This window comes from Sturnira hondurensis, unplaced genomic scaffold, assembly GCF_014824575.4.
Source record: "Sturnira hondurensis isolate 20B ecotype Veracruz unplaced genomic scaffold, ASM1482457v3 Scaffold0007406, whole genome shotgun sequence".
Lineage (NCBI taxonomy): Eukaryota > Metazoa > Chordata > Mammalia > Chiroptera > Phyllostomidae > Sturnira > Sturnira hondurensis.
The window spans coordinates 10,083,669-10,327,339 of record NW_028080037.1 but is presented as its reverse complement, the minus strand read 5'-3'; the positions used below and the strand labels follow the sequence as shown (position 1 = coordinate 10,327,339).

The 243,671-nt window shown below is 51.1% G+C and overlaps 2 protein-coding genes across 2 annotated transcripts; both read right to left on the bottom strand.

The window, feature by feature from the left end:
• Positions 1–17,904: 17,904 nt before the first annotated feature.
• Positions 17,905–143,847, bottom strand: CCDC60 (coiled-coil domain containing 60). The gene is made up of 14 exons (XM_037052217.1): positions 143,330–143,847; positions 85,890–85,969; positions 59,549–59,719; positions 55,322–55,429; positions 50,290–50,397; positions 42,196–42,286; positions 37,516–37,744; positions 30,092–30,176; positions 27,054–27,122; positions 24,360–24,422; positions 23,550–23,672; positions 21,316–21,447; positions 19,600–19,789; positions 17,905–18,279 (listed from the first exon to the last, which is right to left on the bottom strand). Exons 1-14 carry the CDS (start codon positions 143,417–143,419, stop codon positions 18,178–18,180), a joined length of 1,641 nt encoding a protein of 546 aa, XP_036908112.1. The 5' UTR covers positions 143,420–143,847; the 3' UTR covers positions 17,905–18,177.
• An 82,152-nt stretch (positions 143,848–225,999) lies between these two features.
• HSPB8 (heat shock protein family B (small) member 8) lies at positions 226,000–237,688 on the bottom strand. Its single transcript, XM_037052216.1, has 3 exons — positions 236,823–237,688; positions 230,893–230,956; positions 226,000–227,032 (listed from the first exon to the last, which is right to left on the bottom strand). The coding sequence occupies exons 1-3, from the start codon at positions 237,190–237,192 to the stop codon at positions 226,873–226,875; spliced, it is 594 nt and encodes a 197-aa protein (XP_036908111.1). The 5' UTR covers positions 237,193–237,688; the 3' UTR covers positions 226,000–226,872.
• Between the last annotated feature and the right edge of the window lie 5,983 nt (positions 237,689–243,671).

Below are 243,671 nucleotides of genomic sequence, written 5' to 3'. Positions count from 1 at the left end.
CAAAGGCCCTGAGGTGGAAAAGAACTCAGGATGCTTCAGAAACAGAAAGAAGAGGTAAATTAGGAAAGGTAAGCAGAGGTACACCAGGGCCTTTTCAGAACTGTAAAGATGTCTGGATTTTATTCTAAAAAAAAATCAACAGGAAGCTGTGGAGGTGTTTTAAAACAGATTTTGACGTGAGCGGATTAATGATCTTGTGTGCTACTCAGTTGCATTAATGAGTTGCCAGATACAGAGAAAATTAATTTGCTTTTGATCAGTGTATTGGCAGGAAGATTTATTTCATGAGCTCTCAGAAGAGTGAGGCCCTCTGGCCTTGGGACAGGCAGCAGCCAGGGCAGATCCCAGGGCCTCCCCTGCCAGTCTCTTTCCATCCGGCTCTTTCCATCTGGCTCCCAGCGACTAGTCTCTGCACCTGTGGATCAAAATGCAGACTCTTGGGGGAGACAGTCTAGCTTCACTCAGGTCTAGTGTCCCTCAGGTTTCAGTCAAGTGGTGTCCAATGTGGTAAAGGGAAAGCATCACCTGTTCCTTGATTTGGTCTCAAATACTGTGTCAAATGGATGCCTGGTGGTGCCCTATGTGCTGGGGGGCCTATAGTGACCAGAGAACCGCCTGTCCATGCTCACATGGACCCTTTATCCTAAGGGGAAGAGAGCCCCTCCCCCTAGGAAAGAAAGCAAAGCAGTTATTTCAAAATGCTCCTTGTGGGCCAGTTCTTTATCTGGTCACAGCTGTATGTCCAGAGGCTGAACAGAGGCTGGTGCCTAGGAGGTTTCAATAGACATTGGGCTTGGCGATATGTCGCAGAGAAATCCTGTGTGTGCTGATGTTCAGCACCCCCAATATTGGGGTTCAGCCATGTTTCATAGAGACCTGTGGCAGAAGAGGAACAAGTCACACGGTATCATGTACCACACATACTTTACCATATGTACATAATAAAGGAGCAGAGTGTGAGCCTACTATGTGCAAGCCGTGTTATGAGCAGAGGCTCTGAAGTGAGAAAGGTCTCAGATGCACACACATGTGCACACATGCACACACCACATACATTCACACATGCACACACATGCACACACACACACCTCAGAGAAGGGAGAGTTAATGTGAACTGGCCTCTAAATGGATGGAACTCCGAAGGCATCTTGTGAAATGGCTGTGACAGTCTCAACTTCAGGGCTTCGAGTTAACTGACTGTAAAGTACTTGTGTTGCCTTGTGAATGACCAGACCTCAGCGACCTTAAAAATGGGCTGCTCAAGGCTGAGTTGAAAGACTTCAAAATTTGAACAAGGTGGAATTTCCGCCCTCCCCCTCCCCGCAGTCATTCTTGTGGGTTCTGAGATGCTTTGTAGCAAAAGCACCCGAACTTGGGGGCACACGAGTTCCAGGAACTGGTTGGGGCTGCATCTCTGCTGCTCTGTGACCTCAGTGGGGCTCTGGTTTTCTCCTTTCCCGAAGCCCCTCCTCCCCGCCCTCTTGTGTTCCTGCCTCTGAGCCCCCTACAGGTGGGGATGATGACAGACCCTTTGGCACCAACCTCCCCCCAGAACCTGTGCACCTGTCGCTTGTCCCTCGAAGGGGCAAATCGCTGCTTTTTCCTTTTTTTGCCATTATTTGTCCACAGTCAAGATTTATAGCGTTAACATTTTTTCTCTCTCTCGTCTAGAGAAATTAATTCTTTTGCGCTCTGTCCAGAGGTTAAATTGGAAACATCGAGCGGTAGTTTTAAAAGTGTTGTATGCATATCACTTACTGTGGAGTCAAGCTGTGTGGTTGGACTTCCCGAGGACTTAACCCCGTGTCGTCAGAGCAGATGTAATCAAGAAAAACTGGGCGGAGGGGAGTGGAGGAGGAGTGGGCACAGCTATTTAGCTGCTGTTCCTTTAGTTACACACCACCCCACGGCATCTAGTTCATTGAGATTCTGTGTCAGTGTGTTAGAGAACTTATTTTTCTTAGAGCTCCCTGATTTCCTCTCCTAATTTGGGCCATTTGTTTTCATGTCCAAGTGCACAGTTGTCATCCTGGGATTTACTGTTATTCACTCCTGTCTTCATTGCTGTGTTTTTGTAAAAACTCTTTATGTTTGACGGGACAAATCCAACTACCTTGCTCTCCTTCCGAATTCTCTCAGCTGTTCTTGGCCCTTTGTTTCTCTTTGTGAAAAGTGTGTTTTTTTAATCTCAAGTGCAGAGGGAGGAGTTAGTCGTATCCCTCAGTTCATTTTACGTATTATCACTGGTCCATTCAAGGCCCCGCCATTGGGGTATTTGTTGACCCCTCCATTCTCATATTCTCGCTTCCCTTCCCTGTCTTGCCCACCTGTCCCTGACAAAGACACCCCCTCAAGTGCATTTGCTAGACATGCCTGGGAACACCTGTGATGTACGTGTATCATTGTAAAGTGGATATTATTATTTCGTGTGTATATGTGTTTAAATCATACAAACGATACCATGCAACAGAGTGTCATTGGTTCTTCCTTCTTAAAGCCACCATTACAATGTCATACAGAATAGTTTCACTGTCCCCCACACCGCCCCCCTGCGTTCCACCGACTCAACCCTTTCTACCTTCCCTCAACTCCTGGTCAAATATGCGTGACATGAAGTTTACCATTTTCACCGCTTTTCAGTGTAAATCCTGACACATGCCATAGCCCGGATGCGCCTTGAACACACTGTGCCAAGTGAAACAAGACAGACACGAAAGGGCAAACGTGGTGGGAGTCAAACTTCTACAAAGTACCTAAACTGGGGAAACTGATAAAAAGGAGAAGCAGACTAGAAGCTACCAGGTGCCGGGGAGAGTGGGAGCAATGGGGGCTTCCCGTTTAATGGGTACAGAGTTTCTGTTTGGGTTGGTGAAACACATGGACATGTCCTCAATGCTGCTGAACTGTAGAATTAAGAAAATGCCTCCAGATATTGCCCAATGCCTCCCGGAGGGCAGTCACGCCAGCTGGGCATCACTACTCTGAAGCAGTGGGCTCTTTTAAAAAAAATTTTTTTTTTAATTCCCCGGTGCTGCTGGTTCTGTGGGTTTGCGAAACACACACTGAATAACACTGCTCTAAACTACAGCTGAATAAGGTAACCAACTCCCCCTCCGTTTTTGGAGATTGTATGTATCACACTTGTAACGCAAAACGACACCTCATTCAGTACAGCATTTGCTCTAAATGAAATTACGTCCACCCTGTAGGAAATGGGAATCCCAGCGTTACATTTTCAGACGCGGAATGTCCCTGCGCGCTGGGGACCGCGCACGATCCAGTTTTACTCCCTACACTGGGTGAGTTAGAAAGCAACCGGATAAATGACAAGGGGATGCTCATCAGAACCCGTTATTTCCTTACTGGTGTTATTTTGAAGAATGATCTAATGAGCCTCACCTGCGGTATTGAGCCAGCGCAGGGAGAGAAGTTTGTAGCATGAACACTGTTGAAGGGATTAACTCCTAAGTGTGTTGCTGAGATTCACACAAAGGCCCCGGTGAGCTCAGACTCTGGCTAAGCAGCCGAAGGACCGTTTGTAATTGCTCAGAGAGCTTCCTGGGAGAGCTGCACATTAGCAAGGCTTTGCAGGCAGCTCCCCGTGTGAGCAGGAAGGGCCGTAAATGCTGGTCTAAATGTCTTCAATTAGACGTGAAGGGGCGGGCTGCCTACCACAGCCAGCGAAGAAGCTCTCCTTGGGCTCCTGGGGGAAATCCACGCATCAAGGATTAAACATTTCCTGGATCTTTTTGGCTGATGCAGATCCAACATGCTCCTGGTGAGGGGGAAATTTACGGTCCTTTTGAGTCAGAGTGAGAGTGGATTTTTAAAAATATAGACGAAAGAAGGTTCGACTTAGGGCAGTGGGCACACATGCAGTATACAGATGGTGTATCACAGAAGGGAACACTGGAACCCTGTGTAATCTTTTTTTTTAAAGATTTTATTTATCTTTAGAGGGGAAGGGAAGGAGAGGAGGACAGAAATATCATTGTATGGTTGCCTCTCGTGCGTCCCCTGCAGGGAACTCGGGAACTGGCCCACAACCCAGGCATGTGCCCTGACTGGGAATTGAACCGTGAACCTTTGGTTCACAGGCCCGTGCTCAATCCACTGAGCTACACCAGCCAGGCAAAAACCTGTATAATCTTACTAACCAGTGTCACCCCAATACCTTTAATTTAAAAAAGAAGAGAAACTGTAGAACCACACTGAGTAGAGCCCATGTTGGCCCCTTTTCTCTTTCTTTCTCTCCTGTTCTCCCCGTCTCCTCTCCCAAGCTCCCTCTGCCTCTCCCTCTCCCTTCAATCTTTTTTGCAAAGTGGACACAAGGAGGCACAGGTACTTTTCCTTTGTTTTATGATTTGCCGTGTGAGCTGCTCTGCCTGCTGGTTTCCCCTACAAGACCCAGAACACAGCAGCAGAGTCCTGGGAAGTGGGATGGGAAGCTGTTTATCAGCTGTAAGAATTTCCAACCATTTGGTATTGATTTGTCATCTCAACAAACCGTGTTTGGAGTGTGAGGTCCAGCGCCATGAAGTACAGTCACAGGGCCGTGCAGCTGGTCCCCAGCACTTTTCCACCTTGCAAACCTGGACCCTGCACCCGTGAGACAACGCCCACTGCCCCTCCCCCACCAGCCCCTGGCAACATCTATTTGGCTTTCTGTGTGGATGAGTTTGCTCTCCATGCTTCTTGTAAATTAACTCATGGGATGCGTCTTTTTGTGACTGGCGTATTTCAGTCAAATGTGGTGTCTCCGAGGTTCATCCACCCTGTGGCATGTGTCGGAATTTCCTTCTTTGCAAAGGCTGAGTAATATCCTCGTGCGTGTGCATGCCACATGCTTACCCATCCATGCACCGGTGGATGCTTGCTTGGGCTCCTTCCACCTTTGGCCGTTGAATAGGCTGCTGGGAACTGGGTGTCCACGTATTTCTTTGAGACCCTGCCTTCACTTCTTTTGGCTACGGAACCGGACCTTCTGGGTCCTGCGGCGATGCTGTTCTTAATTTCCTCCGAGGACCTGCCATGCTTTTTGTCATAGTGGCTACACCATTCTACCACCATCCATGCGTAAGTCTCTCAGTTTTTCCACATCCTCACCAATGCGTGTTATTTTCGGTTTCCTTTTCTCGCAGTCACCCTCGTGGGCATGAGGTGAAACCTTATTGTGGTCAGTATGTTGGGGTCACGGGCCTGGCACTGTGCAGTGGCCAGGCTTGGAGTTAGTGGGTGGAAAACACATACAAATAACTAACTAGTTGTGCACGTTGCTTCAGAGGAGAAGTAATAGGGCTGGGGTGGAGGGCCTGACCACTTCCTGGAGCAGGGGCATCTCTTAAAGACACGGTAGCTCATGCCCATGCATCCCCCTCGGGTGGGGAAGTTTTCATGCTGGTCCCTTACGAGGAGGCTTCTGAGGAGGTAGCCTTTTGGCTGTGCATTTTGCAGAGGCCCATGGGTCCTTTCTGAGCACATAGCAGCTCTGGGGACTGTGACTTGCCAGACATCTTCATAGGTCTTTAGAGAGCTCTCACTCTTGCCAACAGTTGTCCGTCAATAAATTGGCGGTACCTCCTGGCCAGTTGCCCATTAAATTAGTCTCTCCCCTACAGAGAGTCACCCCTGGCCAAACGTTCCCTTTCTGGGAAGGATGCTCTGGTGACTCAAGGTGACCTGGATTCCTGTAATACCCTTTGCTAGCTTGTTACCAGAAGTTGCAATGTCCTGGGGGTGGGGGGAGATCACAGTGAATGGGGCCAGGAGAGGTGGCTGGATGCTGTTGTGTTGGGGTGCATTTTCCGTCGCTCCAAGACTCAGCCCTTTCTTTGTGAAGTGCCAAGATTGGACCTGATGGTCTCACCTTGCTTGGGATGTAGAGAGTTGGAGAGGAGGTGGCTAGGGCAGCTGTTCCGACACTTTCTTAGATAAGAGACGGATATGCTGGGTGATGTCACAGGGGGACAGCAACCACAGGTACGCTCAGGTTTGGGGAGTGTGGCTGCAACCCCAACCTCTTCTTTCCCACTCATCAGAGTCCACTGGAAAGCCAAATTGGAAGTGTGGTGTTATGACAGGGAAGCAGGCTTACCAACAGTACCTGAAGCTTAGCACATTCTCAAAAGCATATGCTGTTTTACATTATCATTATGATGTATATTTTAGGCTCCACCTACAATCTGGGGTAGACAGACGGCACCGAGTGGGCCAAACCCACCTGCCACCTGTCTGTGTATATATAGCCCATGGGCTAAGGATGGCTTTTGCATCTTTTACGTAGGTGAAAAACACAGAGGAATATTCTGTGTCTTGTGAAAATTGTTTGCCGTTCAGATGTCAGTGCCTGTAAATAAACCTCGGTGGGACCACAGCGATGCCTCTTTGCTCCTGTTATCTGTGACTGCTTCCTCACTACGGTGGCACAGCGAGCAGTTGCCACAGCTGTCCCAGGACCCGCGAAGCCTCACCTATTTGTTATGTCGCCATCCATGCGTGGAAAGGAAGGTCGCTGGCAGTTTTCAGACCCTCCTCTTTATTGGAATCCCTTGCATATTTGAATACGTTCGTTGAATATTTGTCATCCCCGTGGATGATGGGCATCTTGCTCACCCTTGTCATTCTAGACCTGGACATGGAATGACAGTGCTGCTGCGTTCCTTGTCACCCTGACGTCTGGCGAGTCTCTGTCTCGCGTTACCAGTCGCACTGTAGTTGCTGCTCTTTCCCAGGTTGACCTACTGGAATTGCGCGGCTGCCTGTCCAAGGCATTTGCAGGGGGCGGTTCCTGAGCAGAACCTCCCCGTTCCCCGTACCTGCTCTAAGGGTTTTCCTCTGGGCTCCAGCCTCTGAGCCCTCTGTGGGGCATCTCTCTCCGCCTTCACCCTAACCCTTTTATGGGATGCCCAGGAGACTGGGAGCAAGAGCAAGAGAATGTATCACAGAAAGGTTGGGGGCCAGGACCCTGAATCCTGACTCCACCTGGCCCAGAGCTCATCGTCACCCTTGGGGTGCTGCAGCTGCTGCCCCCCATCTCCTGCCACCTGTGGGGTCAGTTTTGTGGGACCATCTCCCCCCCCACAAAATCAGGTTGAAGCCCCCCACTCCCACTTTATTCCAGAACGAGGAGAATCCTTCCTTCCCCGCTGACACAGAAGTGTCTTTAGAGCGCAGCGTCTGCCCTCAGTGGAGGCCTTTGCAGAAGGGGCCTTTGCTTCCTCTTTGCTTCATGCCGAGGCCTCCAGGAGTGGGTCCCCCCAAATCACAGAGGAGTCTCCCCACCTCTTCTTCCCATGGTGGACTCAACCTCTGTCTGAGGGGCCACTGGAAAAATACCGATGGCTTTAAAAGAGGGGTTTGTCTTCCACTTAAGCCTCCAAGATGGTACAAATGTCAGGGTCCAGCTTTATAGAATGAATGAATGAATGAATGAGTATGGCAAAATAGAATCTATGTAATTTTATATAGCATATGCAATATATGTAGAGTATAACATGCACTTTTCTCTGTAGCCCAGCATATAGTAAAACATACTTAATGTACATAGTACATTGCATACTAAATTTCTATAAACATTAAATTAGTTTAAAAACCTTGGTACTTTCCTGTTAGTTACCCGTGACCGTTACCTCCTAGGGATTCCAACCTAGAGGTGGTCCGTCTCTGGTTCAGCACTAAGTGGAGCTGCAAGCAGGTGCTAACGCCCAGCGATGTAGGGCAAATCTCTACGTGGACGACTGGGCTTCACTCTGTGCCAGCCCACAGTCTGGCTTCCCGTTCCAGCTTCGCCTGGCCCCAGTGTCCCCAGGATTGGGGACAGAGGAGGTGAGGGGGTGAGGATAGGACAATGGGGGGTACAGATTGGTGGCATCATCTTCCTGGAAACATTCGTGCAAGTGTGAGGCCCACCGGTGGCAGGTTACTCTGGGCCCCTGAGTCCGCAGGGGCGCCATGGTGTTAATAAAGTAACTTGTGCTGAGTGGGCACCGACGGACGGAGTGGGTACTGAGGAAGCTGGAGGAAGGCAAGAGAGGCACGGGTGGGTTCGCGGGCTGCGCAGAGCACTCTGACGCTGCACGGGTGGCGTCTGGTTAGCCACTGACCGTGAGGTCCTTCTGGGGACAGCAGCCATGATCAAAGAGCCAGCAGCGTGGGCAGGGTGCCGGGGACGGCAGTGGTAGTGGTGAGGCAGCACCCGTGTGTGTCTCTCTTCTTTGCTGTCTTTCTCTTATGACGAAAGTATGATGAGAGTCAGATGAAAGTAATAAATTCGCCGTGTACATTTAAGAGAGATTTCATGTAAAAAAATTATGAAGCTTCTCCTGAAGTGAGGTTCTGGATTCTGGGAATAGAGGGATAATGGAACAGACTTCCTCCACCCTAGAATTTATAAATAGCCGAACATATGAATAAGATTTTTTCAGAAAGTGATAAAGGCGGTGAAGAAAATAGAACAGAGCCCAGAGTAACTTGGGTGAGTTACTAGGTGAGTTTAGCAAGAGGAGATTTATTCTTCACATGTTCACGGGCGTGCTTTTAAAGGCTTTCCCCTCGTAGCTGCCTCTATCTCCCCCTCCCGATCCCATTGGGTACCATCTCTCTAAAAATGGGATCCTGACGAGCATTCTGGGCTGCAGTCTTATTTCGTCCACTTAACATACTGTGAACATCTTTCCGTTTCATGATTTATTCACCTGCATCTTTATTTTATGGAGGCAGAGCCATGTATCATGTAGGCCGGACCGCACTTCCGTGCCCCTAAGGACGGCACACGGGCTACTCAGGTTGCTTCCGGGGCACTGAAGGGCGGATGCCCCTGGGGTCTGTCCTCTCCCTTCCGTCTGCACCGCCCCTCACTCGGGTCATTGAAATAGGCTTCTCATGAGTCCTCAGACTCCATCTTCCCCTCTCCGGGCCAGGTTTTATGTTTGTGATCACGTCGCTCTTCTTCCCCCTAACCGCCATGGGTTCCCTATTGCCTGCACGATAAAACAGAAACGCTTCGGCTTTATCGCTTTTGGGTTGGGCCTGAGTAAAACGGCATTGCTTAGGAAGTACATGAAAAGACGCTCCGCATTCTTAGTCCCTAAGGAAATGCAAGTCCAAACCACAATGAGGTACCACTTACTGGGTGCTAGGGTGAAGAATATATCATATATATATGTGTGTGTTTATATATATATACATATATATGATATACATATCAAATTCATATGGTAGAATAGATATATATAAAGTGGAATTTATATACATGCAAACACACACATATATCTATGTCTATATATAGCTATAGATTTATATATAACGGAGCGTAATAAGTGTTGGCAAGGATGCAGAGAAATTGGAACCCTCATACATTGCCTGTGGGAAAATAAGAAGGTGCTGTCTTTGTGGAAAACAGTTTGGCAGTTCCTCAAAAAGCGAAGCTTAGAATAACTACACAACTAAGCAGCTCCACTTCCAGGTCCATGCCCAAAAGGATTGAAAACAGGGACGGGAACAGCTGCTTGTGTGCCAGGATTCATTGTAGCGTTGCTCACAATAGCCAAAAGATGGAAGCAACTCCGGTGTCCACCAACAAAGGGATCCAAAAATGTTATATGATGGACTATTGCTCATTCATGCAAACGAAGGAAGTTCTGATCAATGCTATAACATGAATGAACGGTGGAAACCTTATGTAAAGTGGTGTAAGCCGGACACGAGAGGACAAATGCATGATCCCATTTATTTGAAATACATAGCACAGGCAGATTCATAGAGACAGAACGTAGATGAGCGGTTACATCTACACGGGGATGGAAAGTTACTGCTTGGTGGGTAGAGTTTCTGCCTGGAGCCTTGAAAAAGTTTCTGGGGTGGTGATGGCGGCAGATCGGTGTGCAACCAGTGACTTGCAGTCCAAAATGGTTACAACAGCGAGTTCTAGGCTATGGATGTTTTGCCACGACAAAACCCGAAGCAGACGGGATGCTTGTCCACCTGCCTCCGTGCCTTTGCTCACACGGTCCATTCTTCTCAGCACTTTTCTTACAAGCCTGCCTCCGAGATCCCTTTCCATTCTCCGGGCCCATCTCACGTGGTACCTCCTTCCCTGATGGCTTTCCTGACTCATTGTCCCTCCATCTGCTGGCAAATCGGCGTGACCTTTAATCTGTTTGAACCGTCGGAGTAAATTTACATGCTCCTTTCGTTCTGTTTTGTTGCCTTAGGCCCCTAGTAGGTTGTGAGTTCTCTGGGCACTGGGACCTTACTTACTTCATGCGTCTTTGCATTATTCATTCAACAAGTATTTATTGAGCCCAGTAAGTGTCAGCTTGAAATATACCAGTGCACCATAAAGGTCTGATTAATGTTACACTGAATTGAAATGTCAGAGGTGGTCTGAACCCCAAATTCTCCAAGGCGTTTCCGAGGGGTATAAGCTTAAGGCGGGGCCACCTGACTTAAAGGCCTTGTGGGTTTTCATTCCTAAAAGCGCTGGACCCTGTCGGAGAATTTTTGCTTTCTTCTCAGAACACGTATCACCCACCTTTTGGGAAGAATTTTTGTTTCCCTCCCCTCCATTCCAACCCTTGCGATTTGAGCGATCTGCGACGTTTCTTACATTTTTCTCTCCTGGTCACTGTTGATTGGTCGAAGGTGGGCAACGGACCCAAGCCAGCTTTTCCCTGGGATTGTTGAGACCAGAAGCGAGGGGGAGAGCCTGGCAGAGGTGAGGAGGCGTATTGGCACCTGTGTAAGAGGCTAGAGGGCAACAGGCGAGGACAGGCCTGATGCACAAGAAGAAGAGGGGAGGCGGAAAGAAAGACCCCCGGGACCAGGTGCCTCAGAGATCGGATGTACCTGTCAGCGCTGCAGGGGCTTGTCCCAGCCTTTCCCTGTGTCCCGTGAGGCCAACACTCCCCCCTGGTCTGAGTTAGCCTGAGTTGTTGGGATCTCATCCCTTGCAACCAAACCGCCACACCTCTCAGAGCCCAAGCTTTCTCGTGATAACGTGACGATAATAGAATTGTTCTGCATATTAGACATGAGGCATAGAAAATGCTGACGATAGTGCCTGGCCCATAATACATGCTCATAATCATTTTAACAATGATTGCTATTTGAATCAGCAGCCACAGTGCCCGAGACAACATGGGCTGTGCACTGAAGAAGAAAAGATAACGTGGATTCTTCTTACGGCTCTGTCCATGACAGGGTCATTCTTCACCATGTTAGTGCCTCTGTCCTTACTAGCCCCGGCCGTGCCTCCCTCTCTGATGACACTCTGAGTTTCAAAGGTCCTTCACCATTTGCACCCAGGTCTTGCCAAGGTGTCTCCCCCGTGGGGGCCGGAGGCACAGAGGGGTTCGGTCCGCACCTCACCGCACCCCCGTTTGGCCTGGGTGGTAGACAGTCAGTGTACATCTCCAAGCGTTTGGCTGGCGTGTTTGTTGCCAGACACTAAAACCGTGTCATTGGGGTTAAGTGTTTGGGGAAATGGGCTGTATTATGTCATCAGCCGAGGCTTTGAAAAGTTAGAACTGCCGAATGAGCTGCCAGCTCCGATCTTGATCTTCAGTGGGCACACCTGTACTCACTGGCGGGACACGCTGAGACACTCACTGTGAACTTTGTGACTTACCCGGGAAGGCATCTTCCTCTTGCAGTGGCACTTAGTGGCAGCATCTCAATTGTTACGTCAAATATTTTATACATGATTCAAGACATTAAAAGTGTAACAACAGCAAACGCGTAAACCACGGCTGTCCTGTGCCAGATGCCGTTTCAGCATTCTACCTGTGCTCACACAAAGGCTCAGAGACTTTGCTGTATGTTAGACTCACCTGGGTAATTTTAGGAAGTCCTGGGACTCGGGCCACCCCTCGCACCTGTGCCTTCGGGATCGCTGGGCATCAGCAGTTGTAAGAACTCCCTAAGCGTTCTCGTGTGCAGTCGAGGGCGGGAGCTGGTGAATGAACAGGCAAGTTAAGTGACCCGCCCAAGGTCTCGCAGCTGGTAGATGTCAGAGTTCATGCTCCTCATCCTACAACGCTACAACGGCTGCACTTCACCGCCCCCCAGACAGAGGCCCGAGCGTCTCCCTGGATTCTCGGTCCACATCCCACTGCCCAGGGACGCCTCCTGTCCCGTGGCTTCTCCTGGGCATCTCCTGGGTCTCCTCGCTGGTCCTCTCGCCTTCCGTCTCAGGCCCTCGACCTCAGCTCTGTCCAGTAGAAGCATAAGGCGTGCTGCACGTGTGATGTGAAAGTTTCTGTGAGTCACATCTAAAGAGTAAACGAGTGAACTTAGCCCTGGCTGGTGTGGCTCAGTGGATTGAGCTCCAGACTGTGAACCAAGGGTCGCCAGTTCAATTCCCAGTCAGGGCACATGCCTGGGTTGCAGGCCAGGTCCCCAGTGTCGGGGCATGTAAGAGGCAACCACACCTTGATGTGTCTCTCCCTTTCTTCCTCCCTTCCCCTCTCTCTGAAAATAAATAAAATCTTTTTTAAAAAAGAGTGAACTTAATCTCAATATATTTTCTTTAACCCAGTATCCCCCAATGTTGTCCTTTCGACATGTGATCCATATTAAAAATGTTAACGAGCCATTCTGCATTCCTTTCCTTCCACATGAAGTGCTCAGAGTCCAGCAGCCATGAAGCATCTTGTGGCTGTGGTGCCTCTTGGCCTGGACCAGCCTGCATTTCATGAGTTCACATCACATGCAAGCGAGGGCCACGGTGTTGGACAGCGAGCCTCTCCACCCTGCAGCCAGAGTGAAATTTCTGAAATGTCAACTTTGCAACACATGTCCCCGGTTCCCCATCATTCTCAAAATAAAGTCAAGGTCGGGGGAAGGACTGAATGTGGGAGGTGGGGGTGGGTAGCGGGGGGAGAGTCATGGGGGAAATGGGGACAACTGTGACTGAACAACAATTAGAAAAAAGTCCACCTGTGTGACTGGGTTCCGACTCACCTTTCGGGACGTTTTTTCCAGGACCTCTCCGTGCGCGGGCCGCCAGCCTCCACAAACACCTTCCTTCCCCCAAGCGCATCCTTGTCAGCCAGGTCCCTGCACCCCTGCACCCCTGCACCCCTGCACCGGTGGTTCCCGTTGCTCCTTCTGCCCTCTCTTCACTAGCAAACCTCTTCCCCAAGACCTAACTGAAATGCCTTCTCCTCTGACATCCTCCCAGCATTTATCTAGGAAGAGCGAGTCCCACCCTCCTATGGATTCACAGGGCACTGGAACGTAGCTTGTATCGTTCTTATTTGCTGACTGTCCATGTACATGTTTCCCTCACAAAACCGAGTGCGTCCCCAGGGTGGGGACCACAGCTCGTCCGTCTCTCTGCTCCTGGTGCCTTTCTCCCTAAATGCCCGTCAAAGAGGCGGCAGGCACACTACCTCGCACCAGTTCCCTGCATTCGTTTTTATTACTTGCCTGGTTTGTAGACGTGTCTGTTTGGGGACCTCATGACCTAACTCTCTCACTTCACAGATGGGTAAACTGAGGCCCCAGGTGAGGAGACTAAATCTGCTGCCATCCTGGCCCACTTCCCGGCTGGCTCTACTCGGCTGTCCTCCCGCTCGTCGGTAAGCTTTCTGGAAAATGTAAAATGACATTAGCTGGAAGAGGAGATGAGAAGGAAAGTGAACCTGCTTGATGTAATCAGAGGTTCATGAAATAACACCGTGCAAATAAAATGTGTGTAGAGGAGACTGCATTTCAAATGCCCTAGGGTTGCTGGATGCGTGATGGAATCTTCTTACGAGTTCTGGTATAAAGAGAAAAGAGATCGAATGGATGGTTCCTGTAAATTTTTATCCCTGCCCCCCAACCCAGTTGGGACTGCTCACGAGTGAGAGCCTGCTGAGGTCAGAGCAGAGCTGGCTGGCGGTGCTTCTGTGCCTCTGTGAGTAAAAATCGTTCGGGGTGGGTCATCTGCTTCTTCGGTCGCCTGGAGCGTTAGCCCCGTGCGTGACCTCGGCTGGGGAGGTGCTCATCACGTGTCCAGAAGGGCTGGTTTGGGGCGCTGTGACATTTCGGTGTGTTGTTTCATGCTCTTTAATTCAAGTTCTTGGCTGTCCGACTTTCCTGGTAGTCTCAGCCATTTGGAAATGTGACCCTGAACCTGGGACTTAGTGTAAAAGGAAGCTTTCTGATTGAACCAGCGTGGTCCAAGTTTCTCTTGGCAACCCCGGTTTGCTGGGAGAGAAGCCAGAGAGCCACAGGGGAGGCATGGGCGGGGCCACTCAGGGAAGCAGTTGTGTGGAGTCACTGAGCACAAGTTCGGGGAGTAGGTCTCTTGGCACCTGAGACCATCCCCAGTGTACAGAGAGCAACGCCACTCTGATGGGCACAGTTCGCCTTCTAGAACGAATCAGGCAGATTTAAGAAAGGCATTGAATCTGACCAGCGGGCTCCAATTTGGGGGTTACCAGTAGCCCCCTGGCCCAGTAATTCAGTGGAACAACTTGCAGAACTCAGGCCAGTGGGACACCATGATTGCAGTTTTATTGTAAAGGGCACCAGTAAAGACCATTGAGGGGAAGGGATGGAGGTGGAGCTCTGATGGGGGGAGCTCCAACTCAGAGCTTTCGTGTCCCCAAGATCATTATCCTTCTGGCACATCAGGGAATGGTTGGCAATGGCGGGGGCGGGGGGGGGGGACTCACTGGAGCTCCCGCCACTCATAGTTTTCATTACGCAGTAACGATCGATCGATCGATCGGATCATTAACCCTGCGACTGAACTGTAGCTCCCTTCCTTCCCTGACCCTCAGGAGGGACGGATTGACATCCCATGACCCTCTAGTCACGTGGCTGGTCATTTGAGTAAGGCCAGCCCCCCCCCCGCCCCCCCCCCCAGGAGCCCACTGTAGTCACCTCATTAGCATAAACTCAGGTGTGGTCTGAGGGCCCCCGCCAGCAATAACAAGGGTAGTTCTATCATTTGGGAACTTCCAGGGGTTTAACAGAGGCTGTGTCCTGGGAACTGGGGGTTAGACACCAGACATCCTCCTTACTATCCAACAGCCTCCCACGCAGGGTCCCAGCTCCTTTTCAGACTGGGTGGTGGTGCCCACTGCCCTTTGCTGCCACAGCTTGCAGACCCAGCACCAGCTTCTGGCTGGGACTTTGGGCGCCTTCCTCCCCCACTCCAGCCTCAGCAGCAGTCCCTTCTGGGTCTCCTCCCAGACCCCTTGGCTCCCCATTTCCAGCCTTATTTTCTCTTCCTCCCAAAGCTGTGGCCGTGGAAAAGTCCACCTCTCTGTGTCCCGTAGCACACGGGAGGTATTGGGTTGGCCAAAAAGTTCCTTTAGTTTTTTCTGTACAATGGCTCTAGTAGTGCTGAGGTGTCTTTAACTTCATTTAAAACAATTTTATTAGATTGTATTGTGACAGCTGTCATGTCAGCATGTGCTTGAAAAAATTTGTTGAAATTGGTGAATTTTTGTGTAGCCATTTTAATATTGAAGATGGGAGGAAATATGTAACATTTTCAGCATAGTATGCTTTATTATTTCGGGAAAGGTAAAAATGCAACTGCAATGCAAAAAAAAGGTTTGCACAGTGTAGGGAGAAGGTGCCGTGACTGAATGTGTCAAAGTGATTTGTGAGGTTTTTGGTACAATTGATATTTTGCCCAATTAATTCTTCCCTGTGGGGCGGTCTTATGCATTGGAAGATGTTAGCAGCACCTCTGGCCTCTACCCACTAGAAACCAATAGCGGGAGATAGTCGACATACACAAAATACCCAAATCAATAAACTTATTGGTGAAAATGAAAAGGGTGTCTATTTTGGAAAAAACCAGATGGACTTTTTGGCCAACCCCGTAGATCAGTTTTGACTCAGCGAAGATGGTACTTATCCGAGGACGCTTTCCCTAGGGGACACTTTTGCTTATTCTCTTGTGGCTGGTATCTGAATTCCTTTCCTTTTTTCAGGGCGGGGAGGGGAATCTTGCACTTTATGAGATGAATCTTCCTCCTATTATAAAAGTAATAGGGTCAGAGCTCGGCTTTCGCAGCCTCTCATGCAGCTTGGATGTGATCATGTGGCTCAGGCTTCGGCAGTCAGACCAAGTTCTCGGAGGTGGTGACATCGAGACTCAGGCTTGGCGGCTGTCTCCATGGAGCACGCCGTGCCTTCCCTCACGCCCTAACCCCCCCCCCCCCCCGCCGCCCTGTGTGTTTTCCTTGCCTCTCCTTCTCCTAAGCTCCAAGGTCCCTTCTTTTGCCTCTGTGACTCCTTTCCACACCCATTTCTTCTACAGCTCACTTCTACCTCTGTGACTTTCTAAATAGGTTTTCTCTTACAGTTTGGGGGAAAAGAAAAGACTCGGGGTGAAACCAGCCAGGATCAGAGTTCATCATCTGAAGACATTGTCTGATACACCTTCCTTGACTTGCCAGATTGGCCAGGTAGCTTTCTGGGTGCTCCACCTGCACCCCGTTTTCTGTCCCCACCTCCACTGTTATAGCTCATGTGTATTGGGTCTTCTGGGGGTTACACGGTCTCTCACTGACTCCTTAGTGTTCTACCCACTTTACAGAAGTGGTATGTGGACGCGAAGACACCTTCCCAAGTCACGCAGCTAGTGAGAGCAGTTAGGAGTGTCCTCAGTCTGGTGCCAGAACCTTCTCTTCTATCCATCATGCTGTAGGACCACTGTTTAACCTTTGTGCACCGTCCCGGAGGATAGAGTGTAGGTGTCTATTTTTGTACCTCCGGCATCGCTCACCAGGCCTGGGACATAGCAGGTGCTCAGTAAATACTCAAGCTCAAGTAGATGACAAGGTCTCACCGGGCCCAAACACTCCATGAACATCCGTGAGTTGCCCACCCACCGAGCGGTGCCCCTTCTGCCAGTTGCCCCCTCCTGAACTTGTTTTCCAGCCAATCGGAGTCATTCTTCACCTTCACACACCTGTTCCCACAAACACCTCCAGATCCACAGGAAGTTGACAGTTTGCTCCACTGGCCAGCTTTTCTTTCCCACCTCTGCTCCCGGTTCTGGGGCCTTTGGGCATGAAGGTGCCCCACTGTTACAGAACAGCGGTCCAAGGGGGGGTGCGGTATCAACCAACTGACACCTGTGGGGGCAGGTAAGGGGTGAGGACAGCTGATATGTCTTTCTAATATTTCCTGGACACCCTGAGTTCTGGACCCCATTCCAGATCCCTTTTTGGGTCCCCCCCTCTTGGCTGCACCCTGTTACACCATGAGGCACCTCTGGGTCATGCCCTCCCACCCCCATTTCTTTAATGAGAAGAATTTCACACGATTGGTGAGAGTTTCACGTCTTTGGGAAGGTTTGGGCATCGTGAATTTTGCCATTTGGAAGATTTAGATGGTTTTAGAAATGTATCATTACTGAACTTCTGGCTCTGCCTCCCAACTAAAAAATGACCAGTTTAAATCCCCAGACAAAATATTTCTCCCCGTGGCTCTTCTTTGGGCTGGGGAGCTGGAGGGGTTATGCACTGCCTCCTCCTAGTCCATAATCTATTTCAGTTGCAAAAGATTTTTGTTTGAATAAAGATCCCTTGGCCAAGCAGAGTAGGTCTCCTAGCTGCCTTTTTTTGTAGACGGTTCTGTTTTGTGGGCAAGGACAAGGGCATGCAATACTAATGAAAACCACTGGGTGGTGCTACAGCTCTGAGAAATAGTCTCGGATGGCGGTGAGCAGGAGGGCGGAGTAAGTCCTGTGGTTTCAGTATCTCCCCTGCCCAAGACGGGGACAAACGTGTTTCAGACTTGGCTCTGCCGCGATAATATCACCCAGCCCTGGGCCCATCGCGTGACAGACGCTCGCTAAGTGTAACTGCTGTTCCTGTTAGTATCTGAGTACCACACCCAAAGTCCACAACTCCAACTCTTTTCCAGCCAGACAGCCAACGTTCAGCGCAATTTTATTATCCGGGATTTGAGGAAGAGAAACACAGCGCAGGAATCTGGGGAGGGAGTGGGCCAATGAGGAGCAGAGGCTGGAAGGTTGAGGCTCGGGCATGAGACTGAGGGGAGTTGCTGCTCGGGGGTCTGCCCCTTCGGAATGTTGGCAGGGGTCGGTCTCCAGGTGACCCTGCTGCCCCGTCATGGGCATCCAGGAGAGGAGGCAGGAAGTGGGAGCACAATGGAGACCAGCCCCCCTCCCCTGGGCCGGCTGGTCGACTCCGGCCCGGGCTATATCTGGACACTGTGGGGCCGGATGGGGTTGCTGATCCGGTTCTGCAGCCAGGTGATGTAGTCCGCTTGCGGCATATGGATGATGTGTTCTCGAACAAACTGAAGGGCAAATACAGTGGGGCCGCAGGTTTGGTCTGAAAGCTAGACTCCTTGCCTTCTCCCTCTACCCCCCCCGAAGATCCTGGGGCACGTGGTCTCAATATGCCTCCAACCAACCACCCAGGCATTCCTAATGCCCCAGCATCGTGCCCAGGGGCATGGGGGTGGGGGTGGTTCTCTCAAGGAAAAGATCCCTTTCTGGCATCTTGGTTCAGGTTAAGCCTCTTCTGTTGACCGCAAAAAAGTTTGGCGAGATCAGGAAAACCCAGCTGTCTGCATATTTCTTTCTTTTCTATTCCTTAATATCTTAAAAACAATCATTTGTCCATAAACGTCCTGGTTCATAGGCCCTTTTGAGAATGGAGGACAACTGTGGGCTTACTTCCAGGAAAGGGTTAAGACACAGAACGTGGTTTTAGGGAGCTGCAGGTCAGGACACCCCACATCCAGGTTATCAGAAGTCTGTATGTCCTTTGTTGGAGAGAAACATGCTAAGTTTTACTAGCTGGGGCTGTGACCTCCTCTCAGAGAACTGGGGGAGTCTCCACCCCCCTCCACCTCTTACCCATTCCGAGATTGCCCCATAACCAGCAGGTTAAAGGTGGAGCCCTTATCTGGCAAGGGAAGGCTGGGCAGCCACCGTGGTTAGTTTTGGGCTAACCAGCTAGAGTCTTCCCTGACCGGGTGAGTTCCTCCAACCATTGCAGTTCTGTTCTGCTTTGGGGCCTTGGCACACGCTCTCCCCTCTTCTGGACCTTCCCTTTCCCCTTCTCTCCCTGGCTGTCTTTTGATTGTTCAGGTCTCAGCTTAAATGTCGCTCACCTTCCCCAGGCGCCCTGGTTCAGATGGGCCCCCTCTACCTTTGCCTTGAACTAGGGCTCCTCAAACTCTCTCGTGTTCACAGATGGCTGGGGGTCTCCTCTACATGCAGATGCCCAGTTGGTAGGTGTGGCTGGGAGCCTGAGACCCTGCATTTCCAATAAGCACCTGGTGAAGTCCGTGCCGTGGGGCCGGGGCCACAGTTTGAGTGGCCAGATTTAGAGGGCTGCTGGCGATGACCGCCATTTATCTTGTCCACTGGCCCATTTATTTCTGTCTCTCCAAAGCCTCCAGGCTTCCAGGAGGCACCGTTTACAAAGCAAATATAATGTCCCCTGGAGTTGAACTAACAAGGTCAGGTGAAGATCAAAGCACTGTGAAGGTGGAGATCTTCGTATTTCTAATTGTGCTCCCAGCCTTTCACCGGTGCCTGGACTGAGGGACGGTGGAATGAGGGCGCCCGAGGCCTTGTGGGGGAGGGCGGGGGGGGGTGGCAGTTACCTCGATGGCCACGGCGATGTCGGGAGAGCACAGTTCCCAGATTCTCAGGTCCTGCAGCACCTTCAGGAGCACGTGGGGCCGGATCCTCAGGTCCAGGTTCTCCCCAAACTTCTGCAGTTTTGCCAGGATCTTTTTGGCAGGGCGGAAGTTCTTCAGGTCTTCCGGGAGTTTGGACAGAAGATCAAAGTACCTGGGATGTGAAGGAGAGAGGGCCAAGTCAGGAAGCTGGTGGGCCTGGGCCCCTTGGGCCCTGAGTCCCCACTCTCTTCCTACCCCTCGCATGATGGCTGCGGGGTGGCATCAGGCTTTGTCTGGGGGGGGGGGCTCCCCTCCATCCCACCTGCAAGGGGCCCACAGATCCGGCCAGTCTTTCATGTGCGAGGGCTGGAGAAGCTGGGGCACGACTTGCATTTTATTAAACAGACAGATTAGAGACGTGCTTTAAAGAGACGCATTTACGATTTTTCTGTCAAGCAGACAGTATGAAAGCTTACAGGGAAGGAGGGGACCCTGAGACTTGGAAGCTTCACTTTTGTGAGTGAATCAGGCCAGGGAGGACATGGACACACCTGTGGGAAACTTTCCTGGATGCAGGAGGCTCTCCCATAGAGATGACTGGGGCGGGGGGGAGGAGGCAGGGCATGGGGTGGGGGAGGGGGAGGAAGTGTGTGTGTGTGTTTGCCACGCTCCAGTTCTGTAGTGAATAAGCTCGGGCCACAGCTCCGTGCATTTCGGGCTTTGAGAACCTTTCTGAATGCTGTGACGGAGTGTAAGGGTTGCCTGGTAATTCATGGTGGGAACAAGTTAGATTCTAACCTGGGGGTGGTTGAGGTGTACGGGGAAGATTTGAAGAAACTGACCATCTACCATACATTTTGGGCTCTTCATTCTCTTGTATATTTTATACGTTGTGATCTATGTTTATATATATTTATTCATGTCTCTTTGTAAGCTCCCATCCCACATTACTAAAATCAGGGAAGGAATTCTGGGTAGGTTTTTAGACTTTCTCAGCTCACTCTGAGAGCTTGATTTACTCGCCCCGCCAGGATTAGGTTCCTAAAACCCCAGTCCATCCGACTCCAGTTCTGGTTGCAGACGCGCATAGAGCCTGGGGTCAGACAGGGGTTTAAATCCTAACGTTTCCTCGTTTGCAAAGTAGGGAGTAATATGGACCCATCAGGATTTTCGTGGGGAATGAAACAGCTGATGAACATTGCTTATGGGGGTGTCTGCCATCCCCTAATCGCTCAGCTCGTGTTGCTGTCGGTTGCACTTAGGATCGCCCCTGGGCACCGTGTTTTTAGGATATGCCTGCCTGCTTTTGTATCCTTCAGGGGTTCAATTATTTGGGGGAGCACAGCGACCACCCCTCAGGCCTCTGGCTCTGTAGAAGTTTTCAGGATGGTTCGCCTCATCAGCCGCTCCGGTAGGGGCTGGCGGCAAGTTCATCCTTATCTGCGAACGTCTGAATCAGACAGAAGTCAGACACAGAGCACAGAGCCAGCCGGGTTGTCCGAGCTTCAGAAACAGAAGGGTTCCTGCCGGACTGTGCTCTGGGGGTAGCCCATGTTGGGGGCTGTCGTGCTGGCCAAGGACAGTTCGGGAGAGATGCCTGTGCCCTGAACGCAAACAGGATCAGATGTGGTTTTGTAACAACAGCCCTCCCCACCCCCCCCTTCAGTGGCCACCTTCCCTGGTTCTCGGGGTCTTTACCAGTGGTCGGCGACTTCTTCTGCACGTCCTTTGACCAGGGAGACTTTGTGTCTCATTTTTGCTATGTCCTTTTGAAAATTGGAGACGAGGACGAAAGCATGGAACTTCTGGAGACCTCTCTCTTCTTGGCGCCTGCGTCACAGGTTGTTTGAGGAAGAGGAAGGAGGGTCAGATTCCTGGCTCCTGGAAGCTGCCCTTCGAGACCGAACGTGGACCCTGTTTCCACTGTGAGGTTCTCCCTAACCCTGCTGGCCACCATTGAGTTTGCTCTCTGGCTTGGCTACAAGATGGTACAACTCTCTCTAAAGTCCTGAAATGCTTCTTTCTTGCTAAACCCAGGAACTTTTTATTTCTTTTAAAAGTCAGCTCTCACCCTGACTGGTGTAGCTCAGTGGGTTGAGCACAGGCCTGTGAACTGGAAAGTCACCAGGCTCGACCCCTGGTCATGGCACAGGCGTGACTTGTGGGCCAGGTTCCCCCACTGGGGACCTGCAAGAAACACTGATGTTTCTCTCCCTCTTTTTTTCTCCTTTCCCTCCCTTGAAAATAATTAATCTTTTTTTAAAAAAAATCAGCCCTCATTCTCTCTCTAATTTTGATGGTATTTACACAGCATTCTCGTCTATACAATGAAGGATAGTAGTGGTTCCTAGTTCTCAGAGGTGAGAATTAAACAATATAATGTATTTAATGACAGCCACACAGTAGGCGCTTAACTCGGGTAGGGTCCTCTCTTCCCCACCGCCCCCTTAACGTTTTGCCCATATGTGCTGTCTCTGCAGAGAGAAACAATGTTGTAAACCTAACCGTGCTGTTCACCTAGATGTACATTTCAACGGCTTCTCCTTTTACTCAGAATGAGTCCCTCTGAGTGACTTGCCCTCCAAGGCCCTGGATTATTCAGTCCCTACATTTTCCAGCTTTACCCCCGTCCTGCCCACCTCTCCTCTCCCGGAATTCGATGCTTTGGCTCATGATCAAAGTCTTTGCGATAAGGTTCAGCCTCCACAGCCAGGCTAGTAAGGCCTTTTATCATGTGGCCTCTGTCTCTAATAACCTCGTAAGCAACTTAAGCCCCAGCCACCCCTGGCCCCGGGCAGTTCCTGGCCCACAGTGCCCCTTTCTGGCTCTAGGAGTTTGCCGTTCTTTTCCCTAGAGCTCTCTGCCCTCCTACTTTGTCTGTGTGACTTTCTGGGTATAAATTCCACTTTTACTGCTTAACTCCTGGGTGACCTTCCCCCAGAGACGTCTCTGGGCCCACTTTTGCCATCTCTGAAATGGGTCTAACAATAGTGCCGGCCCCGTAGGACTGCTGTGAGGACTAAATGGTAAACGGACGCAAGGCGCTTACACCCGCGACTGGCTCACAGTAAGGGTCCCGGAAATGTCGCCTGTTTTTATTAAGCTGAAAGCGTCGTTTCCTCCAGGAAGACCTTGCTGCTGGCTGTGGCAGGCTGCGCAGGGCATCCTGTCCCCCTGTCCCCTCAGCCCCCTGCTCACTTCCCTGTTGGCCCTCATCACCCTGTGTGGTCATAGCCGGTGTATGTGTCTGTCTCCCTCACTAGACTTGGGGGCTCCTAGAAGGCGGGGACAAATTGTCTCTGACTCCGTGGCCCAGAGCAGCCAGTCCCTGCATGAGGACGGGGTGAGAGGGCAAAGGGCTACTGCGAAATCTTTGCTGGGCGGACAAGTTCATTGGGGTCAACACAGCCAAGGGGCAGGCTGCTGTGGGAGGCAGCTACCGGGCTGTCAGAACAGAATGGGAAAGCCCCCGATGGTCTCCTCCTGCTCTATACATCCAGCTCCAAGCGGCGCAGCTACCATCTACCGCTTCTCTGTCCTCTTCAGCTTTCCCCCGTCCCTCTCAGCCTTAAGACTCTGTACGCACATGTCCTGCTGCCTAGAGTGTCCGTCTGCCCTCCGTCCACCCCACCAGCTCCTCTTTAACCCGCAGGGCCCAGCCACGGAGTCACCCACCCTAAATCAGGCCCCACACTTTCTCCCTCTCTCACTGCGCCCTGTTCCTTTCCTGCGTGGCAATGATTGTAATTCATGCGTATGTCTTTATTCATTTGATTATTTTCTTGCTGCCCCTGTTTTCCAGGGGAGACTAGAAGCCTTCTGAGGGCAGAGACCATGTCCTTGCTGTCCCCTGCTCTGGCCTCAGCACCTGCACCTGGCGTTGGTGCCAGGTGAATGTCCCCTTGAGTGAATGTGTCTACGCGTGCCCTTACTTCATGAGGATTTCCATCTTGTCCTGCAGACAGAAGCCAGCCTCCTGGGCCACGCTGTAGAACTTGGCCTTCATGGTGCTACACACACTGCTCTTGTAGTGGATGAGGTCGCGGTTGGTGCGGCTGCAGACAAGACCAGGAAGGGCTTGGGGCGCCAGGCCCAAGAGACGGACCCATGGGGCTGGCCTCTCTGGGCTCTAAGGTGCTTGGCAGTGGGGATTCCCTGTACCCACCTGGGCTCTCCACCCCCTCCCCACCCCCCTCAGCCTCCCCCAGCAATCCCCTGGATGGAGGAAGGACAGGTCTTCCCAACCACATCAGGCTGGCTGGGCAGGCCTTATTCAATGAGCCCACGGTGAGACATCTGGCCACCTGCACCCAGCCAATGTCAGGGACCACGAGATAAAGGTGGAATTGGGAGCTGGGAGATTCAGGTTCAAACACCAGGGCCACACTTCCTAGCTGCACAGGTCAGGCGAGACACGGCGTTGGCCGAGTTGCAGCCTGCTTCTCTGTAGAATGGGCAGTACCGCCGCCCCACAGGGTTACTTTGAGGGAGAAGGAGGGCAGTGAATAGGAGATGCTTCGCCCAGGGCGTGGCACAGAGGAAGACGTCATTGCCATTGTCTGTGTTGTTGCTCGGCACCTTGACCCTGAGCCCTGGCCCCGGGAGTCCCTCGTCCTGCAGCCGGGTCTGTGGCTTTGGGGAGTCTGCTCCACACTGGGTGGTTTCTGCCCCCCGGGGAAGACGCGGGCTCTGGTTGCCCCCGGCACTCTCGCCCGTCTCCCTCCACTGCCCACCTGGCTTACCCTTTGGACTTCTTCAGAGTGGGCTGGCTGTGGCTCTCTGCACTTTTACTGCTGGATCTGTCACTGAAACACAAAGGGTGATTTCTAGTGGCCCAGGGCCTGCTTTCCACACAAACGGTGCCTCCAGGTTCCCCCGACACCTGCCCACCTCCAGGACTCAGGTGAGGGACTCAGGCGGTTCTAATCTAGGTGCTGGTTAGAGAATTCTGTGGGTATTTTTCCCGCCTCTTCTCCATCTTTGCTCCTCCCATGCTCCCTGCCTGGAGAGTCCTTGTTTCTTCTCCCCATACTCAGATCCTGCCGTGTGTCGGGGTCTACAGCAGGTTCTGCTTGCTCTGGCTCTTCTGGTCTGACCTTGACCTTCTGTCTCTGCGTATTGGCAGAATGATGCATTTCCTGGATCACAGTTTCATTTGGATGAAACGGGTGTCTCTGCCTGGAGGGTGAGTTCGCTGCGGACCCTCCCACCCTCCTGTCTACGCTCATCCTGGGGCCAAGGGCAGCTTTGGTGAAGGGCTAGTTGAGTCCTCCTAGGCGTGTTGTCTTGGGTGTTCCTGACCCCGGACTGCTTCTTCCTCCAAGGGTTCTCTTCTCTGCATTGGACCCCTGAGCCGAACACCCGTTTCCCTGGACTTTGGAGGCAGACAGAGCTGGACGCAGGGCACAGCCCTGGTCTGTAGGCAAGGAGCTCTGCTGTGGGTGGTCAGCCCCCTCTTCTGAGCCGGATCAGCTCCTCGCACCACTTGACCCTTTCTTCCGTGGGTGCCAATTGAATTCTCTGTGTGGCTGCTGCTTCCTGTGACTCGGCCTGGCCCGGGTTTCCAGGCGAGGGAGAGCAGCCCGCCCCCGCTCCGCGCCCCCTCCCAGGTCCACCCCAGGTCAGCACCGTCTGTTTCCCCATGTCCTTTGTTTCTTCCAAATGCCTCGGAACCCAACTTGACGGCTGTATCCGTGTGGTTCTGGAGGGTAAGACTTTTCCGTGTCTCTGTGATGGGTGGCTGACCCTTTCCTTTTGTCCCTGTGACATCGGACTGCTTTGAAGGGTCATGCCCGACCCCTTCTCCAGATCCCTCCCTATAGGAAAGGTCTTGGCCTTTTCTGCTTTCCCCAAAGGCTCATGGGACTGGAGCTGGAGTCCTAGGCCTGGCAGGGGATCCAGCAAATGCTTATCCCACTCAGCAGGCGGGCAGAGCCCGAGTACTGACACCCAGAAGGCCTTGTGTCGGATTCCAACCAGCTGCCTCAACCCCTGCAGATGAGTTCTTGGTGTGGGGGCGTGTGTTGGCTTTGACCTTCCTCTTGTAGATGGCTTTCTTCTTTTCTAGGGCTGACAGTGTGGCTCAGGGAGGAGGTGGGAGGTGAGGGAAGTCGTGTGATTAGCTGAAACAAGCAGAAAGATAAACAACAAAGGATCCTTTCGCCAAGATCCGCGATGACGGTGGAGTGAGAGCGACACGAACCTCCTCCCAGGACCAGGGTGGAAAAGATCCTTCTGCCCCTCCACGTCTCCCTTCCCTTGCTTCTCACTGAGTTTCAGCCACCCTGGGCTTTGCTCAGTGCCTCCGAGTTGCGTCCTGCCTCCGGCCCTTGGCACATGGTGTCTCCTCTGCTTGGAACACTCTCCCCACCTTCCCCAGTCGCTGGCCAGACCATTCTTTTGTTATTCCCGGTCTCAGCCTAAGTGTCAAACTCGGTCTTGGTTGGGACCCTGGTGCTCGACATCCCCCCGACTTTCCGCGTTTCCCCTTCAGAACACTTTCCATAGCCATGGTTACAGGCCCGATTGTGTGGGGTTCTTTGATGAATGCGTGACAGCCCCATTAGACCAGCGATTCTTAACCCTGGGCAGGCTGCCAGGGGGTCCACGAATGCAGGTGGGAAGAAAGTCACACCTTTATTTTCACTAGCTGTTAGCAGAAATGGAAATCACAGACAGGTGTTTGCACATCGCATTACAATCATGGGAGCTAGTTTGAAAAGTCGTTTACCCTCGACACTAATCCAAATTCACAGTCATTTCTGGAGCCGCTGCTGAGTCTCGTTATATATGCACTTGTTGAAGAAGCTCACAGGTTACTACATCCCAAACGTGGTTGTAATATCGCAGTTTATCTTACGATAGATTCCTTCGTAAACCTTGGTGTTTTATGGTATTCATTTAAAAGCTTTATTTTTTTCTTCCGAAAGGGTTCATATGGGCCTCCTCAGACTATCACAGGATTTATGGCACAAGAAAAGTGAGGACCCCAGTCCAGACAGGGAGCTTCACGAGGGCAGATGACAACTGTCTTATCTGCTGCGGAATCCCCCCAAATCCTAGCTCAGTTCTGGTCACCCTGGGGCCTCAGTGAGTATCCTCAAGATGAATGAATGGAATGGGATCAGACCTCCCTTCTGAAGTAAAGGGGGAAAGCCTGGTTTGGTGCCACGACCTCCCCACTTCACCCTCCCCCCCTCCCCCTCGCTGCTGGAGGGTTCCAGTTCTGTGGCTGGTATACGGTTGCTGGGGAGAAATGCCTGGGTATTCACCCCCCAGCCTTGAGAGTTAAGGGGCTTATTTTCTATTGAAGAAGAAAGAAGTTGCCCCTCCAAAGCCCCACTTTCCACGGTCTGGTGGGGACCCTCTGTACAGTGGGCCCCTGGAACTGTGGGGTGCCTCCTTCCCCACCTGCTGTGGGCCCCACGCCTTCCTACCTTGATTTGCGGGTGGTCTGCGTGTCTTTATAGGCGGAATCGCTCTTCTGTCTCATCGTAGACAAGATACTGCAAAAAACAAGACGAGTCTCTTAACCAGGCACCCAACCTACGGTGCTCCTGAAGCAGTTATTGTCTGGCGGAGGACATAGACTTCTCTTTCTAGAGCGGGGCTCCTCAGACTCTGCGGGGATGAGAATCACTCGGAGCGACTGCTAAGAATGCAGATTCCTGGGCCACACTTTCAGAAGTCTGGATACCTTAGGCCTGGAGTGGAGCCCTGCCCTGGAAGCTGCATTTAAAACCACACATATGCACACACACACACTTCTGAAGCGTGTGTGCGGAAAGCACACGTTGACACCGTCGCATTTCTCAGCATGTTGTGAAGTGCTGGCCACTGGAAGAGCCTGTTTGCAAATATGACTTCCTCTGGAGATTCTGATTCAGGGAGTCTGGGGGGAAGACCAGAAGTCTGCATTTTGCACGAGCACCCAGCTGATCCTGATGGGCAGGGACCTTTTGGCAAACACCGCTAGAGGAATTTAGGAAGAGGCCATCTTCCTAGACCATGTTATGGTCTGAATGTTCGTGTCCCTCCAAATCTGTACATTGAAATCCTAACCCCCCAAGGTGATGGTCCGGTGTGGGGCCTTTGGGGGTGATCAGATCAAGAGGGTGGCGCCCTCATGAATGGGATCAGTGTCCTTCCGAAAAGAGACCCCTAGGAGCTACCTTGTCCCTTCCGCTGTGTGACATTACCGTGAGAAGGTAGCGGATCTGTACCGGACACCAAACCAGGGGAGCCAGCACCTTGACCTTGGATTTCCCACCTCCAGAACTGTGAGGTAGAAATGTCTGTTCTGAATAAACCACCCGGTTTGTGGTATTCTGTTCTAGTGGCCCAAACCGACTAAGATGACAGAGGCTGAGGACAGGGTAGGTTGGCTTTTAAGGGTCGCTGAAACCCCAGAGTTCTCTGTCAGCCTTGACAGGGGCAGGTCTGACATCTGAAATGGGAAGGGAATCGGATTCTAAAGTGAGGGGGGGGCAGGGGAAGTCTGCAACTTTGCCCGTCTCTCTGCAGCTCCGCAGAGAAGCCGTCAATCCCTGAGGCCTTAGTGAGGGATTGGGGAGATTTTCCTCCCCGAGGCGATGGGGAGGGTGGGAAATCCCAACAGGTTCCTCTTGCTCTGTAACCATGGTTATTTTCTCATGAAAGCGAATGCAGAGGTCCTGCAAGTGGTGAGATTTGCAAGGACCAGGCCCTTGCGTGGTCTGGTCTTGCATGACCTCATGCAAGTCACTCATCACCGCTCTTCTATGCCGGTGAGTGGGGGTGGGTGGGTAGGAAACCTGTCTCCTCGGGGTGCTGCAGAGACTCGGTGGGACACTATGGGACATGGGAGCAACAGCCATTACTGCCACCAGGGCTACCGCTGGGTGCTCTTGAGATGCCAGGCATTTGGAATGCACTGCCTCTCACTGCATGCTTCAGACAACTCACTGGAGGAGACAATTTTTTCATAACAATAACCATAATGCTTTGCTAAAATGGCATCATTTAATTCTCACTGCAATTCTCACTAGGTGGTTAATGAGCCTCATTTTACAGAATCGGAACCAGGCTCAGAGAGGTGTGGCCACCTGCCCAGCACGGCAGAGCAATGGGATGGCGAGAATGGAGGTGGACGCTTGTCTCTCTGGTTCCGAGGCCCATCCGCGCTTTGCCGCCGCCCAGTCTCACTCTGTAGACGAGAACACTGAGTTTCAGAGAAGGGCTGAGGGACGGGCTCAGGAGCATCAGGTGTCGAACCCAGTGTCACGCCTTGAGGTCTTACAAAGAAAGGGGACTTGGCAAGCTCTTTTCATCATTACTCTGAAGCTGGTGACTCCGACACAGCAGAGTGGGGGGCCGACACTGTCTCCGAGTGCCTGCGAGGGCCACCCTTGGGAGCCCCATGAGAGTCGAAGCAGCAGCAGCAGCAGACAAATCCATCATCCCAAGCAGAGGTGGAAGTGCTTGGTGAACTATAATTACGGTAATAACAATGACCAGTACGTTGCGGCAGGCATCTCAATAGGCCGAAGGCAACGGCGAACCTCTTCTAGTGCCCCATGTATTTCCAGGAAGTGATCTGCTGATTCAGAGGGGTCTGCACTCGGGAAGGGGGCTGCGGCCCTCACCCACGTGCTGTCCGTGGTTTTCAGAAGCTCCGTGGACAGGGCTTCCCACCCACAGGAAGATACTTCACGTTCAGGTCTTACACTCTGAGCCCATGGCGTTGGTTGCCGGCTTGAAACTTCAGAGCATTCTTGTTGCTCTTAGGACAGAGGCAAGAATCCTTGAGGCGGCCTTCAAGGTCCCAGACGGACTCTCGCCTCTTCCCATCCACTTCGGCTGCATTTCAGCTCTTCGAAGGGGCCACAGTCCCTTTGAGCCATGTTTTCATAGGTGTGTGTGTTGCCTGTAATGCTCTCCCTCCCCCCACCCCCGCCCCCAGCTTTGGCTGGCCGGCTCCTTTTCGTGCCTCTTTCAAAATCTCAGCCTAACGTTTCTTCCTCAGAGGAGCCTTCTCTGATCCCCACGCCCCTCCCAGACGAGATCGGATGCCGCGTTATTTCCTCTCACAGGGCCGAGCTTCCCTGCAGCACCTTACCCTCTGGGGTGGGCACCTACCTGCACAGACTTATCAACATTCTCCAATAGAATGAACAAAGAACCTGGGGGAGAATGGTTTTGGGAGTGAGAAAGATCTGGATTCAAGTTGTAGTGCTTGGTTCTTCAGCTGGGTGACCTCCAACCAGTTACTTTGCCTCTCTGAGCCTTATTTCCTTACGTGTCAGACAAAGCGGATAGTGCCTGCCTCATCGTATGTAGGGTGGTGGCAGGAACCCTGGGAGATGGTGCCTGTGAAAAAGGGCCTGGCCCGGTGCTTGTTGCAGAGAAAATGCTCAGTAACTGGGACCTGCTGTGGCTGACACTCCTGTTATCACGCTGCTGCCCTGCCTTTGCCCCCGGAGTCAAGAGCACGTACCCGGGAGCTATTTTTCGCATCTCGTTCTCCATCATGACCGTCCTCCGGGCATCTTCCCCAACCATCTCCAGGAGCTTCTGCAGATCTGATGGGAATACAGAAGGTCACGGTCTAGAGGGCTCTCTTGAGACAGGATGGTGCAGCCCAGGGCCTGGCCCCCAGCCTAATTATAGCCTCTGCCTCTGAGTGTTGGGGCCGGGAGAGGCGGCCCAGGGTGTGAGTCTGACCCTGCCACTCACCTGCTGAAAAACCTTCAACGACTCTCCCTTTTCCCCCCCGGGCAACCTCTGCATCCCTCCGTGTGGCCTCTGAGCCTCCTAGCAGGGTCCGGCTGCTCTTCCTCTCTCCTGTCTCATCTCACATCCACCCCGCAACCTCACAGTCTACTCTAGCCAGAGAAAACTGTTTCCAATTCTAAGACTAAATCAGCTTGTCCAGGAAACCGTCTCTAATCCCATGGACCGGAAGTTCCAAGCCAGTCTCCTCCAGGACGAATCTCGCTCCCAGATAGGTTTCGTTTGATTCGATGGAGAGGCCAACCTTTTAAAACTGGAGGGCTTCACGTAAAAAAAAAAATCTAGGCCTGCAGCTTCCCTGGAAAAGGACCTGAGATGGGTCTGGTCCCTGCCCCATGCTGGCCCTGGCCTTCAGCCAGGCCCCCAGGTTTGTGGTACCCCTCACTCCTCATGCCATTCATTGACTTTTATTTCATGCTTAATATTATTGCTCTTAGAAATATTTCTGTTCTGGGTTGGCAAAGGTGGGAGGGTGGACATCCTAAGTGTTTGGTTTGAGAGACGTGCGTGTTTCTGGCCTTGTGCTGTGCCAATGCACGGGTGACTCAGGAGAAAATCGAGGGGAGGATTCGGCCGACTGTGAATTCGGTTTGGGATGTCGACCAAGAAGGGCGGTGACCGTGGAGCCACCTTCACCTTCTCGTAGGTGCCTGTGGTCAGCGGTCAGCTCCAGCTCAGGCCTCCGTGCCATGGGTGGAGCCCAGTGCTCCCCCGGCCTGCCGTGCCCAGCCCTGTGTGGGTGTAGTCACTGGGTGCTAGGGGAAGGGCAGTCCCCTTGGTGAGCTTGCAGCCTTGTAGGCTGTGAGAACCAGCCACACGGGGCCATTTCTACTCCACTGTCCTTATTCTCAAGTCGTTTATTTTCCTAGGCATTTGTGGTCAGGATTCCATTTGACCTGGATCTGACCTTCACTATTTTGTCATGCCCACCTCCCCTACTGCTACATATCCCAGAAAAATGGGGGTGTGTCCAGAGGCCTGTTAGTGAGAGAGCTGTGGCTGGTGACTCCACTCTCGTCCTGTCTCCTGGACACCACGCGGCAGCATCCGCCTTCTCCCCACCAGCCCGGGGCCGTGTGGGTCCCAGCAAATGAGCCCGGTGACCTGGCACGTTGGGCGGCCCTCCAAGGAAATCATGTCTAAAGCTCCACATGTTACTTCATACACCACAGTTTTTTCTCTGCTGACCAATGATGCCTCTGGGCAGGAAGGGTGCCCCCCAATATTAACCTCCGTCCATCACGTAGCCGAGGTTGCCTGGGTGTGAGCAGAACAAGGCCGCGAGGCGGTGAGGCCCGTTCACTCCTCAAGGCTACCTGGGAGAAGAGGCTTGTTTGAAAGGGTGCCGATGCCATGACATAGAGGTCCCCTGAGGAAGATCGGCCTGTGGCAGCCCTGGCTGGCGTAGCTCAGTGGATTGAGCGCAGGCCTGCGAACCAGACGATCGCGGTTCGATTCCCAGCCAGGGCACATGCCTGGGTTGCAGGCCGGTTCCTTGCAGGCTAACTACCAGCAGGGGACGCACAAAAAGGCAACCATACAGTGATGTTTCTCTCCCTCTCTCCTTCCCATCTAAAGATATATAAATAAATAAAATCTTTAAAAAAAAAAAAAAAAAAGATCNACGCTGGCCCTGGCCTTCAGCCAGGCCCCCAGGTTTGTGGTGCCCCTCACTCCTCATGCCATTCGTTGACTTTTATTTCATGCTTAATATTATTGCTCTTAGAAATATTTCTGTTCTGGGTTGGCAAAGGTGGGAGGGTGGACATCCTAAATGTTTGGTTTGAGAGACGTGCGTGTTTCTGGCCTTGTGCTGTGCCAATGCACGGGTGACTCGGGAAAATCGAGGGGAGGATTCGGCCGACTGTGAATTCGGTTTGGGATGTCGACCAAGAAGGGCGGTGCCCGTGGAGCCACCTTCACCTTCTCGTAGGTGCCTGTGGTCAGCAGTCAGCTCCAGCTCAGGCCTCCGTGCCATGGGTGAAGCCCAGTGCTCCCCCGGCCTGCCGTGCCCAGCCCTGTGTGGGTGTAGTCACTGGGTGCTAGGGGAAGGGCGGTCCCCTTGGTGAGCTTGCAGCCTTGTAGGCTGTGAGAACCAGCCACACGGGGCCATTTCTACTCCACCGTCCTTATTCTCAAGTCGTTTATTTTCCTAGGCATTTGTGGTCAGGATTCCATTTGACCTGGATCTGACCTTCACTATTTTGTCATGCCCACCTCCCCTACCGCTACATATCCCAGAAAAATGGGGGTGTGTCCAGAGGCTTGTTAGTGAGAGAGCTGTGGCTGGTGACTCCACTCTCGTCCTGTCTCCTGGACACCACACGGCAGCATCCGCCTTCTCCCCACCAGCCCGGGGCCGTGTGGGTCCCAGCAAATGAGCCCAGTGACCTGGCACGTTGGGCGGCCCTCCAAGGAAATCATGTCTAAAGCTCCACATGTTACTTCATACACCACAGTTTTTTCTCTGCTGACCAATGATGCCTCTGGGCAGGAAGGGTGCCCCCCAATATTAACCTCCGTCCATCACGTAGCCGAGGTTGCCTGGGTGTGAGCAGAATAAGGCCGCGAGGCGGTGAGGCCCGTTCACTCCTCAAGGCTACCTGGGAGAAGAGGCTCGTTTGAAAGGGTGCGGATGCCATGACATAGAGGTCCCCTGAGGAAGATCGGCCTGTGGCAGCCCTGGCTGGCGTAGCTCAGTGGATTGAGCGCGGGCCTGCGAACCAGACGATCGCGGTTCGATTCCCAGCCAGGGCACATGCCTGGGTTGCAGGCCGGTTCCTTGCAGGCTAACTACCAGCAGGGGACGCACAAAAAGGCAACCATACAGTGATGTTTCTCTCCCTCTCTCCTTCCCATCTAAAGATATATAAATAAATAAAATCTTTAAAAAAAAAAAAAAAAAAAAAGATCGGCCTGTGGCGGACGCCCGCATCACAGGACCCTGCTCGGTTCTTGGTTCCAAGGGCTATGGGAATGCCATGACCCATTTCTCAGCAACGGGAGCTCCCTGAGTTTTCAAATACCAAATTCTACCTCCAAAGAAAAAATTCTGATTTCCTCCCTCCGTCTTCCACCTCCAGCTTATCTAGGAATCTGAGTCATAAGTGACTAAACCTATTTCTTCCTCTCTCTGGGGGGAAATAAAGGAGACCTTTTCATTGTATGGGGTTGGTTTGAGGGGTGGAACATTAGATAGCACAAGGCCCCTCTTTTGAATTCTCACCTGGGGGATATATTTATTGATTTTATACAGGGAGGAAGGGGAGGGAGAGAGACACTGATGTGAGAGAGACATCAATTGGTTGCCTCTCGTATGTGCTCAGACCAAGGATCAAACCCACAACCCTTTGGTGCACGGGACGATGCTCCAACCACGGAGCCACCTGGCCAGGCCTGGGCGTCTCTTTTTGAGTTGCTTTTCAAGTGAGTTCTTCCTCTGATGGCTCCAAGGCTGGGGGCCTCAAAGTTTGCAGAAGGATTTGCCTGAGCATTGGTTCCTTGGGAATCTGCGCCCCCCCTCATTGCTTTGGGGAGGGGATCAGTCCACTGATTTGCATCTGCAAAGACTTCATTATGCACCCAGCCCTGGAAATTAAACCTTGGTCAAACAGTGAGTCCCTCAGAATAGGATTCATGAATTCAGAATTAATCTGAGGTGGTTTTAGAAGGCGATGAGAGTCTGAGGAATTAATCTACTTTTGTCAAAGCTGTGACATGGGATGGAGGTTAAAGTATAGATGGAGGGAGAGGGTGAGGAGGCAGGAGCAGGAAGACTTTCTCTCTGGTGGGAACGCATGTATCTCCTGGTCATCGCTGTGCCCCTGCTGTGTGTCAGGCTGCAGGTGAGGGAGGCATTGCTCCTGCCTGGGGAGAGCTCACCTTCCTTTTCCCTCTCTTCCTTAGTAAAGAAAATGAATAAACAAACAAACAAACAGTGTGTCTGTCTTCACAGGTGCATGCACTTTTTTGTGTGTTGGGGAGGAGAAGCAGTGACTAGCCCAGTTTCTCAGTATTGTAGCTAGGCATGGCTCTGCGACTAAATTCTGGGCAGTGAGATTTTAACAGAAGTGCTGCTGTGTGGAGCTTCTGAAAAGGCTGCTTAAACTCAGCTTGGAGTGGGAGCTTTTGTACTTGGCCTACTACCTTCTGCTTCCAGGCTGGAATGTGGCTGTGATGACTGGTATTCCAGCAGCCATTTTGGATCATGAAGTACTGTTGAGCATGGTGGAGAAGCAAGACAGAAGGAAGTAGGGTCCCTGATACTCCACCAGCCATGGACTGGTCTTCTTTAATCTATAAGAAAAATAAACCTGTATCCTATTTACACCATTATTTTTTAGATCTCTGTACCTAGCCAACAGAAATTCCTACCCAATACAGTGTGAGGCAGTTGTAAATTAATATTAGGTACTCAATAAGAGCAACTACATCATACTAAGAGAAGTGAGAGGAGGGAACCTAGGAGAGTCAGGGAAGACTTCACAGAGGAGGGACTATTTGAGCTGGGTCTTGAAGGTTGAGTAGGAATTCACCAAACTGAAGGGTCAGAGATAAAAGGGCATTGCAGACAGAGCAGGGCACAAAAGAATGTACGTTATTTGAGAAGAAGAAAGCATTTGGGTGAGGTTAGAAAGCCTGGTATAAGGTATGAAGTAGCAAGAGCTGAGCCAATTGGGGACAAGGTCAAATGCAATATCTTGGGGGCAATGGGGAGCCATTGAAAGATGTCCAGCCAGGGAGCACTGCAGCAGCTTTTTAATTTAGAAAAGTCTCCTCTGGCTTAACGTGGAGAAGAATTGGTGAGAAAATGAGGGCAAGACAGAAGTGAGGAGAGTAATTAGGAGGCTACTGCTCTCATCCCGGCGAGAAGTGATGGGAATCTGGACCGGGGCCCCGTGGGGTCAGGGAGCGGAAGTGAGTGTCATGGGCTGCTGCAGGAGAAGTCAGGCCGCTCCCCTGGTCTGTCCCCTCGGCTTCTTTTAGACACTTGGGGAAAGCAGAGAGATTAAATGTGACTTGAGGTCAGATTGGCTGGTTTCGAGTTCCGGCTCTGTGCCCCAATTTCCTCAACCGCGAAATAGCTTTAAAAAGTTGTTGAGGATTTACGGAGGACTGAACACGAGGACTAAGTGAATACTGTGAGAACGTCACATCTAGGAGATGACACGGACTGGAGCAGGCTGTTGGTTATGGGTGTGGGGGGAGGTGGCCGCTGGGAAAGGGGTCTGCCCTGCCTCCGGTGCCTGGGGAGGTGGCAGCAGCCACCCCTCCCCTCACGGCAGAGGCGCCTTCCCGCGCTGTTCCCTGCAGCAGGCTGGCTTCTCCTGGGAGAACCACACGCAGTTCCTGGGACGGGGGCTGAGGCTGGAAGCCAGAGACACTTCTCTGTTCTTATCTGAGAGCAAAGCTTCCAGAGTTAAAACACACGCAGCGTGAATATAACATTAATAACCAGACAGACACTGGTGACAAGAAAATCAGGTCCTGTTACTCCTGTACTGAAACCTCCCAGAGAGACTTCCTGTTGCCCTTGGAACGGGTCCAAAATCCTTACCTTGCCCTGCAAGGGCTGTGCGGGCTCTGGCCCCTGCCTCCCTCCCCGGCTTCCTCTCTTCAGGTCGCAGCTCGAATGTCAAGGTTGAGGGAGGCCCTTGTCGGCCACCCTGGGTAAAGTGGCCCCATCCCCACCCACAGTCTCTCTCTCCAGCCCAGCATCTTGTTTTATGGTTACTTTTGATCATGTATTGTAGGCAATTATTTATGGTTTTCATATTTATTGTCTGCTTTTTCCCCCCTAGAATGTAAGCTTAGGGAGGGCAGATACTGTTACTCTCAGTTGCAGACACTTGGCAGCTGGTCAGCAGACACCTGCGGGATGGAGGAAGGTTCAGGACATCCTTACGAGCCACACATCTGCTGATGGCTTATCTTAGTTCCTCTCCTTCTCAGACAGTACTCCCCCGTTCAGTAAACGGCTTTTCGGGGCTTGGGGCTTTTTTACTCCCTGGTCAACAAGGGAGATGTTGGGATGTTTTTCTCCCTGGCCATCATTACTCTGAGTCCCGACAGCTGACTGGAATTTCATACTTTCACCCATTTCTGGCTTCGATGGCCCCAATCAGGCTTTCTGGTCGACCTTGACCTCTTGCCTCACCTCCTTGAAATGACACTACACCCAACCCTTGTCGGCTCATCCTGTTTTCTTTCTTCCTTCTTCCTCATTCTGTACAAATCCTTCTCTTCACTTTCCTGTCTCCCCGAAGTTCAAGTCGGAAAGTTCTGAGAATGAACTTTTCACCCGACTTAGGGAGCCCGCTCACAATTCCACCTGGTGGGGGGCCACCGGCTCCCCCTGAAGGAATATGTGAAACTGTGTATTTGTGTATGTTTTCATTTCTTTTCTGGAGAGAGGGCCTATTGCTTTCAGCAGATTTTTCTAAAGAAGCTGTGTCTCCAAATTTGTGAGCCACCAAAAAGCAATGTGTTCCAGAATGGGAATCACACACTCCATATATAAAATGTTCAGAAGAGGCAAATCTTTAGACACAGAAAGCTTTGTGGTTACTGGGCTGGGGGTAGGAAAGCAGAGGGGCTGCCAGTGGATGGGAGGTATTTTTAGGGTTGGTTGGAATGTTCTAAAATTAGATTACGGTTCCCCAAAAGTCATTGAATTTACTAAAAGTCATTGAATTGTATGCTCAAATGAGTGAATGTATGGTATATACATTATACCTCAAAATCTGTTAGGGTAGACAGTGAATTTCAAAACATCATGACAAAATATAAAATATGTCATTAGTCATTCTTACATCCTGATTAAAGGTTGAAATGATACCATTTTATGTAAGGTAGGCTAAATAAACTATATTGTTAACATTTGAAACAGAGACATGGATGGCCATTGGCTGTCTCCCAAGGAGAAATAGCTTTGAGTGGCCCAGGTGTATTTCTCATCTCCCTTGGAGTAAAGCAGAGGGTCCAAGGAGATAGAACAGGGCAAGGGGACCCCCGTGTCTCCTTTAACTGAGTGGGGGCCGGGGCCATTCTTGATACTTGGCTTCAAGGCCTTTGGCTCGAAGCAGGGCAGTCTCAGGGCAGACGGGTGTGATCTCAGGCAGGACTTACTGACATGGAGAGGTTCTTCCTCTGGCTTGGTTGAAGATGACTCGTTGTCCTCGTCCTTGCTGCCTGTCCCCTGGATGGCCACGTTAGCCAGCTCCTCTGAGCCGGGGTTCACGGAGATCACGCTGCTCTGGGGAGAGGACGCCCCACTAGCCCGAGACAGACTGAGTGTGGAGCCTCGCCGGCTCGGTTTGCGGCTGACGCGGAGTGGAGGGATTTTGAATTTCTTGGTCTGGAGGAAGGAGAGAAGCAAGAGGGGGGGTTTAGAAAGAAGGAAGGAAGGACAGAGGGAATGAGCAGGGAGAGAAGGAGAGAGGGGGGTAGAAAAAAGGGAGGGAGGAAGAGAGGAGAGGGACGGAAGGAAAGAAATGGTGAAAGCCTGGCTCTGAAGGTGAATTCTTTTTGGCTCTTTCCAAATACTCGGTGAGTGACCTTCAGTCTGGAGTGACAAATGGAGAAAATTTGAAAATGGGTGATGAGGCATATTCTCTTCACTGAGCTCTGTGGTCACCCCAGCAGTTGTCACAGGAAGCTGACATGCACCCTGGGGATGTTGCCGTGGCTGGGAGCAGGTTTTTACTTCTCTCTTGTAATACGCATCAGAATTGATTTTAACCTGTGGGAGAGGGTGGGTCTAATTTCCACCTGTTGGCTTTGACCTCACGTGGCGTGTATCAACGTCTCGTTCCCCCAAGTTGATGCCTGGGCCTCAGGAAAGAAGATTTGTATTAATTTGGTTTTTCCAAAGAACACAAGATGGAGGAAACTCTAAACCTGACATTTATGAGCTGGAGTAGTGGGGAGCAGATCCACCTGGTGTGGTGGCACTGTTGGGGGGGCAGCCCCGTGGTTGTGACGGGCAGGAAGGTTGTGATGGGCTGACAAGTCCCAGAAGCTCTGGGTAGGTAGGGAAGGTCCCGTGAGGGCGATGTGGATTTTGGGGAGGAAAAGAGTCAGAGAGGGCTGGTTCCGTGTGTGTGCAATGAGTGTGCGCCCATGTGTTTATGTTGTGTCTGTGTGCACATTTACTTGTGCATGTTTCTGTGCCTTTGCATGCATTTGTGTTTGTGTGTATTTGTGTGTTTGTGTGTACACACGCTCTCTGGGTGTCACTTCAGAGTATGCTGTGCCAAGTCAGGTCCTCATTTAACTCGTGGTCCAAGTCTCAGAGAGGCTTCCTAACCTGTCCAAGATCACACAGCTAGCGAGCAGCACCGCCAGGATTCAAACCCAGGTCAGTCTAATGCCAAGCTAACCATCATTCCTGGCTTACAAATACTTTAAAAGCCTTTTTAGCTGGCACTAAAAAGGTCCCTGTTCCCATGCTGGCGATTCCTTATGGCCCTTAGAACGCCAGCTTCGCCATGGGGGAGAGTGGGCCTTCGGCTCCCCAGAGGAAGCGCTCAGCGGGGGCCTGGGCTGCACTTTACCCTCGATTGATAGAAACGACTTTATCTGAGGGCATTGAAAAGGAGGGCCCTTGCAGGGCAGACCGAGGTCTTCTCGTCATGGAACGCGTAGGGTTTGATGCCCTAGGGAAGAGAAGGTAGGGTGATGCTGCAGCCACACCAGCCCCGAATAAATGTCTAACATGGCAGAGAGAATGGTTTCCGGCAGGAGTCATCCGGGGGAATCCACTGTGTGGACCAGCAGCAACTTTTTTGATCGGCTGGCTTATGGGGCCCTGAATGTGGGCGGAACTTCCCAGCATGAGAAGAGGGGAGGGATTGCTTGGCTGCACAGGGGAAGTGGGAAGTGAGGGAAGAGGGATGGAGAAGGCAGTCGGGCTCAAGGTGTGGTCTCTCCTGGGCTCCCTCCTGACCCTGCACAATTGCCGGGGAAACTCTGCACCAGATGGGAACAGGAGTTTGAACTGGGTTCAACCAGATCTTCAAGGGGGGAGTGTGGGTTTCAAAATGGCTGTGACAAAAAGCCAATGCCCAAAGTTGGCACGTTCTCTCCTTAGATAAATTGGGAGCTTGACACAGTGTCCCTTTTGTCCTGATATTGGTCAAGAGCTTGCTAGGCTGATGGGCAGCCCCCCTGCTCCCTATTGCCCTGGGGGAGCGATGACCGCCAAGCTCAAGGACATTGTACATAGAAGGTGCCTCTTCCTGCGTCATCCGGCACACTGCTAATTCCCGACTCTGGAAACGGGGGGCTTCAGATCAACGTCCTTTTTGACGTCTAGACAGATTGTGTCCCGTGGGCAGCCTGGAGTCTTGCCGTGAGCTGTGAACTCAGAGCTGGGGGACCTCAGGGGGCCCTTGGGCAAGTCACTCAGCCTTGCCTCAGTCTCCTCATCTACAAAACAAAGATGGAGGCACTGGGATGGTCTGAGAAGAGCCATCCAGAGTCCAGCACGCATCTGCCTCGGGCTAGGACTTCATTTTGTGCTTCTGAAATTGCCACTAATTAAAATTCAATTAACCACCTCAGCCAGGAATTCCAAAGCAGAGGGCCGACACTTCTGATGAACTGAGTGGCAGCAAAGTAAACTGTGGGCGAGATCACGTGACAGGCAGTTCAGCTTCACCTTTGCCCTTTATTGAACTTACTCTGAATTGATTTAAATCCCCAATGCTTCTTCTCTATTTTTTTGGTATTTTATTCGAGAGAGGCGTTAACCGGCTGCCGTGTCCCGCCTCAGTAGGGCCTGCAGCATTTCCTTACACTATCTGAGAAGTGGGGGTCCCAACCTGGTGGCCATGGGGAAACATGGTTAGCTGCCCAGGGTTTTACAAATTGAGGAGATTTTTATATGAAAACTGAGGCTATTGCTCTCTTTCTTGAAAACAATAAACTCTGGCCAGCATGGCTCGGTTGGTTGGAGCATCGTCCTGTAACCAAAGGGTTTTGGGTTCAATTCCTGGGCCTGGCACGTGCTTGGGTTGTGGGTTTGATCTCAGGTCCACGCACAGATGATCTCTGGTCTGGGTGCACACAGGAGGCAACCAATTGATGTTTCTCTCTCACATCCATGTTTCTTTTTCTCTCAAAGAAAAAAATGTCCTCAGGGAGGAGGAAAAAACAAGAAGGAAATGATAAGTCCTGGGCTCCCATTCTCAGATGGCAGAATGAGCTAATGCTGAGCAGAGGTTCTTTCCCTTTAGCTGTGTCAGAGTTCTCCTGTTTGCCGCAGACCTCACTAAACCCTATTGCCTTACTCAGCCTGATTTTTTAAATTTATTCAGTTTGCCAGGCTCTTATAAACACTGCCTAGGCATCACCATCAGGCTCTACACATACAGAAGATCATCCCTTGCTGTGTGAGTTGATTAGGGCCTGTCTTTCACAGGGCTCATTTTATACATGGAGACACGCAGAAGATGAAAGTTCAGGAGACATGAAAGGATTTGTCCAATGCCACACAGTGGACTGAGTCACGGTGGCTGAGCTTGGTCTCCCGACTCCTAATTTAGTGCTCCTCCACCCTCAGAGTGGACCACGTTGCAGCCCAGAGTTTGGCCCAGAAGCCTCCCCCCGGGGAATTCAATTACGTGAAAGTTCAAGTATAGTGACTCATGCTCCCCTCCTCCGATTTTTGTTGTGTGTATTCCTGAATGACATTTCTTTGGAGCTTTGTGGCTCCTGCTGCTTTTTTTCCTGGGCATCTCTGGAGACGGATGCACATGATATCTCCATAGCAACTTTCTGTGATAAAACCCATGCTCGCTCTTCTCAGAGCTGCGAGCAGCCTGATGAAAGAGCAAGAAAACACTGAAACTCTTCGTGAGGGGCAATTATAATCGTGCCACCATAGAGAACATGCATTTGAAGACTCAGTGTTTTGTAAACAGTGTTTAATAAACAGACCAGGATTAACTCCTGGCTCTGCCGTGACCCTCTGCATGACCTCATGCAAGTCACTTAACCTCTCTGAGCCCCAGTTTCCTCCTCTCCTCTCCACACTAGGTTGCTTAGCACAGAAACTGGTCCATTGCAATGATGTTCGAAAGCAGCTTGTAAAAATTATGTAACCACAATATGCTCAGCACTTTAACAGTTTCAAGGTGAGCCTGCATATCGTTTCCTGGGACCTTTTACTAATGTGAGGGGAGCAGGGACGAGCATTGTACCCATTTTGTGGATTAGGGGATAAAAGTTCAGCAAACACTCCATTTGTATGTCTCTCAACTACCTCTACGTATTAGAGTATCACCTGCCATTATTATCATTGTGCTGCTTTGTTGAGCAGATGAATTTGGGGGATTTGGGGGCTAGGAATAGTTCTGGATGAAACAAATAGACCCATTGATATTCTCTTAATGAACATGTGTTCTAGTTTGTAGAAAGTCCTGTGTGTTGAATTACTCACTTATTTTCCAGCTGTTTGAGAGAGAGGGAGAGAAAGAGAGAGAGAGGGGTGGGGAGAGGAAGGAGAGAAAGAGAGAGCAATGACTGTTATTGATTAAAATAGAGTGAGATGAGTCCATTTCCTCCTGGTAACATCCTCCCAGGCAGCACCTCAGCCTCCCCTCCCCTTTGCTGTGAAGCGGTGTCCAGCCGAATGCCAGGTCTCCTACAGTCCTCAGATAACCATCCAAGAGCATGTGGTTCTGACTTTCCTTCACCCAGGGAACCAGCTAGAAGAAGCAAAGATCCCTTTCGAGAAAAGACTGGCAGCCATGCCTCCAGCGCAGGCTGGGGCTGTGTCAGGGCCCCGGCGGCAGGCCGCCTTACCTTGGGCACCATGATGAACTGCTCCCACCTCTGGCCCGTGGACTTGTCCTTATTGATCTTTTTTATCGTGCTCTTGCTTCCACCTGGGTCCCTGAGTGAGAAACAGCTTAATGAGTTTTCTGTTTCCCGAGTCTCGGTTTATTACAAGGTCTTTTAAGAAATGCAATAAACAGACGATGGATGGTGGCCGGGCTCTGTTATAATGTTTTTTTTTTTTTTCCCATCCTATACTCATGAAGGAGTGAGAGGGACAGTTCTCCGTGGCTGGGTCCTGGGAGTGAAAACCGAGGTTAGCAGAGACCACCGCCTACGGGGTGGGGCTGAGGAGGTGGAATACATTAGTGTGTGTTCTGCAGCCGTGTGCATTTCGGGTTCAGGCCAGGGCAGGTCTGCACCTGCTCCAGGGGGTGAATCGAAAGCCTGTTCCTTTCTGAATCTCTGCCTGCTGTAAGGACTAAGGGTCCCACTCCTGCTCAGGGACACATCTGTGTGACAGAGAGTGGGACTGGGAGGAGCTGGCAGATGGGCTACACAGTGAAAATCACTGGTTCGGAGTTTACTGAGCAAAAGTTCTGTACGATGTCACACGCAGGACACTTCTGTGTCTTCTCACTACATCATCGCAACAGAGCCTGGTGATGGAGTCACTATCCCCCTTTTTCCAGATGAGAAAACAAACTCGAGGAGGCGGGGCTTATGTCATCACTCTTACCGTGATGCAGGTTTGCAGTGAGTCCAGTGACCCTGGCCTGCACGGGGCTCTCCAGGACCTTGTCCCTAACTTTGTACTGGAACCTTGTATTCTGTTTCTTCAAGGGCCCCTCCCACAAAACCTGGATCCTCACCTCCTGGGTGGGGGGTTTTCTGGATATGAGACCGCAGGCCCAGTCAGCCCTGCTGGTGACGTGCCCACATGTCTGAAACCCATGGGACCAGATGAGTAACCAGAGTGTTGGCGTCTGGGGCGGGAACTGCATTGCCTGCGTCACGTGCTGACATCATCGCCCCGGAGGGGTCTGCGGCAGCGTGTGGCGATGCGACGCGTCAGTGTTTCTGCAGTGGTCCGTGCAAACGTTCACACGAGGGGCGCTAAATAAAGGCTCTACATTGCTTTTCGTTTTAAAAGTCGAGTTTTACCCTCAGATCTACTGGGTTCATCTCAGATTTTGCTGCCAAATGAGTTGGAGAAACTGAGTTTTCAGAGCCTTTTGGGTTTTGCGCCTGCGGCTGCGCAGCGTCGGGTCTCCGATGAGCAAGGAGGAAGATTCAGCGGGAGCTTTCTCAGCTGCCCCTACCTGCCTGTGGCTTGATGAATCTCCTTCCTCCCTTGCATCTGTCCATCCTCCTACCCACCCGGCCATCCAGCCGTCTCTTTCTTTATTCCCTTTTTCTCTGCCGATTTTGGTTGGCTGACATCTTTTTGATCATTTGCCTGGCTGTCACCCAGCATACTCGAGGGACTTGAGGGAGCGAGATGGCCAGACCCGTGTGATGCGGAGAAGCACTGATGGCGGGCTAGAGTTATCAGGGGCTGCAGAGTGCCAGTGGTGGGGGGGATGCTCAAGTAGAGGAAGCAAAAGTGACCAAGATCCACCTCACCTGAGACTGGTTTCTCCTGGGGAGCAGAATCAGAGGCCCTTGCCAGACCAGATGGGGAGGGGTATGCATTCTTCTCCGGCAGAGTCTTATTGAACACCACCTGCCAGCTCACAGCTACGATGCAAANCTGTCACCCAGCATACTCGAGGGACTTGAGGGAGCGAGATGGCCAGACCCGTGTGATGCGGAGAAGCACTGATGGCAGGCTAGAGTTATCAAGGGCTGCAGAGTGCCAGTGGTGGGGGGGATGCTCAGGTAGAGGAAGCAAAAGTGACCAAGATCCACCTCACCTGAGACTGGTTTCTCCTGGGGAGCAGAATCAGAGGCCCTTGCCAGACCAGATGGGGAGGGGTATGCATTCTTCTCCGGCAGAGTCTTATTGAACACCACCTGCCAGCTCACAGCTACGATGCAAAAAACGCACCCAAACACCAGCGTGGAAGTGGGCCTGGGGAGGGCGGGGTGAGGATGTGCCTCCAAGCTTTTTGTCCCGACTTTATGTTTGATTACACAATAAAGAGCCCTCTGAATAATTAACACCGAAGCTCATTTAACGTTGGTTCCGCCAGCCTCTCCCCCGAGTAATCAAATTAGGGAATATTTAAAATCCAGCCAGAGGAAGGAGCAGCAATACTTCAGTTCTATAAACAATATTTAAACTAGCAGCCCTTTTGAAGTCTGATTTAAGGCTCACCAACTGGAAGCTTTAGTGTTTCCGTTTTGGACCGTTTCTCTCAAGACCACAGGGCTTTTCGCTTTTTCCCTTTGCTAGCGCAGCGCCTGCTGTGCCTCCAGCCTCCTTCTTGAAGTTCAAAAGCAATCCCCTTCTCCTTGTAAAATTGAATCTGGTCCAAGCCGAGCTTTCTCAATCTTAAATATTCAGGTCCAATGCTGAAGAGGGAGGTTTTCCATTGACACCGACTTCCAAGATGACCCGAAATCTGTCGCACCTTCAGGCAGCGGGCTAAATGACAGAAAATGCGGCAAGCTTCCCAGAGATCTTGACAAGCCCCGTGCTCTGCAGAGCCATTGATAAAGAAAGGGCCTGGTTAGACAGAATCAATCTCTCTGTTTCATTTTCAGTAGCGAGTAAACCAAAAGGGAAGATCAATAGGGCTAGGAAAAGAAAGAAACAACCCGAGCGCCGTCCACAGTGGGCTGACTACACACCTTTTGGGAAAGGGCAAAGCAAGTTGGTGTCCCTTCTCACAGCTTGGTGGGAAGGTCATCAGTGCAGTCACCAGATAGTCCCAGGTTCCCTGAAGTCAGGTGGAGCACTGTGCCTTGCTTTGCTCAAAGATGCAGGAGTGAAGTGGCATATGGCACTTATGGTGCCCGTCCTCCAGGCAGAGTCCCTTGTCTGCTGTGTGGATGGTGGAAGTGTGCACCGAGATGAAGCTCCAACCTGAGTGGCTCTAATGAGCAGACAGCCCCGTGTTGCTGACTTGTAGGGTGAGCAGGAAATAAACTCGTGTTGTGTGAAGCCACTGAGATTCGGGGATTGTTCATTACGGCTGCGTAACTTAGTTTACCTAACTGATGCCCCTAATTGACTGTGGCCTCAGGCGAGTGTCTCTGAACATCAGAACCTGGAAAGTGGTGTACATGGTGGTTTAAGAATCCGGCGGGCTGGCTGTTTGAGTCACGGCCTGTTCCCACTGCTTCTTAGATGTGTATTTGTATAAGTTATTGGGACTCTCTGGGTCTTGGTTTCCTCATCTGTAAAACAGAGGGGGGCAATTTTAGCTATTTTGTGAAGATGCAATGAAATGAGGTTTATTAAGAATTTGGCGAGGTTCCTTGTATGGAGAACTGAAAAAAATTGTTAACGTCAATTGCCTTTTTCAACAGAGATCCTGGTGTGGCTTGGAGGAGGGGTAGAGGGTGGGAGGAGACAGACACCAAGGCAGATCCATGGGGCAGAAGTGCCTGTGATTTCTGGGCCATAATTTCCACCTGCTGAAGCTTTCTGGGAGATCCTAGTGCCAGAAATCCAGAGACGAGGGCCTTGAGCGCTGTCCCGTCGGTCTCATCTCTTTTAATCACATTTTGTTCCTAGCAGTCACTTGAAGGGGTCTATTCACAGTGGCAATCAGAGTAATTTTTCTCAAACCCTTCACTCTCTTCTTGATCCCACATTTGGGGTGAAACACCTAGTCTCAGAGTGGAAAACCTCTTGTCTGGCGTAGGTGGGGCTCACATGTCCATGGTTGAGATGGAGGAGGACCTGTGAGCCTTTGTAGACAAAGCAAGTCTTACCTCACCCAATCAGAGGCCTGCATCTCTCACACGGCGTAATGAGCACATCTGTTACTGAAGGCTCAGTTTCCGCTCAGCTGTGGACCCGGTCGCCTTGTCAGTGGACACAAACACTCCTGACAGAGGTAGAACCCGTAAGGATGCCGGAACATGGTAACCTGTTTGAATGGCCACGTGATGAAATTGGGAAGGTCGTCTTCCTCCCCTCTTCCTCCTCTTCCTCTTTCTTCTTCCCCTTTCTTCTTCCCCTTTCTTCTTCCCCTCCTGCTCTTTTTTCTTTTTTTGGCAAATAAAGCAAAAACTCAGATGCAACTCATAAGGACATCCTAAAAATCTGTTGTCTGTCCATTCACCCAACCAGCCATCACTCCACCCAAATGCAGGATCTTCCTGCACCTCACAAAGATCCTCTTCTGTTTGGGACACAATAGCCGCCAGTTAGTAAAACTTTTCTGCCTATAAAAAGCCCACGTTTAGGTATTGAACCATTCTACTTCCTTGCTATCCAATCCAGAAGGAGTGGGGATTGGGTCTGTAGCCATCCTTATATCTGAGAGAGATGAAGCCTCTGGAACCTGTAGGTCCTTAGGGATGGATGTTTCCTTTTGGAAGATGCGTGGCAGGTGTCAGCACCCAGGTTTGTGTCCCAGACATTTTAGTAATGGGGGGGGGGGTGCGGTGCTGGCTGCTTGATGGTGGGAACTCGGAAAAGCACAATCAGGAGAATGGACGGCTTGGTATTTCCCTCTTGGGATCATTTTCTGGAATTTTTATTCTTTAAAGATTTTATTTATTTATTTTTATAGATTGGGGAGAGGAAGGAGAAGGAGAGGAAGACCGGTTGCCTCTCATGCACCCCCAACTGGGGACCTGGCCTGCAACCCTGCCGTGTGCCCTGACTGGGGTTCGAACTGGCGACCTTTTAGTTCGCAGGCCAACACTTAACCCACTGAGCCCACCAGCCAGGGCTGGAACGTTTATTTTTGTAACTGGATTTTGGTGGACTATGTGTAGTTTTCTTTTTTTTTTTCTGCCTCTTTGAATGTTTGTTTACTTGCCCAGTCAACCTGGATCTATTAATCTGCTGCTAGAATTCAGCTCAGAAGTTTATTTCTTGACTTGCCTTAAGTCTCAATAGCATTGATGATCATAGGACTAACTGCTCTTTAAACAGGGGTTTCAATCCTGAGCAGCTATCGTACAGAGAGCGCTCACTGTGTTCTCAGACACCGGGCGGGATGCTCAGCGTGCTTTCTCTCTCTTAGTCCTTCCCACAGCCCTGCCAGGGCAGGGACCCATTTGATAGGTGGAGAAGCAGAGAGGCCCAGAGATGTTTACGTGAGTCGCCAAAGGTCACATCAAATGGCAGAACCCGGACTCTGCCAGGTCCATCTGATGCCAAAGCCCTTGATCGTGACCCCTCCAATCCCTCTGGCCTCTAAAAAATGCAAGTGAAGAGTTGGGGAAATTCCCACTATAGCAGAAGGATGCAACGTCTCGAATAGAGATCCAGTGTTAAAGAGAAGAAAGATACCCTTGTCCTTTCTTGCCAGCCAAAAAGGTCCTTTCAGGTACTCTTAGGGAACTTAACCCCCTGCCCCACCCCCACGCACAGATTCATACATTTTAAAAGATTAGTCTCAAACAGTGATGTTCCGGTGCTGGCCCATACTGGCTCACAAGAACCGAACGTGTGCATCTCTTCCCAATTCAGTGGCATCGTGTCGCTAAGCCTGGAATTGGTCACAGCATCACCATTTCCAGCACGGCTGTTGGTGTGACTATAAATCAGGGCTTCTCCTGCTGGGAGAGCGGGCGATTAAACATTTACCTGCACACAGCTGACCCCGAATAAAACCACCACCCGGAGCATGTGGTTCACTAGAAAACACAAACCCTGACAAGGACCCTGACTTCCTTTGGGAATCTTTCCCGGGCTGCCTGTTTCTGTCAGGTCTGGCTGAGGTTCTGGATCGGCTCCCACCCTGAAAGGTCGTGGTAGAACCTGCGTTACTCTCAATACGACCACTGTCATTTTTACTGCAGGTGACCATTTTGGGGGCCATCTTCCAGCCTGGGCACATTTCTAAAACCAACCAAAGGAAATAAAGGCGGTCCTTTCTGTCTTCTCAATCCAAGTTCTGCATGATGTTCTCGCCTCAGTTTGGGAGAACAGGTCCTCCAATCTCAGAGGCAAAACGTAGCCGCTGCTAGCTTGCGTGGGGAGGTGAAACGCTATTAGGAGGCCATTGGCTGAGGGCCCTGTTTCTTAGAATCGAGCAGTCAGCTGTGAAAAAAATTAGAAGTTGCTGTGACCTGGAAATCTGATTTCTCAGAACCAACATTTCTAGCCAACAGGAATATTCCCAACTGGGCTTGAAACGTATGTTCAAGGGTGCTCTGAGCAGTCCTCTTTGAAACGCAAGCATCAGAGGGCCACGAATGGAGAAATGGCTCTCTAAATTACGGTCCTTCTGTACCATAAACACAAGTGTTCTCTTAAAGGAGCGTGGAAACTGTTGAAAATGTGAAAACTTTGTACGTGCCATTGGGGGATATCATGTAGAACACAACATGCATGATAGGATCCCATTTCTGTAAAAAAATTTGCACATCCATATACATTTATAAGGGGAAGGCATTACAAGGACTCATCTCAGACCCTCAGAAGGAAATTCCTCTAGGAAGGAAAAGGAATTGGGGGAATTGGGGGTGGGGAATAAAGGCTTTTGAATTTTATACAGTTCTGAATTTTGGGAAATATTTTAGTAAGAATAAGTTACAGTCGTGTATTAGTTGAGCAGTTTTGTTTTTCAAAAACATCGTTGGAATTGCTTTAAGGCTGTGATTTTCAGACAAATTCTGTGAGCCACAAAGATACAGTATTTTGGAAACAACTAGGGTGCCCTCGTAGGAGTGGGAAAGGGTCCCAGGTCTCTCAGACCCCCAGTCTCTTGTTTCCTGTAGAAGCTCCATGTCGAAACATTTGTTTCGCACTATTGGGGTCTCCATTTCTTTTTTAAAAGGATTGCTGCTGTTTAAAAAAAAAGTCACAAAACACTGCATCAAAGGAAACGAGAGTTTTCAATTTATCCAACCGAGAACATGGACTCAATTAGAGTTACTGGTCTATCGGGGCTATTTCTGGTTGCATCTGAGGTTAGTTTATCTGGACTCTGGGGCAATAGGTGTGGGATGGGGTGGGGACTTGGGAGGTGGGCAGTATATGTCCTCAAGGAGAAGGGGTTAATTAAGATTCCAGATTTTGGAGGAGCTAGAGGACTGAATCCACCTTTATGGCAGGGCTGTGAGAGGGCACAGACGTCACTTATTGGGGCGGGAGTGGGGGGTTCCCATGCGTGGGGGGACTGTTATATTTTACTCAGCCTGGGATTTCCACAGAGCAAATCCAACTCCTCAGATCAGGGTTCCTGACCTTTTTCACTCCATTCTCACAGGCCATGTGACTCCTTTATGAGCCAGCGCTTTTCCGTGCCTGCCTGTGCCTTGTTCTGCCTCGTGTGTGCTCCGTAGTTCCTGCAACAGTGGCCTTGGGCTCCCCCGTGAGCGCCCCCTGCAGGCGGGGACGCACCCAGCACTTTTCTTGGCCTAGACCACATGTTCTGGAGCCTGTGCCTGAGCAAACCCAGCTGCTGCAGGGGCCAGACACGGACGCTTCCCTTGGGTCCAAGTGGAGGGGCAGCCATATATATATACAAACTATTGAATACATATCACATAAATAGTATACACATATGAATCCAAAACACCTTAAGAGAAAGGAGAAAAATAAGAACAAAGGGAAAGGAGAGAGTAAAGGGAAGGGAAGAGGAGGGAAAGAAAGAGGAGCAAATAAAATATATTGCTGGGGAGACATGATCTAAGAGGAGGAACGGAGTGCAGTCCCGCTCTGCATCCAGCAGAGCGCCGGTCCAGCTGGCCGATTCCTGTGGTGTAAACACTCCCTCGTGGCTCATTGATTTTGAGCTCCCGATGTGACAGGACCAAATGTCGAGTGGGGAAGAGGCCCTGGGAGGGGACACACCCAGTTGGCTCCCACAACCGTATGCCCCGGGGCTGCAGCTCGCCCCTGTTTGGACAGCACACAGGAAAACTCTTAAAGTTTTAACCCACCCACCAAAACCAGCAAGGGCAGGGGAAGAACAGATAGGCGTTTCCTCCCCCGCACTGCCCAGGCGATTGCTGGCTGCTGCAGGCGGAGGGGCTGACACGTACTTTGGGTTCCAGCAGGTGATCAAGGGCTTCATGGTGTGGTGGGTGTGGTCGATAGTCAGGGCCTCCAGAAGCCAGTGGAGGGCACAGAGCTGGCGGAAGAGGGGTTCCCTGCAAAGACAGAGAGAAGGAGCACAGTGGGGCCCCGTCGGAGTAGCACCCTTCACAATTATGGCAACAGAGACGGAAGCTGTGCTGGCACCCAGTTCGAGATGTCGCCCTGCCCCAGGCAGCCATATTTCCCATGAATCAGCACGTTAAACCTTTGCAAGGGTCCCATTTCACAGTTGAGAGACTTGAGGCTCAGAGAAGTAAGCGGGTTGACCTCGAGGATTAGTGAGGATTTGAACCTGAGTCTGTTTAACTCCAGAGACTGGGCTTTCCTGGGCTAAAGCTCAGACTGGTCGTGGTACTGACAAAGCCAAAGGTCACCAGACAGTGAGGTCAGGAGAGGGTTAACCTGCTGCCCGTTTTCCTGGAAACGAGATGGAGTCCTCACCAGCCCCCACTCCCTGCAGGATTTCTCCTCTTACACTAATGGGCGCCGATGCCTCCATTATTAGCCTGTGTAATTGCTCTTCTCTGAAACTATGTCCAGTCTTGATCAATACTCCTCAGGGCCCCTGGGCCGATGCTTAGAGGGGCAGGAAGGAATCCACTCTCCTTTCTTTTAGGACGGCACCACCTCAGAAGCTGAGGCCCAAACCCTGGGGCTCAAGAATGGAGCTGACCAGTGCTGTCCTGTGAATCTCTTGGGAGGAGTTTATTTCACTCACATTGTAGGGGAGCTGCCCCCCAACACCCCATAGCCTTGTCCCTAGGTACTGGGGTGGCCATATCCACCAGATCTTAGGGAGAAAACCAGAGTCAGCCATGTTTTTTTCTCCTCTGGAGTTCCTTCCTTCCTTCCTTTCTCCTTCCTTCCTTCCTTCCTTCCTTCCTTCCTTCCTTCCTTCCATCCACAAATTATAGTCATACCTTGGTACTCATCAGTGTCAGAACTCATCCAACCCTGTACTTGTCTCATTTTAACAAGAAAAAAAATATTTCAGCACTCAGCACTTGCTTGGGACTCATCGCACTTGCTAGCACTTGTATGAGTCATGACACAGCCTCGCAAGAGAAAATGCGTCATCACTCATTGCTCGCTTGGTACTTGTCAGTTTGGGCACTGGTCATGAGTTCTGGAATGAATCAATGATGACGACCAAGGTACCACTGTACTTAGTAAGCACCTTACTTTTAATTTAAAGGCGCTGCAAGCCCACAGCCTTTCTCGTTTTTGTCTCTTCCCCCTTAACACCACGTTGGTCCCTACAGGGAACCACCTTTTGGCAGCTCTGGGTGCTGGGCCACGCCCAGCGTTGCATCAAGAGCAGCAGCGGGCTCTGTCGTCTGCCTGGCCCTGTGCCTGACCCTGCATGCCACCCTCACAGTACCCTCAGAAAGTTGCAAAAGGTTCGGGGAGACGCCCCCCTTCTCTGTTCACAACTTAGAGCCCCTGCAGACCTGAGCTTTGGGTTGTATGAGGTGGGTGGGTACGAGGAAGGAGGGGCAAGTAAAGGGAGTTCACAGTTGACGTGGGGCCTGTTTGGTCCCAGGGGCATGTGAGTGTCCCATTCGTTTCTGCAGGAAACAAGAACAGGTGCAAACCTAACCCTGTCCTTCCCTGTTAGATGCAGGGTATAATAGATAAGAATGCCGACCAGGGTGCACACGGCCTGCACCCCAAACCCCTGTGCACAGAGGTCTGGCAGAGCACCCAGTGGTCAGCGTGCCTGAACAGCCCACTCTGCTGAAACTGCCGTGCCAGCCAGAATACGGTGGGCCTAAGCATCTCCGAAAAGAAAACAGTGTTTTCTTGCCATTTACTAAGAGAACCTGGAAAGTGCATACAAAGGCCTTCCAGACACTCCATGCTGGCTGCTAAGGGCAATCCTGGGTGCAGGCTGCGAGGGCCAGGCCGGTGAGCTCCGAGAGGAAAGGAGGGGCTGTTTCTCCTCCTTGGAGACCATTCTCTCTCACTCCTTTAAAGATAAAGGTCAATTCTCCCTTGACGTGAGTGAATGGGTCCCCACAAAGTCAATTCAGAACCATCAGCTGGTTTGGGGATCAACTGCATTGGGATTGAAGGGACTGACCAGCTCAGTCCACATCGGCTGACGTGGTGACTGAGATGTTGAGAACAGACTGGGCATGTCCTGCCGCCGTTCGATGCTTCACCCCTCCCTGCATCCACATACTTTGCAATGTGACTTTGCATCTCCCCCTTCGAGAGATGGAGTCTTTTTCTCTATTTCTTGCATCTGGCCTGGAGTGCTATCTTGCTCTGGCCAGTGGAAGGTGGTGGAAGGGTCACTGCATCCATTCTGAGCCTAAGCCTCAAGAGGCTAGATGTTTAGCCTCTTGTTCTTAGAACCTTCATGTGCACTGTGTGAATAAGCCCAAGCTCGGATGATGAGCGATGCTTGGCTCAGTCACTCCTATCACCCTCGCCAACAACTCATCGACCTGTGAATGGGGTTGTGCTAGATGGCCAGCCTCCAGGTCACCCATCAGCTGGGTGCACACACACATACACAAGCCTAGCCAGGGTCACCCAGCCGGCCTGGACCAGCAGAGCCACCCAGCTAAACCGCAGACGTGTGAGCAGTAACAGGTGGTTGCTGTTTTAAGCCACCCCATTTTGCGGAGGTCTGTAACACAGCAATGGGTACTGACACCGTCATCAAATGCACAGGAGTCTCCGAGCAGCCAAGGAGAAGAAAGTGCGGCCTTCGATCTGGAGCAGAAGTTGGCAAATTCCTGCCAATGGATCTCCTGCCTGTGGTGGCGAAGAAAACTCTCTTGGAACAGGACCATGACCATTCATCGTAGCTCTCATGCTTCCACGGCACAGTTAGGTAGTTGCAGGGAAGACCATCTGGTCTACAAAAGCTAAAATATTTACTCCCTGTCCCTTTAAGAAAAAGTTTGCTGACCCCTGGTCTGGGGCATAACAGATAATAACAATGATAGTAGCCTCTCTGATAAACCTGATACAAAGATCTGACCTAGGCTCTAGGTCAGTGTTCCTGCTGGAAGAACTTTGGCAGTTTCTGCCTCTCTCTGGGCTTCAGTTTCTCCATCTGGCCTTGAAGGAAGATGAGCCAGAAACTCTCCAGTGGATCTGAGCCTCAGTTTGCTCGGATCAAATGAATCAAGGGTGGGGCACATGAATATATGTTTTCCCGAGCTCTCTACCTCCTATCCCCTACCCTACATCCCCACGCGATTAGGGCGCAAGTGAAAACCTAAGAACCACTGATCTACACCATTTGGTTTCAGAGACAGGCAGAAGTACAAGTGCTTCCAAGAGATGCTCGGAGAAATTGCCAGGCCTAGTGATGTTTTAAGAACATCAAGATTTGGCTGCCAGTTGGAATGTCCTTGAGCAAGTACGTCTGTCAAGAAGCCAATCACAATATTCACCAGAGGGAGGTAGGAGGGAAGTGGATCTCGAAGCTTCGAAAGCTGGAGTATTAGGGAGGGACAGGGATGTGTCCAAATGCACGGTGGTGGTGGTAATGATGGTGGTGATGGTGGTCATGATGGTGATGGTGATGGTGATGGTGATGATGAGGGTGATGGTGGTGGTGGTGGTGGTGGTGATGGTGGTCATGATGGTGATGGTGATGATGAGGGTGATGGTGGTGGTGGTGGTGGTGGTGGTGGTGGTGGTGATGGTGGTGAGGATGAGGGTGATGGTGATGGTGGTGGTGGTGATGGAAGTGATTGGCTGATGATGTTATAACCTTCCACCCATGAACTAAGTGCTCTTATCAATGATCTTTTATCTTCCATCGCATCCTCTAATTTTACTTTTGCATTGTTTTATTCTTCAAGTACACATATATTTTCGGTGTCATATGCAGTGGTGAGAGGTGAGGCTCTGGGGTCAGACTTGCCTTCAAACCTCAGCACAGCAGCACACTAAGCTCTGTGCCCTTGGGCAGGCCACTGCCCTCCAACCCTCTCTGAGCTTCTGCTTTCTCATCTGTGAGAAGGGACAGCAATACACCAGTGCAAGAGGACTGCATGAGATGAAGCCACGGAGCACTCAGCACCCTGCTACTGTGCACACCATAGGGGCCTAGTAATATTTGACAAAGGAGCGGACAGTGGACCGAGAAGTCTAGGATTCATTGCACCCCGTTCATTGCCTTAAAAGTAATTCTCAACGTGGGGATGGTGGGGTGGGTATGATTTTGCCTCCAGGGGACATTTGTCATTGTCTCGAGACATTTTTGGTTTTCACAAGGCGGGGGGTGGTGCTATTGACATCTAGTTGGTAGAGGCCCAGGAGGCTGCCAAACACCCTCCAATACCAAGACCACCCTTCACAACAAAGGATTACTTGTCCCAAAATATTAGTCATGCCAAGGCCGAGAAGCCCTCCCATAAAGTCAAAAGTATCCATCTCTGTGCCCGACATCTTTCCACTGAAAAGTGCTACCTACAGATAAAGAAACAGTTGGCCTTGGAATTCCTTGGCACGGACCCAAGGGGAGCAAGATATCAAAGTTTTAGAAAGCCAGAGTGTTCTTTGGAGGGTTGGGTAGCCCAGTAGTAGCCAGCAATGATGAGTTCATGCCTTGGGTTGGAGACGGCTTCCCTGGGAAATGGCTCCATGAGTCTTGGGGAAATCCTGTCCCCTGAGCCTTGGCTGAGACGTTGTCACACATGCTCCGTGAAGGCTGTGAACAGATTTTATCGGGCTTTGCACACTGACATTTAGAGCATCTGACTCGGGAAGGAATGGAATGCTTCAGTCCCAGCGGATCTGCCACTTAGCTCTAAACTGCCACCGTGTCTGCTCGCTGTGATTTTTTTATACGCCAACCAGTGTTGTTGGCTCCAGGCTCCGTGTCCCTTTCAGGAGGACGAAGGCAAAGCTCCCGGCTCCCGAAGGTGCGGTAGCTGGTTGAGTCATTTTGCCGTGGCTTCACTTGGGAAGCCAGCAAGGCAGAGGAGCCGGAGGGGAGGCTGTACTTACACGTGCGCCTTCGGCAGCCAGGGCGCGATGATGCAGCTGTGCCTGGGGGTGAACGGGCGGAACAGGGTGCTAGCCCCCAGCTTCTTAATCTTCTCGCCATCGTGCGTGCTGAGGGGCAAGTAGAAGGAGAGAGACAGAATGGACAGTGAGCGTCGCTTTCACATGCCTCTCGCCAGGGATGGTTTGGTAAATACGACTGGGCACTGGCTACATGTGTCGGGCAATAATGATCACTTGAAAGATGAAGGTTCTAGATACGGCCAGGGAACAGAGCGTAAAAAAGCCTCTGCTCTCTGCCCTGGCTGGGTAGCTCCACTGGGTAGAGCATCGTCCGGATACATCAGGGTTGCAGGTTTGACCCCCCAGTGGGGGAATGTACAAGAATCAATGAAGGCGTAAGTCAGTGGAACAGCAACCAACCTCTTCTCTCATGGAGTGCATATTCTAGGGGAGGAGCCTAGAGAATAAACAGGATAAATATGTAAATTGTGTGGTGTACTGGTATATGGTTGGATGTATTTTCTTAAAGGGCCAGACAAACCTTTTTGACTTGGTAGGACATAGGGTGTGTGTCACAACTACTTAGGAGCGTGAGAGCAGCCATTGACGGTATGTAAACAACATGTAATGGCTGTGTTCGAATAAAACTTTATTTATCCCAAATATGCTGGGGGGCGCTGGATTTGGTTGCCAAAGCCTCCCCCACCCTTACTAGATAGCGGTTAATGCTGTGGGGAGAAAAAAAGCAGACAAGGGTGTTGGCAGGACTGGAAGAGCCGGGAGTTGCAATTTTGAGTAGGACGATTGGGAAGGTGTCACCGAGGAGGTGACACTTGAGAAAAACCTGCAGAGTGTCAAGGAGTGAGGCTTTCAGACGTCTGGGGCAGAGCATTCTGGACAGAGGGGATGACGGGCACATTTTCTGAGGTGCCCCCGTGCTGTAGAGACAGGAAGGGGGCGGGTGTGGCTGGAATGGAGGGAGCAATGGTGAGGGAGCGGTGAGGAGGGTGGAGAGAGAACAGGGGCCTTTGGGACCACCGCCCGGGCTTGGGCCTTTTCTCTGACGAGCGTGAGGGATTCGGGGCCGAGAGAGCACTCGAACTCGCACCTGAGACGGACCCCTCTGGCTGCTGTTTTGAAGGTGGTCTGTGGCAGGGACACAGGAGGCGAAGCGGGGACACATATTAGAGATACACCTTCCTCCTGGGAACTCGAGGGTAGCCCTGGGGTCGCAGAATTAACTGAGACGTGGGCCCAGAATCTAGGTCGCCTGGTTTTCATTTTCAGCCCTAGAGCTGAGAAAGCGTCAAGGAAACACCTTGGCGGTGCCCAGTCTTTATTTACTTTTTTTAAATATGGATTTCCTCCCATGATATTTTGTAGTTTTCAGTGTACAAGCTCTATCCTTTCTAAATTGAAGCAATTGGGGTGACATTGGTTAATAAAATTACATTGGTTTCAGGTGTGCAATTCCGTAATACGTTGTCTGCATCACTGTATTGTGTGTTCGCCACCCAAAGTCTCCCTCCGTCCCAGTAGCCGCCCCCCCACCCCTGCAACCCTCCCCAAGATGGCAGCGCCCAGTCTTACTGCCTCCCCACTTACCCCCAAAGGTTTAGAATACGCGGTATTAACCCAGCTTTTCACACTCCATAATTTCTGGTTTCACGTCTTCCCTCCACCTCAATAATAACATGGATCCTACCCCTTGTTTTCCTCACCTTTTCAGCTTAATTTGCAGGCAAAAAACGAGGTCACTGAACACAGTGGGGAAGGCTGCTTGCAGGTGGAAATCTTTGGGGACCAGCTCAATTTTTCTTTTTTCCCCCTGCGTAGTCTGTCAGACTTAAAACTTCTGCCTGAAAGAATTTATCCTGTGGTCTTAGACCCAGAGGGGAGAAAAAATAATCCCTTCTGCTGTCCTAAAGCGTGAGATCAAACAGCTTGTTTAAGAAAGTAGCCTTGTATTTTTGATACTTCCGTGATTGGAATTAGACGTCTAAAGATGCTTTCAAGCATGCCTGGAAATTACGATTTTTAGCCATAAAGCTGAGGAGTTTGGGTCACGGGGGCCCAGAGAGATCAAATTCTCTTTATTGCATAATAGCAGCTAATAAGTCACTGAGCACGTCTCATTTGCCAGGCTCTGTGCTAAGCATTAGTTCATTCAATCCTCATAAAAAACCTCAGAGTTTGGTTCCATTCGTACGGGCGAGGCAAAGGAGATTCGGAGAGCTGCAGGGACTTGCCCGACGTTAGACAGTTTGTGGGGGAGCAGGATTTGAACCCTGTCCTGTGCTGGATTGGTCAGGGTAATCTATCACTGCTATTTTATAACGCCTGCCTCCTGACGTGCATTTGACAGCTACATCACAGTAACTGCCTCCAGTTATATTTTAATAACCAACCTTGCACAGCTCATAGAATTCACCAGATAAGACATAACCAGACCAATGTCTACAAGAGGAGCGACCTCATGCATATTTAAACTTATTAAACTTTAAATAAACCATGTCTCTCACACCGAAACATGGATCTGGAGAGGGGAGCGCTGTGTTCTGTGACCAAAAACCCCATCCAAACAAGGGAGTCGTTACAATGAACCATTTAAGCAGTGGTGGTGGGGGGGGCGTCTTAAACGGATGCTCTCCCTGCTTTCAGCCCCCATTCCCTCGCCTGTTAATCTGAGCACAGCTCCTGCAAAAAAGAGCCCAGTTCCTTCCCTGCCTTTACCCAGGAAAGGCTGCCAGCTGGCTGGCGTCCCTGGGAGCACAGTGGGGCGCAGGGAAGGCGGGATTTGCCCTGAGCTGTCGGGGGGGGGGGGGGGGGCTTGTGGAGTGGGTAAGAGCTCCCCTCCCTGCTCACTGAGCTGCCTCCCAGTATCGCATGCCCCTCCCAGGTCCCATGAGGACACTTCGGTGGTGGTCTGTTGAGTGGCTGGATGGGGGTGGCTCAGGTCAAGACTTGCCTGCTTTTTTTTTTCCACTCAGGGAATATGGTTTCTGACTTCTGGCGAGAGACAACACACCTTCCCTTGTCAGCCCTGGCCTTCCTGACTGGAAATGCTGGCTGCAGGGACTGCTGCTGGGCTGATATGCCTGTGTGCCTCGCCTCCTTTCTGTCATCCTGCAACCTCCCATTCGGCATTAAAGATCCCATTCCAGAGCCACACCCCTGGGGTGTGATTCCCTAAAGGGACATGGTGACTCGAGAGAAAATACATATTGGATTCTTCCTCTGCTGTTTGACACAGAGCTCCTTAAGCCCTTGCAATGTCCTCGGTGACGGCCGCACTGGGGACATCTTTTGTTCCACTCTTTGGTCTTAGACCCTGGCTTCTGACAGGCAGCTCTTAAGGGCCTCGGGAGTTCTGGGTGGACAGGATTGCCTGTTGTTCTAAGGAGCCCACTCTGGGGGGGCTCTGGTGGCTTCCAAAAGACCGAGCCATGATTAGGAGCCTGGAACTTTCAGACTTCATGACAGGCGACAAGCGGTGCCTACAGGCTGGAGCCTTTGTAAAAATTTCAAAAGTACCGGGTTCAGGGGGAGCCCCTGGGTGGGTGAGCACACCCCCGTGATGGGAGGGTGGCACTCCCCAGTTTCATGGGGACAGATGTTCTTGCCCTTGGGACCCTTCCAGACCTCACCCTGTGGACCTCTTCATCTGGCTGGTCACCTGTGTCCTTGATTATATAATAAATTGGTAACTGTAAGTCGGTGTTTCCATGAGTTCTGCGAGTCACTCTGGAAGTGGATCAAACCCAAGGAAGGGGTCATGGGAACCCTAACGTGTCGCTGGTCAGTCAGAAGTACAGATGACAATCTGGGACTTGCGATTTGTGTCTGATGAGGGGCTGGGGTATGGGCCAGTCTCTTGGGGCTGAGCCCTTAACCTGTGGAAGCCCTTAACCTGTGGATGCTAACTCCAGGTGCCAAGTGTTGGAACTGGATTGGGTGGTAGTTCACCCAGCTGGAGTCGCAGAGAATTGCTTGGTGTGGGGAAAAAAATAGGCACCTTTAGGGAACGACAAGACTTCCTGTGGAGTTCTTGGCACTGGATAAGGAGAACAGACACATGTAGTAGAAAATATTCCACCGACTGCCAGAAGGTGAGGCTGACAGGTAGGCTGGACCAGACTGCGCTGAGTCAGCAGACACTCCCCCGGGGAAGGGGCCCCTCCACCCAACCGGGCAGCCCTCTCTGCCCGCGGCCCTTCCTCTGCTTACGCCAAAAGAATGTCCCTGTAGTGGAGGTCCGAGATCCGTTTGGCTGGTTGGAATTTATGTTTTTCTTCCTCTCTCAGTTTCTGGAGTTGCTGCTGCCTCTTCTTCCAGGCGCTCTCCGCCTGCAGCATGGCGAAGTACCCGCGGCCTATCTTCGCGGACTGGATCAGGAAGCTGGGCAGAGAGGGGGGCAGGGAGATGAGCTGACTGTGAAGAAAGACGCCATCTCAGTCGCTTCTTGGCCTAGGGCGACAGGGTCTGACCTTGGCCTCCCTTTGCACAGACTCCTTTCCCTGGAGGCTGTCCAGCCTCCCTTTCCTTTCTCTCATAAGGACACTGCGCCATTGGCTGGAAGACTTGACCCAACCGCAGGAAGATCCCACACTGACGTTAAGCACGCCCGCGCTACAGCCCTATTTCGGGGTAAGCTCAGTGACACCGGTGGGGGGCGAGGATTCAGACGTGTACTTCTGAGGGAATCCGCTCAGCTCACGACACCCGTGGGTGGTTAAACTTGCACGAATAGCTTTGCTCAACTGCTCTCATTTCTCACCCCCCGGGGGGGATTACCCACAAGGAATACCATCTCCCTCTTTTAACTACCTATTTAACTACATAATGGCTTTTACTATTATAAATAGCAATTATAGCATAGCCCTAAGTGCACATTAGTTGTGATATCTGATTAATATTAATACATTTCAATTTACAATGGTTCCAGTTATCCATGTCGTACATGGTGTATAAGTGACTATAATCATATGCATGCGTATATAAAATACAGTTTATTTTTGTAAGAGTGAGAGCAGTTGAATGAATAGAATTTTTCCTTTCCTCGATCAAAAAGCATTAATGAAAATTTATTCAAATGAATTTGCCACCTCAAAAAAAAAAAGACACTCTCTGAACGTCTCAGGAGTGGTAATTGCTAAGGGCGTGCTCGCACCTGTGGGGCAGGAGCCTTTCCACCTTGAAAATTCCAGAGTCAGACTTGACCTTGAATTCTGGATCTACGAGTGACTTCACCTCTCCAGGTGTCAGTTCCTTGCTCACTCCATCGTGCAGCAAGTGTTTATCGAGTGCCTACTCCACGCCAGGCATCTGCTAGTTGCTGTGAAGTGGGTGTAACAATTCGCAACCCCACAGGATCAGCTGCCTTCGTGCCTGGAAGGGGGTCGGCGAGGGGCCTGGTATGGAAGAGGGGCTCACCCTGGTCACCAGGAGCAGGTCGGTGCTCTCCGGCCTGGGCTCCCGGCCAAGGCTGCCTTCTCTGAGATTCGCCCGAAGGCTCTGTTTTGCTTTCGAGCCTCTAAACCCACCAATCATCAAAGAGTGTCCTGAGGTTCCAGGGTCACCTGACGGGAAGAACACTGTTGCCATCTGCAAGCACGTAATTTCACAAAGGAGGATTCGTGGTGTGGCACAAACAAAGCAAATGCAGGGCTCACACCTGGGAGCCGGGGCTGATGTGGCGGCAGCTTCGTTACTTTGTAGAGACCCTTTGCTCAAGATATGGCTCAGAGGTTGAGACTGACACCACGGCCCCCAAAGGGTGTGCAATGACTCACAGAGGGAGGCTTTCTGAGGGGAACAGGCAGGCCCCCAGGTCTGAAATCCGCTTGGGAGAGCAGGCAGGGAGACTGGCCCAGGGTTTTGGGGAGTGGGGCTGGGGTGAGGGTTACCTAATTTCTGGTGTGAACCCCGCCCTGCCCCCACCGCCAAGCTCGGAGAGGAGGAGCAGCGGGGCTTTCTTATCATCTCGCCCAGACGTGGGGTAGGGTGGGAAGAAGAGGTGGGAAGAGCTCGGAAGTTGCCATGTCATGTAAAAAAATGGAGCCAGACTTTTTTTTTTCATTAAAAGAATGTTCAATTGCAATTTACATTCAATTTTATTTTGAGTTAGTTTTGGGTGTACATCATAGTGGTTAGACAATCATACTTTGCCCCCCGTATGTTTTCAGTACCCGCCTGGCACCATGCACACTTATTACAAGACTCTCATACCTGATTTCGAACTCGTGTGTTTGCCTGAATAGCTGCGTCACTACGAAACCTTCGTCAAAAATTTATTGAATACCTGCTGTGTGCTGGGTGACATTGCTGCTCTGGGCACCCCCTGCCTCCCTGTTCTGGGGTGCTACTCTGGGAGCCAATAGATTTTAGTGCTCTAATGAAGAAGCTCATCCTAATACCTCAGTCTAACACCCTCACGGGCAGGACCCCGGACCAGTGCTGTGGAGGTCCCTCTCTGCCAGCGGACTGCAGCGACACTTGTCAGGTGCTTCCAGCACGCTCTTGAGATGCAAGCAGCTCTTCAAACATCTCCCCCTACGAGGCTTCAGTCGTGAACTTGGCCATGCTGTGATTTCACACCTGTGGTAGGACTTGGCCCTGGGCCCATGTGTCTGTGCCACGCCCTCCCACCCCCCCAACTTCTGGGCACATGAATGAGCTTATTTATTCTCCTAACCATTGTAGGTTGTTGGTGCCGTTAGAATTTCATTGACTGATGAGGAGGCGGAGGCTCAGAAAGCTGAAACAGAGCAGAGCAGGGGTCCGAACCCAGGCAGCAGATTCACAGGGAAGCCCAGCTGCACACGGGGCTGGTGGGTTGTCAGCGCGTTTCTAAATGAGAAGTCCCCCCAGCTTGTCCTGGAAACCCTTTCATGGACTTCGGAGGTTCTGTGGGCTGCTAGGTCCTTGGATAATTTAGTGTCTTGTCATTGACAGACAGGTGTCTGGGCCTCCTTTTGCTGTGAAGCCTTCTGTGCTGTCATTTAGATCCTGTCACAGAGTGACAGGCTGTCAGGGAGACCTGCCAGGTCCCACGACAGACCACGGTCTTCAGAAGCAGAGCAGAGCGCTCACCGTGTGCGTGATGCTGGTGTGTGGCAGTGGCAGGGGTGCCAGGGACGCTCGGCGGTGCCAGGGACGCTCAGTGGACCCAGCCAGCATGGTGGGCTTCGGGCTCTGATTTCAGAGTGAAACTGGACAAAAGCCTCCATCTTCCCCTGCAGAACTCGGAAGCAGTTAGATCTTGAAATGTCAGATTGTGTCCCCGCCACCAAAAAATACTTAGGTGGAAGCCTTAACCCCCAGTATGTCAGAATGTGACCTTATTTGGAAATAGGGTCATTGCATACATAATTAGTTAAGATGAGGTCATATTGAGTAGGGTTGACCCCTAGTTCTGTGTGACAGGTGTCTTTATGAAAAGGGACACTTTGGATGCAGACACGCATGCAAAAGGAATGCCACCTGACAATGAAGGCAGAGGTGGAGTGAGGCTTCCACCGGCCGAGGAACGGCAGAGATGGCTAGCGAACAGCCAGAAGCTAGGGGAGAGGCACGGAGCAACTTCTCTCTTGAATAGCCCTTGATCTTGGACTTCTATCATCCAAAAGTATGTATCAGTAAACTTTTGTTGTTTACTGATAAGCCCCCCGACTGGCAGGACTCTGTTCTGGTGGCCTTGGGACAAGAACATGGTATCAAGTATCTAGGCCTTGAGTCCTGGAACAGCCTAACTTGTTCGATTTTTCTTTGATGTTAATAGAAGGACATTAATAATGTCCTTATTAATTTTATAGTAAGTGACAGGCTGGTGGTCCATGCCACAGTAAATCAAAGAGGCTTGAATACTATGTTCCAGGCCCTGGGCTGAGTCCCTGTTATGTATCAGATTCTGTGTTGGGAACTTCTTAAGTTTCGAGTTCTGTTTAAGGCATAGGCATTGGAAAGGTGAACTTATCCTGCGAGAATCCGCGATCTTCACCTCTGTACCTCAGCCTTCTTTGTATTAATTAGGACGTTGGTAAGATATGTCTCTACTTATTTGTGCCCTTCTTCCAAAAAACACATTAGACGCAGAAAAAGAAAGTCATAAAGGCAGAGAGAACCAAGAAAACAATATCGGGTAAGACAAGTCTCCAAAGGCATGCCACGTGGTCTGGCGTGCACATTCAGCCTGAGCATCTGAGTGGCTAACGCAGAGAGGGAAACACAGTCCTGACGACCAGGAGGTTTTTTAAAGAAGCTGTTCAGATGATGGCCCACTATTCCTGGGGCTGAAAGTAGGAAGAGACTTCTTTCAAGGACGTACAGGAGGGACACCACGAAAAGCCAAGTCTGCAGACAGAGTGACAAAGGCATCTGTCAGTTAACGCACAGAACGAGATCGGGGAGTCAATGTTGACCAATATGCGGAAATCCAGCAAGCTTTAGGGCGCAAGCTTTAGGGCGCAGTCGCAGCCCCCCTTCAACCAAGGCAGCCCCACTCCCAGTGGCCAGACTTTCTGGAAAGACCTGGGTGAGAGGTAACCAGAATTGGGGGTGTCTGGGCCCTCGAGTCAGACACAGCAGTCTATTCTGAGAACTCCAGGCTGCCGGATGTTCATTCAGCGAGCTTGAAATGCTCCCCCAGCACCGCCAAGGCTCGTTTAAAAATGCTTAATATTTTAGCAAATTCCCATTTAATTCCCCTGTATGTTCCCTACATTTTCCTCATCATTATTGCTGATTGCCAGCCTATTTGTGTGAGGGGAGCTATTTGCAGGGAAGAGCAGTTTTCGCCTTTAAATCCACTCATGCAGGGCCTCCTGCTCACTGCTCCTTGAGATGTAAAACTCCCCTGGCTACCATCTCAGGAGGCACGTCGGGGAGTGAAATAATTAACTGCGTCAGGCAAGCGGAGGAAGAAGCAGGTTATAAAATGAAAAGTTTCCTCCATCCAATGCGACTTCTCTTACCCAATGCGCAGGGTTGGGTTTTTATTTTCAAGGGACTTGCGTCCTCAGAGCAGGAGTCTGTGTGTGAGCTGGTGAACAAAGATGCTGTCAGCGGGGCTCCGCTGAGACAGACCAAAGGGACGGAAGTGAAGCAGCCAGGGTTTCGCTCCCAAGCACCTTCAGCCTCGAAGGCAGGTGGCTGCAATGATAAGGCTTGAGGGGATGGCCTCTGGATGGGATCTCTCCTCCACGGCTCCCTTCAGTGGGTTTTAAACCTCTCAGAACCACAGCCTCTTCACCTTCCAATGGGGAAAACACTAGTTCTTGCCGCAAAGGGCTGTTGGGAGGATTAAGTGAGATGATTAAGTGCGTGCCTAGTATCAGTACAAAGGGTTTGGTGATTGGGAACTATTGTATTGTCAGCTTACCCAACAGTCCTGAGAGTGCGGTGTGATTTACAGAGAAAACGAGACGGGTCTAGTGAATGGTGAGGGTCACGCTGCCGGAAAGGGGCGAAGCAGGAACTGGAAGCTAGTGGGGCTGATTTCATCCCGAGCATCTCACTGCCTGAATCCGCCTGCATCCTCAGGGCTCTGCAGGAAGCAGGACTGACCATCCTCTAAAACACAGGCCCCGCTGTCTCCTCGGGGGCCTTGCAAGAAGCCGCTGAGTCCTGGGGACTTTGGAGGCCTCGAGGGAACTTGGGTTCAACCTTTCTATCATGGTGGCTGCGGGGGGGGGCATGGGATTAACCACTGCCAATCACCTTGTTAGAAAGCAACAGCCCAAATGTACTAACGCACACACACAAACACACAAATAACAAGAAAAGAACTTTCAATGGTATTACGGCTATGCATCCAGCTGGTTTTCACTCCCATTTTCTGCCTCTGCCTGCAAGAAATATGGGGCTATAAAGCCAGGAGTGCTTGCCCAGAGAAGGCAGAATGACATTTATGAACAAACACTCCCAGCAATCCGGCTTCGGGGATGTCCTGCTCTCGAGGAAGGGAATTGCCTACACAGGAAATTTTTGCTTAACAAATTTTATTGTTTTCATATAGCAACAAATAATTCAGTTTCTTCCCAGTGCGTGGAAGTGGGAGGCCTGGGGAGCCCATGTGGTCTGGCTGGCTGCCTCTCACCTTGCTTTGTCAGCCCACCTGGACACACTGATTTCCGAGGAGGGGATGGCAACCAGGACGGGGCTGCAGGGGTCTGAGCTTCTGCCCTTAAATTCTTGAGTTTTTCAGGCCACCCCTACACCAGGCAAGTTAACAACGCAGCCCCGGTTCAAATGCACGCCAAGCAAATATTTTGCATTTCAATTCCCGCATTAGAATGCCCTGTTTATACAATAACTTAATAAATCTAGCCCAGCTGCCAAATTGACAAGAAGGTGAGAATCATTCATTAAAATGCAAATGCAATTGAGATGAAATTTGGAATACATTTATTACAGTAATTGAACTTCAGTCAACTGTAGTCACAACACAGATTTTGAACTGCCTTTCAGACAAAAGGACGTGTTGTATTGTCCGCTCCCCCCACAACAAGTTAATATCTTTGTCAGCATGCAAATTAGTCATTTCCTGAGTGCTAATGATTTCCAGTGGAGATTTCACTCTTCTTTATAGGACAAGATTGCCAGAGATAAAGGTCAACACCGTACACAAAAGATTGCTCTGGTAGCGCATTGTGTGTACAGCAAATTGACTGCAAACATATTCTGAGTGCTTATTGCAGCCACACACTTATTAAATCACATCAGAACATCTCTTTACCATCCCTAGGTCATTTGCTAATTGTAATGCCCAACAATGGGAGCTTTGCCAAGTGGAGTCAGGACCTCACCTCTCTGATCCAGAGTGCCAGATGGATTTCTCTCCTTTTCTGAGTGACTCAGCCCAGAGAGAAAAGGGTCTGTTCACGGATTCCTTTTGATCACAAATCAGGTGGAAGGAAGAGGCTCTGGGGACTGTGATAAAGGCTCAGGGAGCTTGACTCTTGTCGGAGAAGTCACTTGAGTTTTCCCACTTCATTCTTTCTGGTTCCTTTGCAAAACCTACATGGCATTTCTGAGGTCTGGGCAAACGTGCACCCAGGAGACGCTGTTTCAGTTGGAAGAAGGCACAAGCTAGAGAGTTTCTCGGGACAAGGATGTCACTCTAAGGTGGCTGAAAAAATTGGTTTCGCCTGTAAAAAGGGGAGGTGACTTTTGTTCCCTTTACTCCCTTCATATTTGTTAATTGCTCATGAGTAATGTCAACTCTGCTTCCTAAACATCACCTGGCTTATCTCCCCGCTGCCGCCACCCTAGCCAGAAACCGTCATTGTGGCTTCTGTTGCTCTAAGTGGCTTCCCAGCTGGTCTTTCTCCTTCCTGATCCATCGATCCATCGATCCATCGTCCAGCTGGCTGCCCCAGGGCTCTTCCTAAAATTCAGACCTCGCCATGTCCGCCAGAGTGCTCCACACCCTTCGGTGACTTCCCACTGTTCTCAGGATGAAGTCCAGACTCCTCCCCAAGGTCTGAGCTCCATCTCAAGCCACTCACCCAGACGTTTGCTTGGGTCTCTCTATTCCTCCAAATTACCCATGATTTTGCTTTTTCCGCGGGTACCTTCTCCTGACCTTTCACTTGGCTGATTTCTGTTTATCCTTCAAAGCTTGCGGAAAAAAACCACAAAAACTGTCCACTGCTGACCACTCAATCTTGTTGTTCCTCCTCCTCCCCAAACCCCAGGCTAGGTCATGTGCCTCCTCTGTGTCCCTACAGCTCCCTCTGCCTGTGTTCCCCATTAGTATGCTCATCACACTATATGGCGAACGCCCATTTCAGCGTCTGTTTTTATTAGCGGACTCCAGATGCCTTGAGGACAGGTATAGAAAGCAGGCAACCAGAATTTACCGGTCTTCTCTCCCTACCTCTCTCCCTTCCTTCCAATGGCCGAAAGTGCCATTTGCCACCAAATGTCCATTTCCCCACCTTCCTTAGTAACAGATCACATTATTGTGGGCATTATTAGACAAAAAAAAAAAAAAAAACCAACAAAACAAAACAACAACAGAACTACATTTTCAAGCTGCCCTCGCAGATTGGATAGGCTAAGGAGGTCTAAGTGGAAGTCATTGGGAGGGGCTGCTGGGAAAATTCTTTAAAGGGAGTTAACATAGCTGGGTGGTATATGCCCTTTACCCACCCTATTTTTCCTTCTTCCTCCTTTCTGCTGCCTGGAACTTAGCAGTGATGGTTGCAGCACCAGCAGCCACTGTGTGAGCATGAGGAAAACTTGCAGATGGAAGCAAATACTAAAGTAATGGATTAAAAAAATAAAAGGAGCCTGGGCCCTGGATACTTGGAAGCCACCATATCAATGCTTCCTCCAGAAGGTAAAATCCTTTTATATGAGGAAGGGAAGCCTTTATTTTTTAAATCATTTTTAAGTCTTTCTTTTTTTTTAAATTTCAGAGCTCTGTTTACTCTGTGGCAGAATGTAGTCCCAGCTGACAATCTCTCTGTTCCTCTGTTTGTCTGTCTCCCGCTGTCTCTTTTCCCTTGACCAATCTGTCATGATTATCCCGTTTAAAATGCCATCTTCCTTGGCTAAATCAATGGCCATGGACTAAGGGAGTATAATGGGAGGGAGATGTTGGTTTGGATAATGAGAAAGGGAAACTTAGAAGCATGGAACTCTGCCAAGAGAAGTGGGTCTGGTGGAGCCTCCCCTGGGGGTGCCAGGGCAGCTGGGACATGGGGGACAGGCAGATCTGAGCCTGTCGCTGGGAGGGAGGGCTGGGAGAGCAGAGGCGTGGGTGCCCAGGGGGAGATCGGTGCTGTCTGGGACGGTGAGAGCAGGTGCGTGTTTGGTCATGAATGACTTTGGTGACCCGCTGAGCTAGGCCTTCTCGGTGCCTTGTCTCCGTGAATCCTCACGGTATCCCTGTGAGTTAGGTACTGTTCTCCCCATTTGACGGATGAGCAAACCAGGGCTCAGAGAGGTCAAGTGGTCCGGCCAGAGGGTTAATAGTGATGCAATGGGAATTGAAGCCCGGGTAGCCTGATGCTAAAGTGTTTCATGAGAAAAAAAGCACTGGTTTTGGAAAAGGTCTGTTCTAGTTTTAAATGGTCGTCGTTTCCTTGTCGCTCCATGCCTGGGACTTCAGGTGAGTCATTTTCACCTGTTTGAGATGCGCTTTCCTCATCTGTAAAATGGGGCTACATTAAGGGCCCTCCCAGGATATTGTGGAAATCATGTAGGAGAGACACTTAGCATGGGGCCTGGCTCGTTGGAGGTATTCAGTCCCTGGTAACACCTGTGGTCGTGGTCGTCCTCATCGCCACCACCAGCGCAGCCATGAATGACTCCTGTCAGCATCTCACTCAGCACACAGCCGGGGCGGTGGTTTGGCTCCAAGCCCCGCAGGCTTCTGGGAAGTGGCACTTGGTTCAAGTGGTGAGCTCACGAGGTTCTCTTCTCTGAGGGTGGCGGCCAAAACAGTCTAATTAGACCGCAATTATTTTGGGATTTGGTAAATTGCATCACTCGGTAATTCATAAAGGTTTGTGAATCTACCGTCCATGGTGGTGGTAGGATGAATGCTTGGTTACCGTGTAAGTAATGAAATTTATTAAGCGAAAGGGCCGGGGAATTAACCTCTGCTCTGCTGAATAAGAAAGTACATTCAGGAAACTTCTAATTATAAGTGGTTTTCTTTCCTGTTTTTTTCCCCTCCCTTTATTTGATCTCCGTCTCAGATTTTCACTAAAGAAAATGAAGAAAGGGGGAAAGGAGGAGGAGGAGGGAGAAAGGGAGGAGGAAAGGAGGGGAAAAGAATGGAAAGAACCCACATCACAGTCTGGTGAATGTTTCAGAGGGAGACACTGCCGATAACAGTGAATTACATGGGTTCAGGCACAAGTGAGACGTACATTAATGTCAGTTATCCAGGTTCCAAGTCTAACTCTACCAGCAACTGGCTGTGTGACACAGGCAGAAGGATGAACCCCTCTGTGCTCTTAAGTAGAAATAACTGCCACCATCACCCCCACCCCCACCCCCAAACCCATTGCAACTAGAAGATGAGAATTAACAGGTGGTGGTAACTGTGAGAAAAGCTGTATGGCTACTGGTCTCCTTGACTTCTTGAAATAGTCCTCCAAGGCAGCGGTCAGTAGTATTGTCAGTCCCATTTCACCATGAGGGAACTGAAGTTCAGAGAGGGTCAGTGACGTATACAAGGTCACCCAGTTGGGGTGGAGCCTCGACCGGTACCCAGGCCTGGGCCTGTCTTCCTCATCGGTTCTTGGAGATAATGTTGCCTTATCTGACATGCTGTGAAAGGTGAAACATGAGGAAGTAGACATGAATGCATTTAAAAAAATGTCATGCTGGCACAAAGCATGCTTCTAAACTGGATATTCAAAACTGCCCTGGAAAGAGGAAGGATTGGTCCTTACCTCCTGATCAATTACTGCTCGTTGCCAGGGTCATGGCTGGAAAAGGAAGCCTTCCCACCGACGCAGGGGGCACGCACAGATGAGTAGGTCATGAGGGTACCAAACATGCAAAAAAAAGCAAACCTGCCTCTCTCTGTAAAGCAGCTTTAGAGTTTTGGCTGAGCAAACCTCTAGAAATTAAACTCCTTGAAGGCAGACACATGTTAGACTCATTGCTTCTGTCCCCTCCCTGTTTGGGGCATATAGTGGGGACCTCACATTATTTTTGATCATCAGTTTCAGAAAATGGAGAGTTGACTGATGAGGGTGAGGGGGAAACCAAGAAGAAGGATTATGCCGATTATTTGGTCTCCCATGGAAGGTCACCTCTGTGCTTGTCTATCTGTAAAATGAGAGCCCACAACTTCAGGCAACATTCCTCACGATTCACAAACGTACCGTCAGGAAGTGCTGGATGTAAACCTCCTCACTGCTGGCCAGTCCGCTTCCCACGTATCCTGCCCGACTTTGAATGCACCTCATTTAGTTCCTTCTTTACTGACATCCCTATTGGGCATTGACTATGTACACGCCCTATGTGAGGCTGAGGAAAGATGCAAAAGTTTAAAAGACTGGGCCTTGGCCTTCAGAGAATTTGCATTATGGTTGGCGCCTGAAGGCCAGAGCCCTCCACTCCACAGCTGGGCGTTGGGGCCCATGGCTCTGACCTGAGACTGAGCATGCTGGAGGTAAGGAGACCCGTGGGGAGTGTGCCCTGAGTCCCCGTTTTGCAAATGAGGCAACTGAGGCCCAGAGAGGAGAGGTGTCGCACAGCAAGTCAGAGGCAGACCCAAGACAATAGTGGGGTCTCTGGACTCCCAGTCCAAGGTTTTCTCTTTTAAACCCTCTGCCACCTGAGGACTCAAGGAGGTTTGGAGTTCAAAAATCTTGACAATGGAGACAAAGGCTTTTGCATCTTCCCTCATTCCCTTGACTTTTTGGCGGCCCTGTGGTGCACCAGAGTCATCTTCCGACGTGTGAATATGCACAGCATGTGAAACTCTCCCCACTTGCTCACGGGAGACCTCCGCTGTCTCCCCTCCACCCGCACTGGCTCCACCCTGCTTCGTCTCGGCACTCTCCCCCTCAGTGGGGTGGGTATCAAAGTTTTCCATCCGGCTGCCATGGTCTCTCCCCCGGGAAACTGCCACTCCCTCTTCGCTGGTGTCCCTGCCTCCGACCTCTCTCTCCTCTTTTCCCAGCCTTTCCCGAAGTTGCACACATCGCGTCCAGCCTCCCAGTACAGCCTGCAGGGTTCCGCAGGAGCTGGACTCGGCCCATCTCCTTAGCCTTTTCCTTACCACGTGATGCCCTAGCAAAGCCAAAGGTTCTGCGGCCTCACTGTGCTCTTCCTCACCTCAGTGCCTTTGCTTGTGATGCAGCTGCCTGGAAAGTTCCCTTCTTCTAGAAGTTCCCCGGGCTAACTTCTATTCATCCTTTAGGACTTGCTGAGGCCTGAACCCCACTCCAAACTGGAAGCCGCCTCTGCTTTTCCCAGGCTAGATCCGGCCCTCCTGGTGGGTGCCGCCCTGAATTTCTGGCGGACGTGTCTGCCCACGAACTCCGTCCTCCAGCCTTCACCCCCGGACTGAGCTCCTTGAGGGCAGGAACAATTTCTAAATCTTTTCTGGACCCCCAGAACTGGCCCGTGGGGAGTCCTCAGAAAACATTTATTGCAGGAATAACTAAACCATTAGCAATTCTTGCATCTCAAGTCCTAATTAAATGCGAGCTACTTTGGGGCACGAAACCGGGACGCTGCCACCCTCTTTGATGTAGCACCTTCAGGTCTCTTTGGATGGCGTGGGTGTATAGTGCTGTCTACGCAGAAGCTGAATCATCTAAACAGCGTGGAGATAAATGGATGCCTTTGAAACGTATATGTTTTTTCAGCCGGGACCTAGAATATCGCTGTGTTCTGGAAGAAGTGACCAGATGAAACGGGCCCCCCTCCGTGCGCCTCTCAGGAAAGTGATTTCTTTAGCTCGCAACTTGGTCTCTGACCTCCCGCATTCCAAATGACTACGAGTGGTGTTCACTCCCCAGAAGGGGGCACAGACTCGGCGTTCGACATCAGATTGCCCAGGAGGTGTGTGTGGGGCTCCGATGGATGGTATGGTTCCACGGACTTGGCCAGCTTTCTGTGACCTCACTGTTTGCACCGCCCCCCACCCCCCGCATTCACGCCCTGTCCTGCCCCCTGAAAGTCCCCTCGGACCTCCTCAACATCCTGAAATGCAAACGTAGCAACCGAAGGGGCCCCTCTGTCAGAGGATGCTGACGGAGGCTGCCACCCTCCCTGGCTTCTAGGTGGTTACAAGGTGCCTTCGCCCAGGGCTGCTCTTTAATGAACGTGAGTCGGCAGCGTTCTGAGAGAGGACTGCACCTCTTCTGCAAGAAGAAGAAGAAGAAAACCCTGCCAGGTGTCAACAAACAGTTCTCCGTGAATCCCAATTAGGCTGGTTTCTGGAAGGCAGCAGAAGCCCACCACGGCTCCGGTTTCTAGGCAACTGCTGTCAGGGGCTCTGAACTGCACTGGAAAGGGAGTATTGGCGAGTCTGCCTTGGGAAGGAGCCTGATGTGCCGCTTCCTGCTCCTCTCACTGCCCCACCCCTCGTCTGGCCTATTTACCCCGTCTTACTTAGCAGCTAATAATGGCTTGGAGGGGGTGCACGGGAAGCTAACCCTCCTTGAGGGTGGCGTTCTGGGGAGAACTCAGGCTTGTGAAATCATCCCATGGAAGCCACCACTTACGGAGTACTTCCTGTGTTATCAGGCCCTCAGGCCCCACGAGCGTTACTCCGTTGAAACCCTACGAAAAGACCTACAAGGAGGGTATGGCCATGTCAAAGATGAGGAAACTGAGGCTCACCCAATGGCAGTCACTTGCCCAAAGTCACCAGACAAGACCGTGAAAAAGGCAAGCATCTTCGCTCTGGTTTGTCTGAATGTAGGGGCCCTCGTCTTAACCACGCCCCCTCCCGCCACCTGTCACCATGCGGACAGTCCCGCCACCCGAGAAGACGGGCACAGCTTAGCATTTGGAGGCAGTTCAGCAGTCAGTTTTCAGTTCCGAGATAAACTATTTTGTTTTGTTTTAAAGAATGCAAACCCCACCACCCTGCAATACCCATCATTACCTATTGCGCTTAATGACTAAATGGAGTGAATGGGAGGATTATTCTTCATGGACCTGCCAGTGTGGACATAAAAAATGCATTAGCAGAAAGAGAGGCTTTTGCTAGAGTGCACTGGCAATTTGCAGAGCGCTCCTGGCTTGTGATGTCGAGACACGCAACAGACAGTGGAATAAGGCGCAAGACCACCAGCCCGTGATCTCTTCACACATGTTCTCCTGCTTGACTGATGGCGGGGAGGAGTTGGGGGAGACCCAGAATCCTCAGGGGTTTGCACTGACGTTTTCACTAAGTGTCAGCCCAGGGGAGATTGGAGGGCCTGAGATGCGGTGTGCTTGGCAGGGGGTGTGGTCAAAGGTTTCCTTTCTGAATTCACAACTTGGGTCTTGCCTGTCGCCTTGAGAAGAAGCTTCTGATGGCCCCCTGAACATGGGGTGGTCATCTGCTACTGTTTGTCCTTGTCAAATGACAAGGCACGTTCCGAGAATCCTAGAAGACACAAAACCTCTGCCCGAGACTGCAGGCCAGATCCCTGCCATTCCCCCAGGGTCTGCCGAACTGTATCAGCACAAAACCACCCTCTTAACTCTCTGGTCCCCCAGACTGCGCAGTCATCTCTCATCTTCCTCTCCCGTCTGAGACACCCTTACACCAGTTCCTTGCCCAGTGCCTGCCACAGAGCAGGAACTTAGTACAAAGTGCCTGTCATCACCCAGCCTCCCAGGTCCTGTCCTGACTGTGAATCATGGGTAGATTGTTTTCTCTGCGTGGGGTACCTCCCCCGAATCCATCGATGCCTTTACCTGGTCATTTCCTATTCACTTTTCTAGACCAAACAGGTGCAAACTCAAACTAGAGGGGTGTCACTAATAAGAGGTAAAGGAGCCGGAGCACATGACTTTTAAGGCTGTATCTAGTTTGCAAACCACCGAAGACACTCTAACCAATAATTTGGCCTGCGATTTCCTTTCTCCTTTCCCCTCTCCCCAGAGCTCTGTAAGTCCTTCTTTTTATTACCGCGTAACTACCACTAAAGGGCCGTTCGACTGCAACCCCAGGGGCATTACTAACATCGCATCGTACAATTGCATGTTCGGGCCACCATTCACCCTGGAGCATCAGTTGTGAATGGTGGGCCCTGGCATTGTGCAGAGGGGCAGCCCTGCTCTGAACAGATACTGCCCCCGCCCCAGGCCTGTGCAGGGGTAACAGGAGGCCTTCAAGGACAGGTCACGGGGTCTCGGAGGTGCTTCGCAGCCCATGTGCACTTTGGGCCGGCTCAGGGCGGAGATGGAGATTCGGAGTCCACTTTAACCGGCTGTTCCTCGAATGGATTCTTGCATAAGCTCTTCTGATTTTAAAAATACCTTGCAAAAACAATATTTGAATTGGTTTCTTTAACCTGGCACCCACATTGTGCTAGGAAGCTCTGCTCTGGAGCAAATCCACCTCAGGAAGCTTCCTGAAGCTAAACGCACAGTCAGATGTGTTGAAGGGCCAGGCTGTGTATTTCCTTTAAATGGAACTCTCGGGCCTGACACAGCAGCACCAAGGCATCCAGAATTTCCTGACCCCCAAACTCTGTCTGTCTCAGGCGCCGCGTAAGGGAACTTGCTGAAGCATCGTTTACAAGACTTCTCAGGCTATTTGATTTGGCTGTCCTGCATTTTTTTTTAAGCTCAAGGCAGAAAAGTAGTTTTGTGAGCATTCTTGCTGACTTTGTTCTCATTATCCTAGGGAATTCTGGGAGGATAAAACCTAAGCAGGTTTGTAATGTTTGTAGAGGGTCCCTGTTGTCCAGTGGGGCATGACAAGGTGAGACTGTGGTGAGGTTTGACTTTGGGGAAGCGTATCACTCCACATCATTGTCAATCTATTTAAATGATTTATGTGATATATCTGAGTGTCCAAAAAAAAAAAAAAGCCCCTCTCCCTACAAGTTTCTCAGTAAGAAAAGAACTGGAAAACCACTTTGGTTAGATACCAGGGCAGCTTCCTTCAGACTGGGCATTCTGGAGCCCCTAATGGTAACTGCCCACATGCAGGGACCTGATTGTCTAGGGGGTGGGGCAGTCATGTAATCAAACCCTATGGGTCTTGAGGGCTGTAGTGATGAGGGTCTGTGAGAAGTCAGTGAAGAATGGCCAGTATGGTCTTGGAGGACCTGTTCTCTGCAGTGACACCTTGTGGCAGGAAGAAGCAATAGCAGTGGAGGAAACAGCTCCAACTTTCTCCTCTGGGTATGGAAGGCAAGCAATGAACCTTCTGTTAATCAGACAGTTAAAGGGGAAGTGAAGCTCCTAGAAGGAGATACTAGTCTCCCTGCGAGTAATTCATGGGGCAACTCATGCAGGTAACTGGTTTTCTTAGGTGTGACTTGAATTTATAGCCTCGTTCATGTTACAAAAGAAACGGTCTGCATGCTGTAGCTGCTCAGTGGTGAGATTGTGGGTATGCAGGAAGGATATAGGTTGGTTCAGCATTTATCCAGCCTTTTCACTTCCCATCGAGTCACGCTGTTGACTCTACCTCCAAAAAAGCGATAGTAATAAGAAAAACACTAATGCCAAGAGCCAACCGTTACTGCGGCAACTCCATTCTAGGTACTGACTAATGTTATCTTAAAAACCAAGAGGGAAAGTATCTCATTCTTTGTCTTTCAAGGCCAAGTACAGACTATAGCGCCCTAGGCTTCTTAGCTGTAGACTCTCCAGCATCTGATTTTCCAGTTACATATGGATAAGACAACTCAGATGATAAGAGAATCTCACCCGAAGGGTAGCATGGTCCAGCAGCTGGGGTGAGGTATAAACACCAGCCATCAGGACCCGCCGTTCTGGCCGTATTCATGTATTTAACACTTCTCTCGTCCAAGTGCCTGACGTACGCACCTTAACTCACTCAGTTCCCCCAGCCACCCAGGGAGGTGCATTTTATCATTACCCTCACTTCGCAGAGCGGGGCAATGAGACTCAGAGAGATGAGGTGACGCGCCCGTGTTGGCACAGCTTGCTCCTGGCCGAGCCAGGGTTAAGGCTGGTTCTCACGGCTGCGACCTAGCACTCTCCCGGTCAGTCCCCTGGAGCCGGCGAGCAGTGGGGGGCTGGGAGACTGGTTTCCAAGATGGTGCTTGTTCTTAGATACTTTTGGAATGGAAGCCTGAAGAAGCGAACCCCTGTTGAGATACATTTACAAGCACTGATGCTGGAGTAACAGCGTTTAAACTGCCTGCTATTTGATTGCCATTGTGGCCCTGCCATTATTGCCTGGTATTGGGTTACCAGATGGTATGTGCAGAATGGGTTTTGGTGAAAGGAAGGAAAGAAAGAGAGAAAGAGAGAAAGAAAGAGAGAAAGGAAGAAAGGAAGGAAGGAAGGAAAGAAGGAAGGAAGAAAAGACATGGGTATATAGAAAAATACTGAAAATTGGTATGCCAAAATATGAATAAGGATTATTCCTGGGTGATGTAATTGTGTGTGGTTCTCTATTACTTATTTTAATCTACTTATCTGTGTTTTCTAGTTTTTCAAGACTGTTTTATTTGTGTGTTTTTTAGAAGCTCTTTAAAAGATAGGGCTTTTTTGGTAGTTTGGAAACTGAACACATGCAAACTCTGTGAGCCAACAATTCTACTTTTAGGTATATTCCCATGAGAAATGCATACATATGTTCATTAAAAAAACCCAAGCAAACAAACAAACAAAAAACATGTGTAAGAATGTCCATAGCAGATCCATTCATAACAGCCCCAAAGTGGAAATAGCCCGAGTGTCCATCAGCACTAGGACGGATATGCTGTCTGCACACAGTGGAAATGATACGGCAACGGAGAGAGAACAAACCTGCCCTGTATGGAGCAGTGTGGATAACTCTCAGAAACACGGCGGGAATGCAGCTAACAGAACAGGACAAACTGACCTGAGGCTCAGAGATCAGGGCAGTGACTTTCTTTGGGGCGGGGTAGTGACCAGAAAGGGACTCTTGGGGGGTTTTCTGAGGGTCTTGGTCATGTTCCCTTTCTTGACGTGGGTGTGGGTTACATGGATGTGTTCGTTTTGTGAAAGTCTGTTGAGCTGTGTGCTTAAAGATTTCTGTGCTTTCCTGTGTTATGTTATATTTCAATCAAAAGTTCAAAAAAATGACAGGGCTTAATGCATGCAGCATCTACGCTAAGTGGTGGATTAGTGCTTTATCGTCCAGCCCGTGGTTGCATCCATTAGAGTAATGGCTTGTTGAACAATCCTAATAGGAAGAGATTTAAAATTAATATGGAAATCCAGTCTTCGCAGCTGCATTTGCACAGCCTCCACTTATGAACTTGACCCCCACCCCCCAATCCTGTTTGCTCCAGCTGTGCCTAAGACATAACCTTCCAAGTTTCAGAATCTGGGATTGGGGGTGACATGCTGGCTCTATAGCCCCATGGTTGGGGACAGGGAGAAACCCATGAGATCATCATCATATTAGTAAAATTGTTACAGTCCCTTGGGGCACACGAATGATGTAATGCACACAGCTGCCATTTAAATAGCTGGCCCAGTCACCATGGGTCAGGCACTGTTCTGAGTGTGTATTAACTCATTTAGTACCCACAACAGCCCTGTGAGAGGGAGAAAGTGTTTTTGTAATCTCCACTTTGGGGATCAGAGAAATTAGGTTGGTCGTTCATCACTCTGTGGCTTGTAAGTGGTGGAGCTGGGATTTGAACCCCAGCAGCCTGGCCCAAGGCCTGTGTGGGCTCATGGGACGGAAGCCAGGCCTGTGCTTGCTGCTCTGAGCTAGGTTCCCTCCTGGCCCAGCCCGCTGATCTTTCCAAGGGTGCATCTAGTCACCCTCCCTCTTCTTCCCTCAGCCTGGGGCCTAGAAGATGCCAGAGGGATTCTGAAACAAGCATGTATTCATTCATTCAATGAATATTTATTGATCATCCAGTATGTTATATCCCATACCATAGATGAAGAAACTGAGGTCTACAGAAATGAATGGATTTGCTCCATGGCCACCCAGCTAATAACTGGTAGAGTCAGAACTTGAACCCACAGCTGACTCCAAAGCTAGCGAGTTCTCCGCTGCGCTACATGAGTCCTCCAAGACTGACTGTAAGACTGAGCAGGCTACCTGTCACCTGGGAAAGAATTTCAGAAAGCAAAGTTTTGTGGAAACCCTTATGTGACAAAAAGTTCGGGGATTCAAGATATTTCAATACTTAAATTTGAGTACACGATCTTCTGTCAGTTAGATTCTTTATGTACGTGGGGTCCTCTGAGGCAGCCCTAGCCACCAGGAGTGGAATTAAAACAGTATTTGCCTTCAGTAGAGAGTGATGCAGGAAAAGCAGAGCAGAGAAGAGAACTTGCCCTAGAACTATGGTTAACTAGAGGTGTCGATGACACAGGAAGTCACCAGAAACAGAGAAAAAGAAAATAGGCAGGGCACCCAGGTTACATTCGAGATGATATAAATGCAATTAACTTGAGCCAAGTTCCTCCAGCCCTCAGTGGCGACCTAACCTTTGGGTGTGTGGCTGTGTTTATCAGCTCTGGGCTAAGGACACACGGCCAAGCATTTGCCTTTATTAATGTTGGCCTGCTGGCTACGGGGCATGGGGGTGATGTGACGTGGGCGTGACCTTAGTCTTCTTTGAATGATTTATAAAGTGCCGTTCAGAAGCCTTCACTTTGCCTGCATCCAAGGCATTGACCGGTATATAAATCCAGGATCTTAAACCATTCTAGGGCTTTGAGGCAAGTTACGTCTAGGGGAGGGGCAGTGGCGAGAATCAGGCTTATTCTAAATGAGGAAGTTCTGGGTTACAGGCTGCAGTCATGGAGGTGCTGGGTGTTGAATGATGAAATGTAGAAGCTACTGAGAACAGTCAATACATGTCTGAGGCCAAGAAGCATTTTTCCAGGTATTTAAACTCACTAATTAAAATCAGCCTCATTCATAAGGGGATTTGGGTTAGATCTGTTTCTCTTGCTCGTCTCTTACACTTTAGTCTTCAGTTTGAATGACCATATTTTGCCATGTATAATGCGCATGTTTTTGCCAAAATTTTTGAGGGAAAAATAAAGATGCATATTATACATGGGTATAATGATTTCACACCATGAGCATAATTGTCCTGTGTATAATGCACACAAAAACGTGAGTGCACATTATACACAGCAAAATACGGTAATGTGTTATTGTAGATACCAAAGTCTTCTTTTGAGTATTCTAATTTAGGGATGACAAATAAAGTACACCCCACATAACAACTCTAATCAATAGTGGATGCCTGGAGTGCTGTGGTTAGAGAAATGTTGAGACCAAGTCTGGGTTCAAATGGAAAGAGTGCTGTGATCCATTAGTGATGTCTGTTTTGGGCACAGGATAGAGCAGCGTGGGTACACGTCCATCTGTCCTTCTGGACCTGACTTTTAACAAATCACTAGTTTCATCGCTCCTTGTTTCAAAAGAGTTGGGAGAATCTCAGTCTACCTACGAGCTCAGACACAAACCATAGCTCACAGTGAATGTGCCCTAGAAAACCCCATTAACTCATAAAGCACCCCAAGAAATAGGGTGAGAGGATGAAAGTGCCGTGTTTCCTCTTGATTTCTGTGTCTTTGTGGGCTCAGAAATCATTTGAGTCAGGCTCCTCAGCTGGCAAGCCAGTTCAGTGGAGAGGGGTGTGTTATGAGATGACATGTGAGGGTGACAGAGGCCACGAAAAGTCTCACCGGCATCCGAGATCCATCAGGAACTCTCAGTGGCAGGAGTTTGAAAGTCTCTAAGTTGGGTATCTATCACTCCAGGACCTTCTTCTCTTATGCTTGCTCCGTTCTCCCCTAACTTCCCATCGGGATTCTGCCCTGTATTTCCTGTTTATAGCTTCTGATCGATCACCCATAGTCATTTTCCCCTGACACCTTCGGCTTCCACACAGCCCTCCCTTCTTCAGAGCCTGTGGCTTCTGCTCTCACTGCTACCTGCCTGGTTCTTGACATCATCCCTACTTTACATTCCCCAGGGTGACTTCTGCAGGTTATCTCTGTGATACTAGCTCATGTCTCAAAGGCCTGCTCAGATTGGCTGTCTGACTGTGGTAGAGGGGAAAATGACCCCAACTCCCTACGCTGTGGCTGGATCCGTGACTCACTTGGACCACAAGGCTGTTGTGGCAGTGAGGTTTCGTCGGCTCCTAGACTAGCATTCAAGGGATCTCACACACTTCCGTTGTCAGAATCCTGCCACCCTGAGAACAAGCCCTAGCCAAACTGCTTGAGAATGAGAGACCATGTTGTTTTGGTGAAGGCTGCCCTAGACCTGCCTTTGCCTGCCTGTCCTCCAAACATATGAGGGAGCCTGACCAAGATCAACAAAGTCACCTACCCAGCCCTCAGCTGATGACAAATGCTTAAGGAAGCCCACCTGAGACCAGAGAACGTCCCAACTGAACTGTAGACTCATAATCAGTAAGTGATGCAAGCTTATTTTGAGTCACTGAGTTTTTGAGTTGATTTGTTATGAGGTGATAGCTAACTGATACAATGACTCCAAATCTCTGAACTTCTCTGGGTCTCAGTTTTCTCTTCTGTGAAATGGGTCAATAAGATCTTTCCTGCCTCCCTTCAGGGAAGATTTTTTAAAAATGTCATGCACATATAAGCATCAGTAAGTATTTACTGAGTGCCTACTTTATGACTCGCAGGATTCACAGGACAGACTGACTCTGTTGTAGGGCAGCCTTCTCCTTCCAGCCACTGGCCATTCACCAACAAACCAGAATGGACAGTCCTGCTTGACTTGCAGTGAAGAAGGGAGAGATCAGGAGACTCACCTCAGAGGCCTGATGGAGAGAGCAGTGGACCAACCCTCTCATCAACTGATTTGTCCCACAGGTTTGTATGCGCCCCATCCCCCTTACTCACTTCCCCTGCACGTTAATATACAGGCTTCCCCCCTTATTGTTAACTGCTACGTTCTTGGGATGGACAAAAGAATTAATTCATCTCAAGGCATGACCGTAGAACATGGTACAATCTAGGCTGTGACAGATTTTACATCCTAGGGAGGGAGGCAGAGACGGAAACATGTCATTGTAGCGTACTGATCCTGCCTCTTCCCTCATCTCCCACCTCCAACCCATTAGCTAGTCTCGCAGCTCCGAATAAATTCTGAATCTGTTTACTTCTGCTCAATTCACTGCTGTTTGCCTGATCCAAGCCACCACAGAGCTGATTTCCATGGTCCAGCTGTTTTCCGTGCAGCAGGTGGAATGTCCTTTTAAAAAAACCACTTTCTATCCTTGCCTTGTTCAGACCCCTCCAATGGGCTCTCATTGCACTCACACTGAACCCCACACTTTTCACCACACCCACATGGCCCGAGGCTTTGTGTGATCTGGCCCTTGCCCGTCTCTTTTATTTCATACACCAGTTCTTTCACCCTCTCTCACTCTGCTCCAGGCACACCGGCCTTCTCTCTGTTTCTCCATTTCCATCTTGTTTCACCGTTGGCACCCAGGCACTTATTGTCCTCTGAACTATTCTCTGCACCCATACCACCCCTGCTGGTTCCTTTGGTTCTTTCTCACCACTGGGTATCGGGTCCCGGGTCCCCTCTACAGAATGGCCTTCTCCATCCGCTCTAAGGTGGCAGAGATCTCCTCATCACATGCTATAACATCACCTTGTGTTATATTCTTCATAGTCTATAGCCAACGTCCCCACTGAATCCTCTCTGTTGCCTCTCTCGTTTGTTGTCTTTGCCTTATTTTAACACACCACTGCCTCTCATTCTCAGGAATCTTTTCTGTTTTGTCCACTACTGAGTTTTCAGTAGAGACAGTGATACCTGGTGTACCGTGGCGAGACCTGAGACTCAATAACTATTTGGTGAAGAAAATGAATGAGCACAGAGAACCAAGGAGGAACTGAAAACTTCACACAAAGGAAATAACTTCTGACTTTGCCCAAATCCACCTTTGTTATTTCTAATTGCCTTGCTTAGAACTGTCTATCAAATGTAGCCGGAAAACAAAGCCTCAGACCTCACAACCACTTACATAATCTGGACCCCGCCGGAGTCCGCTGGGGGAGGGGGCATCATTCCTCGCTGTTTATTTGCCATTGCCCGTACCTAACTAAACATTAGCGTGGGTAAATTATGGCTTCAAGCTCAACTTTTCAGTTGTTTTAGCTGCAGAGGTGTTTATTTGCCTTAAAACACTCCCAGTAAAAAAACACCAGGAATTACAGAGGAAGAAGGTACAGTGTTGGCTTCTGACAGTCACGGGGGCGGGGTGTGGGGGTGTGGGGGTGTGGGGGTGGTGGGGGTCAAAGAACCGGGCATGCGCAGACGCGCCGTTGTAGTGCTCCGGGGAGGAGACGGGCACAGCGTGCTGCTTAGCGCCGCCAAACATTTGGTGGGACGGGCCAAGGGGAAAGCAGTTGGAATTTTATTCTTTTTAGCATCGTGGGATATTGGCCGTGAAACCAGGGATGGTGCAATTGAATTATAAGAGGGCTGAAATATTAAATAAAAGTCTTGTAGGTAGTCAAGGTGCTTGGCCAAGTTCTAATAGAAGGAGAGGCAGATTTGGAAAACGTTAAGTGGAAAAGACATCTTCTTTGCTAAGAATTTGGCTCATTTAAAACTGGGAGACAGGGCCGTGGCATTGCATCTCTATCGAGAGGTGATTCCCTGATCCCCCTGCCGGCCGCCCCCCCCCTCCCCGGGAAAACAGGGTGTTTCTTTCTGAAGGGAAATTGAGGGGCCCTGTGTTGGTGGGAGCCAGCAGGGTGGCCAGGTGGAACATTCTGTTGTCGTTTCTCATTTTCTTGCTCTTGGCTTTTAGGTCTGGCCTTTTCCACATTCTCCGTCATGTCCAGGCCTTGGACAGACTAACCTGCTTGAGGGGGATGTTCAATGTGAGCTAGTTTCCAAGCTGGGGTCGATGCGTCTGTCCAAAGAAATGGACTCAGCTCCTCAACTCAAGGATGGCAGAAAAACTGCTGTCTTTATCACCATTGAACCAAGACCCTCTCTCACACTGGGTTAGTGGGCAGTTCAGCGTTGGTCATTTTTTTGGGGGGTGGCATGTCCCCTGGGATGTTCAACAGCCATGTCTGGGGAGGGGAGGGAGACAGGTAAGCCTTGCTTTGTAGCATTTGTTGATTTCCGTGACATAAATATTTCTTCCATGGCTGATTTTGAGCTACCCACACGATGCCAGTGAATGTGGAGCAGGGAAGGGGTCCATGGAGACCCCACTGATACTGTTCCCACCAGGCAGATCCTTTGACCAATAATAATCTCAAGGGCGAAGGTCACAGCAGTAAAATTCATCAAATCACCAGGAAGCAACGGGTTTTGAGTTTTTATTATCTTTGTCTTAATATCATCACATATTTCATTGTACGTTTATGTAATTTGCTTTTTAACAAGAGCTTTGTTTCATAATTGGCTTGCAAATTTCCTGAAAATTTAGCACTAGGTTCTTGTTACAAGCTGGCTCACCTTGGGCTGGGTTGAGTGAGACTTGGTATCTGGGAATTAACACAGATGAAAGCATCTATTGGCTCTTTGACTCTCCTTATCAGCTCTCGTCTACTATAAAGAGTCTTGTGGACACTCAGTTCCCAGGCTTTGGAGAGTCTGGGATGTATCTGTAGCTAGGAATCTGGGTTAGAACCACCTACCTCCAGGGTGATGATATCCAGCTATTTAGAACCGGCCTGGTCGTAATGGTTGTGCACGGTTAGTATCCGTTCTGACTGATCGATGCCCAGGACATGTAGAAGGTGCTGTATTCCGCCCCTCACTCTGACCCAGTTTCCTTCTGCCCCATGCTTTCGGAAACCTGGGCTGTGCTCCTGCAGGCCCCGGGGGTGGAGCCGAGTGCAAATCCTGTCGGGAGGCTAGTCGTTGGCCACGAGCTCCTCTGTGTTTGTTGCCTGGCATGGATGCCTACCCTGGGGGCATTCCCGAGGCACCAGCCTCCAAAGCCTTCCAGCCTGCTTTCAAACACTGAAGGAACAGTATGTCCACCATGAACAGAAGAGTCTGTGTTGGGTCCCGGCTCTCAGTTCTGACAGCTAAGTAGTTGACATGTCATCCCTGAGCTTGGCTTTGTGTGAGACTCTGAGACTGAGGCCCAGCTGCCCCTCTTGAGCTGGAAACATTCTCTACAGTCTCAGTTCATCCTGGAGTGTAATGCGTTGAGGCTGTCAGAGAATGCTGCGGACCGAGTGGCTTCAGCAACGGACATTTTTCGTGCAGTTCTGCAGGCCGGAAGCCCAAGGTCAGTAGGGTTGATTTCTCTTGAGGCTTCTCACCTTGACTTGCAAAGGGCACCTTCTCATGGTGTCCTCATGTGGCCTTTTCACAGTGTATTTATATTCCTGGTGTCTCTTCTTCTTATGAGGACACCAATCCTATCGGATTAGGGGCCTAATGTTATGACCTCATTTTAACTTTAATTACCACTTTAATGGTTCTGCCTTCATACACAGTCACATTGGGGGTTCAGTCTTCAATAAATGAATTTTAAAAGGGACACGATCCAATTCATAATGACTATTGAGCACTTGAAATGTGTCCGGCCCGAAAGGAAATGTGCTCTAAGGGTAAAATATACTCTGGACTTTTCACCATCGTTTTTCATCACTTTTCATTGTGTCTTCAAAACAGGATATGAAGTCCCCCCACTGTTGCTTGTTAAATGTTGATTACACGTTGAATGGTAATGCCTTGGGTATATTGGGTTAAGTAAAATACATTATTAAAATTACTTTCACCAGTTTCTCTTACTTTTTTTTAGTGTGGCTACTCAAACATTTTAAATGCCATCATGGTTTGCATTACGTTTCTGGCGGACAGTGGACGCCCGAACACCCACCAAGGGCTGACACGGCCATTCCTCCCGCGGTCAGTGGGGAGACATCATTCCCTGGGGCCCGGTCTTGACTGCTCCCCTCATTTCTTCAACCCCTTTCCTTCTCCCCACCTTCTTTGCCCTCACCTTCCCGTCTCCTCTCAGGCGTTTGTTATGTTGTACTGCTGGACAGGTCGCAGGTGGGGATGTGGCTGAAATATGTCACTGTGATTGTCACTGGTCTGGCTCCACCTGGGAGACGCCGAAGGTCAACAGACCTTCCGTCTGTCCTGCCTGTAACAGCCCCATGAGAGCACCCTTGTGTGTTTTGTGCTAAGAGAACCTATATTTCTTCCTCTCCCTTGAGTTACTTTGCCCAAGGCATCATTCGTCACCCCACCTTGGATCATTCTAGCTCCCAGGAAGGAGTTAGTGGGGAAGGAAAACAAATCCCTTCTTACCCCCTAGGGATGAATCAGCCATGGTCCTGCACCTGAATTTGCTCACACTGTCACCGAGGAAGGAATTGGTGGGCTGGGGAGGGATAGGAACAGCACTGTATTCTAGGCCACACCAGGGGCACGTTGTATGCATCATGTTACCGAGGACTTCTAACAACCTCATACGACATTCATTGTACAGGCGAGGGAACAGAGACTCAGGGAGGTGCAGTGACTCCTCCAGGGGCAGCCACTGGCAGGTTGCAGGGCCAATATCTGAGACCAAGCCTATCTGACTCTTGGCTGCCCTGCTGGAGGCCTGGAGTAAAAAGGGGAGACATTTCTGGAGCATATGGGAACTCTCTTGAGTTGGGCTCGTGACCAGGAAGGAGAGCAGAGGGAATTCTAGGGAGGGACTGGCACGTGTGGGTGTGGGGTTGTAAGTCTGATACAGGTAAAAGGTATGAATCTTTGCTCTGAATAAGAGCAAAATTATTATTAAGTCTGGTACGGGTACAAAGTATGAGTCATGGCAGGGTTACCCTCTTGTACGGCTTCTGGTTAATGTTCAGGGTTCGAGGGGGGCACTGGGACTCGGCGAGGACTTGTGGGCACCACCCCGTAGCCTGACGGCCCCATCAAGCTGTCTATGGGTCATCCCGTGCTGGGCTCACCCACCGGCTGCGTCTGAGGTCTTTTTTGAGGTTTATGATTTCCTTCTCCATGTACTTGCTGCCTCTCATTGGCTTCTCCAGGACCTGTGGGGAAGCCGAGAAGCGAGAGAAAGAAGTGTCAGTACCACTGCTACCGGTACAGCCACGCTGCGGGAGGCACACCTGTTCCTCCGAGGTGCGTGAGCAGGTTGGTGGGGTCGTGGGCAGCGCAGCGCCCAGTTCTCCGTCAGTGAGGGGCCGTGTGGGACACAGCAAGGGCTTCGGAGACCGGAAGACCTGAGGTCTGATCCTGGTTCTGTCTGGTGACCAGCTGTGTGCCTTCGGACACGTTACTCAGTGTCTCTGGGCCTCCATTTCCATGGGCAGAACTGGGGCCTAATTCTTACCGTGTTGTGACAGTCAAATGAACTGTGGTCAGATTCTTGACTCACAGCAAGCGCTTATAAAATAGAAGCTTCTATTATTAGTATTATATCCAAAGTTAAGCGAAGCCTTAAAAGTTCATCATCCGTGTTGGGGGTGCAGGCGGCTGACTTGGAGGCCCCGGGCTCCTCAGGGTAAAGATGCAAATGCACTTGCCTCGCCTGTGCGGCCCCCACCCCTCGGGCAGGATTTTATGAGTGGATTTTCCAGGTAATTGTTTATGGGTTTTTCCTTCCCCTTTCCTCTGCTCATTGGCCTCAACCGGCCATAGGGGAAATCTCCCAAGACTTAAACTCATTCCCCAGAAGTTGGTAACAGGCCACCGTGAAGAAGAGGCTTACAGTAACTGTATTTTAACATAAAAACCACTTTTCTCAGCCACCAGCTCGGCGAAACAATAGCGCAACTAAGATCTGACCGATCCTGTCCTGCAATTAATTTCTGCAACCTTAAGGTTTTAAAAAATAATAAATGAAAGGCAATGCCAAGACCTCACGGGAGAATGTGTGCTTTTGGGTGAAGCCGGTCGGAGAATGCCACAGGACGACTTTCCTGAGTGGCAGTTCCCTCGGTGCCCTGCAGGTGCGGTCTTGGTGCGCCCACCCTCGGGCCTGACGATTCAGCTATCGTCCGGCACCCTGTGGGAAGAGCCCTGCCTGGGCCCCAGGGTCCCCCGCACAGATTTTTCCCCCAGGACGTTGCTGCCCACAGGTGCAGACTCTTGGAAGCCGCCCAGGCGTCTGGAATAACCACGTTGCATCTAAGCAATAGAATGCTGTGCAGCAATGAAAGGCAGTGGTGTGAGTGCGCTCACCATCACACACAGAGACATTTGTGTCTTTGCGTGGCACGAACTGTCACGGAGGGATAGGTCTCGCGTGATTCTGTTTGTGGTTTTTGGGGGGAATGATCGGTGTGGATGTACACATATCAAAAGGTATGGGAAGCCAAGCCCTCTCCCCCACTCTCCCACCCAGGCCGTGATTCTCTCTGGGGGTGGGATTTGGGGCCGATTTATTTTTTTTCTCTGTGTGTGTGTGAATTTCCTATTACGCTGCAATGAGTAGGAATCAACTAAATAACAGATATAGAGAAAAGATTTCTTAAAAGAGGTGGCTGGGTGAAGGTCGACACAGGCTGACTGTGAGTACGCTATGGTGGGCGTTGGTGTTTTGTTAACCCCAACGAGCAGAGGGTCTGGATGGGCCGGGCACTCACTGACAGGGGTCATAATGGGGCCGCGTGGGGCGGGGGGGAGGCGTGGCGTCTTCCCACAGCACCCTCGCTCAGTGCCTCTGACGACAAAAGTGGGCTGTGGTGCCTGCTTCTCTGGGCCTTTGAAGTGAAAGGGTAGCAGCGCGGCTGTATGAAAGTTAAACGGCGTTTGTGCCAGGGTGGTGGGCTGGGGCTTGGAGCCGGCAGCGGAGGGAACGGACTGTCTGATTTTAGCCTGTTTCCCTCCTGGTCCACCCATGGCTGGGCACGGCAGCTCGGATGAAGGGCCCAGAGTGCATGGCCGTCCCCCAGAATACTCGTCATTGCAGCTCCTTCCCACACTCAATGAAGTGTGTAAGCGTACAAAGAAAGTACCTGGGGTAGCCTTGAGTAAGCTCAATGAGATACGAAACAATGAAATCATTTGTAAACTTTATCTCTTCGGCTATTACGAGAAATGACATAGGTAATATATCTTGCTCATATCAATACACTGAAGTGTTTCAACTTGAACCCTTGGCTGAAAACAGATGGCAAACCTATCAGTTTTCATCTTGAGGGATGGATGAAATGGGTGGGGAGACAGACCTCCAAAGAGGCATGCAAGGATCTCCGGTGGCCCTTTTAAAAAGTTCTGTGTAATAGATATTTGCTTTTCTCACTCCCATTATCCCCTCAGCTTCCCTTTTGATACCAGCACCAGGGGGTAGCATGGGGTCCTGCATGGCTGAAACCGAACGGCAGAGCCCATCCCTCATCTCAGTGATTGGTCTGGGGGTGGTCACGTGACCCTGTTTGAGCTCGTGAGATGCAAGCAGGCATTTGCCAGGGACTCTAGGAAGCATGTCCCCTAGATCTGTTCAGGAACCTCCCTGACTGTGATCAGGGGAGCAGACATCCACGGGAGCCCTGGCAGCCAGTTCGTGACCATGAGGGGAGCCATCCTGCAGCTGAAAAAGCTGTGGGGAAACAGACAAGCTGTCCCTGTGGAGTCTTGTCCAATTGGTCAAGCTTCCCTAGCACCTGGACTTTCCATAAGATTTCCTTTATTGTTTAAAGCAGCTGGAATTGGTTTTGCCGTTTCCTGCGACCACAAGATCTCTCTTCGAGATATCTCCCCCGGTGTGCCAAGGCAGCCGACGGATCAAGAATTATTTTAACCAACCCTCATTCCCCCTCCTGGGACATCACAATCAGACGACCCTCTTCCAGTGCACTTTGTAGGGGAAGCCTTGGGATGGGCCAGGTTGCGGCCAGACGTGTGGAGTCGGGTTGCCTCTCTTCCTCATCCTGCTCTTTTTAAAAAGCACCCCATCAACTCTTTCCTTCAGGACCAACGTGACTTCCTTAAAAGAGATCGTGAATTAAACATACTTGTGGACAAGGGAAAAAGGAAATGCATTCGTATCTCCCCCACCCCCAAGGTGATTTGAAAACACGTGATCAGAACCCTGATTGGTGGTGTAGTCCGGTGCCCATCACTCTGAAATATGTCTCAGGTTTCACCCTCTCCGTGAAGAAACCGCAAGGCTGTCCCGATTTCAAGCATTTCCCCCTCAACTCCCACCCCATTTTAGTGGCCTGCGCACCAGGAGTTTGCGCCATGGGAAGAGAGTGAATTTGCATCCATCGGAACGGGTGCTGGACAGTGTTTCGCGGCACAGCCTAATTGTCTCCTTGACTTGCCAATGAACTTCAGCAGGACACGAGCCTCCCCACAAGCCCTGCAATTATGTCAGCATTTCGGTGGATTCTCAGGGAAACCATTTTCATCATGGCCATTGTTTAATTACAATTACGGTAAGCCCGCAGCAATCACTGGCTTTGAGTGAGGGAGTTCTGCTGGTCAGGACATTGGCGATCAGCATTTGCTTAGCAACACATTTAAAAGTTTACGGAGAGGTTGAAAAAAAAAAAGTTTACAGAGCATCCGGGAAGCACGTTCTCTACAACCTTGCTGGATGGCAATTTCACCGTGCGTGTGACAGGCCTTAAAAATACATTTCCTTTTACCCCAGCCATTCCGCTTTTATCCAAGGAAATTATACAGTGAGGATGAACAGACATCCACAAGGCTGTCTGCAACAGAAATGTGGGTAACAGTGAAAAACATCTAAATGTTCGGCAATGGGCATTGGGGGTGGGGGGGGGCGGTGGATCACGGTCTATCCAGACAATGGTGTGCGATGCATTTGAATTTGGGGCTGCTGTTTAATGTCGCGACCGACCTATACTTACTGATGTGGAAAACGAATATGATGTCACGTGAAAAAGGCGGGTTACAAAATATAAAGAACTTAGATCGTAGGGAATTTTAAGATGTATGCTTGTGAAAATCTATAGAAATTTCTGAAACTTTATAGAACCGTGTACAAAGGATGTTTTTTTAAATTGATTTTAGAAAGAGAGGAAGGGAGAGAGGAAGAGTGAGCTGGGGGGTGGAGTACATCAGTTTGTTGTTTTACTTATTTAGGCGTTTGCATTCACTGGTTAATTCTTGGGTGTGCCCTGTCCAGGCATCAAACCCACAGCTTTGGCATATTGGGACGATGCTCTAACCAACTGAGCTATAGGCCAGGGCCAAATTATGTTTTAAAAGGTTGACATACGGCAAGGTATATGTATCATTACAAAACAAGTGAGAAATAAAGAAAACAGACTGTCAATACTGATATTATCTCCGGGTGTTGGAATTATACATAAATAATTTTTAATTCGGGTTAGCTTTCTTCCTAATTTTAAAATAATTTGAGTATATTACTCCTGTAATAAAATAATAGTGTCTTTCATGTTTATAAAGCAGTTCTGACTAATTCTACGCATAGAAGCAACATGTAATTTTTCAGTGCCATTTTAAATTGAGTAACTTAAATGTCTGGAATTAAGTAAGTTAATAGTTTATTTTAATGCACTGGCTCATGCAGGGTCTAGGCAGGAAACCAGAGCTCATGTGGGTAGTTGGGTACAAGAATTTACCATAGGGGCACAGTTCCAGAGGTGTTGGAAGAGCCGAAAAGCCCCGTAACGGATGGCAAGACAAACCGGAAATGAGCGAAGGAAGGTTCTACCACCTCCCTGGAAGCCAGCTGGCAAGGGCACCTGAGAAATGCAGTTTACAAGGACCAGCCCCCGCTGTGGGGCGCAGGAAATGGAAATGAAGGCAGAGAACAAATGATTGTGGTTACTGCTTATGCAAACACCTTGGCTCCAGGTGCTGACCAGCTACTTTTGGACTGTTGACAGTTTTGTAGATGGCAACTTTGTACATTCCTTACCTTTTGATCCTAAGCCTGAGAGTCCCCGAATTTTCCATGGCTTAGAGGCAAATACAGAGTTCTTTCTCCCTCCTCCCGACTCCTGCCCTGAGTCAAATTCATTAATGAAACCTGTGTGTCTAGGGAATCCAGAACCCTCCCACTTCCGCCAGTGTCTTTCCCTGGGAAGAGCTGCAGGTCTTTGCGGGCCACCTCCTCCTGCATCGGGACGTGTGTCCGGGGTCTCACAGTCTTTAGGTCCCTATTCCTGATAAATCAACCTGGTGCTACACACTTCCTTCCTCTTGGCACTGATGAATGGGTCTCCCTAACCCAGGCAACTCATTTGCAATTCAACCCTACACGTATGATGATATTCTGGTTCTGAAATGAACTAATGAAAATGGTAGAAAACCAGGGAAAGAGAAAAAATTAGGAGAAAAGAAAAGGCGAGTATAACCCCATCACCATCTCTCTGGATATGCTTTGTCTTGCTTTCTGTGACGACTCCCAGCTGGGTTCCATCAAAGCCACCAGAGTGCACTTGGCTTTAATTTTCTGTCCTTGCTCCCCTCGGGCAAGCCATTCCCCGAGGGCCTTCCGTTTTCCCAAGCGTTGGGGATGCCTCCATTTTTGCTTGTTTATCTCCTGGAAAACAAAGCCAAATCTCTGCCCAGTCTACCCTTTTCCTACAGCGTGTGTTCTTTCTCCAGCTGATCTGTAAGTGGGTCTTTGAGAGCAGGGCTCTGAGAGGTGCCTTGTGACGTTCTGCGATGCGTCAGGGTAGAAGCTGGTGCTGTGTGTGTGGGGTGGGGGGGGCGGACTCACAGTGAAGACTTGGGTGGGGATGACGTTTGGGGGTAGGTATACTCACTTTTCGTATTCATGTGCTGGGACCGTTTGAATAGTAGTATCTGGACGCGATTTGGTTTAAGGCGGCAGCTAAGAAGTGGGAGGTGGCGGGAATAATGGAAAGAGCTGTGTTGTCTGAAAGACTCAGGTGGGAGTTCCGGCTCTGTCACTCAGGTGTGGGGTGACACGGGCAAGTTACCTGCCTCCCCTGAGTCTGGTTCCCCGCCCGTGAAATGGAGCTAAGGCTGGGTACCAAGGACATTTATTTATTGTTCATCGGTGGGCCACACACAGTCCTAAGTGTGTTCTTATTTGAAATGCACAATGCCATGTAGGCCTGGCCATATTCTTCTTCCTGTTTCATAGAGGAGCCACCGGAAGCTTCAAGAAGGTTAGAAGGACGTGCCGTTAAGAAGCTTAGTCTGGATCTGAACTCAAGTTCAAGTGACATGAAAGCATGTGTTCTTAATCTGCCTCATTCTCCGCCCCCCTTCTTGCAAATAAGGGATTGCTGTTGTTAGCTATCAGTTTGAAGATACTACCTCCAAAGCTTGCCTGCTGAATTTTGTTAGGTTCTGTCATAAACATTTTTTATACGACAGAGAATCAGAATGATTTGTCGAAGGTCACGGCCGGAAAGCCGCTGTTTTAAATATCTGTTGTTCTCGTGCCTTTTACGAAAGAATGTTCCAAACCCATCTTTGCTCTTTCTTATAATATGATCTATTTCCATAGAATCAGATTAAGATGGAAATGAATTCCTGCTAAATGTACTTGGGGTGATACAGACATCAGGGGAACAGCTGGGAGGTTCTGCCAAGTGGTGAGGGGGGAGGGAGAACATCGGGAGGAGAAAACGGAGGAGCGAGCAGGAGGATTCACAAATCCCAGGCTTATTCTGGAGTAGCCATAAAGATGGAGGGAGGGAGTGTGGGCAGGATCTGTGGCGGGAATCTTAGCTTGCACCCCGCTATTGAAGGTTTTGTTGGTTTTATGGTGTGATGGGTATTTTCCTTTGGGGAGAGTGACTTTTTGTTTGTTTTTTTTTGGTCATAAGGATGTAAGGCAGGCCCCTGCCTATGGACGGGTAACCCGGGACTGGGGGCCTCTTTCACGTGCAGACCCTTCAGGCTGAAATGTGATGGCGTGTGCCGTTGAACTCTTTAAAGAATTTCTTCATTGAGGGCAGGGGGCCTCCTTTAGAAAGTACTTTGATTCAACCCCCTTGCCCCCTTTTTTAATCATCTTCCTCCTCTGGACCCAGGAGAAAGGAGGTTGGGGATGGGTGGGGAGGGGTGGTGGAAAAGCAGACTCATCTTGAGGGCATGGTGGTGAGTCCCCTGCTGAAAACCCAAGGGCAGAATAAGTAGCAAAGGTCCTCTGGGGGAGAGAAGGACGGCACCATCCCTGGGAAGAGAGCTGCTTTTCTCCTAGCTCCTAGCACGAGTGTCTGACCCTGCGTTCAGTTGGCCGCTGCAGAATGAATGGAGAGGTGACGGCGTCACAGTCTGCAGGTTAATTATTAACTGCAAATGGAATGAATTATGTGCACAGTAATGGCGAGGTCTGGCGACACCACCCGAACTAGCACAAGCACGCTGAGCATCGCCCGTGGTTGGGTCGGATGTCGCATGTGCCCCTCTAGGGAAGCTGGCGGGAGGACACAGCAACACCTGCCCTGTCTTTCGGCCCAAAACGCCTGGTCCGGATCTGATCACGAGGGAGCAATCCGAAAGATGAAAGTGTGGGTCATTCGGCGAAATGGATGACCTGGACTCCTAGAAAATGTCAACTCCTGTGTCACGGGGGCCTCTGGGAAGCAGGCACCGAGACAGGAGTACAAGGGGCTAATTGGGGGTAAGCCTGTGAGGGAGGGAAGTGGCAGAGACTCAGACCATGATGGGGATCTGACAAAATCTCGGCCAGAGACCGCCCGCTGGGGGCATCCACGCCTGGGGCCGAGTTGGCCAGAGCTGGGTGAGCAGGGATCGCAAGGCGGGTCCTGGCCTCGGCATCGAAGCCACAGTGGGTCCTGCACTCTCCCACAGCTGGAGGCTGTCAGCTCCCCGCACTCCTTGCAGCTGAGTGTCACGTGCTTTCTTGGACAGAGAGCCAGGGGACGTGCGGCTCTTGCTTCCACAGTGTTATGAATGAGGACTAGAGGCAGGGGACCTGTCCCTTTAGGAAACGAGGGGACGTGAGGAGGAGATGCAGTGAGCGAGCCCTTGAATGGACACTGGACTGAAAAGAGGAAGCTAGTGAGGGGATTCCTGGGACAAGTGGGGAAATTCGTGTATGACCTGAGTATTAGAGAATAGCATCAGATTACGTGAAATTTCTGTGTTGGTTATCGTGGTCATAAAGGAGAGGGCGGTAGCTAATGCATTTAGGTGTGAAGTGTCTGCAACTGACTCTCAAAGGGCTCAGTTAAAAAAACTACACACACACGATATATACACACATATGCATACGTATCCATCATACATGCATGCATGTATACATGTGTGAAACGGCATGGCAAAATGGGAAAGCAACACATGGCAAGATGATAACAGTGGATTTAGGGTAAAGTTATGTGATTGTCCATTGACTATTCTGGTGACTTCTCTGTAGATTTGGGATCTTTTATAATATAAAGTTGGGAGGAAAAGATAAAGTGATCACCGCCTCACTCTCTAGCTTTTCTCTGATGCAGTTAGTTCCCTCCGGTTCCCTGCGGTGCCGAGCAGGAGGGCCTCACGGCGGGGAGGGCGGGGGTGGGGTGGGGGGGGAAGCTTTGGGAACAAAGGCAGGGTTTGGGCTTCTTGCCGACACTCAGAGTGGGAGCCTGGATGAAGGTGGGAAGTAAAGGAAGGGCCCAGGCCCCTGAAGCTGGAGAAATTGGGGGTCGTCGGAGCAGACAAGTCACTACCTGTAATGTAGGTTCATTCATTCATTCAGTGCTGTCTTAGTCCAAGTTTTAAAGCCCTGGCTAGAGGCTGATCAGTTCCCCCTTCTTGAGAAACTGAGTGTATACCTCAGCCAGTTCCTTTATAAGGGGGTGGGCAGCACCAGGCACAAGTTCTACTTGCTCCAGTGCCCAGGTACTGGACAGCTAGGGCAGCCTGTTCTCCATGCGTAAGTTCCCATCTGCAGCACAGCTTGCTGTTACCCTGTCCCCTGGTGCAGTTCCCTGTGTGGCCCTGCCTGGAGGCCTCCTCTCGTTGGAGCTGTAACTAACAGACTCGTGCCTTTCATCTCTGTGAATGTCAGTGTTGTATCCCGCCATCAAAGGGCCCTTTAAATCTCATAAAACACTTCCCATGTCTGTTGCCAGCAACATCTCTCTGATGGAGAACCCCCAACCACGTGAGCAGCTTGCCTTGGACTTGGGGGGGAGTGGCGGGGGGCGGGGAGCGGAGACAGGGGGTGGGGGCATTGTTTACATTGTTCTATTCAATCCTCATGTCAGGATTGAGCTGACCTCTCATGTCAGCTCAACCTCGATGAGCTGTCCTTACTCCTATTTTATTGAAAAGGAAATCCAGGACTGGAGAGGTGAAGCCCCTCATTCAAGGTCACACAGGTAGTAAGTGGTGGAGCGCATCATCTTGTACTCCTTGACACCCTCCCCCACCCTCATCTAATCCAGGGGTCGGCTAACCATGACCTGCTGCTGGTTTCGTACATCGGAGTTTTGGCGGAGCGCAGCTGTACCCATTCATCCACTGCGGTAAACCGAGGAGATTCAGTTTCCCATCTGTCAGTGAGGGCAGTGGACCAGAGACAGGTGTCAGTCAGTCTGGTGGCCTGCACAATCCATTTGATCTATGCAGTCTTTTTTTTAAAAGATTTATTTATTTATTTTCAGAGAGAGGGGAAGGTAAGGAGAGAGAGGGAGAGAAACATCAATGTGTGGTTGCCTCTTGCACACCTCCTGCTGGGGACCAGGCCTGCAACCCAGACATGTGCCCTGACTGGGAATTGAACCGTGGCCCTTTGGTTGGCAGGCCCATACTTAATCCACTGAGCTATACCAGCCAGGGCCTAATGCAGTCTTTATAATTATTTGAATTTCATTTCTACCTTTAGAAACCATGGTCTTTCACACATCCAGATTTCCAGCTGTGCAGCATAAAAAAGTTGCAGGAAATGCGGACAGTGCAGGCCTCCTTGTGAGTTGGGTGGGCCGGGGTGAGAGGGGGTCTCCAAGTCTCCTAAACTGACAGGTTATTGTGGAGTGGAGACCCGTCAGCCCTGAGCCAAGCATTTCATACCATCGGTCTCGTTTGCTTCTTTGAACAACCCAGTGAGGCAGTGACTAATAAACCCATTTTACAGAAGGAGACATGGAAGCACAGAGGATGTTATTCAAGGCCACAGAGCTGGTCAGCTGTCAGAGCCAAGCCTGGAATCCTGGTGTGATAGTTAATTTGGTGTTTCGACTTGACTGGGACACGGGGCGCTCCAGTATTTTGTCACATGTTATTCTGGGTGATTCTCTGAGGGTGTTTTTTTGGATGAGGGCAACATTGAAATCAATAGACTGAGCAGAGCAGATGATCCTCCCTAAAGCGGGTGGGCCTTGTCTTATCAGTCAAAGGGATGGCTAGCACTAAAGGCTGCCCCCAGTAAGAGGGAACTTCTGCCTGACTGTCTTTGAGCTGGGACATCAGGTGTTTTTCTTCTGCCTTTGGACAGGAACGGAAACATGGACTCTTCCTGGGTCTCCAGTTTGCCATCTGCAGATCTTGGGACTTGTGAGCCTCCATAACTGTGTGAACCAGTTCTTTGCGACAAACCTCTTTATGCCCGTACCTGTATCTATCCCCTCTATGCATCCCGTTGGTTCTGTGTCTCTGAAGAACTCCAGCTAATACATCCTGTCTCCGTGTATTTAAAACTTGGAGCCTCAACGATTCAACCTCCCTGGAAATACGGTCTTTTCTAATCCTTCATGTCACCGGGAAAGACATTATTCCATTCTGTGTTTCTTAAATACTCCCTGTTTTCTAAGGTGGGTGATTGGTTTGCCGAGAAGGAAGATGAGTGTGGAGTGTGGGTGCTGAGGCAGCACCGAGTGAAGTGTTCCGGCTGATAAAGACAGAGTCGTATAGATGGTAGAAGGTGGACAGGGAGCCCTGGAGCCGGGGGAGGGAGGCACTGACATCCAGGGGGGAGAAATAAAGTAGCAGTTTAAAGGGCTGTTTTACTGGCCTTTCTTCCATGGGAGGCAATGCAACCCTCCCCTTTATCTGTAAAATCTACATTACATGCTGGCATTGTTGGAGGGGACTGTGCGTTGGAGGGCTAGGCAAGGTGTGAGCCGGAGCTGGAGGAGTGGCAGAGGCAGGGAGAGAATAGGGTGTGGACTCAGAGTCCCAGCCCCTGGCCCTGTAGCCGTGTGGCATCAGGCCAATCACTTCTTTAGCTCAGGGCTCCCACCTGGCGCCTGGCCAGCCTTCACCCAACGCTGAGAGGGGACACACAGGGCTTTGTGAAGATGCCAAGGAAACATTACTGTCATTGTCACTGTATCATGAGCCTCTGGAGTTTTTACAAGATGAAATTGTAAATTATAATAGAAAAATATAACATAGGTTATGAAAATATTACCAAATAAACTAAGGGCAGGCTGATAAAGGCCATCAACAACCCGGAGGTAGTCAGCAGTGGTAAGCAATGCAGCAGTATAACAGTAGGTGGCGCTAGATGCCATAGCTTTCAATCAAATCTGCGTTTCCCACCTCTCGCTGGATTGAAATGAAAATTGGCTACCAGCATCCAGGAGCCCCCATTAGCTTTAGGATTGAGCAGCAGCCAATGTGCTATCCACCCAGTTAAAGACAGGCGCGCGCGCGCACACACACACACACAGAAACGTTAAATACATGACTCTCTTAAGTTCTTTTGACAGATTGACATGAGAGGCTGGCAGTCCTGCCAGTGGGAACCCACGTGGGCCGCTGTTCAAAGTCCTGGAGGAAATTTGGGACACGGCCCCAGGGTGTAACAACCACCTTGCCAGAGGTACTTCTGTTTCATAACCATAACGTGCCTAACTTCTCAGCACCTTCCCCGTGTCTAGAAACGTGCTAGGGTGGGGACAGCAGACGGGCGCCAGTCTAGCCATTCCCTGCAGTGGCTGTCTGGAGCTCCCTGCAGTGCGGTCTCCTCCTCGGAAAAGTGTTCTGTGATCCATTAGCAATGTCTGCCACGTCCCGGGAGGGAACGTCAGCGTCTTGACATACCACTGCCATTCCCATGCTGGGCAATTTACCCACCTTTTCTCCCTGAGTCCTCATGACCACCCCAAGAGTTCAATGTTGGCATTATTATTGTTCCCATTTTTTAAAAAAACGATTGAGAAACCCGAGACGCAGATTAGTTGAATAACTTGCCTGAGGGCACCCAGCTGGGAAGAAGTCAGGATCAGAAGTTTGGCCTGTCTAGTGCCCTGGGAGCTGCCTGTGCTACTTATCACAGTTCACTCCCTTTCCTGAAAGTGAGTTTGCTGGCCTTTCACTGTGCATATTTTTCATCTTCTTTTTCTTAGATAAGTCCCTTTAACATTTCATATAATAAGGGCTTGGTGATGATGAACTCCTTGAACTTGACCTTGTCTGAGAAGCACTTTATCTGTCCTTCCATTCTAAATGAAAGTTTTGCTGGATAAAGCAATCTTGGCTGTAGGTCTTTGGATTTCATGACTTGGAATACTTCTTTCCAGCCCCTTCTTGCCTGGAAGGTCTCTTTTGAGAAATCCGCTGACAGTCTGATGGGTACTCCTTTGTAGGTGACTGTCCCCTTATCCCTTGATGCTTCTAGGATTCTCTCCTTCATTTTAGTCTTGGCTAATGTAATTATGATGTGCCTTGGTGTGTTCCTTCTTGGGTCCAACTTCTTTGGGACTCTCTGAGCTTCCTGGATTTCCTGGAAGTCTATTTCCTTTGCCAGACTGGGGAAGTTCTCCTTTATTATTTGTTCAAATAAGTTTTCCACTCGTGGCTGTTTCTTTCCCCCTTCTGGTACCCCTATAATCCGGATGTTGGAACGTTTAAAGATGTCCTGGAGGTTCCTAAGCCTCTCCTCATTNGGGTTAGCAACAGGGGAGTGGGAGGAGGAGAAGGGGGGAAAAGGTACAGAGAATAAGTAGCATAGACGGTAGGTAGAAAATAGACAGGGGGAGGGCAAGAATAGTGGGGGAAATGTAGAAGCTAAAGAACTAATGCTACATGGACATGAACTAAAGGGGGAGAATGTAGGGGGGGAGAGGGTGTGCAGGGTGGAGAGGAATGAGGGGGGTGGAATGGGACAACTGTAATGGCATAATCAATGAAATATATTTTTTAAAAAAGAAAGCGAGACAAGCGATTTGGCGGTTCGTCCTGGAGAAGGGAAATGAGCGGTGACCCGAGAACGCCAGTCCCCCTTCACGGGGTCAGTATCCTGCTGGGGAGCGTGTGCAGGGCGGGGGTTAAGTCCCCGTGTGGCTTTGGCACCTCTCTCCCTGGAAGTAGATAAAGGTGGCTTTTTTGCAGAAACCAAGTAAACCCCTTGAGGGTCCAAAGAAGCTCAGCCTCTTGTTGCTTCATAGCAGTTAACTCCATTTACCACCCGAGACACGGAAGCAGAGCCAAATTTAAGCCAAGAGGCCGAAAGTCTGGTTGGGGCTCGAGTTCCCTTTGGCGTGGGTCTCCATGAGACCCCACGGCGGCTGGGATATGAGCCCTAGGAGGCTGACCGCAGGCTGCCGTTTGGTGCCTAGTCACACAGACCATGTCGTGAGCCTGGGTGATGGGCAAGACAAGCTCAGCAATTTCTTAATGACCTACTGTTCGCGAGAAACTGGCTGGGATATGACATTGAACAAGACACCATTCCCGTCCTCAAGGAGTTGATCACAGGCAGGTGGAGGGGAGACAGGTGTGGAATGGCTCATTGGACGACAGTGTGGTCGGTCAAGTACAGGCACCAGCTCGGAGCTGAAGGTTCAGAGGTTCAGACTGAGAAGAAGAGGGAATTGGAGGGAAACAGCTTTCAAACAGAGGGAACCTCGGGGACTTGGCATGCAGAGGATGAGGAGGAAGGGGCAGTGATGAAGCTCCTCGGACAATCCGACAGAAGAGAAAACATCCTAAGGTTGGCAGAGCTGCTGAGAAGCCACGAGAAGCCACTTGTACGAAATAGCTTAATGACGAGGTTCCCAGCTGAGGACCAAAGATCAAGTTTCATTTCATTTTTTACAAATTTTATTTTCTGAATAGGTAGTGTGTCCATAAGGTTTAAAAACACACAAAAAGGGATGTGGTTTAAAGAAGTGTGACTCCCCCCTGCCTTGTCCTCAAGCCATTTGTCCCCCTCCCTGGAGGTGGCTGGAGTCACCAGGTTCTTGTGTGTCCTCCCAGAGGGGGTTTGTACAATAAGCAAACACACACATACCTCCCGACCTGGGTGGGACATTCCTGCCAAGGGCCATCACACTGCTCCCCTGCACGGCCCCAGAGTGCCCCTCTGTGTCCTGTGCTGGCTCCACGGGGGTCGTGGTGACTGGTCCGGCCCCTCTCCTGGCTAAGCTGAGGACAGTGCTTGTCCCCCGATGTCCTTAGAGTGGCGTTTCTAGTCACCATGTTCTGGACAGACACATCCAGTGCCGTGACGGCTTCCCCTGGACGGAGGAGCCCTGTGAATAAGGAGCCAAGACTGCCACCGGCATGCCGCTCACTGTGTCTTTGTCCCTGGAGAAAGGACACATTCCCAGGTGCATAGACTCCTCTCTTGCTCTGGCTTCAGCTGAGGGTCAGTGGAGCGAGCACCCAGGCCGCGGTTCGAGCAGCCAGGCTCTGCTCAGGTCCACAAAGTCGAGAGGAAATCCAGCAGCTTCCAATAAACAGTTCCGCTGTTGTCGTGTTCCGCTGGCCTCTGTCTGATGCTTCGTATTTGTATTTTTAACATAAGGTTTCAAAGCCACTGATTTAAGCAGCGATTACGCTCACGTTGTAATTGTGTGTTTTCTCTCTTCTCTAAATTCCAACCACGTGATGTGTGCGGGGAGGGTGACCTTGTCACTCTGTGTCTGTGGTCTCTGGCACAATGCCAAACCAGGTGGCCTCTTGGCAGTTCTTTGCTGAGTGAGTGGTTGGTGGGTGAAAACAAAACGAGCATTTGTTGATTTTCGACTTTTCGACTCCGCTCGTAGACAAAGCCCGGGAGAGCAGATTATGGGTGCAGGGCAGAACGTGGGCGTTTTTCATCTCCATGGCGCGTAAATGGAAGAAAGAGGCACAGGGCTGATGAACGGCCAGGCTTCTCTGCGGAGGAAGGGGTCAGAGAAGCTCTGTGGCGAGCGGGGCCAGAAACGCAAGTGTAACATAGTTGTTTCTCTCTAAGACTTGTCTTTAGAGTACTTTTAGGTTCACGGCAAAATCGAGCAGGGGGCACAGAGATTTCGGATCTGCCCCTGGACTCCGCACACACACAGACTCCCCCATTCTTATCTACACCCCCCACCAGAGCGGTCCGCTTGTTACAACTGAGGGACCTCCACTGGGGCGTCTTTGTCACACGAAGTCCGTGGCTCATTCCTGGTGTCCGTGCTGTGGGTTTGAGCAAATGCATGAGGATAGCATCGTACGGAATTGCATCACTGCCCTGATAGCGTATTTTACAAAGTTGCATAATTTACCGGTAGAGGGACTTCCATCCAAGTCTGGTGTGGACAGGGGCTGGGGGTGGGGAGTGTATAAGGGCACAAAGAATCCGGATCCTCAGCCTTCAGAGCAGACAGTCATTAAGGTCATACATGTGTAAACTGAGAAACTGAAGTAAAACTTAACTGATTTGGAGACACAGATCATTGGGAGAAATAAGGAGAAGTATTAGCGGGGCTGCCCGGGGAAGAGCATTATGGGTAAGAAATGGGCAAGGAAGAGGGAGCCTTCTCTTTGGCAGAAGCCTCTCCTGGCTAGTTATCCTTTGTAACCTGTGTATGTGTTACATGAACTTTAAAAAAAAAAAAGAAATGACAGGCATGTGAGAGCTGTAGTTGGAGTTAAAATACAGAGCCCCACGTTCTCTCCCTGTGAAAATGAACAAACATAAATATCCATTCTCATTTTGGAGTCCAGACAAAATTAATTTGGAGAAGAAAATACAGCCGGGGAGGCAGAGTTAGCAACCTCAGGAAATGCAGGGAAATGTAATTGAGTAAGAATTATCTCTTTAATTACTTCTGACCAAATCAATAAACAACGCTAGATGAGAAACCGCAGTCGCCACCAATGAGCATCAAGTTGCTGAGAACCTAATTGGGGTTTGGGCCTGTTTGCAAATGCGAAACACCTTCCTTCTCGTAGTTAATAAACACAGCCCCCAGGGGGAGGAGAGGTCGGAGAAGACTCGCTCACGGCGTGGGGTGGAGAAAATGATAAGCGAAACCTGCTCGTCATTTCTAAATGGGACTACCTGAACAGGGAGCCCTTCCTTGAAGGATGCCCCGATATCCCGGATGGTGTCGAAGGCGCCTCATCATGGTTTCCTGGGGCCAAGCATGGGAGGAGCCAGCAAATTAGAGGGAGGTGGGCCAAACTCCGAAGGGGTGGGCGGGGGACATTTGTATTTTTAGAGCACACAATTCTATGTGGGAACTGGGAAGATTTCTGTAAAACCCTCTGGGATGTGCCTTTGGTGGGGAGCTGGGGAGGAGGGGAGGACCCTTGTTCCAAAGGGTCCCTGCTGGGCACACCTAGATCTCCCCGGGACACGGTGTTTGGGCTGGGTTAAGAGTCTGTCTGGAGCTGGGATTCAAGGGTACCCTACCTGCATAACCTCATGCAAACCTACCTGCCTGTCTCCATCGGCATTGGGGTCTCTTGACAATCATTAGGGTTTTCTCATTTCTCTCTCACACTCTGTGCCTTGCTCTTGGACTTGTCCCTTGGACGTCACAGACTCATCCCCACTCTCCAGGGCGTACTGGATATTCTTTCATGCAACAAAGGTGTCCCAAACCCATTGGGGGGTGCCAGCCCTGTGCTACACACTTTCCCAGAGCTCCCTCCCGGAGTCTCATGGGGGCAGTCAGAGGATTAGGCAAATTACCATAAGTGGCACATAGGCTGTGGGGGCAGTGGGCCTGGGGGCTGTGGACACGTCTCACCGAGCGAGGGCGGCAGGGTCGTCAGAGATGAAGGGAGTGACTTCTCTGTCTAAGCAGAGTCTTAAAGGACTAGGAGGGGTCTAACGGAAAGATGGTGTTCCGGGCATAAGCAACAGTGTGTGCAAAGATCCCAGGGTGATCGTGAACTTGATGCTGAAGATGGTTTAGTCCGAGTGGAACACACAGATGGGGCCAGGGCGGGGAGTGGTGGGAAGGGAGAGGTGGGCATCGTAAGCTGCAGCTAGATTTACCTGTGGGCTCTTGTTTGCCCGAGACCATTTTCTCTTTTGCTGAGGCCATACCGAATTGGGTTTTTCCATCCTTTGCAATGAAAAGAGTCCTGACCACAATTTTGATGGTGCATTGCAAGTATTTTGTCTAGAGGACCTCAAACTACACCCCAGGGGACTTATGTAATATTCCCTTGTGGCTAACCCAAAATCCATGGGACGTCATTAAGTTAATTTACATTTTTACGAGTTTATTTATTTACTTTTAGAGAGAGGGGAACAGAAGGGGAGAGAGAGGGAGAGAAACATCAATGTGTGGTTGCCTCTTGCACACCCCCTGCTGGGGACGTGGCCTGCATCCCAGGCACGTGCCCTGATGGGGGATGGAGCCGTGACCTTTTGGATGGCAGGCCCATGCTCAATCCACTCAGCCACAGCAGCCAGGGTGATTTTAGAGTCATCAGAGACCATCACAGTTGAGCGACTGATTACCCCACACAACCCCTCTGTCACATGATAGGTCCTCACAAACGGCCGACATTTACTGAGTGCGTCCCAAGTGCCAGGGGCTGCTGTCGCGTTCTGCGTGTATCGGCTCCTCTCACCTTTGCCACACACCTGCAGGACAGGACTGTTTGTAACGTCATCTCACAGGAAGAAAATGGAGTCCCAGAGAGGTTAAGTACAGGTCCCCAGTTACGTGACAAGCAAGGGACAGAGGTGGAGTTCACATCCACACTGCGCTCTGGCTCCAAAGTCTGTGCTCTCCCGGCTCCACGAACACCAGAGAGGCTGTGCATTTCCCTCAGGTCACACAGTAGAGCAGCAGAAGGCTCAGGACGAGAATAAGGTCCTCACTTCCCAGCATGCCACCAGCACGTCCAGTAAATCAGAGGCCAGCGTATGACATCTGGAGCCACATGGACCCGAGGTCACTGGCCAGAGTCTTTGGCAAACACGGCACCTCTTGGAGCTCCAGTGTCCTCGCCGAAGCTGACTCCCGAGGGTTGTTACGGAGATCCAGCGCGCTAACGAGTGTCAGGTCTCAGGCCCGCGCTGGTTTCCAGGGTCTCCCAATAAATGCTGGTTGTTAATGTAATTGTTATAATTAATAAGCTGTGCTGTTAATGAAGGTGTAAAATGCAGGTGATCTGCCACACGACTGCCAGTCGCTGAGTTACAGTGGCTGTTGGTCCCATCAGTAAAGTAGGGTTATTATCCGCCCTTTACTCTCGACACCAGAGCATTATGAGGATTAATTAGAAGTTTTATAATGTGCGGGGCACTTTGATGCTCTATAAACATGGAAATGCGATGGCTGAATATTTATATAATCCCGTTACTGAAGATCTGGAATTGCTCCACTGATGTTAAAAAAAAAAATTTCCAGCTTTGCAAAGGTGTATAAATTGGAGCTGAGTAAGAGAAGATTGGGCTTTGATTTACTGCCAACTCAATAGGACTGGACACCTGGGCGTCAGCAGGCTGAATGCAATGCCAGCATCTTGGGAATGTATGGGGGTGGGTGCTGAGATTGTGAGGCCGTCTCTTCCTTTAGGTCTGAGCTCCTTCAAGGTCGGGGCTGAACCTTGTCCTCCAGTGGACCACCAGCATGGAGCACAGAGCTGGAGGTGCAGCGAGCTCAGGACACATGCTCGATGAGGGGAAGAATGGATGGACAAAAGGATGGATGGACAGGCAGGTGGATGAATGGGCAGATGGGTGGACGGGCAGATGAACAGAAGGATGGATGGAATGGTTAACCTCTTGGGGATAGGAGATTAGGTGGTTATGGCTCCAAAATACATGGGCCAAAGTAGATGAGGGGAGTCACCTGAGGTATTGGAGAAAAAGCCACTTAGGCAATGGGGACACACTGGAGACATATTTGGCATCGGACAGACCTGGGTTCCCAGGACTGGGGCTGAACCTTTCTTCTACTTGAAAATGGCCAAAATGTCTTGATGCTTTGAGCCGAAAGTAACGTGAAACTCCACCCGCCCTTGCTTAAACACTGAGGCGGTTCATCACTTCACGTAAGAGGGAGTCGGAGCAGGATTCAGGGGGGGCCTGGAGGTGGTGCCACGGCCCTGAGCTGCCCGCAGAGTCGGCTGTCTGTGGACTCAGCTTCGGTCTTGAACTTCCTTCTCAGAATGTGGCTTCTGCTAGCAGTCCGGGTCCAGGCGGCTTTCTCAGAAGCCCCTGGCAAGTCTCCTTTAATGTCTCCTTGGCCCAGACAGGCTTGGGCTGGCCCAGCCTTCGAACCCATCATCGGCTGGGTGAGTACGGTTGCCGTGACGAGACCCGCGCTTCTCAAACTGCGGCCCTTGGACTAGTACCACCCTCATCGCTTAGGAGCGTACAGTACCTGCAAGTTCCCGGGTCCCATACGAGAGCAGGAGCTCCCTTCTTTCCTTTCCTTCCCTAGTGATGTCTAAATACTTACTCTTCCACACTAACCGTGCCTCTCTGCCCCACCCCAAGGTGCCAAATACCTTCATGTTCATGCCGCTCTGGCCTGTGGAAACCAGCCTGTAGACTGATTTATACTAAGGCGGGGGTGACATCAGGTACCACTCAGGCTAACAGCGTTTTCACCCTGAACACAGGCGTGTAGGGCATAGGCAACGCTAACACAGCGGGACGCTTGGTGCGTGGTGCGGTTTCAGGTATGCACCAGGTCTGGTGGGTTGGGGACTGTTTTAGGGTGAGGCCGTGCTGGCTGTGTCCTCAGGACACACCCCAAAGGTAACCTCCTGCTCTGGCCACGTTGAGGGGCCTGGGAGGCTGGCCGGGGTGCCCAGGGGCGGTGTCACAGGCCCTGGAAGCTGTGGGATGGGCAGGGTTGAGGTCACTTGGGCTGGTGGGTTCACCGTGCCCCCTGCCATCTCCCTACATCTTCAGAGTCTTGTTGGGTCCTTAGGGAGGAACCCAGTGCCTTTTGGGACTTTGATCTTTCAATCAAAGTCCCAGATTCCCTTTGAGGAATAATAATAATTAAGAGGGGGAAAAACACACTCTGCCCGTATGGTATTAAACGAGAAAAAAACGGACTCGAGCAGACATCAGATGAGCTCCGGGCATGGCAGGCTCTGTTGGCAGTTTCCTGACTCAACAGCTGGCTCCACGCATCGAGCTCAAAGGGAAAAAAAAGAAACTGGCCACTCATTTGAAGGAACGTTACTCTGAATAAACTAGAACTGAAAAGGTCCCTTAATCCCCGGAGAAGGCAAAGGCTTCTTTCGAACAGGCGGACAGACGGGAGGGCGAGGGAAACGCCGGCAGGGAGGTGGGGATTAATTAAGTCAGAGCCCTGGCCTCTCGACAGCAGGGTCCTGTGTGCGTCTCCCCTTGAGTCGCCCACAGACTTGGGGGCGGGGGTGACCCTAGTTTGTCATTCACGCTTCTAGAACCGATTCTTAATCCCAAGCTAGGGACGCGGAGACTTCTTTGCCATCAAGATGAACTGGGGACACTTGAATTAATCAAATTTTCATAACCCATTCCCTTATATATTTTTATTAATGTAGGATGATGATGATAATGATTTTAAAAATTGCCTTTCACGTCGCATGGCCCTGGATTCCAGCTCAGCTTCGCCATCTTGGGACTGTGGGCAAAGCTGTAGCTTCGCTGAGCACCGGACTCCTCCCCTGTAGAGTCCTCGAGAACATTCCTAGCGCGGCTTCTCTTCTTCGGGGACTTTGGGGAGAACCACAGCAAAGGAGTTCAGGGCGTCACGCAGCGCACCTGGCATTTTGTGAGTGCTCAGGACAACTGTGAGCTCTGCCAATGAGCTCCTTGACTCCCGAAGGCCTCGTCTAAACTCGCCCTTATCAGAAGGAGCCGGGATGCGTTGGATCAATTTTAAGAACACGAGGGGTTCCTCCAGATGAATCATCTGTTGGTTAAGTACTGGTCCCCACGTTCAGGGGTATCAGGGACCAGTTTTCTCAGTAAACAGAGGAAAAGGGGATGATCAGAACTTGCAGGTCACTTTGGGTGAGCCCTTCATCCTCCCTGAGCCTCTATGTTCTCACCTGTAAAAAAGGTGAAGAGGATGCTCTAATGACCTGCCTTGCAGTGGGGTGTGACCATCAGCCGCTGTACATAAAGTACCTGGCACGTGGTGAGTGGTCAGTAAACAGTGTCTCCGTGTGTCTGAGTGATAAGAATATTGTAATTCAACAAATATTTTCTGGGGGTCTGTTAAGGACGTGCTATTGTTCTGGAGTCTTGGGGATCACAAATGTTTTAGCCCAAGGTGCTTGGGGCTGTTCAGATACTGTTTGCAGGACCAAAGAAGGTGTGTGAAGACGCTCTCTTCCTCCAAGTACTTGTTAACACCCGGTGGCTTCTCTGTACCCTGGCTGGACCAGAAAAGGCCATCTGACCTTTCGCATGCCGCCCGCCCCTCTGAGGGGAGTTCCATTAACTGAGTCCTGTCTTCCTAGGATCTATTCACTGAAAATGTCACACAGAAGCAGGAAGCTACAGATTGACATTTCTGTCCTCTGAAAACCTGCCCAGGTGTGGGCACAGGTATTTACCCTGTGGAGGGCTCCTTTCTAAACCCCTGGGGAAAAATTCCACCCGCAAAACTTCCCTGCGACGGGCTGTCCAAGGGCGAGCGGATGAATCATGCTTGTTCTGTGTTCGTTCTAGGTAGATTTCAAAAGTCGTTCATTGCAAGCACATTTTAAAAATACAAACATTCTCCTGTTGAATGCTGGTACGAATCTCCAGGATGTGCATTTTTGAACTTGTGGTGTCGGTGGAGACTCAGACAAAATAAATACCATTCAGAAACAGTGAAAACAGAACAAGGAATCGTGCGGAAGACAGGGAACGACGGCAGGAGCTGTAAAAAGCGAGAAATGCGCTGTGGGGCCCTCCGATGCTATCGTGGAATGCATTATTCTCCCTCCGACCTGTCAAAGGAGCACGCGAACGGTACTTCCTGCGCTAGGAGCCTAACCTTTGAAATGGCTCACATCTCATGCTAGCGAAACCCACATGACTGAGTTTGTCTAACTAGAGGTTTAACGACCTGGCCAACGTATCACGGACACCTGGCAGCACCCAGAGCTTTCACGCAGCACCTGCACCCTGCAAGGCGAGGTCCCGGGTTGTGGGTGTTCACCGTGGCTGTATTTGGGAGGCAACGTCTAGTGTTTGGAAGAGAGACATTTTGCACAAGTTTTCAGCCTGTGTATTGCTTATAACTGAGCACCATCAAAGGACTTGGGTGGCTGCAGCTTATGGCATTCTTTTATTGGTTACTTGATTATTGGTTGATTGACTGATTCATTCATTCATCCATTCAATAAATACTTAGTGAACACCACTGTGTGCTAGGCCCTGTGCTAGGGTGCTTGGTATTAGGCATGACAATTGTTGGGCTGGCCAGAAAGTTAATTTTTCCTCCCGTAAGATGGCTCTAGTAGTGCTTAGTTGTCTTCAACTTCATTCAAAATAATTTTGCTTGATTGTATTGTGACAACTGTCATATCAGTGTGCATTTTTTACACAAATGTATCAAAACTGGTGAATTTTTGTGTAGACATTTTAATATTGAAGATGGAAGAAAATGTGCACCATTTGGGGCATGTGATGTTTTATTATTTCAAGAAAGGTGAAAACTGAACTGAAATGCATAACAAGGTTTGTGCGGTGTGCAGAGAAGGCGCTGTGACTGATCGGACGTGTCAAAAATCTGCGAAGTTACGTGCTGGAGATGTCTCTCTGGACGATGCTCCACGGTTGGCAGGCCAGTTGAAGTTAATAGCAATCAAATCAGGACATTAATTGAGAGCAATCAATGTTATACCGTGTGGGAGAAAGCTGACATCCTCAAAATATCCAAATCAATAGCGTTATTGGTGAAAATGAAAAAACTGTGTCTTCTATTTTATGGGGAAAAAAAAAACCCACACGAACCTTTCGGCCAACCTAGTATAGTACCAGTCAGGCTTTACTGAGTGATTGCTGAGTACCCTGTGTTGGGCTAAGATCTTGGCATGGATTCTCTTATCCAGGTTCACCACAGCCTTACAAGGTAAACGTTGCTGTTCTCATCCCCGTTTTGCAGAGGAGAAAACCAGCCATGCGTGCTCAGTTCCAAATTCCTAGGGAAGACCCGATTAAGGTGCAGAGGGAGGAACTGTGTGTGCCCCATAGTTCAAAGCTGGCTACAGCCCAGGGGAAGGCTGTTCTCAAAAACAGTGGGGTCTCGGGGAGCAGCCCCCTTCTGTCACGTACACTGGTCTGCAGAGAGTGGACGTGGGCAGGCAGGCAGGGCTGGGAGGAGACCGAGGGTCTGCCAGGTCCGGGACCACTCTTAGCAGCCTCCACCGCACCTTCGGCCCCTGAGCTCCACAGGACAGCCCTGTTCTTAGGATAAATTCCCCGCTTTTGATCCAGCTTCTCTGAAACGCTTCGTGTTACTCGTCACCAAGAGGGCTTGGGTTGGCTGATCTTGAAATCACGGGTCTCTGAGTATGTCCAGGGCCCTGTCCAGAGTTTTGGCCTCTACCCTGTGCAATTTCATGCCCTGCAGTGGCACAAAGCAGCGGAACACACACTTAGGTGTCTGGTGCACATAGTCATGCCAGGCAACCTACTGGCACCCTACAGGACCCACTGCAGAAGGCTTCTGGCTGTGGCAACCCCAGCTCAACCGATTTTTCAAGGCTCAGAAGGAAGAAAAAGACACCAGTCCTTCGCTTTTCCTAATGCTGAAGGGATGCTTCCACCTGCACATAAAAATGCTTTGAGCTTTTCCCAGGGGCATCAGCAGTGATACCAACAGTAGCAATAGCAGCTCTCCTTCACTGACACGTGCTGTGTGCCAGACCCCGTGCCTCCCGCTTCACACACACTTTTCTGTGTGACATTCACCCCAGTCCTTTTGGGAGCAATTATCATCGCTGTTACTGTGCGGAGGCAGAAACGGAGGCTCGGGATGCTGAAGTAACTTGCCCAAAGACACAGCCGTGCAGCGTGGGAGCTGGCATTCCTGTCCAGATCAGTCTGAGACGAGGGTCCAAGCTCTGACATGGATTTCCGGGCCTGAAGCAGTGAGCCAGAGTCTGGAGAGACTCTGTATGCACACAGCCAATATCCTGGGCTTTGCAGGGCATACAGTTCATTGCACAGCACTACCCTTGTAGTGGGAAAGCCGCCACGGACATGCGTAAATGAACGGGTGTGGCTGTTCTCCAATGACACTTTGCTTATAACAGTAGGTGCAGGGCTGGGGTTGGCTGGTGAGCTCTGCATTGTCGATTCCAGCTGTGGAACGTGACTCAGAGTTGCACAGGCCGGCAATACAACAGAGGTGCTTATCCACCAACATTTATCTGCCCTGGGAGGAGGGCTGCTTCCAAGGGCATGACCTTCCTGCACCTCTGGATGGCACAGGCCCCGGGTGGGGAGCCCCAGGCGCTGCTGTAGGAAGCTGTAGGTGTGCACGAGCAGGGGAAGAGCCAAGGGGATATGGGAAGAAGGTGAATGTGTCTGCTGCATCCCCCACTAGCCCTGAGAGCACTGTTTTACAGGGAGTCGAGCAAGGCCCAGAGAGGTGAGATGAAGGGCCTGGGCTCACACAGGGAGCCAGGGGGGATGCCAGGACAGAGCTGGCCCCCCAGCTGCCCGTGCACTGTGTGTTTACGGGGTGTTTCCAAATGGCGTTTGACCCTCTGGCCGGGAGCTTTCATTCTGAAGCACGCAGTTTGGAAGGCATGTGCCCGTAACCTTTTCTACAAAGTGGAACTTCTTCCTTTGTCCCGGGAACTGGTACAGGGGCCCCTGAGATTCCAAGGAAGGACAGAGATAGATGATCTAAGAGCTCTGTGTTCTTAACAGCCTTTAAAATCGATGAAAACATAGCAAACCACACACAACAGAAAGCAAGGCAAGCGGGATACAAAGAAGTGTTTCTCAGGAGAGAGACACAGCTGGACAATAGATGGATGGATGATTGGCAGCCTTGTCAGACATCAGGCGAATGCATGAAAACAGCAACGAGAGGCCTTTTCCTGTCATGTTGGGGAAAACGGACACACCTTACTAAGAGCAGGTCAGAAACTGGTACTCAGGCACTGTCAGCAGGGTACACATTGGTGCACATTTCCGGGATAGGGGACACTTTGGTTAGTGACGTCCATGATTTCTCCCCTTTGTCTTCCAAGACCCAGAGGAGGAGTCATGATGGTCAGTGTCCATTGGGTGGTCCTGCTCCCCTTGCCAGCGACTGGCAGCTAGTCCTGCCCAATGGGACTGAAGGAAGCTGAGCAATGCCTGTGTGTGTCACCCCGAATGTCTCTAGCCATAACCACATGGCCATTGGGTGGCCTTCCTCAGAGGCCATGTGGCCTTCCCAACTCACTGGGGATGGCGGCGCATACACACAGAAAGCAAGCACCTGGCCCACGGTGGCGGCACCGAGCCCCTGAATGACTCACCTTTGGCCTTGACCTACATGCAACTCCTCATCCACAGGAAGAAGACAAACCCTGGTTGCTTAGCCATTGGGTCGTCTTTTACTTGGTGCGCAAAGTATCCGAATGGTCTCCCCCGTATAGAAATAGGGGCTCACGTGTCCAAGAAGACAATGTAGAAGTATTTTATGGCACGAGAGAGGGGTCACCTGGATATGCAGCGGTTGTGACCCTGGTGACGCAAACAATGGCTTGCTAGCACACACGAATTCTAGGCAGCATCCAAATAATTAGTTTTTATGCACTGATTCCACCAGGCAAAGATCTCCAAGGCATATCCTTAAGTTTAAGAAAGCTGCGAAATAACACATGCATAGAGCTCCATTTACGACAAACAAAATAATCCTCAAAGCAAGGATTCATCTACGTTGATGCCTACATAGAAAGGTGTGGGAGAAGCCACATATGAGAATGACTCCCACAGGTGGAAGATGGACAGGAAGTGGTAGCCGAAGGAGACTGCTTTTTTATTTTTTTAATGTACGGATAGCCGTTGCCTGTTGGCAGCACAAATGGGTATTGTTTATGACTTCCGTCATCAAGAACAATGGACAGACAACATCCCGCGTGTTCGTGATAGAAAAGTCTAGCAAATGCTAGAAGGTACAGATGGCCGTTTCAAACTATGCAAGCTAGAGGTCTTTTTTATTTAGCTTTGTTCACCGCTGTTTCGGGCTTCCTGGAAACAGAGACGGACGCCCTCCCGGGCCCTCCCGTGTTTGTCTTCCGTGTGGGCACGAGGACTCGGGCAGAGCTCCGTGTTTGTCCTCGAAAGCTACTTGTTCGGTAGGCAAAGTCATTTCCTCGCCTGCCTGAGCAAAGGACCTGGGTGTGCAATGTAGAAGGGCTGTATCATTTGAATGAGAGAGAGAGAGAGAGAGAGAGGGAGAGGGAGGGAGGGAGAGGGAGAGCGGGAGCAGGAGGATGGGCTGATTGTGGAGAAACCTGTGTAGAAGGATCTGCCCTGCCTGTCCCAACACCAGCGCTTCACCCCCCTCCCCCCGCCCCCCAGCCTCCACATGGTTCAGCGTTGTGCACGTTTGACCTTGCAGAGGGGAACACTCCCCGTGATGCTCAGATGGATAGTAACCACAGAGCAGCAGGCACGGGCTGTGTCGTAATTGCCTTCCTGTGGTCGCCCATGTTTGCCCGGCTCTCATTCCTGGTTGGGTACCGTTCGTCTCAAGGCCCCCGTCATGCAGCTATTCAATCACTGTTTTCTCTGACAGTGTCGTTTCCGCCAGACCCTGGAGGGAGAACGGCGTGGTCTCGGGGACTGGGCTGCCGCCACCTGGTCATTAAGCCCGACAGCCCTCCAGCTGGCTGCCTTGGGAGACATGCGCCTTCATTGCAACGGCGCAGTGAACGTCCCCGCGCACTAAACAGCTCCGTGGCGCGGTGCGGCCCCATGTTTCTTCGGAGTGAGGTGACCCTGGTGGGCGGCCCCGGCGGGCGCTCAGTTACAAGGACAGGTCTGGCGAACGGATGTTAAAGAATGGCAGAGGAAACATTTTTCTGAAAACCAGAAAGGATGTTTCTCTAAGAATGTCACTTATTCTTTTTGCCCTCCAGCCAGAGAGACAGTGAAGCAGAAATTTTCCAGGCAGGATCTAATCGTCACCTGAAATACATGGATGAGAGCAAGGAGGTTCAGGGGCTGCCGAGCACAGAAAGAGGAGGTGGGACGGGTGGTCCCGCTGACCAGGGTCCAACGGCCGGCTGTGGCGGCAGAGAGAACGCCGAGGGCCCGTCCCTACTTCGGGGATCAGAATGCACTCATTTAACGAATGCAGGGGGCTGCCGTGTTCCGGGCACTGATCTGGCTGCTGGGAATATAGCAGGGAATTAGCAAAGCATCCCCAGGTGGGCCTCGGGAAGAAAGAGATGGCGTATTTAAATTGGGAATTTGGAGACAGCTGAGTAATAGGACTCTTTACAAAGGCATGGGCGGGATGTGACGAAACCTCAGAGAAATGAAGAGCACAGCACCCTGTGCTGGCGACAGTCGGGGGGCCTTTCCCACCTTTACTCTTGAGAAGGGCAAAGTGGGGAAGCGGAGCCCAGAACCCATGAGGGTAGCTCCAGGGGGCAGGCACTGTGGCCCTGCGTAGAGAGGCACAGCCCACCACGTGAACACGGCAGAAACCGGAAGCCACAGAGCTGGGGAGCTCATTCATTCAGGTCTTCTCCACTACCTCCGCCCCAGGGAACAGAGCAGGGAGGAGGGGAGAGTGGCACTTGGACCTGGACAGGCCAGGGGAATATCCCCACCATAGTCCCTGCCCTCGTGAAGTTTATGTTCTCCTTGTCGGAGACAAATAAGCTGTTAGCTCTAAACTATGTCGCCAGGACCTTGACCAATGCCAGCAGCACCTTCGTGCAAATTAGAAAAAGCCACTGCTTCTGCAAATAGATGGCCTGTCTTTGAAGTCATGATCAAGGTCAAACTTCTTTGTAGCAGACTTCGAAGACCTCATGGCTAGCCCCCGTATCCATCTCCATCCTCATCATCTCCTGCTCCACCCTTATACTCTCTGCTCACTCATTCATTCATTTATTCATTCATTCATTCTCGCTCTCACACCTTACTGGATGCCTGCTGCGGGCCAGGCCTGGAGTGTGGGCCCTCCTGGACCTCTTCGAGCTCCTCCTACTTTCTCGTGCCTCCGGGCCTTCAAAGATCCTACCCCCCACCGGATACACACTTTTCCCTCCCCCCCCTCACCAGTGAGCGGCTCCCACAGCAGTCAGCACACCCAGTTCTCCTCCTCTTCACAGTGGTAAACATCCGAGAGATTCAGACTCAATAGGTGGAAATTTCCAAAATGCCTCTGAGAGACTTGGCCATCTCTCCGAGCATGCGTGTGAGAGAGGTGGAGTAGGGGACTTCCTGTGGTCCCATTCCACTCTCCACGTCCATTCATGTCCACTTCAGAGGTACCTTCCTGCCTGCCTCCCCGTGCAGACCTTCAAGTGACCACCCGAGTAGGACTCGACTTTCCATCTGTCCACTTTATGCACATCTGTGTTTAATTCACACCTGCATTTCACCTCCTGTACCTGCTCAACTGTAGCTGTGCTTTGTATTCACGCAAGGTGTTCAGGCTCCCGCCTGCTTAACTTTTAAGTTATTATCCCCTCCAGTAGCTTCCCTAGGTCAGTTCACACCAGGCATCACCTTTCAAGGTCTAGCATCTCCCACATGTCAATTACCATCTGCATCTAGATGCAGGTGAGTTACCTGCATTACGATGGCAATTAAATCTTCATCTGATCCGTTTGCACGTTTCACTGCAAATACTTCCAAGGAAGATCCGCTCTAAAAAACGTTTCATTGAGGGCCCACTATGCGCCAGGCATTACATGACTATCATGGTGTCCGTTTCACGGATTTGCGACGGGGATGGAATAAGATGCTGACCCACCTCTGCTGAGCTGTCCTGTGCTTTCTCTCTCTCTTTTTTAAAAAATATTTTATTTATTTATCTTTGTAGAGGGGAAGGGAAGGAGAGAGGAAAGAAGCATCAATGTATGGTTGCTTCTCGTGCATCCCCTGCAGGGAACTGGCCCCTGCCAGAAACTGGCCTGCAACCCAAGCATGTGCCCTGACTGGGAATCGAACCGCGATCGTCTGGTTCGCAGGCCCTCGCTCAATCCTGTGCTTTCTCTTTAATCCTGTAATAAACAAGGCCCAGAGCCATGCTGTGGGTCCTGTGGGCCCCCACTCAACACTCATGGATGGCAGTGGGGCTGTCAATGGCTCCAGATGCAAGCCCTGGTGGTTCTCGGTCCAGCCCTGTCCTCCTGACACCTCCCTGGGTACCTGGGCCACAAAGCATTTGGGCATCCTCCACCTGGAAAATGATGTCTGCTATATCATCACTTAAGCTTAATTGTGAGCGGCTTGGAGGACACCCCGCACGGGGCGATTTTCCACAGGCCTATTATGCTGGCATATGTGTTTCATGATCTGTGGCCATCCGCAGACACAGCTATTTTTAGCTCCCCAGCAAAGGTTTGGACCAGCTCCTGTTACTGTGAGTTTTTGCTTTTTCTTCCCCCCTTCAGTTCTGGAACTGGCCACTGTCTGGTATGACCTCACTAGGCCCAGCCGGAGGTTTCCAGAATGAATGGAGAACTGCTGGATAAAGCGGGCTGTCTGATGACTGCACCCCTGGTCCCAGACCCACTGTTGGCTCTGAGCAGAGCTTGGATTGTTACCCACACCTCAGCTTAGCGGCTCCCCATCGGGTACGGACTCCATCACGGGGCCACGCTCGCTGTGCGCATCTAGCAAGCCTGCTGCCTGCTGCTTCGCCCTGGATGCTATCTAGGCTTGTGCCTTGGGGGTTTGGCAGAAGGAGTCGATTTCGGCAACACATTGTTGCTTGTTGGAGGAACATCAAATTGCAGCCATGTTCTGGGAGGCAGGAGCAGTATTTGTTAAGAGCATGGACAGATCTCGGTTCAAATCCCATCTCTGATACTTATTAGCTCTATGACTGGTTACTTACTTAATCTTTCTGAGCCTCAGTTTATGTGTTTATAAAATGAGACCAGTCACACCACATCTCAAGATCAATTGAGATACTTAGCACAGTGCCTGGCAGGCAGTAGGCAATTCTTTATGCCTCTTGGCAGAGCGCTTAAGAGCCTGTGTTCACAGCTAGCTACAGTTGGTGTAGGAGAAAATGTGTAGTGGTTAAGTGGAAATACTTTGGAACCAAATGGCCTGGGTTTGATTCCAAGTCTTCCCATTTACTAATTGTGCGTAAAAGACGGGGGGAGGGCGCTATGAAGGAGTCAGAGTAAACAGTTAACGACTCCTACTTCTGGGGTGAGAACTGGCCTGGGCTGACGATCAGAGATATCGCAACCTTATTTGTAACATGCAAGGTCAATGTGCTTATGTTATTACGTGTGCGCGTAAAATGCTGGGAGTAAAAAGAAAACAGAACTGGTTAGGGTTTCCCAGATTTTCATGGGCCCCATAGACGAGGCCTTATGATATTCAGGACATCATTCTGATTCTACTTCTCTGTCTCTCGTGACTGGGGGTGAATATTTAGGGGTGCTCTCCATCTGGCTGGTCTGGTGGCAGCCTGAAGATATTCTCTGCCCCAGCGCCTGGCAAGGTCTTTCTCTAGCCCCAAGCCCTTGCAACTATAGAACCCCTCCCCCATATTTTGAAATGGGGCAGCTAGCCCCACCCCTAGTGACTGGAACCCCATTGCCCATACAGTCGCCCCCCCTACTGTTGAGAATACACAGGGACGGTTGCCAGAAGGTTAGGAATCTAGGGAGGGTTGAGAACAGACCCAACAAAGCCAGCATCCCGAGATGACTTCTGCCTTGTACTTAGGGAGGTTAATCCCCTGAGTTATCTAAGAACAAAGCGTGGGAGCTGAGGCCACTCACTGCCTGGACAGCCCCAGCCAGTGAAGGAGCGACGTGAGGGTCCCAGGGCCTGGCCGTTCCTGCCCAGAGAGGGGCTCCTGAGATGCGCAGCCTTTGCTCTGAAGCTCTCCATCGGGCTGGCTGGGACCTTCCCAGAGCTTCACTGCGGTCTGGCCTCTGTCTAGCCCATCCCCCTTCTGTCCCTCTGTTCCGTCCCTTCCTCATCACGGAGGGTCCGAAGGCTTTCCCTGCTCAATCCCCACCCGCTTTTTAACTATCGGACACATTAACCTCAACAAATCTCTTGTCCTTATGACTGTGTCAACAGTGGGGGTTGTTGCTGCCTCCCAAAGTTACCCCAACAAACATGGCTCCCTGCGTTCCTCTGGCCACTGCGAGCCAGCGTCTTCATTCCGGTTTATTGGACACCTGCCGGTATTCCTGGACAGGCAGGACAGGAGGAGGCAGGGTGGCAGAGGAGGGCACCCCTCCCCCGCCCCGTGGTATAAGGCAGCTTGGGAAACCCCAGTCTTCCGCTTGGAGAGGGGTCTCTCCGCGAAGCTCAACCCGGCTAGCAGCAAGTGGGTTTCCACGAAGGCGACTGTGCTTTCCTAATTATTAACGAGATACAGAGAGGACCTGTGTCCCCTACACAGATCTGGGTGGGAGAGTGGGGTGTTCAGGCTGCCTTCCAACACAGTCACATCCCGTGGCGTAATGCGACCTTTCCGTCTGACTGCCACTTTGCTCTTTTCGCCAAAGGAAAGCCAGGAGCAGAGGTATTTTTAGGACACAATAGGCAAGTTAATTAGGCGGCTCTCCATTCCTCAGACTTTACATGAAGAACTCTGAGGGAGACGGTGGCTCGCAGGAAGGAGCTGCGGACTTGATTCATTTTGAAAACTGGCCCCTGGGCTTTTTGGGCAGCGCCCCGCACCTTCGCCCCTCACTGCGTTCTGCACGCACCAGGAGTGCATGAAATTTAAATGACACCAAAGCCACTTCCCTGTACGGCCCCACCGCTGCGCATGTTGCTGAAAAATGTCTTTGTCCTGTGCCGGGAGCTAGCCATTCAGGTCAGGGAAGGACACTGCTCGCCCACTCCGTAGGCCCACACGCCATTATTTTGACTTTTGGAAATCAAACACAGCCCCCAGCCGGCTGCCCACGGGGAGCTACTGCAGGGGCTCGCGGATGCGTTTCATCTGCATCAGCGCGTTCGGGGGTGGCTCTTTTGGGGGAAATGGTCAGGAGTCAGGTGGGGACACAACATGGTGTGCCTGCTCGTGAGTGACTGTGTGTAAGCCGGCCGTGCCCACCTCCTTGCCAACTCGGTGCTCAGTGACGTCACATCAGTCGCTTGAAGCTGGTCACAGAGGGGGTATTTACACCACAGAAACTGGCAAAGCATTGCAACCCAGGGGTTTTTGTTTTTCCCAGAATGCTGGGCAACATCTACTGGCAGGTCGTTGGGGCAAAGACTTCTGTCCACATAAACCCATTCCTAAGATGCCTTATTCCTAAACCCCGCCATCCCTTAACAGCATTTCTCACACCACCCTTCCCCTCCCAAATTCTGATCATCTGTGTACCGGGTGGGGCAAAACAGATCGATAGTTATGAGTACGTGACACACCGAGTTTATTCTTGTATTATTATTTACTAATGACTATGTCATTTTCCATGTGAACGACTTTAAGCCTTTTTTGCCCCACCCTGGATTTATTCTTTCCATAATGTTTCCTTTCTTAGCTTTACCACCTATTACCTCTGAAGCTGGGAAAGTTAGTTAACCTTTCTGTTGCTCAGTTTTCTCATCTATAAAATGGGGATTATAAGAGCCTCAAAGCTTATAGGGTAGTTTCTTCATGGTTGTCATAGAGGAATGGTATAATACATTGTAGTTAGTGCTCTAATATACCTGGTCCTCATAGGAATGTAGGGACATAGGTATTATTATCCATATAAGGAAGGCGAGTGAGCCCCCAAGATTTTAAGTAACTGGATGAAAATGTCACAGCCAGTAAGAAGCATAGGTGGGATTGGAACTCGGGGCTTCTTGGGACTCCAAGACCTGTGTCTAACCATTGAACTAAACTGCCTCTGTGGCGTCTGTCTTCTCCCTCTGGCAAGTGAGCTTTCCATCATTCAGCCGTGGGCAAGCACAGGTGCTCTGCCGGGAGCAGAGAAAAGATGAAGTTTCCCTCATTTCCGTCAAAGAAACCTTTCTTGCCTCAGCGAGAGAGTGAGAAAGGAACTGGTTTAAGTTCATTTAGAATCCCAAGTTCATTATCCACGTCCTTAAAGCCTGTCCAGATGACAAATGCAATGTGGAAACTGTAGTCTGTCACCCATGCCTGGTCTCTGCAATGTCAGGACTGGCATGTTTTGGAAACATCTGAATGGCTTGAAAAGGGGCCAAACCACGCTTTTCTGAATGAGAACTTGTGAAAACGCAGGGGAACCCCTCTGTTTTACAGATGAGCAAACTGAGACCTCCAGAGGGAAAATACTTTGTCTAAGGTTACACGGATTTTTGGTGGCAGGGCTGGGTTCTTGTAAACATTGAGGGAAAAGGAATGAAAGACACACCCTAAGAAGGGCTCTTGGTGGTGAACTGGGCTCAAATAAAAAAGCAGAGCCTAGCAGCCATTTCTGCACGGGGGCCTTCACGCAAACTGCACTTCACAGAAAAGCCCAAGCCCCGGCACTAGACTGCCTGCCTCTGTGCTAAACTGCCTGCCCACCCTGCCCTTCTACCATCTGAGCCAGCCCTTATAAAGGAGTTCCTGGAATCCTGTTTCAACCAATAGGACTGAGACTTTCCCCACCCAATCAGAACTGGGCATCTCTGACCAATTAGAGCAGTGCTATTTTGACGAATGCCTTTGGACCAATCAAACTGTGACAATTCGGAGTCCTGATTTGCATGAAGATGGACCGATCAGGGACGAGGGCAGAGCCTTCTGTCCATATAAGCCATCTCCCCTCTGGCTCAGGGAGCTCAGTTTCCCAGAGAATAAAGACTGTGTCTCCCTGGCTGGGCTGAAACACTGCAGGTGTCTCACTAGAGCAGAGTGCAGCAGACCGTGGCGGGAAGGAGCAGACCAGCGCTGTGCAAAGCAGACTGGCACAAAGCAGAGCAGACCTTCTAGCCCGGGAGGAGGCTGGCCCCAGGGCCACCTGGCCTCTTGCTGTTCTACAGCTGTGCTGTTTCACGGCCATGCTGTATCACAGCTGAGCTGTTTTGCACCAGATCAAAAGTTTCCTTCTTCATCACACCCCAAACTGGGAGTTCTTGTTGGCCTTGAACTGATGCCAATGACTATCGACTGACAGTCAATACTCTCATCACTGTGGTTTCAAGCCCACCACACTGCTTGACTTGGGCAGAAATTGCTTACTGTGGTGCCAGGCACACGGTGCCACATGAATATGCATATCGTGAGTGGTTTGGGAGCAAGCTTCTTGGGAAAGGGCCTTCACTCTGACAAGCAGGGCTGGCCTGATGAAAGCCCCCATCGGCCGACGAGGGACGTGGGGCTCGACGAGGTTAAGGACCTTACTCAGGATCACAGATCTGCTGGTGAGGTTGAAGGAGATTGGAGCCCAGCTTTGCAATGGGTCGCCTGGCCACAACCACCTCCTCTGAAGCACCAGGATAAGAACCACAATTGTTTATCGCGTGCAGGTCACGTGCTAGACCTTTCAGGACGAGGAAGGAACTGGAGGTGTAGTCTGAGCACCCCACTTCGCGTCGGGGAGTTAAAATGGCTCTGTGGCTGGGGCAACATCAGTCACCTTGCTTGCCTGTCAGTGCTCTGCTCTGCAGCTTAAACCTGGCATTTTCCCCTCTGCCTGAGTCCCAGTGTCCCCATGCTCATGGGCCAGCATCGCAATCTGTGGTGGTATCCACGCCCCGCCTCTTTTACTATCAGTATTTTTCTTTGCAGCGACGTTAAACCAAAAAGCTACTTTCGTTTCTTCCTGAGCGGTCACAGCCATGATGCTGTGCCTTTGAAGTTCTCATTAGAGCGCTCCTAATGCACCATCAAAACTCCCGTGTAACTGTTAACACCTCAGATCATCCTGTTTCCCCCAGTGGCTTGAATCGCAGACTTTAGACAACACGGCCTGGGTGTTGTGTGAAGTCTGTGTCGTGCCTCCTGACAAGGGGGACGGGGACAAGCCCCAAGGTGTCTCTCAGGGTGGGGATCCTAGGAAGGATGCCGAAGACTTTCAAGAAGAAGGTTAGGATCAAGGCGCTGCCTGACTTTCAGGGTGTGGAGGGCTCTTCATGTGTCAGTTAGACGTCTAAGATCTTCCCAGATGCTGGTCTCTTGGTTTATGTTCCCCTGAAGCCCTGGAGGTTGTGGCAACGCGAGGATGCCTCCTAGTCACCACACTCCTTATGCGTGAGCTCTGACCCGCACAGCCTCTTGAAAGACGGGCCTTATGCCCCAGCTTCACGGACGGGAACTCGGAGAGGCACCGTGGCACAGCCAGCGAGGGGAGGAGCCCTGCGGCCAGCCAGGCTAGCCCAACATCAGAACCCAGACTCTTAGATATTATGCTCGGCCAGCATCCTGGCCCCTGTCCTGACGTCATCTCCCACCTTGGATCACCAGATCCAGGGGGGGTTCTGCCGGGGCGGGGGGACCATCACAGGAACTCAGCACAAGCACATTTCAACAGAGGATGTAGGCTGTGGCTTTGGGGGTCTTCCCAGAGACAGGGAAACAGGCTTGGCAGGTGCTGCAGGAGGGATAGGAAGAGGCGCAAGGCAGTCTCTTTCCTGAGGTCTGGAGGCAAGTCCGCTCTTGAAGAGATGAATGACCTTGGGGATGCTGGGGTTTGTTTTAGAAAATCAAAGTGGCGGCTTAAGAGGGCTGCTGAGATCTGACAGCGGGAAAACCAAGGCTCGGTAACTATCTTGGCCAAGATTTTATAGCCTGTTAGTAGTAGACCTGGGATTCCAACCCGGGTCTGACCACGAAGGCAGTTGTTTTCCTGACACATAGGTCCTTCCTTCCTTCACTCCACAGCTGTTTTCTGAGTCACTGCTCTGTCTAGGCCTTCTTTATGGAAGCCTCTTCACCCCCTGCTTCTACTGAACACAGACATCCCTTGGGGGCGGGGGCGGGGGAGGGGGACAGTCCTGCTTTTTTTTGTTCATTATCTCAAGTATTTATTTTGCTGATACAGACACAACCTCACGATCTTGCTTTCCTAAAGATGGAATCAATTCCCCAGTGACAGCTGCTTAATGAAGAAATATGAGGAGGTTTCAAGATATGGAACCAGGTAGGGAGGGTCCAAGGGCCCAACCTCTAGGTGCTAGGGCTCCAGCTGATTAAAAGGCTCTCTCCGTACCTTAAACCAGCTGGGAAACAAGTGTTTTGGCAATTGCCCTCACCACTTCCAGGCTCATGTTATTATTACCTATTGCATTCCAACCCTCAGGTCCCAGGCGGACGGCGGGGAGGGATGTCAGAGATGGATGTCGCTGAGATGGGGCAGGGAAGAGCAGAATGCTCCAGCCACAAGACCCCTTTACCTACATTGCCAAACCCCCAAGTACAGTTTTAAAGAGCTGTGTCCGAGTGAACCTTCTGTCACCCATCCAACCGTGAGTGTGTTTGGGGGGCTGTTGCCCTGTAAATGAGGCACAAGGTGTCACCTTTGTGCCAGACGTGTTTCCTCAACCCAACGTGATACCCTGGCTCCATTCCCAAGCCCAAGTGACCATGGCCATTCGTTATTATGACAACATAGACCATGGTCCCAGATGGGGAGCGCACCATGGGCGTGCCAACTGCCCGATGTTTGGCAACTTTACCGAGAACTTGACAACAATGCGTGATTATATTTGATATGCTTTCCTTAATGCATTATGGATGGTGTGGGTTGGAGAGAAATTGAACTTTAAAAGTGGAGATGGCGCTGTTAGAAACGATCTAAGTGCAGGGTTGGGGCGTGGGACTGAGGCAGACGTCGGGCAGGTTTCAGCAGCTTCAGGCAGGTTTGGACAGGGCGAGTGACCACAGTTTCTGGCCTGTGATCACAGCCTGGGTCTGGCCTGGACTTGCCTGGTAGAGAGGGCTGTGTCCTCATCCCCAAGCTGATTTGACTCGGTAGTATTTCCTGCCTGGACCTTGAAGGCTTTTAAATCTGAAATCCCTGCTTTTTAGGAAGTGAATGAAGAGACCAGCATCTGCACAGCTGAGGCCCTTATCGATGCCCTTGGCTGGCCTCCGGATGCCCATCACATTCATTCACTCGACAACCATTTACTGGCCCCTCCTCCATGCCCTGGTGCTGGGCACCAGCGAGGCAGAGGACAATAGTGATGAGCACTCAGGGGGGTTACTACTCATTTCAACACTGATGCATGTATTTATCCTCAGAATGAGCCCCTCACGTAAGCACCGGTACAGCCACCCTTCTATGGGTGGTGGTGCCGAGGCTCAGAGAAGCGAAGTAACTTGCCTGCAGCTGCAGAACCTGTGAGGCCATGTCCTTAACCAGCACACATCACTTTTCTCTGGCTAGACTGATTTGCGGGGGAGCTTGCAAGGATTCGTCTGGCTTTACACTCCTGCTGTCCTCTGAACCTCACCTGCTCTGCAGATGTGAGAAATAATACAGTGTGAGGCAAGCGTTTGTTAACCCAGTAGAAATGGACCGCTTCTCCCGCCCACCGAGGTACGCCGTTTGTCAGCCCTGTTTGTCATTTTCACCCCTTCCTGGACTTAAAGAGGGAGCATTTGGCTCTGCATTGTAAATCTTTTTAACACTTTCCCCGGTATCTTTCCAAATATGGCGACTTCTCAGGCCTGGATTTAGCGTCTGTTCCTCCAGCGGAGGCAAGAAAGGCCCCATATAAGGTCATGGCTGTGTGGTTTCTGTATCCTCGCATGAGGCCGCCAGCCTGGCTTTATCTCCTGATTCCCGAATTCTGCAGCCTCGGCGAGGTCTGTCAGCTGAGAAGTCAAGTGTGCTGGGAGTTGACGATTTCCCCTCCCCCAGTTCTTTCTCTGTCCCCACAGAGAATAGGGTTTGTCTTTTCCTCCATCTTTTTTTTCTTTCTTCTCTCAGATATTAATTACGAGAAAGGCAAGAAGGGAGAAGAAAGAGGCAAAACAATGGCCAAGTGATCAAGGTAATACCAGAAGAGGTGGAGGAATAGTTAGCACAGGTCAAATTTGGGCTATGAAAAATAAAATGGCAAGTAAGTGAGGTTAGCCAGGATGGAGGAACAGGTGTAGCCTGGGCCACATTAATGAAGCACAGGCAGTCTCCATGGCAACCCAAGCTGGGCACACTTAGGAACTTGTGTTAATTACAAGGACATCTCCACACCGGAAACCGGTACTGTGGCTGCCGTGATATACTCCCGCAAGTCAAGGTTTCAGCCGCTGCTGCTGATAAACCCAACGGTGGCTTCTCTTGTGGCCACAAACTCCTAAGCTCAGAATCTGAAGGCGTAAAATTCTTTATTTGTTGGCAAAGAGTTAGGCGCTGTGCATCGCCCTCTCCCCGACCCAGTCCGTCCCATCAACCCCCTGGACCTCCACGTGATCCAGCAGCAAAAGAGTTCACAGCTAGTCCAGCGCCCCTGTCCAGTGATTGCTAAACATTTTACCACCGTTTGCTCATCCTCAGCTGTTACTGGAATGGAAGAGGGAGGCTCAGGTAACTCGCTCCAGGCTGTACAGCAATAAAGCGGCAGATTTGATGCCCTGACTGGTGGCGCAGTGGGTCGGGCATCGCTCTGCAAAGCCAAAGGTATCCGGTTTGATTCCCAGTCAGGGCATATGCTTGGGTTATGGCTTTACCCCAGGTTGTGTACAAATGAGAGATCGATGTTCTCTCCCTGTCCTCCTCCCTCCCTTTCCTTCTTCCTAAAATAAACAAATAAAATCTTTAAAAAATAAGTAAAGTGGCAGGTTTGGGGTTTGAACCCAGGCAGTCTTGCTGAGCTTCTTCCTCCCTCTCCCCCTCCCTCTCCCCCTCCCCTGCTCCTCCACTTCCTCCCTCTTCTTCGGCATCTTTATTGTGATATACTGTGCGATTCACATACCACGATTCACTGTGCATGAAAAGTGTATAGTTCAGTGGTTTTTAGTATAGTCACAGATCTGTGCAACCATCACCATAGTCAATTTTAGGACATTTTCACCAGCTCAAATAAAAAAACTCCTTAGATGTCAGCCTATTTTCCTATAGTCTTCCAGCCCTTGGGATGTACCCGTCTTTCTGTCTCTATAGATTTGCTTATTCTGGACATTTCATGTCAGTAGAACGATACGAAAGATATCCTTTTGTGTTTGGCTTCTTGCAGTGAGCAGTGTTTTCAAGGTCCACCCATGTCGTAGCATATCTTGGGACTTCATTCCTTTTCACGGTCAAGTAATATTCCATCACAAGGATATGCCACATCTTGTTTATCCATCGCTCAGCCGATAGGACCTCTACGTCAGTTGACCTCTACTGAAGGTCACAGTTAGAGGCAAACGTGGGACTCAGACCTCCGGGGCTGCTTCTGAAGCTCACAAATATCAAAATGGGTCGCTCGTTCTACGTTGTTGAGGAAGTACGTGCAGTTCCTATACCACAAACACAGAGTTTGGGCGACTCCAGGGGCAGCCAGACGAGGGATTATCGTGTAAGAAAAGATGTGGGATTATTGTGTCAGAAAAGAGAGCTCTGAGTGACCACGGAGGAGCCAGGGGAAGAAGAAGACTCGAGGGCTCTTTCTGGAGAGGCAGAAAGCTCTTGTGCAAAAGGTGAGGGACAGACATCCTTCAGGCTTCTTAACTGCTCTGCGTCTGATGCCTCGTGTATAATAGAGAGAGGACAAGAGTATTTAACCCTTTAGGATTGTTTGGAGGCTAAGCGAGTTCATTTGTTGTACGAGTGGGTGGACCAGTAGCTGGCCCATAGTGAGTACAGCAGGAGAGTTTGCTGTCACTTTTATTATGACCGAGGGGCCGTCTCCTGCGGGGGGCTCACCTTGACCCCACACGTCCACGGAGGTGGGTCCCTGGAGACCCTGTTTGTCTGAGAGACAGACCCTCCTGCCCCACTGTCTTTGCTTCGGACCGCATTCTCTGCCGTCAACTTCATGTTCTCCGAAGCGGTGAGCAGAGAACGCGCCTGGGCCATGAAAGCGTCACTGGGAGCACTCATACTTGTATGCAATCTGTTCCCTTTTATGGGGGTGTCAGATTCCCTCTGACGACTCAGTTTCTCGTGGAGTGCCCCACCCCACATCCCCGCTCCCCTGAGCACGGTTTCTCTGTCTGCACGGGGGTGGGGCTTCTCAGGACCTCCCGCTGGGGAGAGCTCGTCCTCCTCTGCCCCATCTTATCACTGCCATGATCCCTCTGCCCGATGAGGTGTGGACGCAGGACAGAGCAGAGGTCAGCATCGAGGGCTTCCTTGACCCAGTCACTGAACCTCTTCATCCTCAGTTTTCCTATCTCTGTAGTGGGGATAATGCGATCGCCTCCCTTCTGGGTCTGTGGGAGGGTGGAACGAGGGAGCTTATGGGACGCACCTCAATGTCATTGGCCTGTAGTATCTGCCTCTTAGCTGTCACTGTTACTGCGAGGCCAGGGCCCCCGGTGGGGGGCCTGGGTCTTTTAAACATTGTGATCTCAGCCCCTTCCCCCCCCCAGTCAGCAGACCTGCAATTTGTGGGTTTGCTGGCGAGCGGTGGTCTCCGATCTCCACTGGCTGCTGCCGCCTGCCTGTGTTTCCCATCAAAGTGAGCCTCCGCCGGTATTCTGATCACATCCCCCGGTTAACACCATGTATTTCCATGTAAAGGGGAGCCAATTACATGCAGACAACATCAAATATGAGAGCTCCCTGCGACGCTCTTGCTGTTCGGGCAGCGCGCTCGGCTCGCCGCTTCGGAGGACAGGGAGGTAATTGGCCCTGCCGTTTGTCTCACTTCGGTTAACGGAGAGATCCATCCCCCGGCCCTGCACTGTGTAAACGCCTCTTGGTGTTTCTCTGATCCCACTGTCTTGGGCTCTTGCCTCTGACCACAACACACACACACACACACACACACACAGCCCGCATTTGTACAATGCTGTATTGTGAGGGCAGAATGGGTAGGATCTGACCGATTTGGAATAGGCGTCTCTTTATGTATATTGTTAAGCCATTGAGGAAACACAAACAATATGCTACAGTGTTTCCTTTTCTTGGACACTTATTCATTAATAAGTAGGTGTGCATTTAAAATGGTCATTATGTGCCAGAGACGTACCGATGCTCCTCTTGTCTGTCTCTTTCTCTCTGTTTCCCCTGAGGTCAGTGTGGCCCGGGTGGCCTCGGGTCCGGGAGGAAGCATGAGCTTAGGAGCAGACGGATCTGGGTTCAGATCTGCACTGACCCCTATTGGTGTCTCCTGGGACACGCAGTCTCAGCCCCCTGAACTCAGCCTCCTCAGTGATAAATGGGGCTTGACATACTTCTCATAGTTGTTCTGAGGATTAAATGAAATAATATATCTTTAAAAACATCTATCGCGTCTCTCTCACTGTGTAGATTTTCGCCCATGCACTAATTTTGGTCTGCCTTCCATGTCCACCGAGTTTTCTGTTATACCCTGGAGCCGGGCTCAATCCTCACTTTGTTGACTCCCAGGCGTCCTTGGTTCTCATCTCGAAAGCTCCTCTAGGGAGCTTTCCCCGAAGCGCAGGACGAAACTAGATGGCCCTGCTGTTTGCTCCCATGACGCCTGTGCTCGCCTTTCTGCAACACTTGTCTGCTTGAAATTACTCGTCCAACACGAATCTTCTGCTCTAGGGCTTACACAAGGGTGGGGACTCTGCCCTGTGCGCCAGGATGTATTTCCACTGTAACATGCGCCAGCAAACGTCTTAGAACAGTTCCGATATTAAAAAAACAGAAAACTGGAACCAACCCAAAAGTCCATCGACAGGTGACTGGATAAACGTTGACATAGTCACACAATGGAGTGAAATGCCACAGAAAAGGGGACCAACTACTGCTGTGCCCAGCAACATGGACGCACCTCAGAAACCTGCTGAGCAGAAGAAGCCAGAGGCAGAAGAGTTTATCCTGTAGGATTCCATTCTCAGGTTTCTCTGTGACTCAGAGTGATAGGTCCTCATCTTCAGAGTTTCTCAGACCTGGGGAACCTCTGGGTGGGGACTGTTCTGCCTCCTGAACCCTAGAGAGGAATGGCCTGAGGTCTCCCTGCACGTGAAAACAGAGACGATGTCTAGGGGCCTCGTGACTCGGCTGAATCAGTAGCAACAGCACGCCGGTAAAACCCCGCTTCCCACACAGCTGTGCTATCTCTGCCTTGAACCTGCTGGGCCTTTGTGGCATCCACTTTTTAAAATTTTTTATTTACTTGAAGGCACTACTGTGCTCTGTTATGAACCAGGCTTTGCAAAATGAAGCTGTTCACTGCAATGCCATTGCCTGCCCTCTAGGAATGAATTGTATGTAACTCCATGTCAAGTTCATTATCCAAACAACCCCCCCCCCCTTTGCCTGAAGCCCTATTCTATGTGGATAGGTAGAAAGAAAGCCTCCCTTTTCTTTGTTAGAGCAGAAAAGCAAGCCTTCAGAAAAGTGGCAATTTATGCTGGAAACCCCAACACACCCTTAAGGGGAACTGCGCGGATTGCTGTCCTGCCTGTCGTTTACCTCTGGAGACACCCTCATGCTCATCTGCTTTGGGTTTAAAACATCACCAGGGCCTCTCTGTTATCTATCCACCCTGTCTAACAACCTATTTGCCCAAAGCACAAAATTACAGAACAGCCTCTGTTATAATCCAGGGCGGACGGAAGGACACGGACGACACCACGAGTCTTCAGGATCGGACGGCTGAGCAGTCGGTCTGAAGCGCTGCCTAGGGCATCTGCTCCGTCTTTTGGAACAGATGGAATTGTTACAATAATTAACGAAGCTAAAAGGAAGTGTAGGGAGAGGTAACAAATAGTAAGTGCCATAATACAAGATGGAAGGGGGTGGAGAGAGACAGGGAGGAGGAAGAGGAAGGGTGAGTAAGAGGAAGGAGGGGGAGGGGAAGGCAGAGAGGAAGATTGAAAGAGTTTTTGATTTTTCCTGCCTCAGGGATGGCTGCCAGGGGTGCCTGACCTCTGACCCCCATCCCTGCCCCTTCGCTAAGGCCCCTCCCGTGGGTTAAATGCAGGTCCCTTAGAAAGGCCATCTTCCATCACAGGCGCACAAGGGACGGTGGGGTTTGGCTTCCTTTCAAGGGGATTTGCAGTAGGACCACGTTCAAATATCAAGAAAAGGGGCACTCTATTGCGTCAGGAACCAGGAGGTGGCTGATTTGATGCCCTTCCTGTGGACGGCGTGTGACATCAGTCCCCTGGAATGCTCCTGTGGCGCCTGAGGCGCTCCCGAGGCTTTGGCACGAAGCAGGACCCAGCCGCAGGAGCACGGTCTGGGACTGGATCCGGGCGCGTGAGCGGGAAGCCGAGACGTCTCCTCCGTCCGGCTCGTGTTAGCGACTGGAGGAATCGATCGCACAGAAGGAGAAAAATGGGTCTCTGGGGCCAGACCGGCCTGCTCCTGAGTCTCGGCTTCTCCATTGCATAGACTTTTTGTCTCTGAGCCTTGGTTTTCTTATCTGCAAAGTGAGGGTGATCACACCTTCCTCACAGGGTTGTCGTAAGGCCTCAAGGTGATGTTTGTAAATCACCCGGTGTACTGAACCCTCAGTAATCGGCACAAAGTGAGACACACTGATGGGTGGGGTGGCATAGACGGAGGGTTCCAGATTGCGTGGGCATCACGCTCCAGGCGGCTCTAGAACAATGGGCCCCCCGATGCTTACCACCTCGGAGTATACTGAGGTATACAGAGTATACAGAGTATACTGGTTGTTTGTATGGAAAAAGACAAAATACAAATAAATAATATGATAAGTAATAAGTAATAATATAAGAATAAACTATCAACCTACTGTTGCCTATCCCTGTATGTATATGAGTATACATGTATGTATATGTGTGTGTGCATATATAGAGGGGGGGTGGGATTTGGGAAGACATTTCTTTAACACTGGCTGCTGGGATGCTTGGAACCCACCCTGAAGGGAGAAGGATGCTTCATCCCTCACTTCAAACTGGATGAGAGAGAAGCCTCCTCCGTTCCAGGTTAAAATGTCATGGTCCCTGCCGCTGAGGAATGGGGGACGGGGGCTGAGCTCCGACCCCCTCCTGGAAAACCAGGAGGGCAGAGGCAGGCCGTGGAGTGCTTCTGGGACGGGGCAGGGAGATGGGGACTAGCTGGTGCTCGTCTTCAGGGGCATGTGGAGCCTGGGGACAGGCTGTGACACTCCAGGCAGTACCATCAGCCTGGGACTCTCCTGGGAGAGGCCTGGGAGACCCCTGTGTTGGGAGTCTGGGTGGGGTGGGCTACTGGTAAACCAGACCCTGCTCGTCAGTGGGTACAGGACTGGCAAAGATTGGAAGACTGTCCTGGGAGCTTCCGGAGGATGGACACGCGTGCCTCCCGGAGAAACAAGTGCGTGTCGTGTAGCACGTGGCATCTGTAGTTAGCACTGCTGTATGACACGTGGGGAGGTTGCTAAGCGAGGAAATCCTAACAGGTCTCCATGCAAGGACCACTATTTTTTTCATTTTATTGCATCACATGAGATGATGGATGGTAACTAAACTTATTGCAGTAATCACTTCATAACACGCGTGGGTCAAACCATGGTGCTGCGTACCTTATATGTGACACGCATGCCGTAACACATGTCACTTATATCTCAGTGCATCTGGAAAATGCTTCAAGATGAGAATAAAACCAATGTTTAAGGAGGGCTGGTGAGAAGATGTCTCCTTCTCTTAAGGAGAGAAGAGAGACATTGCGTGCCGGCGCCGGTAGGTACCTGCCTGTGCCCCTTATTGTCCCAATAGTGAGGAAGTCAAGGGGAGGGGGACGTGCCCCACCTTCTGCCCCACCCCTGTGGCTGGCGGCCCGCATGAAGCCATCCTTGAGGCAAGAGAAGGAGCACACTCTTCTCCTTGAGGAAGGTCGAAGTGATGCTTCATATATTATAATATCTGGACTCAGCGCCTTCCGTTTCTGCATCGTGACTCTGCCTTGTGACTTAGACTGTGAGACCGGCTGCCGCCAGGGAGAGGCCCTGGGTACCGCTTTTCTTAGCAGGGGCCAGAGGAGAGGTTCCCCCACTGAGCATATTTGCATAGAGCAGTGAGAGGCCAAGATAAATTCGTATTTTGACCGGATCCCAGGCTTCGTTCAGTGAACAGATTACTTTCGTGGCTGTGAACACTGGGGGCAATAGAATGGAGGCTTCATGCGGTTTTTGGCAGTGGCTGGAGAGGATTGAGGGTCCAGTGGGAATGTTTGTCAGTTCCTGACTTCAGGGACTTCTGGGCTGAGGGGAGTGTCCTTGAAACATGCCCTGGACTTTGACCTTGGGGAGCGAGGACAAGCCAGAAGCGAATGGACTTTGGGACGCAGTCAGGATTTTTCTTTTCCTCCCCACAGCCCCTTAAAGTAGGTGGTTGTTCTTATGCTCATCTTTTGAGAGCAGGGCATCTATTCTCCCTCTATCCACCCAGCCCCAGAAAGAGTCAGGCTTGCTTTGTTAAGCAATACATAATGGTTAAAAATGGGGACCTTGCAGGTTGACCCAGCTTGGATTTGAAGCCAGATGGTCTGCAACTAGCTGTGGGACTCCAATCAAGTTATTCGACCTCCCTCAGCCTCAGTTTTCCCACCTGCAAAATGGGGTTAATAGTTCCCATCTCCTAGCATTGTAGAGCGACTGGTTTTGGATAATTTCCATAAGGGAACACGGCACATACTAAAAAATACCAGTTACTGTATTATCATCATGAGCCATTTGTTTATGTAGAATGTGCCATCTATTTAATTTTAAAGCGTCCGCATCTTTTTTAACCTCATGGAGGATACAAAAGCATCTTTCATTTTGCTGACCCCAGGATGACTCTGAGAAAATGACAACAATTCACAAGGAAATGGATATTTTAGCAAAAAAAAAAAAAAAACAACTTGGCATTACACACGACAGAACACGGGGGATGCACACAAAACACCAAAAGGTGGAAAAGCATTAATCATAAATCAACCTCAGTTATCGCTCTGAGTCCTGCCTTCCTGGGTATCATCTTGATGTCTTCATTTGCAGGTGAGAAAACTCAGCATCAGAAAAGTAAAGCGGAGAGGCTGCGAAGCAGCAGCCAGACCCTGGAGTGACCCACAGCCCAGGTGCTCAGTCAGCCCTGATATGACTTTGTCTGGTCAGCCCAGAAAACTCAAGACTTATCTTTTATTGAGAGAGTTTAAATCCCAAGCCCTGGAGCTGCAGGAAAAGGGATACTTATTGGGTTAGGGCAAAGAGGGAAAAGGCAGGTGGGGGCCGCTGTTTGGGGTTCCCGAATCGTCCAGGCTGTGTACCCTGGTTCCCAGGTGCATCTGCCCCCCACACCTCTGGCCCTTTTCCTGCCCCTCAGAGGATGCCAGATTCACATCCTCTCAAATCCCTTGCTGCCTGTCCATAAGCATCGCTTCCTGCATTTTGAATGACCTCTTTTAAAAGGTCTAGAAATACCAGAGAAGCAGTTTGATTAGTGGAGGATAAGAGCAGCCAGTAAGCAATAGCAACACAGGCGACAGTCATGTGCTAATTGCCTTTTGGGCATTTTCTTCAAGGGCTCTTGGAAATGCAACATTTTCATCATGTTACCCTTTTGGCTGCCTTCTCCTGAATGCATAAAAATGATCAGCATGTGAGTTATCATCTCTGGAAATGTCAGCATTTAAATGTTGTAATCTTGGTATTTGGGCGCCAATGGCTTCCCTCCCTAAGTGGAAATAGGAAGAGATAACATTTAATGAGCACTTGCTATGTGCCAGGGGCTGCTCCTGGCATTATCTCAATGATGCTCCCAACAGCCCTCCGAAACTAGAACTCATCATTTCCCTTTGGGAGACAAGGAAACTGAGGCACAGAGAGCGACTCGCCCAAGGTCACATACATAGTAGGTTTGGGGGTGGTCTCCATTTTTAGGGAGTGCCCACCATGTGCTGGGGATATACCTGTGATTCGTACACGTGTGGCTCTTGTCCAGATGGAATCTATAGTTTAACTGAGGGATGTGCTGTCGCCCCACTGTGTGTGCAGAGCTGTCCTTGGCCCTGAGAATAACCACCAGAGAACATTGAACTTCTACCTAGTGCCAGGCACTGTGCAAGGCTCTGGGGGCAGAATCATGAGTGAGACATGAGGGTCCTCTCCCTCAGGGATCCCCATGTCTAGTGGTGGGATCCAACAAAGAAATAGGCAGGGATTATTTTTTTTGGAGAAAATAAAAAGTACAGTGGGTCAGAGCCTGGACTCACACTAAAATCCATTTAACTAGCTATTTGTCCAAATTACTGAACCCAATTAAGCTGTTTACGATGATCAACATCTCAGCCAGAAACTCATACCTCATTAGTGGGGCCTGTCTTCCTCTCTGTTTTATCTAGCAGGTCTTGGCAGTGTGCTGACCCAGGATCAAAACGGGCCTTTCTCAGAAATGTGACTTTGATTAGAAATGGCTTATAAATCTTCATTGAAATAGGCATAATTGAGAAAGATGAGTCTGAGCCTCATACAGAGTTCCCCCCCGCCCCGGCCCCATCCTTCGCTGTTTCTCTTCCAGAAAATCTCTCACTAGCATATTTTACCAAGAGCTTAAGAAGATCCAAATGTCCTTGTCTGAGGTCACGGGCACAGTCCCATTCCTGTTTGCATCGCCTACAGCTAAAGCCGTCAAGTTTCCTTTTTCTGCCGGAGACTTTCAGAGCGGCCCTTTGAGGTCCCTCCCACGGACGTGTCTCCTGCCCCTTCTGACAGCAGGCGACCAGGCTGATCCTGAGCTTGCAGGGGTGTCCAAGCTGAGGCCCAGGATGGCTGTGAGTGCGGCCCAACACAGAAATCAGAAACTGACTGAAAGCATTATGAGATTTCTTTTGGTGATGATGTGTTGCCATGCGTTTAAGGTGTGGCCCAAGATAACTCGGTGTCTTCCAGCGTGGCGCAGAGATGCCAAAAGTTTGGACAGCCCTGGAGAGGCTCTGGCTGGTTAGTCGGGCCTGGATTCAAATCCTTTCTCCGTCAGCTTCTTATCTGGGTTTCTCTGGGCAACTTAAAAAACCCTCCCAAGACTCGGCCTCCTCATCTCTGTAGGTAGGGGTGATGATAGCACCTGCCCCACAGGATCGAGGCGGTGGCTTGGATAATATACGTAAAACCTGAGGCGCAGTAGATACTTGGTACGTGGTAGCTGTTATTGGGTGTCTAGAATCGGGGGGCAAGGCAGGAGCCTCCCGGCCTCCCAGTTGCCGGGTTAGATTCCCTGGCTCCGCAGATGAACATGAAGAAACCAGAGAAGTTAAGTGACTTGTCCGAAGCCATACAGATGGGTAGTGGGAGAGGCGGGGTTAGGCAGACAACGGATATGCCTGCCCTACCGTTTGGAGCTTTGGAAACTTCTTGTCATGGAAAAGGAGAGATAGAGACAGATATAGGGGGAGAAAGACAGACAGACAGAGAGAATGAGGACATTCTAGGAGGAAGCAGGTGAGGGGCATAGCATATTTGAAAACCAGTCGGGGGTCTGGGTAGACCAAGTAATGAGAGACAAGGCTTGAGAGTCGGCAGAGACCCCATCACACAGGGACTTTTGAACCTTGTAAAAGGCATTAGTCTTCATTTTGAGGGCAGTGGAGGATCACTGAACTGTTCTAACCAGAGCAATGGCAGTATCACACTTGCACTGAAAAGGAATGGGTTTGAAGAAGGTCAGGTTGAAGGCAAAGTGGGCATTTTGGGGGCAGGCTAGACATAGTCCAGGCTAGAGATGAGGGGGCCCGGGGGAAGGAGGTGGTGCCCACAGAACAGCTAGCCTGGGGCAGCTGATTGGACGTAAGGGGTGATGGAGAAGGCAAGGTCAAGAGGAAGTTCAGGTTTCTGCCTCAACATTCGGGCCCACGATAGCATTATTTATTTATACGGGGAATGTTTCACCGACAGATAACCACTCAACCAGGGGAAGGTATTCAGGACTTCAGCAGTACTGCCCTGCTGCCGTGGTTCTCCTCCAGGGGGTGGAATTCTACCCCTGGAGAACATCTGGCAACATCTGCACACATTTTTAGTTGTCATAGCTGGAGATGCTATTGGCATCTACTGGGTGGAGGCCAGGGATGCTGCTTGACACCCTGCAATGCACGGGACAGCCTGTCAGCCCCAAATGTCAACAGCGCCAAGGCTGGGAGACCCTCCTCTGCTGAAACGCAAAGCTCTAAAAGACGTGACACGTCGGACCTTTCTGGTTATTGACAGCATTAGTGGGAATTTGCGGAGCAAAGTCCTCCCTCATTTGACAAGCCCATGGGATAAAGGGGCTTAGGCAACTTTGTGCATGGAGAGAAGGAGCATTAAAAGACTGAGCTGGACTCTTTTGTCAGTCACGGGACCAAGGAAGAACTTGCTTCTTGCGGGAGAATGGTAATAAGCCCCTCTCCCCGATGTATTAGAAAATGTGTTTTGGCTTCAGTGTAGTGTGTTGTTGGTAGGAGACAAGCCTACATTCAGCCAACATTGAAGATTCAGGTTAAGATGACTTTGCTGTACATTTCTCCCTATGGTAGAACTTATGTAGCATATATTTTCTAACACACACATGCACACACACACACACAAGTAATAGAACTTAATAACTCCTGTATATTTGCCTTTCTTTGTGCTACTTTCTATTTGCCATCTCGCTTCGTGGCTACTTATGAATTTTCTCCGATGGAATTGTGTATTCCTTGGGAGAAGACCTCAGGTCTGGTTCATCTTAGTGAACCAGACATCTGTCATGCTAGAGATGTCCTTGGCCCTGAGAATAACCACCAGAGAACATTGAACTTCTATCTAGTGCCAGGGACTGTGCTAGGCTCTGGGGGCAGAATCATGAACGGGGCATGAGGGTCCTCTCCCTCGGGGAGCTCCATGTCTAGTGGTGGGATCAGACAAGAACGAGGCAATTAGGATGCAGCGTAATTATAGACCTCAGAAGGTGACCCTGACCCTGTACCATGCTGCAATGGGCATTCTTTTTTATCACTTATACCATGGAGCTACCCGTCCACCAGGGACCCCGTGAACCCCCAGACAACCCTGACCCCATCCCAGAGACCATCGCAGCTATATAATCTTCCCACTTTGTGAAATTCAGGAACCCCCCCGCCACACCCCCCCCCCCCGCCAAGCATTTCCAGGCTTGCAGATCACAAGACGTGGCTAATTTTCAAGTTATTAAATAAAACTACCGATTGCATAAATTCCAATTTAGGCAGGCATACATTCGATCAAAATTGAGCCCTGCAAGAAATTTGCTCAGCAGAGTTTCAAAAAAAAAAAAAAAAAACCCCACAGGAATTTAGAAGGGAAAATGCCACCATCTCCTGATAGAAGGTATCCCATTACCAGCGATGATGGTTTTGAATTTAGCTGTCAGAAAGATCTCCGAGAAAAATATGTTGGCTTATTCGGTGCAAGAAGGGTTTAATTGGCTCCCGTCAGATTTTATGGAAGTGCTGTTTGCCGCTGAACCCCACGTGCATCCCGCCAGCTTCTGAATTTACAGTAACAGCTGACGGCTGAGACTTCAGAGTCTGTGGAAATTCAGAAAGGGGTCAAGAACAGGTCTCTTCTGGTAAGTCATGCAGAAGCCTGTGGAACCAGCGTTTCTTCAAGCCCCGCCCCCCGCCCAAGCAGTGGAAACAGATGGGGGTGGGAGGAGTCAAGATGGTACACAATCCACGGCCTCAGCTCTTTCTTCATGTATCTTTCTCAGACTTTCCAGAAGGGGGGTTTCCACGTGGTTGTCTTTGCTCAGTATCTCCAACACCTGAAATCATGCTTGACACATTATCGGAGCTCGGTCAGCACAGGGCGGGGCAAAAGTAGGTTTACAGTTGTGAGTAGGGAAGGAGTTTACTCTTCTGTTATTATTTATGACTTATTGTATTATTTCCCATGTGAACAACTGTAACCCTATTTTTGCTCTACCCGGTATTTGTTGAATGAATGGATGTTCCCATTGGGGGCCTTGATATTCTTCCCCGACCCCCACAGCCCTCTCACGGGTACTGAGCTGTTTTTTAAATTACTGCTATATGGATATGTGCTCTCGAGATTCCTAAAAAAGTTGTTGTGTAGGTAGGGGATGGCTCTCTCTTATAGGTTACTCTCTGACCGTGTATTGCTCGGGGGCCCCAGTGTCTGGATTCTGGTGAAATCATTTGTGCCAGTCACTGCTGACGAGTCAATTTGATATTCATCCTCCATACTTTCATTTCTCCCCTTTGTCACTGCTTTCCACAGTCACGTCAGATACACACTTTCCCGGCCATTCTTACAGTTAGCGAAGGCAGGTCACACTATTCTGACATTTGAGACAGAGTAGAAAATATGCTGCAAAGGTTTCTCAAAAGCCTTTGTTTGCTTCATAAAAGGAACAAACACAGCTTTTACTCTCCACTTTTCCCACTTTCTGCTGGAATGAGATTGTGATGGCTGGAGATGGGGCAGCTATTCTGTGATCATGAGGGAAAAGGCCCTGCCAATCCTGGTCTTAGCGAGCTCCTGAGCCAATGCCAATGTCCATCTCCAGACTTCTTATATGAGAAAAAGAAGTTTATTTTGTTTATGTCACTGCTTTTCAGTTTTTCTCTTGCAGCCAAAAATGATCCTGATATCCAGGGTGTTCCTTTTTTCTTACTTCCTTCTGCTTCTCCATGGGATTCAAACATGAGTAATGGAACTGGGCTGAGAATTAAATCAGAGGACTCAAATCATGCTCAGGAGCGGCCCCCTTTCAACAACTAAGTTTTTTCACTGGGCCAAGCATTTCTGCCATCAGGATGACCCCTCTCCTGTAAGGTACCTCATCCTTCCTGCAAATGGACTCTCCTACTAGTTCTAGAAAGTATCCCTAGACCTGCGCCTTCCCTTCAACCTTTAAACTGGGACACGGTCTCTGTGATGATGGACGCCACTCTTACGTGACTTTACAGTTCACACCAGCTTCTGGCAGACTTCCTATCGGGGCATGACCATGTCTTCCAAATGGAAACGGTGTCACGGGCGTCCAATCAGAGACGAGAGAGGGGTGCAGGTAATAGTAATAACCACTGCCAGTACTTATTGTGGGGTAACAGTGAGCCAAGGATCACGCTCAGTGTTTCCCGTGCATTGTCTTACTTCATCCTTCCAAGACATCCAAGTAGTAGATGCTACTACTATTGTTCAGCCCATTTCACAGAACCTCCTGTTGCAGAGTGTCAAAGAGGGTCTCTGAACCAACGTTGTCTGAGTCCAAAGACAGAGCTCCTCCTCAGTCACTAACCTTACGTCACATCAACTGGACTGCTGTGTTTCTTCTTCCACCCACCTCCCCAACGCTCGCTTGCCCCCAACTCTTCCCAGCGGCCTCTTTGTAGACAAAGAGTTTGCTTCCTTCTGTCCAGTGTAAGGAAAGCGCCCATCGCTCTTCCTGTCTCAGGAGGTAATGAACATGAGCCTGTCTGCGTCCTGATTTATTGAGGCGGAGAGGCCTGACTGCCCAACGGACCTGCAGTTAGACGCAGCAAGATTTGCCTAGGCAAGCATTGCCAGGGCAGAGCCTCAGGGCTAAAGAAAAAACCAAAACCTCAAATTGACCCCCACAGGGGTGTGTCTCACTGTAACAATGGAGCCAGAAAAACTCCCGGAAGAAGGAAAAGAACTTGCTGCTATTGTCCCCGCCTAAGTCACGAGCGTAACAAAAGGGAAGGTGCATCTGGCTGGCATTCTTCAGAATTGAGTTTCATGTGGTTGTTAGATTTTTTTTTTAGGGTAATCAGTGATTCAGTGCAGGGGGCATGGTCTCAGTGATTAGAGGCCAGAGAATCTTACCCAGCACTGTTTACCGCTTCAGGCCACAATTTCTCCTGTCTGGAAAGGGAGGGGAATCATTTCACGTTTGCCGTGCAAACACACTGTACTGGGAGTCGAAGTTTCTTATGGGGGAATCTTTCTAAAACCCCAAGCATTCTTTTCTGATGCTCGACAGCCTGCCCGGGTGCACAGGGCTGGACTTCCGACCCTGTCTCTGAGCATCACAGTTTCTACCACAGGGCTGGGGGCCGGTGGGCTCAGGCCAAGGCCTCCTTCATACCTAGAAATCCGCCTGATTCGTTCCCATCTCCCCCAACCTGCCAACTCACCTCTTAGCAGAGAACCAAGCCCTGCGGGCTCTTTAAGCCTCAGTCTACCCAGGTGCAAAAGGGGGTTAATAATACATCTCTATAGGGTCGATGGGACCTCAAATGAAACACCATGATATTATTCGCTCTGTGCCAGGCTCTGTTCTGAGAGCTCTACCCATATCAACCCATTAGATGCCCCGGCAACAGCCTGTGAGAAGAGGAGGATTTCCACGTATATTTCACCTATTCCAAGATGCGTACTTTCTTTCCATATTTTCACGTCTCTAAACCTGGGGCACGTTTTTAGCATATTTTTTTTTAGTGGCACAAAGTAGTGGTGATGTACCCTGAAGTGGGAGATGGTATCGGATTAGATCAACGATGGTGTGCCAATTTCACACACGAGGAAACTGAGGCGCCGGGAGGAACTGATTTCTTCAGGGCCGCACGGTCCAGTTAAAAGGCGGAGCTGGGGTTGGAACCCACGCAGAGCGCTGAGGGAGCTGGGCTTTCAGACACTGCGCCGGGACACGGGCAGAGCAGGCGGCAGGGTTCCGGGCTGTCTTAGGGTCTGCCCCACGTCCGAGGGGCTGCTTTTCCGTCTGGATTTTTAATGACAGTGAGGCAGAAACCTCAGGTGCCAAGAGATGCAAGAGACAGAGCTAGAATAAAGGATTCTGCACTTTTGTGCAGTTTTTGCAAAACCTCATTTCTGCATTTCCCTTGTAGAATATGAATAGGATGTTCTTTCTCTTTCTCTCTTTTTTTACTTTTCCAAGGGAGAAAATGTGGGTTCATGGTATCTACACATGACCGGTGCCCCGCCCCCCACCATGCTGATGGATCGGACTTCTTTTTTGCCTTCTTGGGAAATGAGGGAGAGGGGGACCGTGTAACAGGTTAGGGAGCCAGAGCACCACAGAAGGTTTCATCAGAAGACATTCAAGCCGAGCATTTGCATAAATTATTTATATTCCTGCCATTAAAAAAAAACTACATAAAGATGTTATCCCAGGCAGGGTGCCGCTATAACGTTAGTTAGGATATCACAATTTCCATCTCTGGAAAAAGAAAGTAACTAGCTTCGGAGGGCTTTGGGTCCCATTCGGGGGGCTTTTTCCAAGTGTCACTTACCATGCTAATTAACGCCTGGTGGACTTCCAGTGAGTGACATTGTCATGCAGCCCACTGTGGCCTCAGTCTCCTCCTCTGAGAAGCCAAATCTTCCCTCAGAACAGTTCTCACTGGACAGTTCCTTGGCTGCCTGGCGTTTGTTATTCTCTTTTTATACGTCATGCCCCCCCTGCTCCCTGCCCCCCCCAAACAAACAAAAAAACCATCTGAAGCCAGTGATAGCGCCTCGCCCCTTCTTTTTGCATTCCTGGTGGTGTGTGCTATCTATCACCCGCATGATTAGCATGAAGAGGCAGGGAGGGCTCCAATTCTGGAGCCAGACAGAGTGGGGTTCAAATCCCTGCCCTGTTCCTTTGCTGGCAGGGTGTCCCTGGGTAAGGGACCTGTCCTCCCTGCTCCTCAGCGTGGCCATCTCTCTCAAGAGGAGGTGACAGTTCACACTGTAAAGTACTGTGGATGGTGCTGCAATATCACAGGTGAGGACTTTTGCTCAGAACCTGGTCCGTGGCGAATACTCAGTACACGCCAATAGCGTCCCTGTCCCTATTGGCACTGCAGCTATGGTTGGTTTGATTCGCAACAGAGGTCAGTCCTAATCTCCATGTACTTTCTTGGGGCCTGTCAGTTTCTAGGTAGTCTGGTTTCGGTTCATCAGTGCTTTACAATAGCTCAAAAGGTTGAAATTTCTACAGGCTCGGTCCTTCAGATGTGCACCAGGGCCCCCTGAAGGACCTTCGTTATTTCCCTAGAAAGTGGTGGGAGGCAGCGGGATTTCAACACGCCTTTAGTGTCTGAGGTCTTAGTTTGTCCAACAGTTCCCTGGGTCCCTCTCCCCTCTCGTGACCTCCCCGAGTCCCACCTACCCTTGTCCCAAGAAATGGATATCATTCCAACCTCCGTATCTTCCTCTACTTTCTTCTTCTCAAGATGGAAAGCTCTGTGGCATTTACTTCTATGCATGGCTTCTTCTGTCCTCAGATTATCTCACTCTCTCTCTCTCATGTACACACATACACGTGCAGGCGCACACACGAGATGGAGTTAGCTGTCCTTCTCTGAGTTCCCACGACACCCAATGATACGTCCCCAGCACACCATTAATCAACCTGCATTTAATTATTTGCTCATTACCTCTTTCACTCCCCATCTCAAACATACACGTGACAGATTCTGAAATCCTGAAAGGCAAGAACACACTTGGTGCAAGAACACTGAGCGAGGGTTCAACCAACGTTTGCTGAATGAATGAAAACACAACATAACTAACATCCAGCGAGGATGTCCAAGCAGCAGCCTGTGGGCTGCATGCAGCTTGGGATGGCTGTGAGTCTGGTCCCACTCAAAGCCATAAATTTACTTAAAACATTATGAGATTTTTTGGTGGTTACATATCGCCGTGTATTTAATGTGTGGCCCTAGACAACTCGTCTTCCCATGTGGTCCAGAGACACCAACAGGTTGGACACCCCTGCATGCTTATGACGTGTCAGGAGGTGTTCCAGGGGCTTTGGGCGCGTCACTGCGTGCTCACGGCAACCCCACGGGGAGGCGCTCGGCTCTCTCCATTTTAGAGACTCAGTTGTGAAGCAGAGGAGTTCTACCACTCGCCCAAGGCCACCGGGACGCTGAGAAGCAGACGCAGGGCTCAGACCCAGGTTCTCAGCCCACTGTCCCTGCTCTCACACTCACCTCTGCTTCTGAGGGGGCCACCTTGCTCCTCGTCCTTTCCCTCATCGTCCCCCTCCCACCACCGCTGTGCAGAGAAACTTCAGTCCCAAAGGGGGCCGCTCAGGATGAAACTCACTTCTGCGTGACATTTGGAGATAAAAGGAGACACATGAAGACGGCATCTTGCAGAGTGAGCTCACCATGAGCAGCGCATAAAAGTGTGTTAACCCTTAGAGACTGGAAGCTCGGGAACACTCTGGACTCCATGGGAGCACGGCTGAAGGTTAGGCTCTCTTTTGTGCCCGGACTTCTGCCCAGGTGTCCCTTCCTGAACCTCTGTGGGCCAGCGTGGCCTTTGGACCTCTTCCTCTGTTCACCCACCCTGGCCGGTCAGTGGTGACGTCAGGGTTTGTGGATGCAACACCAGACACACTTAACACAGACAAAACTGGCCTACCCAGTTACGATCATTTAGAAACAGCAACACTTCGCCCTGGCTGGTGTGTCTCTGTTGGAGCATCATCCCGTACACCAAAATGTCGGGGGTTCACTTCCCAGTCGGGGCACAGACATAGCTTGTGGGTTCAATCCCTGGTTGGGGCCCAAATGGGAGGCAACCAACCATTGTTTCTCTCTCTCCCCTCCTCCCTCCCCCATTCTTCCCTCTCTTCCTCTTTCTCTAGAATCAATAAACATTTTTTCAAGTGCTAAAAATAGAAACACTTGACTCTGGTCATTAAATCCACAGCAGTATTTCATGTCAGTTACACACATTATCAATTGTTCGTATCACGCCAAACAATTTCCGTGTCTTTCCTCACTCAGCCCTCACACTGATGCTGTCCCCCACGCAAACACGGACATAAAGGCTCACAGATGCTCAGCAACACGTCCGGTGTCAGTCACTGCTCAGTGGCAAAGTCAGGCTTCAACACCTGAAGTCTGGCACTCCACATTCCCTCCGTCAGGGGGAGGATGGGCCCGTACCTCGAGCCCAGTGGGTCTCTGAAAATAATTTCCGCAACAGCGAACCTGCAATTCATCTTAATTTTTCTCGGATGTTCTGTGGTGTCACCGGCGATTTACCCCATCATTTTGGAATTACTGGCTGAGCGGATGGTCTAGCTCACCATTCTGGCTGTGGTTTCCATTCTTTACAGGAAACCTGCCATTGGTGGCACCAGGCATGGGTCTCCACACTTTAATTACCCCACTGCTCTCCTCTCTTGCCTTGCCCCCAGATGGTCTGGAGGCTCCTCCCTGTCTCACTGGGTCTTGAAAACAGGTTTGGTTTGGGCAGAGGGGAAGAGACATACCTGTGATGGAAGTTCGGTGGTATAAAAGGGACAGAGGGCCCCTGAGTTGGGCGAATTCTGTGTCTTTTTGGTGGCTAGTGCCTTGGTCATCTTGGAAATCCTTCAGGCTTAGCCTGTGCCCACAAGGGGAGAGTTTTTCCAGATTCTTCTACCTCAGTAGCCACTGGTGTGAGAAGTTCCAGCAATGTCACCCCGACGCCCAAGTGCCGAGTACAGACTCCAGACAGGTTTCTGACCCAGGAGCGATAGAAAACGAGACATCTAAGTTTCCCACCAACGGGGTGAGAAAGTCCAGATGGATTGGATAAGGGAAACCTGAAATTATTCACTTTTTAGAAAGTTACAGACTTCCATGAGCTGTCCCTTTCTTTGAAAAGAGGTATCTTTCTCTCTTATAAACAAAAATAAAATATGAACTAAAAAAATAAAACTCCACTGATAAAATCCGAGGGGGGCCCAATAGAGGGGCCCCCAGAGCCCCGTTTTAACGTGGCTCCAGTTTGCAGCTCAGGTTCTCCCTACAAGGGAGAGAAAAAAACGGCTGCAAACCGTGAGACTGGAGCCAACTCAGTTGCCTGGCAACAAGATGCGGTAGAGGGCTTTCTCATTGGCTGGGATTAGTGGGGGCGGGGTTATGAACTCCCAGGGGCCGCTGGGATGATGGCTGGGAGCAGGTGGCTGGTTGGTCAGGAAGCCACATTCTCCAAACTCTGGTTTCTGCTCTTAGGCCTGAGGACCTCGACCCATCCTGTCTAACTACAAGTGACGGGTTCCTTTCCAACTCTGTTCTGCTCTGCCACGAACCCACTATCTTAACCTGAGGTGCCCATTTCTCTTCTTTTTCCACGGACAAACTCCTACCCATCCCTCAAAGCCTACACACGCACACGTGTGTGTATGACATTTACTGAGCGTTTAGAGTGTGCCAGCCACTGCTCTCTTTTACCCATATTAATTCCATCCTCCTAAAACGCCTTTAAGGAAGGTATTGCATGACTCTACTTTACAGGCTAGGAAACTGAGGCACGGAGAGAGTGAATCACATACTTCAGGTCACACACACAGTGCCTGAGCTGGGACTCAGAGCCAGACCTGTTTGATTTCTGAAACCCAAGCTCTTAACCTCCTGGCTGCACGACTCCGAACAAGCTGACTGATTTCTTGGAGCCTTGGCTTCCATAGCTTTAAAACGGGGAAAACAGCTTTACCCCAGGCCGTCGAGGATTCAGACAGACCACACATGTACAGGCTGAGTACATGAGGAGTCCTAATGCAGTGGCGACTCTCACGATCCCCTGACACCCCATCCCCAGGAAGAATCAGTCATTTTTGCAGTGCGGTGTTTATTCCACAGCAGGTATGAGTGCTCATATTTATCGATCACTCGCTCTGTGCCTGGTGCTCACCGAAGCACTTTACACACATTAATGAATTGAATCCTTCCAATAACCCCGTGGGGGTAGATTGGCAGCTCCAGGAAGATTTATTACACATGCTCTGATTTGCCTGCTTTATCCTTGGTGTTACTTCACGCCAGATCAGTCTGATGCATGTTTTACCTCTAAACCTTGAATTGCTGAGGGTTATGACGTCATCACGGCCCTACCGTGAGCTCACCTTCTCTTTAGAACAGGGCAAGATGACCCTTGGCAGAATACAAAATAAATGCCTACCGACGCTGCTCCAGGCACTGATGCTTGGAAGTCAATATTTTCTGGCCTTTGTCTGAAGACGGAGCCTGACCTTCCCTTTCACCGGAAGTTTTGCTCCTCCCTGCTTCCTTTGTGGGCCGCCTTAGCAATCAGCAAGTGCTTTTAAAGGGATGCAGATGCGCACTGAATAGTGTCCAGAAGATGAGGCTGGGGGAAGCAGGGGTCAGAAAACGAGACAGGAGGGGGCATGTTTAGCCCCGAGCAGACCAGAGAGCTGCGTTCACAGGGCTCTGAGGGACAGGCTTGGGGGAGAAGGACTCGGCCAGTTCTATGTGAGCCCAAAGCATGGAAAGAGGGCTTGGCTCCAAGGCCTGAGCTCTGGAGTCAGACGGACTTGGCCACTGAGCAGCCTCGGCAGTCATCCCCGAGGACTGTGAGGAAAACCAAAGGGAGAATCCATGAGAAGCACAATAACGAGCAAAAGGGAAGTGCTCCATATATGTTGACTCATTTCTTTTATACCCACCTGTCAGAGCCACGGGAGGATTGGAAGTAGAAAGGGCTCTGGGATCAAAAGGACCTGCGTTCAAATCCTGCCTCTGCCCTTTCCCAGTAATGAGACCTCGGTCGAGTCACTTCACCTCTCTGAGCCTCAATTTCATCGTGTGCATAAATAGTGATGGTAATGCCCACCTTACGCAGTGGGGAGGACCGGTGAGATGATGAATGGGTAGAGCACAGTGCCCAGATTTAAAACATCCCTACCTGCTCCTGTGAATTTTCTGCAGCGTCGTGGTGTATCATGGTGCATAGTTTGGGCACCGTGAGCTGTAAGGATGTTTTCTGTCTTTGAGCCGAGCAGCCCGGACATGCACGGAGTTAAAACCCGCAGGAGTAGGCAGAGAGCAAAGACTAATGGGAGCATGTAGATGGATTTCTCACCCCTTCACCCCTTGGGGAGGGCACTTCCAGAGCATGTTCTGTACTTCCACAGAGGCCCCCTTCGGGACCGACTCCGAGGCAACGCTGTTGCCTGCTCATCAGTGACGCAGTGCTGGCTTCTTCCCGCTGCATCCCCACGTCCCTTCTGGTACTGCCCAGATGGCCTCCCAAATAAACCACTTAAATCCAGAATCTTGTTCCTTGTTCCTGCTTCTGGGGAGCCCAAGCTAGGTGAGTGTCGACTGGAGTAACTGGGGAGGTCGGACGGGAGACAGGCTGTGAGGTTTCCCCTTCCCTCACCTACTTACGTGTACGTGAACTTGCCCCCTACCTTCCTCGACTGCCTGGCCCCGTCATCGCCACCTTTCCATCGCCAGCTCCGATATCTCAAGGGGTTTCTCAATATTCTCCGCATCCCTCAAACCCTGAAAGGGCAATGTGTTTTCAGACATGCAGACACTCCCCCAGTGGCGAAATATTTGACAACTGAGATGGGAAGTGATTGTTTCATTCTTAATTCCCGGTTGGTTTATGCAAAATATAGGCTGAAAGACACGAAGTGACAGGCATTCTGTCCTCTCAGTTTGCCAAAAGGAGAGGCATCCGAATGCATAGATTAGAAATGTATGTATCGAGGAGAAGAAAATTTCTGGAATGTGTCGGACACCAGCTGGGGTAGCTCAGTGAAATCTCAAAATCTGCTCCACGCACGCGTTTTTAGTCAATCATACATATGTCTGGCGTTAAAAACCTATTGGAAAAGTCATTCTTTTTAAAAACATCTTTAAAAATATTTTTCTGTGTTGCATCTAGCACTCAGAGAATGCCTTCTGGGTATTTTTTCCTCCAATGTCAGCATCAGATTTACAAAATTATGGAGCCCAGGGCCACAGTGATGCTTGGGCGCCCCCCCCCCGCCCCCCCGACACCTGGTAGCTGGCAGCCTGTCGATGAATTAATGCCCGGATGAATAACACGGGGACGCGTGTGTTTGCACCACCTCCACAGACGTTCCCGTACGTCCTCGGATGGAACGGTCACTCCTGGCTTCCTTGCCTATTAGGGGGCTCTGTGGTTCCATATCACATTCCCACCCCATCCTCCAAACCACACCGCAAGGAGGGGAGATGAATTTGGATCTTTGTAAACACAAAGGAGACAATGTTACATCACCCTCCTCTTCCTCTCTTTGCTTTGCTACTGGGAAGGACTGGGAAAGACAGGAACATTCCGAGTGAGTTTCCCCCACTGGAGACCTAGGGCGTGGCCCGCGTGGTTTTGACGGAGAATGTTTCCCATTTCCACACGCTTTATCTGCCAGTGTGCCGGTTTGCCGGACAGATTGGAACTGTGGAATCATTAATCCCATTTTTACGAAGGTGGGCACTGCCGCCCTTGGGATGTGGCACTTTGTTGGAGGCGGAGGTTGCCTGGGAACCCAGGTTTTATAATTCCAAAGTAAGTGACATATTTCTTACTGCCCGGAGGGTCTTCCACTTAAAGGAATGGACGTGTGTGTGTTCAGTTCAGCAGGATGGCCCAGGGTTGTCTCTGCAAACCCCACAGAAGGCGATTGGGATTTCCAAGCCACCCGGAAGACTTTAACTTCTCTAGAATTCCGGGAGGAGTTTCTGCTTTAACATCCACAGGAGACATCTCAAACCCCCATCTCGGGTACAAAAACACTTCCCTGCCATGGGTTTTCAAGTCGCTCAGCATGTTCGGCTCGGTACCTGCTGTAGCCTGCTTCCCACCTGTAGAGGTAGAATCGTATCCTGCAAAAGACACGCTCGAGTCCCAAATCCTGGTGCCTGTGAACGTGACCTTATTTGGGGGCAGAGTCTTTGCAGACGTAACCGAGTTAGGATGAAGTCATGCTGGATTGGGGTGGGTCCTAATCCCATGGCGGCCGTCCTTAAAAGAAGATGGAAAGTTGGCAATAGAGATGGAAGACACACAGAGAGAACGCCACGGGACGACAGAGGCCGGGACTGCGGTGACGGTGACGCATCTACAGGCAGAGGAATGCCAGGGATTGCCAGCCACGACTGGAAACTCGGTGAGAGGCAAGCCAGGACCCTCCCCTAGGCTTCTCAGAGACAGCATGCCCTTGCCCGTGCTGTGTGCTGTGAGTTTGGACTTGGAGCTCCAGAGCCCTAAGGAAATAAATTTGTTGTTTTCTTCTCCCCCCCCCCCCCTTGGTGGTACAAGGAAACAAAGACACCACCCACCTTGCTCCAGCTTCATTTCCTTCCCCGCCCTGACTGGGATAATAGGGGAAGACCGCAGTACAACGCTGCTGAGTCGGCGGCTGAAAAGTAAACATCAGGCATCAGTGAATTTTCAATTAAATAAAGTTCCCAGGTGAATCTAACACACAGGTAGGAACCCCCACCACACATCCTGTTCGTAAGCTCCTTGTTCACGTAACGAGGTATGAACATTCTCCATTTGTATAGATGCATGTATTTAAACGTGGTGTTTAAGTGAGCGCTCGCTGAAGTGGAGTACCAATGTGAGGGCTGTCTGGCAGTTTGTCCAAACAATTCCTTAGTTTTAAGCAGGAGCCAGCCTGCTCTAGTCTCGGATCCGTAACCAGGTCATTTCCTTTGGGTGGGGCGATGCTTCTGTTGGTTGCAGCGACCTGAAACCGTGTTTAGCCAATCAGCCCCCCCTTCACTGGGGGGACCTAGTGCCAGGACATATAGCCAAGATGTCATGGGGTGGACAGTGGCTGCTGTTGCCTGTCCAGAATCTGCACTTCCAACGGGGAACGAGTCCTACCCTACCTGGATTGTGGGATTTTCGTGAGGGTCATGGCAGTGAGCTTATCGCCACGCCTGGCCAACAGAGATCCCCATGTCCCTCTGGACACAGTGACTGGACCAGAGGGAAGGATGTCAACCCAACTGGGCCAGTCAGAACTGTTTGAAGGAAAGGGGACTTCCTTTCCGGTCCTGGAGCCAGAAAGGTGTGAAGCGGGCTCTGTTCAAGGGTAATTTTTTGTGCCACAGGGCAAGCCTTTCTCTAAGAGGAGAAAACAAGGCCCGCCCAGGAAGTAGATTGAAGAGAGAGGTTGAATTCGGGTGAAATCTGTGGGTCTGGATCCAGGTGGGCGGGAGGGCGGGGCGGGGGGCTGGCACCATCCAAAAATTCCATTTATGCGAGTCCACGAATAACAGGGTGTTGTTGTGGCTTTGGCTGTTGTTGCTGCCTGTAAGTTGATTTGAGTTGGTGTTTTGTTACCTACAGTGAAAAGAGTTGACTAGTTTAACTCATTTCTGCGAGAAGGTTTATTTCCTGTCCCAGCCTCCCCAAATGTGCTCTCACGGAGCAGGCGGGCCACCTAGACCGAAGGATCCTGAGACCGGGATGTGGGGGCGAATTCAACCAAGAGGCAATGTAGAATAGGGGGGGAGGAGAAGCTGGGATTGAAGCTGAACAGAACCGAGTTTACATCCTGATTTTTAATGCTGTATTTCAGCTGCGTGATCCTAGGCGAGTATCTTAATTTAATGTAAGTTTCAATTTTCCTATGATGAAGAAAACTAAAATCGTCAAAGTTATAAGGGCCATTAGGGGGTTAAAATGACATAATTATCTGTATCTTTGTCTATTTTTCTCTGTCATCTAATATATTAGATAAAAGCGTGTTAGTACATATGCTAAGTAAAAAAACATAACATGTAATATGTACGAACTAAATTTTAGCTGTTATCAGCTCCCAAGTTCTCTATTCTCCTGGAAGGCCTGCCTGCCTTCCTTCCTTCCTTCCTTCCTTCCTCTCTTCCTTTATCCCTTCCTCCCTTATTCCCTCCTTTCTTCTAGTTAGAATCCACTGATGGGCTCTCCTGTAAGAATGATGATAGACAGGGAATAGACCAGCCTTGGCAAAGACTAAAAACCAGCTTGAAATTAACTCAGTCTCTGACAACATTAAGGTGATCGTCCCTCTTCTGACTGCCAGAAATCAAAAGGATTCCTCTCTGAAGGGTGGTAACATTATTCGGCGCCTCCGAATATTGGTGTTCTTTTTTAGACCCGTGGGCAATCAGTACAAAATTGCCCATAGCTAGGCAACAGGCTCCGACGACAGAAGACCAGGAGAAACAAGAAGCAACAGAAGCAAACCCCAAGGTTACCCAGATATAAGTTATCAGGCACTTGCTTCACAATAACTGGGACTAAGGCATTTAAAACACGGATATATTTGTGTCATTACATTTGATCATCGTTCCCCCTTCAACGCCCACTAATCCCACGCCGTGTATTATTGGACTCAGACATCATAGGTTTCATCTCTAGAGATTCAATGAGGTCTTTTGAAAAAATCTTCTATGTCCCTGGTTAGGTTGCTCGATCTTCCCTCTAGGTACACAGTACCTGTTTCAAGGTCCTTGTCTACTGCTAGCAAGTGTTACATCTGAATGGGTTTCAACTGATTGATTTTCATATGATTACGCACTATATTTTTCTGCTTTTTCAAATGCCTGCTGATTTTCAGTTGAATTCGAGACATCGTGAGTTTGACCTTGTTGGGTGTTGGTTATTTGTGCATTCCTATATGGGCTGAAACACTTTGTTCTGCAACGTAGTTGCGTTTGATCCTTTCAAGAAGTGTGTTTGGTTAAGCCTTGTCACACAGATTTAACCTAGGGCTCTCCTTGCCCTTTGACCGAGGAAACCCCCTCCGAGGACTCAAGACGATGCCCCCGCATGCTATGCGCTTCTCCAGCCTGGCTCGTGTGAGCAGGCCGGACTCCTGGCCCTATGCGAGATGTAGGTATGGCTCCCTCTAGTCCTTTTGGATGGACTAGAAGCTCAGTTAGTTTCCTCACAGGCAAGCACTGGTCAGCGCTTGGCTGGACACTCAAGGGCAACATCTTTCTCTGCAGCTCTGCTCTCTGCAGGACCCTTCCCTGTGGGTTCTAGATGCCCTCGCTTTCCTGGACTCCCAGCTTTATCTCTTCAGGGCAGGGACTGCCGTCTCCTTTCCCCGGGCCGCCTGTCACCTGGACACTCTCCATCAGTAAGCTGAGGAAATCACAGGGCTCACCTACTTGGTTGGTTTCCTGTCTCTTAGAGATGACTGTCCTTTATTGCCTCGTGTCTCATGTCTTTAAAAACTCTTGTAGGAAACAAGAGTAGGAAATGTCTTGTCTGATTTTTTATGTTTTGGGGGAAAAGGGTGCTCTCAGATCCTATTACTCCATCCTGCCCGGGAAGTCTATAACTGCGTAGTGAAATAGCTACAGTTAGGTACTCTACAAGTATAACATCATTTTAGACCAAGAAAAAGAGAGAATAGAAAGCATCTTTGTAGAAGAGAGAGGAATGGTAATTGGACTGATATTGGTAATATTCTATCTCTTTAAAAAAAAGATGTTACTTTTAGAGAGAGGGGAAGGGGGGGGAGAAAGAGAGGGAGAGAAACATCAATGTGTGAGAGATACATTGATCAGTTGTATCTCATACAGTCTCAGCTGGGGACCTGGCCTGCAGCCCAGGCATGTGCCCGGACTGGGAATTGAACCAGCAACCTTTCAGTTCACAGGCCGGTGCTCAGCCCACTGAGCTACACCAGCCAGGGCTATTCTACCTCTTCATCAGGGTGCTGATTCTATGAGCATGTTCCCTTTGGGAACATTAAATGCTGTGTATTATGATTGGTATATTCTTATGTGTATGTAATAATAAGTTCATTTAACAATAGGACAATAAAACAAATTTTCAACATTGGTGATTGAGGGCAGATCTTAAGTGTCACACCAGGATCCAATATGCTAGGTTCAAATCCTGTGTGTATACTCAGTACACACGGAATCTTGGGTCTTATCACCACCTCTATAAATCCTGGTTTCCTCTTCTCAGAAAACGTATGTAACAGATAGACGGGAGGGCCCAATGAGACAGTGCATATAAAAATATGCCAGGCACGTGGCAGGTTGTAAATTAAGTCTTGCTTGCAACTCATATATCGATTAATAGGGAAATAAACTATGTTACATTCTCAGTTGTTAAAAAAAAAAGAATGAGGTGATTCAAAAGCGCTGCTGTGAGATGTTAGAGTCCCAGGAAGAACACGGAGACGCAGGCAAAGGAGGATAATGGGGGGGCGTTTAATTGAGGGGTTGCTTAGGAAGGTGTCGGCTAAGTTAGCAGTGCCTGGCAGGGGGTTGCGCGATACTTCAAGGCTGGCACCAGTGGGGCGCTCTCACCAACCCTAGACCTGAAGGGGCAAAGGGAGGGGGCAGCGAGCAGAATGAGAGCCTGAGAAGCTGGCTGTCCAGCAACTGAGCTGTACCCTTCCCTAGAACAAAGCAACCAACCCACTGCAGCAACTGGACCTGGAGGGAACTGAGGGGTGAGTGCCCACGGCTCACTTTCCTCCTGCCCTCTCTTCTACCAGTGACTCCAATCCCTTGGGCAAGGCCCCACCGATGCCCCGAGCAAGGGAGCCCATCAGGGCCACCCTCCAGGGGTACTGAGCATGGTCCTGGAAGAGGGTGGGGGGATGGATTGGATAGAAGTTGTGCACTAGCGAGCATCCAGCACATTCTTCAAGATATGTTCAGTTTAAAAAATGAAAGGGTTGAAAACAAGGTATACCCTGGGCTAACTTTTTATTAGAGGGAAAGAGAAGGAGGGAAAGAGAGAGAGGGAGAAAGGGAAGGAGGGGGACAGAGAGACAGACAGACAGACAGACCAGTGGGCACCTTGAAGTGGGGAACAGCAACCCTGGGGAGGAGTTAGGAGCGGGAAGGTGTGTGAGTCAGGGCCCAGTAGGACTCAAATTACGGTAATAGGAGGAGGGTTTATTTACAAAGGGGCCATCGACACCACAGGCACAGGCAATGTGGGCCAGAGGAGAAAGTGGTGATCAATGACGCTGTGACCATTTCTAAGGGCAGAAGAGGAGGCGGCGGTTACCAGCCCTTAAAGGAAAGATCCTTGAGAGGAGCAGTGACTTGTAGTTGAGGGACACAGCCAGTCCCAGGTGACGTTGCAGGAAGGATGCCCTAAACGCAGGCAGGCTGTCTTCCCTGATCTCCGTGCCTCCCATTGGCTCAACCCACTGCAAGCCCGGGAGGCCTGGGAGCTTGTTGGTGCAATAGACCGCGGGTTGGGGGTGGGGCTGGGCGAGCAGAGGATGTCCGGCATAAAGTGCAACTCACTCCACCCTGGAGAGCCTTTTATCCTCTTCCAATTTTTTTTTCTAACCCATGCACGTGTATTACTTTAAAGATATATAAATAACCGTAAGTGGTAGTTTCCCCCCCATTTTACACACAGAAGCAGAGAGAATAGTGTTACCTTCTGAAAAGGAAAGAATGAACGGCATCACCTTCTGGGCTCAAAGCTCGGGCATTTTTGATAAGGCTGCTACTGTGGCCATTGCCTAGACAAGGCTGCAATGTCCACCTATTAGTGTTCATCTGACCCCAAACACGGCCCTTCCCTGGTCCTGCTTTCTGCCTGCTCTTCTGAAAAATGACAGCATAGAATTGCATGTATCACTGCGATTTCCTCTTTCTCTCCCCCCTTTCTCTCTTACCAACCCTCCCACCCCACTTTCCCCCTATAATTTCTTCGTATAACTGATCATTTTGAACTCACAAGTCAACGAACCATTCGGGAGGCAATTTTCCCGCCCTTGCTTTCCTTCGGGCGTCATTGTTTAGACAGTCTGGACGGGGTGGCCCGATTTTTCAGTGTCCTGACAATATCTTCCTTGCAGAGACGCTCTCTGCCTCTTCTCTCCGGTTTTGTCTTCCCTGCGGCTGTTGGCCACCTCTTCAAGGACCGCCTCGGAAACGCACATCGGATGCTTGTCTGGCAGTCACCCGGCTCCTGCCACTTTGGTAGAAACGGCCTTTCTTTCTCTTAGCTTCGGTGACACTTCTTTCTCCGTCAAATATGCTCTTTCAAACCAGGCGCTGAGGTGTGTGACATGTGGAATATAGAATGGATACATTCTAGCTCATGCCTTCAGAAGGCAGCAGCTGAAGGAAGAAAAGGAGCTCAGAGAGGTGGAAACTTCACTCGGAGAATTAATTAGCATACCCCCCCAGCCCAGGCCCGGACCTCCCCCTATTCCTGCCTATGTTTTCTGGCGCTCCTGGTTTTGTCTGCAAACTTCTTTCTCTCACTGAAGAATCGGGAGATTAAAATAAGCCAAAACAGCCCAGTGAATGTATATCTTTTAGATGTATTTGGAGAGGTACACTTACCTTTTTAAATAACCTGGACAAAATTTTTGACTTGTAGAAGTAACACATCTATTTTTAAAAATTAGAAAACACAAAACGTATACACATGAAAATAAAAAAAAAACACACCGTCATCTCTCCACCTAGGGATAATAATTTAGCCTTTTGCTATATACAATTTCCTGTTTTTCCAAATACAGCTATATCTTACCCTTTCTGTGATTCCACAAAAATTAGGTCACAGTAAATATACTGATTTTTAACTTATTGACACCCTGCTCTGTCAGCAAGTAATGATTTGCACCTTTAGCTTTCACAGTTCGGGTACCACAGTGAAAAATATATTTTAAACTGTGACCCAGTATAGTATGTGTATGGTACCTCTATATTTATAATTGAAATAAAAGTTTCATGAACCGCTGCTCACCTCTATTATGTATAATGGACTCTGTTATTTTCTGTTGCATTCTCTTTCATTTTAAAAAAATGCTGGTTATGACTCAGTAAATTGATTTCCAGGCCTGCTAATGGGTTGTGACTTGCATTTTGAGAAACAGTCTCCCAGGCCACAGTTTTGATGGCTTTATTGTGTTTTGAGCTTCAGACTCCGCGGAGTTGCAGGGATCACGGGGAGGTCCTGTCCTGCCTCTTCATTGTCTATGCAAAGGAGTAAAAATTGTGTTTTCTCAATAGCGGATAGCACCCCCTGCAGGAGGGGAGTTTTCTTCGGGAAACTGTCTTTATAACCACTTTTGGGGGGTTGGGGTGCTGCCGTGGGGGCAGGTGAACCACTCCAGCCGAGGAATATGTAGGAATTTGGAGTGGAGCAGTAAGCCACGTGGCCGAGGGAGGCAGAACCTTAACAAGACAGACAACTTCTAGAAGCAAGCATACCTAATATTGAATTTGTGTTATTTGCATTGTGATGCTGTAAATTCATCTACCTGTAAATAGAACTAAGAACAGAAGGAAAGCCCCCCACCCCAGAAGGAAATCTTGGGGTGGGCACTAGGTCTTCTCTGTAATTTGTGCAAAAGGGGTCTGTAGCAGCCCCATCTGACTTTAAAGGAAAGAGGATCCCTGTAGATGTGAGTTGCATACAGGAGGCAACTGAGGCCCAGAGAGGTTCAGAGACCTGCCTAAAGTCACACAGCTCGTTTTCATGAGCGCCTGGACAGAGCACAATGCCCTGCCATGACTCAACAATGCTCTCTCCACGTGTCTCAGGTCTTGTTCCCTCCTTCCTGCTTCAAACTCCGAAAGGTCCCAAAGGCTCGTTCTGCCGACCCCCAGCACCCCCAGCCCCGGCCTTCCCACAGCACCTGCCATTGAGAGGCCCTCTCCAGTCCTTGGAGCTGCCCGGGGCTGGCAGGAAGCCAGGAGGAGGAGCTGGCCTGGGGAGGGAGGGCCTCTTTAGGGGACTGGAGCTCAGGTATTTGGAGGAGCCGTCTCCACGCAGGGTCTGACCAGAGACACGAATCCAGGAAACAGGGTGGGTGGGACACGCGGGAATGACTGACAGAGGACAAACAGTGTTTCCTAGTTATGAGGTATTTAGAGTCTATTATTCATTTCATCTTCACAAAAATTTAAACTTTAGAAAACAAAGTGAGGGGAAGAGAAGGGAGCGGCGATCCGCAGGGGCCGTGGGGTGAAGGGCCTTGAATTTGGCTGAGTGAGTGAGTGAATGGAATTAATACTTGTATGAGTGTCTTAGGGCTGCGGTAGCGAAGCAGCACAGACTGGGCAGCTCAAACAACAAACATTTAATGTTTTGCAGTTCTGGAGGCTAGAAGTCCGAGATCAAGGTGTTGGCAACGTTTGTTCCTTGTGAGGGCTGTGAGAATCCGTTCGTGCCTCTCTCCTAGCATCTGATGGTTTGCGGGCAATCTTTGATGTTCCTTGGCGTATAAATGCATAAGCCCGCTGGCTGCCTTATCTTCCCGTGGCATTCTCTCTGCGTGCACGCCTGTCTGTGTCCAAATTTCCCCTGTTTCTAAAGAGGACTCAATCAGTGGGCTAGGGGCCCACCCTACTTTAGTATGACCTTGTCTTAGCTATTTGCACCTGCTAAGACCCTATTTCCAAATAAGGTCACATTCTGAGATACTGGAGGTTAAGGCTTCAACTTATGAATTTGGGGAGATGCAATTCTTTACTCTGAACAATAGCGGAGCCTTGAGAAAAGCTGGGGGGAGTAAGCAAAACGAAACAGCTGTCTTTACTTCAGGGGCCATTAGGGTGGTGTGATGACCTCGTGGTAAAATCGCTCACCCTCCTCCCCCTGGAGGTGAGGCCTCTGGCTCCTCCCCTGGACTCTGAGACGGAGAGTGTGGTGGAAATGGCACTGGGTGGCTTCTAAGGCTGGGTCCCAAGAGGCCACGCCACTGTGTTTGCTGGACCCTGGGCCGTCATGTCAGAAGTGTAAATGCCGTGAGGCCGCCCCATCTGGGAGGCCCCTGTGTGCTCTCTGGCCAGCAGTTCCGGATGCGCCCAGCCCTCTAGTTATCCGGCCACAGTGCCAGACAGGTGAGTGACGGGCACGGGACCTGCACACTGCAGCCCCGGCTGTTCGGGTCCAGCTGGGAGTGGTTTGTGCGTTGAAATCCCCCCAATCGTAGAGCCAGGACAAGTACTTCATGCTGTGCCCCGTCTGAATCTGAGCCACAGGCTTCAGGGGATAATAAAAATGGTGGTGGTTTTATTTATGTCACTAAGTGCAGTTTGTGTATCGGTCTGGGTCCTCCAGAGGAGCAGAACCAGTAAGGCATGTAGGAACTGGATCCTGTGATTGTGGGGGGTCGGCGAGTTCAAAATCTGCAGGGTGGGCTCACCACCTGGGGGCTGAGGCTCCAGTCTGAAGCCTTCTGCAGGTCAGACTCCCCTCTTTCTCAGGTTCCATCCGCCTTTTTTCTCTTGAGGCCCCCACCTGCTTGGATGAGGCCGACTGAAGTGTTAATCTCGTCTAAAAATATACCTCTACAGTAGTCACGTGTAGACTGGTACTTGACCGTGTATCGGGGGTACCAGGGCCTAGCCAAGCGGTCACAGGCACTTAACCCTTGTGGGCCGGTTTGTTGTGCAGCCAGAGATGAACAGCCTCTCACAACCTGCTGCTGTGTGTCGTGATCGCCCAAGCGGGCAGTGATGTGCTGCGCTTTCCAGCTGCGTTTGCTCACACTCCCCACCCTCCTTCCACCAGCCCTCCCCTCTCTAAACAGGGGCCTTCTGGGCATGGGGTTCTGCAGAACAGCTCCTAAGAAGCTTGAACGTGGCAGTTAGGAGCCTCTGACCTGGAGACAGATAGAATCAGGTTCAACTCTTGACCACACTAGTTCCTAGCTCTGTGATCTGGAGTCATTTATTTAATCTCTCTGAGCCTCGCTGTCCTCGTTCGTATGGAGTGAGATAATCACGCTGGCCTCACTCAGTGCCGTTGTGAGGGGTGAGTTAAATGAGCAGTGGGCAGGGCTTAACCCAGCACCTGGGCACACAGATGCATTCATTTACTCACTCACTCACCACAAGACCTCATTGTACCCATCTGTGGTGCTACTTTCCTTTTAAAGCCTTAATGGTGAAGTTCAAGCTCCCATCCCACTCACTTTCTAGAAGCTTCTCTCCTCCTCCTTCCCCTCTTCTGTTTTTTTCTCCATTTTTTTCTTTTTATTTTCCTTTGTAAAGCCAGGTTTCCCTCACTGGGTAGCGTGTGCACATTTCACAGATTCGTCTTGCTCGTTAGTTCAGGCGGCCGGGGGTCTCTGGACCACTGCCTCCTGCTCCCTGAGAGGTGCGGCTCTCTGTGCATCGCTTCTCTTCCTTCTGCTCCAGCTGCTGCACCTCCCCCGAAGCACAGGGCAGACCTTGCCACCCGCAGTGGTGGCAGAGAACAGGTAGCAACTTTCTGCTGACCTGACTGAAGGCTCCAGGTCGTAGAAGGCAAGCAGACCTCAAGGGTGGCTTCACAGCAGACTGTGAGGGGAGCCCAGGGGCCCAATGTTTGCAGAGCTGCCTGCACCCTGTTGGCACCTGCAGCCCCCGGGGGCACTGCCTGCTGGGGAGCTGGCGCCCACCTCCCTCCTGCCCAGCTTGAGACCCACCTCGAGACCCACCTCTCTGCACCCTGTTGTCCAATGTCATTTCAGGATGTCGGTCAGTGGGGATTTCCACTCCCTTCAGGGACAGTCTGGCCCCAGGGAGGTTATATTCCCCCGAGGCCTTCTGTATAATTCAAAGAAACAGAACCAGTGGCATCTGCTTATTTATTATAAGAAATTCTTGTGAAGCCTCTGTTTCCACGTCTGCAAAACGGAGATAATGGTAACACGTCGCCGACCGAGGAGAGGAATGGCGCCGATGTAGGTAAAGGACACCGTGGGGAACTGGTTAAATTTGCAGGTGCTCCGGTTCTGGAAGCGTTTGCACTTGTTTTCGGACCTTTTTCCTAGACTGAGGCCCAGAGCGATGAGGGCAGGGTCAGGAGGTCATTCCCGCGTCCGCCCCATGCACGCCTCCAGGACTACGCTTCTACCACATTTTCTCGAAAGGAATTTCCCCAAGGCCCACTTTCCTCCTCCGCAGATGGTTACATCTGGAAGACCGTTTACAGCTAGACTACCCAATGAGGNGCAGTGGTGGCAGAGAACAGGTAGCAACTTTCTGCTGACCTGACTGAAGGCTCCAGGTCATAGAAGGCAAGCAGACGTCAAGGGTGGCTTCACAGCAGACTGTGAGGGGAGCCCAGGGGCCCAATGTTTGCAGAGCTGCCTGCACCCTGTGGCACCTGCAGCCCCTGGGGGCACTGCCTGCTGGGGAGCTGGCTCCCACCTCCCTCCTGCCCAGCTTGAGACCCACCTCTCTGTACACTGTTGTCCGATGTCATTTCAGGATGTCGGTCAGTGGGGATTTCCACTCCCTTCAAGGACAGTCTGGCCCCAGGGAGGTGATATTGCCCCATGGCCTTCTGTATAATTCAAAGAAACAGAACCAGTGGCATCTGCTTATTTATTATAAGAAATTCTTGTGAAGCCTCTGTTTCCACGTCTGCAAAACGGAGATAATGGTAACACGTCGCCGACCGAGGAGAGGAATGGCGCCGATGTAGGTAAAGGACACCGTGGGGAACTGGTTAAATTTGCAGGTGCTCCGGTTCTGGAAGCGTTTGCACTTGTTTTCGGACCTTTTTCCTAGACTGAGGCCCAGAGCGATGAGGGCAGGGTCAGGAGGTCATTCCCGCGTCCGCCCCATGCACGCCTCCAGGACTACGCTTCTACCACATTTTCTCGAAAGGAATTTCCCCAAGGCCCACTTTCCTCCTCCGCAGATGGTTACATCTGGAAGACCGTTTACAGCTAGACTACCCAATGAGGTGGCCGTAGCCACACGTGGCTGTGGAGCCCTTGGAATGCGGCTGGTCCCAACTGAGACATCCTTGGACTGTAGAACACACGCTAGCTTTCAAAGGCAGCCCTCGGAGAAAGGATGCCAAAACCCCTCCCACAGCCTTTCGTATTGATGGCATGTTGAAAGACAGTGTTTTTGGTACTTTAAGTGAAGTGAAATAGATGAGTAAAATTGACTCCACCGACAAGAGTGCTTCTTTTTAAAGGGGCTCCCAGGAAATTAAAAATTGCATATGTGGCTAGTGTTCTATTTCTATCGGACAGCCTGGCTCGAGAGAGCACTCAGAATAGAATCTGGGGGGCACCCAACAGTTTCTGGATGAGTAAGGTCTAGCCAGTCACCTAGGTCTCACCAATCGATGCATTTCATCCTCCAGTCACAAGTGATTGGTTCCAGAGTGGGCACGTGACCAAACGACGGCAACGAGATGCAATTCTCAATTGGACGCTTGAGAGAACACGGGACCATCTGTCCCATGAGAGGGAAGCCTACACAGAGGAGAACCAGTGAGACATGGAGAGAGAGACGGAGCCCAGTGACAGGCTTAATGCCCCTGAGTTGAGCCGTGCCTGAAGGCAGCTCTAATGGGCAACTTTTCAGTTACGGGAGCCAATAGAGTCCCTTTTGGGCTTAATGCCATTTTGCCGTGAGGTTAAATAATGTATAACCAGAAGCATGCTAACCAGTGCGCTTTTACCTCGGTCATTGCGGCCGGCAGTAGAAAAATCTTGCCAGGAAAATAGTGTTTCTTTCAGGCTCCCTGCACTGTCTCAAAGAGCCTGGTTGAAAGCCGCAGTGGAGAGGCTCATGATTGGCCGGTGAGAGCGAGGAGCTGGGGTGCTGAGTGTGTGCCAACAAATGACTCATGCAGACAAAACTCTTGGGGTTTTGTAATTATGTGAAACGACCTGGCATTTCTGTAAGGCAGGGGTCAGCACATTAAAATTCCCCCAGGAGAAGGGCTTCGGAAAGCTTGTTTCCGATAATCTTCTTTATATCCTGGGGTAAATTAATTTGCCTTTGGTTCTGTGTTACTCCACTCTCAGCCCCCATGGTAATGAAAGGTGGAGGATGGAGAGACGAGTTATTTAATTGGCTCTGTTCTGGGTGACATGGAATAAGAAAAAAAAAATCCCACTGGGCAGGAGCTGGGGGGTGGTCTGCTCTGTCCATGATGGTAAAACCCCGGGCGCCGCTGACCAGCGGCAAAAGGGTGGGACTCCATCATCATTAGTGTGATTGATGAGCTCAGGCTGAAACCCCTGCTGGCCCGTGCCAGGGTCCTCCCGAGACATGGAAGGGAACCCGAGCGTACGTGTGGTTTCCGAAGTCACCCTCATGTCGAGGTGGAATACGACTCCTAGCAGAATTATTACTCACCCTCCCTTTTCCTTCAACCGTGTCTCTGGGAGGTGGGAGGGCGGACAAAATGAAGCAAACGATCTTACTCGACAGTCGGATAACCCTCACTCAGGACGTGGAGTGGTAGCAAGAGGCTGTTGAGTGTGAAAACGGTGTGACTGCAGTAACAGGTCCAACCGCTAACGTGTGTTAAGTGCTTTCTGTGTGCCGAACGCAGTGTTGAGAGCAAGCCGTACATGATTGAACGCTCTCAAGAACCCCATGTTATTGACATAACCAACTGCATGTTTTGGGTGAAGAAATGGAGTCACACAGGTTAAGTAACTTGCTAGAGGTCCCCCAGCGGTGTCAATGACACTGACATTGGTGGCCAAGTCCCCCTGACCACGCAGGCGTGTGCTTGTTGACAGCATGATGTCTCTGGCTCCTTCCTGTGGCTCTGCTTTGCCCTTCGCTTTTTTTTTTTAAATTCTTGGACTAAGTCTTCTTCTCTCTCCGAGTGTCAGAGTCTTATCCATAACATGGCATTAACAACACTTTTATGTAGCAGGTGCTTGGATGCAAACCACAGAAATAGATATTTAAGCAAAATGCAATGTTCTGGAAGGCTACTGGGGTCTGGTCTCATCTGATTCCGTGGTGGGAATGGGTCCAGTTCCCACCAAGAGTTTCCCAGTGAAGGATTTTCCAACAGGAAGAGTGTTCAGACGCTGAGTAGCCAGGACCCACCCCCTATCCCAAACCCTTCCCAGCAACCTATCTCGGGGCCAACCTTCTTTTTTTTTTTCTTTTCTTTTTTTTAATAAAGATTTTATGTATTTTTACAGCTAGGGGAAGGGAAGGAAAAAGACAGAGAAACATCAATGTGTGGTTGCCTCTTGCACACCCTGTGCATACTGGGGACCTGGCCTGCAACGCAGGAATGTGCCCTGACTGGGAATCGAACTGGTGACCCTTTGGTTCACAGTTTGGTGCTCAATCCACTGAGCCACACCAGCCAGGGCCCCTGCCCAACTTTCTAAGAGGACTATGTGGTGATCAATGTCTTCAGCACCAGGCATGACACACAGTAAATGCCCAGTGAACAATAATAATAATTATTATTAATATCCAGGAAGAGACAACTCAGCCTGCCTCCATACCTGCTGTATAAATTCTGGGCCACCCTCCCGGCTGGCTGATTTAGATGTCCTTTATGAGCAGAGACATAAACCAAGCTAACATATCTTCCAGACGGAAGGATGCTGTCATATCTTCAGATGGGTCACTAAAGCGTGTCCGAAATTGGGAAGAAATCAAAACAGATTGCATCTAATTTCTCAGTGTTCCAAGCAAGAAATTACCTTTTTAAGGGAAATACCGTGACGTTTAAGCTGCTTGAAAACAGAGTTTTTGTGCTGTGTCTTGTCATGGGCTTGGTTTGGCTTTCTTGGTTAGATTGCACCCCCCTCCCCGTGCTGTTAGCTGGCTTTTCAGAGAGAAGAGGCACGAAGAACACACTTCTTCCTCATGCTGTGAGGAGCCTGGTGAGCCCCACTGTCCCCAGATGTGGCTGAGCGAGTTATTACAGGGGAAGCATGGGCTTTTGGAGTTGGACAGACAGGGGTTCCAGTCCTGACTCGACTATTTCCTGCTGGATTGCCTCGGACAACTCCCTTTGCCTCTGTGGACCTCTGTTTTCTCATGTGGAAAATGGGGTAGTCATTATTTGCTTCCTATGTATTAGAGTGGCTGGGTGTTGCTGTCGCTTTGGCTCAGGGCTGCTGCTGGCCCATGTGACACCTGGGTGTGAGCTAGACAAAGCCATCCCTTTGCCCGGGGCCAAGAGTGCCCTGGCTTGCTGAGCAGATCACTGGCAGAATTTTAGTCCCCATTTGGTCCCTCTGCTGGCACCCTTGGGCAGCATACAACCTGCACACTCTTCATGGTGACCTTGTTTTCTTTCTGCTTCTGAAACTTTTAAGCCTTTCTCCTGTGAACAGACACAGACCTGTTAGCCGAAAGAATGGGACTATAAACCAGTTCTGGCCAAATCATCTGGTAACGAACAGCGATTGGTGCAAGGAATGGACATGTGACCCAAATGGTCCAATCAGAGTTTTTCCCCTGGAACTGATGTCCATCCATTGGGAGAATGGTAGCCATATTCCTCTTCATGTGGAATTGATGGGTTTGTAGCAGGCTGTGTGATCAATAGGCAAAGGAAAATGGAAGTAAAAATGAGGGAGGGAGAGAGGAACTTTCTGGAGCCAGTCATAGAGGTTGGTTTCTGAAACATGTCTTGTTAAGCACTAACTCGGTTCTCTTCGTTACAGGACCCCAGCTGATTCCCTTGTTACTTAAGTAGAGTGAGTTGGTTGTCTGGCACTCATAGCCACAACCGTCCTGAGAACTGGGGAGTTGCCATCAGATGTGCTGTGTGTGGGAAACCCCTGGCTCGTAGGGCACTCCATCAATGATAGCTGTCGTCACTGCCACACTGTGTCACATGGAATTGTCACCAGTTCTCTTGTTCATGGTGAAGGCAGGAAGTGCTTTATTAGATTCGGGATGTCAGATGTCACCAGCCCCTGGCAGCCACGAGTCCTTCATTAGCAGGAAACGTTCATTGATCAGGCTATGGTGTTTTTTGGTGGTTGTTCGTTTGTGGTTTTTTTTGTGCGTGTGTGTTTGTTTGTTTGTTTGGCCTGGGAATGGTCTTAGCATCCTTACTAACAGATGTGCCAGGCAGTGATGGCTTAATCATTCAGAAATGAAATAGGAGATGAAACCAAACATTTTGATTTTAGGCAGTTTGTAACAAATGCTGTTGCAAGTCTATTTGTAAGCCTGTATGTAACTGGTGGATGCCTGCCGACAGAGGTGAGAAAATGTTACTTTAAATTAATTCCAGAGAAACAAGAGACTAGGAATAGTATCACAGAAGCCTACATGGCTAATGAAGTTTGGCAGAAGGCGTTAGCGGGCATGCGTAGGGCAGCTAGGTGCACAGGCAAGCAAATTCCCGAAGACAATAGCAAAGATGAGCTCAGCCCTGCCTCTGTATCCAGGATAAAGCTCACTTCCTGGTGATCTTTTGGGGATGGGGGAGAGGGTCTTGATGCATTTTCCAGCTGGAGAAAGACTTTGTGGTGGACTAGAAAAAGAAATGGATAAATGTGAACAAAACAAAATAAGACACGCCAGATTTTTCTGCCACCTTGGAGAAGTCCAAGACCTATCACGGACCGCCGAGGCTGAGGGAGCCCAAGGGATGAGGTTTGATACTGGAGAATATAAAGAGATATTTTCTTTCCAATGCACCTAAGTCTTCTAATATGTTTTCACCATAGTGCGATGTAGAATTTTGATTGGGTGTTGGGTAAAGATTTATTTTTCACCAAATCAGCCCCTAGGGAAGCCCCTGGTTGTGCAGAACAAACACACAGATGAAATAACTACCTGCTGAATAAGCCCTTAACTGCTTTAAATTATCGATCGCTTCCTACATCCTGAGTATTTTTTACCCACGCCATCTTTCATTCTTACAGCAAACTCTCTACAAAATAGCGTTTTATTCCCATTTCACAGATGAAGAAACTAAGATGTAGAGGTCACTGCGTGGGTGAGCCAGGATTTGCAGGCGAGTCTTTCACACGCCAACATCGACGCTCCTTCTGACATCGTGTGCACACGGCTTACGTTTTCCTCTTTAACAAAAATTACAAAAGTGATGCAAAGAGTAAGGATGCACGTAAAGTTTAAAAAAAAACCCCACAAAACAAGACACAGAAAACCTCCCCTAATCCACTGGTTCTTTGCATCCCGTATCCTAGAGCCAACCCTCTAGTACAAGGGAGGACGTCTTTCAAGGTTGTGAAAAATGCCACGAATAATACATGTGTATTCTAGGAATGTCAAGATGCAAATGAGCCCCCCCAAAAAAGAAGAAGAAGAAGCTAAAGTGCTACAACTCAGAGATGATGGGGATGTGCCGATGTGTTTCCTTCCGTTTTTGCATGCATGTGCATGCGTGTGCGTATCTGTGAGTTTCAAGAAGGAACATTTACTGACTGCCATCCCGGGACCAGCCCCGTGGGGAAAAGAAATGAATGAGACCTAGCCCCGGCCTCTGGGTCCCACAGACAAGTGGCGGCAAGCAGTTACAGCCTTGCCTTCACCATCCCAGTACCTTCTGGGTCTTTGTTTTTCCTAAAGAGCAGTGAGGATGGGGTGGGAGACCCCTGAGAAGGCAGGCATGTGGACAGCAGATGTATTTCCCGTGCATGGGGTCCCGAGCAGTATCCTCACCATCACTCTGTGGCATGGTTCCCATGCTATAGACGGGGACTCTGAGGCTCCAGGAGGGGGAGTCTTCTCACCTCTCCTTTTTCCTGCTTTGGGGCCTTTCCACACCAGAAATGCACACTTTTTTTTTTCGTGTGGTCGCTGGGTTGAGTCTGTCTCTTCTGTCTGATTTCTCTCCCCACTCTCTGATGCTTAGGGGAGACTATTTGGACACCTCCACGTGGCAGCCGGCCTCCTCACCTTCACGGTCCCATCCTGCTTCCTTTTAGCTTCATCTTGACCCATTCTCGCCCACAAACCCTGTGGCCTGCCCCCACCCCACCCCATCCCGCCACCACACACACACTTGGCCTCCCTGTCATGTTCTTTCTGCAGCTCTCAGATCTCGGGAGTGGTTAAACGGCAGAACCTGGCAGTCATACCACCAGATGGGGTACTTGATCAGAATTCACCCAAAGTGTCATAGCTGGTCAGTTTTGCTTAACAGAGCAGATTTGATCTGTTCAGCCTGGATGTATGTTGGCCACCAGCTATCATGGACTAGACCCACTGATTTCCTATACTGACACATAGAGGTTGGTGGAAGTGACCATGGGAATAATGTGAGTCCTCTGGTCACTCAGAGCCACCCTGCCAGAGGATGGCATTGTTGGCTCCATTTCACAGATGGAACAACCAAGGCTCAGGCCGATCCCTCCCTAGAAAACTGACTTGAATGAAATTGGCTTGAAACGAAAGTGCGTCTCTTCTCTTTGGCATTTTGGGAGTGTGTGAAAATGCCGGGGTTGCCCCTTTGGGCACTGGAATGCTAGATGACATTTTGGCTGTAAAGCTGGTGTCCTGCCACGTGACTGTCCCACAGGACCAACCGGGAGCAGGATGAGAGCCTGAGCAGACTGCAGAAGGGACCAGAAGATCTTATCTCATCCTGAAGAAGTAATTTTCAGCCTTGGCCCTGTCTACAGACTGTGTAACTAAGGATTTGTGCCCCAAATGGGAAGTGTCTTCAGTCAATAAATGATCTGGCCATTTTTGCACTAAATTCTGTGTGAGAACCACAGCTGTCTGGACACAACTGTGAGGAAATGAGAAGATGTCAGTGGAAAATAATGATGATGGTTAAGAAAAAGAAACAGGCCCCAGGTGGAGTCGGCTGCCCCCAAGACAACAAGCCCAGGTGTAATGACATTTCCAGCCCCTCCCAGGAATGCAGGTGCATGGTGTGTGTGCACCTGAGAGCTGACAGGAGGCGGGGGAGCTGGGTGTCTGCCACTCCCGCCCTCTTGAGCCAGAGCCCCTGCTTGGTGCATGGAGTGTGCGCCTGTCTGCAGGGACTCAGGGTGCACATCTCTCACCCGTAGCTCTCTGGCACTCAAGGTGCATTCTCTGATTGTCTGGTAAGGATGTTCCCTCTGACCTTGGTTCTCTGTGGTCCACCACCCCAGCCTGGGGTCTCATCATCCCTCCCAGAGGCCTTCTTAGGCAAAGCATCTTTCATTTATCCAGAGGTCAGCTTGCTGCTCTCCCTCCCTCTGCCCCGCCCCCCAGAATCTCCTTCTCCCTTTTCTCCCCCAAGGAAAACATCAGCCTCTGGTGGGAGTGTAGTGTCTTGCCAGACAGAGTACAGCCCTCGAGCCCCTTAGATTTCTCAGGTGCAAATCTGACTCCAGTCCCCAGGGCCCTCCAGTCTTTGGGGAACACAGCTCCTGGTCTCCGTGTTCTCTTCAATGGCCCCCTCCCCTGCACTGGGCTGTAGGCGAGGGGAGCCCACCCCTTTCCCCCATGGGGCTGGGGAGGAAAAACTGTCCCAGCCCTCCATCAGCCCTCTCTAAAGAAGTCCTCCTTCCAACCCCACACTCTTCCTCGCACTTCAACTTGAAACCTCTTGTGCCCTTGAGCTAAGTGAGAGGCTAAGGGCCACAAAGGCGATTTTGACAGTGTCCTTTGCCAGTCCTGTCGGGGGTCTTGTATCTCCCTTTGGAACATGGAAAGATGTTTTGTTCTTGGCTTGCGTAGGGGACCCAGTTCACATGGGGACAGTGTGTCACCCAGCAGTAGCAGTTGTCAGGGCCCCATTAGAACTCACCAGGTCAGAGCTGAAATGACGACTCTTACCTGCCAGTTTTGGCATCTGTGTGCCTGGGGGCTTTCTCTGAGGATGAAGAAGACCCACCAGTCTGCCCATTTCCAAGGCAGACCAGGAGTGCCAGGGAGTGAACAGCCCCTTGGGGTGGCCACCAGCCCACGACCGATGGGAGCCGGTCTGCTCGCTAGCAATTCCCAGACCCCTCCCACCTGAGTTGGGGTAACTGTGTGTTCTGCATGGTTTCCCAGAGCTCCCCAGGGGGTGATTTCTGGTGCCCACAGTGGTCTCCGGAGTGATCACAAACCCTCGTTGCTTCTTTCTCCTCCCTGCCTCATCCTCCCCCTCCCCTTGGTCGTCTCCCAAGTGAACTACTCGCGCTCAGATCCTTACTTCCAGGTCCCTTCCTGGTGGAACCCAAACCAAGGCAAAGTCCCGCTGCCCATGTGAAGCCTCTAGTCCTTTGTGCAGCTCTGTGCCTCGCCGCACTTTGCAGTGAGGGTGTCTTCTTGTCTCCACTGAGGAAGCAGAGGGTCAACGGGGTGAAGTAGCTTAACCACGAAACATGGTGGGCTGTGGTAGGAGGCAGGCTCAGATCCATATTTCTCCAAAAATCTGTTCTTTTCCCCATACTTCCCTGCACCCCAGGACCTGTAAGCCATCTCCTCTGGCCAGTAAAACACGACCCTTCACACGGCCACCCCTAGCCTCTCACTATGGTCATCTAGCGCTGTCCTGCTGTTCGTGACCTTAGCTCTGAGCCATCTGCCCAATGCCACTGCCCACTCCCCACTTCATCCTGCTCTCAACGCTCCTCAGCTTCAGTCTTAACTCACCCTCTGGACTCAACGCTGGGGGCTGTCTTCCTGGCCTTGACTTTGGCCCACCAGCTAGCCCCGCTGCTTAGACTCGTCTTGAGAAATACCCTTTCCTGCTGGACCGAGCCCCAGGATTCGTGGTCTGAGGCGGGGTGGGGTTCTGGTTGGTTTCTGTCATGGCTGCCGTCTTTCTCTGGGCCCTAGCAATCCATACATATCCTCGGCTGGAGCAAAACGCCTTGCTATCCATTGCACAGAATTAGAAAGCACCTCCCAACCGTCACGCACACCGGCTAAGCGAAACCAGAGTGCTTATCGGGAGAACTCGGGCGCCGCGGCTGGGAATCGGCTAAGTGGGAAGATTTTAATTGTTCCCAGGCTCGTCGCATCCACCTAATTTCCTCTAACGAGCGCACACAAAGCCATGAGGAGAGGCGCGGGATTGGATGGCAATTCAATGTCTCATAATGCCAGATGAATTGTGGCTCCTGCTTCACGGTATCGCATTTGCGGATGTCTGGGAGACAGTCTCCATGGATGCTAATTCAATTATGCTGAAACATAGAAGGAAATTGTCAGCCAAATTGCTGCCACGCTGCCAAGCTGCACCTTGCCCACCCGTGTCCCCAGTGCTGTCTCCTGCTGAGTCAGCAGCAGATGGCCCTTCTAGTCGGAGAATGACCAGGGGCCGTGTCCTGCTCGGTTTGGCTATTTGCTTCTTCAAGCCAACCACCCATCTTAGACTTCCAAATCAAGAAAATATTTGCTATCTGTCTTCTTCTTCTATTTTCTTCCAAAACGCCTCTCATTACTTATTCGTCCATTCATTTAACAACAGCGACAAAGACATGTGACAAATTTGAAAGAACTTATATTATTCAACCAATAAATCTGGACTGAGCCCCAACTACGTGCCAGGCGCTATCTGGAACAGGAGAACACCACAGGGAATAAAACAGGCAAAAAAATCCAAGCCTCCTGAGTATATAGTCCTGCCCCACATCCTAAGGAGCCTGGATTATTGGATGTCTCTAGTCGTTTGCTTTCCGGAATTGGGATAATGAAAGCTCAGGGTAGACAGAAGGGATTATAAGAGAAATTATAAGTTAATAATCAGAGAACAAGTAGTATAAAAAGAGAAAGACAGAGAACACAAAAACAGCCAGCGCTGTTAGGTTTGGAGATGCAGGGAATTTGCAAAATAGATGAAATGAATTTGATGGAGTTGGGAGCAGTAACGGGGTGAAAAAAGGGAATTTCAAGTTTTGCTCTATTTTATGAGTAGAATGCCTCTGGGCTTGGTGCTATTTTTAAAGAGACTTCAGAAAGTGCTGTTTTAAAATGGCCTTATAATTTTTTAAAATAAAAATACATCGACGAGTATTTATTGAGTGCCCACTCTGGTCCAGGGGCAAGATGGGTGTCGCTGTTGCCTCCTCAGGCGTACAGTCCTGCGGGGCAGATGGAACACATGCCAGGTGTGCGGAGGGAGGCGAGCTCACCTGCGAAGACGGAGAAGGCTCCACTGAGCAGTGAGATCGACCCTGAGCCCTGAAGGATGAGGAGTTCGTCAGGCAAAGAGGAGGGGGTGGGGTGCGTGGAGTTCCAGACAGCTTTTGAGAAGGTTTCATGGAATGAAAGAATGCAGTTCACTTGGCGATAGCTGCCCCATGAAAAGAAACGATTCTGACCCTGGGCTCAGTTGGTTGGAGTGTCATCCCGTACACCAAAGAGTCACGGGTTTGATCCCCGGTCAGGGCACAGGGGTTGTGGGTTTGATGCCCGCTCAGGGCACATATGGGAGGTAAGCAGTTGATGTCTCTCCCTCCCTCCCTCCTTCTCTAAAAAAATATCAGTGAGCATATCCTTGGGTGAGGATTAAAAAAAAACCTTTTTAAGCAAGAATTCTGGGAGCTCCTCCATCAGACTCTTCTCAAGACCTAGTTTCCAGAAAGTAGGTAAAACCGAATGTTTTCCGAGTTTGAAAGCATGGGCATAAATCTGTGTCCCTCACCTCCTCGGCTGTTCCCTCCACGGCCACCACCATTGTGAAGGGGACGAGGGCCAAGATAAAGCTGAGGTGGCTGGGGACGTGGAGTATAACTGCTCTTCACACGGGCGGTCGGGCGTGTGGAGCTGGGTTTCTCGGTAAAAGGTTCTGTGTGGTGGTGACTTCAGGGCTAGGCCAGACTTTACACAGGCTACATTTATTAGGCACCTACTGTGTACTCCGTTCTATGCCAAGTACTAGGAAATAAAGGCGAATGGCAGATATGGTTCTGTTTCTGCCGGTGTCAGGTAAAATAGCTTTCATGAAGAGGAGAGATGGTTCAGTCAAAAAAGCATTCACAGTACTGTCATGTCTTAGGAGCTATGACAGTGTGGGTTTTTCGTTTGCTCCCAGAGTCCCTCGGGAAGGTCAATCAGACTTGAGTTGGAGTGTTGGCTGTGTTAAGTAATAGCTCTGTGACTTTAGACAAGTTAATTCTCCTGCGTCCTCATTTTCTCCCCCCGGTGAAAATGAGGACTATAACACCCCCCTCGGAGGACAGTAGTGAGGATTAGAGATGGCCTCGGTGTCACCATGCTGAAGAACAGCAAGAAGGCGGCCTCCTCCATTTCTCTGCAGCCCATGGACAGAGCTAAGCTGAGCTGGAGACCCCCGGTCCCTGGGTGAAATCCTGAGCAGCCTCCGCCACTTTGCTGATCATTCCTAGATCGCGAAACATCCCGCCGTCATTTCTACTCACAGAGCAGTTCCGTGTCAGTAATTAAAATGCCGACTGGGAAGTAATGTTTCAAACTTGGGGGTTTAACTTCATTTGAAGTTAAAGGTCCTTTCCAACAAACCAGCTGGCAAAGACTTTTCTGAAATAATTGGAGACATTTGAACACCGACTGAATAGCACATGAAACTAAGGAGTTGTTGTTAATTGTGCAGTGGTAAGTGTGGTGTGTGGAGATTTGCGCTGAGTTAATAAATGTGAGAGAATGCGGTGGCTGAGGTTGGCTTTTCAGCACTAACGGGCAGCTTGCGGAAAAAGGGCTGGGGCACGAGAAATACAAGAAGGGCCGTGTTGCTTTTTATTGTCTGCCCCGCCTCTGCAAAAGGTTGGAAACTTCTGCAATGAAACATTTGAAAAAGATGTTAAAGCAACTCCTCCAGGCAGCCACATGCAGCTAGCAGGTTGCAGAACATAAAGGACTGGCTGGTGTTGTCTGTGTTGTAGACATTCGAGATCTGTGTGCTAACGCATCTTCAGCCAATGGAGGAGGTGTATTGCTTGAATAAAACCAGGCCGGGAGGCGCAGTTTGTTGGAGCGTCGTCCCCGACACCAAGAGTTTGCGGATCTGATCCCCAGTCAGCGCACACACCTAGGCTGCAGGTCTGATCCTCGGCTGGGGCACGTGTGGGAGGGAACCGATCGATTTTTCTCCCATTGATGTTTTTCTCTCTGCCTCTGTCTCTCTCTCCTCATCCTCTCTCTCTCTCTAAAGTCAATAAATATATCCTCCAGTGAGGATTTAAAAGAATGAATGAATGAATGAGTAAATTAAGATAAAACAGCACAAAAAATGGATTATAAAACCAGTACAGGATAGCCCCCAATTATCTCCTGCTGGTATTTATACCCTGTGTGATCCCAAACCTTTGGGGCTGGACCTAGTGATTTGCTTCTCATAGAATGCAGTGAAAAGGATGAAACGTCACTCCTGAGATCAGATTATAAAAGACAGTCTCCCACCTGGCCGGTCCTCTCCTCTCCACCCTCGTGCTCATCCGTGATGAAGCCAGTTGCCATACTGAACCGCCCTGTGGAGAGGCCCGTGGCCAGGAACTCAGAGCGTGGCCTCAGGCCGGCAGGCTCCCAGCAGCCTGGCGAGTGACCTCAGAAGTACATCCTCGTCCAGCCCAGCCTCCCACTCAGCCCACCGCCCAGGCGACATCTTGGTTGTAACTTGGTGAAAGAGTCTGAGCCAGAGGCCCCAGTTAACTGCCTCGATGCCTGACCCGTAGCCACTGGGCGGTAATAGATGCTGTTGTTAGAAACCACTGGGTTTTGGGGAAATTCGTTACCCAGTAATAGATAACTCGTACAGAGTAGCAGGACAAACTTCAGACAGATGGAAGTAAAGTTGCTTGCAGCGAGAGGGGCGCTGTTTTTTAGCTCAGAGAGAGGCGGTTAGTGTGGGCATTTGTAGCCCCGCATCGCCCCTCCCCCAGCCCAGGCTTGGGGAAAGGGGCCGTGGTTGGCTTCTCTCTGTCCCCAAGGGCCTGAGGACATAGAGGGTGATTGATCAGGGCAGGGACGGTGTTGGCGCCCTCTGCTGGGCAGGCACTTAAAGTCCCTCTGGGTTTGGCGAGTGTTCAAAGCGGAGTCTGTTTTTTGAGGTGTGTTGTTTGTTCTTCGGGGCCCCTTCCAGTGGCTTCTGCATGGCTCAGTCCGCTGACGCGGTGGGACCTGGTGGACCAGGTTGCAGGTGTCAGTCCCTCTTTCTAGGCATTTGGGGCAGACTGGTTTTTAAGGTGCCCCAAGACGGCCGGGCCGTCTGCCCTCACCGCTGCCCTATGTCCTCACGCTGTGGCCTTGGCAGCCTCCAGCCACCGTCTGCTCGTCATCCATACATTTGTCAGGCCCGAGTCAGACACCGGTCCCCCAGACCCCAGGGGGCACACAGCAAACTTGAGGTATCTCCTGAAGTTCCTCTCACGGGACCGGCCAGGGGTCACTGCCCCCTCCCCAGAGGGACCGAGGCTCGCTCCACACTGGACCGCTTCCTCCCCAAAAGTCCTCTCTACCGTTTTCCCATGGCAGCCTTTTCAGGCCCTGAGGGCGGGTGTCGGACCAAGGGACGCAAATTGATTTTTCGCCTGGCGTCTCTGCAAGGCCAGGGTCTTGACTTGAAACATCGGGCCTTGGAACCTCGCTGCTGCAACCGAGACTCGAAACCCCGGGTGTCGTCACCCTGCTCTGTCCACCGAGCAGGCGCGTGATGGTGGTGCCTGTTTGCGCGTTGTTGCGAGGGATCGAAGGTGTGGATGGGTCCGGTCAGTGGTCTCTCCGTCTCTAGACTCTCGGCCCTGGGGCTTCGCAGCCCCTCCCATCAGAGGATGGGGTCTCTTTCCAGGACCTCGGATTTCGGCTGACCTCATCGCTGCTCTGAGCGACAGAACGAAGTAGCAGTGACATTATACGTTTTCCGAGCCCGGGATCAAGAGACCCTGTGTGATTTTGGTCTTTCTCTTGGCAGCGTCTCGCTGCCCTGTGAACAACCTGAGGGGAGCGTGAGAGACCATGTGGAAAAGAGCTGAGCCAGCCCCGTTGTCCCGAACAGGTGGCGAAACCCAGCCTAGGTCAGTAAAACTACCTCCCTGACCTCAGAGACAGGGATGAACTCCGCTGAACTCCGCTCAGGGGATCAGCTGTGCCCAGCCGACCCACTCACTTGTGATTAAAAATGCTTGTTATGGGCTCAGTTGGCGGGAGCGTGTCATCCCATAACCCAGAAGGTTGTGGGTTTGATTCCTGCTCAGGGGACCCACCTAGGTTACAGGTTTGGTCCCCGTTTGGGGCACATATGAGAGGCAACTGACTGATGTTTCTCTCCCTCTCTTTCCCTCCTTTTCCTTCTCCAATCGTGCCCACAGATGAGGATTAAAAAATAATAACTGTTACTGTACGCCCCTGCGGTTTTGTCCTTGTTTGTCACGCGGCGTCATGGGGGCAGGTGACAGCTGACGCAATGACATGAGCCGAGCTCCTGAAGGAGGCGTCTTCAGAGGCCCCTCTCGAATTCCAGGTGACAGAGCTGACTGCCAGCTTGGCCTTGCCATCTGCCCACCCTGCTCCTGGAGGAAGACCGTCTTCCTTCCTTAAGAAGCATTCTCAGTTTCCACAGAGATAGCTCTCTCCTGGGCTCGGCCGAACTCTGCAATTCCAGCCCCGCAGACAGGGCTCCTCCAGCAGCTGGTTAGGAGAACTGAAATGGGGGCGGAAGCTCGTGGAGCTCTCCTCCGTCACAGTCTTCCTCCCAGGCCCGGAGATGCTGGGGGTTCTGTCGTATCCCATTAGCACCATGCCTGGGCAGTGTCCACACCTTTCTGGGGGAATCACACACCCGGGGTTCGCTTTCCAGGGAACAGGCATTCCAGGGAGGGGCATGTTGGAGGAAGTTTAGAGATGTGTGTTTGCCTGAGGGCGTGGATGATGGGAAAGAGCACGAGAAGACCCAGAACGCTTGGGAAGTAAGAGGAATCGTGCAGGTTACTATACACGTAATACAGATCTGGCATTTGAAGTTTTCTCTGGACAGTCCCAAGTCCCTTTCTATTCTTTTTATTTTATTTACTTATTTATTTTTAGAGGGGAAGGGAAGGAGAAAGAGAGGGAGAGAAATGTCAATGTGTGGTTGCCTCTCATATGCCCCCCACTGGGGACCTGGCCTGTAGCCCAGGCATGTGCCCTGACTGGGAATTGAACCAGCGACCCTTTGGTTCACAGCCCATGCTCAATCCACTGAGCCACACCAGCTAGGGCCCCTTCTGTTCTTGTCTCATGCTGGCCCCCAGCAAATCCCTACCTCTATGGAGAGAACTGTGGAGTCAAAAAGGCTTTGGTCCCGATCCTGACCGGGCCAAAACAGTAGTAGTCAAAACGACATTGGCTGTTATTGAGCATGTTTTCTTTGTCAGGCTTTGTGCTAAGAGTTTCGTATAAATAGTCTCACGCAGGCCCGGACAGGAAGCTCCGTGAACTCAGAGATGATGATCCCCACTTTGCTTTCCAGTGTGCATCCAGCAAGTGGTACAGTTCTTGTTATTAAACGTTCAACACATGGTTAGTGAACGTGTGACCAAATGAGAGTCTTGTCGGGTAGAGGTAATTATTTCCATCTTTAAGAAATGACCCAAGTTCCCACATCGAGGGAGTGGGGGAGAGGCTGAGACCAGAAATGCGATTTCCAAGCTTCTTTATCTCCTCCCCCGCCACATTGCCTCTGGGGTTCCTGGAAAATGGGGATGCTGATAGTACAATAGCTACCACATGGGGCTGTTGTGACAATGACCTAAAGCAGAGAAGACCCACACATAGAAAATGACCTGGTGTGGACAAACACAAACACTAGGTTTCTGAGGACGTTGTTCGTGGCTTTGTTTTCTGTGAAAGTGTTTATGAAGAGTTGGGGGGGGGTGGGTCGTGGAGGACTCGAGGAGGCCTCGTGGCACCGCAGAACCCACGTGCCACGGGTCTGATTATAACTCCACCACGTAATTGCTGCACGGGGGGTTCAAAGCCACGGGACACTGAGGCCGTCCCAACTACCGAATGGCGTTCCCGCAGCCCGGGGCTCGGACTGCCGGGAGAGAAAGTGTGAGCCCGGGTGTAAAACAAACTCATCATTAAATGCTTTATATCAACAAACACCATATGCTTGCGGAAATCCCTCAGCCTCAATCCGTTTAAAAAAATGCAACAACGCAAAATGTGTCTCATATGATTGTTTTCGAGATAATTAAGATAATGTAGAAAGATGCCCAGCACTCGGTTGGGCTTAATAATAATGGCTAATAATAAGGAAAGCTAACAGAGCGCATGCCGTGTTCCAGGACTTTCGAGGCATCCTCTCGTCTAATAGCCCTCCCTCTGTGAGGTAGGTACCCCATGAGGAAACTGAGGGACAGAGAAGTTGAGCAACTTGTCCGAGGCCAGACGTCTGGTACAAAGGCCACAGGTTTGCTGGAGGAGGGGAGGGTGGGCAGAGCAGAGGGTCATTTTCAGCCGCGACCACACCCCAGTCTTCTGCGAGCCTGAGTTTGTGTGGCTTCCAGCTTGAGCCGTTTCTGGATTTCCGCGGTGTTTGTAAAAAGCTACTGTTGCGACCCATTGGTTACCAGGTCGCTCCGGCAAGGGTTGCTTTTGTAATCTTCGATGCAGGGGAGATGGCCCTGCTCCAACGTCGTCTTAAAAGGGGCGGTGTGTTTTCACAACTGGAGGAAGAAAATTCTCCGGGGGGCGTCGTTTAAGATCCATGAAATCTGGGGTTGGTTAGCATTCATCACATTAGTCAACCCCATTCTGTTGGGGGTTTGTGGCTGGAAGTCTCTCTAGAGAAGGACATCAGCGAAGATCACTGTGTTGCTTACGTGCTTTGGAGAGGGACTCTAGGAGTGCAGTCACACGTCTCTTTGTCCAGGTTTGGGGGGCACCCCGTGGGAGCCCCCACAGGGCGTGCATAATTGTGTATTTGCATAGAGAGATGTTGCTGTTCATTGTGTCTCCCTCACATTCCGATTTCTCATGGCACCCCTGCCATGGGACCAAACCTCTCTCTCCATCTTTTCCTTTCATCCTCTTATTGGGTAGGAGTTATTAGTTTCGTTTTCTAGAAGGGGAAACCAAGGTTCAGAGAGGTGAACTAGCTTGCCCGAAGCGGCCCAGCACCTAGAGCAGTGCCTGAACCTGACAGGCAGCTGATAAATTAGGTATGGATTGATCTGCTAGAAGCCAGATAGGCTGCAGATTTTAGGCTTGGAGATTCCTGTTTCAACCTCGGCATGGTGCCTGCCTCTGGTGAGGGCCTACAGCTGTCTGCCTGCCACTGTGAATACAGAAATGAGCATTAGTCTCCATGCTCAAGGAACCCGCAGTCTCCTTCACTTCTTCTCCTCCCCTTCCTTCCCCTCCCCTCCCCTCTGACGCTCAGAGAGAAGTCCAAATCTTCTGGAAAGCCAGAGAAATGATCACTGCATTTTATTTGGCTCCAAAGCGTGAAATGGTAAATTGCCTCCACGTTTTAAATTGCTGGCACCATCAGATTCACTATGAATACAAGTGTATCTTTTTGGAGTAATAGCCATTTTTATGCCGCTAATCTCAGAAGGAAATACGGCTGAGACAACAGGCTGGTGGTGAGGTCGGTGGCCGTCCTGAGACTGATGTGGTCCAGAGAAAGCCCCCACGTCTCTCTGGGCCTGTTTTCTCCCTCAGAAATTATATTCAGCCTGTGTCTTGGTAACCACAGCAGGGGAGAGTGGAGAAAACCTAATAAGGAGTCTCAAGGCAAGACTTAAAGTGTTTGCAAAAGCACAAAATAATGAGGACGAGGCATGAGAAATTCCCTTGGTGTTGGCAGTCAGTCCTGACTATTTGTTTAGGTCCTCAAAGCTCTTTCAAATCGCATGGCTCACGTTGTCCTCTCAGCGTACTTGGAGGCTGGTGGGAGGGTGGGGAGGCTGAGGAAGGTGAAGCGATCTGCCCAAGGTCGCACAGCCCGAACAGGGGGCAGATCTCCAACACGCAGCCACCTGGGTGCTGGGCACATCCTGGCATCTTCCTGCTGAGAAGGGAAGGGAGGTGGGAGCCCTTCCTGACAAGGTGGTGTGTGTTGAATGAATGTGAGTGACAGAGTAAGATGGGGGGGTGAATCGACTCCCATCACTGACAGGATTATGAGATCCATGTCCCTGAGTGTGTCAAAAGCCTGAAAAATAGCCAGATTTCCCCTGGCTCCATTCATTCTCCTCTTTATGAATTTATCCCCAGGAAATATACCGATAAGATGTGAAGATATGATCCAGGTGCTCATATCGATATTATATGCAAGAGCCAAAAAAGTGTGTATGACCTAAATATCCAGGAGTAGGACACCAGCGTGAAGAAGTGAATGGATTTATGCATTATGGCGTGCCTTGTCTTCTGGGCTCTAACACACTGTGCGTGATGAAAAAAGTACGAAGATACACAGCGGCTCAGCTACAGTGGTTTTATTGCCGCTTTCATTGAAATAGCAAAAAAGAGTGCAAACGTAAGGGCCCCGGCCAGCCGGCTTGCTCATCATCCTGATACGCCAAGATTGCAGGTTGGACCCCCGGGGTCAGCGCACATGCCAGAATCGACCAAGGAATGTTTAGTGTTTCTCTCTCTCTCTCTTCTCTCTCACTCAATGCAATCAATAACTAAAACCTTTTTTAAAAAAGAACATAAACTTACATGTCCAAGAAGTATTTGGATTGGTAAATGCACTGAATACTATGTTGGTTTTTTTGTGTTTTTTTAAGAACCATGCAGATGGATATTTAGGGGCCCCCAAAGAGGTTAACAGTGTAGAAATAGAGTGGACGATGCAGTGACTTGGATATGAATAGCACGGTCTTATTCCTTCACGCCACATATCTGTAAAGATACGTGTGGGAATGTAATAGGGTCCTCTCTGGGTGATAGGGCTATATTTTTAATTGATAGTAAGTAGAGTGGGTCTTCTTGTGGATGGTTATGACGTGGTAATAATTTCCACTGTGTCCGTACCGTGACCTCTGTGGATGACCGGCTCCGCTCACAGACCTGACCCGCCCTGAGCCCGGCGCGGCCCTCGAGGCCACGGGTACGCCATCCAGGGGAGGAGGACCCAGGCAGGGGCTGGCCTGGGAAGGACGCAAAAGGGCCAGGGGGCGCCTGACCTTGATCACACCCACTCCTTGCCAGGCACACAGTGTCACACTGACTCTTGTACTGAGCGTGCGGAGTAAATATGCGCTCCAGCTCAAATACATGAAAATGAGGGCTCAGAGGGGTGGAATCACCTGTGCAGCGTCACCCCGTCTGTGAGTGGGGCCTGTCTGGCTCCCAGTGCAGGTAGTTTTCACCTTGTCCTCTTGCTCAGCATATGCACTTCTCCTCGGCAACAAGGCCATGGCCGCACCCAGTGATAAGCAGAGGTCTTGGGAGTCTGGAAGGGCCTACTTACCATACATCCAGCCTGGCCTTACCTGAAGTGGAGGAAGAGTCTGGCTGGGACCGTGGGGTCCTTGTTCTAAGCCAGCTCTGGCCTCTGGGATAGTGGTGAGTTTGTAGCTCCCAGATGACTTTGGACATGAGACGAGGCAATAATACCAATTTTGCAAAGCTGTGAAAACAGACCCCCTCTGCCCCACCCCCTCTGGCTTTCTGGGTAATCTTAGGCAAAGTCGCTTCATCGCTTGAAGGCTTAGTGTTTTTACCTGTAAAGTGGAGTTAAAGAGGCCTTTTGTTAAGGCTTTTTACAAGGTTAAAAATATTTGCAAAATGCCGGGCAGAGTAAGCCCTCGTATAGAGAAGTTTTTTTTTAATCCTTACCTGAGGATATGTTTATTGCTTTTAGAGGAAGGAAGGAAGGAAGGAAGGAAGGAAAGGAGGGAGGAAGGGAGGGAGGGAGGGAGAGAGGGAGGGAGGGGGAGGGGGTGAGGGAGACACTGCTCAATTGCCCCCTGTAAACTCCTGATCAGGGAGAGAGCCTGCAACCTAGGTATGTGCCCTGACTGGGAATCAAACCCGCAACCTTATGGGTACAGGATGGTGCTGCAATTAACTGAGCCACTGGTCGGGGCAAGAAGATTTTTTAATTCGTTCTAAAAATATAGAGGTGATGATACCCAGGGAATATACACCCTTTGTGAAGCCAGCCACATAGGCTGGGCAGGTATGCATGCATTTTGGACCCCCCCCTCCCCCAAGGAAAAGCACTTCCTGTTTTCTTTGCCAAATTAAAGTCAATTCCACCCTCAAATCCCTCTCTGCTGATGCTTGGAAAGATGGTATTTAATTGATCATAACATGCTCAGCCTCTCAGGCAGGTTCTTTCCATCTCTTGCTTATCACTGCTGATTACTCAAGACGTTTTTATGTAAACAGTAAATGACTCGTGCATAAAAGTTGACCCATCCACCCTCCCACTCTCCACTTTTCCCCTCTTCCCAAGCCATCCAGCCGCCCTGGAGGTTAATCAGTTGAAGGTCTAGGCGCCTGCTGAGGGCTGAGCTGGGTTGGTGAACTGGGCAGGCTGCTGAGAAAGTGGCACCCCCCCGCACCCCCTGTTTCTCTGCAGCCACCACCCCATTGCTGTGGGTACCCCTCAGGAGAGACTCTTTTCAAAGGTCGCAGCCCTGTGTCCCACCCCCGACTTCCTGTCAGGTAGCTCCAGAGAAGAAAGGGTTAATCCTAAAATCAGTGCCTCTCTATTTGGGGATGACATCTAGGTAAAGCACTCCTTCGTTCCTTCAGTGGCAGCTTCCTGGGCACAGGCAGCATCGGAAACCCTAGTTGTCACTGTGGTCCCCCTGACCCTCCCCCCCTCCAGTAGAGCGCATGAAGCCGAGACCACAGTGTCTCAGTGAGGACGGGGGAAGTATCTTGCCATCTTCTCCATTCCCGTTGCTTAGCACCATTCTGGGAATGAGCGGGTGCTGTGTTTGGGAGCTTCAGGTAGTTCCACGGAGAAAGTGTGCCAGTGCTGAGAAGTCAGTCCACAGAGATCAGTGAGACTGGATTCTTGAAAGGTGTAGGCGTCATCTTAAAGGCCCTCCGGAGTTTTAAGAGGAGGGAGTGAAGTAACCAGATTTGTGTTTTACGAAGTTCGCTCCGGCTGCCGGAAGGAGAGTGGGCAAGTGAGACAGGAAGACTAGGAGGCTGTTACAGTGACCCCAGAGACCGAGGCCTGGGCTAGGCGCTGGCCCAGGTGCAGAGAGCTCCTCCAGGCTCCAGCAGCCTTTGGTGCTTCCTCTGGGCAGGTGCTGTGGGTACCTGCCCGTACCCCCTAGCCTGGCCCTGACCTTGTCTACAGACTGATCGATCACATGGCCTCTGACGGCTTCCTGTGTCTCTCAGCCTCAGCGTGTCCTCTGGCCGTGGCCATGTGCTTGGCCCTCCTCAGAGGAAGCATCTTAGGGATGTCCTTCAACCAGTGGGGAGCAGGAAGAGGTGGACAACTACCCCAGCAACCTCGCCCCTCAGGGGGGCAGTTGTGAAGTGTCTTCTCCAGTGGCTGCTAGAAGTCCCCAGCGGGGTCAAACCCCAGGAGCCCAGGGGCAACCAGCTCCTTATGGTCTCCCGTGTAGCCTTCCCTTCCCTGTCTCATTTCCTCCTCTCCCTTGCCGTGCATTCTGGGATTGTTTCCAGATAAATTTCTTGCCCCCTAATTCTCCTCTCAGGGCCTGTTTTTTAGAGGAACTGAAAATAAGACAATATTATAATTTTATTATAATTTCCTATTATGAAAAGTGGTTAAATATACATATGCTTCATGTATTCATTCATTCACGCTATACTGTGCTGCCTGTATTTTTTTTTAACATTAATGATTCTTTAAAAGGAGTAGATAGCTCTGTGGGAGACTAAGTCCTGCTCAGACTTTCTCAGGTGGAGCATTTAATCATTACACTATTGCCATGAACAGGCCCCAAACGCCAGGACGAGGCTCAGAACTGCCTCTGGTTTTAAATTTCCAAAAGTCAAGCAGCAAAGGGTTCTGGGAAGATGAAATATCCACTCCAAAAGGCCCAATCTGTCTGCTCTGATTGGTGGTGTTGGGGCAGGACCCACTGAAGGTGTCAGCATCTAGGCTTCCTTTGCCCGAGAGAGTGCATGTGAATGGTCTAAAGGGAAGGAACTTTGGCCCCAGCCAATGTGGCTCAGTTGGTTGGTCATCGTCCTACAAACCAAAAGGTCACCAGTTCGATTCCTGGTCAGGGCACATGTCTGGGCTGTGGGCTCTGTGCTCTGCCCCCACCGGGGTGCTTGCGGGAGGCAGAAGGCAACCAATGTTTCTCTCCCCTTCTTTCCCCTTCCCTTCCCCTCTCTCTAAAATAAAATTTAAATAAAATTTGAAATAAAGGGAATGAACTTTGTGGCTGGTGAAAAGTTAATATCTCTCTCCCCCACCTTTAAAAAAAAAATCCTCATCTTAAAAAAAAAGCAACCTTCAATTAGCCCAAAGAAACACCCTCTATTTCAAATGTATTGGGATAATGGGGAGGGCTGGTGTAGGAACACATCAACCATCCAGAGTAGCCCTGTGGTTGTCAGCCAGGGTTGGCTTTGCACCCAAGGGACATTTCCCCCTGGAGACACTTTTGGCATCACAGCTAGAGGCAGGTGTTGCCGACTTCCAGTGGGTAGAGAGACCCGGCCTGCTGCTCACATCCCACGGAACAGCCCCTCGGCCTGGGGCTCTCTAGCCCAAAGGTCAGTCGTGAGAGACCCTGCTTGCAGGGACTCTGTGTCCCAGCTTATATGTCCCTTCCAGGTTCGAGGAGGGAAGAACGCCACTCATGGGGCATTTTGGGGAGTCCCTGCTCTGCCGAAATCCTCAGTGTCTATTTTTACATCGGGGTATGAAGGCTGCTATGGGGGGGACACGCAGGGCCACGGCCATTGTTAAGGGTTTGAAGTTAGTCACGACCGTGGGATATTCTAACAACCACCACTTCTTATTACAAGTGGAGATTTGATATCAGTACCATAAATAAAAACCAGAGTCTCTCACCCTGGCTGGTGTGGCTCAGTGGATTGAGCGTGGGCCTGCGACCCAAAGGATCGAGGTTCGATTCCCAGTCAGGGCACATGCCTGGGTTGCAGGCCAGTTCCCAGCAGGGGGCGCACGAGAGGCAACCCTACATTGATATTTCTCTCCCTCTCTCCTTCCCTTCCCCTCTAAAGACAAATAAATAAAATCTTCAAAGCAAAACGAAAACCAGAGTCTCTTGGCTTCAGTGTTGGTTGTCGGCGTCATTGTACTCTGTGGCTTTGTGACTCGGCCAGGGGAGGGGAATCACAGAACTCTTTGACCTTCTGTGTTCATTAGACTTGGTGGTTGGCCGCCTGCCATCCCTGAGCTGCTCTCTCTGCCACCTTCCCACCCCCTCAGCAAAGATGCCCTGCCCTGCGCCCTGAACGGGAGGCATTACCATTCCAGTCGCGTCTCTCCACAGTTCTGTCTGATTTTCGGAAATTACAGTAAATCAGTGGCACTGAAAATTGGCCAATTTTTTTTTTTCCAAGGGTGTTGGCTCGGCTTGATGAGAAAGCAAAAACAAATGGAGTTTTATAAATGTAACTAATCAGGAAGTTAAAGAAAGGTTAATCCTAATGGATTAATCAAGTTCCACTGGGACGTGGGAAGGAAAGGCAGGGGGGAGGGAAGCAGGTAGTGACGGGGTGGGCATTTGTTCAGACGAATTTAATAAGCCTGGCATGGGAGCCAGCTTTCTGAGCGTCTGGGGCTTTTTGTCTCTCTGTCCATCCTTCCTTGGTAGAGGGCAGTGAGCCACACAACGGTCACAGTCGGGTGTGCAGAGTGGAGGAAAGACCTCAGCTCTGGCCTCTGGTTCTGCCCCTCACTTGTCCTGTGACCTTACAGACATCCCTTTACTCTTTGAGCTGAGGTGAAGCTCATCTGTGACAGGGGGTGAGTGTTCCAATTTTCCAACATGATAAGGCTTGTCAAGGTCAACAGCAGTGCTACCGTAGCCTGCCAGAGGTGCAGGTGCAAGTGCAGGTGCAGGCGGAGAGGGACGGTTGTCCAGCACCCACAGGGACTTTGAGGCGGCTCTCTTCTCCAAACAAGGGCTGCCAGCCGGTGGGCAGTGCAGATGCTGAGGCCTCTTCTTTCTCTCCTGGAGGCCTGGGTGTCCGTCTTCGCTCAGGGTGCTCTGAGTGGGCTCACACCGATGTGGGCTGGGGTACAGTTAGTACCAGTGATGGTACTGCAAGGCATCATAACCAAAGTTATTAATCACATACATTTCTGTCTGTAGGAGAATAAGACCATTAGCCCCATTAAGCACCATTATCAATTCATGATCTAATGATTTCAACATAATGAAACTAATATATTTCATAGGAATGGGAGGGAATATCCCACATCTGTTCCCAACTGGAGTATTCTTGGCTCAGAAGTCCTCGAAGCAGCAATAATAGTTGTTCTGAGTTTTATCACGTCTAATTGGTACAGTGCTCTACAGTTTACATATCATTTTCACCTTCCTTTTTGACTTGTTTCATTTTCCCAGAAATTTGGAGAGGGAGTAGGTCAGAGAAAACAGGTTGCACTGGCTGAGAATACTTGGGCTGCATGCAAAAACAGAAAACCCAACCTACATTGCTTAAGGGGAAAAAAAGAATTGCGGGGGTGGGAATAGGAAGATTGCTGCTTCTCATAACTGAGTTGCCCTGGCACATTCTCATTCAGGAGTGGTTTGATCCAGGGGTCCATACTCGCAGGAAGGACCTGGCTTTGTTTCTGGATGATTCTCTCTACTGCTTTGTTGGCTTATTCCTGAGACTGACTCCCAGTGGCCTTGTATTCTCATACCCTCACTTCACAGTGCCCCCAGAAGGGAGACTGACTAGCCGTTCTGGTAGGTCTCATGGAGAGCAGAACCCTTGTCTGCCTCAGAATCCTCTCCTCCTATCTCATTGATGTGAACTGGGTCAGGTGCCTGTCCAGGTGCTTCGCCAATCACAATGGGTGATGGTTATGTTCACTTATTAGCTTAAGCCAATCAGGGCCCACCCCAGAGCTGAGGGTGGGATGAATTCCACTGAAAACAACAGAGCAGAGCTGAAGATGGGGCAGGAGGGGGAGGTACCTACGGGAAAATGGGAATGAGTCCTCTTGGTGGGAAAGGAGGACACAGTCTGGAGAAAAAACCCAAGTGCCCATTGCCCAGTGATTTGAGGAAGTTGAGAGGCCCATGCAAAGTCTCCCAGACCCTGACTTGTGGGACCAAGCTGTAAATTCAGAGTCCTGTCTCAAATCTTGTACTGGAAACACCAGGCTTCTCTGGAAACCTGAAGGATTTCCCCACTACACTTTGAAGTTATCTACCAGCTCCGTTCTTAGGAAACACCGGGAAGCTCAGGAGCATCCCGCTGAGCCAGGAACTTCCTGTCCACACACATTTAAAACACACAGCCCAAATTCCAGACCCTAACGGAAGCGAGATTGTGGTTGACATTGTCCCAAGTACATAGGAATTCCTGTCAGTATTATCACAGGAAGTAGCTGGACAGAAGCAAGTCTCTCAGCCCCACACCCTGCTAAGTCAATCAGCCATCATCTCCCCAGTCCCCCTTCACTGTAGCAAGAATTACCCACCGCCATAGCACTGGGAACTGGCCAAGGTTAATACACACAGCTCCCCGCGAGGCAGGTAACATGACTGTCTCTATTTCACCAAAGAGAACACCGCGATTCAGAGCTGTGGCTGCGCTTCCGAAGTCACTCAGTCAGTGAGTGTGGAGAGTGGGATCTGAGTCCACGGCCGCACCACGCGCTCCTCCCCGGGCACCCGGCGCCAGGACACGCCCTGGTCTGGAGGGAAAGCACGAGGGACACGTCAGATCTCGCCCAGATCTCTCCTGCTGCCTGGATCCGATGATGTCAGTGCTGCCTTGCCTGCGGCCCATCGCTCAGATCCGGGACTGGAAGACTTGATTGCAAGGCTTGTCCAGCGTCACAGCTCCAGTGGGGCCACCTGCTCGGGACACACACAGAGTAGCGACAGGAAACATCTGCCTGGGGAGCACCAGTGCTTCTGTCGATGGAAATGTGTAGGCAGGAGGGGGGGATTCTGAGCGCAGGTTCTGGTATTGTATTGTCAGCCACATCCTGCGGAGCTGGAAATGGGAGAGCCGGGGCGGCTTCCCAACGGGGACCCTCAGCCAAGAGGGTCCCTGTTTCATCAGACGGGTCATTGAATTGCTTCTTGGAGGGAGCATGCAGAGTGGCGGGCTGCAGGCAAAGCTACGGCGGAAAAGCCAGACCTGCTGGGCAGTCTCGTGCACGCGTGTGTTTGTGCTGCGAGTGTGTGCTTGTGTGTGTACACTGAGTCATAGCACAGGAAGAGTGTTCGTGTCCTGTAAGACTCCTCACAAGACCCCCCCAACCCTGACTTTCCCCTAGGGTACGTCAAATGGAATTTGGGTAACAAAGTCAACTTGGATTGCATTCGCTGCAGACTTGCAGTAATACGTGTACTGGGTGAACTTAGGTTGTCTTTCCTTCTTCCCTGCCCTGTCCCCCCGCCTTGCCCTGTCTTCCCTGCCCTGTCCCCCGCCCATGGAACACACTGAAATGGACGGATCTGCACATTTTAGGGCTGAATGCCCCCGCCCACCCCGTAGACCACAAACTCCCTGAGGGCAGGGCCTGCAGGTCCTGTTCTTTCCGTACTTTCTGGTCTAGAGTCCCGCCCCCCTGTCCAGTGTTGGACCAGATGGTGTCCGTCTGATCATCACAGCCAGACTGCCTGCGTCGAAATCCTGGCTTCTCCACTCACCAGCTGTGACCTCGAACAAGTTACTTAACCTTTTTGTGCCTCGATTTCCTCCTCTATCAAGTGGGGAAACGTATCCACCATGAAGCATGATGGAGAGGGTTGAATAAGCTACTATGTGCCTAGGGCCTGGCACCCGCTTCGTGCTGATGAGGATTAACTGTTATTATCACCAGCGTGACTTTGCTGTTGACTTTACTCAATGCCGCTCTGTCACGGATGCCGGCGCACAGGGGTGACCCCGCCCCAGCTGTTGGGGAGCATTTGTTTCTGTGAATCATTTGGAAAAAGATCCGGAGTTTGCAGAGAATCCAGTGGCTCAGCTAAGCAAGAAAGTCAAAACCAAAGTGATTTCTTGCGGGAGGTTCCTGAGAAGGCCCCTCGAGGCACCAAACAGCTTTTCTCTCTCACCTGGAAGAAATGAGAATTGATTTGAAGCGTGTCCCCTCTGAAAAGGTCTGTCGGTCTGTCGGTCGCAGGACCAGTGCGTGCTGTCAAGGATGCTTTGGGTCTTCAGTCCAGGGGGGAGCGACTCACGATGATGTGCTTTTCCAGGGACTGAGCCGGATGCAGTGGAGGCTCAGAGTGGGGGACCTGCAGGACTGGCCTGCTCCCCGGAGAGGCTGGGTGACAGGAAAATCACGGGGCTGATGGGAACTGAGAAACAAGGAGAGAAGACCCAGTGAGAACCCATCTGGGAGGAAGGTGGGGGTGGGAATAGGGACAAAAGGGGCGTGGCTCCTCAGAGACCGAGAACAACAACATCAACAATAACAGTGACCATAAACAAATGCCTACTACGCGCCAGGTGCTTGTCACACCTCAGCTCATTCAACCTTGTGTGTCAGCCCTCGTCAACCTGTCATTGACTTAAAAAAAAAAAGTCACACTTTCTGGACCCATCCATGTACTCATTTATTCAGAAATGTTCCCTGAGCACCTAGCGTGTGGCTGGGGCTGGGGACACAGCACAGAAGCCGAGGGGCCGTGATGTCTTCCTCCCTGCATGCCAAGCTGATGTTTTCCCAGGCCGACAGGAACGAGCAAACGAACATCTCTCCTAGGTCAGATGGTGAGGAGGGCTATGGGAAAAGCAAAGCCTGGGACGGGGGTGGCGAGTGTGGAGGGGGTTGCAGTTTTAAGAAGTATGGTCAGGAAAGACCTCCCTGAAAAGATGACTTTAGGATAAGGCCCGGAAACGGCAAAAACTGAGCTCTTTACGTAGCTGGGAGACGAGTATCACAGAAGGAAAGGACAGCAGGCGTGAAGGTTGAGAAGGAGCCTGCCTGGTGGGATTGGGGAACAAGCAGGACGCCAGTGGCCGGGGCAGAGGGACCGAGGGGAGAAGGGGCACAGGTGAGGGATTCTGAGCGAATCCCCCGCAGGGTCCTGAGCAGAAAGTAATCCGGTCCGACTGAGGGTTTAACAGTCCCCCTGGCTGTCGGGTTGAGAAGAGTCTGATGCAGGCAAAGGAGGAAGCCGGGGGAGCAGTCAGGAGCTTTGGCAACAGTGACAGATGATGGCATCTCAGTTCCAGGGGGCTGCTGAAGGTGGAGGGGTCCTGTATCCAACCCGGCGTACACGGAGTCCCAGCTTACCTATGCCAGATGGGAAGCCCCACCTTGTTCTACCAGCTACCCTCCAGCTCTCCCCTGTGCTCCGAAGACCAAAGGGCAGATGCGCTCACCGCCGCAGGGCATCCGCTGTCCTCGCCTCCTGTCCTGACTCCATGTGACCTCAGCCCTGAAGCCCCCTGGAGTGGTGACCTGGTCCCTACTGTGCTCATGATGAGACCACCACCGTCCACGCTGCCTGAAAATAAAAGGTCAAAGTGAGGGGTAACGAGTGTTTATTTGAACTCCAAAAGAAGAGCTTTCTGCAGGCATGATCTGGCCAGAAACCCCTAGTGTTCCAAAGGGGAAAACGTTGAGATTTTGTAGTTAAAAGGAGCATCTTTTTGAGAAGGGTCAGCCTTGCGTTCTCAGCTTCTGGGTTGGTCCAAGATGGTGACCTGGATAATATGGAACCTTCTTCCCCAGATTCTTCAGATGGCTCTCTGTGGAACTCATGTCCAACCAGGCGCTGACACACAACCAGAAAATTCATAAGCGTCAGCCCTCGGGCGAGACAGAGTAAGATAAAATCATTTCTTCATGTCTCAGTCCAGTAGTTCTGTTAGCTTGAGTAGGGAGACTCCCTTTTCTTCCTTCGCTCTTTCCTCACCAGGGAGCCCTGTCCGGGGGCTCCCAGAGCTTCCGGTCTTCGGGGTGCAGGAGGGTACCTCGTGTCACAAAGTGGTGAGGACAGAAGCCACTGGCTCCACTGCTGTTCACATGGCCCGGAGAGCCGAGGCTTCATGAACGCTTCCGTCAGCCCGGGCCCCCCTCCTCTCGGCCACTGGAGCCCGTCCCAGGCCTCAGGTTCAGCGTGGGACCAGCTTTTCTGGGGGAAACAATGAAATCTCAGAAGGGCTCAGTGACTTGCCCAGGGGCCTCTCCTTCGTGTTTGAACCACCCCTGGGGTTCTGTTTTCCTCTGCAGCCAAAGACCCACAAGTGCCCGTTCTCACCAAATCCAAAGCGACGTGAAATGACTGAAAACCGAGCAGAATGTTCAAAACCAGAACATCTGTATTGAAAATCTTGGCCATCCTGGGGCTCTCTCTGAAGCAGCTGTTTACTTAGTCACTCAACAAACATTTGTGGAGCATCCGATGTCCTCCAGGCTGGATAGTCCCTCCCTGTTGTGGGAAACGGAGGGGTTAAGAGACGAGTTCCGTTTTGTGGCGGGTCTTTGGAGACAGTCCCCAGCCTCTGCTGAAGAGGAAGGCACAGGGCCAGAAATAGGGCCGAGCCCCAGCGCGCCTCACTGGTGTGGGTGGTGAGAGCAACGGCAGGAAGATACGGCTGTAGTGCCGGGCCAGCGAGCGTTCAAATCCCACACTCACCAGGAACCAGCCGGGTGACCCCTTTTCCCTCGGGTCCTTCTAGCACTGGACACATGGGGCCAGGGTTCGACGCGGGGTGAGTGGTCCATAAATGGCCACTGTGAACTCCTGGGTGCCTCGTGGGGCTTGAATCCAAAACGTGCCACCCTGAGCCCTCTTTGCCTGAGGCATCAGTTTTGGGGGGGGAGATTAGAAGCTTCAGAAGTTCTAAATGTGGAGTGGCCCTCCGTCCCCAACCAGGGGACAGAGCTTGTCACCTGCTCCCTTAAACCCTGCCGGAGAACGTTCCTCCAGATGCAGAGGGGCAAAACCTTCCACGGTTGCGCTAGAGGCTTCCCAGTTCGCTTCTCAAAGGTTTCTGTCCACAGGTGGGGAAGGCTTCCCCTGCAGCTGCTTTCCCAGGGGAGAAAAGGGGTCGTGTTTTCCAAAATAGAGAATTGAGATCTAGGGAGATGGTGGGAAAAGGGGTGTTAAGGTAGAATATTTGAAATCCTGGAAAACGGGGGGGAGGGGTGTTTGGTCACCTGCCTTCTGACCACTCCCAGACTGGAGCCGCGTGGAAATTTGGGAGCTCCGGTCTATTTGTCTGAACAGACTGTAGACTCCCCAAGGTCAGGAACCAGGCCTTCGAGAACTTCTTCACCCCAGGAGACCTCGAAGTTTTAGGCAGAGGCAGGCAGAGTCCTGTTTTATTGAGCACTTACTACATCCCAGGAGCCATGCTGAGTACTTGATCATTATCATCTCAGTAAGCGCCCCAAATAAAAAGTGAAAAACAAAGCCCAGGTGGTAGGGGCCACAGTTCTTTTTAACTATTGTTACTATTTTATTGAAGATAAAGTGGAGGCAGTGATAGCGAGGGGCTTGACTCTAAGTATGTGTGAGTTTATTCTGTTATTTTGATGTCATGCTGAACTTGAAGTCAGTCAGGGTTGGGTCAGAGCTCCAGCCTTGTCTTACCTGCTGTATGACCTTGAGTAAGTCACTTAACCTTCCTGAGTCTGAGCCCTCCGTCTCTGGAACAGAGGTGAAAAAAGGCCTCATACAGTCATTGTGAGTTATATAAAAGAAAATATGGGAGGGCCCGGCACTGTGTCTGCCAATGGTGGCCAGTCCAAAACACTATATTCTTCTCAACTCATAACAATAACTTATTGACAGAGTGATGATTTTTTTTCCTCCTCAGTGTGCAGAGGGTTAATGTTGAACCTCAGGCTGTCTGCCTGTCTCTGATCTTGGCACTAATTATGTACAGGAATCATTTTGCCTTTGCCACCTATAATGAAAACGATTGTAGGGAAATGGAATTTATCATGCGACGTGTTCTGAGAGTTTCTTTCGCGACTACCTCAATTTCCCCTACTTTTCTTCATTTCCTCCTCTCCTTGGCAGATAATCAAACACAAAAGCTATATTAACCTCCCAACCACTTCAATTAAAATGCTCATCCAAAATTTGAAAACAATTAAAAAACCCATTATCTCAGATGTAACGTCCTCCGATTCCGTGTCTGTGTTCTGCCACGGCATTCACGGCAGGTAACGTTCTCACAGTGGGTGCCTTCTAGAAAGCAGTGTCTCATTCTCCGCCCGTCAGGCCCCCCTGGCTGCCCTCCTGGCACGGGCCTTATTAAAACCACACGTGCCCCGGTATACTTCTGCTGTGTCCAAATGTGTCGCAGTGATTGATTGTTTTAATGAGCTCTCCATCTGCTTCGTTTTCTTCTTCCTCTACTCGCTAATGGGTTTCAGAGATAGGAAAGAACAGACTCCACTCTTGGGAGGTCCTGGACGCCAAGAGAGGAGGGTCTCTGGCTTGGATCTGCCTGTTGTTACTGAGGGATTCCACCTTGCCTGAGAAATTTGAGATGGTTTTCCCAGAGCAGAGCATGCTGGGAAGTGTGTCAAGGGCTGGGGTGGCTGGAAGGAACGTGAGACCCCTCACGCTGGCACAAGAGAAGAAGCGCTCTTCGGGCACTCCTTGTCTGGGTCTTCAGTTTGGGGACTTCACCAACACATATTGAGTGCCTGCTGTATACCGAGACACCATGCATTTCCAAACAGGGAAGATACGGTCTCCAAGATGTGGTGGAATCCAACCCCCAAACTCCTTGGATTGCCCTGGATGGGTGGCACAGTGGGTTGGAACATCACCCTGTAACACCAAAGGGTTGTGGGTTCGATCCCTGGTGTAGGCACCTACGGGGGGCAGCTGATCGATGTTTCTCTCTCACATTGGTATCTCCCTCCCTCCCACTCTCCTTCTCCCCCTCTTTCTCTCAAGTCAATAAACGCATCCTTGGGTGAAGATAAAAAAAACCTCCTTGCATCAAACACACTCATATATTACCGGTGGGCGCATGACTCCTTTCAACCTTCCCGGTGTGTAATTTAATAATATCTATCAAAAGATTTAAGAGATGTGCGTGCCCACTCACCCAGCCATCAGCCTTCTAATCATTTTTCTAGAGGGATAGTCATGAAGGGAGAGATTTGACTATAACTGTGTGCTTTGCAACATTATTTATAAAAGCAAAGGGCTGGGCAGGGGGTGGGGGGAAGCCTTGAAAAGCCCAATCGTCCGACAACAAGGAATCACATAAATTAATGACGGCACATCCTTAGAAAGGAATGCTAGGAGATAATTTTGAAGCGTATTAGAAAAGAATATTAATTAAATGGGGCAAAAGTCTAAGATATGTTGTTGAGTGAAAGAAAAATAAATAGTAGGATCATAGTTTTATGAGAAAATATATAGTGATGAGAGCATGGAAAAGACTGGAAAAAATGAGATATTTTGAGATGAGACTGGAGGCTGTTTTTCCTATTCCTCTCTGAGCTTTTTTCTTTCTGACTTTTTTACCCAATGATAATGCATTATGCTTTCTGTTCAGAAAAGAAAAAGTTACTTCCAGGGATACCTATGGAAACACTGGGGAGTTAGAGCAGGTTCAGGAACTAGCTGGGGTCGGTGTTGACCCCCTTTCTCTGCAGGTTCCCTCGGAGCGCCTTCTGTGCACTGTGCTGTCCGCTATACACAGTTCTGCTTCCACTAAACCACTTCTTGTTCGTGGCCCAGCAGAGTCTCCCTGGCCAGAGGTCAATCTTGTGACCTTGCTACTTCAATGCAAGTATTCTGACTATTTCTTTCTCTAGGTAGAGAGGCTGTGAGTGCCTCAGCACATCTCTTTTGCCAGGTTAAGGCCTGTGTCGCCAGCCAGCCCATCAGTGGCTGCCCCTGGATCAGGTGTAATCATGTAGATTAGGTCTAATGAGGTGTGGTCCAGTCAATGGTGGGCCAAGGTCAAGGTTGCCTAGGCCCCTCTCTCTCTTAGCCAGGGGTGGGGGTAAGAAATGTCCCTTTACGAGGTTGCGTGGTTGGGTAGTCACGATGATAGACATTGTCCTTGCGACAGTCCAGGAAAATAATTTGAATAATTCAGGGCCCACATACCCACATGGGAACCGATTCTATGACCCTGTTCTCTGCTTTGATCTAACAAGTTAGGCCGCTGCGGATCCTTACTGATCTTTGGGCTGATAGTCATGCAACTTTGGGGGGTGCAGGCGTCGAGCCTACGAAGCACAAATACCCAACTCTTCCAGGCTTTATCTGAGCTGTGGATGCAGCCAGGGGACTGTGAGGCTGTAATTGTCTCAGACCTGGGCCGTGTGGAGTGAGAACAGGGAAGGAACAAATTTCTAAAACCGTCAGGGCCGTAGTCACAAGAAGGGGAATGGACCCAGTGAGGACCATGGCCACGTACCTCTCAGATCTCTGCGGGACGGGGGATGGATCTGAGCCCTCAGCCACCGTGTTCTGTGATGCAGCCCCGTGTTTGCGCAGGGGTCACGCTTCCCTTGGGCGGCTGAGTGCAGAAGGCAGACCAAGGCAGGCTCCTTCCTGGGCACGTGGGAATTCTCTGGCAGGTAACGTTGGCTCAGGGACTCCCTTGTGGCCTTCCAGAGTGGCCTGGCATAGCCATCTAAGATGCTTCCGTCCACTCTCTTTCTTTCCATCTCTCCACCCTTCCCGTGGGATCAGACCTGCATCGAGGTGGTGGCTCCCCTGGCCTCCCCCAGGTTCCTCTCCATCTCACACAGACATTTCCTCTAATAAACCTCTTGCCTGTGTGACCCCATTGCGGCGTCTGCTTCTTGGAAGGCCCAGATGAACAGGTGCAAGGGAGTCAACTAACAAATCTCCACCTTCAATGAAAAGTTCTGGGGTTTGCCAAAGAAATTCTGACCTCATATCTTATTTGACTTGTGGCTTTGGTTAGAGAAACTACCAGGGACACAAAAACCTTGAAGTCGGTGTAACAGTATTGACTTACTGGGCGAGAGCCCCGCCTTCTATTTGCCAAGCACCCGGTGATTTGCAAAGCTCTTTAAGGTCCGTGACCTCATCCAACCTTCACAAAAATATGGTGAGGCAGGTGGAGCTATTGGATGTCAGTTGGAAGAAGACGGATAACCAGACAGATTAAAACGAATTGTTTCACGTCCCAAAGATTCACATCACGGCTGAGCCTAAGACATTTTCCATGGCTGCCCATTGCCTTCCGCATAAAGACCAAGCTAGCAGCGCGGTGCCAGGAGGGCCCTGTGATCTGCCACCAGCCACGCTGAGCTTTGTTCTGTGTTCCCATAAGACCATGTGTGGTTTGGCCTCCGGGCCTTTGCACATACTCTTCCCTCCTCCTGAAACACCCTTTCCCTACCCTCTGCTGGTAGGGACTTCTCATCCATCTGTTGTCTTCTTATAAGAAGCTGTTCTTTAAGACTGGGTCATGTGTTCCTTGGGGTCCTCCAGCTTTCAGTACTTATCCATTTCATAGCACATTGCAAACTATATTGTCACTTAGTCTGTAATCGTCTGTCCTCACGACTCCACGGAGGGGGGATGATGGAGTGTCTTCATCATCCGGGTTCTCCAGAAAAACAGGGGGCTGCAAAGCCCCGTGATGTGTAGTTGGCAGGCTGGAGACTCAGAAGAGCCGACGTGTGGTTCTGTCTGAGCCCAAAGGCCTGAGGACCCAGAGAGCCAGCGGCGTAAGTTCCAGTTCTCAAACCACTAGGGCTTCAGATCTAAGAAGAATGGATACTTCAGTCTATGTCCAAAGGCTGGAAAAGACCAAAATCCCAGCTCAGCCAGGCAGAAGTTCCCTCCTTACTCAGCCTTCAACTGATTGAACGAGGCCCACCCGCACTCCGGAGGGCAGTCTGCTTGATGGAGTCGGTGCACTGAAATGTGCATCTCGCCCAGAGACACGCTCACAGACACCCCTGGAATAATGTCTGGTGAGAGGTCTGGGCACCCTGTGGCCTAGGCACCTTGATACGTGAAATTAACCACCACATGGAGTGATCGCCTAAGGTTGCCTGACAGTGTCTGTTGGTGGAGTACAAGCTCTGTCTCCAAGGCTCTTTTTACACAGCCACGTGACTATCCCTGCGGACACAGACAGCCATGGTGTGGTGGCACCTGCTTGATCCAGCTGGAGTTTCTGCAGTTCTTGAGGACCTACTAGATGCCTGGCGCTTTGCTTGGTATTTTGTTTCTATCCCCATGACCTCGTCCTGCCACTGTCTCCAGATGCCTGGATGTTTGTTGAGTGAACGAATCTCACTTGCCCGAGTGGATAATTCACTCATTACAGGACTCAAACCCAGTACTGTGTGACTCCACAGCCATACACCATCCTTCTTGAAAAGGAGGGCTTGTTTTTCCACGTCCTGATTTCTTAACATCTCTCCTCCCCAGATGCTCTCCTGGAGTATATATATGGTCCTCTAGGGGGGCTGCAGGTCTAGGAGCCTGGGCACCTGGCTCCCCCAGGAGCGTGTCTGGCAAGGAAGCCTCAGCCCCATGCAGAGCAGATCTCTCCAGCTGTCCCCGAAGCTGCTGGACAGGCAGGTAGCAGACCTTGGGGGCAGGAGCCCCACCATGCACATTGCAGATGGGCTGGTACCTGATCTAGCCTTCTCTTCCCCCGTTTCCCCAGATGCACCGGGGTTTGCAGGGTCTGCACTGCCACGTGGAAGTTTCATCGAGGAAGTTTTGTAGTTTTTTCTTTCTATTTCTCTCTTGAAATCTCAGCAGCAGTTGCTCCTCTGTTCGAGGCAGGCTCCAAGCGTCTCAGGCAGGTGTCAGTGTTGACAGAAGCGGCCCCGCGGCCCAGCAGGGGATGCGGTTTTTCAGAAGGGGAGCTGAGCAGACTCATTAGGACGGGTTCTCAGCATCCTCTGGCAGCCCCAGTTACTTGGCTCTGAGCAGCATGAATATGGATCAGTGAGAGGAAGGAGGCTCGCCTGGATCTGGTTTTTCAGACTGACAGTCTAGAGTAGGAGTTTAAGGCCACTGGTTTTACAGCCAGAGAGACTTGGCTTCCAGCCCCACCTCTGCCTTTGCTGCCCATGTAGCCGTGGGAAAGGGCAGTCACCATTCTCAACCTGTTTCCTCATCTGTAAAATGGGCATTGTGATAATAAACACTTCAGAGGTGCGCTGTTATAATCATATGACTTGGCGCGTTTAGCACGGGGCCTGGGGCGCTGTAAGTGTTCAGTAAGGGCAGAAGTTCCTGGTGTCTCATCCAAAAATGGTCACCTCCAGAGGGACTGGCCTCTCGCCTAAGAGTGAGAAAGCCTTTCTCAAAATTCTCCCTGCTGATTTTTCTTGTAGTTCATTGGCCAGATTTGGGTCACATGCTCACTCCTAAACCAGTCACTTGCTAGGCACATGCTACTTTTATGACTGGCTGAGACCGGTGGTTTGTTAGCCAGAATTAAGTCACATGGACTGGCATCCAATCAAAGATGACCAAGCATGCAAGCAAACAGGGGAATATAAAACATAAGAAGCAGAAATATCAATCAATTGAAATCGACCCGAAACAGACACAGAATTAGAATCAGCAAATAAGGACTTTAGAACAGTCATTCTGACTGTACTTCGTAAGTAGAAAATGTTAGATAGAGATACAGAAGATGAAAAAAAGACCCAGATTGAACTTCTAGAGATGAAAACTGCGTGTGCGAGATGAAAAACACACTGAATGGGATCAACATCAGATTAGATCCTGCAGGAGAAAAGATTAGTGAACGTGAAGATCTGCTAACAGGAGCTAAGGCAAGGTGTAATACAGAAAAAAAGAACGGAAAAAAAAAAAAGGTACAGAGCACCAGTGAGCTCCAGGACATCCGTGTAAGATGCATGTAATTGGCTTTCCCTGAGGGAGAGGCGAGAAAGGTGGGACTGAAAAATATCTGAAGAAAGAATGGCTGAAAAATCTACCATATTGGATGGAAGGCTTTGGCCTCGGGGAGCTCCTGGTTTGAGCCTGGCCATGCCACTCACCACCTGTGTACCTGGGCACATGACGCACCTGCTCTGGGCTTGATTGGCAACGCTGGGACTCACCAAGTGACCCAGCTCCTAGGGCTGCTGTGAGGCTCACAGGAGATGCTCTAACAAAGCACGTGGCACGGTGCCTGACATGGATCTGCTCTTGTTGTATTGGAATCTTCTCTGGCCTTGGCCTTCTGTGGTTAACAGAGACTTCAATGTCGACCCTTTGGTTCATTTATAGGAGGCCGATAATATCCCAGGTTCTGAGCTGATTGCCTTATTTCTCTAAACTTATTACTTCTTTACACCAGCCTCTGAGGACTGTGTATATGCTTCCCATTTTATTGAGGGTAAAACTGAGGCACGTCGAATTAAGTAGCTCGCCCAAGCCCACAGCTGGTGAAGGCAGTGCTGGAATTTGAACTACTGAACTCTGCTAACTCCTGGAAGGCTCAGGTTATATCTTTCCCAGCTTCCTTGTTTTACAAATTATGCAACTGAGGCCCGGGGAGGTGGGGAGCACAGCAAGTCAGTAGCAGAGCCAGGGCTGACACCTGTGCTGAGCCCAGAACTGTTCCGTGGCCCTGAGGCACCTCTCTAGTAGGGCCGAGAATGCCAAAGCTTTTTAGACACTGTATTTGCCAACATGTGCAACCAATTTTTTGAGCTCGGGCTGACCTGAGTCCTAGGCAAAGCCCCCGTCCTTTTCTCCTCTATGTCCCAGTACAGGTGAGCAGCTCACTTTAGCCTTGTCCTCTCTGGCCACCTCTCAAGTGTCCTGATGGAATCATACATGCAAACATCTTGCATTCAAAAGCGCTGATGAGAGTGGACAATGCTTAACCCGAAGCCACAGGATTGGAGGCATCTGTGCTAGAACCATTCCCTGGTTTGGGTGGAATCTCATTGGCACCTGAAATCACACGAATCACTCACTTTATTCACTCACTTACATGGCCAGCTTGCTGGGCACTCCGAGCACCTGGGACTTTGCTTGGTAAGGGTAGCAAAAGTAAAGATGGGTGAGGCATTTTCCCTGTTTGGGGGGAAGGCAGAAAAGGGAACATATGACTATAATTGTGTTGATAAGTGTGTTGCATCAGTGTGGAATATATGCCTCCATACTGAGGCTTATCAGGGCAGGCTTCCTGGGGGAGGTGTCATGAGTTGGGTTTTGAAGAATTGATACAATGTCACCTTTTCCCGTTTAGAAAATGAGCTTTGTGAGAGTAGAGGCTGTGTTTTTTTTTCTGCTACACCCCCAGCTGTCACAACAATGTCCAGCATGGTAGGTGTTCAATCAATATTTGTTGGATGAATGTATAGAAAAATAAAGATCCAGGAAGGGATTCCAGGCTGAAGGAACAGCATGTGCAAAGCTATGGGGTTGAAGAGGGCCACAGCGCATTTGAGGAGGGCAGGAAGCTCACTGTGGTTTTAGCACAGGGTGCATGGGGTGGGGATGGATGAGCCGTGGCTGGTGATTGAACGTGAAGGTGCATGAACCACGGGGTGAGTTTGGACTTGGGCGTGGACTGGGCTCTGAAGGCAATGGGAAGCTTCAGATGGGTTTTGAGCAGTGCGGTATCATGGTTAGCTCTGTGCTTTAGAAAGATCATCCTGTCTTTTGCACGGAGAAGAAAGTGGGAGTGAGGGAGAGGCGGGGGCTGCTGGAGGCTCAGAGCAGCATCTGTTCACCCAGTCTGCACAAGGACCCCCAGCGAGACGTCCAGGATGGGGAGGTATTGAGGCCAGATGGAGACCTGGTCCCTGCTTCACCTTCCTGGCCTCTTGCTGCAGGGCACGTGGTCGTGCAGAAAGCCCATTACCATCCCACCAGGAGAAGCCTCCCCTTGTTAAAATTCTAGGCCAGGGTGTCTTGTATTAACACTGATATTGAGCCATAAAATGTAATACGTTATGACACCGTAAAGTGCAATGTAATTGCTATAAACCCATAAAATGTAATGTAACAGGCACAGTGACCATTACACCGCTTCACCGTCTAAAGCAGTTCACTTCCACTCTGCTTTTACACAAACAAACAATTCCTATTCACGGCTACCTCTGGAGCAGGGTGCAGGAACATCAACACCACGGGAGGACACGGGGTGGCGTGGAAGGCGATCTCCAGGCTTCGGAGTTGGACGGAACACGAGTTCCAGTGCCGTTCAGCCACATGTAGATCGGGGTCCCAAAAAGCAGAGCCAAAGACTGGGAGGCAGACTGGGTTTCATGCTTGCCTAGCTCCTCCCTCTGCCGCAGTCTGCATCCCTCCTCCCCCTCCCCCTCCTCCCCCTCCTCCCTCCCCCCTCCCCCTCCCCCTCCTGGAGGGAAACAACTGGCCATCACATTAGGCCACCAGCGGCCCCAGAATCTTTCCCGAGAAGAGATGCAACCTTCCAGGCCTTTGAGCAGGGCGCACAGGTGTGACCTGTTAGCAGCCAACCTGTGCAGTGGCTGGGTGACGGGCACATTGGTAAAGGAAGCGTGTGTGAGAAGGGAGGTTGTGCCAAGGGCACCACCAGCAAACAACTTACCATTTGTAGCTGTGTCACATTGCCCGAAAGATTTTCCCCTGGCCTGGTGGCTCAGGCGGTTAGAGCGTCATCCTGACGCGCCAAGGTTGTGGGTTTGATCCTGGTCACAGCACGTATGAGAATCAACCAATGAGTGCATCGGTGCATCAATGGAACAAGAATTTGGTGTTTTTGTCCCTCCCTCTCTCTTCCTTTCCCTCAAATCAATAAAAATAAAGACTTTCCCTTTGGGCTAATTTTCACTTTATAAAGTGCAGACTGTATTACCTATATTGTAAGGTGCTTGTGCAAATGAAATGAGATTGCAGGGAGTCTTGCACAGTTCCAGGCTTGCAGAAAACACCTTAACGCACAGATATTCCCTCGTAAATACACCCCCCCCAACACACACAGTGCCACATACACACACTCAGTGTATTTTCAAAGTATGTAGCACACGTGCTATGGAATCACCAGCCCAGATGTGTTGACGGAAGTATGCATATAGAAATGAATATGCATATAAACACGCATATAGACCCTCTATCCGGTGCACAGCAAAGCTGTGCTAACAAGAAGGATGTCTCGATCGTGTCTCTCAAGAAGAAAAGGGACAGGGACTCCTGGATTATCCTGCTGAGAGGGATCCCTTGTGGCTGCCCCACCCTGACGCCAGGCGATAGTGCAGACGTCTTCACAGTGCGTCGGAGGTGTTTGCCATGGACAGAGAGGGATATGTTGGCCTGTGATGACGGGGTGGGCAGGGTACCAGTGTCACCTGCTGCAGGGAGGAGAGAGAGGGGGCTCCCAGGGGGCGATGGGAGCTGCATGAGTCCAGAATGAAGATCCCATGCCCATTGGAGCGCTGGGCAGTGAGCTGGAGAGTTGTCCAGGAGAGTTGTCCCTCCCATCCCTGCACCCCTGGGGACTCCGGGTGACTGAGACATAAAGAAAAGGACCATTTGTTCATTTGCCTGGATTCGGGGTTTGTGCATGACTTACCTCTGGAACTTACCTGAGTGGAACATATGTGGCCCGGGCTGCCAGTTTGTGACCACTGATCTAGTGAGAACCGTATGGACATTCTTGTGTGTGCAGGTTCACATGCATGTATCACTGTGTGGGGACATCAGCGTCCTGATGGCACATTCTTCCTGAGCTGTTTCCAAGAGGTGGGGGCCCTCTAAGCCCTGGGAACTCAGCAGTGAACAAGGAGGTGGCCTGAGCGTTGAGTTAAGTGTAGTCCTCAAGGAGGTTTTAGCCCGTGTGTCCGGTCAGAGAAGCAGACCTGGTCTGAGTTGTGGAAGGGCTTTCTTATAAGGTTAGACCCTGTATGATCATGGGGTTGAGGGCTGCCCGCATAAATCTGTCTGCCTCAGACACTGAGCCTGAAGTCGGCACAGCTGTCCATCAGAGAGTGACTGGACGAGAGATGGAAGGGAGCAAGGATGCAGCCGAACCCAGCAGAATGAGCTAGAACCTGTATCTGTCTCTTCCCGGGACCCATGTCCGTCTCTTGTTGTCCCCAGACCGCAGCGATGCTGTACTTTGCCTGCGGACCCTGGAGCTGCCTCCAGACCTGGGACTGGGGACGGAGGAAGAAGAGATCTGGCAGGAGATGAAGAAGCCAGGGACCTGTCTGCTGCCCACCAGCCCCCGACAAGGTGAGTCACCAGATCCAAGACAATGGCTGTGAGTTGGACCATTGCCTGAGCTTCCATGGACCCTCCGAGCATAAACTTGCCTGGCTGCGGCTTCACGTCTGCCTTCCAAAGCTCACCCAATGTTCCGCTGGCACCAACTCAAATGCAGAACCCTGCAGGGACCGTAATTTGGGGAAGTGGTTTCAACTGAACTGAGATGACACAGCGCAAAGCTACCACAGGCAGGGAAGAAAGAGGGAGGGAGGGAGGACAATACGGATGGTGAGGGCTACGGAAGCAGGAGGGGGACTGAGGGTGCTCGCCCACCGGGCAGCGGGGTGGTCTAGGTGCTCAGGCAAGAAGAAGTGGTGGCTGAGCTGAGGAGTGAGGTGGAGACTGGGAGTCAGCTGGCCGAGGAGGGTGGGGCGGAAGGCACTGTGGAGGCCACAGAGAGGAAGGAGAGAGAGCTGGGGGGAGGGGAAGGGGGGAAAGGGAGGAGGGGATAGAAAAGCAGAGGAAGAGAGACAGCTACAAAGACAAAACAGAGACAGAGAAGCGACGAGAATGTCAGAGAGAGGGACAGAGATTGGGGAGAGTTAAGGAATTTAATTTAGGAATTTAAGAAGAGCGTGTTTGTAACACAGATTGTAAGAAGAATGGCGTGGGATGGGCTGGAGAAATAATCAGGGACCAATAACATAAATACACAGAGAGAGACAGACAGACGGACAGAAAGACAGAGAAACACAGAGATAGACAGACATAGAAAGAGGGAGAGAGAGAGAGACGCACTGGTACAAGAACTCACCTGGTCGGTGTACAATGTGCATTCACATCTGTCCCCATGGAGACTGAAAAAAACTCTGTGATAACCCACTGGTCTCCCTCATTCCCTCACACCACGGGAGGTGGCAGGGGTTAATCCCGGCCAGACTCTGAGCGGGCCTTGGGGGACCTTCTCCATGATGCCGTGTGCCGTGTTTCCTGCACTCACTTTGCTGGTGCCGGGAGGAGCTGGACACTCAGCACACCACAGCCATCTCCTGGGGAGAAGGTGGCCCTTTGGGATACAATAGGAAAGCCCGGCTGTGGCAAAACCAGGCTTGGCTTTGGGGGGTGGGGGTGGGGCCAAGACGAGGCCTCGTTTCTGGTGCATTTTACATCTCATTTTGCAGTGTTATTAATGAACAGAACAGACCGCAGAAGCAGGGAGGCAGTGAGGCTGCAGGATGTCCCCACTGTGAATTTGGGTGAGGCACCTGAAGGCTCAGTTAGTGAGAAGGACACAGAGCTGGCGATCAGGGAGCAGCAGGAGTTTGAAAGCAGACGAGCACAGACTAGACATCCCAGGGCCTGCAGCTCACCTGCCTGTGTGTCTGCAGGTGCCTGAGTGTGTGCACGTGCGGAAGAACCACGTGTACGCACATCCAGGGGTGCCCACTGCATAAACACTTGTGTCTGAGTAAATGGGAGAGAAAAATCTAAAATTCAAAGGTCTTCTCGGGCCGGAGGAAAATAGAGTTTCTCCTGCATTTTGCCTCCCCTCCCTTTTGTTCACGGAGGGTGTTTTTAGGGAAGGGAAAAAAACTACCAGCACATTTACTGGAGATGAAAGGAAAACTGTGGTTTTGAAATTTCTGCTAGTTCATGGGGTTAAGATGGAGACCTGAGCTAGACGCATCTGTCTTTTCGGAGGCTGTACAGTCAAGAAGTTTAAACAATGCCAAGGGAGGTCCCGGAGCTTGTCTGCAATGGAGATGGAAAAAATACTCATTGGCTGCAGGAAGTAAAATTTCGTGGACGTCTTCCGTCACGAGGAAGTGGGCAGAGTGTGTACCTCAGGGACGGTGCAAACACATGAACAGAATCGACACGAGGGGGGGACCTGAGGGGGGAGACAGTGGGAAGTGTCTTGCAGGGTCTTGGTTAAGGAGCCTTGCAAATGGAGGCGGCTGAGTTTATATTTCTGGTTGTTTTCCATTTCGCGCGGTGCTGTAACGCACTCCTGAGATCGCTAAATCTCCCGCAGAAGTCTGCGTATTAGTTGAGGTAAAGGTTAAGCTGCTGTAACAAAGAACCCCAAGTGCAGTGGATTAAAAAGGATGAGTTTATTTTTTATTCATGAGACAGACCCGAAGTTGGCATAGGCGGAGCTTTGCTCCCCACCCTCAGCCAGGGGCGTAGGTCTCTTCCCTGGCATTGCCCTCATCTACATGGTTCCGCCGCACCCAAGCACACATCGACACGCCTTTCCGTAAAGGGGAAGGAAGAAAAAGGACACGGCGTGCAATTTTCTTCTAAGCAAATGTAGCCATGTTAAACCCGGTACTGTTGCTCACATTCCATTGGGTAAAACTCAGTCATGTGATCCCACCTTGCCCCGGGAGTGGCTGGGAAGTGTAGTCCCCAGCTGAGCAGCCACAAGCTCAGCTGTTACAATGGAAGAAAAGCAAAGTGGAATTTGTTAGAAAACTGACAGTATTTATTGTCATCTTAGAACTGGTCTGAACCACCTTAGTTTTTCACTTGGATTATCGTATATTCTCCCAACTATACACTTGCTCCCTTCAGTCTCTTCTGAAAGCAATTACCAGAAGTGCTGCGAAAACCCTGTTGTTCTCTGCTCAGAATTCTCCAGTGGCCTTCCCTGGGCTCCGAGTAAAAGTCCTTGGAATCACTTAGCCAGCCCTACAGGGTTCCCACCCCCCACCCAGGTCTAACCTCATGTCCTATCACTCTTCACTCTGCTCACTGTCTCTAGCCACACTATCCCAAGTCTTCTCTGCACAGGCCAGACACACTCCAGCCTCAGAGCCTTTGTGTTACCACTGGTATTCAGCTAATCACTGATGGAAGAGGGGAACAAAAGGGGATTACACACTGAGCTTAATAAACCAGGGAGCGTGAGCCTATTTGCTTCTCACCCAGGGGATCAGAGCATTGCTCCACGGAGGGGATTAACACACCTCCCTTCCCACTCTGGTACAAGGGGAGGAGCTGGCCCAGGGAGGCCTGTCCGTCTAACTAGTGGGTGGGCCTATCGAAGGTCTGCAAACACTTGGGAAGCTGATTGGTTCTTTTGAAAAAGGCACCTGGTCTATCGGAAGCACAAGCTAATAAAATCCCAGGGGAACAAAGAAACCTTCTCTCCCTCTCTCCCTCCCTCCCTCCCTCCCCCTCACTCCCCTCCCCCCTCTCACCTGGTTTTTAAGTTAAAAGACAAGTTGTGAGCAATTTTAGATTTACTGAAAAATTGAGTGAGACATCTAGCAAGTTCCCATGCAACCCCACCCCAACAGTCTCCCCTGTTATTACCGTCTTGCATTTGTGTGGCGCGTTTGTTACAGTTATTAATCACTGACGTCCACGGTTGACATTTTTGTGTGCTCTCAGTGCTGTACGTTCTTTCCCCTGTTCCCACGCACGCTGGGTCAGAGCTGTTCCTCTGGTTGTCACTTCAGCTGAGTTACGCATGCTGCTGGTCCTTCACATGTTGATTTTAATTGCCACTTAAAACATCTTCAGAAAGATGACGCGATGATGTGATTTGGCACTGAAATGGAAAGTTTCTATGTGCAGAGAAAGGCCCCTCAAACAGAGCAATGGAGTGGAGATTTGGTTAGTGGAGCAAACCTTTGTCTTTGGGAATGACTTCCAGTGCTGTGTTTTCTTGCAAAGTAACAACCAAATCTTTACTAACCCACTCCCATGAGGGAAAAGAAAAAAAAAACCAACCCATGGGTAGATGAGGCTGTATTACATTTGTCACTGAGATAGGTGCAGAAAGATTCCCTGTCATACACCAAGTCAGGCACCAAAAGGCAAGAGAAATTGCCAGATCCCTCAAAATAGATGGAGGGAATTTTTGACAAGGAAGGTTGTAACCAATTAAGGTTTACATGGGACCATTCAGGCATTGGGTAGTCTCCCTCAAAAGAGCTTTATGTTTTTTATTTCTTAATTTTACATAACATAGCAGTGTATCTTAAAATCGATGCCGTTTTGCATTTAATGAAAGAATTGAATTCAAGTTAGTTAAATACGTGGGATGCAGTTCTGATTTAATGATCAATCCACTCTCATAGTATAGCGCTGATGTGTTGTGATACTTAAAAACAACCATACAGCAAAAAATCCTGTTTTCTCTGTCTTTTCAAAGATCTCGCCCAACAAGGAGTAAGGAATGAAAGAAAAGAACTCTCCATTTTGATAGTGAACTATACGTGCACGCAATTGATGGACGTGCACCAATACCAGTGAAACGGTGTATATCCATTAATTCAGAAATATTGGTTCTAGGGATTTACCCTGAGAAAGAACGCAGGGCCGAGGGCAAATATTGAGTTACCAGGATGCTTATCTCCGCTCTGCTTATAAAAATGAAAAATGAGAAAGAATTTGAATGTGCGTCAATAGAAGGCTGAGGAAATTATAAGACTTCTCTGAATGGAGCAGCAGAGTAGGCAGATGTTAAAAACAAAGTTGATGCTCATTGACATGGAAAAATACTCATGATGTGTAATATGAAAAGGAAGACACAATCCAAACGTGATACTGCTTTTTTGTAAAACGATAACAATAATAATAAAAATACTGCCTTTGCCTATTCAGGATATGAACGTTGAAAAGAAACAGATGAGATGCAAGGGTGGTTATTTGCCGTGTGTAGGGAGCATGTGGGAGATTTCTGTCTCGTTCTGAGTCTCTGATTCTCCCTCAATCAAATATTTTTATGTGGTTAGAAAATAATAAGATTAAGGGCGGAGAAAGGAGTGGATGCAGGCCCTGCCAGAGAATCTGAGACAAGCCCCCGGCTGCGGCGTCCCCCGTGAATTTCTGTGGTCCCCACTCCTGTTCCTGGAATGACTTTGTCTGCTGGGGGGGTGGGGGGAAGCAAAAACAACATTCTAATCATGCTACTAATGAAAGTATTTCAGTGGCAAATATTTTTAGCTCAATACACTAAGCCCCGGCAGTCATGGACGTCTGCGGGTGTCTGTCTGCATTTGCGTGGGAAGTCAGGGAAGGCTCTGCCAGTGTGTAAATATTTGCTGCTGGGATGAATGTTTTTTTTCTTTTGCCTTTACTTTTTCTCTGTGCCCTGAGGGAGGGAGGAAGCACTGTGCTCACCACCAGCAGGTTCTTTCTCTGAGCAGGGCAGTGGTTGTGGCTGGAAAGGAAATGGCTCTGTCAGGGACTGGAGATCTGTGTGTCCCCGTCCCCAAATTCATCCCCGAATTCCTATGTCGAAGCCCTACCCCGCTGGTGGCTGCCTTTGGAGGTGCGGCCTCTGAGGAATAATCAGAGTTAGAGGAGATCATGAGAATGGGGTCCCGATCCTGTAGGGTTCCTGTCTCGATCATCTCACGCTCTCGGTGCACGCACACCGAGGAAAGGCCGTGTGAGGACACAGGGAGAAGGCCAGGAAGAGAGACGTCATCAGAAGCCAAGTCAGTGGCCCCTCGACCTTAGACTTTGCAGCCCCCAGAGCTGTGAGCAGTGCGTTTCTGTTTGCGCCACCTGGTCTGTGATATTCTGGGTGCCCCCACCTGTTCTGCATGCCTCTTTCTGATCTCCCCTGGCTCAAAGGCCGAGATCATCCTTCCCGAATCACCGCCTGAGACATCTGGCCCCTCATCCCCTGTGGAGTCCCCACCGTCACCTAGATTCTTGGCTCGGGCCTGTCTCTTGGTGCCAGGTGTGACTCTGGGTGGCAAACCGGATGGAGCATTCCCTTGGCCTCCCCTGGCTAATGCTGGCCTCCCCACCTGCGGTGTCAGCCCCTTCCGGCCCTTGACATTAGTTTCCCCTTTCTCTAAGGACCATCACTAGGTCCTTGTGTCTGTCACTAAGGTCTCGTGTCTGTCACTCAGTGGACACTCACGTTGTTCCTATCAGAAACCGTGTCTTGTTCCTCGTGGGATCCTTAGCACCTAGGAGTGCCTGGAACACAGGAAGCACTCATTAAATATCTATTGTAGAGTGAATGAATGAATGAGTGAATGATGAGCGACATAACGATTGCCCGGCACTTATCACCCCTAGGTTCTTTGGCCTTCTGAAATAATCTAACCCACAGTTCCCAGACTTCTTGGTCTCTGGACCCCTTACATGCTTAAAAATTACTGCAGACCCTGAAGAGTGTGTAGATGTGCTTGTATTTATTGTTATTTACCAGACGGGGAATTAAAACTGTTAAGCTTTTAAGATATTTCTTTATAAATCCATTTAAAAACAATAACAGGTCTGTGAAATGTTAACAACACTAACATATTTTTATGAAAAATAACTATATTATTCAAAAACAGCCCTGGCTGGTATAGCTCGGTAAATTGGGTGAGGGCCGCAAACCAAAGGGTCGCTGGTTCGATTCCCAGTCAGGGCACATGCTGGGTTGCAGGCCAGGTCCCCAGTAGGGGGCGCATGAGAGGCAACCATACACTTATGTTTCTCTCCTTCTCTTTCTCCTTCCCTTCCTCTCTCTCTAAAACTAAATAAGTAAAAATTAAAAGCAAAACCCAAAAATGTAAGTGAGAAGAGGGGCATTGTTTTACATTTCTGCAAAGCATTACATTTCTTTGATGTCTGACGGTAGAACATGGCTGGGTTCTCATGGCTACTCTGAGTCTGTTGTAACGTTGTAGGTCATGTGGACTCTGGAACATTCCTCTTTATGCACATGAGAATGTTGTTATAAAAAATAGTTTTGGCTCTGGCCAGGTGGCTCAGTTATTTGGCACGATGTCTCATATGCCAAAAGATGGCGTGTTTGATTCCCAGACAGGACACATACTTAGGTTGCAGGTTTGCTCCCCAATTGGGGCACATACAGGAAGCAACCGGTCAATGTATCTCTCTCCCACTGATGTTTCTCTCTCCCTCTCCCTCTCGCTCTCTCTCTCTCTCTCTCTTCCTCTCCCTTCCTCTCTCTCTAAAATCAATGAACATATCCTTGGGTGAGGACTTAAAATTCTTTTTAAATAGTTTTGATTGTGGTGGACCTCGGAAAGGATTGGAGGAGGGGGTCCCCTGACACGCCTGACTTTACCTGGAGAACCACGGATCCAGCCCGCCTCTACCATGCCCTGTTGTATTACAGATGGGGGTACTAAGGCCAGAGGTATGAGGGGGCTTGCCCAAAAGGAGAAGCAAACTTTTCAGATAAACAATAATGATAATAAAATCTCCCACATATAAAGTTCTTGCTCCGTACCGGGCACTGATCTCGTGGTGTCTTCCACCTGACTCTCTGGAGTTGGACCTGTTTTGACGCTTGTTTACGGAAGAGGAAACTAAAGATCAGAGAGGCCGTGTCACCTGTCCAAGGTCACACAGCTGGCCGGTAGCGGAATTGGGATTCAAACCTCAAGTCACGTGTGTCAGTTCTGGGGCTTAGTCCACCATCCATGTTCCGTCACCGAATGTTTGTGAGTTGAAAAGAATGGAGAAGACAGGCTTCTCTCAAAAGGAGGGCTGACCTCAGAGCCCAGAGAGAGTGAGGGCGCTCCGGAGAGCCCAGGGCAGAGCTGGGGAGCCAGGGCTCTGGCCAAAGAAGGAGGCGAGTTGCGGTGGACATTGCTTAGGAAGCACTGCGGGTGTTCTTCACCATCAGCCTTGGGGACTTGCCTCAATCCACCAAAAGTCAAATCCATGACAGTTGGTTCCCTGAAAAATCAAATTGCCGATGACCTGTTGCTCCAATTAGTCTAATTGGCCAGCCTTCCAAACCTTAATAAGGAACATTCTTATCAAATGCAGTTAATGAATAGGCTCCTCTTGGACATTGTCCATGACTACACTTTCATACATGTGCTTTGAATTTGCTGGATGATGATATCCAGTGAATTTATACTTCTGGAATACTCTGACCGAAAAATTTATTCAGATATTTTAATTACATTCAAGACTCTGTTTAAGATATTCGGGACTATATTCTTCGTGAGAAGATAGTCATAAGAAAACTAACCAGCTCCCATGATATTTCGCTTTGGACAAATTGAGCTGAAAATTGTGCCAAGATGTTCACGGAATATGTTACAGACCAGTATGTTAAAAAGACGGCCATATTTGTATCCATTGAGAATATTCAAGACCGCTAGTCTTAAACACGTTTTTGGCAAATGTCACAAGCTGGTGTGTTGGTGGTCTGGCTCCCAGAGAGGTATTGGTTCGAGGTCTCTGGTGCCGGTCTGGGGCCATGCCTCTCTCCTCTGTGGCCAACGCCAGGACAGCAGGGCCCACCAGGAGGCTCTGAGTTGCATCTGGACCCTCAGAGATAATAAGACATTGCTGTGTTCTCAGGCACCACCTTGACCCTGCGGTCACCTCCACGAGAGGCTAAAAATAGCAGAGAAAAGGGAGAGGTAGGCTCCTGTGGGCTACAAAACTCCACCAAGGACTTCAGAGAAGCATTGTGTCACTCCAACCAACCCAGGAATTGGCCGTGAACACGGTCCCCTTGTACTGGTGAGGGCGCTGAGGCTCAGACAGGTGAAGCACCTTGCCCGAGATCAGTTAGTCAGTCAAGGGCGGAGAAGGGATTCAAATTCAGGCAGAGAGGGATTGGAACTGAGACAGAGTGGGGTTGGAACTCAGGCAGCGAGATTTCAGAGCCCACAGTCTTGACCACTGAACTGCATGTTCTCTCACAAATAGGGCTTTCTGTGAGCTGCTGGGATTCGGTGAACAAACAAGCGACAGTCAAGGTGGGACCCTCTAACAGGGACTGAGAGGCTGGGGCTTTGGAGTGGGGGACGCTGGGAGCCGCAGGGTGTTTGACGGTGTGTCCACGTGGATGTTAAAGGAACCAAGCAGAGCAGAAGGGAAAACTGTGAGTCACAGGACGGGCCCCCCCCCCTCCTTTCTTGATGCCATGAAGTGAGATACATCACGGAAATTATGTATTGCTCTACCCCGTCCACACTCTAGCTGTCTGTTTGTTTGCTCTCTAGCCATGGGATCGATTGGCACTCAGACCCGCCCGTGATTAAGCACAGAGGACCGTGGAGAACAATGCCAACCACTGATGTAGCTGCTCACGTGGCTTCTCTGACACTTTGTAGAAGTTTCCAGCTTACAGAAGGACTCGCTTCATTCTTTTGAGGGAACTACCCCAACTTGTACACCACATTCACATTGCTGATAAGTTAGAAAATGTCTAGACCTAAAATAATAAGATGAAAATCACCAGTAAATCTTTCTTCCCCTACTCCAAAAATACCGTTAGTACTACTGGGTGTATCTTTCTCCCCAGGGTTTTTGTTTTCGGGCAGTTTTAAAACGGGGCTGTGTTGCAGCAGCTGTCTGGGGGCCTGGGACCTTTAATTTATATAACCCTGTTCATGAAACTTCACATCGTTTCTATTATTGCAGATATCTGAGGGTTCACAATTTATTCCCTGTCCCCAGAGAGCTGAGAGAGGAGAAGTGCTTTGGGGCTACCCGGGGTGTTGGCTACAGGCTCAGGGGGCCCGGGACAGGACATGGCAGGGTTGGGGGCGCAGATCTCTGAGGAGGGGTCCCCTTCAGTCTCCCCCCAACCAGTCAGGGCTCAGGAGACTTCCTGTGGTGAACACGCAGGGCCACCTGTGCAGTCAGTGGCAGGAGGCTGTAGGCCAGTGCCCTCAGCATCCTTCCCCTCCCCCAGGGCTGGCTTTCTGGTCCTCCTCTTCCGCCTCCTGCTTAGTCTTCCTTCACTTCCCCTGGGTGCTCCTGCTCTCTCTCTGTCTCCCCTCCTTCCCCCCACCTCGTCTTTGGAGTCCCACCACAAAGAGGAGAGGCTTGGTGTGGTGGGTGTTAGTACTCGAGATGGTGAGAGGTTGGCCAAGGCCTTGGGAGGTGACCCGGGGCTGGTCTCCTTTTGTACATGTTATTTCACGTTTGAGAATGATGCTAAAGAATAGACACCCTCGATGAGTCCTGTTCCTTCCCAGCAGAGCCTCCTCAACAGTATTTTATTTTTAGCTAGATAGTGAGATAAATATATAGGGAAAAACCCTCACCACAGTGCCCGGCACACGGTCAGCACTCAATGCGCGCTAGCTATTGCTTTGATTTTGATTATTTTAAAAGGCATAGCAAGCTTTTGGGTCCCACATCTGGGCAACCATAGCAAGTCTGAGATGAACACCATTCCCGCCACGAGACCCTCCCCCACCTCCTGCCACCCCCACCCAGGAACCAGCCCCAGGCAGAGTGCATGCTGGGGAATATTTTCATACCCCTCGCCGCCTGGAGACAGCCAGGGTGTCACCGGGCAGATAAATGTGTTCATCTTCTCCCGCTGAAATTGGCACGTCCGGCGTGGAGCTTCGATGATTCATTCGCCAGTGACAGTTCTGCTCTGGGGCCGAAGTGCCCTGGCTTGCTGAGTGGTTCCTTCATTTGTCTTTGTTGGCAACGCGGGCCCGTGGGATCCCTGCCCCGGCGCCCACCCATGCCTCATTCCTTCTGCACCCCACTGCTCAAATTGAGGGGCTGGGCATGAGGGGTGGGTGGCACGCTTGCCTTCCCATGGGCAGAAGCGCCCTCCTGGGTCTGCTCCTGCCCGGGACGCCCCTGGAGGTGATCACAGAGTTCTGAGGGGTGTTGGGGGGGCGGCGCATATGTGGCGTTAGAGAAACCACATTTCCACGATCACGGGGCTTTTCCAGATGCCGTGGGAGTCAGACTGCCCTGGGCTCCAGCGCTGCCCCTGCTACTGGCCAGTTGTGTGGCCCCAAGCAAAAGGCCTGACCTCTCTGATCCTTGGATCCTGTGACGAGGGAATACGGCACCTCTTCCCTGCTGCTTCGTGAGGACAGTGTCTGTAAGGCACCCGGCACGTAGGAAAGGGAGCCTGACGTAGGTAGGAAGCTTTTAATAAAAGGTGGTGATTATTCATGTTTTCATTCTCATTATTACTGCCCAGGCTCCACGCTGGTCCCTGTAGAAAAGGGAGTTTGTTTTTTTCTTAGGCTTATGTGGTGCGAACGCTGGAAGCAACGTATAGAAAAAGCTAGACAGACGGAAGTTCTGACTCCCCAACACATCCACACGGGGCGATCTTAAGGCGAGTGGCTTCACTCCTCTGAGCCTCGGTTTCCTCATCTGTCCCATGAGGGTAACACTGAGAAACGTCGTGGGAAGTACGTGGCCTTGGGAGCTCTCCGTGGGGATCATTTTTCTCCCACCCCTTCTTACGATACAATGCTTTCTGATTTACGAAGGGAAGTAAGCATCATTATCTCGTACAATTTCCACCATATACCAGTCACCCCAGGGACGGATCCGAATCCCTGATTGAGAACAGGGGCTCAGAGAAGTTCAGGAACCTTCCCAATACAAGTTCATTCATCTAGCAAACACTTACTGAGTGCCCATGACGCACCAATCACTGCTTTCGGGGCTTCAGATACATAGATGAACAAAATGGACAACCCACCCCCCCCCACCCCCCCCGCACACTACAAATCCCTGTCTTCACAGACCTTACATGGGGGGGGTGTGGCTAATGCACAATGGAAACAATGAGTAGATGAGCTGTATAGTGTGTTAAAAAGTGACAGATGCTGTGGAGAAACAGCGGGGATCAGGAATGATGGGCAAAGGAGAGGCAGGTTGCGGCTTTTTAAAAAATATATTTATTGATTTTAGAGAGAGAGGGGAAGGGAGAAAGAGAGAAACATCAACTTGCTGTTCCACTTATCTGTGCATGCATCGGTTGCTTTTTGTCCGTGCCCTGGCCGGAAATCGAACCTGCAACCTTGGTGTATTGGGATGATGCTCTAACCAGCTGAGCTAGCCTTCCAGGGCAGGTTGCCGTTTCAAAGAAGGTCCTCAAGATGAGGAGATGACAGCTGAGCAAACACTTCAAGGAGATGGGGGGTCTGCCCTGCAAATATCTGGATGGGGGGAAGCATTCCAGGCAGAAGGAAAGCACGTGCAAAGGCCCTGGGCTCCTTAGGGAACAGCGAGGAGTGAAGTGGAGCCGCTGGGAAGGAATGAGATCGGGGGGGCGCAGAGGGAATGGAATGTGTGTGCAGAGACAATCCTTCGGGACTTCGAAGCCATAATAAGGACTATAGCTTTCTCTCGGGATGAAGTGGGGAGCTATTAAATAAAGCTGTGTTATCGTGAGTCATATTTTCCCCAGAATGGCTCTGGCTGCTGCCGTCAAACTGACTGGGTAGGGTGTCCACCAGCAGATGAATGGACAGACAAAACGTGGTCTAGCCGCATGAAAGGATATTATTCAGCCATAAAAAAAATGAAATTCTGATATATGCTGCAACATGGATGAACCTGGTTGACAGTTTATCAAGTAAAAGAAGCCACACACACCAAAGGACTTTAGTTACATGCAGTCTCTGGAGCAGGCAAATTCACAGAGACAGGAAGTGGAACGGAGGTTACCCCGTGCTGGGGATTGGGAGGGTTGGGGGCGGGGGGCAGTAGCTCTTCCTTAATGCCCAGAATCTGTTTGGGGCGATGAGAAAGTTTTGGAAACAGATAGCGGTGAGGGCTGCACAACGTGGAGTGTAATCAGCGCCACCGACTCTGGTGCACTTGTAGCAGTGGTTAAAGTGGCAACTTTTGCTGCTTATTTTAACACAATTTAAAAAAATTAAGTATTCATGCCAGTGGAAACAGCCGATGCTGGAAGAGGCTCAGATCGAGGTGGAGGCAGGGGAGGAGGTGAGAGGTACTCAGAGGGGGGTGCATGCGGCTGTTGAGGGTTTCCTGCTGAGTTGTGGGCATGGCTGGTGAGTCACAGGGCCAGGCCTCAAACCCGAGTCCTCTGAACCTTCCCTGGGACCCCTGGGCCCCGGGACCACACAGTGAATGTCTTGGCTCCTGCAGGCCACCACCCAGCCAACCTCCCAGTGTGTCCAGCTCCTGGTGGCCCTGCCAGGACTGGGGGCTGGACTCTTCTGGCTCATTAGGGGCACACGGTGTCCCCCTAACTAGAGGGGGCATTCTGGGAGGGAGCCCTTGGACGTCAGCACTCCCCCTCATGCCACCCCACCTCCTCGGCTTGCATCACTAATCCTGCCCAGGGCGCTCTGCTCCAAGTGGGCAGTTCCCCTCTGTTTGCTGCATCGTTCTGGTTGTCTGGGAGATGAGTTCCCAGGTCACAAACCCAGATTAGGAACTGGGTGGAGCAAAGCGGAACGGATGAGCTCATGGACAACACTGTTGCTGTTTGCATGGTGAACCTTAGCAACCAGCCAGAGCAAGACCGACCTGAATCTTGATCCTCCTGAATTCAGGCACCATGGACAGAGGGAGTCCTGGAGGATCTTGTCTTGGCTAGAGGCTCAGACAGACCTGGGTTTCAAATCCCAGCTCTGCCTCCAATCTCCTGTGTGACCTTGGGCGGTTGGCTTGTCTTCTCTGATTTCCCCATTTTTTTCCCACTGGAGCGATACCACCCACCTTTTGGACTTGACAGGTTAAGTGGCGAACCGATGAAGGGATGTCGTAGAGTTACAATTGCTAGACGAACAGACACAGGACGGAGGACATCAGAGAGCGTGGACAGGGCCTGGCGACAAGCTGGCGAGGAGAGACTGGCTTTCCTTGGGGATGGGTGTGTGCTGGTGCTGACACAGCAGTGGGGGCAGAGGGCAGTTGGCAGGGGGCGGTCATGGGTTCTGTTTTGCACGTGTGGAATGTGAGAAGCCCTTGGGTGGAAATGTCTAGGAGGCATTTGGGGCCCTGGTCTGGAAAGCGGCGCTGGCTGTGTTGGCTGGGAGGTGGCTGGCGGAGCTGCGGAATGGGTGTGATGGTCCTGGGGGCTGCAGACAGGGCCCTGGGCACCACTGCATCTACGGGGTGGGCCCAGGAGACAGAGGCATGAAGGGAGAGGTGGGGGGCTTCACCAGGGCCACAGGAGTGGTTACTGGGTGGGCTGGATTGGAACTCAGGGGTCACTTTAGAGGAGGCCTGGGAGATGTGGCTGAACATGCCATCCCTCTCTGTCTCTATCTCTGTCACTCTTTCTCTCTCTGTTTTTGTTTTTGTGAGAGGAATAGAGCCAACCAACATTAAGGGGAGAAGGCAGTGGGGTAGCTCATATCATCGAAAGGAAAGCGAAGCCCTGGACCCCAGGAAGGACAGCAAGGGAGCTGCTATGGGGGTCTGGGAGCGAGGAAAATGGACACCTCTTCAGGGCACTGTCACTGGGGTGGATTTGCTCTGGCCACTTCCCAGCCTGGAGTCTGTCTGCAGGAGGTTCTCATTCCTATGCGAACGAGAGGCACCTGATTGGCCAGGGGCCAGTGCTGGTGGAGGAGGGACAGGGCCCTTGCATGGAAATTCCCAGTGCAAAGGCACAAAATGATGAGGATACCCCAGGGAGCTGTTGTGGGGGGGAGGGGCTCTGACCAAAGGAAAGGGACACAGATGCCACCAGGTAAAAGCCACAGGTGTGCACCCCCCGCCCCGCCCTCCAGGCCTGCACAGGGCTCTCTGGAGCTTCTGAAACTTGTGGAAAGGCATTCCCTGGGGGAGGTAAGGCTTGAGCATGAACGAATGTGATTGGGCAACCTGATTAATTCATCGAGGCCCACTCATACCTGGCAGGGTCCCAAGGCGATGCAACAGAAGGCGGAGCCGGACCTCACCGTTCAGACTGATGAGGGACGAGGGCGGGGTGGAGGAAGGGAGGTCCGCACTGCCAAAGTGCTTTTTCTATGCCAGGAATGGCTCTGTCTCTTCCCTTGTTGACTCCTGGCCACAAATCTGCGAGACACTCCATCGTCATCACCCCTGTGTTACTGCCAAGGAGGCCGAGGCCCAGCGAGGTGAGGGAATTAGCCCAGGGCCACCCAGCTAGTAAATGATGGAGGAGGCTTCAAACCCGGGCGGTCCAGCTCCAGGGCTTGTGCCCGACTGTGACCCGCCACAGCTCCTCCAATGCCGTGTTTCAGAAGGGGACTGCACTCTGCGTCCAGTCGTGTGTCACATCGGGCGTCCCCTATGAGGATCTAATCTTGGATTTAACAACTAGGTTGACTTTTCTCATCTTGAAGGCAAAGACAGTCTCTGCGCAGAATATTTGAAAAACCCAGAAATGCACAAAGGAAAAAAAAATAGCGGCGCCTCGAAACAGCTAAACTCTCAGTGCAAATTTGTATTTCTTTCAAATGGGTCGGGGGTTGTGCATGTTAGTTTGGGAGGCCAGCTTTTCCCAGGTGACAGCCCGTCACCTCCAGGCACGTGACAGTTAGAGACTGTGCACTTTTTCCCACTGTGGGGGGGGCCCACTGTGGGTCCAACCAGTCCCCTGTGGTTGAGTCATTGCGTCATTTCCAGGGATCCAGGAGCGCAGATCTGGAGATGCTGCTGGCGGGCTCCTCAGGTCCCTTCTTGCCTGTTCTGTGCCTGCCGTCCTGGCTGCCTGCCAGGCGCTCTGGTCTCCAGGTCTTTGCACCTGGGACTCTTGGTCGCCCTGAGGCTGCTGGGGCCACTTGGCTCACAGGGTCGAAGAATTTCCATCCTCAGGGACTCTTCCCGGCCTGGGGCAGACCTTGGCCCACGAGGGTTGGTGTGGGGCCACCCCAGCCCAGCTTCCTTGCCTCGGAATAAACTCTGATCCGCTCCAGCTTCCTTTCTGGCGATGATGCCCAGCAGCGTAAAGCAAAAGGGTGTCACGCCACTTCCGTGGACAGATCACAGGAGACGTGTCAGGCCTCTGCCTCATGCTTTCTCTTGGATCACTTGCTCGGTGGGTGGTGGGGCGGGGAAGCCAGCTGCCCGGTCATGAGGACACCCAAGCAGCCCTTTGGGGAGGCCAAAGTGGGGAGGAACGGAAGCCTCCAGCCAACAGCCACGAGAGTGAGGTTAGAAGTGGACCCCCAGGCCCTGCAGTCACACCGCCAGACGAGAGCAGCTCTGGCTGACCCCTCACTCGACTGAAAGGGACACCCAGCCAGAGCTGCCTGGCTAAGCCTTGGCGGAAGTCCCGAACCTTAGAGACTGTGCAGTCATGGTTGTTCCTCAATATATCAAATATATCACTATCATCATCTCAACTATTGCTGTATGTATTGTTAGCCCCTTGATTTCAGGCTCATCCATTATGCAATGAGAGCTACCAGCCGTATCTCCCTCACCAGACTCATCAGCTTGTCTCACCCAGCACGTCCCAAAATTATTTGGTGGCAGAACCCGGCCCACTCCCTTTCCTTTTGATGCAACTCACTTCGGGAGCTGCCTATCCAACATGACATCTCGGCCACACCCAGAGATTCTCAGTGTCTGTCACTGCTGCCGAGACCTTCTTTGTCCCCTGACAGCCGTGTCTGCGCTGGCTTAGATGTGCGGTTCATGAGGGTGTGCGTGTGTGTCTGAGCCCGTGCAGCTGCTGGTAGGAAGCCCTGTCATCCTGTCTGCTGTGGGTTTTATACGCTGTCACTGTCAGAACCTGAACGAGCCAGGCTGTCACGCAGCTCTGATGGAGCACAGGCAGGCGGAGGAAAAATGAAATCGTCCCGTGGTATCAGGTCACTAGGCAACGCTTCCAAGACAGCTGGTCCCCGCCTTCCCTCTGCCCTTGCTGCCGCGACGGTGATGATAACTAAGCAACAGTCCCCTTTAGTTTACAGACTCTTGCGCTCACCTTCCCAGCCACCCTCTGGGGGAATATTCAGGGTGGCGACGAATTATTCCCATTTTACAGATGAAGGAACTGAGGCTGTGAGTGAGGATTAAGGGTTTGTGTGTGTGTTTAAGGCACATGTCTACTGAACCCATGAGTTATTCTCTCTGCCAGCCACTGCTGGTCTTCCCTCCGGTCACTGTCCCACCACCCCACCTCCGCTCTTTGGGTAGCAAACACAGTGGTCTGGAACCGGCCTGCTCGGGTTTGGAACTGGCTCAGCAACTCACGGCTGTGGCACCTTCAGCGCGTTTCTGGATCATTGCAGGTTGGCTACAGATGAAATGGGAAAATGGTTGTGAAGAGTGTAGACAGCGCCTTGAAGCTAATAAACATTAAATAGTGTCGTTATTATTAATACTCACCCTCCAGGTTTCAACTTCGACATCATTTCTTCCTGGAAGCCGTCGGTAACTACTGCGGCTCCAACCAGGCTGGGCCCAAGCTGCCTCTGGGCTCCTCCCGTGCAGCTCTCACCCCGGCACCCAGGTCTCCTGTGGTTCCTCCCCCGACTGCAGATTAGAATCCCCTGGGGAGCTTTAAAAAAAAAAATCCACGATTGCCTTGGTCTGGAGGCTCCGTTGGTTGGAGCATCATCTTGTACCCAAAAGGCTGTGGGTTCAATTCCTGGTCGGGGTGCTTATGGAAGGCAGCTCATCAATGTTTCTCTCTCTCTCTCTCTCTCTCTCTCCTTGCTTTCTCTATCCCTAAAAGCAATAAGCATATCCTGAGGTGAGGATCAAATATATATATACACTATTTGGAAGTATTTCTAGAGCCTGAACTAGGCATTTCTGCACCCTTACCTTCCCCTTGAGCTGGTGAGGGTGCTGGGGGCTGGGTGTCTGGGCCCCAGCTAGGAGGGCACCTCACCACCTTCATTTGGGACCTGAGGGAGCAGGGCATTTGCAAGTACCCCGGGGAGGAAATGCTGTAGCCTGTTGCCCGCCCGCCTGTCCTCTGGCCCTCTCCCTCCCCCTGGGTTCTCTTTTCAAATGAACCCTCCCTCCGGCGGTTTTGCAGAATGACCTTTGATGACAATGGTGGTGGCAGTGGCGGCTGTCCTGAGTGCTTGCTGTGTTCTAGGAACTGTGCAGACTGTTAAGGGGCTAAAGGCCTTCTCCTCTCTCAGAAGAAATGCATCATCCAGGTCCCAAAGTCGTCTTTCCAGGTGTCTCCTGATTGACAAGAGCAGCGGCATTTCCCGGCAGGGGGTGGGGCTGGCTGTGGAGATTACAGAGATGCCGTTTCAGGGTTATCTCCAGACCTAGGGCCATGGAGACAGAAAGTCCATCAATGCCCCGAGGTCCTGTTCTTCTTCTCCCACACGGAGATGGTGAGGGTGGGAGGCAGGGGCTGGGAGAAGGTCAGATCCAGGCACAGACTCCAGGGGTCAGCGGCTCAGAGGAGGCGCCTGGGCTCTGCCTTTCAGGAGGGGTCAGGCTGAGGCCACTCCCTGCTCCTCACTACTGTGGACTCTGTGTGCGGTGGCACCTGTGGGCTGAGCACTGTGCACACCCGTGTTTAACCTCAGCCCTGCATTGCCATCACCCATGAAACACATGCTAGTAGAAGTCAAGTGTCAAGAGGTCAAGGTCGCACACAGCAGGGAGCAGCAGAGCTGGGGTCAGAACTCCAAGCCCTCATGGCCGCCCTGATGCTCCCTGGTCTCACAGGCCACACCTGGTGCTGCCCTGGCCCCCGCTGGTTTCTTTGCTCACTCGCTTACTGCCCAAGACGCCCATCACACACCCACGAAGGCAGAGACCCCTGTGTTTTTTGTTCCCCTGGGCCCAGCACTGTACCTACTACATAGGAGGCTGGGAGGGGATAGGACCAGGCACGGACTATATGGAATGGCCACCGGTCCAAAGGTAGCTGCTGGTTCTCAGAGAGACCTGTGGCAGGGGCGATGGGGAGGGAGGAGTCTATGCTTTAAAATGCACGGCCCCTTGTCTAATTTTCCAGTTATGGCAAGGACAAAACATCAGGAGGCGACTGCTATTGAAAAGACCGCTTGTCCTGCTCACAGAGCGAGAGAGACAGAGGCTGGCCTGGCCATGGAGGCCACTTAGGGAAGCAGTCGGGTTGGTCAGAAGGCACAGGGAATGGTGGGAAATGTGAACAGGGCCTTCATGGTGGTCTCTGGGGGAAGGAGCAGGGGAGACAGGGTCAGCAGGCCTGGGAAGGGCCGGTTTGAACAGTGTCATCGGGCTCCGGGGCACAGGGGATGATTTGGGCGTGCGTAGATAGTGGCCCGAGGTACAACCCTGTGCTAAAGGTTCTGCTGGGGGTGTGCGGTCTGGGTCGGCTGCTTTCCATACAAAAAGTGTGTTCACAGGGGAGTCCTTCACTTCCTCTAGGAACTAGCTGAGCTTGACAGGGACAGTCCCTCCAGAGTTAGCGAGGCCCAGACATCAAAGCATCGGACCAGGAAGACAGGCTTAACCCAGGATGGGACATTGGGGGCACCTCGGAGGCTCAGGTGACTCGATTTTATCAAGGGGCCCTGAAGCATTTAGGTACTCGGACCCTGGCACCATCATACTTGGACATACCATTGAATCAATGCCCAGCGCGGGCACTCAGTCAATATACATTGACTTGCTGTATTGGGGGGGCTGGTTGTGGTGTCTTCTTCCCAAATCTCAGTTATCCTTGGAGCATGGCCACAGCAATGCTATTCCACGTGGCTGCCCTTCCCTTCCCCACCAGGTAGCCCCCGTCTGCTCACACCCAGGGGCCTGGGAGCTGGGGTTCAGTGGGCTGGCCTTCCTGCACGCGGGCTGACCGGCCAGCCCTCAACAAATGGAGCAGAGCCCACAGCGGCCCTTGAGCCTCTTTGCCCTCCATTTCCAACAACGCCCTGGCCGAGGACACTGGGAGGAAGAAGACTCCCCGCTGCAGCCCCACACCCTGCCAGTTCCAGGTATCGGCCTGACTTGTTTAAGAGACAGTATTGATTTTCACATTATAATGCACAGCTTGTGAGGCACCGAGAGGAGGGGGTGGAGGAGAAGCCAGCCACTGATTCCCGGAATTTATTTCGAGACACATTAATTTGTTTCTTCCCTTCAAGGTCAAATCAAGCCATCTCCATATATCACCACTGGCAGCGGCTGGCTGGCAGGAAGTTGGGAGGAGGGGGGAGGGGGGCTGTCAGTAAGATTTTCCTGCGCACGGTCAAGGGAGTGGGTAGGGAAGCAGGTTCTGCGAACCCCATCTCAGCCTCACCATTGAGGTGAGAGCCTAGGAGCCCACTGTGCTTTCACTGGAAATCTCCTGGGAAGGGCCAGACCGTCGATTCTAATGACAACGCTTGTGTCTTCAAGCTGGAAACTCTCCAAACTGCAATGAGCCCGGTTCCTGGGGTTTGAGATTGTGCCTTTGGCTTAATTTCCCAGGTGGCTCCCACTCAGCGTTCATCCATTCATTCGATATGTGTTTGTGGCGTGGTGCCCTAAACGTCGCACTTAGCATGGAAGACACAGGGGTGGACAAGACAGAGAAAGAAAACCCCCTTTGAAGCTCACTTTCTAGGGCGTATCTATGGACACGACGTGCGTTGAGGGCAGCTGAGACTTTAATACGCATTTGCGTGCTGCAGCCAAGCCAGCACAACCCCGAGAAGTGCTCTGGAGTCATAACAGACGTGGGATGTATTTCCTAGTGATCGGATCTGGGGCGGTGGAGCATGAGGGGAAACCTGAGGAGACTGTGATCAGGAGGAGGTGGCCAAGTGAGGAGCTGGGGGCAGAGCCTTGGTGACCAAAGGGATGGAAAGTGCAAAGGCCCTGGGGTGAGTGTTTGAGGGGCAGAAAGGAGGCCTCTGTATAATGAACAAGAGCAGGAGCCATGGGAGGTGACAAGGCCGAATCACGCGGGACTTTGAAGGCGGTGGGAAGGAGTCTGGGTTTAATTTGTTCGGTGCACTCACCCATGCATCCGGTGAATGCGGAAGGCCTTCTGTGTGCCAGCAACTGTGCCAGGGTGGGAAGCTTTCTTTTTTCTTAATTTTTTATTTATTTATCTTTAGAGGGGAAAGGAAGGAGCGAGGGAGAGAAATATCAATGTATGGCTACCTCTCATGGGTCCCCCACTGGGAACTGGCACGCAAACCGGGCATGTGCCCTGACTGGGAATCGAACTCCGATCCTCTGGTTCACAGGCCTGCACTCAGTCCACTGAGCTATACCAGCCAGGGCAACTTTTTGAGGTATTTAAATAAAACTGTGGCACTCTCCATCCCTTGCCCTGGCCACGAGATAGGTGATGTCTCAGGAGATGCTTTCTCATGGTCCCTTCTCCCTTCAGGTTCCTGCTCGTGCAGAAGTCTCCTCCCCATTCTTGTTGCTCCTGGCTGTCCCCAGACCACCCAGGCAGAGCATCCATGGCTGCACAAGACTTCCCCAAAATTTGGGCTGGCAGGTGAGTTGTATATCACAGTGCAACGAGTTGGAAGTTGACTATTGTGCAGCCCGTTTTAGGTTCTCCAACTACCTGCCACCTGGCACTCCTCCCCTGTCACCTCTCCAACAGGGTACAGGGCAGCAGCCCCCTCCCCGACCCCCGCCAGCCCTGGAGACTCTGCTGGGTCAAATACGTGTGGCCCTCCATGCCCTTGGCCTTGGGACCGCTGATAGGCAGCCTCTCCACTCTCTCTGCTTATGTTCGCACCATTCAGTGGCCCGAAACTGGTGACCTAACAGCTTTGTTTTCCTCCTCCTCTCACCAGGCTCTCAGAGCCTAAAGAAACTGTAACCCAACACCCAGCACAGGGCCTTGGATGTGTGGTAGGTGTGTGGTAACTATTTGTTGAACAAACATCAAAGCGTTGTTTGCCGGAAAGGGGACCAGGCCCAGGGTGGGGCAGTCTCGGGCCAGCAGGGGGGTGTGGAAACCGGAGGTTGACTGAGGCCGGGGCTCGTGGCCCCTGTCCCTGCTCAGCCAAAAAGCACAGGCAGGGACTGGATTGCACTTGTGTTTCTATTAGTGTTAGGTACCACTGGTCTGAGGGGTCGCAGGTAAAAACCCTCAATCCACCTTCCCGTAAGTTTGTCAGGAGCAAGTTTCTCTAGGGGAAGTGTCGGAAGGGAATGTGGGAAGGAGCGCAAGGGGCCTGGAGAGAGGTGGTCTTGGGATTTTGCGGGGTTTCGGTCTTGTTGTACATCTTCATCACTGGTTTCTGGAGCAGGATGGTGGTTCTGATAAGGATCTCAAAGCCCTCAAGTGGTGGTCTGGCTTGCATCATCCCAGCGTTTCTGGGAGTTTCTGGAATGCAGTCCATCAGCCTCTGCATTCCTGGTGTCAGAGCCTGGTGACCGGGTGTGTGGGTTCAGGGCTGGGTTAGAAGTCCCTTCATTCATTCCTGGTTAACTGCTAACTGCAACCAAGTCCCAGCTGGCACTTACACCTGCTCATTGATTGCCTAGTCTGTTAGCCATCATCGAAGGCTGTAATGGAGAGAAAACACAGCTGGCCCTGAAAAGGGTTTTAGCTCCGTTCCCCCGATCAGTGTGTGGGCTCTCGACTTTGTGCAGGGACGATTTCACAGCATGGAGTCCAGGTGCCTCTGAGAGTCAGCTTATTAACGCTGGGGACAGGGAAACAAGGAGGGCTTGGAGAGCAGCGGCAGCAGAGTGAGCCTACGTGGAGCCACTCATGGGATGGAAGGGAGCCAAGGTGGGGCTGCTCTCAGCTCCCTGGAGAGTCGGGGCACTCGGGGCCTTGGAGACAAGTCCGGGGGGTGAGCCTGGGATGAGCTCCCGCTGCCCATCGCTCCCCTGGTTGCAAGTCTCGTGGGGTCCCTTAGCATTGAGGAGAAAGAAAATTCACTCAAAAAGGAGATTCCAGTGAGCGTGCCCCAGGTGGGTGTGTGCTGGGTCCTGGTCTGGTGGTGGGAAGGGGGCGGGTGTGTGTGTGTGTGATCTGCTTTCTGAAGGTGGAGGTGTCAGGGGAGGTCTCAGTAGACTAGTCGTCCGCAGGGGGTCCTGCCTGGTTTTGCTGCTTTCCTGGGCCTGGAGCTGAAATACATCTGAGGCCTGGGTGTCATCGCCAGGGCGGGAAAGGTCAAGGAAGGGCCCAACTGCCTGGCCAATGAGGAAGAGAACAGTATGTTCAAAGTTTCACAAGGGAGGGCTTGTCTGGTTGGAAGAACGGTGGGAAGTGAGGTGGGCCTGGGGGCGTAGGGCAGGGCAGAGAGGTAACCTGAGGCTTTGTAAGTCACTCATGGAAGCTTGCACTCAATCCTTTGACTAATGGGGGAGGATGAAAGGGTTTTAACAGGGCCATACCTTTCACCTGGGCTCTTGTGTTTTCTTTGGCCTGGGAGGAGCTTCCCCACCCCCTCCCTGTTTGCCCAAGTCCTTCAACCCCACAGGAGTAACCCCTCCTCTGTAAGCCATCCCTGTCCCCGCCCCCACCCCCTGCAAAGCCCCAACTGGAAATACCTCCTCTCTCCTCTTCCCACAGGTTGGCAGGACTCAGGTAAGGCACACTGACACTGTGCTTTGTTGGGAGAGAGGCAGGGTGATTAGTGGTTAACAGTGATGGGCCTGGGGGCGTAGGGCAGGGCGGAGAGGTAACCTGAGGCTTTGTAAGTCACTCATGGAAGCTTGCACTCAATCCTTTGACTAATGGGGGAGGATGAAAGGGTTTTAACAGGGCCATACCTTTCACCTGGTCTCATGTGTTTTCTTTGGCCTGGGAGGAGCTTCCCCACCCCCTCCCTGTTTGCCCAAGTCCTTCAACCCCACAGGAGTAACCCCTCCTCTGTAAGCCATCCCTGTCCCCGCCCCCACCCCCTGCAAAGCCCCAACTGGAAATACCTCCTCTCTCCTCTTCCCACAGGTTGGCAGGACTCAGGTAAGGCACACTGACACTGTGCTTTGTTGGGAGAGAGGCAGGGTGATTAGTGGTTAACAGTGATGGTCCTGGGCCTGTGATTTGGGGCAGCACCCGTAGCCCTCCCTTGTCTGTTTCCTTATCCGCCAACTACAGAGAAGAGCGGAGCCTCCGGCATAGACTTGTAGGGTGACCAAGTCGTTATACGAAGCCCTCAGTACCGCGTCCCGCACCCAGAAAGGGTTTGGTGAGCGCCTGGCGTTCTCTTATCTGCCTGCCCCTGGCCTGTGGGCAGGGATTGTGGCTCACTGGCCACCAAATCCTGGGCTCCTGGCACAGGACCTAGCAGAGCAGGTGCTCAGGAAATAGTCACCGGCTTCTGCTGCTTTGAGGGCATTAGAGATGCTCTTGAAAAGCAGCCCAGCAGCTCCGCACTAACTCTTCCCAAAAGTAAACATTTAGGTCCTCGTTCTGCTTTCACGCTGTGAATTGCCCAGGCCACCCCTCTTCCCTCTCGGCCTCAGTTCCTTCACTGTAAAATTAGTATCTTCTTCCTAGGGTATTGAGAGACTAAATAGGATTGGCTCCAGGGATGGAGCACGTGACCCAGGCCCGGCCAATCAAAGCACTGACCTCATGGGCAGTAGCTCAGAAATGGTCACATGACCCAAGCTGGTCCAATAAGAATGACTCTAGGGAATACGATTAAAGCTCTGGGAAAAGACCGGCTTTTTCCCCCTGGGGACGGAAATGTGGAGGGACTTGGGCCTGTGGCGACTGCAGTTATTTTATGACCCCATGAGAGGACCTGGCAGCATGGGGGGCGAGGAGCAGGGGAGGCAGGGGCCCGCAGGGAGGTAGGGAATGGAGCCAACACCGCAGGGCCCCGAGATGGAGAGAAACTAGATTCTGCAGACATCTCAGACGCCAGGCGGAAACTTACATGCTGGACTTCACAGCCAAGTGCACCAGTAAATACTTGCTTTTGCTTAAATCAGTTTGAGTTGAGTCCCCTGAGCCCAGTCCGGTGCCCCGGACAGCTTTAGTCGGCGGCAGCCTCTGCGCCGCCGCTGGCGACTTTCCTTCTTGGGCACTAAAGCCCCTTCCCTCCCTCCTGCCAGAATCTCTTTTTGTTTGGGTCGCACTGTTCCCAGCTTCAGAGGGTAAATCAATATTGACCTAAGCCTGTCACGGCCACCCCTTTCTCTTTTGCCAGGGACTGGCTTCGGGATACACGTATGACCCTGCTTTCTGTTTTTGAATTTTATTTATTTTTTAATGATGGATCTTTATCTCATCGTTTCTGTGGGTCATGTCAGGTCAGATGTTTCACCAGGTGGGAATCAAAGTGTCAGCTGAGCTACCCATAAACCCATCGGAGACTCCTCTGCCAAGCTTCCCAGCTGATGGCAGGATCAGTTGCTTATGTGACCCAGTTTGGGGGGATGAGGTAAAATCAGTCTGCTGAGAACTCCTGGAAGAGATGGCAAACTGGTCAAAGAGAATAATGCCAGGAGAGAAGACCCTCTCACCCCTGCCTTCTGTTTGTGTGCACTGTCACCCGAGGATGAGGTGCTCAGAGCTGCTGCAGCCACCTTGCCCACATGAGGAGAGGCCTTGCAGAATTGTCAGAGGTGGCAGGAGAGAGAACTACGTTGGGATTTTGGTGGCATCACCGCTGAAGAAATAACTGCAAAATCACATATCTAGACTTCTTGTACAATTGGACAATACGTGTTTATGTCATTTAAGTCATAAGTCATTTAAGTCACTCTTCGTTGGGTGTTATTACTGGCTGCCACAAACATTCTCAATTGATATTAGAAAATCTAAGTGGTATAGCATTTGATTCTTCAATAAAAGAAGTACACGAGGCTAAGAACATCAGCTCCTTTATTATTATTATTATCATTATTATTTACTGTTATTTTTTCCTAAAGAACAGCACAATTCAAATAACAATGACACACGCATCCCACCTACAGACACACAATGCCACTATCCTGCCTGCCAGGCGGCCTGGCCTTTGCTTGGTTCCTGGTGGAGCCGTCTGGAGACAGCCCCCTCTGTAAAACCCCTATGAGGACATAAGGGACACAAGAAAGAAGGGACGTTAGCCAGAGGGTAAATTGAGGGGCTTCCGGAGTTCTCAGGGCCGGTCAGCTTGGGAAGATGCTAGCTTCGCCTGGGCAGAGGGCAGAAGGCACTCTTTGTTTTCATGTGAATCTTGGATAAATCCCATTGGCGGAGGTAAGACCTGTCTTATCACACCCTTTGCAGGCCATGGCTGCAGAAACAGTGAGGTGAGCCCGTGGACACCGTGGACCAACTGGGGGGGCAGGCACGGACATCGGGAGCCCAGAAGAGGAATCTGGCTGATGCGAGGTCCCCAAAGAAGAGCAACCCTTCCATCAGTTGCAAGGTAAGATACAGCGTGAAATATTATATCCTCTTTTATAAGCTTTGCCACTATTGAGTATACAACATTGTAATCAAGATAGAAAAGGTAAAGAAAGAAAAACTCCCAGCATGAATGCCTAATGCAACCGAGCATGACTTGCCAACCGCACCCTCTGGTGTGAAAACCTACTACACTACCCAGGGACTGGCTGAGTTACCCTGACCCCCAACATTTTAGTCACACTACATCTATGAATTCAGCTAAAGCAATGTATAATGTACCCTGGAATCAGAGAAGCCCGGGGGGTTGGGAGCAGGGCAGTGACAAGGATGGGCCAAGACTGAGGTCTCAAGTGCAGGTGACTTGCTGGCTGTCTTGGGGAAGCTCGTTGTTGAAGCTGCTTTCTCCAAACGGTGAGTAAGGGGGGACCTGGGGGGCTTCGATGATCAGCAGACCCTCTGGGGAAAGCGAGGCAAATACTGTCGCAGGGTCCACCTCTGCAGGAAGCCTAGGAGAAGCACAAGATTTTATTCATTTGTTATTTCAGTACAACTTAAACATTCTTGTATTTCTTGGAAAGAAAAATTTATATATATATTTGGTTTTTAAAGATTTTATTTACTTATTTTTCAAGAGGGGAAGGGAGGGAGAGAGGGAGGGAGAGTGGGAGATAAATATCAGTGTGTGGTTGCCTCTTGTGCGCCCTCCACTGGGCACCTGGCCCACAACCCAGGCATGTGCCCTGACTGGGAATCGAGCTGGCAACCCTTCGGTTCACAGGCCCATGTTCAATCCACTGAGCCACACCAGCCAGGGCTGAAAGAAAATATTATTGATAAGATCTTAGGCTTTGGATGCATCCAGTGCTGGGTGTGATCCTGGGAAGGTCTCTCAACTGCCCTGAGTTCTCTTCTGCAAAGTGGACGTCATAATAGAAAACTTGCACAGCATTTGAAACTTTCGAGCCCTCTGCAAGGAATCTGAACATGCTCTGCAAACGGGCACGTGCCGCCCCAGCAGTAACATACAGGGGAGTGGGGGCCCGCGGGTCTGATCCCAGGTTGAGGTCCCCCCTTAGCACCCACAGTTGACCAGCTGCCGGCAGAAATGGCCACCACGGCCTCCACTTTATAGAACCCACATAAGAAGTGACTCACAGCAGGTGACGCATATTCACTTGCCGTGTGCGTGACTGGTGGAATTAATGGTGAGTGACATAGGTGAGTCGGCAGTTTAAGGGGGTCAGGCTGGTGGCATGGCTGGACTTCAGATGCCAACATGCTCCGTGAGGCTTAGACCTGGCCACGATTTGGGGCGCATCTGAAGCATTTTGCAGTAGGTGACAGTGGTCTTGTTCCCAAAGCACATTTAAGGGCATCGCCTTCTTCAAGCTTTACCATCAGCCAGGAATGGTTCCTGGGTAGGAACTGATACGCCAGTTGTAGAGCGCTTTTAACCGAGACTTGGGGAAGTCGAATGGAAGCTCCACGAGGAAGCGAGCAAGTGCCAGAGACGGGGTTTCTGAACCCAACTCTGGCTCCAGTTCTGAGGCTGTTTTCGTGATTTGGGGGTCGTTTGGGGCAAACGAGGCTATCTGACACATTGGAAAACAGTCCCTTGGAATGCCATTATTAATAGAAATCATGAAAACAGGGACCTCTGAGCATTCTGTGTGCCAGGAGCGTCACCTGAATCGGCTCAGTTAGTTGTTAACAATAATCCCACCAGGCAGGTTCTGTTTCTGTCCCCAATGTATAGCTGGGGAGCTCGGGGTCAGAGAGGTAACACGCTTTGCCCAAGGTCACACAGCTGACTGGCAGCAGAGGGGAATGGAATCAGAATCCTGGTATCTGAACTCAGAGTAGCTGTGATACTCTACTGCCTCTCTGGCATCAGACTTTAGGAAAAAAAAAAAGGCACCATGGAGGAGGTGGGAGGAGGAGGAAGCTAGAGGTTCAATCACCATAGAGCTCCCAGGCCCAGTGGGCTGTGCCTGTCATGAGAGCAAGGCTACAGGTCTGGGTGAGAGAACGGGGAGTAAGGGAAGCCCATCCGTGGTCACGGGCAGGGTCCTTTCTGGAGAAGCAGGGGAACACTTTGCCGGGATCAGCAACCTGAAGCCCCCTGAGCTGCCTGTGCCCGGGGGACACCTACCAAATCGGAGCCAGGGACATTCACAAGGGGCCTGCTGAGAAGGAGGGAAGAGAAAGAGGGAACTTGGGCACCCCCCGAGTGGACATGCTGCTACAGCCCAGACAAGGCCAAGTGTTTGGCCCGACCCCTGGCTGCTGGGGATGGGCCAACTCCTTCACCGTTTGCATGCCAACCCAATGGACACCTGGTGCCACGTGACTGGGTGGCCATGGTCCAGAGTGCGGGCATCACAGGCAGGCAGCCCTGAGTGCTGATTCTAGCCCTTTCTGTTTGTGTGGCCTTGCGCTAGTGACCTCACCTCCCTGAGCCTGCTTCCTGCGGGGGAAGGGGGTCGAAAAAGTATCTGCCTCTTAGGGACAGATATCTGAGAACTGCGTGCCTGCCGTACAGGAAGTGCTGGATGGTGGAACAGGAAGTGCTGGATGGTGGAATAAGTGCCTGATTGGCGTTGGAGTCGGGGGTCCCTGCAGCGGGACAGCTGTGACTAATTTAGCACCAATGGTGGTATTGTTGAACCAGAGAATGTCAGAGCCCAAAAGAATCTTCTCGAATGTCCAGGACGCTATCACTTCTCCCATGGAGAAACTGAGGCCCAGAGGTGGGAAAAGACTTGGTCAAGGTCTTCGACCAGGTTGACCTGGTTTGGAGGTTTCGATAAGGCTGGTTCCCACGGGCCGAGCCCTGAGTCTACACCTGTGGCTAAATGCTTTGCACACATCCTCTTGTCCCCTGGCCCAACCCGCCCATGAGGAAGCACAGGAACAGAAGCCCTGTTCGTTCCCTGGGGCCAGGACTCCTAGTGCCCGGGGTGAGATTAAAATATTAACAATAGGCAGCTAGACACTGACCCCCCAGAACAAAAGGATTCACTTTACCGTGACGGAGGAGGGTCCTGGGGACCCTTCAGTTGCTGGGATGTGGGGAGCTTTGGAGGTTTTGGGACCAGATCGGGCGGGCTGGCCGGCTAAGGAGGGCCCTTGGGGCGCTCAGGGCAAAGGCTCGTCCACCATTGAAACAACCAGCCTGGCTCAGGTGCTGGCCCCCAGCAGAACAGCAGCTTCCGTCATGCAGCTTTACACATTTCTATCTGGTCAAGTAACTCCCGGCAAGATGTTTTGCCGGAGGCCTCAGAGATGGCGAAATCCATGAAAATGGCCTTCTTTGTGAAATGATTAATCCGCTGACTTCTTTCTGGCTCAGGCCCTTTCACGGCCTCGCCCTGCCTGTGACTCCATCAGGAGACCTTGTGTGAGCCCTTGAGAGAAACATCAGCTTCCTCCCTCTCCTTTTGCTCTTTCATTCCCCCTAGTAATGTCTGATCTTGGGGACGGCAGGAGAGACAGTGCGAAGAGAAGCAGTTTAGCGCTCGCCTTACTGGGAAGCGTCCACGGCTTCTGGGAACCCAGAGGCAGTGGTGGGTCATACACGGACAGAATCCCGACGCCTAGAGAAGCCTCGGAAACTGCCCTATGCAATCTCACCAGACTCTGGCCCAGGGCTGTCCTCGTCAGGGCTGGGGGTGGAGTTAAGAGTCAATAACAGCGACAATAACAGTAATAACAAGCTGCCATTTGTGACAATGTGATGCTGGGGGTGGATCCCTGCACCACGATCTCATTTTCAATCGGTGCGTCCATGGGGCTGGACCGACTGTCCATCCCTCTTACTGATGAGGAAGGGGCATCCCTGGTCCAAGAATGAGCACCGAGCCCAGAGTTCAGGGGTCACTTTGGGGCTGTTCTAAATTCTAATTTCAAGGGCCTTGGGGATGTTCACTCTTGGGAGACTCAGTTTCCTCACAGTACAGGGAGGGTAATGTCTTTTCTTCACACAAAGGTGACATTCGGCCTCTGCAAACAAAGGCCAGATGTAACCGTGACTGGACGAAGGCTTTGGGGCCAGAAGCGCTGGTGGTGGGAGGAGGCTGAGTAGAGAAAGCGTCATCCCGGGCCTGGGAAGCATCAGCGCCTTGCTGCCTCCCACTGGGGCCTCTGTGGGGTTCCAGCTCTGGGCTCAGCCTGGTAGTCTGCTGCAGCGCACAGCATTCTTGGCTGGGACGTCTTCCCCCTTCTCAGGGTGAGGGTTCAATTCCCTGCCCTGGGTGGGGGAAGTCTCACAGGAGAGAGACACCCAAGAGGGGACAGACCCCAGATCTCAGGTCCCAGGCACCTCCCTGCCCTGCACCCCCAACCCGGAAATCCATGGGTCACTTACTGGATTTTCTTTGTGAAGTTCTTGGACACGATGCCACCTTCTTGCTGTTTCTCTTCGTGTTTGCCTGGAGGAGAGAGGAAGGCCACGTGTCAGGATGTGGTCCCCGGGACTCCCGCTGTTGAGGACTCAGGCTGACATCGAAACTGGGCAGTGTCCCCGACTCATTGAGAGGTCTGGGAACTCCAGTTGTCTAAGCCTCAGATCCCTCCTTTGAGCCCACCTCCCAGGCTGTTGAGAAACTCAAATAAGACAGTGGGCAGGACAGGAGGCCTTGACCGCAGGTGGCAGACAATTACGTGTTGGTCTTGGGAAATCACAGACACTGGACCATGTGTTTCATTGTATCTTTTAAGTCTTGCATCTGATACCACTCACTCCCCTAAACAGCCCGCAGAGCCCTGCGCCTCACATCCCAGACCTGGTGGCAGGGGAACAGCGGGGCTGGTTGGCCACCCAGCTGGCCTCACCCCCAACAGGGCCCTTTCCCAGCTCCGGGGATGTTTCTTGCTCCCTCGGTTACCGCTGTGGAAACTGAGGCCCAGCGCTGGGTCCAAGGTCACCCAGTGGGTGCCTGGCAGCCCTGGGCTCTGAAACAGCTCTCTCTGCATCTAAGCTAAGTGCTGGGTCTGACGCCTCTCTGCCCTTCCCAGCTTCCTGTTAGTTCTCTGAGTCAGAGCACTTGTACCAGGTACTGAGAGAACCTCCTGGAAACAAGGCTTTGGCCTGTGGATGGAGACCACCCAGCCTCCACGGAAAGGCCTCTTCTCCCACAGAGCGCAGGGGTGGGGTTTTTCTTTTCTTTTCTTTGGGAGGAAAAAGATGAAATTACAGGAGGCGTGGGCTGCAGATGGCTATCACGTTGCAATTTATGTAAGAAATTCTGAGCCTCTTGGCCCTTCCTCATTCCTGAAGTGAAGTGTCTCCAACTTCTCTTTGCACAAAGGACTAGTGCCCGGTGAAGCCATTCGCCTCATCTGTGGGCCCACATGCCGGGGCCAGGGACCCTCGTTTACACAGGGGCCCCCTTCTGGGGGGCTTGGGAATGGACTGTAAATGACCTGGTGAGACCTAGTGTTTTGCCTTGCTGCAGATTCTGAAAAGCTGACAATTTATAGGTGATTACGTGATTAATGGCTTTTTAATGATTTCTTACTATCCCTTTCTTAATTTTTTGCTTGATTACAAGATAATGCATGTATATATAGAAAATGTAGAAAATTAAGAAAAAAATCAATTCAAACCACCCAGACTCCCACCACTGTGAGAAAACCACTGACATTTTTACATCCGTTCTAGACTTTTCTTTCGGTTACTTAGAAATGCATAAATGTTACATAGTATATAGATGTGTATCGTATATTTTATCAAATGAGATCGGTGTATACGATGCACTTGAAACCTGTCTTTATGTCTTGCTAACACATTGGTGTCATTTTTCTGTATCACGGCAAACGTCCTTCAACATGATTTTTAACGTTGGCATGGCACTTGCTGCGGGGACACACAAGGGCGCGACGTCACCAGTGCCCAGCGTTCGGGTGCTGAGACAGTTCCTGGCGTTGGAAAGAACTTCACTGCACTGGACATTCTTGTAGCTAGATCTTCACCCCCAGCCTGGCGGCTTCTCCGGCATAAATTCCGAGTTCTAGAATTTCTAAGTGTTCATCCGTACGGCTACGTAACCCGCAGGAAAGACTACCTCCCTCTTTCCCTTCCACCGGCTGAGCAGAAAGGGGCGCGTTTACAGGAAACGGCTTTGAAACTGCAGTGTTGGGCTCGCCAGAACATGCTATTCTGTGAATGTGCTGATGGCCTAAGAGTTTATTCTGACCTGCCAAGTCGTGACCACCAGCTGCCCAGCGCCCGGGCGGGTGGCCAGACGTGCAGTGTCTGTCCCCTGGTACCCTCCCCAAAGCCTGGGCCTCCGGAGGCCTGCCTCCCTTGGGGACAGGCCAGTGCCCTCTGACTCAGTCCTTTTGCACTCTTGGTGTCTGGGGGCAGCAGAGGAGGAGGGCGAGGAGGACAAGAATAATAATAGCAAACTCATAAGCACATTTTGGTGTCAGCCACTGTACTAGGCAACTCACTTGTATCACAATAATCTTAGAGAGCAAGCACTTTTATTACTGCTAGTTTGTGGACAGGGAACAGAAGTTCAGAGAGGTTAAGTGACCGCCCAAGGTCACACAGCGTGGAAGAGCTGGAGCCCAGGTTCAAAGGCAGGTACGTGGGCTTCAGACCTGTGTCCCTGCTCTGACATTCGCTGGCATATCGCTGCTTTCCTCGCAGCTGCCTCTGTTTATTGTTCTCTAAAGTGGAGGCGACAACAACACCCTAATTATTGGGTTGTCATGAGAAGCGAATGAGCATGAGTCACTGAATAGCTTTGTGTGTTGTGTGCAGGTAAATGCCTGTGGTTTGTTTTGATGTCTGGGGGCAGGACTGCGCCTTAGAAGCTAACCCTCCCTGCCTGTGCCCTGGAAATAAGGTATTGGGGTTCAAGGAGAGGCCCTCTGATCAGGGCCAGCTCCTAGATTTCCATGGGGGGGGGGTTCTTGGGAGGGGGTCACTGTGGCTGAGGGAAGGTGGTAGGAGCTCGTCTTGAAGCTTAATTTGCATGTCACTCGAGTGTCTGTTAGGGGCAGTTGAAGGATGGTGAGTGATTTTGAATCTTGTATTTCGCTCTCCTGTTTCCATTTTCTTTGTGGAAATATTTGATTTTGGTAAACAGAGAAAAGTAATATTATGTTTAAAAATGGGAAAAAAGAGAGAAGTCATCCGAAGGCCGGGAAGCTGGGGGCCCTGGCGGCCGCCAGTCATGGCTGAGCAAGCCTCCGAGGGCTGTGGGTGCCAGGGCTTCGGGGAAGGCCCTGGCCCAGCGAAGGAAAGCAAGGTCCTGTCACCAGGGCAGGCAGAGGCCCTGGCATTAATGTCGGAGCAGGGCCTGGGAGAAGGGGCCAGCCTAAGGTCTTGGGGCTTTCCAGTCCCTTCCTTGGCCAGGGCCTGGCCCAGTGGCCCAGGAAGGGGACATTTCTTGGCTGGTGGCGGCAGGCAAGTGGGGGGAGTGTGCGAGGCGTGGTGGAAATCTCCTAGCTCAGCATCCCCCGGACACTTCCCTGTCACTAGACACTTGTATGCGCTCAGCTAAGCCCGGGCCGTGGCTCAGAGAGTCCCAGACTCCACAAGAAAGCCCAGGCTCTGTTAAGTCGGACCTCGAGGAGACCCGGCTTTCATTTGGTTTCACGTGGCACCTTCTAGGGTGCTGGATCCCCTCCTCCCTCCATTTCTCAGAGGCCTGTGACATCTTAAAGCTCACAGTTCGGCCAATACCAATCCAGTCCACCTGCTCCCGGGACCAGTGGTAGAGCGGGGGGGCGGGAGGTGGGAGGTGGGGTTTGCCGAAGGCCACACAGTCCGAGGCAGGTCCAGCTGCCCTGACTGGGGCTGTGTCCATAGGCCTGGCTTTGACTTTCAGACCTTGCTGTGGGAAAGTGGGTGATCTCGGGTGAGCTACCCTCTCTGGGCCTCAGTTTGCTCATCTGTAGAATGGGTGTAACCAATCTACCCGTATTTCCCTAGAATTCCACAGGAGGAACCAGCAAGCCAACTACGTAGCCAGTGAGCACAGTACCCACACAGGTGCCTGGGGGAGACCAGGCCTGTCATTGTGTGGGGCAGGGTTGGGGGCTGGCTCTGACTTCTGACTCCCCCAGAAGTTGCTTTCACACGGAGCCTCTGAGACCAATCAGATTTGTGAAACCTCTTTCATGAGAGTCTCTATAGGCACCCCCGGAGTCCGTCAAGCCGAGGGAGCTAAGTGTACGCATGTGAGAATTTTACGACCCCAAAAGGCTCTGCCTCATTTTTTTGTCCCATTTGTCTGTCTTTGTCTCATTCAGGTTCCTCAGTGATCCCCATTTTACAGATGTGGAAGCTGAGGCTCCGTAACTCATTCAGAGCCCCTGGATTAGTAAGGTGCTTAGCGGGGATCTCGGCTTGGAGCTGCCAGCCCCATTTGTTAAGATAGAAAGGAGGATAGGGGGCAAAGAAAAACCCAGGCTGGACAGAGGTCTCCTGGAAGGGCTGTGGGGCAGCCCCCAACCTGGGGTGGAAAACTCTGGAACCCTAACTAAAACAGAGAGAGCGGTGATAACTGACAACTTTTACGGACGCCCAGGCAGGCACCATCATCAGCTCCGTTTCACGGACACTCTGCGTTCATTATAGCTGGTCTGCACACATTTAGTCTCCCCTCCAGCCTTATGGGAGCGGTATCACTGTGGGCCCCCCTCTGCAGGTGAGGAAACTGAGGCTCAGAGCAGCAGAAATGCCCTCTTGTTTATATCCATCTGGAGAGTGAAGAGTGGGGCCAGGCTTGGAACCCGGGTCCCAAAGACCATCTACCACTTATGATTTATCAGGGGTCTCACTGTGTGGCCGGACTTCTACCCACAGCATCAACAGTCAGTAACAATACTGACCTGCTGTGTTTCAGGTACTATATACAGACGGCGCATGCCTCACCTCATTTAATACAATAATCCTTATGCCCTGTAGCTCTTTGGACCCCAATTGCCAGATTAGGCAACAAAGAGAGAAGGTAAGACATTTGCATATCCTGCCCGTTAGAGCCGTTGTAGAACTCTGACCTGGCTCCCTGCACCACCCCCTCCAACCCAGCGGAGAGCCCTGCCCAGCCCCCCTCCATCAGAGTGGGGAGCTCAGCCTGTCTCCTGGCCCACCACACCCACCAGAACCTCCTAGGCTTATAATTCCGTCGGCCAGGCTTTGAAACTCCCCGGAACGCCTCCTTGCCAGGGCTTGTCCCTGCCCAGCCTGTGTCCACAGCGGCTTTTATTGATTTTTCTGGCTGGCAGAGCCTGCCGGGGAACAGCTCTTTTTAATGGCACTTTAATTGGGAGGGAAGCGACAGAAAGCTTCTCTTAACAGGGGCTGAGACTCCAGCCTCCTCTCTCCTGTTGCCCAGAGCCTTCCCTCCCTGGCTGGGACCTGCGATGGCAAGGGCCTTGCGCCTGGAGCTGAGGGCAGGCCCAGACTCTTCCTTCTGCTGACTCACAGCGTGACCTTGGGCAGATCCCGCCAGGGTCTCAGTCTCGAAGGCGAAATGGGACTAGACACCTCTGCTTTTCAGAGTGAGGGTTGCTGGGGAGAAGGAGTAGAAGTGTGTACGTCCAGCCCTTTGCACCTAGTAGGGGCTTAAATGACCAATTCCCAGACAGCCTGGATCTGACTCTTCGGTGGCCTTGGGAGTTACCTTCATCTCCCCGCGCCTCAGTTTCCTCATGTGTAAAAAGAGGAGACCAGCAGGACCCATGTCCTCTGGTGGCATTTTCTGAGATGCTACTGATAAGGCACTTAGTGCGGTGTCAGCAGGCACTAAGCGCTCGATCCAGGTTACCTTTGAGCAACGTTAAAGTGACCAGGAAGCCTCAGTTTCTTATCTGGGACTAGGGGTGCATTCTTCTCAAAACCTACGCTGGTTATTACCACTGTCAACACTCAGCGTTAAACCCGCCCTTCTGGACTATGTCGTAAGGCTGGGGTGCAAGGAGCCCCACTTCTTATTTGCCCCTTTATTCCTTCTATATCTGTTTCACTTCTCTGTATGAAATCCTCTGTCGAAACACCCGCCTTGGTTTCCGTTTTCGTGCCTGTTCTCTGAGTGACACAGCGCCCTGAGGCCCCAGCCCTGGGCCCCTGCAGCTGGGCCAGGTGACGGTGTCTCCTGGATGCCAGGAGGGGACAGTTCTTCCCTGAAGATAACCTCCATGGGCTGCATTCCTGAGCCCTGAAGTCACCTGGGTCATGCTGTCATAGTGTCCCCTCTAAGGAAAGTCCTCCTGGCTACTCCCCGGGGCTGGGGCCCACAACCCCCACCCCCTTCTCCCTCCCCCTGGACTCCCACTCACCAGAAACTTCCACGTATCTGTCCTTGGTCTTCACCATCAGCTCCTCCGGCTTGAAGCTGTGCACGTTGACGCACACTTTCCAGGGCTCCCCTGGGAAGGGCGGGGGGCTCCTGCTGTCAACAGGTACCCCAAACCTGGACGTGGCCGTCGGCATCCTGGGCACCGTGCCCGGCCTCAGGGAGCCTGGCCAGGCTGAGGAGAGTCGAGGCAGGGCCCAGTCGGGCCAAGAGGCAGTCAGGTCGTCGGGGAAGGGGTCCATGCCGAAGCCGTCATCCAGCAGGCTGCGGGAGGAGAGGGGCGAGTCCCGGAAGGGGTCCCGGCGCAGGCGGCTGGGGTAGTGGCAGGAGAAGGGCGACTGGCCATCAGCCATGGCGGCTGCTGAGCCGGAGCACAACACAGAGGCTCGGGGAGGGGGGGCCACCTGGCCAGGCTCACGCAGCAAGGTGATGTGGGTGGGCTAGCCTTCCAAGCTTCAAAAATCGCTGAACCATCCACTGCCAAGGGCGGAGGTGCACACCAGACTGGGATCCAGGCCCCCAAAGACGCTCCAGCCACCAGAGGTGACCCCTGGCCAGTCCTGCAGAATCCCAGAGAGCCCCTGTCCACAGTGCCTCACCAGAGATCCGCCAGCCACCGTCCTCCCAGGCTGTCCAGGCTCACGGCCAGGGCCACTGAAGTCTAGAGTGGAGCCAAGAGCTTAATAACCCCCGGGGAGGCGGGCCTAGAAACTTCTCCTGCCTTCTGGGATGGGAACCGTATATATATTGCCGCTGGGGGCTGGAGGCGGGTTTTGCTAGCGCCTCCTGTCACAGGAGTATTCGGAGGCGATGAACTAGCCCCGGAGAATCTGTGTGGGACCGGCTGCGCTCCCAGGGGCCTGGGAGGGGCCTCGGCGTCCAGCTCAGCCAGCCTCCCGGACAGTCTCCGCCCCCGGCCCCGCCCAGCCCTCCCGCTCCCTGCCCCAGAGCCCCGCCCTCCCGAGCGGGGCGCTTTAGCCTGGCTATTAATAACCCTCGGCCTGGCTGTAGGCTCAGGTCACCCTCTGCAAGTACTTTCCCCAGAGTGGGCTGCATCCTGCCTCCCCCCTGGGGACCTGCAGAGGGAAGGAGAGATTCGGGAGCCCGGTGGATTTGAAGGCGGTGGCCCTGGGTTGCAGTCCTTCCTTCATTGTCTGCTGGGGGCAGTCACATTAGTCCTGGGCATCTCTGAGCTGTCGGTTTTCCCACGTGTAAAGTGGACGTCCTAGCAGCCTGCTCATGGAGGCGACTGTCCCCACGCACTTCTCAGACCGGCGCTCCCGCCTCCTCAACGCTGAGTTCTCAGTTGCACAGTGTTCGCCCGAGTGCCAGGGCCGTTCCAAGTGCTTCACAAATATGAATCCACCTCCTCATCCCTCTTTCCAGACGAGGAAACTGCCGTGCCACGCGGTAACTAAGGGTAGCTTCTATCATTATGACGTCTGTGAATCATGACACTGAGCAACAGGTGCTGCGCCCACCGAGTGGGGTCGGCAAGGCTCCTTGAGCTTGGGTTCCAGTGTTTGGTCGGTCCCCAACAGGTGGGCAATCGGAGGCATGCCATTCTCCCTCCGTGGGCTTCTGGGTCTCGGCCCTGTCTTCCTCTCGGGGCGGGGTGGGGGTGCCAAGGAATTCAGTGAGTCATCAGCTGAGAAATCGTTTTGATGATAGACTAGGGCCAGCATGAGGCCGTTTGCTAAAAATAATAACAAGGAGAACAGCATCAGTCTCATCCTGTCCGTCTGCCTCCCTTGTGCCTGCCTGCCTGCCGGCCGGGGGCTGTGGAAGCAGCTGCAAAGGGTAATCCCTTAGGCTCTCACCACAACAGGGGGGTGCCACCGCCCCTCTTTTGCAGGTGAGGAAACAGAGGCGCACAGTTTGGCCCCGTGCATGCAGCTGTGGGGCGTCAGGCCTGGGAGGGGACGAGGGTGGTTCTGAATCCCTGACCCACGCTCCGCCGAGTGACCCAGGCCCCCACCGGCCTCCACCTTCCAGGTGAGAGGGGGAGATTGAGGCCCACCCCCTGCCCCACCACCCCTCCACCGCAATAGCTCAGTGACTGGGTCCCCACTTGACTCAGGGTGAGATCATCAGGCTAGAAGCTCCAGGCTGACGTCACAACTGGGCCAAGAAGCCTCAGCTCTCTCTGTAATCCGTGCTCTGGCGAGGCTGGCTGAGTGTGGAGCCAGGAGGGGAGGGTGGCCTGGTGCCCCAGAGGGGAAAGCTGTCCTGCCCGGGGCCTGGGCTGGGTCCAGGTGGGTTTGTCTGTGGATCCGAGGGAGTGGTGTGTTTTTGCTGGGATTGTTGATGGGCGAGTCTTCAGGTGGGATTATTTGGGAAGACCCCCTTCCTCTCCGGGCCTCCCTTCCACAGCCCTGCGGAGCCTGGGGGGAAAGGGCGGACACAACCTCAGTGGCCTGATCCTTCTCAGAGGCCCTGCGGGGCAGGGGAGGGTGGGGCAGGGTGCGCAGCTGGGAAACAGACGTGTGCATCATCAGCATTTTTCTGGCACTTTCCAGGTGCCGGGTTCTATTCTGAGCACTTTAAGTTTATGTGTATTAACTCACCCACCCCTCCCATGACCCTACAAGGCAGGGACTGTCATCATTCCCATTTTACAGATGAGGAGACCGAGACACAGCCCGACTTGCCTGTGCACACACCATGTTGTGCTGTGTATATCGCACAGTTTTTGCCACAGTTTTGAGGGGAAAATATGGATGTGCGTTGCACTTGGGTATTACTACTTCCGTATCAATATAAATGGTTCTACCTGAAATGTGGGTGCAGGTTATACACGGCAAAATACGTAGTCTCCTAAGCAGCAGAGTTGGCATTTGAACTTGGACTGTTTGGCTCTTGACCCCTCGGCTGTACCGCTTCTTAGAGGCGTGGTCACATGTTTCCTGAGCACTGACTGTGTACCAGGTCCGGTGCTCAGCACCTTTGTTTATAACCCACTGGATTCTCATGGTTCAGAGAGGTAACGCTACCTACCCAGGGCCACACAGCTGGCTGAGGATCCGCACCTGAGCCAGTGGGACTGGGGGGGCCCACGGCAGCAACCAGAATGGGACTGTATTGCCCAGGTCTTGCCCCATGATCCACGGCCTCACTTGCTGTCCCCTGCGCCATGGGACACTGGCTGCATTGTGGGGACAGGCCAGCCTTCTGCTTGGGGAAGCTGGGAAGGGAGATGGATGCTCCCTGCTGGCCCAGCCCCCGGCAGAGGAGCTGGCTATCACAAGAGGAGACAGGTCAATAAACCCCCTGGGCCATCACCAGGTGACAGCACAGGGCCAGGCCCGGGAGAGGCCAGCAAGGGCAGGGAGCCTCCCGCCCGTTCTCCTAGGGAAGGAGAGACCCTGGGGAGGGTGTGGGGCACATCAAATCCCAGGCCTGGAACGGGGGCTCTTTTGGCTATCACCCTGTGGGGGCTTTCACACGAGAAGGACCGCAGTTAATCCTCAAACAGACCACTCTGGGTGAGGGTGATGTCACCCTGCATTCTGGACAGGAGGGCCCGGGATGAGAGGCCGAAGGTCACACAGGTAGTGCTGGGCAGGCCAGACACAAGCTTGTGGACCGCCCAGTTCCGAGCCTCTGCTTCCCACCGCAGTCAGGAACCCCTGTTCCCTCCCTCCCACCTCCCTCCCTTTCACCTGCGGTCCAGCCATGGCAGTGCAGGGGCCGGAAGGGCTGAGCCCCAGGATTCTGTGACCCCCAGGGAGACACAGCTGTCTGCATGGTGGCATTGTGGCATCCTGTTTTATCTACAGTTATAGGGGTTTGGAACTCTTTTCCTGGGCACAGGGACAATCCTGGTGGCCTCCAATTCCCTTGGTCTCCAGGTTCATGGTCTAACCCAGAGCTGGCAGCACACTCACCAGCCAAGGGGGGCGAATCCGCTCACGCCTTTTTCCTTCCTTTTCTCAGACCCCCTTCAGTGACGCTCCTGGCATTGCCAGCGTGCTTGGCTCCCTGAGGGTAGCATTCTGCCTGTCTTGTGCACAGAAGTAGCCCCCCACCCAACCTCGCCTAGAAGGGTGCCGGGTGCACTGCAGGAGCCTAGCAGACCCAGGCAGAGTAGATGTGTCAGCAACCCTGCATCTGAATAGCCTCACCCACACGGAACAGACTCCACGCACGAGAACACTGGAATAGTGACTGAAATTCCTCAGGGCTCAGAAGGGGCCAACCACCAAGCCTAATGCTTCCCAAGCAGGTTTTTATTCAGCCTTCACCACAGCACCCCCTCTCCCACAGAGGACCCCGTTGTCATCACCCCCTTTTACAGATGAGGAAACTGAGGCTCAGGACATGGCACGACTTGTTCAAGGCCACCTGCTTGTGGGTTCTGAACCCAGGAGTGTTTGAACTTCAAGACTAGCGCCCTGACTTGTTCCGTGTACCCACACAAAAACAAATGACTAACAAATACAGTGAAATAAAGCACCCACAGGGTCCCTCCCGAAACAAGTCTACGCCCTCACGCTCCTGTGAAGGTGATGCTTATTTACTGAGCCCTCGTGTCCTCCTACTATTGCCTCCAAAATTCTCTCCAGGGGGTCACGTCCTCCGACCACCTCCACGGATAATTATAATAATCACAGTAACAATAAACATAGCAAAGATTGAATGTTTTGTACCAGCTGTATTTTGCAGATGCCAACTTATTTAATCCTCACCCAAGTTGCTCCGAGGTAGGTTTATTATCTCCACTCGCAGGTGATAATATTGAGGCACAGAGAGGTTAAATAACTGGGTCAAGGTCACACAGAGCGAACGTTCAGGTCCAGGCAGTCTGGCTCCTAACTACTGTATGATCCTGGGAATGACAAACAACAAAGTGGTAACGGTCCCTGCCACGAGGCAAGACCCACGCTGTGCCAGGCTCTACTGAGGGCTGCTCATGCCTCACCTCCTAACCCGCCTGGCAGCCCTGAGAGCCAGTGGTGTGTTGTTAACCTGTTTTCTGTCGAAAAGCCTAAGCCTGTGCCCTTAGCTGCCCACTCCCTCCCTCCCTCCCTCCCTCCCTCCCTCATTCCGGCATCGCAGGTTTATCAATTTGAATATGGCAAGCACCAGCTGAGGGCCCGAGACAGAGCAGAGAGTGAATGAGACAAACGCCTTTGCTCTCATATCTGTCAATAAACAAAGAACCCAATCGCCAATTACAGAAGTTGCAGGCACTGAACAGTTTGGCAAAGAAGGTGCAGGCTCCTGGCCGCCTTTCTGACCCGGTTTTCTGCCACCGTCCACCTCTTGCTCACTGTGCTGAGTCCCAGGGACCCCCTCTGTGTCCCTCAGGCAGAAGAGCCTCACCTATTCCTATCTTAGGACCCCCCCCCCATCACCATTGTCTGTGACCCTTCCCCCAGATCTCCACAGGGCTGGTCTCTCCCTCCCTTTGTGACTCCACTTAAATTTCACCTACTCAGAGAAACCTCCAGCCCCTTGATCTAAAAAAGTCACATTCTCCCAAAGCAGCTGACTTCCTTTGCTTCGTGGTGCTTGCCCCTGCCTGATCGGCACAGGCCACACCTCTCTCACCTTTCGTTCTCCGCCTCCTCCACCAGAACGTGAGGGCCGTGAGGGCTGAGGGCAGGCACTTGTGTCTGAAAGTTCAGGCCTGAGTCGTTGACCCCGAGAACAGCATGGGGCACAGAGATTGGAACACAGTCAAATGCTGGGCACATGGTAGGTCGCCATGTGCTTGCTGAGGCTACTGTGGTTTTGAGGAGCCAGGTAACGAGCTGTGGCCGATGAGTGGAGCGTGGCAGGGCCGTGTGTGGCCGCCGGTCCAAAGCATTTAATGTAATAGCCCATGGGAGACCCCTCGGGCAGGACCCATGGGCGATTTTCCTTCCTGGGCACCATAGTCCCCGACACCACCAATGGGTGGTGTGCCCCTGCTGGCCCACTATGCACGTGGGTGAGAAATAAGCCTTCGTTCTTCTAAGGCTCTGAAGTCACAGACTTATTTGGAACTATGATGTCACCTAGACAACCCTGATGAATGAATGAATGAATGAATGAATGAATGGTCTTCCTCATTCTGTCCTTTGTGCTTGCTGGTGTTGCTTCCAAAGGACTTTCTCGGTGCTTCCATCGTTCTGAGAGGTAAACCGTCATCTCCTCCTCCACCAGGCGACCTGGCTGGGGAAGGGCTGCCGCCTCTTCCTCACAGTCTGGGACCTGCGTCCACCACAATGAGGCACTTAGGCAGAGGGTGGCCCTGCGATCCTGGCAAGGGAGAGCTGACATGTGTGACGCTGGCGGTCCCGTTCTCAGATTATCTCTGAGGGCAGAGCAGAGCTGGTTTGACTAGTTGGTGACCATGACACCCGGCAACTGCTTTGGAAACAGGTGGCTGTTTTTTTTAGGTCCGGGAATGAGAGCTCTTGGTCAGGTTCAGCCTGAGAAGGTTCTCACGGTTCGTGCTGGGAGGAGGGGGAGGTCGGAGCTGCTGGGGAGGATGTACAGAGGTGGACAAGGAGACATAAATAAACAAGACATTCCCTCTGGGGGACTTAGTTTCCCCTGGAATATACACTTGGCGTTGGCTGTGAGTTATAGCCAGAGTAACACCAGCTGAAATGAGAGAGGAGTTTTGTTCTCCCTCACGTTACAGTCCAGAAACGCCCTGTCTGGTGCTGACCTGGGCTTCCTGCCCCACTGAGTCCAGAGACTGAGACCGTCTCGTCTCCTTGTTTTATCTCTGTGGGCTCCACTCCCACAGCCACCTCATGGACCAGAGAGCCACTGGCGTTCCAGCCATCACGTGCACATTCCATCCAGCAAGAAGAAGGAAGGAAAAAAGAAAGAGGAA

What these genes read in the sequence shown, in the direction of transcription:
- CCDC60 (XM_037052217.1), bottom strand. Translation starts at nt 143,419, where the DNA reads ATGACCAAGGCACTAGCCACCAAAAAGACACAGAATTCGCCCAACTCA. An exon ending in ATCACCTGCTGGAACCCAAA is followed by an intron (nt 42,287 to 50,289) that starts GTACGTGTCAGC and finishes TTTCTCACTCAG; the next exon opens with GGACCCAGGTGGAAGCAAGA. An exon ending in AGTTCATCATGGTGCCCAAG is followed by an intron (nt 37,745 to 42,195) that starts GTAAGGCGGCCT and finishes TCCTTCCTCCAG; the next exon opens with ACCAAGAAATTCAAAATCCC.
- HSPB8 (XM_037052216.1), bottom strand. Translation starts at nt 237,192, where the DNA reads ATGGCTGATGGCCAGTCGCCCTTCTCCTGCCACTACCCCAGCCGCCTG. An exon ending in CAGATACGTGGAAGTTTCTG is followed by an intron (nt 230,957 to 236,822) that starts GTGAGTGGGAGT and finishes TCTCTCCTCCAG; the next exon opens with GCAAACACGAAGAGAAACAG. An exon ending in AACTTCACAAAGAAAATCCA is followed by an intron (nt 227,033 to 230,892) that starts GTAAGTGACCCA and finishes TGCTTCTCCTAG; the next exon opens with GCTTCCTGCAGAGGTGGACC.